The following is a 253296-nucleotide window of genomic DNA, read 5'->3' on the forward strand; positions in this document are numbered from 1 at the left end:
GTTGTGATGTTAAACTAAAGGTTGTGTGGTGATCTGGTGGTTGATGCTGGGAGCCACAGTGGAAGTATGAGACCCGGGGATATTAGGAAGTGATGGGTAGAGAACGAAAAGCATGGCAGGGGCACACAGCTGGGTGCCCATGGGCAAATTAATTCATCAACAACTTTGGGTCTCCATTACCCCACATGTCAGCTGGGAATGATAATATGTAAAAGCTTAAATAAGAAAATGTACATGCAACTGTTGGCATAATCAAATAAACCCACCTTTGATCAGGCTAAATGGAACTCTATAATCTCTCTTGACGGATTTTGTCATAATCATGGATATTGACAGAGGAAGCGCTCCATAAATAATGGTATATAAGTACACTTAAATGGTCATGCGGGGTTGTTTTTCCTCAACTAGCCATAGGGGCAAAAGTATTGCACTGTTTCTTACATGTGGCAGTTGGTTACCCAGAGTAATCTCACAGAGATGACATGACTTTTTTTTTTTAAATTTTCATACTAATTTACATGATAGCTTTTCTATGAAACTGCACTAGTGCTTCTGATACAGCTATTATTTGTATGCCTCCACAATAACTTAAAATTCCTATCAGATTCTCTCCTGATCTCTAAAGTCACATAAGAAAATACTGACTCCATGGGATTACACAAACTGGTGGCATTATCTGCTTCACATTCTTTCTTATTCTTCCTTTAAGATAATTTCTGATTTGGTCTGTTTGACCAAGGTCTTCCCTAGAAGACCAAGGAATTGTGCTTATATGGCATTTTTCTTTGCTCTTCTATAGGCAGCATATTTTCATTGGTTCATTGAAGGCCTACTATGTGCCAGATATTCTTCGAGGATTCGTATGTACAGTAGTGAACTTCTTAAGGTAATTCTAGATCCTGTAACAAATAAAACTCCAGATTCCATTGCTTTAAAACTATGAATTTGTATTTCTGGCTCCTGTAAATTCCAATGTGTGGAAAGAGGAAGGGGACAATCTGTTCCACCTAATGATTCAGGAACCTGGGTGGTGGAGTCTGCAGTCTTTTATACATGGCTCCCATAAAAGTACTAAATTAGTAGATGAGGCTTAAGAGCATGAACAATGCTCCAGGGACTTAATGGGTCAGGGCAAGCAAGGGTATACCTCACTTCCATCCACATTTCATTGGCCAGTTCTCAATCATGTGACCACACCCAATGCAGGAATGCTGAGGAAATGTCTATGACTAGAAATCCCTTTGTTGCAACAATTCTATGCTATTAAATCATAAAATTTAGTCAGAAAGCTGACCATTCTGCCACGCTTCCTCATAAAGCTAAACTACCACAAACAATTAGCACATTAATATTTGAGTGAGATCTAAGTTCTGAAAAAACAAGGTTGTCCAAGAGGACATGTAAGCCCACGTTTTCTGTCACAAAAGGGCTCACTGGGAAATTTTATCAAGATGCATTAAACCCTCTGAACATAACTCATAAATGTGTTCACACCAAAATTAGAAAAGGACAGATATGTGCAAAACAGAGGTTAATACAATAAATAACAGAGCTATTATTTTTGTTCATTTGGTTGATTTTTTAGAGTAACTTTATTTTACCACTTTTATTAGATCAGTCAGTTGTTTCCTCAAACTTTTCCTTCTTGAATTTTCTACTATAATCTTAAAGGATGAATAAATAAATAAATAAAATAATAAGCAAATAATCTGTGTTGGAAATTCACTTGATGAACATCTGTCATGGTGTTTAATTATATGTAAACAGCAACCATAAAAAATGCATTTTGCAGTCTTGAACTTTTCATCATTAAATTGTGTAGGTCATTAAGTTTTTCAGGGAGAAAACCCAGAAGTTTCCAACTATCACAGGAACTCTGGGTTCTAATTAAGGAATCAGATTCAACAAAGTTTGTATCAGTGTAAGATCACATACCTCGGGGGCGTTAAAAAGCTGAAGTCTGTTCCCTGAACATCAATTACAATTTGTAGTGTCACAGTATCACTTAAAATGTCCTAAATTGTACCTGAAAGTATCCCCAGAGTCAAGGAGAGTGAGAAGTTTTAATCCCTCCATTGTTGGTCACTTGGTCTGAAAGGCATTTACTTCTAGGTTTGGGTATAACTATATCATGTCATAGTTCTGTTTTTACCTAAAATTACAAGAGTGGTAATTATTTCTTGGATGATCCCTCTTATATCATAGTATACAGGTTATGTTAGTTGTCAGCCTCAATGATGGGAGACAAAAAGATACCGTATTTAGAAAAGAACACTGAATTTAATGAGGCGATGTGTCCCAGCAGGACCAATAGTGTTCCTTGAAGGTCTTTTAGAAATTTGTGAGGGCATGTTTGGTTGTCTCAATTATTGGAAGGCATTACTGGAACTTAGTGATATGCAGAAAAGTCCCATGTAATGAAGAATTGTCCAGCAGTGGGCACAGGTTAGCATCCCACCAGAGCTTCATGAAGATAAGCTATCTTCATTATCTGACCCCAGGACATAACTCTATTTTATATATTAACATAAATTATATTTTGCACCATTTTTAGGCTCACTGAATTTTCTAGAAATGTGTGTACCATACAAATCCATGGAAGATTATCCTTTCTCTTGTTCACAATTTGACAAAGAGATACTAACCATTTTTAAAAATTGTGTTCATAATTACAGTCCTGGTTCCAATATTTGAACTGCCAGTTTTAGACAGCGTTTGAGCTCTCCCATTTGTGTGGATTCTAATTTTAAGTGAACACGTGAATACTTTTTAATGTTTCATTGTATAATCATGCCTGAACTTCCATAGCTGTTCTGTTATAAAATATTTCCTTTTTTTTTTTTTTTATAAATTTCTAGGTAGAGGTTTGTCTAAATCTCTGAATATCAGGAGTCTCACAAAATCTTTGCAACATTGAGTTTGAGAAGATTGGGAACCACTGTTTAGGGTGGTATATGTTCTCAGGATTGCAATGAGATCAGAATTATAATGATGGCTACCATTTATTGATGCTTACCATACACCAGACAGTGTATAATCACTTGGCAAATATCTTCTCATTTGATTCTCATGATTAACTTCTCAGATGGAAACTATTTTTTCTGTATTTTACAAGTGAGACAAGTGAGCATAGAGCAGTTAAGTGATTTGGCCAATACAGTAAATAAATAATAGAGCATCATTTGAACCCAAGTCTGTCTGACCTCAAAACCAGGGTGCTTGATTGATCAATCTAGAAAATTCTAGATTATTCTAGATACTTACTCTAAATAATTCTAGAAAATTACTCGGGACCCAACAATCTAGAAAAGATTGCTGCATTGTCTGGAGGAACAACCTAAAGCAGGTAATAGCTGTATATCTGACCCATCACTGTTTCTGATACAGCAAACTTCTCTCTGAATTTCAGGAAATAAGAGAGGCTACCTAAAACAATGCTTCTCAATCTTTAATGTGCATGCTCAACTAAGGATCTTATGAAAATGTAAATTCCCATTCAATAAATTGCTGCTGGTCTATAGGTCACTTTTTATGAAACAAAGATCTAAAAATAAGTTTCAAATATGAATGCATCCTAGCTATAGGAAATTGTTAATTTCCACATAATTTAAATAGTAGAGAAATGTAAGCAGTAAAAATATGCAACATTTTCAATATTTCCATAAATGAAAATCTGCATTACTATCATGACATAAGAAAATATTAGGCCAACAAAATAGGTTCGTGAATATAACATAGAACTGGTATGCACAACTAGGAATCTCACCAAAATGCCAAAATATAATGAGCCCCAGGAGTGAGTAGATATTTTACAAGGAAAAATATAAGTAATCAAATATTAAACTTAGATAATATACAACAGCACATATATTGAAATTATATATCAACTGATTAAATATAAAGATACTAAACAATGTTTATTGGGAAAAAATCATATTAAAACAAAGAATTAGCTCTATTTTTGCTCCCAGTATACTAGTTAAAACATTTACATTTTAATCTAAAGCTAGGTAGACTATGGAAAATTACGTACATTGACATATTTCTGGTTGTAATAAAAATAAAGGTGATTATTTTATAGGATAATCTGGCAACTTTTATGAAAAAATCATGAAAATTTTCATACTCTATGACCAAACTGTCTCTTATGCTAGGCTTTTCAGAGTATCAAAGGATTTACCCTGAAAAAACAATACAACAAAGAAAAGGGTTTAGAGCTTTTCTTGTCTAGAACCCAATGCAGTTTAGCAAATGTTTATGGGAAGCCTACTGTGGCATATGTATGAGCTTGTTGTAGGTGCCTTGGGAACACTAGGGAGTGAAAAAGGTGAAGATCTATATATGGCTACCAGGATAATCAGATAATAAATGTGAATGCAATAAGGATATTTTATAATATATGAGAACGTTATTGGTGCTATAGAAAAAGAAAATGCAGAGGAGGTCAAAGAAGATCAGCATTTACATTGAGAGAATAAGCAGGACTCATGTTGGGCTTTTCCTGCATGCAGTGTGGAGCCATTGTTGGGTCCTGAGTAACAGAGGAACAATGGTTATAATATTGAGAAAATAAAGACAGTCTCTCATGTTCAACAGCGGGAAAAGAGTTTAAGACTTTGAAGTTAATAAACCCCATGGAAGAATACAAAGTCTTTGTTTATAATAAGATACAAAATAAAAGATAAACATATTTCTGTATTAAAATCATGAAAACTAGAAAAGATAAAACAAAATATTATAATTTTTTTCATCATATTAAAGTGAGAGATGATTAGTGAGAAAAAAAAAAAAAGAAGTACACTTCCGCATGCATACAATGTGTGTATTTACCTTACCAAGTGGCAAAATGAAAAAAAAAAGGGGGGGAAAGAAAATCTTTAGATCAACCAACTAAGTCTTCCATCTAGTAGAGCACTGTCTCAAGGTACCATGACATACACTCCTATATTCTTCTTTACATAAACTACAGGTAGATACATTCAGGTCAATACACAGCAAAATTAAATCCTTCTTAAGGTCGTAAGAGTTCTTTCTCCTTGGACTTCTTTTTTGCCACCCTTATATTTTATAAAGGTAGGTAATTTAAGGTCCTTCCAACTCTAAAAATCTGTGGCTCTTTGGTATTTTTGTAATTAATTTAGTCTTAGACTCCTGATCTCTATTGCTTTAGCACCAAGGGTAAGGCTCTGGCGTTATCAGGATAGACAGGAAGAAGAGCTACATAGAATTAACAGACTTCAACTAGATCTGCTATTCTCCTATTTTAAAAATAAAAATGCAACAGAAAGCTCCAAGGTCAAAATCTCCTGTAATCGGCCCTTCTCTATGAACAACTTCTTCATACACTCATGCAAACCCTTTGACCCCTAAGAAGCCAGCAGCATCAGTAATTATGTCTCAAAAACAACTCTTTATATGGTATCCACTCTATAATGGATTCAGAGACATGAATAAAACATCTTAATTCTCAAGTATTTCTTTTTAAATTAATTTTTGAAAGAAAAATATCTTATAAAGAAAGGAGATTATTTTTGAGGCTCTTGCATAGAAGGATATAGTTTTCATGGCCTATCTTGTTAAAAATGTTCTAGTACCCATCTGATGCACACTTATTTATGGATTTTAGACTAAAAGCTCTTTTTTTGCCAGTTTTCTTCACAAGCACTTATCTCGACATCCTCATTAGGTGATTTTTCTCTTTTCTTTTTTGTTGAGGCCTAGCCATGCCCTTGGTACTCTCTTTTGTTCCATGCTGCAAAAGGAATGGTTTTAAAGGCTCCCTCTCCACCAGTCCCACCTTTTTTTTTTCTTTGTAATTAGCCTTATTTGAGGACCAGGGAAGCAAAAGACTGGAAAGAAATACAAAAACTGTTGAACAAAAGATACGATGTTCTTTACCCCAACCATATGCTGTATAGCTCGTGTACAACCTGGGTCAGATGATTCGCATATATGCCTTTAAAATGAAAAGAGAAAGAAAAAAGAAAGAAAAAGAGAAAGCACTGACTTACACAGCAGCTGCATTGGTATAAACAGGCTGGGAGTAAATGTCACAGTGAAAAGAGAATAATACATTTTACCTTCATTGCAAAAGTAATTCACTTTAAAACCAAAGAACATGATGAAGCTCCTTAGCGGATAACAATGCTTGCAGAAATCCATTTGAAATATCTTAATATTAATTTTGCTTTAATTGGGAAGAGAGCAATACTGCTTTTTTCAAACTCTGAGCAGGCTTTGTCACTTGAGCCACACACAGGTGGAATTGTCCAACTAGGTCCTTTGGTTTTAACGCAGTGGTGATTAATGAAATAATTTTTTTCTGCCTGCTCTTTTCCTTAAATCATTAGTTAAAAACCTGTGTCTGAGTAGAGGGCCAAAGGATGTATGCCAGCCTTGTCTCTAGAAGTAAAACTCTAGCTTTCAGAAGATTAAAGTTCATGAATACCCACTGGCTATTAGGCCTGGAATAGTGTTACTCCTCAAAAAGAAAAACAAGAGGCATTCATACCAATAAAATTCCATGAGAATGACCATCAAGGACACTTTTAATGGGGTAAGTGCTGCAAAAAATGAAGACCGAGGGTTGTCAAGAACCAATCTGTCTTCTTCCCCAGTCTACCCCATAAAGTAAAAATTTGAAGGTTACCAGATCGTAGACTTTGTTTGTTGTTTGTTTGTTTGTATTCCATTTTGGCTAGGCAAATATTAATGACCCAACAGGAAACATAGAGCATACTCTAACTGGCTAATTTAAGGAGAGTTCAGTAAGTGGACTATTTTTATGGAAGTGTGAAAGGGTTTTAGAAAAATCAACATGGTGCGGTGTTGGTAGCCATTACCCCCCCTCAGCTTGAAGCAGCAAAAAGAAGAAATCATTATCAAAATCTAGAGAGCTATATGAAATGAACTACGGCTTTTTGAAGAGGCCTGTAGCCAGCCCACAATGACCTGGCAATGCAGAAGTTAGAGGAACAAACACCCAACCCTTCTCACTTCCTGCCCTCTGATTTTCTGCAGATGCCTCCCATTAGCTAAGCCCCACTGAAGCCAAAGGGCAAGGGAAGCTGGTGATGCCTTCCTACAGATCAGCCTCCCCAGAAAAAGAACAGGTGAATGGGAAATCAGGAGGGGCAAATAGAAGCTATCCATTTTTTTTTTAAAGTCCCAGGTAAGTACCTCTTTCTCTCTCTACTTTTCTCTATAGACAGGTGTGTATTCCCCTTACGTTTTCTTTGCCTTAATGTAAAATAAGTTTAATGAAACGCTTTTAGGGAACAATTCTAAACAGCAAAGCTAGTCTTCTTAATCATGTTAATAGGTCTCAAAGAGCTCAACATTAATGCCCCCCTCTTCACCCACTATTGGGTAGAAAGTAATTAATGATATGGTCATTTCATTCAACAAATATTTATTGAATACTTACCAAATACATCCCAGGTACCATCTAAGAGCATGGAGTGACCAAAAGTAAATCAAATAAGGATCCCATCACTAGCATTTATCTTTGGATTCCTTGCATCCCTTTCTGATTTCTTCTGTTGTGTGTACTCAGCCACAAGATGGTGCACATGACCCAGGCCTGCCAATCAACAAGTTCCTTTCTTCTGGTAGCATGATGGGTTCAGGATGGAATAATTATCTAAGGTAAGTCTTATTTGGGACTTTTCTGCCATATTTATCATGAAAGAAGTACCTTTCAAAATGAATTGTTCAGTAAATGGTGTTTGAAAAAAAATGTCTGTAAGAAGGATGAGGCCAAATTGAGATGAGCAGTACTGAGAATAAGAGAAAGAGACTGAGCCTCTGGATCCAGCCATGCCTGAAGCCTGTCAGATTTCTCCGTGTTCTGAGAATCTATCTTATTAAAAAGAAATTATCTTGTTTTACTAAAACTGTGACTTTATCCTTTACGAGGAAATGAATCTTAACTAATTCCTTCTCCTCAAGAAGGTTATATGTAATAGGGAAGATAGGTAGGTAAGTAAAACACAAAATATAAATTTACAAACGGCATTTTAAAAAGATGAAGGGGAGGCTTGGTTTATATATAGAAGTAATTATTTGAATAATCAATGAGATGAAGATGCCATTTGAACTGCCCTAAGTCACAGAAAAAATGCAAACATGCCTGTCTCTGAGGGTGGGGAACAGAGGCAGAAGATGTGGTATAGTATTTTTTGTGTTAGCATTTCACAAAGAAAGACTGGTGGGAAAAAATGGAAACATGTTACAATTTATTCCTAGTGAGTACACAAACTTTTTTTTTTAATTATGTGACTCAAAGATCATAGAGTAAATTACTTAACAGCACTTCACTTTTTATAGCAGACTATGAATCATTTGGTTGTTTTTCTTTTTTTTTCCCCTCATGTTTGTAGTTTTCAAACTGCATTTTTGTACTAAGGAGAAAATAGATATTTTTAAACAATAAAGAGAAAATGCCAAAATCAATTATAAAGGGAGAGGAGAGTCACAGTTAATATCAAGTTTTTAAAATGTTAATACTCAAGTCCATTTAATTTTGAATTATTTTAAGACTAAAGATGCATTTTTTGGTCAACAACTCTTAAAAGTATGCCCACAAATTCAAGGGTAGAATTAGTGGAGGCCACTGCAAATCCAGGCTTCAAACCACTCACCATTTTTACAGGTTGCCCAAGATCAATATCTGCGTAGAGACACTTGTTTAACACTTTACTGTCACCCTAGGAAACTTGATTTTAGCACATCACTTTATCAATGAGAGTCAAAAAAACTCAAGTAATATAGTTACATGAACCTAATAAAACCATCCGTACTGAAAAATTCAAGCAGACTGTGCAACGGATGGAGCTGCCTAAAACCTGGTAAGAGTTTGAGCATTTCCTTTACATGAAAGAAGAATGGATTTTATTTGTTTAATGCTGAACACTGTTAACTGTGAATGGGAAAAGCAACAATCTTCTGTTACTCCTGAAAAATATAGAAGAGGCCTCTACTGTCTCTCTGATGCCATTATTTTAAAGTTATTCTGGACAGTTATTCTGAATTTGGATAACAAGTTCTGGGCATCCTTCCTGCCCAACCAGCTTTAATCTTCTCAACAGATTTTTTTTTTCCTTCCAGTTCTATGCGGTACTTACTACCTTTTGCATTGCTGGAAGTATAGGAAAGAAGGCAGACAAGGAATTGGGATCATCATCATATAAAATTTAAGACAATCTTATGTGGCATCACAAAGATTCTTTCTCAGGTTAATTTTTCTATTTACTATTGACTTCAGATATTAATTGCTGTTTTACAACATCTTATGGTTCTAAATGAAATATAATGTCCTTTTTACAAAATTCTAAGTGTGCACTAGCAAGTTAGTAAGTTAGTAAACTGACTCTAACAAATAGAATTCCTCCTTTCAAATTTTGGAGTGGGCTGAATAGTTTGTTAACTTCGCTATGCTGTTAAGAAAAACTCAGGATGATTTTAAGAATCTTGTTACTGTAAATAGAAAAAAAGGGGGGGGGACAAAATAGTGTCCAGAAACAAACCCAGGTTACATTCAAGAAATGTCATTTTTAATTTTTTACATTTTTCTTCACACTTTTAAAATTTTAATGCCAGTCTAAGTAACATACAGTGTTTTGTACAATATAGTGATTCAACAATTCTATACATTTCTTAGTATTCATTGTGATAAGTGTCCTCTTAGTCTCCTTACCTATTTCTCCCAAACTCCCCACCGCTCATCACTGATGGCTAACAGCAGTTTGTTCTCTATAGGTAAGAGCTATTTTTTGGTTTGTCTCTTTTTTCCTTTGTTCATTTGTTTTGTAACTTAAATTCCACATATGAGTGAAATCATGTGGATATAGTAGTTGTCTTTGACTGACTTAGTTCACTTAGCATTACACCCTCGAGATCCATCCATGTTGTTGCACATGGCAAGATTTCAATCTTTTTGATGATTAAATAATATTCTGTTATAGATATATGTTATATGGAATGTATGATATATGCTAATGTATATATACCTCTTCTTCTTTATCTGTTCACCCATCCTTGGAGACTTGGGTTGCTTTCATATGTGGGCTATTGTAAATAATGCTGTAAAAACTTAGGAATGCATATATCTTTTCAAATTAGTGTTTTCATATTCTTTTTTTTTAATTTTTTTATTTTTTTAAGATTTTATTTATTTATTTGACAGAGAGAAATCACAATCTCATATTCTTTTTTTTAAACACCCAGTAGTAGAACTATCGGATCATATGGCAATTTTATTTTTAATTCTTTGAGGAACTTCCATACTAGTTTTTTTTTTTTAGATTTTATTTACTTATTTGACACAGAGAGAGAGATCCCAAGTAGGCAGAGAGGCAGGCAGAGAGAGAGGGAGAAGCAGGCTCCCTGCTAAACAGAGAGCCTGATGTGGGGCTCAATCCCAGGACCCTGGGATCATGACCTGAGCCGAAGGCAGAGGCTTTAACCCACTGAGCCACCCAGGTGGCCCTTCCATACTGTTTTTTAAAGTGGCCACACTGGGGCACCTGGGTGGCTCAGTGGGTTAAGCTGCTGCCTTCAGCTCAGGCCCTGAGCTCAGGGTCCTGGGATCGAGTCCCGCATCGGGCTCTCTGCTCAGCAGGGAGCCTGCTTCCCTCTCTCTCTCTCTGCCTGCCTCTCTGTCTACTTGTGATCTCTGTCAAATAAACAAATAAAATCTTAAAAAAAAAATAAAGTGGCTGCACCAATTTGCATTCCCACCAACAGTGCACAAGGGTCTCGTTTTCTCCACATCCTCACCAACATTGTTGTTTCTTATGTTTTTGAGTTTAGCCATTCTGACAGGGGTGAGGCTATACCTCGTTATGCTTTTGATTTGCATTTGCCTGATGATGAGTGATGATGAGCATCTTCTCATACACCTGTTGGCCATCTGGATGTCTTCTTTAAAGAAATATCTGTTCGTGTCTACTGCCCATTTCTAACTGGATTTTGGGTTTTTGGTGTTGAATTGTGTAACTTCATATATTTTGGATACTAATTCTTTATCAGATATGTGATTCGCAAATATCTTCTCCCATTCAGCAGTTTATCTTTTAGTTTTGTGGATTGTTTCCTTTGCTGTGCAGTAGCTTTTCATTTTAATGTAGACCCAATAGTTCATTTTACTTTTGTTTCTTTTGCCTCGGGAGACATATCTAGAAAAATATTGCTCTGGCCAATGTCAGAGAAATTGCTGCCTATGCTTTCTTCCAGGATTTTTATGGTTTCAGGACTCACATTTAGGTCTTTCACCCATTTTGAGTTTACTTGTGTGTATGGTGAAAGAAAGGAGTCCTATTTCATTCTTTTGTATGTTGCTGTCCACTTTTCCTAACACCATTTGTTGAAGAGACTCTTTTTCCCATTGCATGTTCACGCTTCCTTTATCAAAAATAAATTGGGGACATCTGGGTGGCTCAGTTGGTTAACTGTCTGCCTTCGTCTGAGGTCATGATCCCAGGGTCCTGGAGTCAAGTCCTGCATCGGGCTCCTTGCTCAGCGGGGAACATTTTTCTCTCTCTCCCTCTGCCTGCCACTCTGCCTGCTTGTGCTCTCTCTCTCTCTGACAAATAAATGAACAAATAAAATCTTAAAAAAAAAAAAGAGTTAAACTGACCATATAATCATGAGTTCATTTCTGGGCTCCATATTCTGTTATGTTGATCCATATATCAATTTTGTGTTTAATATTTTATTTATTTTTTTATTTCGAGAGAAAGAGACAGAGAGACAGAGAACAGAGTGTGAGTCGGTGAGGGCAGAAGGAGAGAGAGAATGAGAATCTTAAGTAGGTTCTGTCCTCAGCGCAGACCTTGACACAGGGCTCAACGTTACGACTCTGAGATCATGACCTGAGCCAAAATCAAGAGTCAGAAACTTAACCAGTTAGGTCACCCAGCCACCCCTCCATGCGTCTTTGTGACAGTACCATACTGTTTTGATTACTACACCTTCATAGCATAACTTGGAATCTGGATTGTTTGTTTGTTGTTGTTGTTGTTGTTGTTGTTTGAAATCTGGATTGTGATACCTCTAGTTTTGTTTTTCTTTTTCAAGACTGCTTTGGCTATTTATGATCTTCTGTGGTTCCATGCCAATTTTAGTATTGTTTTATCTAGTTCTATAAAAAATGCTGTTGGTATTATGATAGGAATTGCATTAAATCTATAAATTGCTTTGGGTAGCAATGACATTTTTACAGTATTTGTTCTCACAATCCATGAACATGAAATATCTTTCAGTTTGAGTCATTTTAAATTTCTTTTCAATGTAGCTTTCGAAGTACAAGTCATTCACATAATTGACTAAGTATCCCTAGGTATCTTATTATTTATTCATTTATTCATCCCTAGGTATTTATTATTTGTTATTTTTTATTATTTTAGTATTTATTATTATAAATATTACTGTTTTCTTAATGTCTTTCTGATATTTCATTATTAGTGTATAGAAATGCAATGGATTTCTGTATTTTGATTTCATATCCTGCAAACTTACCGAATTCATTCCTAGTAGTTTGTTGGTGGAATATTTAGGGTTTTCTATATATTGTAACATGTCATCTACAAATAGTGAAAGTTTTACTTCTTCCTTACTTATTTGGATGTCTTTTATTTATTTTTCTTTTCTGATTGCTACAGCTAGAACTATGTACTATGTTGAATAAAATGGTGAGAGTGGACATCCTTGTTTTGTTCCTGGTTTAAGGGGACAAGTTCAGTTTTTCCCCAGTGAGTATGATGCTCGCCGTGGATTTTTCATATATGGCTTTTGTTATGCTGAAGTACAGTCCCTCTAAACCTACTGTTGAGAGTTTTTATCCTGATGGATCTTGTACTTTATTAAATGCTTGTTCTGCATCTATTGAAATGATCATATAGTTTTTATCTTTCTCTTGTTGAAGTAATTTACCCTGTTGATTGATTTGTGACTATTGAACCACTATTGTATCCCAGGAATAAATCTCACTTGATCCTGGTGAGTCATTTTTTAAAATATATTGTTGCATTTGGCTTGTTAATATTTTGTTGAGCATTTTTGCATCTATAATCATCAGATATAATGGCCTGTAGTTCTCTCTTTTAAGTAGTACTTTTATCTGGTCCTTTTTGAGTCATTTTTTTTTTTAATCAGTCTGGCTAAAAGTTAATCAATTTTGTTGATCTTTTCAACAACATGGATGGATGGATCTCAGCAGTATAATGCTGAGGAAATAAGTCAATCAGAGTAAAATGATTTCGCTGATATGTGGGATTTAACATACAAAACAAATGAGCAAAGAAAAAAGACACACAAAAACAAAACAAAACAAAACAAAAAAACAGGCTCTTGGAGAACAAACTGATGTTTACCAAAAGAATGGTGGGGTTGGGGATAGTTGAAAAAGATGAAGGGGATTGAATATACTTGTCACAATGAACACTGAGTTATGTATAGAATTGTTGAATCGCTATATTGTACAGCTGAAACTAATACAATACTGTATTTTAATTATAATAGAAATTTAAAAAAAAAAAAAAGAAAGAAAGAAACCGGTTCCTGGTTTCACTGATCTGTTCTATTGGGGTTTTTTAGTTTAAATTTCATTTATTTCTGCTCTGATCTGTATTGTTTCCTTCCTTCTCCTGGTTTTAGGTTTTATTTGTTCTTTTTTAACTCCTTTACATGTAAGATTAGGGTTTGTTTTTTTGTGTGGGTTTTTTGTGATTTTTCTTGCTTCTTTAGCAGGCCTGTATTGCTATAAACTTCCCTTCTAGTACAACTTTTGTTGCATTCCAAAGATTTTGGAAGTTATTTTTCATTTCCATTTGTTTCCATGGATTTATTTCCTCTTTGATTTATTATTGACCCATTCATTATGTCATAGCATGTTATTTAACCTCTACATAATTTGTGTTCTTCCCAGATATTTTCTTGTGCTTTCTATAGCATTGTTATTGGAAAAGATGCATGGTATAACTTCAAATTTTTTAATTTGTTGAGACTTATTTTATGGTCTAATATATAATATATTTTAGAATGTTCCATGTGCACTTAAGAAGAATGCATATTCTGCTGTTTTAGGATAGAATGTTCTGAATATATCTGTTGACTTCATCTAGTCCAATGCATCATTCAAAGCAATTATTTCCTTGTTCATGTTCTGTTTAGGTGATCTGTCCATTGATGTAAGTGGAGTGTTTAAGTCCCCTACTATTATCATATTTTTATCAATTACTTTCTTTATGCTTGTTATTAACTGCTTTATATAGTTGTTATGTCTTGTTCAATTGTCCCCTTTATGATTATATATTGTCCTTCTATTTATCACTTGTTATGGTCTTTGTTTAAAGTCTACTTTGTCCCATAGAAGTATTGCTACCCTGGCTTTCTTTTCACTTCCATTTGCATGATAAATGCTTTCTCATCCCTTCATTTTCAATCTGCATCTGTTTTTAAGTCTAAAATGAGTCTCTTGTAGGCAGAATATAGTTTGGTCTTTTGTTTTTGTTTGTTTGTTTTAATCCATGCCATCACCCTATGTTTTGATTGAGCAATTTAGTCCATTCATATTGAAAGTAATTTTTGACAATTCTGTACTTATTGCCATTTTGTTATTTGTTTTATGGTTGTTTTTGTAGTTCTTCTCTGTTCCTTTCTTCTCTTATAATCTTCTTTCAGAGTTTTCTGCCTTTCTATAGTAATATACTTGATCCCTTTCTCTTTATTTTTTGCATATATGTTACCAGTTTTTGATTTGTGGTTACCACTAAGTTTATATATAACATCTTATGTATATAGCAGTCTATATTAAGTTGACTGTCTCTTAAATTTGAACCTATTCTAAAAGCACTACATTTTTACTCCTCTCCCTTCCCCCCACCCCCAAGTTTTAAGTGCATGGTGTCATCTTTACATCCTTTTATTTTGTGAATATCCTGACTGATTTTTATATGTATGCTTAATTTTATTGCTTTTGTGTCATCTACTTTTCTTACTTCTGCTTATGGTCCTTACTTTCTACTCAGAGTGCCCTTTAACATTCCTTAAAGGGCTGGTTTAGGGGACATGAATTCCTTTCACATTTGTTTGGGAAACTCTTTATCTCTCCATTTTGAAAAATAATCTTTCAGCATTCAGTACACTTGGTTGCAGGGTTTTGTTTTGTTTTTTCTTTTTTCTTTTTTTTTTTTTCAGTGCTTTGAATATATCATGGCACTTTCTTGGGGCCTGCAAAGTTTCTGCTGAACAAATCAGTTGATAACCTGATGTGGTTTCCCTTTTATATAACTGTTTTCTTTTCTCTTGCTGCTTTAAAAATTCTTTCTTTATTACTACTTTTTGCCCTTTTAGTTACTCTGTGTCAGTGTGGACCTCCTTGGATTGATTTTGCTGGGGACTTTCAGTGCATCCTGAATCTGGATTTCTATTTCCTTCTTAAGATTTGAGAAGCTTTCAGATATTGTTTCCTCAAATGAATTTTCTACCCCTCCCTCTCTCTCTTCTCCTTCTAGGATCCCTATAAGGAAAATGTTATTACGCTTGATGGTGTCACTGAGTTCCCTTATTCTATTTTTTTAAATTATTTTTTTCTCTCTCTCCTTTTCAGCTTGTTTGTTTTCCATTACTCTGTCATCCAGGTCACTGATCAGTTCCTCTGCTTTCTCTAATCTATTATTATTCCTTCTAGTTTCTAATTTCTAATTTCAATGATTGAGTTCATCATAGCTGATTGATTCTTTTTTATGTTTTTCTATCTCTTTATTGAGGGTCTTACTATGGTCTTCCATTCTTTTCTCATGCCCAGTGAGTATCTTTATGACCATTTCTTTAAATTTTCTATTAGGCACATTACTTATTTCTATCTCATTAGCTCTCTTTTTGTGATATTGTCCTATTCTTTCATTTGAGACATATTCCTCTATCTCCATTTTGTCTGTCTGTTTCTATGTTAGAAAAATCAGCTATATCTATTCTTGAACAAGTAGCCTCATGAAGAAGAGGTTCTATAGTGCCCTGAAGTTCAGTGTTCCCTGTTTGCCAAAATCTGGTACTTCAGGAATGTCTCCTATGTGTGTTGAGCACCCTAGTGTTGTGGCTGATCACATTTGCCTTCAGTCCAGTCATCTATAATAGCTCTCTCTGCCTGTTATGGGCAGGGTTTTTCCCCTCTGTTGTTAGTGGGCCAGTGTGGGACCACCTTGAGCTTGAATTGAATCAGACCAGGTACCTACCAGAGATTCAGAAGAACCAAATTACAGGGTGCTTTCCCTGTGTTGTGCCTTGAAAAGCTTTCATTGGTGGGCAGGGCCCATACATCAGATATTTGACCCAAGCCCACTGCTGGGATTGCTGTCATACTGGTATGTGGTTAACTTCCATTCTCACTAAGGCAGGAATCACTCTGAGGTGGTGATGTTTCCTATTGGGGTTGCTTGAACACTGGCATGTTTGTGGCACTACTTTGGATGTATTCCTGGCAAGGGCTTGTTGGAGGGGGATGGTCTGCAGGAAAACATGGAGGTAAGACACATCGTGTCAGTAAGGGCCTTGCACCTGACTAGGAAAATTCCTGTCCAGTCAAGGACAGAAGGGTTAAGTCTACAGAAAAGCCCTGAGGCAGTGCACAGTATTAGCAAGGTAGGTGGAGTGTTGGTGCTCTACTGGTTCTGGCAAGTGTCTGCGTATCTACACTTGGGAACATGGGAAGGAAATGGTGCCCATCAACTCTTTGTTTTGGAGTAGTCTTCCAAAGATCTCTGCCCTTCTGGAACCTGCTCTGAGATTAGTAAACAAATCTCCCTCCTGTGTACCCCATCTTTCAAACGACTGTTTTTAAGCTCTATGTCAGTGGGGCTATTTGTTATGTTGTCTCTTTAAGGGCAGGGACTCAGTTTCCTTTTGCCGTCTGGCTCTCCCAGAGCTAGGCCAGCTGATTTTTAAAGTTCCAGGTATTAAGCCCAACTGATTGTAAGAACTCGTGAAATTCAGCCCTTCTGGTTTTCAAAACCAAAAGCTATGGAAATTCATCTTCCCAGTGCATATTCCCTGTGCCTGGGATAGTTGGCATGGGTCTGCTCCTCTTCCCCCTCTGAACTCCCTACTTCCTTCCCTCCCATGGATAGTCTTGTGGTCAGTTTGGCTCCCGACCACATCTCCACTCTTCCTTCTCTCTTTGATGTGGCCTCTTCTCTACATTTGGCTGCAGAGAGTCTGTTCTTCCAGTCTTTCGGTTGTTTTCTGGGTTATTTACACCGATACAGGTGTTACCTATATGTATTGTGGGAAGAGGTGAGCCTACTGTCCTCCTGTACTGGCATCTTCTCATCAACTTAATGGCATTTTTAATCAGCAGGGAAAGGGAAAACTATTCAACAACTAGTTTTAAGAAAATTGGCTATCTACTTGTAAAAAATATTATATTATTACTTCATACCACCCACAAAAACAAATTCCAGATAAATAAATCTATCAGTTTAAATCTATTTTAGCTCTCTATGTTATAGAAGACAATATACTAAATACTTATAATAATCTCACTATAAGGAAGATAATTATAAAGCTTGCCAAGAAATACAGAAAACATGAAGGAAAACTTGTGAGACCTGACAACATACAATTTCATTGCCTTTATAAACTGTAAGATACCATAAACAAAATATGTAGTTTGAATCAACAGATTAGAAGAAAATATTTTGAACGCTTAGCCCATATGAAGGGCTAATATCTTTAATTCCTAAATGGTTCTTACAAATCAAAATTGAGCAAAGCAAGCAATCCAATTAAAAATTGTGCCTGAAGAGATAAAAGTAGATGTTAAACTCCTATTTAGACAGTAATAAGAAAATGCTTAGTAAAATAACAGTGAAATATACTTGCAAATGTTTAGAAGCTTGATAAGAAAATATTAACAATAATGTAAAGAAATAGACAATATGATTCATGTTGGTGAAAATATAAATTGATACAGCTTTTATGAGAGGACAATGCAACAGTATCAATATTTTAAATCCTTGTACTCTATGATCTGGCAATCTTATCAAGGGAAGTCTATCCTATAGAAATACTAGCATGGGTGTAATACACATCTATAAAAGAATGATTGTTTCTTTTCTTAAAATAGCAAAAGTCAGTCCTAATCTATAGAGTTATTTAAAGACCTAGAAAAACAAATTATAGCATATCTACTCATTTAAGTCATCTAATACTGTATAACAAACCACTCCAGAACATATGTTTAACAGAACATAATTTATTATTTTTCATGATTCTGTGGGCTGGGAATACAGTTGTGATATTGACTGGTGGCCAAAAATGTGCTATGACAGCTGGTGACCAGTCTAGGTTAGAAGTTCTAAAAGGCTTCACTCACATTTGGTGCCTCAGTGTGCCTCACATGGCCTCTCTGTCTTAACATGGCTCTCCACACAGGATGGTGGTCCCATAGTAGTTGGACTTCTTACATGGCAGATGGTTTTCAAGAGACAGCATTCCAAGAGGACAAACCTCCTTGTGGAAGTACCTATCAAGCTTTTGTTTTCCATTTGGTCAAATCAAGTCACATGGCCAAGCTCAGTATCAGTGTGGGAGGGAATTACACAAAGCCATGGATACCAGAAAGTGTGGTTCTTTAGGGACTACCAATGCACCAGTCTGCAGAGCATGAAATAGAAATAACACAGCCATTTAGTTAATTATATTAATTTTGATTACTGGGAATTTGCATTGGAATGGAAAAGGTTTCGGGTTTTTAAAAAAAATTGTTGTTGTTGGCATTGGACTATAATTTTTACTTTCTCTTTTGTATCCTTTAAATGTGTTAAACTACTTTGTGTTACTTCTGTAGACTTCTAAAAAGAAAAAGTATCCAGAAATCTCCTTTAGTTCACTGTGCAGACATATAAGCATTGGCAATACCTACTGCTAAAGCAGTGTGACAAGAAAGAAAAATAATATGGGAACATAAATTATGGCAGGACAACTTATTATAGTAACATTTTGAAAAGATTTAAAGCATAAAGATTTCTTTCATAATTTCTTCCTTATGACTTTTCCTAGGCAAAATGCAACTGAGATTTTGGTAGTAAAATTTAATATGTTCTGCCAAAAAAAAATTCTACCATATGGATTTTTAATTTCTTTGTTTCTATTGAACGAGTAGTTACCAGAATAGGATAGTAAAACAATGTGATAATAATACAGCACATGGTGCATGTCAAGCCCTATATTAAGTATATCACCTACACAATAAGCTTATAAACTATTTACTACTGTAATATGCATTTTGTAATCAAGGAAACTGACACTTACCCTAGGTCATATAAGAAGTGGAGGCTGAGATTTGATCTCAGGAAGTCCTGTTCCAGAGCTCCTAATATACTGCTTCTCCCTGGGAGTGATGGTAGATGGTCTCTGTATACATAAACATCCTCAGAGAATTACAAGCTCTATCCTTAATACAAATATGTAAGAGTGATAACTAAAAGTCTTCACTATTTAAAGCCCGTTTCCCGTGATCATTTGGGGGTACAGCTAGCTGAGGTTAAGTGTATATTTATGTCCATGATCTTGATTTCAGCATTGCACTAATTCAGAGGTAGTTGGGGCATGTAGCTTGCTTCTAGCACCACACATCAGTCTCTCTGTGCCATAAGAATTCTCTGTGGCAGGCAGAATCTGATCTCCCAATATTCTAATGCTGAAATTAGAGAGCTCAAACAACAGCTGATTGCACACCATGAGATCCACTAAAATCTGACAGCAGGTGTATTCACCAATTTTGACCATAATGATGGCAATAAGGAGACTTTCTGTTAAAGGGACAAGAGAGCAGATATCTGGCACCAGGCACTGGAAAAAAGCAAGACAATTTTAAACAACTACCACATGTGGTGACTCATTAGATGTTGAGAGCTAATAAGAGACTGAAGATTTTTAGCTTAGCACTGATGCTGTGGACAGCAGGATATCCCAACATCTAGAAATTGAGAATGAATCAGGGGGTGGTGATAAATCCTGTGCTGATGCCTGGTGTGTGGAACTGTTATATTTTTAGGATAAAGTCAAGGATATAAAAGTCGAAGAGAGTGCCAGAGTGGAACAAATATATTGAGAGATCTACAAGTTTGTGGGTTCATTCATTCATGAAGCAGTACAACAATGTGGTGGGTAATGTCTTAGGTTTCAGAATACAGAAATCAACAAGAGAGACATGACACCTTTCCTGATGGAGCTGGTAATCTAATGGAAAGAAAACAATGAACCAGATAAAAATTATAAAGTGTGATGAGTATTGGAATACTAGAGACAGAGGATACCACTGGGGACTTGTTCTAGAGAAGTGAAGAAATTCCAGTGGAAGTGCAGGTCCAGGAGAAGGAATAATGCAGAAGGAGGGAAGTCCCATAAGTAGGACTTGAGCAGAGAAGGTCAGCTAGCAGGAGCTGGGGGTGACTAGTGAGCATGGAGAGGTGGGCAGGGGCCAGATGTTTATGCTCTATACAAAAGTATCTCTATTCTTGCAAACAAGAAAATTATTCCATTAACCACCATTTTTAATAGTAGCCAGCCAACCAACACTTACATTTTCAGAAATTACTATGTGCCACACTGTGAACAAGATAAAGTCCCTGCTCTCAAAGAGCTCATCTAATAGTAGAGGGATTCAGACACTAAACAGATAAAAAAATAAATACAAATCAATATCCACCAAATGCCAGGAAAAGATAAAATTGGGTGCTATGGGAGAGAATGAGTGAGGAGCAGGGGATAGTTTAACTCTGTTGGGCGAGAACGACCACTCTTAGGGAGGAAATATTTGAACTGAGGTTTGAACAATTAGAGGGGAAGAGGCATGTGAAGGTCTGGGGAAAGTATTTCAGTCAGAAGGGCAGCAAACAAGGAGGGGCAGAAACAAGCAAATGTGTGTTCAAGGCCCAGAAACTAGGCCAGCGTGGCCAAAGAGAGGAAATGAAGGGAGGTTTAAGGTATACTGTGTCAGAGAAATGAACAGAGGACAGAGCAAGTAGAACCTTGAAGGAAAAATGACCAGATACCCAGTTTGGCCCAAGATAACCCCAGTTACCACCTTTAACCAAATTTAATTTTTTTTTAAAAGATTTTATTTATTTATTTGACAGAAAGAGATCACAAGGAGGCAGAGAGGCAGGCAGAGAGAGGGGGAGGCAGGCTCCCCGCTGAGTAGAGAGCCTGATGTGGGGCTCGATCCCAGGACCCTGGGATCATAACCTGAGCCGAAGGCAGAGGCTTTAACCTGCTGAGCCACCCAGGTGCACCCCCGAATTTAATTACTAATAGTTAATTATTAATTAATAATTCTCCCTTTTCCCCTCTAAACCTTGTAGGATACCGCAAATCGCTTAGATCTGGTTCAGATGAAATCCCACCGGGAAATTTTAAGCAAGGGAATGACATGATCTTATTCATGCTTTAGCAAAGTTGCTTGGCTACAATTTAAACAAGTTCTGGAAGGGGGAAGAATAAGGCAGAGAGCCCAGTCAGGAGGTCTCACATTTCCCCTCATTCTGCATAAGGCCCTGACAGCCAAACAAACAAACAAACAAACAAAACCTGGTTTCTCACAGTACTCCAGAATCTTGGAATTTGGAAAAAATCTTGAATTTGTCTATAATTCATGTACTATATAACAATGCAATCTTATAACAGTTGATGCTTACAATTAACTGGCTTTAATGAAACTCAGCTTTTAAAGAGACTACCTGGGGTGCCTGGGTGGCTCAGTGGGTTAAGTGTCTGCCTTCAACTCAAGTCATCATCCCAGGGTCCTGGGACTGAGTCCCTGCTCAGTGGGGAGTCTGCTTCTCCTTCTCCTTCTGCTGCTCCCCCTGCTTGTATGCTCTCATTCTCTCTCTCTCTCTTTTTCAAATAAATAAATAAAAACTAAAAATAAATCAATCAATAAAGAGAAGACTACCACTGAATAAAGAAGCAGGGAATTTAAGATAAAAACAGTCTTTGAAGCAAGACAGTGTCTGATATGAGTCCTCAGTCTTTATGAGCTTTGTGACCTTAGGGAAATTATTTAGCCTCTCAGCCTTTCACTTGCCATCAGCAAAACAGAAGTAATAATGACCACCTGGCTGCCTTTAAAGAATTAAACTATAAAGCACTAACTGATGCATAGTATTTCAATATTATAAAAATAAATTAAACAATAAAGTTTCTTTAATGTCATTTCAAAATTCCAATCTTACCTGACAGTGATTTTCAAATTTTTATCAGCATCATTTTTTCCAGTACAGTTTAAACCTCTGTTGAGAACAACACATTCTCCCCCCGCCCTGAGTGATGCACACATTGATATGTACATGACATTTTGCAAACATTTATTGGATGGGGGCTCCAAAACAATTGTGGCAAAACTGTTGAAGGGCACCTTTCAAACAAACTGGGTTGGCAATTATAGAACTATAATTCCATCTAAACCCCACTTTCAGTATCCCAACTTTGTTGGGAAAGTGACTTAAATCTTTCTCCCTCTGCTTCTTAAACTCCTACACTACCTTTAGTCTAACTAACTTCACTAAGTAAATGGATAGGTTGTAAATGACTATCAGACACACAAGAGGCAAGTTCTATACAGTACCATAATAAGGAAAGAAAAAAATTATGAAAAGTCTCCAGCAATCACAGCTGCAATGTTTTTCCAATAGTAATTTTTGTCCTTATAAATCTGGACAGGTCTGACTGTTCCTAAATATACATTCGCACGTCTCCTCCACTCCTGCAACTAGGATAAGGTGACCCAAATCTTTGCGATTTACCACTGGTGCTAAGAGACCAGAACCACAAACACTCATTCACATCTAAAGGGATAACCTTTCTCAGAAATCTTGACCATTTATTATACTAGCTCTAAAAGGAAGTCTTTATAAAAACATCACAAAAATTATGTTGGTTTTCTAGAACTGACATAGCAAAGTACCACAAGCTGAATGGCTTAAAGAACAGATATATATTGTCTCATAGTTCTAGAGACTAGAAGTCCAAGATCAAGATATGGGCAGGGTTGGTTCCTTCTGAAGTCTATGAGAGAGAATTTGTTCCATGCCTCTCACCTAGCTCCTGGCAGTTTGCTGGCATTTCTTGGCTTACAGATGCATCTCCCTGATATTTTTTATGTTTGTTTGGCATTTTCATGGTGTGTATATTTGTCCCTTCACATCACATTCTTTTTATAAAGATACCAGTCATATTAGAGTAGAAGCCCACACCCTACTCCAGTATGACCTCACCTTTACCTTTACAAATCACATCATCAATGACCTCATTTCCAAATAAGGTTACATTGTGAGGTACTGGTAATTAAGCCTTCAACGTATAAATTTTGGAGACACAAAACAACACAGAAATGATTCCTTTTTATTTTACATTTATAATCCATCCAAAAAAGATTTCATTTGACCTTTTTTAGTTTAAAAAAAGATGAAAGGGGAACTTCCTCAATTTGCTAAAAAAAAAAAACTACAAAAAATCTATTGTTAACATCATACTTAATCATACTTAATGGTGGAAAAACACGATGTTTTCCCACTAAGATTGCCTGCAAAACAAGGACGTGCCCTCCCACCACTCCTTTTCAACACTGTACTAGAAATTCTAGCCCATGCAGTAAGACAGTAAAAGAAAATGAAAGGCATGCAGATTGGGAAGAAAGAAATAAAAGTGTCTTGTTTGGAGATGACACAATTGTCTATGTAGAAAATCCAAAGGAATTGACAAACTCTTGGAATTAATAAGTGAATACAGCAAGATTACAGGATACAAAGTTAACATATAAAAGTGAAACACTTTCCTATATTCCAATAATGAACAAGTGGAATTTGAAATTAAAAACACAATACCATTTACATTTGAACCCCCAAAATGAAATAGTCAGGTATAATTTTAACAAAATATGTAGAACATCCAAATGAAGAAATCTATAAAACTCTGATGAATGAATTAAAGAAAACAAACAAATGGAGAAATATTTCATGTTCATGGATAGGATGACTCAATATTGTCAAGATATCCATTCTTAACTTGACCTACAGATTCAGTGCAATACCAGTCAAAATCCCAGCCGTTTATTCATAGCCAACATGATATTAAAGGAGAACAAAGTTGGAGGACAAATCCTACCCAACTTTGAGACCTACTGTAAATCTATAGTAATCAAGACAGTGTGGTATTAATAAAAGAATAAATAAATAGAATAATGAAACATAATACAGAGCACAGAAAAGACCCATGTAAATATAGTTAACTGATCTTTGACAAAGGAACAAAGACAATACCATGGAGAAAAGATAAATCCTTTCAACAAATGGTTTTGGAACAACTAGACATCCATATGTAAACAGAAAGCAAGAGAGAAAGAGAGAGAAAAAGAAAGAGAAAGGAAAAGAAGAAAAAAAGAAAAAGAATATAAACACCTTATACCCATCACAAAAACTAATTCAAAATAAATAATGTAAAATGCAAAACTATAAAACTCCTGAAAGATAACACAAGACAAAACCTAGATGACCTTGAGTATGGCAAAGACTTTGTAGATATAACACCAAAGGCAGGATAAAAGAAATCATTGATAAGCTGGACTTCATTAAAATTAAAAACTTCTACTCTTTCAAAGATGTTGGCAAGAGAATGAGAAGACAAGCTACAGACTGGAAGAAAATATTTGCAAAATTAAAGGACTATTATCCAAAATACAAAGAACTGTTAAAATGCAATAATAAGAAAACAAAACAAACATTTTTAAAAATGGGACAAAGACCTTCACATATACCCCATCAAAGAAAATATATAGATGTCAAATAAGCATATGAAAAGATATTCCATATTATTTGTTATGAGGAAAATGCAAATTAAAACAATGAGATACCAGCACATACATATTAGAATGGGCAAAATCCAGAACACTTAGAACACCAAATGCTGGTGAGCATATGAAGCAACCAGAACTCTCATTTATTGCTGGTAGATATACAAAATAGTATAGCCAGTTTGGAAGACAGTTTGGCAATTTCTAACAAGATCAAGCCTACTCTTACCACACAGTCAAGCAATCATGCTCTTTGGTATTTACCCAAAAGAACTGAAAACTTACATACACACAAAACCTGCACATAGGTATTTATAACAGCTTAATTAATAACCACAAAAGGTAGAAGCATCCAAAATGTCTTTCAGTAAGTGAACTACGGTACATCTAGATAATGGAGGGGCTCCTGGGTGACTTAGTGGTTAAGTGCCTGCCTTCAGCTCAGGGTCCTAGGATGGAGCCCCGCATCAGGCTCCCAGCTCGGTGGGAGGCCTGCTTCTCCCTCTCCCACTCTCCCTGTTTGTGTTCCCTCTCTCACTGTATCTCTCTCTGTCAAATATAAATAAATAAAATCTTAAAAAAATAGATAGTGGAATATTATTTAGGTATTTAAAAAATGACCTTATCAATCTATGAAAAGACATGGAAAAACCATAAATGCATATTACTAAGTGAAAAAATATGAAAAAGATATATATGCTGTATGATTCCAACTATATGACATTCTGGAAAAGACAAAGTAAAAAAAAAAATCCAAGATTACCGGAGTCTGACGTGGGGACAGGAAATGAATAGAGGATTTGGGGGGTAAGTGAAAATACTCTGATATTGTAATAATGGACACATGTCTTATACATTTTCCAAATCCATAGAATGTATAATACCAAGAGTAAACTGTAATGTAAACTACGAAATGTGGGTGTTTATGATGTGTCAATGTAGGTCATCACTTAAAATAAATTTACCACTTTGGGGGGATGCTGATCATTGGCATATCTATGCATATCTGGGGTCTGGTGCATATGGAAAATCTCTGTATCTTCCCCTAAATGTTTCTGCACACACATTAAACTGTTCTTTAAAAAAGGTGTTAGTAAAAAAAATAACTTTTAAAAGTATCTTAGAGCTACATAATTCTTTCCTGTTTAAAAAGATATTTCGGGGCGCCTGGGTGGCTCAGTGGGTTAAGCTGCTGCCTTCGGCTCGGGTCATGATCTCAGGGTCCTGGGATCGAGTCCCGCATCGGGCTCTCTGCTCAGCGGGGAGCCTGCTTCCCTCTCTCTCTCTCTCTGCCTGCCTTTCCGTCTACTTGTGATCTCTCTCTGTCAAATAAATAAATAAAATCTTTTTAAAAAAATTTTTAAAAAAAGATATTTCCTTTGAAAATATTATGCTTTGTTTAAAAAAAATATACATTATAAAAAAGAAGTTAAAGTAGAAAACAGTCTGAGGCAGACTTCCCCACAGACCTACCCCTGCCACCACTTCTTTCCAAGTTGACATTTGAGTCTCAAGGGTAATCAAGAACATGGAATTTATTCTGAAAATCTCTTCTGCTCGGTTGGAACAACTGTTTGTGTTTAAAAGGCACATGGTATGATGAAGATTACATTTATTTTAAAGTAGTCTGGGGATGGCATTGTTGTTCTAAAAATCTGAAGATGAAATTATAAATTTAAATAGTTCATGGTAGTAGCAAAGCCTGCTGTTTGCTCTGGCGGATTCTGTCATATCCTATAGGATTTGTCTTATCAAATATGGCTGTCATATCCAGCCATATCCTGTAGGATTTTTCTTACCAAAAGCACCATGACTCTGTGCCAGAAGAGAACTGTGTAGCAGGCTGGGAGTCCGGGGGGTTAATATCACTGGGAGGAATCCTCAGTCAATGGCAGATGGCAGTTTGCAGACGAATGGTATAACTTGGTTGGGATAACTTGGTTGGGATAACTCTAAGAAGCGTCTATACTGCCTCCCGGGATTCCCTAGCTAGAGTATTTTCAGTTGCCTGTTCTTGTAACTTGATTTATAAAACAGTTTTTATTAGCTCACTTTCTTCCTTCTCTCACTTTCCTACTTCCCTTATGTTTCCTGGTTTCATCTCCTAAACAACCTACTTATACACTGTTTTAGGACCTGCTTCTGGGATAACCCAAACTAAGACCATTATCTTCCCAATAGTTATTGCCTTCTTCCTTGTTAACATGACTTCAGTTTTCCTGAAATTCCTACCCTCCTCCCCAACATTATGGGTTTCAAGGAAGGCTGACTCACATCACCCCAAGAAAGGGGTCCTGACTAGTTTAGATCAATCATGAACAGGAACATGGTGTTCCTGTTCTTCTAGCACGGGCAGTTGGTTCAGTTGTGACCACTGAGACATGCTACAAAGTCAGCTGGGGGGTTTTGAAGACAGAGGAAAAGCCACTTTATTTTCAGATCCTAAATTTTGTCATGTCTAGGTGAGATGTTAGAACTGGTGAGGTCCTCTTACAACAATGAGAGGAAATAGTAGGAAGACAGAAACAGCACAGAGAGGATAGAGCCATGAGATTTCCCAAGAAGTGGAGTCAGAGCCCCAATTATATTATATGTGGAGCTATTCTTCCCTTGGAGTTCTTGTTATGTGAAATAATTCCTTTTGTTTAAAGCAGTTAAGTCAGGGTTTTTGTTACACCAGGCAGAAAGCATCTTATTAATAAATTTCCTTGACTATAGGAAAAATAGAGCATAGTCCTTAGAATGTCAAAAGACAGCATATGGCCACTGAAGCAGAAATCAGGAGCCAAAAGGAGTCAAAAACACTTAAGCATTAAGAATCCAAGGGGCAGGGTGCCTGGGTGGCTCAGTGGGTTAAGCCTCTGCCTTCAGCCCAGGTCATGATCTTAGGGTCCTGGGATCGAGTTCCGCACCGGGCTCTCTGCTCAGCAGGGAGCCTGCTTCCCTTCCTCTCTCTCTCTGCCTGCCCTTCTGCCTGCTTGTGATTTCTGTCTGTCAAATAAATAAATAAATAAATGACTCCAAGGGGCAGGGGAAAGGGGTACGGAACAACGTTCACCAAGCAATAATGGCAAACGGAGCAAGAATATACAAACCAGACAAGTATGGCACCTCATCCAAGCTGTCTCCTTCCTTTCACCCTCCCTCTTCTCCTCCCTCCCTTCTTCCTCCTCCTTTCTGCCTTCCTGCCTTCCTTCCTTCCTATCTTCCATGATCATCATTGAATGCATATTCTATTCCAGGCACTTTTAGGAGCTGAGAATTTTGTGGTAAACAAGACTGATATGGCCATAGCCCTTGGGAAGCTTGTGTCCAAGGAAATCACTGGCAAGTTAGAGCCTAGGAGTATACATTGGAGAAAGAGGAAGGAGGGTGAGCACATGTGCAGGCACAGATAGAAAGTACTCTGCTCCTCTGCTACTGTATGTGGCTATTTTCACTCCAGGCCTCAAAGGAGCCAAGAATGACTTTGGACTCAAGACAGTATCAGTGACTAAACTATCCTCAAAGAAAGAAAATTCTTTATAGACCTCCATGAAAGTCCTGTGAACTGGGCAATATTTGGTAATGACCCACTGAAAGAGAAAAATCACTTTTATCATAAATATGGCATGAATGAAGACCGGTACTTGGCAAATGATTTTTTTCCTCGCACAAGGAATGACCTAAGTGGAGAATATTAGGTAAGATCAACCAAAAAGCTACCTGGAAATCTATGTTGACAAGTTAATGCCCCAGTAACAAAAAAAACAAAAACAAAAAAAAAAAATGCTGTGGTATTTTCATGGACACAGAAAGAATGATAGTCACTCAGATAATGCATTTGCTGTAGCCAAATTTCAGGAAATCATGGAAAAGGAAAGTCTTCATTCCTTTTTATCTTTTGGGAGAAATTATTCTGCCACCAAAAGAAAAATAGGACCAAAAATTAGAGTTCTACTTGTATATCTTCTTGGAATTTATGACATAAAGACTGTGACTCTTGAATATGGCAAAATACCCTTTCCTGAGTGTCAAGCTATAAATCGACCCCAACGTCTTTTAAATGTAAAATGCAACATTACTTAAACAATTTAAGTGTAGATTATGCTTTATTATTCATGGGTCCCTGAGATTTACTTAAAATGTTTTACTGAATGTTTACCATTTGTACATTAAGTCTGATAACACCTTTTTTTGTGCACCAGCTTACAGATGGCCATGTTATCTATTGTTGTTCTGCTTTATATGTGCACTGTTTTATTTTCAAACATACCAATAATATCCACATAGACACATTTATGCTCTCTTTTCAAGGTAATATGGCTGGCAGTTATGTTTAAAAATATATGATTATTGCTAAAAATATGTGGCTTTGTGCATTTTATGGAAGCATAAAGACTACTTGGTTCATTTATTTATTCATTCAGCTAGTATTTGTGGAATCCCTATTACACATTAGATGCTAGGACTGGGCTAGAAGTTAGATTTGTCACGTAAGTCTGTTTGTGGAAACTGTATTTCCTCTGTTGCCTTATAATAGAGCCCGTTGTTATTAGAATTATTAGTATCAAAGTCTAAGTAATAAATCACTCTCAGATGGCAAAAAGAAAGAAGTCAAAAAACAGAAGAGCTTTGGTAAGATGTGAGAACCAAGAATTTTGGACACAAGCAGTCAGAACAAGGCCAGATTCAGATACTAAAATTCAAAGCATTGAAGATTTAAAGAATGATCAGGAGAGAGTATAAAGACAATGGGAAAATCTGAGACGCCAATAGACACAGAAGCTTTCAACTAACAAGGAAAGCATTCTTTAGTCCATGCTCAAAGTAAGCAAATTCTCACTGACAGAGAACTGTATTGAAAACTTTGAGCCCCGTTCTTTGATCCCAATTGGCATCTGAGAGGTGCATCTAGTAGAACCTAAGAGCACTATTTTCTACTGCCTGAGACTTCATCACTTCCTGACAGAAAGCCAATCCCTCCACAATCTCCACTTTATATTTTTTTCCTACCAATTTTCAGTCAGTGTCTAATTATGGAGGCATAATTCCAACACTACATCATAAATGGCAGAATCTGGATTTATCCTGCCATTTCAACCTATAGTACATCCTCTTCAGTTTATGAGATAGCAACCATTTATGCTACCTGAACATTGCTGTCTTCTAAGCTACAAAGAACAGAACACATCATCAATGTCAACAAGTTAGAAAAAAGGAAACTTGATGACAGCAAGTTACAAACTAAGATAAGCTCCCATGAATGTGGAAATCTTAATGGGAGAGGTCAGACAGTTGGCAGGTTAATGCTTAAAGAGCACTGGAATCTAAAGGACAAATTCTGATAAGTGGTATAGATTCAGAAATTTAGCTTTAACATTTTTCTAGTCAGACCCTAATCAGACTAATCAGACCCTAGAAATTAAGTAAATTAACTACATCTGAAGAGATGGAAATATGTACAGTTGGTCAGTTAGTTGCTGGTGATCAAAATACTCATGTCACCTTTCCCAACCACAAGGGACTTATAAAACTAGAGATTCTGGGGAGATCATGGACTTAGAATAACAAAAGTCAAAGAGTCTTGTGACCTTTTGTCCATGAAGTGGTGATCAGACTCTATTCCCTATCATCTAAGAACTCATGCCAGACAGATGGACTGTGGGGCTTGGAATAAGGCATCATTTCCAGGATCTAAGTTCTAAGACTCAGGAATGAGTACTGGAACATAGCAGAGTTGACCCAGAGCCTATTGTATGAAGCAAGTAGAGAAAAAGGGATGGAGTTATTCAAGATCCAGAGAGTCCAAAGGAAAATCATGGCTGAAGCAACAGGGCAGTTAATGTTCAAGGAGATAGGAGGTGGTGTCCAGAAAGAGTCTCAGGATGTGGAGTTCCAGCTAGAGACCTTTTTCTGGGGGCACTTATGGGCCTCACCAATAAATGGAGAAGGATGAGTCAGGTATGCCAAGTGTTTCTGATTCATGAAAATTCACTGGGGTGCTGCTGACTGGAAACTTGGTTACTCTTACATACTACTGGATGAAAACTGGTAGATTTACCTTTTGCTTTTCTGAACTCTGAAAATTACCAACTTTCTCCATGCAAACTACAATTCGTTAAACTATTAGTCTATTAATCTTTAATTAAACTTTAATGACAAGACTGAACTACCAAAAGCAAGGTTTGACAAGTCATTTGATCACTCTTACTATGTAATTCCAAAGACAGGAGAAAATGAATGGTATAATTCTTTAGTAGTATATTTCCTTAGGAATTTTGAAGAGAGTGGATTAAACCCAAAACAACAAATGATCATCTGTTAGATATTCTCTGTTTGCCTTTAAACATCTATTCTTTAACATGATCTGCCCTGCTCTGTGTTAGAAAGCTACTTTTTTTTTGGATACATAAACCAGGTTGATGGCTTTTTTTTTTTAATTTTTTTTTTAAATTCAGTTAGTTAGCATACAGTGTTATATTAGTTTCAGGTGTACAATATAGTGAATCCACACTTCCATACAACACTTGGGGCTCATCACAAGTGCACTCTTTAATCCCCATCACCTATTTTACCCATCCCTTTCCCCCTCCCCTCTGGTAATCATCAGTTTGTTTTCTTCATTAAAAGTCTGTTCCTTGGTTTGTCTCCCTCCATCTCTCACTTATTTTTTTTCTTCTCCTGCTTTGTTTCTTAAATTCCATGTATGAGTGAAATCATATGGTATTTGTGTTTCTCTGACTTATTTTAACATTATACTCTCCAGTTCCATTGATGTCATTGCAAATGACAAGATTTCCTTCCTTTTTTATGACTGAATAACATTCCACTACGTATATAGATCACTTCTTCTTTATCTATTCATCAATCCATGGACACCTGGGCTGTTTCCGTATCTTGGCTATTGTAAGTAATGCTGCTATAAACAGAGGGATGCATGTATCCCTTTGTATTAGTATTCTGGAATTCTTTGCATAAATACCCAGTAGTATAATTGCTAGATTATAAGGTAGTTCTATTTTTTACTTTTTGAGGAACCTCCATAATATTTCCACAGTGGCTCACCAATCTGCATTTCCAACAACAATGCATGAGTGTTCCTTTTTCTCCACATCCTCACCAATACCTATTGGTTTTTGTGCTTTTCTGTACTTTTTTGTGCTATTCTGACAGGGGTGAGATGATATCCATTGTAGTTTTGATTTGCATTTCCCTTATGATCAGTTATGATGAGCATTTTTCATATGTCTGTTGGCCATCTCAATGTATTCTTTGGAGAAATGTCTTCTGCCCATTTTTTAATTAGATTATTTGATTTTGGATGTTGAGTTGTATCAGTTGTTTAAATATTAGGGATACTAGCCCTTTATCAGATATGTCGTTTACACATGTCTTCTCCCATTCAGTAGGTTGCCTTTAAGTTTTCTTGGTTGTTTCCATCCCTGTGCAGAAGCTTTTTACTTTAATGTAGTCCCAGTAGTTTGTTTTTGCCTTTGTTTCCCTTGCCTCAGGATACATATCTAGAAAGAAGTTGTTAAGCTTGATGTCAAAAGAAATTGCCGCTTGTGCTCTCTTCTTGGATTTCTATGATGTCAGGTCTCACATTTATGGGCCTTTAATCCATTTTGAAATTATTTTGAGGCATGATGTAAGAAGGTGATCGAATTTCATTCTTTTGCATGTTGCTGTCCAGTTTTCCCAACACCATTTGTTGAAGAGACTATCTTTTTTGCTATTGGTATCCTTTTCTGCTTTGTGGAAGACTAATTTGACCACATAGCTGTGAGTTTATTTCTGGACTCTCTATTCTCTTCCATTGATCTATGTGTCTATTTTTGTGCCAGTACCATACTGTTGCGAAGTAACTTGAAGTTTGGAATTGTGTTTTCTCCAGCCTTGCTTTCTTTTTCAAGATTGCTTTGGCTATTCCAGGTCTATTGTGATTCCATACACATTTTAGAATTCTTTGTTCTAGTTCTGTGAAAATCATTTGATATTTTGAAAGGGATTGCATTAAATGTGTAGACTGCTTTGGGAATCATATACATTTTAACAATATTTGTTCTTCCAAATCATGAGTATGGAGTGTCTTTCCATTTCTTTGTTTCTGCTTCAATTTATTTCATCAGTGTTTCATTGTTTTCAGAATATTGTTCTTTCACCACTTTGGTTAGGTATATTCCTAGGGATCCTATTATTTAGTGTGCAATTGTAAATGTGATTGTTTCCTAATTTCTCTTTCATTTCTAGCAGTGTTTTGGTGGAATCTTCTGACTTTTCTGTATATAGTATCATGTCATCTGCAAATAGTGAAAGTTTTACTTTTTCCTTGACAATTTGCATGCCTTTTATTACCTTTTCTTATTTAATTACTATAGCAAGGACTTCCAGTACTATGTTGAATTAAAGTGGTAACAGTAGGAGCATCTGGATGGTTCAGTCAGTTAAGTATCCAACTTTTGATTTCAGCTCAGGTCATGATCCCAGAGTTGTGAGATCAAGCCCCACACCAGGCTCCACACTGGGCGAGGAGCCTGCTTAGGATTCTCTCTTTCCCTTTCCCTCTGCCCCTCCTCCCCAATTCATGCTTTCACACATGCACATTCTCACATTGTCTCTCTGTCTCTCAAAAAAAAAATGTGATGAAAATAGACATTCTTGTCTTGTTACTGAACGTAGGGGGGAAGCTGTCAGGTTTGGTTGTTTTTTGTTTTTTTTTTTTCCCTCTTGAGGATGATGTTAAATGTGGGCTTTTCATAGATGGCCTTTATTATGTTGAGGTATGTTCCCTCTAAACCTATTTTGTTGAGTGTTTTTTATCATGAATGGATATTGGACTTTGTCAAATGCTTTCTATTGAAATCATCATGCAGTTCTTATCTTTTCTCTTATTGATGTATCACATTGATTTGTGAATATTGAACTACCCTTGCAATGCAGAAATAAATCCCACTTGTTCATGGTGAATGATTTTTAATGTATTGTTGAATGTGGTTTGCTAGTATTTTATTGAAAATGTTTACACCTATGTTCATCAAGGATATCAGCCTTTATTTATTGATTATTTATTTATTTACTTATGCATTGGTTTCTTTATCTGGTTCTGGTATCAGGATAATGCTGGCTCATAGAATGAAGTTGGAAGTTTTCATTCCTTTTCTATTTTTTTAGAATAGTTTAAGTAGAATAGGTATTAACTCTTCTTCAAATGTTTGGTAGAATTCATCTGTGAGACCATCTGGTTCTGGGCTTTTGTTTGTTGGGAGTTTTTGATTACTGACTCAAATCTTTGTTTGTTATTTGTCTGTTCAAATTTTCTATTTACTTCTATTTCAGGTTGGGTAGTTTATTTGTTTCTAGAAATTTCTCCTAGAAATTTATTCTAGGTTACCCAATTTGTTGGCATAAAGTTTTTAATAATATTCTTTTATGATTGTATTTTGTGTTATTTGTTGTTATTTCTTCTCTTTCCTTTGTAATTTATTTATTTGAGTCCTTTCTCTCCTTTTTTCATGTTAAATCTGGCTAGAGGTTTATCAGTTTTATTGATTTTTTTTTAAGAGTCAGATCTTAGTTTCACTGATCTGTTCTATTCTTTTTTAACTTTGTATATCACTTATTTCTATTCTAATCATTATTATTTCATTCCCTCTTCTGGTTTTAGGTTTTGTTTGTTGTTCTTTTTCTAGCTCCTATAGGTGTATGGTTTGGTTGTTTGAGATTTTTCTGATTCTTGAGGTAGACCTGTATTGCTATAAATTTTCCTCTTAGAACCAGTTTTGCTGTATCCCAAAGGTTTTGGATCATTGTGTTTTCATTTTCATTTGTCTCCATGCCTTTTTTCATTTCTTCTATTGTTTCCTGGTTGGCCCATTCATTGTTTAGTAGCATGTTATTTAACCACTATATATTCGTGTTCTTTCCAGATTTTTTTTCTTGTGGTTGATTCTAGTTTATAGTGTTGTGCTCAGAAGAGATGCGTGGTTTAATTTTGAGTTTACTGAGTTTGTGGAAGCTGATTTGTATGCTAATATGTGATCTAATCTGGAGGATGTCCCACATGCACTTGAAAAGAATATGCATTCTGATGTTTTAGGATGGAATATTCTGAATATATCTGCTAAATCCATCTGGTCTGGTGTGTCATTCAGAACTGTTGTTTCCTTGTTGCTGTTCTGTTTAAATGATCTGACAATTGATGTAAGTGGAGGGTAAACATCCCCTCCTATTATAGTGTTATTACTGATTACTTCCTTTGTGTTGGGTATTAACTGTTTTATGTATTTGGGTGATCCTAAATTGGGTGTATAAATACTTACAATTGTTATATTTTCTTATTGGATTGTCCCCTTTATGATTATATAGTGTCTTTCTTTGTCTCTTGTATGTGTTTTAAAGTCTATTTAGTCTGAAGTATTACTATTCCAAGTTTCTTTTGGTATCCATTTGCATGACAGGTGTTTCTCCATCTTCTCACTTTGAATCTGCAGGTGTCTTTAGGTCTAAGATGGGTCCCTTGTGGGCAGCATACAGATGGGTCTTCTTTCTTTTTTTTTTTTTTATCACCTCCTTGCTTTTTATTGGGTGTTCACATAAGAAGCTATCTGTTGTTGTTTTTTTTGTTTTTTTTTAACATTTTTTTTCCAATTTATTTATTTTCAGAAAAACAGTATTCATTATTTTTTCACCACACCCAGTGCTCCATGCAAGCCGTGCCTTCTATAATACCCACCACCTGGTACCCCAACCTCCCACCCTCCCCACCACTTCAAATCCCTCAGATTGTTTTTTATCCATTCTGTCACCCTATGCCTTTTGACTAGTACATTCAAAGTAATTACTGATAGAAATGAGTGTACTGTCATTTTTATTACTTGTTTTGTGGTTATTTCTGAATATTTTCTCTGATCCTTTCTTGTCTTTCTTTCATGTTTTGCTGATTTTGTTTAGTGATATATTTGGATTTCTCTCTCTTTTTTCTTTGCATATTCATGAGTGGTTTTTGATACATGGTTACCATTAGGTTTGTACATAACCTTTTCTGCATGTAGCAGTCTATATTGAGTTGATGGTCATTTAGTTTGAACCCATTATTTTCTCCTGTTCTCCCCATGTCTTAGGCATGTGTTATTATGCTTATATTCTGTTTTTGAGAACTGCTTGACTGATATTTTACAGAAATGTTCATTGATACTGCTTTTGTGTTTCCTACTTCCAAACTGTTACTTTTGGTCTTCCTTCCCCCTCAAAGAGTCCCTTATAAAATTTCTTGCAAAGCTGGTTGAGTGGTCATGAAGTCCTTTAGGGTTTGTTTGTCTGGGAAACTGTTGACCTCTCCTATTCTGAATTATAGCATTCTGGATAGAGTATTCTTGCCCGCAGTCTTTACCCATTCAGCACTTTGAATATATCATGCCATTCCCTTCTGGTTTGCAAAGTACATGTTGAAAAATCTCCTGCTAGCCTTATGGGTTTTCCCATATAAGTTAATGACTTCTTTTGTCTTGCTGCTTATAAGAGGTTTTCTGTATCACCATATTTTGCAAATTTAATTAGAGTATGTCTTTGTGTCTGTCTGCTTTTATTGATCCTGCTGGCCAGTCTCTGTGCCTCCTGGATCTGGATATATGTTTCCTTCACCAGATTCAGAAAGTTTTCAGCCATTATTTCTTCAAACAATTTTTCTGTCCCCCCTTTCTCTCTTCTTCTTCTTCTGGGACTCCTATGATACAAATGTCATTACATGTGATGGAGTCACTGAGTTCTCCAAGTCTATTCTTGTTTTGCATGATTCTTTTCTTTCTCTTTTGTTCAGCTTGATTACTTTTCATTATGCTGTCTTCCAGGTCACTAGTTTGTTCCAGTTCTTCTTCCCTCCTGCTGCTCATTCCGTCAAATGTGTTTCTCATTTCATTTATTTAGCCCTTCATCTCTGCTATGTTATTCCTTGTCTCTGTGTTAAGGGTGTCACTCATGTCTTCCACTCTTTTTTCAAGTCCAGTGAATGAGTGTCCTTATGACCATTGCTTTAAAGTCTCTATTAGGCAAGTGACTTGTATTTGTTTCACTTAGATCTCTGGCTGTAGTCACTTAGATCTCTGGCTGTAGTCTTCTCCTGCTCTTTATTGGAGATAAATTTCTCCATCTCCTCTCATTTCTGTCTGCCTCTCTGTGTCTGTTTCTGTGTGTCAAGAAAGTCAGCTGTGTCTTCTGCTCTTGCAAGTAAGGAGTTTATGCAAAAGAGATCCTGGAGTGCCCTCCAGTGCACTGTCTTCTGTTCACCAGAGCCTGGTACTTTAGGAGAATTGCCTTGTTGTTGTGTCTGAGTCACTTTTCCTTTCAGTGCAGTCATCTGCACTTACTTTCTGCCTGTTATGAATTGTGTTTGCTCTTTGTGGTGTTAGTGGGATCCCTCAGAGCAGCTCTGAAGGGTGGGGGCATGCCCACTGGTGAAGGTGGGAACAGGGCAGAGACGTTACCAAATTGGTGTTGGGCCTGTATTCTTATGTGAAGTGCTGTGGCAGCTGGGATCTGCACAAAAGGGTGGCCATGGTCACACAGCTTGGTGTGGTGCAGTGGATGTACATAGCATGTGGTGAAAAAGTACACTGAGTGGGTGCCCTTGAGGCTTTAAAAATTTGCCTTGTGCCCTGGGTAGGGGCTAGCAGGCTTGGAGTAGATGAGTTGTCAGGATAACTTGTAGGCATGGGCCACTGCCATATTATTAGCAAGTATCTGTGCAGCCCATTTCCTGCAGGTGTCTCTGTGTTTATGCTAGGGAGTTGGGGTGGCAAATGGCACCTGCCTATTCCCTTGTTTTCAAAGGAGTTCCCTAATAATCTCTGAAATCTGTATGAGCAGATTTGTCTCCTGTTTGCCCCTGATGTTATACAAACTGCCATTTTTATGTTGCTTCTCCACAGGCTGCACTCTTTAAGGACAAACTAGCTATCACTTGCCTTCCAGGCTTACCAGTGTTGACTCAGTTTAACTCCAAAGTCCTAGTTCCATGTGCCACGGGTTTGACAAACTCATGAAATTTCAACCCTTCTGGGTTTTAAAACCAAACACTAAGGGGATTAGTCTTCCCATGTGGGCTTCCTGGTACAAGGACCCATTTCTCTACCCTCTCCATGCGTGCAGCTCCCTCCCTCCAGTGGGCAACCTCCCTCCACCTTTCTGACCTTCCTAATCCTTCAGATGCAGATCTTCTCTATATTTGGTTGTGGAATTGTTCTGCCTGTCTTTGGATCCCTCTCCAGTTTACTGACTTGGATGTAAATGACATCTAGTTGTAAACATGGAATTAGGTGAGCTCAAGTTCTTCTATCTCCACCATCTTCCCCAGATATCAGCTGATGACTTCTCCTCTGGCTTCCCCTCAGTTCAGCCAATGAGAACCAGTAATAGGAAGGCAACAAGTGAAAGAAGGATGAGATTATGTCAGTAGGTCTCACACATTTTGGTCTCAGGACTCATTTATACTCTGAAAAGATAAAAATTGTATCTATTGACACTGGAAATTAAGACAAAAATTGTATCTATTGATTTTATCATATAAAAATTAAAACAGAAAAAAATTGTATCTAGATATAGATATATAATATAGATATAGATATATAATAGAAATTGATACTGATATATATCAATACATTGATACAGAGAAAAATTCTGTCTGTTGATGTTAGAAGCTAAAACAAATTATATCTATTCAAGTTACCACATTAGATATTAAAACAATACATTTTTAGATTAATTTATAAATTTATTTCAAAAATAATAGTTCCATTGTAAATTCATATAAATAACATGTTTTTATGAAAATAACTATATGTCCCCAAAACAAATAATAGTAAATGATAAAACTGACATTGTTTTATATTTTTGCAGATCTCCTTAATATCTGGCTTAATTTGAAACAGCTGGATTTCTGCTTCTGCATTCTATCTATTGCAGTATCATGTCATGTAATCCTTGAAAAATTCCATGGTATACACATGAGGAATTTAGAGTAAACAAGGCAAATACCTCAGTATTATTATGAAAATACTTTTTAAAATAATTATTAAAAACTAAAATAGTTATAAAATTTGTTGGGGACACAAAGGAGTCTCGATGCCACACTTTGAAAACTGCTGGCCAAACCATGACCCCAACATTCTCCTTTCTAGGCTGCAAGTTGACAGTGGCAGTGTTCCCTTGTCAGAGCTACACCTGCCATTGGGCAGCCAGCCTCCTACACTTACAGGATGCGCTTTCCAGCCCCTTCCCCTCCCCTTGAGTAAGAAAGTCTACTGCTATTGCTAGGCCTAGGGCTCTTCAATACCTCTCGTTGGTTTCTCTTAATTTTGCCCAGACCACTCTTTGTAAATAGGCTCCTCATTAAACTCTCACTAATGTCCTGTGGTGGACAGACTCTGAGCTGGTCCTCCATGACCTCCACTCCTGATATCCATGCCTTTGTGTAATCTCCTCCACTTGAGAGTGATCTTGACCTGAAATTTGTTTCTAACTAATAGAATGTAGCCAAAGTGATGGGATGTCATGCCCATGATTACATTATGTTTTATAGACTCTGATTAACAGATACATTCTAGATACTCTTTTTGTTGGCTTGATGGGGTAAGTAGCCTTGTGGGAGAAGCATCCACATGATAAGGAGCTACAGCCAGCAAGAAGCTGGACCTCAGCCCTATAGCTATAAGGAAATGAATTCTGCAAACTATCTGAGTGTGCTTGAAAGTAATTCCCTCCTCCCAGTTGATTCCCCAAATAAAATCACAACCCAGGGGCATTTGGGTGGCTGAGTCGGTGAAGTGTCCAACTCTTTATTTCAGCTCAGGTCATGAACTCAGGGTTCTGAGATCGAGCCCCAGATCGGGCTCCGTGCTAGACAGAGAGCCTATTCAGATTCTCTTTATCCCCTGCTTCTCCTCTCTCTCTCCATCTATAATTAAAAAAAAAAATCACAATCCCATCAGCACCTTGATTGTAGCTCCATGGGATTCTAAGCAGAGGCTCTGATGATGGTATGCCCAGATTTCCTGAACCAAAGAAACTGTAATATTGTAAGTGTATATTGTTCTAAGCTACTAAAATTTTGGTAACTTCTTACACAGTAATAGATAATAACTAATACAGTGCTATTTCCCCCAAAAAACCCGATTCATAAACTACCAATTCATAAACTGTAAAAAATCTTTTACCACTTCCTTCCAGTCTTTAATAACCTTTCCTGTATTCATTTTCATATCACATGATGGCTACCAAAGCAATAATAATTTATAGCATGAAGTATGTAGTAATACTGGAGTCCACCATTTTAGTTAAGACCTTGTTCCACTTGACTTTTCTCTGGATTAGAAAGATATAGTAGGGGTGCCTGAGTGGCTCAGTGGGTTAGGGCCTCTGCTTTCGGCTCAGGTCATGATCCCAGGTCCTGGGATCGAGCCCCACATTGGGCTCTCTGCTCAGCCGGAGGCCTGCTTCCTCCTCTCTCTCTGCCTGCCTCTCTGCCTATTTGTGATCTCTGTCTGTCAAATAGACAAATAAAATCTTTAAAAAAAAAAAAAAAGATACAGTATATACTAGTCATACGCACAAGACTCTTTTACTTTTAATTCTGTAGCAATTAATAACAATATATGCAGAATATTTTCATGTAACTCATACAATATGTGTATAGTATAAAATTGCAGTACCATGAGCATCTGCATACCTACCACCCAGTTTAAAACACTTGAGTATTACCAGAACCTTTGATACTAAGTCCATGAGTTTGCATCTAAAAGCCTGTTTTCAGGTGGTTGGGTTATGGACATTGGGGAGGGTATGTGATATGGTGAGTGCTGTGAAATGTGTAAACCTGATGATTCATAGACCTGTACCCCTGGGGCAAATAGTACATTATATGTTAATAAGAATAATTTAAATAAATAAATAAATAAATTTTTTTTAAGGTTTTATTTATTTATTTGACAGAGAGAGATCACAAGTAGGCAGAGAGGCAGGCAGAGAGAGAGAGGAGGAAGCAGGCTCCCCGCCGAGCAGAGAGCCCGATGTGGGACTCGATCCCAGGACCCTGAGATCATGACCTGAGCCGAAGGCAGCGGCTTAACCCACTGAGCCACCCAGGTTTAAAAGCCTATTTTCTTGCCTCCTCAATTAGGTAACCAGTATCTGGTATTTTGTGTTTGTCACTCTCCTGACTGTGTTATTAGTTACCAACTATATGTGTATGTTTAACATTGTATTGTTTAGGTTTGCATGTCTCTGAGCTTCATATATATGTATATACATACATACATACATACATATGTGTATTTATATTTAATAGAATTCCTCAACAATTTGCTGTTGTTTCTCAATATCATTTTTAGATCCATTCACATTGCTGTATATAGCTGTAAATCACTCACAGTTTATTATATCTGAAGTTAGTTGTCTACTCTCCTGTCTTATATATTTAGATTATCTTCAGGGTTCATTATGAACAAATTTGCTTAACACAGGGTTGAGAGTTGAGAGTTGAGAACTTCTAGAATATATAGCTAGGAGTGGAATTGCTGTATTGTAGAATATGTTGATCTTTGCCTTTTATCAGATAATGCCTAGTTCTTTCCCAAAGTGTTTTGCCTAACTATGCTCTTTGAAGCAGTGTATAAGACTTCTTGTTATTCCATGTTTTTTTTTATTTCTAATATTTTATTTATTTTTTTTCCAATTTATTTATTTTCAGAAAAACAGTATTCATTATTTTTCCACCACACCCAGTGCTCCATGCAAGCCGTGCCCTCTATAATACCCACCACCTGGTACCCCAACCTCCCACCCCCCCCCCGCCACTTCAAACCCCTCAGACTGTTTTTCAGAGTCCATAGTCTCTCATGGTTCACCTCCCCTTCCAATTTATCCAAATTCCCTACTCCTCTCGAATGCCCCTTGTCCTCCATGCTATTTGTTATGCTCCACAAATAAGTGAAACCATATGATAATTGACTCTCTCTGTTTGACTTATTTCACTCAGCATAATCTCTTCCAGTCCCGTCCATGTTGCTACAAAAGTTGGGTATTCATCCTTTCTGATGGAGGCATAATACTCCATAGTGTATATGGACCACATCTTCCTTATCCATTCAGCCGTTGAAGGGCATCTTGATTCTTTCCATAGTTTGGCGACTGTGGCCATTGCTGCTATAAACATTGGGGTACAGATGGCCCTTCTTTTCACGACATCTGTATCTTTGGGGTAAATACCCAGGAGTGCAATTGCAGGGTCATAGGGAAGCTCTATTTTTAATTTCTTGAGGAATCTCCACACTGTTCTCCAAAGAGGCTGCACCAACCTGCATTCCCACCAACAGTGTAAGAGGGTTCCCCTTTCTCCACATCCTCTCCAACACATGTTATTTCCTGTTTTTTTAATTTTGGCCATTCTAACTGGTGTAAGGTGATATCTCAATGTGGTTTTCATTTGAATCTCCCTGAGGGCTAATGATGATGAGCATTTTTTCATGTGTCTGATAGCCATTTGTATGTCTTGATTGGAGAAGTGTCTGTTCATATCTTCTGCCCATTTTTTGATGTGTTTGTCTGTTTCGTGTGGGTTGAGTTTTAGGAGTTCATTATAGATCCTGGATATCAACCTTTTGTCTGTACTGTCATTTGCAAATATCTTCTCCCATTCCATGGGTTGCCTCTTTGTTTTTTTGACTGTTTCCATGTTTTGCTAATAAGACTAACTTAGCATATTTATTAGTCTTTATTTTCCCTACCATGATGGAGAATGGGGCAGAAAAGTAAAATTACATCAGTCATAGAAACAAAGAAAGCTGTATTTTCTTTGTTCATTAATTCACTTATTCAGTAAATATTTATTGAAAATTTACTTCATATTAGACACTATTCTAGGCACTGTAGATACATCAGTGGATAAAACAAACTTCCTGACCTCATGAAACTGACATTATACAAGAAGGAGACAGACAGTTATTAGAAAAATAAGTAAAATATACAACGTGCTGGAAACTGATCAATACAGTAAAGGATAAAAAAATGCACAACGAAGGAAGGTAGGGTGTGTTGGAATGAAAAAGGGTGTACAATTGTAAATTGGTTGTCAGCAAAGGCCTCCCTGAGATGGAGAAATCTGTATAGAGCTGCAAGGAGGTAAAAGAGGAGCCATGAATAATCGGGGGAAAAAAGCAAGTGCAGCAGCCTGGAGATGGGAGCACATTTGTTATGCTCACAGAAAAGCAAAGGAGCAAGGCTGTTGTGGCTAAGTAAAGGCAAGACTAATGGGTAAAAGTGAGATGAGTCAAGTAAGACATTGAGGTCATTGAAAGGACACTGACTTTTATTCTATGTGATACAGGAAGTCTTTGGACAGTTTTGAGCAGAGGTGTGACATGACATGTATTTTAAGTGCATCATTGGTTTCTTGGTTGTAGAGTGACTATAGGAGATTCAGGAACAGGAGAACATTTTGGAAATGAAGACAATAACTCCAGCAGTTTGATAAAATAATGTCTCAACAGACGTTACTAGTTTGAACCTGGATAATAGTGTTAAGGTGAGGAGATTTCAAGATTGAGGAGCAGTTTGCTGATGGACTGGTTGTCAGGGATAAGGGGTGTTGTCAGGGATTATTCCAACACTGTTGGCTTATCTAACTATAAGGGTAGAGGTGCCATTAATTAAATTAAGAAACTATGTAGAGAGGGCAGGTTTGGGTAATATTGGTCAGAACTGACTTCTAGAGATGTTAAGTTTGAGATGTCCATTAGACACCCATGTGGATATGTTAAATGTGCAGTTGTTTATATGAGAATAAAGCAGGGTTTCTCCACCTCAGCACTATTGACATTTGGAACTAAATAATTCTTTGCTGTGGGGAGCTGTCCTATATACTGTTAGATGTTTAGTAGCATCCCTGGTCTCTATACACTAGATATAGAGGGTAGTAGTATCCACTCCCCTTGTTGTGAGAATTAAAACCTTTTTAGTCATTGTTAAATATCCCTCAGAGTGGGAGTGGGAGGCAAAATTGCCCTATGGTAAGAACCACTAGAATGGAATAGAATTATGAAAAGAAGTCTGGGCTGAAGCTATAAATTTGGGAATCGTGAGCATACAGATGATATTTGAAGTCATTAGACCAGTTGATATCACCTAAGTGTAGATGGAAAAGAGAAGAGGTCCATGGACTGGGTTTGGGATGGGGGGCTTCGATATTTGGAAGTCAAAGGATGAGAAGGAACTAGCAGATGTTCAGCAAAAGAAACCTATAAGCAGGGACGCCTGGGTGGCGCAGTTGGTTGGACGACTGCCTTCGGCTCAGGGCGTGATCCTGGAGTCCCAGGATCGAGTCCCACATCGGGCTCCCAGCTCCATGGGGAATCTGCTTTGCTCTCTGACCTTCTCCTCGCTCATGCTCTCTCTCACTGTCTCTCTCTCTCAAATAAATAAATAAAATCTTTAAAAAAAAAAAAAAAAGAAACCTATAAGCAACATCAGTTAGATGGGAAGAAAACTAAGAGAATGTGATGTTCAGTTGGGGGGGTATCATAAAAGGAGGGAGTATACAACTCTGTCAAATACTGTTGATAAATCAAATAAAATAAGGATTGAGAATTGATCATTGAGTTTATTGTCATGGAAGTTATTAATGACTTTGTCATTATCTATTTGTGTAGAGACTAGGGAAAATATATACTTCTAATTGATTCCAGAGATAATGGAAGAAAAATAATTATAAACATTGAGTAAAAAATAATATTCTCAATGAGCTTGCTATAAAGAGAAAGAGAGAGAGATCAGGAATCAGCTAGCAAGAGAAGCAGACACAGTGAGGGAAAAGGCAGAGCATATTAATATAATAATGCAGAAGTAAATCCAGTTCATAGGGAAATTTTCATGATGCAGAAAGGAGAGGGGAAAAGGTTTGAGTGGTATCATAGGGTAATCAAGAGAGAATTGATCACAACATTTGAATCATTATATGTACACTTCAATATATTCCACAGATGTCAAGAATGTTAAGTCTGAGATTTGCAGGGCAGATACCCATATCCTCTCAACCCTTTCTGTCCTGTGCTTGCCTACAGTTTCGACCTAGAGCACACCATTTATTTCTCTGACTGGAAGTAGTAAAGTAGATGTGGTCCACAGATGTTGACCCTTCTTCCCCCAACCAATCTTCAACTAATGACAGATAGAAGTTGGAGCGTAATACCCGAGTCTTCACCCTTGGTAAGAGGGCAGCTTTACGGAGGCTGCTATGGCATCTCTGCCGGGTATCCAGGGGAATTGGACCTCAGTTGTCCTCAGCTTTAATCTGCTCATTAGCTCACCCACTACTGCTTTCTTTTCCCTGTTTCACTTGTCCACCCTCTTACAGTGCTACTGCCTCCTGGGATCACATCCCAAATAAGCTATCACACTCAAATCCTTGTATCAGTGTCTGCTCTAGGGAAACCCAATCCAAGACAGCCCTACCTACTTGTTAGTAGTACAATACTTCTTACAGGTTGCATAGAAAATTTGTCATTCCAGACTAACTTCAAACAATGTCTATATGCCTTAGCAGACTCAACCCAGAATATAACTGACTTAACTAAAATGGCCTTATATCTTTTCCTGAGTGTCATTCTTTGTCACATCAGCATGGCAGCACTAAGTGTTTTGCTTGAATAAGTGGCTCCTTTGAGGAGCCAGGTCCAGCATTCTGCTCGCCATGATTTTCAATTCTATCAAGGGAAACCCAAGACATTTCAGAATTCCCAGAGATTCTCAAACTGTGCTTCATTTATTCTATTATGCACTCAATCTGTCTTGTCCATTTGAACTGGATTCACCAGGGAATGCAATTAGATAGCCACTTTATTTGCTTTTTCTCTTCTTACACTCTCTAACCTGCCATTTCATTTTTAGTCTGAATTGTTGTGTTGCTTTCTCATCCCCCACTCACCCCATCTCCCTCATTTTCATTTAAAATCCCACAGAGTTAGGCAACTATATTATTCCTTCCCTTAGTACCAGAAGATTTCATTTTGTACAGTTAGGTAATAGTAGCTAATATCTATGTAGTGTTTATATGTTCCAGACATTATTGTAAGTGCTTTACATGAGTTTTTCACATCAGCATGCGTAGCAGGTACCATTATTGTCTCCATTTTACAAGATTGAATTGCTACAAATTTTTATTGGCACATTTTGAATTGCATAGCACCTTAGATCTAGAAATAATGTGAAAACTCCTTTAGGTGATCTTTTCTTAATAGGTATTTCCTTGGTAAATAAAGATGCTTCCAAGTACTCCTAGGGTAATTATAGATCCAAAATTTGAAATAGTCTACAGGTTCTATGCACTGAATTTTGTCTTTCCAAAATTCAAATGTTGAAGACCTAATCCCCAATGTTATGGTACTGGGAGTTATTTAGGATTAGGTGAGATCATGAGGGTGGAACTGTCATGATGGGGTTAGATCTCCTATGAGAAGAGACCAGATAGCCATGTGAGAACACAACAGGAAGATGGCTGTCTGCAAGCCAGGAAGATATTCTCACTAGGAACCAGATTGGCCAGCACCTTGATCTTGGATTCCCCAGCCTCCAGAACGGTGAGAAATAAATGTTTGTGATTTAAGGTACCTAGTCAGTGGTATTTTCTATAGGACAGCCTGGGCTGACTATGACAACAGGTTTTTGCGGGAACCTCCCCCTCTCCCCGGCCTCTCTCTCTAGACCAATGTAACATTCTTGTCCTCCCCTTAATGTGACAGTCCAGTTACAGTAGTTTCATTCTGCTTCTCCAATGACATATGTCCCTCTAGTTTAGCACTTCAGTAAATGCTGTTTCCATTATTTTGTACACTGTGGTAGACAAAATGATGGCCCTCAAAGATGTCCATGTCCTAATCCACAAAACCTGTATTGATTTTATATGAAAAGGGCACTTTGCAAATGTGATTAAGTTAAAGATCTTGAGACAATAAGATTATCTTGGATTATCCAGGTAGGTCAATGTAATCACATGGGAGGGAAGAAGTTTGGAATCAGAGAGAAGGACATATGAATGAGGCAGGATGTTTAGAATCAGAAGAAAGGAGATGTGACCACAGAAACAGAACTCAGAATGCTGACATTACTGGAAAAGGGCTATGAGCCAAGGCATGTGGCAGTCTTCTAGAATCTAGAAAAAGTGATCTGTTCCTTAAACAGATTCTGCTCTAGAACCTCCAGAAAGAATGAATCCCTGCTGACCTATTCTGAACTCCATAATTGTAAGATAATAAATTATGTATATTTAAGCCATGGTTTGCAGTAAAGTGTTACAGCAGTAAGAAGAATCTTCCCTCTTCATTTTAACTCCTATTGATCCTTCAGATTTTGATTCAAATATCACTTCCTCAGGGAAGAGTGTATCACTTCCCTTCCACTTTGACCACAAACTCACTTAAAAAAAAAATGCCTCTATTACATTTTCACAGCATCCCATAGTTTTCCTTTGAGACACTTAACACTCTCAGATAATTTGATTTATAACCGTGTAACACCCAGCACTAGAAATTCTATGAGTAGAGTCTATGCTTTTTTCACCATTATATTCCCAGCATCTCACACTGTAATATCACAGTATTCAATAAATAATTGTTTAATGAAAAAAGAAATGAAAGAAATAATTAATATAGGATACAAAAATGATTTATAGCTCTAAAAAGGACATGCAAATATTGTCGTTATAACTTTAACTGGTTAGACCTCCAAATGAAAATGCTATCTATAAAAGGCAGCCTAATAGCATATGGCACATTGTTCCCATATTAAAAGGCATCAGAAGTTTATAGTCAGAAACAACGTCACTGGTTAATGAGAAGTTGGAAACTCTTTCCTACTTTCTGTCTTATCTTCATTCTTCTCTTTCTAAGACATAGCTTTTCCTTGTTTCTATCAGTTCAAATATATGAAATTGCCCTTATAAACCTATTAGTCAAGATAATCCTTGCTGTCGTGTAGTAACAACCCCCCAGATCTCAGTGATTTCAGACACAGATAAAATAACTTCTTGTTTTTGCCCAGTCTGAAGAGGGTCAGCAGAGCCACCTTCCATTTGTTGACTCAAGAATTCAGGTTCCCTTCCTCTTGTGATGTCACCATTTCAGCCTGTGGCTTCCAAGGCTATCGTGTCAGGACAAGGCATGAAGAACGCACAGTCCTTACCTACCTTTGTCCAGAAGTCATTGATATCACTTCCACTCATAAGTCATTGACCTAAACTTATCACCTGGGTCCAAACTGACTACAAGGTCTGAGAAATGTAAGGAGCAGAGCACGGAGAGCATTTGGTGAGCATTGCTGTATTGTCCACAGAGACTATATATACATGTTGTTTTTAGCAATATAAATTGAAATGTTGCTTCGCAGGTAATATTTTAATACATTTAAAAGTTCCAGCTCTTCAAGGAAGCAGTGAGGTGACTCATTTTGTAAAGAATCTTTTGTGACTAATCACTTCAAATATGTCTCTTTTTACATTGGCTTTTCTTAAAGTGGTATAATCATTGATGTGCTAGATCTGGCTTGTACTGGCTCAGGAAGCTGAGTTGGCAGATCTCTTCCAACTCCCAAGTTCATGTTAATATAGCTTGAATATGGCCATAGTGGGGATTAGCTATACTATAGAAGTCAGCAAATGCTACAAATCTGGACTTCCTTCATTTTTTTCAAAGAACCAATTGTCAAACATTTACAAGTATCCCACTGTATACACTGGTAGTCAAATGACTGTTTGGCCTTCGAAATCAGATTGTTGCATAATATTACAATCATTGAGTTCTGGGGCACCTGGGTGGCTCAGTGGGTTAAGCCTCTGCCTTCAGCTCAGGTCATGATCTCAGGGTCCTGGGATCGAGTCCCGCAATGGGCTCTCTGCTCGGCAGGAAGCCTGCTTCCCTCTCTCTCTCTCTCTGCATGCCTGTCTTTCTACTTGATTTTGCTCTGTCAAACAAACAAAAAAAAAATTACAATAATTGAGTTCTGAAATTTTAAAACCAAACTATGTTTTTGTGCCTAGGTGTCTGTGCATACATGCACACATCTGTTCATGGTTTGCAATGCAATGTAATAAAGGGTTCTAGGAAAGGGTTAAGAAACCAAAGGTCTATTCCGGATTCTGCCACAATCATTCATGAGACCTTAGCCAAAATGCTCAATCTCTCTCAGACACAAGGTTTTGTTTTGTTTTGTTTTAATGTAAAGATCTTGAGATCTTTATATTAAGAGCTGACCTCCTATCTTGTTTTGATATTCGGGATTCAAGTCCCAAGCTGAGTTAAGTCATAATTATCACACACTGCATTAAGATTGAAGCCAACTAAAAGCACCTAATTGTTTCAGGGTCAGAATTTATTCCTAAATCATTCTGTTGGTTTGTGTTATCTCTGTAAGAAGTACGTGCATACAACACAAAAATATGTGTGAAAGAATGGTTCTCTGCTACTGTAAGTTAAGTGAAAGATTTGCCCTGCAAGGGATTCATATTGTAAGCTCTGTCATCTTGAGGATTAATCTACTACAATTGCAGCATTTTCTTTCCTTTTAGATAATGCTCTTAAATCAGTCTTCATTCCAGTTATCTATTGCTGCTTAAAAAAATCACTGCTAAACTCAGTGGCTTAAAACGTAAACTACTTTACTATATTTCACAATTTTCTGGGTCAGGAATTCAGACACATGGGATCCAGTGGGGTTGCCAGATAGTATCCAGCCAACAGCTAAGCTCATCTGGAGAATCCAAGGCATCTTTATTTTCTAGACTGGTGCCTTGACAGGAAGAGATAGAGGACTAGGCTCACTTTGGCCCCTCTCTTTCACTCCAGGAAGGTAGTCAGACTGCCACATGGTGACTCAGGGTTCCCAGAAATCAAAGCTAAAATGCCAGTCCTCTGAAAGTCTAGATCCAAAACTGCCATGGTGTCACTGGTGACATAGTCTACTTGTGAAAGCAGTCATAGGTCTGTCCAGATTCAGTAGAAACAGGTTCAAATAATTTGTGGTCACTTTAATCTGTAAAATCAAGACATATCTTAAATGCTATCAGAGCTTCTTGAAGACCCTCTATAATCCTGTTCTCCCCTAAATACACAACTGCCCCCAATTATGGTAGAGAGATCAACTACCACTACATTGTACCTTGCTCCTCTATATAAACCTTGGAACACTTAGCACAATCTTGATATATAATAGTTTGTACAAAAATATGTTAATTATATCAGTACATTTAAAAATGTTGTCTGTCTACAAAACTGTATAGGTTATGGCTAGTGTATTAGTCAAGGTTCTCCAGAGAAACAGGACTACTAGGATGAATTTTTATATATATAAGATACATACATATATATATATATATATATATGCGCTATATATGCATACATAACATGTATTAGATAATATACATAAGTACATATAAATGTATATTTGTATACATACACATATAAGATATATACACACATACATATATATGTGTGTATGTATATACATATAGCCTATTGGTTCTGTTTCTCTGGAGAACCTTGACTAATATACTAGCCATTAGATAAATATCATGTCTATCTTATCTTGTAGATCTCATATTTATGAATATAAATAAACATTATATATATATATGAAGACATTTATTATAAGATATTGGCTCATCCAATTATAAAGGCTAAGAAGTTTCACCATCTGCCATCTGTAAGCTGGACACCTGGGAAAGCCAGTGGTATAGTTTGAAGGCTCGTAAATTGTAATCAGTTATATAGCACTCTTCACTGATCAGATTGATAAAAAAATTTTAAAACTGGACAGTGTTGGAGTGCTTGGTTGGCTCAGACAGTTAAGCATCCAACTCTTGATCTCAGCTCAGGTCATGCCCTCAGGGTGGTGAGTTCCACATTGGGCTCCATGCTGGGCATGGAGCCTCCTTTTAAAAAAGTAAAAACTGGACAGTACTATTAGCAATATTGTGAAGAAATGGGAATTTCTGGTAGAACTGAATTTGGTATAGTTTGCAGGCCAATTCAGTGGTATTTATTGAAACAAAAAATTTACATACCTACTGTGATCCAGTAATTTCACTTCTCATTAACCTCCCTTATTCTATACAAAGTGAAACACTTTGATGTTGTCAGAATTATTGACAAAGTCACACATTTTATCATATTTTTTATTATCAGTTAAATAAAATGCTCAGGTTACTAACCATGACCTGCAAATTTTGGCAGGAAGGTATTGTCTTTGATATGTTCATAAATTGACATGTTCTGCACAATTACATAAGCAACCACATTTAAAGTTACAAAGATTATGTATCATTATGCATAAGCATAAGCATGAAAACACCCAGAAACAACCTAAATGAACTTAAATAGTGGAGGGGCTAAACAAGATATACTATAGTACGTGTACATAGTAATATATATATATATAGTATATGTACTATAATCTTAGTTAAAAGAATAGGATAAACAAAGTGAGGGTTGCTGGGGAGAGGGGGGTAGGGAGAGGGTGGTTGGATTATGGACATTGGGGAGGGTATGTGCTATGGTGAGTGCTCTGAATTGTGTAAACCTGGTCATTCACTGACCTGTACCCCTGGGGCTAATAATACATTATATGTTAATTTAAAAAAAAAAGAATAGGATAGATTTATGTGTACTAACATGGAATGGTCTCCAGGACAAATTGTTGAGTGCAGAAGAACATAGTGGAACATTATATACAATGAAAACCTCTTTAGAGATCTTGGGTATCAGGCTTTTGTTTGTACTGTCATTTGCAAATATCTTCTCCCATTCTGTGGGTTGCCTCTTTGTTGTGTTGACTGTTTCCTTTGCTGTGCAGAAGCTTTTGATATTGATGAAGTCCCAAAAGTTCATCTTCGCTTTTGTTTCCTTTGCCTTTGGAGACATATCTTGAAAGAAGTTGCTGTGGCTGATATCAAAGAGGTTACTGCCTATGTTCTCCTCTATGATTCTTTTTTTTTTTTTTCTCCTCTATGATTCTGATGGATTCCTGTCTCACGTTGAGGTCTTTTATCCATTTCGAGTTTATCTTTGTGTACCGTGTAAGAAAATGGTCGAGTTTCATCCTTCTACATATAGCTGTCCAATTTTCCCAGCACCATTTATTGAAGAGACTGTCTTTTTTCCACTGTATATTTTTTCCTGCTTTGTCGAAGATTATTTGACCATAGAGTTGAGGGTCCATATATAGGCTCTCTAATCTGTTCCACTGGTCTATGTGTCTGTTTTTTATGCCATACCATGCTGTCTTGGTGATCACAGCTTTGTAGTAAAGCTTGAAATCAGGCAACATGATGCTTGCAGTTTTGTTTTTCTCTTTCAACACTTCCTTAGCAATTCAGGGTCTCTTCTGATTCCATACAAATTTTAGGATTATTTGCTCCAACTCTTTGAAAAATACCTGTGGAATTTTGATCAGAATGGCATTAAAAGTATAGATTGCTGTAGGCAGTATAGACATTTTAACAATGTTTATTCTTCCGATCCAAGAGCATGGAATGGTCTTCCATCTTTTTGTGTCTTCTTCGATTTCTTTCATGAGTGTTCTGTAGTTCCTCAAGTACAGATCTTTTACCTCTTTGGTTAGGTTTATTCCCAGGTATCTTATGGTTCTTGGTGCTATAGTAAATGGAATCAATTCTCTAATTTCCCTTTCTGTGTTTACATTGTTAGTGTATAAGAAAACAACTGATTTACAGAAATCATTGTACATTGACTTTGTATCCTGCCACATTACTGAATTGCTGTATGAGTTCTAGTAGTTTGGGGGTGGAGTCTTTTGAGTTTTCCATATAAAGTATCATGTCATCTGCAAAGAGAGAGATTTTGACTTCTTCATTGCCAATTTGGATACCTTTTATTTCTCTTTGTTTTCTGATTTCTGTTGCTAGGACTTCTAATACTATGTTGAACAAGAGTGGTGAGAGTGAGCATCCTTGTCGTGTTCCTGATCTCAACAGGAAGGCTGTGAGCTTTTTCCCATTGAGGATGATATTTGCTGTGGGTTTTTCATAGATAGATTTTATGAAGTTCAGGAATGTTTCCTTTATCCCTATACTTGGAAGCATTTTAATCAGGAACGGATGCTGGATTTTGTCAAATGTTTTTTTCTGCATCGAGAGGACCATGTGGTTCTTCTCTCATCTCTTATTGATTTTTTCTATTGATTGATTTGCGAATGTCGAGCCATCATTGCAACCCAGGGATGAATGCCACCTGGTCATGGTGGATAATCTTTTTAATGTGCTGTTGGATCCTATTTGCTAGGATCTTGTTAAGAATCTTAGCATCCATATTCATCAGTGATATTGGTCTAAAATTCTCCTTTTTGATAGGGTAATGCTGGCTTCATAAAAAGAGTCTGGAAGTTTTCCTTCTGCTTCAATTTTTTGAAACAGCTTCAGGGCAATAGGTGTTATTTCTTCTTTGAAAGTTTGGTAGAATTCCCCAGGGAATCCGTCAGGTCCTGGGCTCTTGTTTTTTGGGAGGTCTTTGATCACTGCTTCAATCTTGTTACTAGATATCGGTCTATTCAGGTTGTCAATTTCTTCTTGGTTCAATTTTGGCAGTTTATAGTTTTCCAGGAATGCATCCATTTCAACAGACAAAAGGCTGATATCCAGGATCTATAAAGAACTTCTCAAACTCAATACACACAAAACAGATAATCATGTCAAAAAATGGGCAGAAGACATGCAGAATTACTTATATTTGACCAATTTATTTGTTTATTCCCCGGACCACAAATATTTGCATAATTATAGTTTTCCAGGTCCTGTTTAATATGCTAGTTCATTGAATTTTGAAAGTGCTATAGGTTGTAGTTCCGTGTAGGAATGGGCATATCAGACAGTGTATGATACAAAACTAATTGAGTCTCTGGTTTGAAAGACATCGTTCTGACCTGTTAGTTCTCTGTGGTTCATTTTGGGTTTTTCTTCTCTAAGGAAATTTTTTGTGATCACTTCATAGTTTTAGGGATTCCTTTTTGTAGGAAATAAAGCTAACATCCAGTTTCCAGTTAAAAAAAAAATGGGCAGAAGACATGAACAGACAGTTCTCCAATGAAGACATACAAATGGTTATCAGACACATGAAAAAATGTTCATCATCTCTAGTCATCAGGGAGATTCCAATTAAAACCACATTGAGATACCACCTTATACCAGTTAGACATAGCTAAAATTAACAAGACAGGAAACAACGTGTGTTGGTGAGGATGTGGAGAAAGGGGAACCCTCTTACACTGTTGGTGGGAATGCAAGTTGGGGCAGCCACTTTGGAGAACAGTGTGGAGATTCCTTAAGATAGTAAAAATAGAGCTTCCCTATGACCCTGCAATTGCACTACTGGGTATTTACCCCAAGGATACAGATGTAGTGAAAAGAAGGGCCATCTGTACCCCAATGTTCATAGCAGCAATGGCCACAGTCGCCAAACTGTGGGAAGAACCAAGATGCCCTTCAACGGATGAATGGATAAGGACGATGTGGTCCATATACACTATGGAGTGTTATGCCTCCATCAGAAAGGATGAATACCCAACTTTTGTATCAACATGGACAGGACTGGAAGAGATTATGCTGAGTGAAATAAGTCAAGCAGAGAGAGTCAATTATCATATGTTTTCACTTTCTTGTGGAGCATAAGAAATAACACAGAGGTCATGGGGAGATGGAGAGGAGAAGGGAGTTGAAGGAAATTGGAGGGGGAGGTGAACCATGAGAGACTATGGACCCTGAAAAACAATCTGAGGGTTTTGAAGGGGTGAGGGTGGGAGGTTGGAGGAGCCTGGTGGTGGGTATTATGGAGGGCACATATTGTATGGAACACTGGGTGTGTTGCATAAACAATGAATTCTGTTACACTGAAAAGAAATTAAATAAAAAAAGAAAAAAAGAAAAAGAAAACCTCTTTAAGTTAAACAAATAGACAGAAAAACAATACTATAAATTGTTAATGATTTTGTAAATAACGATATATAAATGCAAAGAATAAGGTCTGGAAGGACATTTATAAAGCTATCAACAGAGGTGATAAGAGAAGTATTGAGAGTAGGGGCAGAAATCAAAGCAAGGATTAAAGGGATTTTAGCCTCATCTGCAATGTTTAATCTCTATGAATACAATATATTATTCATAATGTAAAAAAGTAAAAATAATTGGCAAAATTAGCTAAAAAATTTTTATTTCAAAAATTTGAAATGGGTAGATTACTATTAGTAACAAGATGAGGTATTTTTTTAAGTAGACAAAATAAATTTTAGATCATTATATGTAGCATAACTTCATTTAGATAAAAAGAGAGAGAATGACTATTCTCTAGATACATATTGCATTTAAGTGGCAAATGCACGAAACGGAAAGATCCCTACCAACTGTTAATGAAGGTGACTTTGTGTGGGAAGGGAGTTAAAGTGAGAGGTTGAGCAGGCAGGGGGAGATTTACTTATCTTAGTATGCTTCAGTACTGTTTTAATTTTTATAATAAGCATGTACTATTTTTTTAATTAAAATAGTAAATTCAGGGATGGCCTACATGGCTAGTTTTAAAACATCCAGAATTTCACACCTATACTGTAGATTATTTCCAGGTCTCACTTTTGTGAAAAAGATGGAAGCATTTATGTCTAAGGGATTGACTTGGAGTTCATGTGTTCAGTCAACAGACAATAGCCTCTATGGTTTACATGTGCACGGACTGGCTTTCTTCATTATGAATATAGGAAATAAGCATATGCAATTATTCTTCTGTAAGAGTTGGGGACAATGCCCTAAGAAGGACACATTACATTTCATTGGTTTGTAACTTTCCCAGCAAAAGGTGTAAAAGCTGAATAATCTGATCCAAACCAAATTATAAGGCGTGTACCAAAAGACACTGTATTGACTGTTCAATCACTTTTTTATTAACATAGGCACGAAGGGATAAATATATAAACTGATAACCATTACTGTTCTACTCCCTTATGCCCAAAAGAAAAACAAAAGAAAAAGATTTTACAAAAAACGTCTGTTTTGATGGTATCAAATGTGGTAGGAAGAACCTCTTCCTTTTAGTCGTTTCCTGTTTGTCAGCTTTCTATCTAGGTGTCAGGTTTAAATTTGGAACATGCAATATGCAGTGAATTTATCTCAAGCAAGGGACAAAAAAAAAAAAAAAGAGAAAGAGAGAGAGAGAGAGAAGAAACAAAACTTCAGATTACCCATCTGAAAACAAAATATATTTAACATATAAAGTATATTACCTTTTCTGGTTATAAAAGCCACTGTTCTATAAATGGAGTTAATTTGCATAATGCCAATCAGCGTTATAAATAAATATGGCTCTAATTGTTTATGAATTGTTATACCATGATTTGAAACTTGATTTGGAAAATGCCAGCATTAACAGATTATAAAATAAAATCGATGATGAAAAGTGTTTGATTCCAAAATCAGAAGTCAAAAGTGAAATATCAAGAGCAAAATTAATGTAAGAATCTCCAAAGAGGATGATGAGAAATGAAAGAATATTCTAACAGAAAACAAGGAATACAAAGCACTGATTAAATCATATGATTGTTATGAGAATTCACTGATACAAAAATGAAGTTCCTTCTTAGCTAATATATGGAGGAAAGGAAGGGAGGAAATCACTATTAGACCCACTAATGATTGACCCAAGGAGGAGTAAAAGAGAATTCTCTCAACGCATGTGTGAATCACTAATGTGTGATTCACTATTACGCATATGTGAAATCACTATTAGACCCACTAATGACTGACCCAAGGAAGAGTAAAAGAGAATTCTCTCAGTGCATGTGTGTATCTACCTAAACAATATGGAGGACCAACCACACCTGGAATTTCCAATACAATGACTGATTTTAACTATGATATCAGTGACACCATAAAAATGCACAAAGCTTAAGTGCATAGCACAATTAATTTTTACATATGTATGTGTCCATGTACCATTTCCCACACCAAGATAAAAAATATTCCATCACCTCAGAAGATTTTCGTAAGCCTGTTTCCAGTCAGTTCTTCTTCCCCTGGAGGTAGATAGCCACTCCTGTAACCTTTACCATTGTAGCTTAATTTGCATGTCCTTGAACTACTTAGTATAAATGGAAACATACAATATGTAGTCTTTAGTGTCTGATCTCTTTTTATTGCTGAATGATATTTGCGTTGTTCCCATTTTGAGATCACAATGAATGAAGCTACTGTGATCATTCTTTAAAAGTATTATGGCTCAATTCTTTAAAAGTGTTATGGTTCACTGCTGGTGGTCAAGTACAGTTCCCATTGATCATAGAATCTGTGAATTAAAGAAAAAGGATTCTCAACCTATAATGGTGAAACAGAGATTAGATGGCCAAAATAAACAAATCCATCCAAAAAAGGGAAGGAACAGAAAGTACCTAGTGTTTATAGGCCCCGTAGCAATCCACTCAGGCTCATGGCACCACTTTAATCCCTTGACTGGGGCCCAATTCTGCTCCCTTGTAAAGGGATTATGATTGGTTCTTGACTTTGATGTTTGGGCTCTTGACCCCTCCCTTCAAATCATCATTTCTCATCCATTAAAAAAAAAAAAAAAAAAAGACTTTGTTTACACCAATATAGCTCTCTTAGCCTCCTTCTCACTCAGAGAAATTAATTTTGTACTATCTGTGTCTCTTTCATTCCAAGCTGTTTTGATTCCTTTAACAACTTTGTGGGTTTCTTATATCAATTCATAATAAACTCCAGTAAACAAAGTCACACTCCCATTTCTTTCTGAGACAAGCCCTTTTATACCTGGGCCATGTGTAAGGCTGATATAGAAAAATACCCTCAAAATTCTTGAAAGCTTTATCATTTAACTGATAAAAGCCTACACTAAACCTTCCTGAAATCCTCCTAAAGGGTCTTACAGCTACATATGTGAGATATTTACCCTGAGGCTATGCTCTACTGATGACTCTGTATTTGATCTTGCTATTTATTACTTTGAAAATCTTTTGCTGGGAGACACTGTGTATAGAAAACAGTTTTATTTTCAAGCCCAGCAAATCCTGGATATATTAGAATTCTTCTAAATTTGACTCTAGAAAGCATAATAGTTTCTTCTTCATTTCCTCTCTTTCTTAAGTTATCATAATCAATAGAAGAAGCCAATTGGCACTTTCTGCACTCCTCCTGGAGATCTCCACAGCCAAGCCCATGAGTACCTTAAGTTTTACCCTTTTGAATTTCCAAATCTCCAGAGGCAGTACTTATGGCAAACTGTGCCACTGCATAGCAAGCATCCTTTCTTCCTCATCTTCAGACAACCTTTTCCGCAGTGTCATAGGAGCCCTCAGCAGTGGCCTCATGAGGTTCTTTGAGATTACATTTACAATAATTTTGAGGCCATACCAGCATCCACCGAGTCCCAAAGCCCATATCACATCTTAAGGTTTTTGTCGTATAGCACCTCCTTTCCATTTGCTGCACAAGAAATTGCACCAAAATGTAATGGCTTCAAACAATAGCAGTTTAATTAAACTTCATTATTTTGTGGGTCAGGAGTTTGGATAAGGCTCAGTAGAGTGACTTTTCTGCTCTATGTGACATTGACTGAGACCACTCAGAGGTTTTCAGCTGTGGCAACAGGGTTGTTTGGAGAATCCAAGAGAGCTTCCTCGCATATCTGAAGCACTTTGTTGTGGATAGTTGAAAGTCAGGGCTGAACTGGAGTGCCTGCACATGGTTCAACCCTCTAGAAGGCTCTGGTATGTGTCAGAATTATTCAGAAGTATGTCGTCCAAGACAGGGATAAAGAGAAGATTTATGTCATCCACAGGGCCTTCTCTGGCTTAGACTACTACAAAGAATAGAAGAGGTCATTTGCTTCATGCCCCAGAGAATCATTCTGTTTAAGAACAAGCTCTAAATTTAAGAGGAATTTCACATTATTGTATGTTTTGCCCCCAGTTAGAGCACCTATAGACAATGAGGCCATCCAAAGTATGGTTCCAAGGAGCACATTTTAAAATGTGTGTGGCGCTCTTATTTTTGAAGCTGGTCAAAACTTTGAAAATCTTAAACCTTAAGATCTGAAGTTTCCTGGGAAATACATCTTAATTTCCCAGGTCCCAAGATCCCCTCTCTTTCCATGTGTTTGTGTTTTTTCTCTCCCAGGTCCACAGATGGGCAAGCAATAGGGTCGAAATAACACCCAATGAGGACATGGCAGACTCTTTCCTCAGAAGGCATGCCCAATCCAATAAAGATAAAGTTTACTTTTCTGGAATGTCTTTTATAAGAAAAAGTCTCTGTCCTGATCACTTTTCACCATCTTCCTTTCAACTACTTTTCTTTCAAAGGTTGGCCTAATATTGCAAACTCACCAGTGAAGCTGCTAGGCCCAAGCTTTCTCAGGAAGTTTCTGGTTAATTCAGGCCTTCCAGGAAAGTAAAAATAAGCCTGAGAACTGAAGTGTCCTCAATCTAAATGGGGCCTTGGTGATAAATGATGGTCATTCTAATTCATTAAATGGAGAATGTATTAGCATGGACTTTGGAATTTACATTATAGAAGAATAACTAAGTACGAACTGACAAGATTGCTTAGAAATATAAGAATATTGTGCTACTTTGTCTAACAAACCAATGATATTTGGTTTTTATCTCATTTTCTTGCTATCAAAAACCCTTGACATTTGCTTTTCTGGTGTCATACCCAAGAAAGACCAAGAAAGAAGAAGCAATTTGGGATTATGAATTTACAGTAGGAGGCACTTAGAGAACAAGGTTGTTGTTCAGGGGTCTGCAAGCTTGACTTAACGTCCATACAGAACCACACCTAGGAGAATGCCTTCACCCACTCTCTGAAAAAAGAAGAAAGCAGAAAGCTTATGACATGGTAGAAACATTTTCTGAACAAGAGAAATAATTTTTTGTTTATTTTCAGTCCTTGGTTTACATCATAAAGAAGACTTGTAGGATATTAAAGATCAATTGCACCAGGTTAATGTAAAATCAAAGCTAATACTGATCTAGGAGTGAGGAATTATTACCTTTCATGATGGATCAAAATTTGAACATATCTTTACTTCAAAACAGTATGCAGTTACAGATAAACTTCTATCCCTTAGTCTCTCTTTTCAGTCACAATACCCTATACATCAAAGCTAACAACTCACTAAGATAGAAAAATCAGTCTCCAAAGAGATGGTGAGCCAGATTCAAAATTAGCAAACTTCATTAGGGTCAGAGAACAGCAAAACTAAAAGCCAGCTGGACAGTTTATTGCTATTATAATTATAATAATAGTACTATTATTATTTTGAGTTACTAGTGTGTTCAGAAGGCTCGATGTATTTAATTAACCTTTCAGAAGACAAGTCTAAAATGTCTGGCTTTGTCGTAATGAAGTTACAGCTGTTGTTAAAATCTGATAGAGCTCTGTTCCCTTTCTAATTTCATGAGAAACTGATTCATTTATAAAATGCCTCCGCTTCACTCATTCATTTATAACCAAAGAGATGCACTAATCCACTCAGGAAACAATTCTTATGATACATAGGAGATCAATTGTTTTATGAAATAAAATTAAAAGTGTAAATGTGGGGTTAACATTTTAAAGGTAAGCCAATTGAAAGTACTCCTTGAACTCATTTGACCAAGTTTTTTTTTTTTTTTTTTTTCATTTTTTGAAATCACACCTGTGCTAAGACATGCACTCTCTTCCTCTATCTGGTAAGCACAAGGTGTGGGAACTTGTGCAATAGATAATTAATCTCTATTGCTATCTATAGTTTCATAGTTAACACTGTTTTAGCAGAAGTGTGAAAACACATTCACACCTTTGAAAATGGATGATTAACTAATCAAATGACAATATGAATGTTAGAAATACAGAAATGACTGCAAGGCAGAGCTATTTATGATTATAACATTCTATTTAATTTTTAAGGGTGGATTGTTCAGTGTAATCTGTGCTCCTCAAACATCCAAGTAGATTCTCAACTTTTTAATTGCATGAGTCCTCAAAAAAGAATGAATAAAATTTCATATTCTCCCCTAATTAAGCAATTTTTAATATGAGAGTTTAAGAAGGAGAAGAGAGTTATGTTTCAAGACCATAGGCAAGGAGGAGCGAAGAAAGGAGAATCACATTTGAGTGAAGAGTCAAGTTATTTTTTTACTCTGGACATTGTCATTTCCATTTAAAATGCAGACTAAGCTGAATAAATAATTGAATAGTTAGTTCTCTTTTTATAGTCTGATGTATAGAAATCCAAACTAAGAGGTAGGCCCATGTGCATTATTTTGTTAATTTTTTAGGTTTACTTGTTTGTTCTCTTTAAGAAATGATAATCAGGAAAAGGCAGAGACTCCTTGTTGAAGGAATACAGATCTAAGTACTAGGGCTTTAAAATTAGTATTCTGTGCACACTGTATTAAAAGCCTTTAGATAAAAATATTTACCCATATTTATATTCTTAAAGCCAAAGTGTATATTTGCAACACATATCACTTACTGCCTCATAGTATGATATTTTAAAGACATGGTAACTCCTCTGTAATACCTTGAGATCTGGCTACATGTCTGATTCATTATCCCAGCCCAATTTAGCCCAGTGTTTTATATTGAGTGGACATCCCTGTCTACTGAAGCAAGCCTAAATAGTAAATGAGGAGACAAGTGTTGTTAAAAAGTTGCATTTTCATGGAAAAACTTGATTATTTAAAGAGTAAAATAGTGATGTTTTTCAGTTCATAAATTAGCCACACATTTCTCTGTTACATACAAAAAAAAATTCTATTAATTAGCAATAGTTTATTTAACAGCACCAAATAAATCCACTGTCAGCCGTTCAACCTTGTAGTTCCTATTGCCCCACCTTGAATGTGGGTGCGGGTGTAGGTGTATGCATACATCTATTCCCCCTCTTCAAGCTGGCTTCTGTCTCCATTTCTTTACTGAAACTCTTTTGAAAAAGGTCTTCCCCATCTTTCTTTAACTTGACTTTGCAGCAACATTTGACACCACTAAATAATCCTTCCTTTTGAAACATTGCCTTCTCTTGTTTTTCATGCCAACACATGCTACTAATTTTCCTCCTGCATCTCTTCTTGGGAGATCTCATTTACTCCCGTAGACTCAGTTATTATGTATATATTCTTATGCTTACCAAGTTTAAGCCTCTAGCCCAAATATCTCTTCTCACCTTCATTCCATGCACTTATATGAAAGTAAGTACACACACAATACTACACACATGCATGCAAACACACACACACACACTCAGGGCATAACACACCTGTCTCTCACACTTATTCCTTCACTATGTTTCCCTCTCTCAGTAACATCAGTTACCCAAATAGAAAGCTGGGTGTCATCCTTTACTCTTCTTGTTCCTCAACATCTAATCTCTCAACATATCCTATTCATTCTACCTCCCAGTGTATCTCAGATTCATTGTCTCCTATCCATCATAGTCGCAGCAACCATTACCCTGAGTCATTTATTGCAGCATCCTACTAGCTAGTCTTTTTGTCTCCAGTCTTGTCCCCTTCTGTTTCCTTTTCATACTGTACTCAAACAGATTTTCTGCAGTGGTCATTACACTTTTTTGCTTACAAACCACCCTTAGAATTTTTGAAAAATATATATACTTTCTTACTATTTTTTAAGTTCACATAAAATTATTTTACTGTAAAATTAGATAATTACAAAGGGTGGAATATCCAGTATGATGCAACACTTATACAGAAAATAAAACAGCTGTGTCCTCTTTTGAATAGATCCAAATGAATTTAATAAGATTTGATGTCTATCATTGTTCTCTTATAAATACATGAAGAAGTTCCTCTCTAACAACTGGAAATGTCAGGGGTTTGATACTATTCCCTTGAACTTGTACTTCCACTCCATTTTTTTCCCTATAGTTTTTATCCTAAAGAGTAATTTTTAGTCCTGGTTGATTATCCTGTCACATTGCAGAAAAACATATATATAAGTCAAAATGTTTAAAAATTTCCTGTGACCATAAGGTTGTAAATATTATTAGGTTCTTATAGGTTGAGTTACTGTTATCTTATAATATAACTAATGAAAACATCATAAACATATTACATATTTAGAAAAAAATTTTCACACATGAAAGTAAAATTTTATAAGAAAATGACTTTTTAATGAGATAAGTCTTTTTTTTAAGATTTTATTTTTTTATTTGACAGAGATCACAAGTAGGCAGAGACACAGGCAAAGAGGAGGAAGCAGGCTCCATGCTGAGCAGAAAGTTCGGTGCAAGGCTCGATCCCAGGATCCTGGGATCATGACCTGAGCTGAAGGCAGAGGCTTTAGCCCACTGAGTCACCCAGGTGCCCCAATAAATAAGTCTTTTTTTTTTTATCAGTTTATGTGTCTGTGGATAAACATTATATATCTCTGGAATGATAAACCATTCATAATAACTTCTATGCCCATATTTGGCCTTATAGATATCATATTTGAGAAGCTTTGATTCCCTAAATAACTAGTGGGCCAGGAAAGAACTTTATTACACCAATGAGGACTCATCTCGTTTAACTCTTCTCAAGCAATATGCCAAAAAACATATGATATGATATGATATATAATATAATATGCAATGTTATATTATATATATACACTATAAGTAAAAATATATACAATAATATATATTTTATATATCATGTGTTTTTTTAACATTGATATATCAGTTGAAAACATGATTAGATCCTCCTTCATCTTATACAAAGCACAAACTTGGACACCTCTTAGTGAAAGGACATTTTACCAGTTACTAGTGTTATTTTCTTGGCCAATGCCTGAGATTGTACCAGAAACTGTATTAAACTTTATTAGGAGTTCTCCTGAGGACTCACCTACTCCAAGCCCATTAGACTCAGCCATGAGCTTAGGGCACATTTTGTTAAAACCACACACACTCAGGACCCACCAAGCTGCCAGGTACACAGCAGATTCCATGTACCCTACCAAGCCACAAAACCACACTCAGCCACCCACTTCCAACCACTGTCACACACTGTGACCACTCTCATACCCCAGGCTGCCCCACAGAACTTCAGGGGATCCATAAAAGGACTATTAACCCAGCTTAAATTTGCTAACACCACTGGCCTGCTCCCCAGGTCTGGCAGGCACATCCCCACAAGGCTGATCTGGCTGGGTCCCACTAATAGCACAGAGAGTAATCATAGCCCACAACAGGCAGAGAGTCAGTGCAGATGACTGAACTAAAAGGAAAAGACACAATAATAGGACATAAACAATACATGTCAGATACTCTTCCAAAGTGCCAGTCACTGATAGACAGAAGACACTGCAGTGGAGGGCACCCTTCTGCATAAAGCTACACCTCTTTCCTTTTTTTTTTTTTTTTAAGATTTGTTCATTTATTTGAGACAGGGAGAGAGCACAACATAAGGAGGGGGAGGGGCAGAGGAAAAGAGAGAAGTAGACTCCCCACCAAGCAGGGAGCCTGAAGTGGGGCTCTATCCCAGAACTCTGAGATGGAGACCTGTGTGAAGGCAGACACTTAATTGAGCTGCCCAGGTGTCATATAAAATCACTACTTTCAAAAGCAGAAGACATACCTTATTAACTTGTTAATACTTTATTAACACAGAGAAACAGAACACAGAGGCAGACAAAAATGAGGAGACAGAGAAATTTATCCCAAATGAAAGGGCAGGACAAGGCTACAACCAAGTGAAACAGTTACAAGTAACTTGCCTGGTAGAGACTTTAAAGCAATGGTCATCACTCACTGGACTTGAGAAAAGAGTGGAAGACATGAGTGACACCCTTAGCACAGAGACAAGGAATAACATAGCAGAGATGAAGGGCTTAATAAATGAAATGAGAAACACGTTTGACGGAATGAGCAGCAGGAGGGAAGAAGAACTGGAACAAATTAGTGACCTGGAAGACAGCATAATGAAAAGTAATCAAGCTGAACAAAAGAGAAAGAAAAGAATCATGCAAAACAAGAATAGACTTGGAGAACTCAGTGACTCCATCACATGTAATGACATTTGTATCATAGGAGTCCCAGAAGAAGAAGAAGAGAGAAAAGGGGGACAGAAAAATTATTTGAAGAAATAATGGCTGAAAACTTTCTGAATCTGGTGAAGGAACCAGATATCCAGATCCAGGAGGCACAGAGACTTGCCAGCAGAATCAACAAAAGCAGACAGACACTAAGACATATTCTAATTAAATTTGCAAAATACAGTGATACAGAAAACCTCTTATAAGCAGCAAGACAAAAAGAAGTCATTAACTTAGATGGGAAAACCCATAAAGCTAGCAAGAGATTTTTCAACATGTACTTTGCAAACCAGAAAGGAATGGCATGAAATATTCAAAGCGCTGAATGGGAAAAAACTGCGGGCAAGAATAATCTATCCAGCAATGCTATCATTCAGAATAGGAGAGGTCAACAGTTTCCCAGACAAACAAACCCTAAAGGACTTCATGACCACTCAACCAGCTTTGCAAGAAATTTTATAAGGGACTCTTTGAGGGGGAAGGAAGACCAAAAGTAACAGTTTGGAAGTAGGAAACACAAAAGCAGTATCAATGAACATTTCTGTAAAATATCAGTCAAGCAGTTCTCAAAAGCATAATAACACATACCTAAGACATGGGGAGAACAGGAGAAAATAATGGGTTCAAACTAAATGACCATCAACTCAATATAGACTGCTGCATGCAGAAAGGGTTATGTACAAACCTAATGGTAACCATGTATCAAAAACCACTCATGAATATGCAAAGAAAAAAGAGAGAGAAATCCAAATATATCACTAAACAAAATCAGCAAAACATGAAAGAAAGACAAGAAAGGATCAGAGAAAATATTCAGAAATAACCACAAAACAAGTAATAAAAATGACAGTACGCTCATATCTATCAGTAATTACTTTGAATGTAGATGGACTAGTCAAAAGACATAGGGTGACAGAATGGATAAAGAAATAAGACCCATCTGTATGCTGCCCACAAGGGACCCATCTTAGACCTAAAGACACCTGCAGATTCAAAGTGAGAAGATGGAGAAACACCTGTCATGCAAATGGATACCAAAAGAAACTTGGAATAGCAATACTTCAGACTAAGTAGACTTTAAAACACACACTGTAGCAAGAGACAAAGAAAGGCACTATATAATCATAAAGGGGACAATCCAATAAGAAAATATAACAATTGTAAATATTTATGCACCCAACTTAGGATCACCCAAATACATAAAACAGTTAATACACAACACAAAGGAAGTAATCAGTAATAATACTATAATAGGAGGGGATGTTTACCCTCCACTTTACATCAATGGACAGATAATTTAAACAGAACAGCAACAAGGCAGCTCTGAATGACACACCAGACCAGATGGATTTAGCAGATATATTCAGAATATTCCATCCTAAAACAGCAGAATATATTGTCTTTTCAAGTGCATGTGGGACATCCTCCAAACTAGATCACATATTAGCCCACAAACCAGCTTCCACAAACTCAATAAACTCAAAATCAAACCATGCATCTTTCCTGAGCACAATACTATGAAACTAGAAGTCAACCACAAGAAAAAAATCTGGAAAGACCACAAATACATGGAGGTTAAATAACATGCTACTAAACAATGAATGCATCAACCAGGAAATAAAAGAACTAAAAAAGTACATGGAAACAAATTAAAAAAAAAAATCTGAAACCTCTGGATGAAGCAAAAGCAGTTCTAAGAGGGAAATTTATGGCAATACAGGCTTACCTCCAGGAACAAGAAAAATCTCAAACAAATGAACCATACACCTAAAGGAGCTAGAAAAGGAACAACAAATGAAACCTTAAACCAGAAGAAGGAAGGCAAAGAGAAAGATTAGAGCAGGAATAAATGATATACAAACTAGGAACAAGAAAAACAACTACTAACACAATAGCACAGATCAGTGAAACCAGGAGTTGGTTCTTTGAAAAAAAAAAATCAATAAAATTGTTAGACCCTTAGCCAGACTTATCAAAGAGAGAGAGAGACAGTCAGAAAGACAAAGGATTCAAATAAATAAAATCACAAGTGAGAGAGGAGAAATAACAACCAGTACTACAGAAATACAATCATAAGAGAATTTTATGAAAAACTATATGCTAATAAATAGTATAACCTAGAATAAATGGAGAAAATTTCAGAAACATATAAACCACCAGAACTGAAACAGGAGTAAATAGAAAATTTGAGCAGACTGATACCTAGCAAAGAAATTGACTCAGTCATCAAAAAGTTCCCACAAAACAAAACTCAAGGACCAGATGGTTTCACAGTGGAGTTCTACCAAACATTCAAAGAAGAGTTGATATCTATTCTTCTTAAACTATTCCAAAAACATGCTAATGGAAGGAAAACTTCCAAATTCATTCTATGAGGCCAGCATTACCCTGATACTAAACCAGACTACTGGACCACTAAAAAAGAGAACTACAGACCAAATATGATAAAGATAGACATAAAAATTCTCAATAAGGGGCACCTCGGTGGCTCAGTGGCTTCAGCCTCTGCCTTCAGCTCAGGTCATGATCTCAGGGGTCCTGGGATTGAGCCCCACATCAGGCTCTCTGCTCAGTGGGGAGCCTACTTCTCCCTCTGTCTCTGCTTGCCTCTTTGCCTACTTGTGATCTCTCCCTGTCAAATAAATAAATAAATTTAAAAAAAAATTCTCAATAAAATACTAGCAAACCACACTCAATACATTAAGAAAAATCACCCCCCATGATCAAGAGGGATTTATGTGCTTCAACATTCACAAATCAATGTGATACATCACATCAATAAGAGAAAAGATAAAAACCGTATGATCAATTCAACAGGCACAGAAAAAGCATTTACAAAGTTCAACATCTATTCATGGTAAAAACCCTCAACAAAACAGTTTTAGAGAGAACATACCTCAACATAATAAGGCCAAATGTGAAAAAAACCCACAGCTAACATCATCCTCAATGGGGAAAAACTGAGAGCTTTCCCACTAAGGTCAGGAATAAGACAAGGATGTCCATTCTCACCACTTTTATTCAACATAGTACTGGAATTCCTAGCCATAGCAATCATAAAACAAAAAGAAAAAAAAAGGCACCCAAGTCAGTAAGGAAGAAGTCAATCAGTATTTGTGGATGAAATGATACTATATATAGAAAACCCTAAAAACCATAAAATTGCTAGATTTGATAAAACAAATTCAGTTAAGTCACAGGATACTAAATTAATCTACAGAAATCTGTTCCTCTTCAATGCACCAATAATGAAGCAGCAGAAAGAGAAATTAAGGAAACAATCTTATTCACAATTGCACACCAAACAGAAAGATAAGATACCTAGGAATAATCCTAACCAAAGATGTGAAAGACCTGTGTTCTGAAAAGTATAAAACCCTGATGTAAGAAACTGAAATGACACAAAGAAATGGAAAGGCATTCTGTGCTCATGGAATGAAAGAACAAATTTGTTATAACATCTGTACTACCTATAGCAATCTACACATTTAATACAACCCTTATTAAAATACCAACAAATTTTCACACAACTAAAATGAACCATCCTAAAATTTGTATAGAACCACAGAAGACCTCGAGTAGCCAAAGCAACCTAGAAAAAGAAAAACAAAGCTGAAGACATCGAAATTCACCTCAAGTTATATTACAAAGCTGTAGTAATAAAAAAAGTATGGTACTGGCACAAAAATAAACACATAGATCAATGGAACAGAAAAGAAAACTCAGAAATAAACCCACAACTATACGGTCAATTAATCTTCAACAAAGTAGGAAAGAATATGCAATGGTAAAAAGACTCTCTTAAATGGTCTTGGGAAAACTGCATATTGCAGTCAGCATATTGCTAAATAAAGCAACTGGACCACTTTCTCACACCACACACAAAAATAAACTCAAAATGGATGAAAGACTTAAATATGAGCCCTGAAACCATAAAAATTCTAGGAGAGAACCCAGATGGTAATGTCTTTCACATCAGCTGTAGCAGCTTTTTTCTAAATACGTTTTCTGAGGCAAGGGAAACAAAAGCAAAATAAACCATTGAGACTACATCAAAATAAAAACCTTTTGTACAGCAAAGGAAACAATCCACAAAATGAAAAGACAACTTACAGAATGGAAGAAGATATTTACAAATGACATATCCAATCAAGGGTTAATATCCAAAATATATAAAGAACTGATATAACTCAACACCCCAAAATTAAATAATCCAGTTGAAAAACGGACATGAACAGACGTTTCTCCAAAGAAGACATCCAGATGGCCAAGAAACACATGAAAAGATATTCATTGTCACTCATCATCAGGGAAATGCAAATCAAAACTACAATGAGCTATCACCTAACACCTGTCAGAATAGCTAAAATCAACAACACAAGAACAACAACTATTGGTGAGAACATGGAAAAAGGAATACTCATGCACTGTTGGTGGGAATGCAGACTGGTGCAGCCACTGTGGAAAATAGTATGGAGGTTCCTCAAAAAGTTAAAAATAAAACTACCTCATGATCTAGCAATTGCACTACTTGGTATTTACCCCCCAAAATTAAAAGACACTAATTCAAAAGCAGACATGCACTATGTTTATTGCAGCATTATTTATAACGACCTAATTATAGAAGCAGTCCAAGTGTCCGTTGGAGTGGAGATTAAGGAGTGCACTTGTGATGAGCACAGAGTGATGTATGGTCTTGTTGACTTGAAATCAACATAATACTCTATGTTAACTATATTGGAATTAAAATAAAAACACTAAAAAACTTTATCAGATGACAATTAATTTTACTCTTTTACTTAGAGGCACCTTATTTGTGAATTTAAAATTACTCAAATCTAGGTTTTATATTCACTTAAATTCATAAATTTCACATATGTATTAAATTCCACATGTTGGGATATTTTCTGCCTTCTGTTCAAAAAAAGACCTTTACATTCGTGCCAAAGCTCAATTTTCTAGGTCATTTCTCGATGCTTTAAAAATCATGACAGGTAGGGACACCTGGGCGGCTCAGTGAGTAAAGGGTCTACCTTAGGCTCAGGTCATGATCTCAGGGGTCTGGGATTGAGCCCCATATTGGGCTCCCCGCTTCACAGGGCTTCTGCTTCTCCCTCTGCCTGCTGCACCCCCTGCTCAGGAGCTCTCATTCTCTCTTTCCCTGTCAAGTAAATAAATAAAAATCTTTTAAAAAATCACGACAGGTAGACATAAAGATAGGCTCTTGAGAATTATTATATATAGATAGTGTGGTAATATTTCATGGTGGAAAAAAAACAGAATTAGAGCAGCAAATCCACATTTGAGATACTGGACTTAATCACAATAAGGTAATACTGATTTTAAGTTCAGAGTGTCAGATTAATGTTCTTTGTAAAAATTAAGAGTAAACAGAAGAAAATATATTGCCATATATTAATGATTTTGGTTCATTGCATTATACAGAGCAGAATCTACAACACATTTCCTTGCAGTTATTCCCATAATAAATACTGGGAGGAATAAGTAGATGACTAAAGATATTGATGAGACACACAGAACTAAAGACATGGTCCAAGCAAAAATTTCAGACGTGTTCACAATATTCAATAATCCCTTATAAAGGATAATTAAATTATTTCTCCACAACCTGAATAAAAATATAAAACATGAAGTTAACTTTGTCATATGTTCCTTTTACTGAAAGCTATAAATTCTGTTGAAAATAAATAATTTTCCACAATTTTCTCTCTGAAATCAGGCCAAATATACAGCTGAAACTGTATATTTATACAATATATAATATATAATACTATAGATGTATATATAATATATGTAATATATAAAACTGTATAAGAGGTAAATGAAAATTCTTTCACTGGTGCTTTCTCCTTACTGAGGAGGATGAAAATGTTCAGAAGGCACCCCTTGTTGCAGGTTCTTATTTTCTAACATGCTTTTTATAATTCTAAAAATTGTTTAGATTTTCTAAAAATCCAAGGAATTTGCCTGGGTGAAATAAAGTGCCATCTTCATCTATGTTTTTGACCAAAATTCTCTTTCTTTGCTCTTTCCAACTTCTTTTCAGGAAGAATGCATTCTTTGGTAATAATTCAGGAATGAAATGGACAAAATTATTAAGTTAAAGTTTCCACTACTCCTGTATCTCCACTGTGCAGTATACCTGACTTCAAAATATTCTAAGACTGTTTCTGATACCTGTTTTATGCTTAATGAAACTATTTTTAAACAAGAGGAAATCTCAAATCTATAAGCAGATTTACTGTGTCTTGAGGAATGAAGACTTCACCAAAATCAGTATTTAGATTTGTCCATTTTTTGGAGCTCCTGAATAACCCATCAAAGCAAGATTCAGAATGAGGGAAAGATAGGTCTCTTCTTTGTAAAGAGGAAGAAGGACAGACGTGAGATATACCAGGGAAAAGAACCCTGCACGATGGCTTCACTGCAAGTGTATGCTTTCTCGAGAGGGTTCCCTTTAAGAAAGAGGACAAAAGGGAGTGGAGGACCTGAACATTGATTATCTAAAATTGGTTATGCCCGTGACCTCTGGAGTCCCACTGAATGAACCTACCATACTGGAAGTCTTTTGTTTTAAAATGTAATTTCAGACCACTTCATTCTTTATCCCGTAAGTGGCCTCTCCTTCTTCTCAGGACCACTGCCAACCCTGTTAATGTCATCTGTAGGTGAAGGGGCCTGTGTCTACAACTTCACAGCTTAGACTTGCTCTGAAGCATCAGCCAGACTAAACTTCTTTAGGTTTTTAAAACCCATCAGGATTTCTGTTGGGTTTAGCACATGCTTTCCTGAACCTAGAACATTTTTCTCTTCCCTTTCCTATTTTTTAGCCTGACTTACTCCTATTGATCTCAAATTTTAAATGTTATGACCTCTCACCTTCAGCTCCACTCCATCATTGGCTGGAGTCAGCATCTCTGCTACATACCTATGGCCCAATCTCGGTAAAGCCCCCACCCACTTCTCAACTTTATTATAAGAATTAAAAAACTTGCTTCTAGATACAAAGATCCTGAGGGCCATTAAGTACTGTTTTACTTACCACTGTTTGACCAACACCTATATTGAAGGCCTTGCCTATAATTCAATAGTGGGCATAGTTTTTCAACATGAGAGAATTTACAAATTCAAATAAATTTTGACCTTCAAAGTGGTTACTTCAGCCAACTATCAGCTTAAGCTATTACTCAAAAACAAGTAAAACTGTCTCCACGTGAAACATTAACATAAACCAGTTATAGTGTTCCTAGATATGCCAAGAAATCTGGGTTCTAGGCTGGACTTTGGCATGAATTCATTTTCCATTGGGCAAGTTGTTTAAGATCTACTTATCTCTCTACTTCAAAGTCCTGTAGCTTCTTGCCACTGTTTTACTTTAGTGAATTCAGTAGCCAAACTTAGGTGTGGGCTATGAACAGAGACTGAGATGCCTCACTTGTATGATAAGATACTTCATGGACAATAGAGTTCTCCATCTGTAAATTAATCAGGTATCTTATTTCTTTTTCCATCTTTTTTTAAAATATTTTTTCTATTTTTTTTATAAACATATAATGTATTGTTAGCCCCAGGAATACAGGTCTGTGAATCGCCAGGTTTACACACTTCACAGCACTCACCGTAGCACATACCCTCCCCAATGTCCATCATTTGAATTTGAGTCCTTGACTGTCTTATCAAACTGATGAAAAAAGTTGATAAATCTGTATCAGTTCTTTACCACCTAAATGGTTTGGCAAGAAGTTTGGTATTGAAGAGAAGATAGACGCAAATGAAATTGAAGCTTTTAGATTACTGTGGGTTTCATAAAAATTAGGTTTCATTATTCCCATTTAAAACAAGTCACTATTTATATCCTATCTTGAGAAACTTGATGAATTTGCCATGGAATACTGTATCTTGGAATTCTCTAATGATTTGAGAGAATCATGTCATGTAAGTGTGTTTCTGTGGGTTTTTAAAAAAATGTTCAATAAGTGATTATAGTCATCTTTTAAAACATGTTAGACAAGTAAGAATTAAAAGCATAAAACCTGTTAAAAAGAAAGAGAATAACAGATGACAGGGACCTGGGATGAGTTAATTTATGAAGTTTAGCAATTAAATAGTGCAAGTTTCCTGGCAGCTAAGATATAATGGGAAATTCGCTGGCTAACTCAGTTCTGAGTCTAATAAAAGAACATGCACTGACTTGTTCTTTCCTAGACAGACTCTTTTTCTATTCACATCAAGTCATAGACAAAATCTAACACAAATATTACCCAACTCCTAATGTTTTTGGTATCTTCTCAGTTACTGGTGAACAGAAGTTTGGGTCATAGGACTCGTTATATCCTTATATTCTCTTATACAAAGAAATCAATGCAGCTTTATTTGCTTCTTAGTCAAGAATTTAAAATCATAACATCCAATTATTAATAGTTATCAGTGGGCAAATCATCCATTAATAGGATGAACTAAAGAACATTTTTATTTTTATTTCATTTATTTATTTATTTATTGAGAGAGCGAGCTAGAGCTCAAGGGGAAGGAGAAGGGCAGAGAGAGGGGAAGAGAGAGAATCTTAAGCAGGTTCCTTGCTCAGTGTGAGCCCAATGTGGGGTTTGATCTCATAACCCCGAGATAATGACCTGAGCTGCTTAATTGCCTGAGCCACCCAGGCAACCCATAAAGAACATTTTTTTTAAAGTGCCTTGCAGTAAATATGACCTTTCTGACCTTTCTCATCTATTAAATCTAATGATAGGTATAGGAGTACCTATTATATTTTCTATTTAAAACATTTAATAATAAAAAATAAATTTCTAATTTCTAATGCGATGAAAAATGCAAACATTGAAGGATCTTTTTTAATGATATTTATATGAATAAAGAGAACACTTGGGAAATTTGCCAGTTCTCAGTGTTTAGATTATAGGGCCATGACAAAAAGTGCTTATTAGAAGCACCTACTGACATCCTAGTGCCATTTTATATTTGTGGAATCAAGTGTGTGTCTAAAGAAGGAGTTTATGGGGTGCCTGCATGGCTCAGGTGTTAAGCGTCTGCCTTCGGCTCAGGTCATGATCCCAGGGTCCTGGGATCAAGCTCTGCATGGGACTCTGCTCAGCGAGAAGCCTGCTTCTCCCTCTCCCACTCCCCCTGCTTGTGTTCCCACTATCACTGTGTCTCTCTGTGTTAAATAAATAAAATCTTAAAAAAAAAAAGGAGTTTATAACCATGAGGATGTGTTCTGGACAGAAAATGAAGTATCTCAGGAAGGTTTTAGGGCTCTATTTTACCCTTCCTTGAAAGAGTCACTGCTTATCAGAAACCTCCTGTAAATGGAATGAATGGGGCCCCAGAGGGATCGTGATAAGTGGGAAAGAATGGGATTATAGAGTCAGGTTAGGCCAGATGTAGACCTGGAAGGCCAGGAGTTTGGAAAACCTGTGGAAACTTGGGGGTCATTGTAGGGTTTTCAGTGAGCAATGCTGTGATGAGTTAGCAAAGGTTGTTAAAAGGCATAAACTAGCTGAGGTGCACAGAATGAACTGGAGAAAAGAGAGTCTACAGGTCTGAAGTAGTTGGAGTTGGCAGGGCAGGTTGTGGCTACAAAAACAGTCAAAGTGGGAAAGGATATTGGTGTACACAAAGAAGTTGACTGAGGAAAGAACAATCTATGGTATTAGAGAACGTTACACAATGTGATTTTAGGTTTAGGGAGTGAAATGTTGAACCGATTCAAACATGACTGACATGATAAGCATGAACTGAGTTCTGAGAATAGTAAAAGAAATAAGGATGACAGAAAGTGAGTCTTTTCTAATATGCTGAGTTCGGCATATCGATACAACATCAACAATTACTCGGTAGGGAGCTGGAGAGGAGATGCAAACCTGAAACTTTAGAAATTAGAACTCCAGTGATATCTGGGAACCCTCCACATAAATTACAAAAGTTGCATCCCCCCAAATGGATGGATTCTCTATGAGAAAGTCCACAGAGAAGGCCATAGAGCTCAAGATTGAACATAATGGAAAGTCAAAAATTTAAATATGGAAGTGGTTTAATCAGATAGCAGAAAAGGGCAGAATTCATGAGAGAAGAATGTGAATATAGTTTCAATCTGGTACAGAGAAAAGACTTTCAAAAAGAATAGCTTAGGGTAGAGGACATGGGCAACAGTGTTAGATAGCACAGAGAGGCTGAAAATGAGGGCTGAGAAGAAATCTCAATGCATTCATCTTCCAAATCCGTTCACAGAGACAGCAATTTTAGTAATTTCCTAATTTTCTCATCTCTTGACAATAAACCTCCTCTTGGCAAATGTGATTCTGTTTTGCACAGTGGAAAATGCACATTTCCCAAGGCACTGAGCTTCTCTACCTCCCCTCCAATAGCCTTTCTAGAACACCAGATGTGTCCAATTGGGTACTTCATGTGTTCCAACATTCTTCTCGAGAGCACTGCAAGGAACGATTCACTCTACTTGACCAGAAAATATAAATATTCATGACCATTTTTATTTCCTGTAAGAAAGCACATGGATGCCTGAGCTATTTCTGGGACTCACAGACTGTGGTACTATTAGGGGACTTCTAACATTTATTGACCACCAACTGTGTGCATGCATTGGCTAGCATTTCCATAATTATTCCCTTATTTAATACTAACAATAATACTGCAAGTTGGACATTATTCAGAATTGTTGTCCCCCATTTATTGAGTAGTATCCCAAGATTGTTTTATTCCTCTTGTAGTAGAAGGCAGGATCTCTATGCCTTTTAAAACTGAGAAAACCAAGCCTACACTTGGTTGAAGGGATCAAAGAATCAAAACTAGAAAAGCATTTCAGCTAGAGAATATATGTATCAGGCCATATAGCACCTATTCTTCTGGTTTGTTATGAGTAATTATTTGAAATGGCAAATTACAGGGAATTTCATCTAGTAGAGATAAAAATCAAACTCCTTATATAAATGAGAAATAACAATTTCTGAGAGTAAGGAATTTTTTACAAAGTCCGTTTATTTGGCCCAAGTACAGTTAAAATTATTAATTTGAAATTTGACATGGTGGCTTAACTATCACCTCTTGCATCTGGTTTAATCAGAAGTTGACAGTTTCTTCTTTTTTATTTATAGCCTTTTAGCTTATCTGAGAAATGAATTATCATTTATACTTAAGCCTGACCTACAAAGTAAAAATAATCTACAAGTTTGAGGTGTATTTCACCCTGAAAGTAAACAGGGTATGAAATTTTTCATGGCTGATAATTTTTATAATTGGAATACTATATGCTTCCAGTATAATTAATAAAGAGCTGGATTATTCATATCTTCTGAAAATCCAGCTTATGTTGCCCTCTTACTGATAAACTGAAGAGGCTGTCATTAGCAATATTTCACAGCTGAGTTGTGACTGAAATTTTTTCTTTCTATTTTTTTCCAGCTCAGAGTTTTCCCCCTTTATGACTTCAGTGCGTAATAATACATAGTTTGAAGTAGAAATGTAGTAAGTGATGCCATACACTTTGTCACCTACAAGCTCTGAGTGGAACAACAAATAGAAGAATGAACTGAAGGTTGGTTGAATAATGAATCAAGTGTTAACAGGTGGGAACTGGGGAAAAGGGAGAGTAAGGAGAAAGGTTCAACCAGCAGCCTTTCTTCAGGTCATAGTGACTGCAGATGTGTGGACCATTAGCCTAATGGCTGTAGACGGTTTCAAAGTTCCGGAACCAGTGGGCCAAATCAGATCAAGCAAAGTGTGCTACTCTGGCAGGTAGTAGAGGCAAGGGAGGCTAGTGAGAAGAGAGCTAGAGAACCCAGTCTGAACCTCAAGAAGTAAAGGTGTAAGCCAAAGAGAATGCTGGAGTTTGCCAGACAAAAACATGGCCAGGAAAGTCTGGAATGGAGGTCAGCTACATAGACAAATTGAAGGTGAGATCTGATGAATAAGGGAAGCCATGCACAGTAGCTGAAAGTAGATGAAATGCTCCTCTATAGTGTCTCAGATCCTAACAGGATGAAAGGAAACTTACAGGATGTCAGAGCTACCTTACATCCCATGAACGGTTTAAGCCTTTTATGGATAATCAAACTGAATTAACTTTAAATACAAATTCAACATATACCAAGAAGCCATTCTTGGCAGACACTATGTGAATCATCAGAAATACAAAAATGAGACATGTCTCCTGTACAGTCAAACCCACCATGAAAGAGAAGGGCTTGAAAAATAATAAAAATAAAGCGGTAATATAAAATAGATATATATAAACACAGTATGTGGAATCATCATTAAAATAGTCCAAAAAAGTAAGTTAGGCTGTGTATAGAAGGAGCATGTAAGCTGGGTAGGAAATAGACTTTGCCAGCCATGAAGGCACGAAGTATGACAATGCCGAAGTATTCCGGACCTGGTGAAAACATGTGGCTAGCATGTAAGATCAATGGGAGTTAGAAGGAGGAGGGTAAGAAGGGTAAGAGGAAAAGGGGTGAGCAAGCTGGGGCCAGATAGAGGCAAGAGTCGGTAGGTCGGTCTTCTCTGTAGGACAGAGCTTCTCAAAAGGTCTTCAGTCCCAGGATCAGTTTCATTTGCATCACTTAGGAACAGTTAGAAATGCAAATTCTCAGGGCTTACAGCGTTAAAAACTCTGGGAATGGGGGCATGAGTCGTGGAGAGACACCACTCTGTTTTAATGAGCCTTCTAGGTGATTCTGATAGGCAATGAAGTTTTAGAACTACTGTCACAGGGAGAAATGAATATATAGAGAAATGAATATATAGAGTTAAGCAAGGGAGTGACAAGGTCTTATTTTCTTCTCAGGATGAAAACTAGTCCAAGTATGGAGAATGGAGTAGATTAATGGCTGAAGACCATAGGTATTGCAGAATACGAGAAAGAGAAGCTGAAAGCTGAATGTCTTTAATGAGAAAATGTGGTCAGAATTTGATTTGTTTTTGGGAAAACAGTGTTAGAAGAATTGGTTAGTTCTCTGGAGAAAAGGATAGATCCTCATTTTCCACCATAAGAAAATAAAATAAAGAGGAAGAAAAGAAAATAGTTGTAAAATAGCAATTTATTTATTTATTTACTTACTTACTTTATTTATTTGAGAGAGAGTGAGCGAGAGAGAGAGAGAGAGAGCCCGCACAAGCAGGAAGAGTTGCAAAGAGGGAGGGAGAAGCAGGCTTCCCACTAACCAACAAACCTGACATGATGCAGTGCTCGGTCCCAGGACTCTGGGATCATGACCTGAGCTGAAGGCAGTCACTTCACTGACTGAGTCACCCAGACATCCTGGCAATCTGTTTAATTTTTAAAAACCCAGGAAAAAGGAAATATAGAAAATAGGATGGGTTATCTTTAAGAATTAAATAATGGAATAGACAACCAAAAAAAAAAAAATACTCCATATGTACATAAGTCTGTCAAATTATTATTCATAAAAGTAAAAAAGAAAACAACTCTAATAAATAAATGCCACAAATGATAGAAATAGGCTTTGTATAAAAAAGCAATAGATAAATCAATAAGAAATAATAATGGTTTAATTTAAAATGGGAAAGACTATGGATAGACAATTAATAAAAGGACAATGCCTATTAAACAAGCAAAATATTTATCACTACTAATAAAAATGAGTAAGTTGGAACAAAATGCCTGTTCGTACCAATTTAAGCAAATATATTGAAAGCGACTATTTATTGTGGCCAATTCATCCACAGTAATCAGCACCATAATTCCACTTCTAGGAATAATCTTTCAGAAATAAACAGAGCTAGAGATGAAAACTTTTTTTTTTAAATATTCACTTCAGTGTTAATTTTAAAAGAAAAATTAGAAACAGCCTTAATCTTCAACAACAGATAAACAGTAAAATAAAGTGTGGTATCTAGACACAAGTCACAACAGGATAAGAACAAATAGTGAACTGGAGCAATCCTGGAGATAGTAGGGTTTTTTTCATGTGTGTGCCTGGATTTTTTTGTATTCTCAATGACCCGTTGCGTTGTTAGGGAGAATTTGATTAACTCTCAACTGGGAGAGGGGATAAACATCTACGAGCACCAGAGAAGTTAAGAATGTAAACTCTGGATCAGATTTCCATATGTTCCCATCCAGTTCTCTTGCTTGTATGCTTGTATTCTATGGGCGACTGGGGGAACTGTTCCAGGGCTTTGAATTAATCTGGACAATGTCTTTGAGTCACAAGGAATAGGAAACAACTTGAATCAGTTTAAAGGAAAAGAAACAATGAGCAAGTGCTCATTTAATCTAGATTACGTGCAAGTAGATTATCTTTGAATATCATCCCAGAGAGCTGGAAGGGGAGACAGGGAAAAGTGAAGCAGGAAAGGAGGGAAAGATAATACACTCATGTTTTAGTGAGTGTCCCATTTTACAGGTGACTAGTACTGGATACCATGGGACTGGTGGAGGGGTCTTATAAAATGTGCTTCAGAACTGTCTTCCCAGGGAATAAAAGGTAGGACACTTTTATCTATTGGATTCCATTCACTGTTGACTAAGATAACCCTGCAGGCAGTAGCTTCCCCTGCACTTCTGTATGTGTGTAACTGTGTAACTGCTCAGGGGATCCCATGGATGTTCCAGGCAGTGGTCTCAGAGAGGTACAAAGTACTAACAGTTTGCACCTATACGAAGGTGTCGGAAGCCTACAAAGAACTAGTGGCCACATGCAAGAATTGGGACATAGAAGATTTGGAGTCATGTACAAGACAGGTCCTCTATATGAGTCTTTGGTGGCTCAAAGAGCCAAGCCCCAGAAAGGCAGGAATAGATTATAACTCTCAGAGCAGCTACAACCAGAGATTCAAACTCTATATGGATTTTCTCAGTCTTGAATCTCCGTACCTTTTTGGTTAGGCATCATCTTTACTCTTCCTTAAAGATAACTTTCTCTACATGCCACAGCACTTGTGTCTTACTGGCTTCTACATTTTCCAATTCTAGCCTCAGGAGACAAATACTGATGATATACTTAGACCCAGGGCTAATATTTTCTAGACAAAAACATCACTGGTCTACTTTAGGTCATGTAACTGTTCTTGGACAAATGAGTATGGCTAAAGAGAGATGTCCTATAAGGACATGACAACACTGGTAGAAACCATGTAACAAAATAGGGGAGGAGCAGAGTCCAAAAGAGCAAGACATCAAGCAGACAGTGCCATAAGTAAGTATATCATGTTCTAAGTGAGGAGATGCCTTGACCAGGAAACATAAGAATGTAAAACCCGAAAGCTATCTTTAGCCGAATATCAGGAATGGCAACCTGAATTAAGGTAGGGGTTAGTGACAGGAAGAGGATGAAAGTGATGCTAAAGAAAAATAATCTGTGGACCATGTGACCCATATTAGTTTTACATGGTGCCACTATATTCTCCATTAATAGGAACTTATGCAACCAACATTTATTTACCCTGCCAGATGCTAAGTCGTCTAAGAGGTGCTATGGTGGCACCTAAGACAGTCTCTTTCCTCAAACAGCAGAGTCAAGTGGCTTAGCAACAACAATACCTCTTTCCTTTAGGAAACTCTTCATCCATACCTTGGGATCCCTGGCTCCATGATGTAGAATTTTTTTATTTTTAAAGATTCTATTTATTGGGGCGCCTGGGTGGCTCAGTGGGTTAAAGCCGCTGCCTTCGGCTCAGGTCATGATCCCAGGTCCTGGGATCGAGCCCCGCATCGGGCTCTCTGCTCCGCAGGGAGCCTGCTTCCTCCCCTCTCTCTCTCTGCCTACTTGTGAGTTCTCTCTCTCTGTCAAATAAATAAAATCTTTAAAAAAAAAAAAAGATTCTATTTATTTACCTGAGAGAGAGAGAGAGCAAGAGAGCAAAAGCAATGGTGAGGCAGAAGGAGAGGGAGAAGCAGACTCCCTGCTGAGGTAGAAGCCAGACGTGGGACTCCATCCCAGGACCCCAGGATCATGACCTGAGCTGAAGGCAGAGACTTAACCATCTGAGCCACCCAGGCACCCCCGTGACACAGAATTTAGTTAATGGAATAGATCTCTGTAAGCACTCTTCTTTACTGAGGGTCAGGTCCTGAGTGTTTAGAAGCTCTTCGTTTGGACTTATTGCTTAATGTCCTATTGATAAATATACCAGAATCAATGACATAGGGTTGTTTTGTCTGAGCGTAGCACTAGTGAGAAAGCATCAGAACTTGATAGCAGTTCTCAATTCTTGATTTTTATCTCCTTGCCTGCCTACGTGGCTCCAACTGATAGTGGCCAATCCAGCTATTTCAATCATATTTGTTGTTCATGATGGTTACCCTCTGCCTATTCTATACAGTAAAATGCTGTTAACTATAACCATTATCTTTCTCTTGTTGAATAATAACTTTTAAAGAGTTATTTCAAATATATCTTCTGGAAATCAGATTAATTTCCCTCTCTGGGCTCCCACATCATCTTTTATCATGTTGGACTATGATTGTTTGTTCGTGTGTTTGTCTTATGCCCCCTGTACTGTGAGTTCCTTAAGGGAAAGTCTGTCATCTTTATTTATTCCAAGACTCAGCACAGTGCATGGCACATAGTACGCTCTCTGACTTGGGGAAGGGGTGGGTAGTGAATTCAGGAAGTTTGTCGTCTGACGGATTAATAGTGCAGAAACATCTGGAATGAGTTGTTAGAGTTTTCACTAACTTTATTTCATCTAAATAAGCAAAAGATCCTTGAGATGTTTTCAGGACAGCTGGCCATCTAATCAGAATGTCCCTGCTCTTTCAGACTCACTGTACAATGAAAAGCCCTTCTGTTTTTGTCAAGTTTGCCAGCTCCTATGAGAAGTTCTACAAAGGATCATAATATCTGCATAAGACCAAGATGAGAGAAATCCAATATAAGTCATTTCATAGTCTTATTATCTTTAGTACCCTTTTAAAAAAAGTATTTTTTAGGAATAAAAGTCTGTGACCCCAGAAAAAAATTGTGGTCTGTCTTAAAGGAGGCCACCCAGAAAACAATTCACAGTAAAAACAAAACATAAAATATAAAAAGCCTTCCACAGAGGTGAGAGGTGATTTTTTTTTCACACCTTTTTTCTCACCTGATAAGTGATAGGGCACACTGTTAAATCTCCTTTGTTCATTTGAAGGATGTTCACATAATACTGATTTAAACATATTGTTACCCAGATTTCAGTCTTGAAAGCAGAGTAGCTCTGAAGTATTACATTAAAAAAAAAAAAAAAACCCACCCTGAATATAGTGCAATACTTCAAAAAGACAGTTTTCTAAAGTAAAAAATAATCATTGCAATAACAATAGCTTGAATTTAGCAATGGCCTACCATGTGCTAGAAACCACTATCACTGTTTGTCACAGGTCTTCTTTAATGCTCCAATCAATTATGTAGGTGTGGTGTGATTGAGGACACTGAGACTCAGGGGAAGAAACAAATAAATTAGAAGTAGAGAGCAGATATGTGGATATTTACAACATGAATGAGTCTCATGGCTTTTGAGCTGAGCAAAAGAAGCCAGATATGATAGACTATACTATACAGTTATGTTTACATAAGTTTGAGACCGGGCAAAACTAATAAATTCTCATAGAAGTCAGAAGAGTCATTGTTTTTATGGAGGCTGGTGCATGAGGAGGAGGTATCAAGGAAAGTTCTGGATGACTAGAAATGCTCTAGGCCTCATCAGAGGTGTAGTTCAAAAGTATATACATACAGGGCACATGGGTGGCTCAGTGGGTTGGGCCGCTGTCTTCGGCTCAGGTCATGATCTTGGGGTCCTGGGATCGAGTCCCGCATGGGGCTCTCTGCTCAGCAGGGAGCCTGCTTCCCTCTATCTCCCTCTCTACCTGCCTCTCTGTCTGCTTGTGATCTCTCTCTGTCAGATGGATAAATAAAATCTTTAAAAGAAAAAAAAAGTGTATACATACATAAGTACTCATTCAGCTGCACAAAGATTTGTGCCCTTTTCTGTGTATAAGCTATATCTCAATAAAACAGTTAAAAAGTAAAAGAAGGCCAGAAGAATTAGAATTGAGCTCTGTTTATTTCCACAGCCTCTGTCTTTCCACTACACACTCTTTTGGAAATCAGTTTCAAGTGTCTATGTTCAACACAGAACCTTACCTGTTTTTCCGGGATAATGCACAGAAAAGTCCCCACAGATACTTTCTAAACTATTGCGAGTAGTCTCATACAGTGGATAACGTAGAGGACAAGCAGGTTGTTGATGAAAGGATGATGTAATAAGCTGGAATTTGTCTATCAGGGGCTTTGTGAACCTTGTCCGAGGGAAGGGTTTGGATTTTATTTATATGAAGAACCACTGAGGGACTCTATGTAAGAAATTTTATGATCTTATTTGTTGTTGTGGGTGAAATGAGTTAGAAAGAATGGGTGGGAGGAGAAACAGCCTAGGAACAGAGAGCAAGTTAGAGGACTATTGCAAATATCTCTGCAAAAGCAGGTAGATCTTGGATTGAGTCGCAACAGTGCAATTGGCAGATGGACTAAAAAGATTCGTTAAAGAGCCAGGTGGATGTTGTGATCATTTGGGTGTGGGCAGTGGGGGACAGACAGGAGCTGACTGAAGTGGCTAGGAGGACTGAGCCACTGCGAGGCTGAACCTACTCAACTACTAGAAAGACAAGAACAAAGTATATTGCTCTGGGCGGAGACCAAATGTAGGCAAGTTATCAGGGCTCTAGCCAAGTGATTTGGGATTCCAGGAAGGGTTCTTGTCCTTGTAAGGAACTAGACTGTTATAATGGGCTGAACTGCATCCCCCCAAATTCTTTTGCCAAAGTCCCATGCCCAGTACCTGAGAATGTGAGTGTATTTGGAGATAGCGTCTTTAAAGAGATAATTAAGTTAAAATGAGGTCATCAGGCAGGCCCTAATCCAATATGACCAGTTTCCTTATTTTAAAAAGAAAAGGAATTTTGACACAGATACCCACATCCTGAAGACTATGTATGTGAACAGACAGGGAGAAAATGGCTATCTGTAAGCCAGGAAGAGAGGTCTCAGAATAAACCAAACTTACAGATATCTTGATCTTGGACCTTTAGCCCCCAGTTGTGAAAAAGATAGGTTTCTGTTGTTTAAGCCACCCATTTTGTGGTTCTTTGTAATGGCAGGCCTAAAAAACTAATTTAAGTGTCAACCTGGACCTAAGTGCATTCAAATGGGAGAAGGGGGAGGTCTTGGGGGGACCAGAGGGCTGAATCATACAGCTCAGAAAGCAGACCCAATGGATAGGGCCCAATGGATGGGGATCTTCTAGCCAAGAACTAGTTCCAAATTTCATGTACTGGTAGGGATGGAACTTCTAGTATTCTTCCTAATGTAATTCTCACTGGCTCAAAGACAGGGGCAGAGCAGAGCTATTGGTGAAAAGTCTTCAATTCTGACGTTGGGCAGAGTTGGAAGCAAGCAGGGGCTGACTTTCTCAAACATTAGAAATAGTTAACTGATAATCAACATAGAGCAAAAAAGTATGCTAGATCTAGTCAGAATTGATGCAATAAACAAGTAATGTATTTATGCATACTTGCAAATTCCTTAGACATTCAACTAAGAGATATGTATATGTGTGTGTGCATTGATGTCTAGTCTACATACTAATCAGTTCATTTCTCTTTGCTTTTGCATGTTCTGCCACACATCAGTAGCTGTCCTTCCTCCTTTGGGTCACTGCAATTTCCTCCTAGCTGGTTCCCCTGTCTCAGTGTTGTTCCCCAGTAATGACGATCAATGGCAGATCATTTGAAGCATGAATAGGTACGTCGCCATGATTTTCTCATTTGTCTGTGTACATTTGCCAAGGAACAGAATCACCTAGAGATCCTTCTTGACTCCTTGATCTAGTCTCCTAAGTCAGTGACGAAGAATGGATTCTTCCTTTCCAGGAACATTCACTACGGTCCTTTCTTTTATATTACCACATACACCCATTCAGGCTCTTTTCAGATCCTGCCTGAACTGCAATAGTCCCTTACCCTTCCGCTTAGCCCCTGCCTCCCTCCTTGCCACCTATATTTAGCCTACAAAAAATCTTTAGAAGACATCACTTTGACCACAAGGCCATTTTTCTACTTGTTAACCTTCAACAGCCCCTGACTGCTTATAGCAACAGATTCAAACACTCCTCAAACACTCCTTCAAACACTCCTCAGCCTAATATTTAAGGCTTTGGGAATCTGACCTCTTCTAACATTTTCAGTCTCATTTATAACTATCCTAGCTTCCCAAATACTCAGATGAATGGTTTCAGGCATTGCCCTCCACCATGCCTGCCACACATCCCTGCTTCCTACCTAGCTTTTGCACATATGTTTTTATTGCTTACCTTCTGTCCTTTCCATACCTCATTTGTCCTTCAAGAACATCTCAAATCCTTGGTACTTTTTTTTTAAAGATTTTATTTATGTATTTGACAGAGATAGAGCATGTGCAGGAGGAGGAGGCAGAGGTAAAGGGAGAAGCAGACTTCCCGCTGAGCAGGGAGCCCAACATGGGGCTTGATCCATCCCATTGTGACCTGAGTCCAAGGTAGATGCTTAACTGACTGAGCCACCCAGGTGCCCCCTCCCAGACCCTTTTGCTTATTTTTCTCCTAGTGTGACATGCATTCTTCTCTGCTGACACATGCTACCCATCTTTCATGGCCAGCCATAATTTCTACCTCATCTTTGAAGTCCTTTTTAACCATCCACCCTGACATTCAGTCCTTTGTGAAGGGCTACTGTGGGGCCATTAGGTACCAGATATAGTTTGAGCCCTAAAGGCCATGCTAGGATAATACATGTTTCTTCATTTCTGGGACATTGTGCTCTCTTCCTCTTTATGTTCCCACTACAGTTACTGCTCAAAGAAGTGTCCATTCATAATGTGATATCTTAGGAAATTTCTTCTGTTTTAAATTACCAATTACATTTCTATGGTTTAACTTTTAATAATCGACTTATCTTTCCCAGGTACATTATAAAGACTTTGCCCCCAAATGATCTGATTTAATATAAGACAGGAGAAGGGTACCCTGTTAGGTACCAGATACTGAGGTACTAGTGCTTCTCATAGTGTGATATGGCCAGCAATCCATTTTATGGGACACGGAAAACCCATGATTTTACAGGTATTATTGCATAGGATAAGGCTAAAGTGGTTAATACCCTTGTGCGTTTTCCTTTAAGTGAGCTGATTTAGATTTAATAAAAATAAATAGTAGTGGTTTAAGTGATAGAAATGGTTTTTCAATGACTGAAACAGTTAAATGATATCACATTTACTCCTCACAATGATTTTACAAATTAGAAACAAAAGTCTAGAGAAACGTCGGAATTTGTGATGCTAATAGGTTGTAATGTAGGATTCAGGTAGAGGTACTTCGGTCGCTGACTGAAGCTCTCTGTGATGCCTTTTACATCTAGGAAGATTTAGTTTAATTACCTCAATTTGAGGCCTGGCTTATGTTTTTATACTCCACTTCATCTCCTCAAAAAGATTTATTTTCTAAACGAAATCCTCCACCTCCAGAAAAAGAAAAGGGGCACCAGAATGAATCTGGTACGTTTCAAAACACATGTATAAAACACACAAGAAAACAGACCTGCTTTCCTGCCGGGCTGAGTGAAACATTAATTCTTCACCTTGGCATCTCAACCTACAGCTGTAATAAGGGCCGTTATGCCCAAATAGGCCCTTAAACGGAAGACTTGCTGAGCAGAGACCCACTTTCCCAGCCCTGCTCAACTGCGGCGGCTTTTTCTGCCAACTGACCAGGCTGAAGCAGCAGCAGGGGAGGAGGGACTGCAGGTAGGTGGGGAGGGGATCATTTTGAAAGCTCTAAATCCCTCCCAGGGAAGAAGCAGCTGCTCCTTGTTTTTCTAACATCTGTCCCATCTGTCCCGGCTGCACCTCACTCTTCAGAGGCTCAAACTAGCTACACGTGGGTATGACAAGGAAGCATTTCAGAAGGCTGGTTGGTGAGTGGAAATGAGCACCACTGCCACCAGATAGTTTCTTTTTAACAAGAGGGCAGTTGGGGCTCTTCAGGAGCGTAGCTATCGCCTTCCTTCATTTTTCTCAAAAACAGCTTTAATTGACAGAGTCGGGATTTTTAACATCACCCAAATCAGGCTGTACGCCCTAAGGATATTTTCTAGCGACCATTTTTTTTTTTTTAAATTTCCCCTCCAGGGGAACCGCAGACTGCTGATGCGTGGGACAAATAATGATACTGCACAAACTATACCACTTCTATAATAGAACAAGCTGTTTATATATCGCACGTGTGGAGTTCATCCCATTTAACAGCGTGTTGCTGGTATTTGACTCCCCTGCCAACACGATACTCCTCGAGAATAGGAACCTTATTTTTATTCAGTTATCTGTCCCTCGTATTCCGAACCTGTGGCTGGAACCCGACAGGCATAAAATAGACACTTATGAATGAATGAGCGTTAACGAAGGAAAAAAATAAAGGAACAGGATGATTCATTCCGTTCTCTGAAGGCGGACGTGGAGGGAGGTGCTTGGCGGTGAACCTAGTCGCCACGGGAGGCGCACTCCCAAAGGCCCACAGCTTCTACTCTCGTCTTGCTTAGCCCAGTCTGCAACCGGGTGCTCACGCTCCTTCCCAAGCCAGGCGGCTCGCGTCGGAGGCAGTCCCGCCTCCAAGGCACCGAAGCCACGCCCCCTTGCCGGTCATTCCCTCGCAGATGTCGGTTCCACATCAATTACAGGCTTCGGGGCGGGGCCAGGAGGGCGCAGGCGCAATGGGAGGCGGAAGTAGTGACTAGGGAAATAAGAAGGAAGGAAAGAGGCCTGCCGGGCTCTGTAGAGGGCACGGCGCTCCTCCTCCACCGCCGCCTTCTCTTCCTCCCGCGGGAAGCTCCCGGCGGCCGCACGTGCCGCCCAGCCCAGGCTCCTCCCCTCCCCTACCCCCACCCGGGAGCGGCCAGGCGCTGCTTTCTCTCCGCTCGCAGAGATGGCGCTCGACCCCGCAGGTACGGGGGCGGGACGCGGGGGTTGCTGAGGAGTTACAGCCGGGGTCCCTAACCGCGGCTCTGCGGTTGGGGGCTGGCCTGGAAAAGGGGCCGAGCGCTGAGGTTGCACCGCTTCCGCAGACGTCAGCTCACGCCCGGCCGGCCTGCCGCTTTAGGGTTTCTGGCGTCCGCAAACTTCTTCCCAGCAGTCTTCGGTCTTTTTCCCGCTTCTTGGGGTTAGGGTTAGGTGAAAGGCGTTGGGTTTGCTGTGTAAACTCTCGTCCATTCGTGGCTTACACACATTTCCTTCTTAACGCGACTGGTCTCTTCGTCATCTTTTCCGCCCTTCTGGGGCACTGATTCCTTCAAATAATCTGTAATCTAACCTAAAAGCGAAAATCCAAAAGAGCCATCACTGTGGCAAGATTCAGTTTCTTGAGAAAGGATCTCCAGGGTTTTGATAAACATTATTTTAACTTTAGTGTTAACACCCCACTTCCATTTGCAGCAGTGATTTCAGGTTCCTCGCATTCCGAACGTCCTTAAAGCAGCTCACCTGCGCCTGTGTCCTTGCTTTAAGCTATTTATGTTGCGGGAAGCTCATCTGAGGCATCCGTAAAGGGTATTCATGTAAATATAGGGAACTTCATTTTGAAGGGAATAGTAATTGGTCTAGTCCACTCCCTTCATTTTATGAATATGAATTTTATGAATATGAAAACTTGAGGCATTGGAAGGAGTAGTAATAGCTTCAAACTTCTGGAGATTCGGAAATGGAAGTCATTTTGGTGACTCTCAAGGAGAGCGGAAAGTGTATGTAGCCAACAAATACTACTACTTATTGAACGCTTTATTATCAAGCTAAGTATTCAGTTGTCCAACAATAGTGTGTGGTAGGTAGATAGTATTATCTCCCTTTTATGGATTAAGAAACAAGTGGAGAGAGGATCAGGGACTATTCTGAAGCATAAAAGAATTTCTGGAACACCTAATGATCATACCAATAGTGGGCCAGGTAGTTGAAGTAGACTTTATGAGGCAGTTAATTGATTTGGGCTTTTAAGGGACACTTCCAGTGGTTGGAGTTGGAGAAGAGGCGGCAGAATGAGGATATGTACAGGCAGTAAAGTGTAATGTTTGGTTGCAGGGTGGAAATAAGGGGTGCCTAAGGAAAATTAGGTTAAAAAGTAGATTAAGGCCTGTTACAATAGCTGCAACCCCAGCATAGAGCCCATTGTGGGGCTTGAACTCACAACTCTGAGACTGATACCTGAACTGAGATTAAGAATCCTAAACTCAAGCGATTTAGCCACCCAGGTGTGCCTTAGTTCTAGTATTTCTTAGCTGAAAGTGGTATTCAAAGCAGTCTCCTACAAATGAGGAAACGGAGGCAGAGAGGTCAAATGCTTTCAAACATCTATATTCTTGAATTTAGATCCAGGAGGAAATTAAGGAAAAAGAAATCCTACATGCCATCTCCACTTTTTTTTTTTTTTTTTTTTTTAAGATTTTATTTATTTATTTGACAGCACAAGCCAGGAGGAGCAGCAGAGGGAGAGGGAGAGGCAGGTTCTGGGAGCCAGACATGGGGCTCCATTCAGGACCCTGGGATCATGCCCTGAGCCAAAGGCAGCCGCTCAACCAACTGAGCCACCTAGGCGCCCCATCCACTTTTTTTACTGTCCAATTACTCTTAACCCACTCAAATCTTGTGGTATGCCCAAGGCTATGCAGCTAATTGCTCGTAGTCTGGAATAGAATTCTGTAATACATGGTTACAGACCATGCCTCTGTTGGAGTATTTATTGATTAAACATATGTGCCTGTTACATGTCACAGGCATACAATGGTAAAAGAAAGACCGCCCACCTCTATGCCCCCATATACATTCTGCCAGATTATGATAAATATGAAGAAAATAAGCAGTGTCATGTGGTAGGTGGTAAAGAGCAGACTACCTTAGAGGTATGTGAACAGATCTATGAGGAAGTATTTGAATTGGAATCTGAAGGACAAGATGAAGTAGTTACGTGAAGAGGTAGGGAAAAAGTATGCCAGGCAGTCAGAAGTAGCAAATGCTTAAATATTTGCCATGAACGAGGGCCAGAGTGGTGGAGCTCCAAAAGGGAAGATGTTGGGAAAGTAGGCAGGAGCTAGATGCTGCAGGGCCTTAAGGCTCTGATAGGAAAGCACTGGGGGGCTTCTAAAGAGGGCAATGGCATAAATTGTCTTTAGTACCTTGACTGTAGTGGTATCCTGCATTATGGAGGGGTCCTGAATGCAAGCAGGGAAACAGGTTAAGAGGTGGTGGCAGTAGTCCAGGCCAGATATGTTAGTATCTTAGTCTGGAATGGTATTAGAAAAGCTGGAAAAGAATATAAAGCTTATTAGGTTGATATTTTGGAGGAACAATTGAGAAGACCTGCTGCTGCATTGAATAAAGATGGTGAGGGAAAGGGAGGCATTAAGGATAATTAATGGGTTTTTTACTGACTGGCTGGCTGGTGGTGGCCAAATCTAACAGTGTAATCATTGGAAACTTGATTAAAAGCAGGGATGGAAGTAAAATTGAATGGGAAGAAAGAACGTGGAGTCAGCAAGTTGGAAGTTTTAAATTTTTCTTCTCGGTTAAATTCCAGAATAAAAATATATTAAAGCTGTGCCCGCTTTGGCAGCACATATACTAAAATTGGAATGATACAGAGAATATTAGCCTGGCCCCTGTGCAAGGATGACACCCAAAAATATATTAAAGCCAGTTTTGTATTTTTTAAAAAGTTTCCTTTTTTTTTGGTTCTTGAGTTGAAGCATAGGTTCACATTTTGATATTTCTCTTGCTTTTTATACAGTGGCTTGTGCCCATGCTGGTAGTTGTATCAGATGAGGTTTACATAGCAAGGTCTGTTTTCACAATGGTTTATGTTATATTTTTAAAAATATTTTTTATTAAGTTTTTTATTTTAACTCCACTGTTGTTGACCGTGTTATTAGTTCCAGGTGTACACTATAGTGACTCCACAATTGTATGCGTTACTCAGTGCTCATCAGGGTAAATGTACTCTTTAATTCTTATCACCTATTTCATCCATTCTTCCACCTACCTCCCCTGTGGAAACAATCTGTTCTCTATAGTTAAGAGTCTGTTTCTTCATGTCTCTGTTTCTCTTTTTTTTTTTTTTTTTTTGGTGTTTGTTTTTCTTAAATTACATATGAGTGAAATCATATGGTATTTGGCTTTCTCTGACTTATTTTGCTTACCATTACTCTCTAGCTCCATCCACGTCATCCTAAATAGCAAGATTTCATTCTTTTTTATGGCTGAATGATATTCCATTGTGTATGTATATATCACATCTTTATCCATTCATCTATTGGTGGACACTTAGGTTGCTTCCATAATTTGGCTATTGTAAATAATGCTGGTATAAATATAGGGGCGCATGTATCCCTTTGAATTAGTTTTTTTGAATTTTGGGGGTAAATACCTAGCAGTGTGATTGGTGGATTGGAGGGTAGTTCTATTTTTAAGTTTTGGAGGAATCTCTGTACTGTTTTCCACAGGGGCTGTACCAGTTTGCATTCCCACCAGCAGTGCAGGAGGGTTCCTTTTTCTCCACATCCTCTCCAACACTTGTTTCATGTGTTTTTGATGTTAGCCATTTTGACAGGTATGAGGTAATATCTCATTGTAGTTTTGATTTGCATTTCTCTGATCAGTGATGTTGAGCATCTTTTCTCATGTCTGTTGACCATTTGGATGTCTTCTTTGAAAAAATGTCTGTTCATGTCTTCTGCCCATTTTTTAATTGGATTACTTGTTTTTTTGGTGTTGAATTGTATGAGTTCATTATATACTTTGGATAGTAACCTTTTATCAGATATATTATTTGCAAATTTCTTCTCCTATTCAGTAGGTTACCTTTATTGGTTTATGTTAGATTTTTAAAGATCTTTATACAAGTTTGATCTTCATTTGGCACACCTTTAACTAACTTTGTAGCCTCCATTTTTTCTCAAGAAGCTCTGAACCCAGCATTGAAATGCAGATTACATACTTACTCTTCTGTGTAGTTGTAGTGACACTATTCTCCTTTTCATTAATGTAGGGGTAATAAGGGCACTCTTTGTACATTTATCAGCTGTAATTATGTTCATTATTTTCTATTACTATTTGAATGCAGAGAGAAAAAGCTGGAGGGAGTTCACAACACCCAAGAAAAGTGGTTGCAGAAAGAGATTAATATTTGTAAAAAAATACTCGTATGTGGTTTACTTCCGGATATTCAGATTTAATTTACTAAGCCTCTGACATTTTAAAATAGTCCAGACAGTTCTAATATGCAAACAGAGTAGAAAAGGAACACTGTTCTGAACTCTTCCACTTTTACTGACTTATTCTTTAGCTTTGTTTTCTTATCAGTCTAATCCCCCCTATTTCCAGAGAAAATTATCCCAACATTTTTAGCCATGAATGGGATCTTTGATGGCATAGTAATGGTTCAGAAATATACAGTATAGCTCATTCTTGCATAATAGACTTAAGCATAGTCTGTTCCATATTTGCCAGTTTAGTACCCCTTCTACAAGTATATTTTGAAAATCTAGTCAGACTTAAGTGATTGAAAATTTAAATGATTGTATATTTTGATTGCATAACACATGATCCCCTATAGGAACAATTTTAAAAGTGGTGCTTGTTAAAATAGAATTTTCAAAAAGATAAAATTACTACTCATGCAAATACAAAATGAATGTGTGTTGAAGATTTTTTTCAATTCATTAGTGTGGGAATTAGTAAAACAGTCCAAAAAGTGTTTGACAAGCTAGATGCATAGACTGTTTCATAGATTGCTTGCTTAGATAAAAGAAAAATGGTGGGTTTAAAACAGGACCATACACTGTAATCTTTGGGGTTATCTTTTCCACTGGTCAGAAATTATTTCTGTCTTTATTCTACAAAGTTCTAGACATTAACCTCCTCCTGTACCAAGTTGTAAAAGGGCCTGGTAATGGAAAGTTGAGCCCAGGGCTGTACTGAAAGAACACTTAATTATTCCTTTGCTATTTCCAGATTCCAGAGAATTTTCCAACATGATTATATTCCCAGATGACAACCTACAGAAACCTGGGCCTGATAATTTTGATTACTTTCTCTAATAACCAGAAGAGATTCCTTTCTCTTCCCCACCCCCTTGTACCATTTCCTCTTTTAGCAGGGTAGTTAGTTCCCCTTCCCTCATCCATTAGTGTGGATTTGTTCTCTACTTTTGCATAGTGGGGCAATAGCAGCAGAGAGAAGTGTCCTTCACCAGGTGTGTGTGTCGCTGTTATGGTGTTTTCCAGAAATCTAATTAGGGGAGGAATATGGGATAGCGAGAGCTCAGAGGATGGAAAGTAGAGTCCGGAATTTCATGACATCCCATGCATAGATGTTGAAGATGTATCTTGGGGGGGTGTCATGGCAGTTCTTGGAATATTTGAATTATAGGGGTTCTGTTAATTGTTCTTGTGGGTATATAGGTAGATTAGCTTTAGGGGTGCCAGCACTTATCAAATTCACTGGAAATTAAGTTAGACATCTAAACAGATTAGAAGAATCTTTTCAGAGCACTGTGTGACTAATATATAAAAGGTTATGTAGCTGATCAGAAAAATTTTTATTTTATTATTGCTTCAGTAGCTTTGTAGTGTTCTCTTAGACATAGATTACATTGGTAGTTCAGGGTTAAAAATCTGTTGAACTTGTAATTCTTATATATTTCTAAACTCGAAGTATATTGGTTATAGGAGTTGTGAATCACAAATCATGAAATGTTTTGTCAACCAGCTTAGGGAATTTGAAGTTTATCCCAAGAATGATGGGAAAATGCTGCAGATTTTTAGGCAAATAGAACTTTCCTTCGCTTTCTGTTTATCTGGCTTTTCATCAGATCCAGGTTATTTGTTCTCAGCAAAATACTGCCTCAGTGGTGATGTCTTTCTCATGGTGTCATATCTGGAAGCACATTGATGTCTGTCTCTCATAGGTGATATTAATTTTAATCACCCAGTCAAGGGCTTTGTTCCATTTGTTTTTTCCTTTCACCATTTATCAGTAATCTGTGGGGAGACCATTTAAGACTAGGCAAATACCAATTCCTCATCAAAAAATTCCCTTTGATGTGGTATCCATTGATGATTTTTTTTTTTTAAAGATTTTATTTATTTATTTGACAGAGAGAAATCACAAGTAGATGGAGAGGCAGACAGAGAGAGAGAGAGGGAAGCAGGCTCCCTGCTGAGCAGAGAGCCCGATGCGGGACTCAATCCCAGGACCCTGAGATCATGACCTGAGCCGAAGGCAGCAGCTTAACCCACTGAGCCACCCAGGCGCCCCTCCATTGATGATTTTTGCCTGATTCAGGCTTCCCTACAATGGTTGCAGAGTGACGATTTTCTATCTCCAGCATTCTCTCCACATTTATTGGATGGTATTGGTGTTTTGATACAAGCCAGAGATCATTTTGTTTCTTGTTTATTTATTTATAGACTTATCATAGATACACACTCATGAATTCCTTTTTTTCCACTTATAACCTGTATGTAATTATTTTGGTGCTCACATTTTCCCAGATTTAGCCAGTGAGAGCATTCCTTCAAACTAGCTTCCGGGTCCTTGTGATATGCTCCCATCCTTTTTTGGAGCATTTCCTTTTTTTCTCACAAGGTATTTCTGGCCCATCCATAGATTTAGTCCTATCTCTTACAAACCCTGGTTCCTTTCTTTGGGAATGACATTAGAGACCAAGGTCTGGGGACCATTGGATGTTTTACATGCAAGTGATTGATGAATGGTATGCTCTTAGGAAAAAACCTGTGAGGGACTGAGGGGAACCGGAAAGGGAAGGGGAAGAAGCTGAGCAAGGATGTGGTTTCAGGGAAGGCCTGTCTTTACCTGATCAGCTCTGGTGTACCACAGCATGCAGGGCTTGTCCCACTTTGGAGGCAAGGGCTCTGGGCTTTTGTGACCTCTGTCAGTCCTTGCCCACTGCAGGAGATGGAAGGGGGGCAGCAGGCAGGAGAGCTGGAATATGCTGCCATGCCCCCGGCAGTCCTGAAAAGGTTGCAGGTATGAGTGCTCCTGCATTCTAATATAGGAAGGATTCCTATTAGCTTTCTCCTAAAAATCTTGTATCTGAAGCTCTTAGGAACCTTTGTTCAGTTAATGAAAGTTGGGATAGTGGTAGGTCGGGTAAGAAGGGCTATGTGCACAAACATATAAATAAGCACAGGTGTCTGTACTGGCTCCAGGTGTGGATATCATGGGGTTGTGGTAATGACATTAGCTTCAGATAGACCTAACATCTGCCAAACTGTGCTTTGTTTTTTTCCCTCTAGGCCATTTGACATACTGTTTTTTCTTTTTAGAATTTTCCCTCTTCCCCATCCCCAAGTCTGTCTAATTCTTGTTCATTTTTCACACTTCACTTTAGAATTATTTGCATAGGAAGCTTTCCCTGATTGTTACCACCCCCCAGTCTTTCAAAAAACAATTTTAAAATTACTTGAGATTTTTAAAAACTACCAAAATGTCAAATAACCTGGGTATGGAGTTTTTCATTCTAGACCTAGAATTTTTTCCTTGAGAAATAAAGTGGAACTTCTAGACTTGAATGTCTCTGTGTCCAATGATTTGAGAAATGAAGAAAAGCATCATGTGAAGAATGAGAATGTGTGTAACTGTGTAGTAAACAGTAAATATTTTTACATGATTTCTCCTCTTTAAGTTTATCAGAGACTAGATGATTAGAGAAGATAAACCAGTTAATTACATCTAGACAGTAAGAGATTGCCCACCAGGGGTGGGGGGGAGCACCGTCGATTTATGGAAATAGCACCCAATTGAATTGGGAAATTTGTAATGATATCTTTTTGTTTTAGACTTTGCCATTAACCTTAGGCCCAATTCTAAATGCCATAATCTTAGGTTTGAGGATGAGGGGCCAGGAGAATAAGGTTTATCAGATAACTGTGAATGCTGCTTTTTTTTTTAAATTTAAGATTTCACTTATTTATTTGACAGAGAGCACAAGCCCATAGAGCAGCAGGGAGAAGCAGGCCCCCTGCAGAGCAGGAAGCCCAACTTAGGGCCCAGTCCCAGGAGCCTGGGATCTTGACCTGAGGCGAAGGCAGCCGCTCAACAGGTGCCCCTGAAAGCTGCTTTAAGCCTTAAACATCTATGATTTTTAAATACTTGCAGTTGGTCTCAAAAGCTTCTTGACTCAGCACAGATGGTTCACCACAGGAAAAAAAACGTCAGGTTTTATGTTCCATTGACTAGAGGACTCTCCTTATTTTTGTATAAGGGTGTTAATAGCATACGTGTAGAAGCCCCTAAGTTTATAAAGATGTCAAAAAATACCACCTTTTACCTGATGTAAGTGGATTAAACAAAACTGCCCAAATAAGTACACTGATGCCCAAATTCGCTTTCTCCTTCCATCAGCCCTGATTATAAATATATAACATTTTTGAGTTGAGAGATTGAGGGGAAAATTTTTTTTAAAAACATAGTATTTAATATCCTGCATTGTGTTTGCTGAGGAACTGTTACTGGGAGTTTTTTGTTTCTTGTTTTTGTTTTATTTTTTACAGATCAAAGGAGTGTTAAGTATAATGAATTAAAGTACTGAGTTTCAAATGTTTATGTGGCAGAATAAGGAACTAGCCTGCTATTCTTAGCATTGTGTAGACACCCTAGCATGGTGACTGATGCATAGTAGGTGCCTAATATCTGTTAATAGAATGAATATCCATAATTATCAAATGTTGAAACACTTTTAGTCATGGGTCACTTATTAAACAGTTTGAATGTATATTTGCCATGTACCAATAGTTAAAAGGAATTAAGAGATGACTGAGACATGGTCTCAGACCTCATTAAACTTATATTTCATACTGTGTTTCTTAATTTAGCCACATATTAGAATTATTTGAGGAGCTTTTAAAAATACAAGTGCTTGGGGCGCCTGGGTGGCTCAGTGGGTTAAGCCTCTGCCTTTGACTCAGGTCATGATCTCAGGGTCCTGAGATCGAGCCTGCATCAGGCTGTCTGCTCAGCAGGGATCCTGCTTCCCCCTCTCTCTTTGCCTGCCTCTCTGCCTACTTGTGATCTTTCTCTCTGTCAAATAAATAAAATCTTTAAATAAAATAAAAATACAAATGCTTGGGTTTATCCCAGCATTTCTAATTTAACTGGTTTGGGTGGTGCCCAGGCATCAGAATTTTACAAAGCCTTCTCAAGTGCTTATTAGAAGATGCAGCCAGAATTGAGAACTTCTGGTACCAAAATCTGTCTTAGTGTCTTTGGCCTACCATAACAGCGTACCATAGACTGAGTGGCTTAAACAACAGATACTTATTTTCCCACAGTTCTGGAGGCTGGAGAGTCCAAGCTCGAGGTGCTGGCCAATTTGGTTGCTAGAATCTTTTTATAAGACCACCTGTCAGATTAGGGCCCTACCCATATGATCTCCGTTAACACTTAATTGCCTCTCCAGATAAAAGTCATATTAAGGTTTAGAGCTTCAGGATGAAGTGGAGTGGGGGAGGGGGACAAAGATTCAGTCCATGGCAACCACTGCTCTGTCAGGAAAAGAAGATTGCACAGGTGGTGTACGATATGAGGTATGAATCCAGATGCAGTTTAGAGCCATAGCGTTGTTGTGCCCCAAATCCTGGGCTTAAAGGAGGAGAAGGCACTTTCAGGTGCTGAGGTCAGGGAGGACTTTGGGATGGAACAAGTGTTTGATTTTAAGGTGGTAGACTTTGTTAAGAAAATAAGAGGTAGAAAATGGAAAATAAGGACAGAAGATTGAGCTGGAGTTTGACTCTACAGTTACTTGCTGGGTAATGTTGTAAGATTGCTTTGGGTTTTCTGAGCCCCTGCTACTTTGTGATACCTTTTGTGTGATGTTTGTAAAACAATTCCTTCTACCACTTCCTCCCTTCCTTCTTTAAATATTTATTGTGCTTCTTCTGTGTACCATATAAATGTAAGCTGATTTTCTTTTCTTTCTTTCTTTCTTTATTTTTTTTTAAGGTAAGGAGTATAACATAACCACCAGGATGGCAGAATGCAGATTTAAGTTGTTAAAATTTTTAAGTTGAAATCATGATACTGGTGGGACTTGGAAATTGCCAATAGACACTTGAAAATGTGGGCAGAGTAAATTTTGGAGCTGGAAATAATCACTGAGAACACGGCAGCAGCATCTTTAAAGGTAGAACCTTGTGAGGTTGCTGCAGAAGGACTAGGAGCAGATCTTGGAATCGTTTATGCTTTTCCTAGTATTACGTTTTTTCAGAATATTTTTGATACTCCTTTAGGATTTGCCTTCAGCCTGTACAGTCCATTCATCCCAATATCCTCATTTTTGGTAAGTTTCTTGTGTAGAAAGTGAACTTGAATTTCAGCCAACGTTAGCTAGGGGCAGTCTGGTGAAGGTGGTAGGTGATCATCCTGGGAAATGCTCCTCCCCAAGAAAAGTTGTATTAAGGAACTGGTTTTCAAGTTAACAAACACAGACTCTGAAAGCCATGCCAAGAAAGCCATGAGTGGTGTGAGCAAAGTTTGATTCTTTGAAATAAGTGAATAACCTCTCAATGTAAAAATAATTCCCCCACTCCATTACAAAGTGGCACATGTTTTCTGAAGAAAGGTTATGAAATACTGTAAGATGAAGGAGAACTGATAGAGTAGAGTTGCCAAAGGCACTGAGGAATATTCAGATTTGAATATAGTCTACCATGTTCCAGATGTACCATCAGAAAAATCAGGTGTGTATTGCTGAGAAGGCATAGGCATACTGTCCCTTATTTCTTTCTCAAATACCTGTTTATGCCTCTCATAACACTGCTGATTTTCTCTTACATATCAATGGGAAATTGTGCTTGTAGGAAAAGATAGTCTCAAAGTTTTACCAAGTAAAGTAAATGTGAAACCTTTTCATTTAAGAAATTATGGCCACGATGGAGATTGCAGCACATTTCTAAAATTGGCATGTCTTCTTGTATAAGTTTATTTCCTGCTTTGGTATACCTTTAGATTTGTTGTCCCTTTTTGGCCTCATCTTGGTTAAAGTAATGTGGGTGGAAGAGGAAGTTTTCACACCTCGCAATCTGCAGAATCTGAGGTCCAAGAAATAGGTGCTTTTGGGAAATGGGCACATCTAGTGTGAACTGGGTGGTTATTAACAGTGAAAGCTGATAGGACAAAATAGTTCATATGAAGACTCCTGTTGTGGGCTATAGGGTATCTGTAGAAGCTAAGCAGAAGTAGGGACATCTACCTCATTGACTTGCTTTCCCTCTCTTTTTGAAGTTTGAGCTTATAAAAAATTAGATTATTACCAGTTGACCTAATATGTGATGTTTACTTTGAAGGTATTTTTTCAACCAACGACAAATGGCTTGTGGTAGGTTTTTTTTTTTCCCCTTCTTTCAAATAATTTTCAACATGCTAGAAATCAGAGATCAGAATTCCATTTAATGCTCTGATAAATAAATATGAAGGGTGAGGTGGTGTTTTTTTTGTTTGTTTGTTTTTAATTTTACCTGTGCTTCTGATGCTTCTGAAACAATCTAGACTATCAGAGGGTTATTTCACACTTTGTATAACTTCCGAAGTTTATATAACCTTATTTGCTGAAATCCCTTTAAAGAGGCCACCACCCGCATGTGTGTGGTGTGTCTTGGAAGAAGATTCGAGAGCTGGGTTACATGATCTTGGCATTGCTGCTTTATCAGAGACTTGATTTTATTTAACCCTATGGGTCTCCACGTCTGCATCCGAAAAATGGAATCAAAGTATCTTCACCTGGGTGAACTGTTACAGACTGTGGTCTCATTGCCTCATCTTGAAGGCCTTATAGCCAGAGGCAGGCTGGAATTTGGGGGCAAGGGAGAGTGGGGAATATCTCCTACTACTGATTTTCTTTTCTGGTTTTGTTCGTTCAAGTAGGGCTTGAAGGAAAGAAAGAGTGTGAAAGGAGCACTGATCTTCACTGTCGTAATTTTCCCAGCTTAAGTATCTCTATCACCCACCCACCCCTTCCTCATTTTATCATAGCAAGAAAGTATGAGCAAGCTGGCAAGAACCTGAGAATCTGATCAAGATCATCCCTATTTTTGTGCTGTTGAAAACTGGAAGCTGCCTAGCTTCCTGGTGTGAAGCACTTATTGGAAATGTGGCAATTGAGAACACTGGTCTTTCTATGTTTTTCCTGATACCATCTGCCTGGAGCTCTTCATTTCTAGGCTCTTGGTAGCTAGTAGAGAGACCTAAAGATAGAAACTGTGGCTAATGAGGATACCGTTGCAAACTTACTGCAAGCATTTTTCTTGTTTTTCTTCCAGAGTGAAGAGTAGCATGGAAATGTCTTCAGGAGTGAATAAATTTAACCAGGAAGTTAAAAAAAAAAAAAAAAAAGTGGCATTTTCTTTTTTTTTTTTTTTTTTTTTTTAAAGGTTTTATTTATTTATTTGACAGAGAGAGATCACAAGCAGGCAGAGAGGCAGGCAGAGAGAGAGGAGGAAGCAGGCTCCCTGCTGAGCAGAAGCCCCATGCGGGCCTCGATCCCAGGACCCTGAGATCATGACCTGAGCCGAAGGCAGCGGCTTAACCCACTGAGCCACCCAGGCGCCCAAAAGTGGCATTTTCTAAACAAGAATCAAATTCGTTAAATTAGAACATTCTCACTATTGTAAAGGCATACCTTGCCCTTCCAATGTCACTTCTTTCCAATGAAAGATTCTGTAATACTTTGATTTGCTTTACTGTTACCTTTGTGGATTCATAGCAACTGCTGTTGCCAGTAAACTTACAATCTAATCTATTCCCACCATACTGCAAGAACTTGTGAGCCCCCAAGCAAAATCTGAGCTAACAAATTCAGCCAGTGAAAAAGGTGAAAATTGACTTTCAGGTGATGATAGAATGTTGAGAAGTTAGAGCTTTGGAAATTTTCTTTGGTGTTATCCTGATTCTTTATATCAGTATAAATTCATATGACTATATGGTAGCAAACTCTCAAAATTTGATTTTTTTTTTTTTTGCAGGTTCTTATACAAATGTATAACATATATGCATCACATTGACTTCGAGAGAATCATTTGAGTTTTATGAATAAAAAGGATAATTTTATAATTGTGTTGAAGATAGCTTTGTAATACATATAAAATTATAATTAATAATATTCAGTGGTTGATATGCTATCAAATGAGAGCATCTTTAGCAGAATTTATTTATATATTTTTATTTCTGAATTAACACCAAGAGTTTGGAAAATCTAAATATTCGTGTGATTCTGTAATTGATTTTGTTTTGCCCTAGGAGGTTTTAGAAGAATGTTCAGAAGGAATTTTTGCAAGCTATTTAAAACCTATGTTTAAATAGGAATTAATAACCTAGAATTCATAAATAGGTAAATTTCTGTTATAATTTCTTAAGGAAAAATAGCTTAATATTCCACAACTATGCCCATTTTAGGAACTGATTTAAAAAATTAGTGCTTTTGTTATCTGAGACCACTGCAAAGTTTCTAGAACAAAAGATACTCATCAGGACACAATATTAATAAGTTATATAGTTTAAAATTATATAAGTGAAAGGAAGAGGTAACATTTTGAAATTGATTTTATAAACTAGGTCAGTGTATTACAGTGTTTCCTCTACTCCTCATTAATTATCGTGTTAATAACTGATGCCTCCTAAAATGTGTGCTGCAGACCAGGAGGAAAGAAGTATGTGGAGATAGTCTCCTGTTCCATTATTTCCCTTCAAATACACATCAGCTTTCCACTCCACAGGAAGTTTCACAGGCATCGGAAATTCACATGTCCACAGCTGAAGTCCTCTCCCACCTGGTGTTTCTCGTGCGTTCCCTGTGTCAGTGAGTGGTCACAGCACTTTCCTGGGAGCCAGAAAAACTAGCAGCCTTCTTTGAATCCTCTTTTCCTTAGTCCCTGCAGGCCCTGTGATCCTGTAGGGCCTCCCTCAAAGCTGCCTTTTTTTCTCCATCCATATTTCCAGTGCTTTCTATAAGCTCACTGTCCTTTTTCCCATGTGACAGCAGCTCTGGCAAAGCTAAGGAGAAAGAGGGGCATAAATAAATAGTTTAGGCCAGGTTTCAGTAAACCAGGGTCCAGGCAAAATTTAGTAAGGTCTGTGAGCTATGCATGGTTAGTTACATTTTCAAAGGGTGGTTTAAAAAAGCATATACATGACAGAGATAGTTTGTAGCCTACAAAACTTTATTCACAAGTCTGGTCCTTAACTAGAAATAGTTTGTTGAACCCTGTCATAGGTAGTGAAAATTGGGATACAACTATAGGTGTGGTAAAGAGGAAAAAAAAAAAAAATCATGTGAATATCTTCATATCATTCTTTGGAAAATTTGATGAAATGGATAGTTTCCTTGTGAAATATAAATTTGCTAAAAACGAACTGACTAAAAAATAAAAAGCCCTTAGAAAATAGAATTGGTAGGTAAAATTCTGTGTCTGTCTCACACACAGAGACTGCAAAACCTAGGCCCTAACAGCTGGTGTACCGGTCAAGAATACCAGCAGAGACCATCGGTCGTGTGACTGTGGTAGCTAGTTGGGCAAGTCTGAAATGTAGGGCCGGCCAAGCTATGAGGAAGAATGGCTATCAGCATTAGAACCCTTGGTTCTGAGCTGGAGCTGCAGTTTGCAGAAGGCATTCTTTAGGAAAATCATAGTTCTGTTCTTCAGGCCCTTGAAGGCAGCTATGATCCCCACTATACCACCAGTGCTGTTCTTCAGGCTTTTGAGCCCCACCCAGATTAGCTAGGAAAATCTAGTTTACTTAAAGTCAAATGATTATAGACTTGAATCACATCTGCCAAGTACCTTCCCAGCATAACCCGGATTAGTGTTTGTTTAAATAACTGGAGAGGATAGCCTAGGCAAGTTGATTCCTAAAACTGATGGCCACAGGTAGTTTCTACCAAACTTTAAAGGAACTGTTAATCTTTATTTTATACAGAGTGTTCAGAGAATACAAGGGGAGAGTTAGGTCCCCAGTTTATCATTTAAATAATGTAACTGTTACACAAAAGCAACACAGAGGAAAATCATAGCCCAATCTCAACAGGAAGATCACTATAAAAATTCTAAATGGAATTTGAGCATCCAAGACTGAGGTGCTATTAGTTTATACTTACATTTTTCTAAAGGACCTAGCCAGTAAGCATTTAAGAAGAAAGAGCAGAGCTGTCCCTGTGATTGTCCACATAGAAATTAGAAGACTATGGCCAATTTACTAGAATTAATGAGAAGTAAGATTGTGTTGGCTATATGGACAATAAGATTTAAGTGAAACTAGCAACAAATAATTACATGTTACTTAACCCTTATTAGTAGAAATAAATCTAGTAAAAGAATAATATCTTTAAGGAGAAAATTACAGAACTTTTTATCTACTTAATTATTTAAAGTTACATGTTAAAATCATCCACTATGTGTGCAGTTATTTATCCTGTTTTAAAGCTAATATATTATAAATTGAGGTAAAATATGCAGTGAAATCTGTAGGTTGTTAAGTTGTGATACATGTCTACAACTGACCGAATCAAGACCTCTCCCAGAGAATATCCTCCTCAATTCTCATAGATAACCAGTGTTCTATTCTTTATCACCACAGTTTTTTATGTTCTTGAATCATGTAGTATTTACTCTTGGGCCTGGCTTATTCTCAACAGTTTTTTGTTTCTTTTTTATTTTTATTTATTTATTTATTTATTTAAAGATTTTATTTATTTACTTGACAGACAGAGATCACAAGTAGGCAGAGAGGCAGGCAGAGAGAGAGAGAGAGGAGGAAGCAGGCTCCCTGCAGAGCAGAGAGCCCGATGCGGGACTCGATCCCAGGACCCCGAGATCATGACCTGAGCCGAAGGCAGCGGCTTATTCTTTTTTTTTTAAATTATTCTCAACAGTTTTTAAGCTCCACCCATGCTGAGTGTATCAGCAGTTATTGTATTGCTGAGTAATATTCAGTTGGGTATTTAGGTTGTTTCCAATTTTTGGCTAGTGTGAATGCTTCCATAAACAGACTTGTACAAGTCATTTTCTGGAAATGTGTTGTTATTGATGTTAGGTGAATGAATACCTAGGAATGGAAAGTAGGTTGGGTGTATATTTAACTATAACTTAACAATTAGTTTTCCAAAGAAGTTTATCTCTTCTCACTCTTACCAGCGATATATGAAAGTTTCACTTGCTCCATGTTCTGACATTTGGTGTTGTCAGTATTTTTAATTTTTAGTCATTCTTGCGGGTGTGAAATAGTATAATGGGGTTCATTTGCATTTTCTTGATGACTGATGATTTTGAACACCTGTTCATTTACATATTTACAATTTGTATATATTTTTGAAGAATCCATTCACACCTTTTGTCCCTTTTTTTTTTTTAAGATTTTATTTATTTATTTGATAGAGATCACAAGTAGATGGAGAGGCAGGCAGAGAGAGAGAGAGAGAGAGAGAGAGAGAGATGGAAGCAGGCTCCCTGCTGAGCAGAGAGTCTGATGCGGGACTCGATCCCAGGACCCTGAGATCATGACCTGAGCCGAAGGCAGGGGCTTAACCCACTGAGCCACCCAGGCGCCCCTTTTTTTGGTTTAATAGTTTTAGTTTTCATATTTAGGTTTATAATCTGTGACAAATTAGTTTTTGTGGGTACTGTGAAGTAGATCAGAAGGTTTAGGCTGATTTCCACCCCTCCCACCTCCATTTTTATCCAGGTCTACCACCATTTGTTGAAAATGCTTTTATTGGGTGCCTCAGTGGCTCAGTCGGTTACCTCTGCTTTCAGCTCAGGTCATGATCCCAGGTTCCTGGGATCAAGTCCCGCATCAGGCTCCCTGCTCAGTGAGGAGTCTGCTTCTTCATCTCTCTATCCTTCCTCTTTGCTCACACTCTCAAATAAATAACTAAAATATTAGAAAAAAACACTTTTGTTTCTTCATTCAGTAACCTCGGCGAATATGTCGAAATAAAGTGACTGTATATAAGTGGAAACATTTCTGGACTCTGTTTTGTTACATCAATCTATTTGTTTATGCTAATTATACCTGTACTACACCACCTTGATTGCTGTAGCTTTGTAGTGAGACTTGGAATCACCTGAAATCAGGTGATCCAGATTTGGATCAAGTCATCCAGATTTTTTCTTGTTTTACTGTTTTGGTTATTCTAAGTCCTTTACTCTTAGATGCTTTTAAGCTTTTTAAAATTATAACTTTATTTCGAAATAGTGTAACACATAAAGCTCTAAAACCTGGCAGTTTTCATTTTCCTTTTCTCCAGTTTTTCCTAATGATACTGTCTTTCATAATCTTCATATAGGTCTTCAGTGAGTATGATATTGCCCTCAAAGGGGCAAAAATTGTTAATGGAGGGAGAAAATCTTGCTCTTTCAATATATGAAGTACTGTTATACATGAAGCATATAAATAAAGAGACAATGTGTCTGTGGTATTAACATTTCATGGGGGGCATTAGGAAAAAAAAACCTAAAAAGGCTCTACTAGAGTAAAAATGGAAAAGAATTGGGACACACTGCTCTAAATTATACATAAGGAAACCAGGAATTGGCATTGGTATGCTAATTCAGGTACATACCTTAGTTGAATTTTATCAAATTTTACGTGTGTGTGTGTGTGTGTGTGTGTGTGTGTGTGTTTATGATATTTTATGGCTGGTGAATAGTTAGGTAGCCGTGATCACAGCATTCAGAACTATTCAGTCAGCACAAAGGAAACCTCTGTGTCCTACTGCTTCCTTAGCTCTGAACTGCTGGGAACCAGTGATCTGTTTTCCATTACTCCAGTTTTGTCACTTTAAGAATGTTATATAAATGGAATCCTACAATATGTAGCCCTTTGAGATGGTCTTTTTTTCATTCAATTTAATGCGCTTGAGATCCATTCCAGTTCCTGCCATTGTTGGATGTCAGTAATCCATTCTGTTTTATTGCTGAATAATATGCTGTTGTCTCGCTGAACTGTTACTTATCTGTTGAAGCACTTATGGGTTAATTCCATGTTTTGGCTGTTATGGGTAAAGCCACAGTGAACATCTGCCCACAGGTTTTTGTGGGAACATATTTTCATTTCTTGGGATAAATCCTGATGAGTGTTTTGCTGGGTCACATGGCATTAAGTTAAACATAAAAGTTAAACTTAGGTTTAACTTAATAAGAAACTGCCATTTAACATAAGTTAAATGCCGTTTAACATAAGTTTAGTTAAGCTTTAGTTAACATAAGTTAAGTTTAACATTAGTTAAACTTATGTTTAACTTAATAAGAAACTGCCTGATTATCTTCCAGAGTGCCTGTACCATTTAATGTTCCTACTAGGAATGTCTGAGAGATCCAGTTACTCTGTATCCTTGTTAGCACTTAGTATTACTACTTTTTTTCTTTTAGCCATCTTAATAGGTCTTTAGTGATAACTTTTGTAATTTTATTTTGGATTTCCCTAATGACTAATGATACTAAGCATCTCTTCATGTGTTTATTGCTATCCTTATATCTTTTTGTATAGTGTCTGTTCAAGTCTTTTGCCCATTTCTAAATGGATTGTTTTCTTACTGCTGGAGTTTAAAGAAGTCTGTATGTATTTTGAATGCAAATCCTTTTTCAGATATGAAATTTGTGAATAACCTTTCCCACTATGTAGCTTGTCTTTATCTTCCTAAGAGCAGTTTCTGTGAAAGCTTTTAGTTTGGATGAAGTTTAAATTTATTGATTTTTTTTTTTTTTTTTTCTTTTATGGATCACGAGTTTGGTGTTATATATAAGAACTCTTTGTTTAACTCTGGGTCATGAAGATTTTCTTCTGTGATTTCTTATACAAGTTTTTTTCCTTGACCTTTTTATTTTGAAATAATTTAGAGACTCACAGGAAGTTGTGAAAAATATTGTATAGAGTCCTACATGCCCTTTGTGCTGCTTTCCCTCATTGGTGGCCTCTTGTATAACTGTAGCATAATATCAAAAGCAGGAAACTGAAGTTGGTATAATACTATTGCCTAGACTATAGGCCTCTTCAGTTTTCACCAGTTTTTATATACAGGCATATGTATGTGTATAGTCCTATGGAATTTTACTCCATGTTCCTGTTCTTACAAGGAAAACATTCAGTGTTTTACCATTAAGTGCGGTATAGGATTTTTTAGCTCTAGGATTTTTGCAAACAGTCTGTATGTTGAAGAAGTTCCTTTCTGTTCCTAGTTTACTGAAAGTTTTGTTGTTTTTAATGAATGGTATTATCAGATGTTTTTTCTGCTTTAATTGATGTGATCATGTGGTTTTCTTTTTTTAGACTATTAATATGATAGGTCACCTTGATTAATTTTTTTTTTAAAGATTTTATTATTTGACAGAGATCACAAATAGGCAGAGAGGCAGGCAGAGAGAGAGGAGGAAGCAGGCTCCCTGCTGAGCAGAGAGCCCGATGCGGGGCGGGCTCAATTCCAGGACCCTGGCATCATGACCTGAGCCAAAGGCAGAGGCTTTAGCTCACTGAGCCACTCAGGGGCCCCCACCTTGATTAATTTTCAAATAATGAGCCAACCTTGTATCTTGGAATAAACCCAACTCGATGTGGTGTATTTTTCTTTTTCTATATTGCTGGATTCGATTTGCTAATATTTTATTGAGAATTTTTGAGTCTATAATCATGAGGAATATTGGGGTTTTTTTGTTTGTTTGTTTTGTTTTTTAATATTGTCTTTGCTTTTGGTATCAGAGTAAGGCTGGTCTCATAAAATAGTGCTAGGAAGAGACTATAGAATTGGTGCTATTTGTTCAGTAAGTATTTCATAGACTTTGTCGATGAAACCATCTGGGCCGGTTTTATTGATTTTTCTAAAACAGCAACAACAAAAACAGTATGATTATCTCATTTGTTTCCCTGTTGTCAATTTTTCTGATTTCTGCTCTTGTTTTTATTTTTTTATTTGCTTGTTTTAGGTTCTTTTTGTCCTATTTCTAATTTTGTCAGATGGAAGCATAGATTAGTAGTTTGAGACTTTCTTCTTAAATGTATACATTTATTGCAACAAATTTCCCTACAAGCACTGCTCTAGCTTTGTCTTAGAGATTTTAGTAAATTTTTGTTTTTATTTTCATTCAGGTCATTGCGTTCTTCTCTCCTCATATTTCTTTGATCTATGAATTATTTAGAAGAGTGCTGTTTAGTTTCCAAGTTTTAGGAGACTTTCCTGTGACATTTTGTTTTTGGTATCTAGTTGATTTCATTATGGTCAGAGAAAATACTTTCAATTTGTTGATACTCCATTTGATTTATCTAGTGTTCTGAATTTTTCTAATGGTTCTTATAAAGATTACACTGTATGTACATAGTTATTACAGTCTTCCAGGGTGAACATTTTATCATTTAAGTGAAATACAATCTTGCTATCACCAGAGTTGCTTTATCATCTCCCCATTATGGTATAGTCATCCTTACTATTACCTCTGTATACATTGTTAATGCTAGGATTTTTTTGCTTCTGTCAAAAATAACATTTAAAACTCAAGAATAGTTTATTTACCTTTCTGTTGCCTTTTCTTCATTCTTGTTGTTCTGAGTTTCCTCTTGTTATCCTATCCTTCCTGTTTGAGTAACTTCCTTTATCCATTCCTTGAAAATAGGTCTGCTGGCTAGAAGTTACCTTAGCTTCCCTTCATCTGAGTAGTCTTTATTTCATCCTCAATCCTAAAGACTGTTTGATGGATATAGAGTTATTAACAGTTCTTTTCTGTAATACTTGAAAATACTAGGCAGTTCCTTTTGGTGTCTGTGGTTTTGATGAGAAATCCTTTGTCTTTTGTTCTCCTGTATTTCTCTCTGATGCTGTGAAGATTTCTCATTGCCTTTCATTTTCAGAAGTTTGATTATGATGTGTCTAGCTGTGTGTTTCTTTGGGGTTTTAACTGTTTTTTTTTTAAATTAATAGGTTTATGTCTTTTGCCTCACTTGGGAAGGTTTCAGCCATTATGTCTTCAAATATATTTTTGTTTCTGCATTTTTCCTTTTTTTCCTGAGACTCTGGTAGAATAAGTGATGGATTTCTTTTTTTCTTTTTTTGGCCCTGCAGGTCCCTGAGCCCTTTGTTCATTTTTTAAAAAGCTTTTTTTTTTTTTTTTTTTTTTTAGTAATGTCCTCTCCATTTGATTTTGTATATTAATCTTCCATCTGGAAATCTTGCTGAACTCACCGATTAGTTCTAATAGCTTTTTTATACTTTCTGTTGGATTTTCTAGATCGATGACCATATTACCTTTGAATAACAAGTTTTATTTCTTTCTTTTCAATCCAGAAGCCTTTTATTTTTCTTACTGTATTACACTGTCTAGAACATCAAGGAAAATGTTAAATAGAAGTGGCAAAAGCAGACTTGTTTACTTTGTTCCCTATTGTTGGGGAAAACATTTGGTGTTTCACTGATAAATAATAGTGGGTTTTTTTTTATAGCTGCTAATTATGTTGAGGAAGTTTCCTTCTGTTTCTACTTTACTGGAAGATTTTATTAGGAATAGATTTTGGATTTTTATCAGGTGTATTTTCTGTGTCTATTGTGATAACCATGTGTTTTTCCTTTTTTTAGCTTTTTAATCTGATGATTACATTTACCAGTTTTTGAATGTTAAGTAAATCTTGCAGTCCTGGGATAGATCTCATTTAGTCATGAAGTATTATCCTTTTTTAATATTACTAGATTTAATTTGCTAATCTTTCATTCAGATTTTTGCATCTCTGTTGATGATGAGGTATTGGATTGTAGTTTTCTTGTAATGTCTTTGCCTGGTTTTGGTATCAGAATGCTGGCTGTCTTTAATTTTCTATAAGCATTTGTATGGAATTGGTATTTCTTTTATAAATGCTTGGTCAAATTTATGTGAGGCTCCCTATGTCTGGAATTTTTTTTATGGGAGAAAGCTTTTAACTACAGATTCAATTTCTTTCTTTCTTTTTTTTTTAAAGATTTATTTATTTGTTTGTTTGTTTGTTTGTTTGACAGAGAGAGATCACAAGTAGGCAGAGAGGCAGGCAGAGAGAGAGGAAGGGAATCAGGCCCCCTGCTGAGCAGAGAGCCCGATGTGGGACTCTATCCCAGGACCCTGAGATCATGACCTGAGCCGAAGGCAGAGGCTTAACCCACTGAGCCACCCAGGCGCCCTACAGATTCAATTTCTTTAATAGATACAGGGCTATAGTGGACATTCCTTCTTAGATTGCTCCCTCTCAAGACCTACCTGCTACACTCTGAAAAATCAGCCCACACGGAGAAGTCATGTATAGGTGCTCTAGTTTACAGTTCTCACCAAGCCCATTCATCAGCCATTTCATCCCAGAGGTTAAATGGGTAAGTGAAGAAAGAAGTCATCTTGGAAGTAGATCCTCCAGCCTCAGCTTTTGTAGCTGTTGAAGTCAATGCCAGTCCTTTGCCTCTTCTAGAAGAGGCCTCAGATAACTATGAGGCTGAGAAGGGTCAATTCTCCTTAACTTTCTGAAGTACTGGCCTCTTGGAACTCTATGCATAACAAACTTTTTTTAATGCCACTAAGTGTGTTGATGGCTTGTTGCACAACAGAAAGGGGTGGCTTCGTGTCAGTAGGATTGGGATAGAGGTTTCAGTCCCTACAGATCTGAAAATATCTCTACACTCTTAATTGGCTTTGGAATCCTTGGATGTAAAGAAATTCATTCTCAGAGCTTTGAAGTTATTTCTCCATTGTCTTCATGTATCAAAGTCTTGCCAGTGAAACGATATAAATCTGATTCTCATTCCTCTATGGGGGTAACGTTTTCTCCCTTTTGAAGCTTTTGGGATTTTTGACCTTCAGATATTTCTTTACAGTGCGTGTAGGTAATCCGTAATCCATTTCTGTCTAAGGACTCATGTCTTTATATTTACTTTAGTGTATTTCTTATACTTACTGTAAATTCTTTTTTTTTTTTTTTTTACTCTTTTAAGTCGCCAAGGTTTAAATATTTCTTGATTAATTACAGTTGGTTTCCTCCTTTCACCATGTTGTCCCACCAAATTTAGGTGATTCTTGGCTATTTTGTTGTTGATTTTGTTTGCTTTTTAAGCTGCCGTTTTACACGCTCTGCAAATACTCTCAGTTCATGGCTGCCTATATCCAAAGGTTGTTGGGAATTGCGTAGTACCAGGAAAAGTTTAGGGGTCCTGGTCTTCCTATGTGTCACTAGATACTGGGAAATGTCCTGATCCTTCGGGGATAAATACATGTTATTTACTTCTTTTACCCATGGTCTAAAGGCAGCAAGAAAAGGTAACCCACTTGCTCCTGCTGAGGCATCTCAACTAACAGTGCTTTGCTTTCCTTCAGGGAAGTCCCTTCCCATTTTTGTCCCTTCAGTGCATGGAGCAGTACCCACTTTTGGAATCAGTTTTTTCCTGGGGAAAAACTCCTGAGTATATGATTACCTCCTTTAATCTGATCTCATCTGCCTTTTGTTTTTGTTTTATAATTTTTTTATTTTTTTATAAACATATATTTTTATCCCCAGGGGTACAGGTCTGTGAATCGCCAGATTTACACACTTCACAGCACTCGCCAAAGCACATACCCTCCCCAATGTCCACAATGGAATACTATGCAGCCATCAAAAGAAATGAAATCTTGCCCTTTGCGACAACATGGATGGAACTAGAGTGTATCATGCTTAGTGAAATAAGTCAAGCAGAGAAAGACAACTATCATATGATCTCCCTGATATGAGGAAGTGGTGATGCCTTTTGTTTTTAAAGAGATTCCTGATTATTTTGGTTTCTCTGAAGACATCTATCGCTTTGTTTTTCAGGACTCTACCAATTTAAGGAGCCAATAAAGCCCTGGAGTAGGTGCTCTGTCTACTCTTCTAGTCTAATTGTGGTCATTTTGTTTAAAATGCACAGAAGTTTCACGTACTGTGTTTTTACATGCACATGTAGTTCTTTTTCTTCTTCCAGTTCTTTCTTTCTTAGGCAACTCTTAATACTGGATTGGGAAACTACTTGTGTGTCTCATAATCTTGGATCTGTTCATCTATCCTTGAATCTCAGTATTGATAAAAATCCCCTTTCTTTGGGTTATGTTAAGAAGGGAAATTATAATGTTTTAGTTTATGACCTTTTGACAACGCTGCATAGAATGTTATCAAATAAAAGTGTTGCAGTGTAGCTTGTAGAAATTTTTAGAAATGTATTGCGTGTGTCCCACATTTTTTGTTTTATATAAAAAAATACTTAGAATGATTTTTACTAACTAAAATAATCACAATCTTAATGAAGTTGTGAGAGTCAGCTTTTAATATATTTGCATAGGCTTTCATTTTGAGTAAAGCAGATATTTTTTCTCTAAATTGGTGATTTACTTGAGACTTCACTATATTAAACTGGTGATTTTTTTTCCCTAAACTGGTGATTCCCTAAACTGGTGATTTACTTGAGACTTCACTATATTAAAGAATGATCTTTTTTTTTTTTTTCCCCAGGGCAGCATCTCAGACATGTTGAAAAGGATGTTTTGATCCCTAAAATAATGAGAGAAAAAGCCCGAGAGAGATGTTCTGAACAAGTTCAAGGTAAGATTCAAATATTCATATAAAGATCAAATACATTTTTTATAATATGATCTGAATTTAATCCTTAGCCTCAGAGTCAAGTAGTCAATGAATTAATATGTATGAATTGCTTCTCACCCTTTCACGGAGATACCAGTATTTCAGCTTTCAGAACTTCCAGACGGTGTTCAATTCATTTACAATTTAAAAATATTCTCCCAAATTACTAGTAAAAAAAATTTTTTTTCCCAGGAGTACAGTTAACATATATAGAGAAACTTGGTTATTAGTATTTTAGAGAAACAAGTTATTCCGGTGATTTTGATAGGGAAAGAAGAAACCTCAAATGTAACATGTACCTGTTTTTTCTTCATCAACATTCTTCTATATTCTAAGATGATTTTCTTCATTGCCATTGTCTATTACTGAATTGTTACTGTAAGTACTACTGAGATTCCATTGAGTCTTTTTATTTTTTACTTTTCTATATTTTAGGATGATATTTATGTGAATGAATGCACCCACATATGTATGTTTTGTTTAGAAAATGTTTCTTAATGCAGGATACTCCTGTATTCTGTACATCTAGAAGATATGCTGTTGATTAATATATAAAATTTAGTGAAAACATGTAAACAAAGCAGTGGAAGGTGAAAACTGAGGCCATAGATGGGGGGGGTCATTAGAAAAGCAGATGACAGTATTACTGTAGAAACAAATCTATCCCTGAAATGGCCATCTAAAAGAGGTAATAGTAAAATTTTTGCTGATGTACACCATTTTTCTGGCTCCACTTCTTCACTTTTCCCTGTAGTATTCTTCCTTGAGGGACTTCAGTGATTCTTTGTGAGGATGATGGCCTGTGATTCCCATCAGCAAGTTTCTCTATAGGGAGCCAGGCTGTGTCATCTGTAGTTTTGGGACTGTGTCAGTAATGTTTGGATGCCGGGAACATTTCTGTCCCTCTGATGCTGTTCTTTGAGAATGACCTCTGAAATCCTTGGATTGAAGCGATAAAAGAAGAGTAATTCTCACAGTGGACATAGTGTGGTGGTCATTTCTGTTTGTTAGATGACTTATTGTGCCCTATTTCAGTTTCAGATTCATTCATAAGATTTAAGTTAAATCTATCCATAAATAATGTTATCAGTAATTACTTAGTCTATGATACTAGTTTTGCTTTCACTGTGAATTAGTTGTTTAATCAGAGCACCTTCCTTGCACTCATACCCCCAGGTATCAGGAGTAACTAACCCATTGCCACCTGCAGGCTGGGTTCACTGCAAAGCTAGAATTGGCAGGTGTCATGCGGATAGCCTGGAGATAATTCTCCACTTCCCTCAGAACTTTAAAATAAGTAAATAAATGTGTGTGTGTGTGTGTGTGTATGTGTGTGTGTATAATATACGTATATATATGTGTATGTGTATAATATACATATATATATTTATATATATATAATCTCCTGACCCAGGTGAGGGAGGATAAAAATTAACAATGTGTAATGGAATTACAGGGCTAAATTTTTACTACCAGGAAGATTTACTTGCTACTGATATATTGGTTCAAAGTTATAAATATGAGTTGTATTTATTCTGTTTTTAACACATTATTCTGATATCCAGAATGAAAAAAAGCTAGCTAACTCAATTATAGATTGAGTTTTTACTCACATGATTCAGATGAAAATGCAGAAGAATTGGGTTTGGGTTTCAGAACTGCCTTTGCTAACTCATAAAACAATGAAACTGTTTTTGGTTTTTTTAAAAAACAAAAGAAATAGAGTATAACAAAATACAAGTTTGTGTTGCACAACTATCATATAACGAGTGGTACAGAAAAAATGTTTATTTTTTGCTTTATCAAAAGTTAAGTTGTTTTTAGGATGTTGACTTAGTTAAATTTTTTTAAAATATACTTAAAATCTTCTGAAGACTGAAAGCATCTTAAAATTTGAGATCTGCTTGGGTTTTTTCAATGCATTTGTCCCTGTTAGAACATGGTATAACAATAGATTTTTTGAATATTTGAATCTTTTATAGATAATCATATATTGACTTTTTTTTTTTAGGCCATATGGTCTAATACTGTTATAGAATCTAAAATTATTTTATAAAACAATACTCTTTAGTATTCTTGCTTAACCATGTGGTTTAGTCAAGAACATACATTGGTGTTCAGCAGCAGCAGATCTATATTTGAACTGAACAATAAGATGTAATTTAGAATCAGGATACTCACCTTGTAGTTTATTTACTAATTATAGCCTTTGCTTTATTAAATAATTATAGAATTTTTATATAAAAGCATTGTGTGTGCTCACTGTATAGTTTTTCGATAAAGATACAGGAATTTTAATAAGTGTTCTGACTTTCTGCTAAATGCCTTAAACCTGATTATGTACGAAAGCTTTTCTGTTTGATTTTTTGCATGTCATTTCATCCCAGCTGATCATAAGAACTGGGTCAGACTGCCAGCAACTTAGGTTTGTGAAGGGAATGGAACAGCTTTTGCAGGGACAAAGAGAAATGAAATCACTTTCAATGAAAGAAGGATGCCTCATTATAGTCACCAACAGCAGTTATTGACAGCTACACTTCCTATTAACAAGGAGCATTTAACTAAGAGTTTGGCTGTTGGATCTTTGGACTTGATCTAATTTGCTAGCATTAATTAGTTTCTTTTGAGCACAGACACTTGGTGCTCACAGCTATAGATTTGGAGGGCTAATTAGGATAGAAAATTGAACAGAATGGGGTAAGGCATTAACCTTCAACCATTACCAGCTGGGACACTGATAAAGACCACAGAGTCCAAATGCTCCCTATTGATGTGAAGAGTACCCTAATGAATATCAATTTCAGCCAGGTTGCTATATTCTTACTAGTTCTCTCTCCATTATAATTTTTAACCAGTTTCCGCAATACCTTCATTATCTGTATATACACTATTGGTTTTTACTCTACACTGATTTAGTCTGAGTTGCACATTTCATCTTATGTTTAAACACAATTAAAATTTGTCTTAAGTAGCTGATAACATTTAGAATGTTTCATTGTTACATGCCTTAATGCTTCTAAAGCTTAATTTTTATTTATAATTCATGATTCTTATTCTACAGTGAATGTTTATAAAGTCTCAATAACTTGTCATTTCAAGTAATGAAAACTATAACCAGAAACAAGAAAATCTCAGCTTCTGGGTAACAAATAAGCAGTACTTGTATTAAACTGGTGTCAACTTAATAATCTTTGTCTTTATAAAATATGCTTTTTTGCATTTTGGTTTTTTTTTATATAGAAAAATAGTACCCATTACCTTTTTCTTTTGGAATTTAACCTTGATTTGATGAGTAAAGGTGGCTTGACTTAGAGATTAGATACAGAACTGAGAATGCTGATCTTGTTATTATGTACACTCAGATAAGATTAACTGTTGGTAGAGTATACATCAACAGAAAAGCAAGTGATCAGTTGGTTGAGATAGAAAACTAAACTTTATAGTATTCTTTTGCCAGTGATACTGGCAATGAATAGAGCCACTAAAATTACCAGTGTATTTTTAGATATTAACACAATGAACACTGACAATGTTGGGAACGAAACTGAAGGAAAATTCTAGAATGTCATGGCTCTCTCCAGGTCTCCCATTTTCTAAAAGCCAAAACAGAAATTCTTTTTCATCAAGTGTGATGGTGGAATCATTGCTTTTCTTGGATCTGGGAGTTACCAGCTTGTGGTGTTTTAGGAAGACGGTTTGATGACCTCTGGAGGTTACTTTTCATTCTGTGATTTTTTCCATGTGTTTGACTCTGCTAATTTAATTTATATTTTCTGTGTTAGTAATATTGTGTCACCTATACTGTATGTTGTCTGTGTATATGTGTGTGTGTGTGTGTATAGTTTGTCATATATACATTGTATAGAATATGCACATATGTAAACTATGCATTCTCGTGTTACAGTTTTTCTTCTGGAAATAGTCCATGAGAGGAAGAATCACTGAATTGATGCTTTGTAAAAATTCATTATATTTTGTTGCTTTTTCTGAATTGCATAGTTGACATTTGATATAAAGCTTCCACATTGAATAACGAAATTAACTTTAAAAATAACTTTTTTTTTCTTCTTGCTATGACACATCAAGACCAAAGAAGTACTCTGTCATCGGGGATGGCCTGGAGCTCTCTTTAACCTAGATATATCTACTGCTCACTAACTCCTTTTTTTTTTTTTTTTTTTAATCTTATTTTAAGGTTTCTTTTGTATAATGTCTTCTTCTGAGTCTGTTTTGATCTTTTGCCCAATAGGTGGTAACAGTTAGTTCTAAAGGAATTCTGTAAACCATAAGGAAGCACAGATTCTTCATTTCTTTGAGACCTTGCAGAGCTGTAGCAAACAGAGTATCTGTCGTCTTCTGTCAGTCACATGCAATGAAATATGTTACATTTTATAAATTCCAAGGATAATATGAACCGACAGGAAAAAATCAAATTAAGAATGCTTTGGATATCCTTTAGGATGTTTACAGGTGGAAAACTATCAAAACTTTATTAAAACAAACTGGAGGACCGAAGACTGTGCATGGTCAAAGAAATCCATCTTTTATCCGACTGTGTTACTTGAACCTGCCAAAAACTTTCCCTTTGTTGTTTGAGTGGTGCTGTTACCACTACATATATTTTTGCCATTGAACAGTTCATCAGTGTTAACTAACACTCAGGAGGGTCAAATATGTAAAATCACCAGGTGTGATGGATATTGTTAAAAGAGTATGTTACATACATTAAGAAATATAGAGAGATTGAAAGTGCAGTTCTTCTTTTGGCCCTGCACTGGACTCATCGTGTATTTACACTCATGGCTAAGGTTTCTTACAGCCAAAGGGAAAAGGCACATGAAATGGAGGAGACCAGGCACACGCATCCAAGAGCCCTCTCCCAGTCACTCAGGATGTGCTTAATTCCTCCAGTGTTGAATTGTGACTGCATGTGTGAAGTGTTGTGTACTGGGGAAACTCATTAGAGACTTAGTCCTCAGAGTTTTTATTAGGAGTTGGTCATACAGGCATCCTTTGGTTAGCATTACCAAAATTTCAGACTCCCAGAAGGAAAGCAGGTGTTCAGCATAAACCATATGGTTTGCACAAACAGTTTAGACACAGTGAGCCACTCTTAGCAATTAGGGAACGGTGGGAACACTCCCAAAATCCAAGTTGTCAGACACCAGCTAGGCCAACCTTCCAAACAGGCTTTTCTAAAGATAACAGCATCAGGCCTGCCGTGTTCACCCCTTTCTGTACATGGACATAATACAAATTAATTGCCAGTAAGTACTTGTGTATGCCTCTCAGGCCTGATGTCATGACTTTATGAGTAATAGACCTATATCTGACAAATGCAGCTGAATTATTTTTAAAATGACTGAGCAAGGTATATGGTGGTCATTACTTATTGATCATAGTGCTTCTCCGTTATGTTTGTTAATTCATACCTGTATTGTAGGATTTAATGGCTTATCATGATTGCCTTGTTTCTGCGTAACAGGGCAGTTTTGTAATTATGACCTACATAAGTACTCTTGAATGAATTGGCTAGTTTTCTTCCCACAGAGAGAGGTGTAGTCTCTTTGAGTTTTTGAAGTAAGTTAAATCTGTAAATGCTAACTCTTTAAATGACTACATTAGCAGGGAGTTTTGTCAGGGCAGATGAATTTAATATCTCAAACGTAATTTATGCAACTTATTTTTGAAGGTCTAAGTGTGAAAAGTCTACTTGAAACTTTTGTGACTTGAAACTTAGGAATATTGTTAAGATGAATAAATAATATATGAACTAACTTCTTTATTCTTCTTTGTTTACTTCATTAACAAGTTTTTATTATATCCCAGCTTTCCTAGGCCTGACCTTTCAATGATTTTGCTGTAATAGTCTTAAATTCTTTTATCTTCTGAGAAATTAATCCAAAATTAAATATGGGCTTGAAACAGTACCATCCCTTGTTTACAAAACCTAAGTACAACATCACATTTCACTTAACTGATGATCCGTAAGTTGTAATTGACATTCTTTCAAGATAAAGCAGATGACTGGTTAACTTCGTGCAAATACTCACAAATATATATAAAGTTATTTTTTAAAAAGATTTTATTTATTTATTTGACAGATCACAAGTCGTCAGGCAGGCAGAGGGTGAGGGGGAAGCGGCTCCCTACTGAGCAGAGGACCCTCCCCCGACCATGCAGGGCTTGGTCCCAGGACCCTGAGATCATGACCTGAGCCAAAGCAGAGACTTAACCCACTGAGCCACCCAGGCACCCCACAAGTAATTATATTTTGACTGAAATACATTCTTAGAGGAATCTTGTCTATTGGAAAGGGGGGTAATTTATAAAGGGGGAAATCTGGTTTGTACAAAACTCTGGAATGCATTTAGATTTAGAACCACTTAAAAAATAATCAGTTCCTTTTTACAGAGGGCTAGAATTTGGTTGGAACTATAATGTATAAAACAGATAAAGACAGCATTTTATTGTAGTATGTTTAATTTTATCACATTTACAGAGCCAACATGTAGAAACAATCTTGCATTATTTTCATGAAGCAAATTATAAATCAGATATTATAGATTACAGATGTAGCCTAGTATGTATCTCCTCTTCCAGTTCATTTTTCTGGCTTTCTTTTTGAGGAATACAAAATAAAGACTAAATCCTAAATCATATAATGTAGTAATCTAAGTAGTAATGATTTCTTATGATTTACTCAGATTTTTGGAATATTGTTCAATTAAACAGCTATGAGAGAAATTTTGATCCGAGGCCCAGAAATAAGTTTATCTGGCATCATATTTTAACATATTGGTTGTCTAGCATTCAGTTGTTAGCATTCAGTTGTACTATTTGCATATATTTTAGTGTTATCTAATTACTATATCACCAAAGATATATTTTTATTTTATTTTAGATTTAAAGATTTTATTTACCTGACAGAGCGAGAGCACAAGCATGGGGAGCAGAAGAGGGAGAAGCAGGCCTGCTGAGCAGGGAGCCCAATGGCAGGGCTCAATCCCTGGACCCTGGGATCACGACCTAAGCTGAAGGCAGATGCTTAACTGACTGAGCCTCCCAGGTGCCGCTGAAGATCTATTTTTATAAGCAGAAAAGAACTTTCAGGTTCCCTTATGCACTTGAATGGAACCTTAGGGTTATATGCAACATAGTCAGAAATGTTTACTGTTTCCTAGCCATTGTTACATGGACAGGGAATGAAACAGAAATTCTTATCATTACAGACCTTACATTTCACTGAAGGAGGGAGGTAAATATTGTAGGTTATTATAAGTAAATATAAGTGATCTGGAGACAAAGTTGAGTGAGGGCCATGCTAGAATGGTGCTGCGGTTTAAGGACGTGATGGGGATTACAAGGGTGATAGCAGCGGAGAGGATGAGGATGAACGCATCCAAGACCTACATTGAAGGTAGAGGCAACAGGAAAGAGAGAGCTTCCTATTAGTTGTCCTGAACAAGTAAAAGGATGGGACTGTAGTTACCAGACATGAGGCAGAATTTGTGTGAAGAAATACTAGTTTAGTTTAGTTTTTGGTGATTGATGGAGTAAGAGTTTAGTTTTGGACATGTTAACTCTGAGGTGCCTAGTAGACATCTAAATTTGAAGCCACTATATTAATAATACTGCATTAAGCAGTAGTAAAAAGTAATCAGTTTTAAAGGGAAACATAGGAGTAGACTATTTATGCAAATGCAGTGGTTTTGGTATCAAAAACTGACATTTTTATTTCTTGGTTTTTCTTTAAGGTTCCACATAGGCCATTTCCTTCCAGAGCAAATCATAACTACACTGATTGTTAATTTAACAAACTATACCTCAGTACTCGAAGGGAGAAACTAATGGTGCCAAGTACAGAGAGGAATGTGAGGATATGGTCTCATACCATAATAGATTATTAAGTATTGTGTGATGCGTTAATATTATCACAGTTGGGGGGCACCTGGGTGGCTCAGTGGGTTAAGCCTTTGCCTTCAGCTCAGGTCATGATCCCAAGGTCCTAGGATCGAGCCCCACGTCGGGCTCTCTGCTCAGTGGGGAGCCTGCTTCTTCCTCGCTCTCTGCCTACTTGTGATCTCTGTCTGTTAAATAAATAAAATCTTAAAAAAAAAACCACAGTTGGTGTCAGAATCCAGGTATCTTAGTTCCCAGTTTAGTGCTCTTCCAATAACATGCCATATAACTATGTCAAAGATAGCAAATAAACTTTATGCTGACTTTCAGCAGTTGGAAGTGGTTGCCTACCATACTATAAGGGGATCAATCAAAAACCATGTCATTAGATCACTTAGCTATGTCTGTCTTGGGTGGTAGATTTGGTAAGTGATGATATGCTTTGCATATGTGCTAGTTTATTTTTAGTTACTACTTTCCTGTTGCTGGATTGTGCGTGCTATGTATTATTTATCACAGACTTCACCAAAATGGAAACGTTATTTTCTTCCTGTAGCTTAAGTGATTGAGTTTTTATTTCATTTTTGGGGAACATTTCTGATATTTCCTATGGCACTCTTTAGAGCTATAGCTCTATACCTATGCAAACTATAAACCATTTACTTGTTAAAAATGCAGCCATACTCATGCAGCATAAGAATTTGATTTATGCTTTGAAATTGAGTGTTTTCTTTATTTTTATAATTAACAGTTAACAATATCTACTTTGATTTTTTTACTAGAATTGAAACATTTTTATTTTCATTACCTTATATCTTCTTATGAAATCACTCAGTAAAATATGTGGTAACTAATAGTTGAGTCTATGAAGGATCATTAAAAAATGTTAATATGCTCACATCACTAAGTGAAAGGGCATTATATAAAATCCTGTACATGGTGTAGTTCTAGCACAATTATAAATATATGTTGAAAAAAGTAAATACATCCAAAATTTAGTAAGTATCTGAAACATGAGAAGAAGGTGGATCATAGGCTTTGTAATCTGCATAGCTTTTTCAGTCTTCAAAATGAAAACATTACTTTAAGCTTTCTTGTCTCCTACATGCACAAATCATAAATGTACAGTTTGTGGATTATGATAAAGTAAACATATGGGTAATTATTGTTGAAGTCAAGAAATAGAAATTGCCAGAAGTTGTTGTTCTTCCAGTCTCCTCCCAATCACCATCCTTTTCCTGCTCTGCAAAATAACGACCATTTTGACTGAGAACTGCATAGATTAGTTTGCCTGTATTTTAATTTAAATGGAACCATACAGCATGTGATCTTTTGTGCCTGGCTTCTTTCACTCATCATTATATTTGTTAGATTTATCCATGTTTTTGTATGAAGTTACAGTTCTTTCATTTTCATTGCTATATAGCACCATCATATGAATGTGCTGTAATTTATAGCATAGAAATGGGATTTCTGGGTCATACACTGTATATAACTTCAATTTCAGTAGATAATTTAAACAGACTTCCAAATGACTGGAAGTATACCCGATTTTTAAGAAACAGCCATAAAAGGGTATTGGAGGAAGAAAGGACAATTGATATAGGTGATTTTTATTTTTATAGAATGGATTTTTTAAAATTTTCCCATAATGAACGTGTATTTGTAAATATAAAAAAAAATCAAACTTTTTGTATGTCTTATAGTACAAACATAATAGATCCTAAATAAGGAAAATATATTTGTAACATATGTGACAAAGGTTTGCTATCCTTAATATATAAAGACCTACCAGTTAGGAATTGGTGAATATCAAATTTAAAAATTGAGCAGAGGACACAAAGTTCCTTTTTGACAAATTACATACATATTAAATATGGAAAATACTTGCCCTCGCTTTCAGTGGGTGAATTGCAAACCATACCTACAGTATTATGTGTAACTAGCAAACTTTATATGTCTTAAAAATTTATGATGGAGAAGTTCCACTTCTGGCATGGCCTGATAGCTCTGATCGCTTATGATTCTGCATGTCTCTCTGCAGAAAATAACTATAAAGTATGACCAAAATGTAAAAATAACAACATAAAGTCGTTTGAGTGTAGACAAAAGCAGTTGGAAGTCAGAGGGTAGTCACAGTGAGGGAAGGGAATAGTACTGGCTGAGTCTCCATTTTGTAAGATGGCTGTAACTCTGACCAAAGCAAACAAACAAACAAAAACACTTTAGTTTTTTAGTCTTTAGTCTTACTGGTCTGCAGGACCAAAAACAGGGTTTAGTGTAACTACTTAGAAAACTTTGTATTTATGTGTGATGGTGTAAGAGGAGGGTAAGAACATTAATCGCAACAAGTTGGGAGCTAGAGAAAGTGAGCCTCATACTGTGTCTAAACTCTGTCTCTGGCTCAGTCCCAAACTACATATGGAGCAAATTCCAAGCCACTCAGTTAAGCTACTCATTCACCAAACTTTGAGCTGCTACCCGCTATACGATGTAGGAGAGATAGGGTCCCACATTTTGAGGTCAGTAAATAAAATTGACTAAGTGAAAAAGAAAAAAAAAATTCTTTAGAAAAAAAACACAGAATCCAGACACTTTACATGATATTGATCGCATGATAGAATGCCAAATTTTTCTAGGTGCAAATTTTTCTAGGAAAACCTGATCCATTTTCAAAAGAAATCAACAGAGGCTAATTTCACGATAACTAAGAGGTTGGAATTAGAGAAGAATATGAAATCAGCTGTTGTAATTGCTTAAACATGTAAAGGAAAATATGCTTGCAATGAATAAAAAGACTGTAAATCTTAACAAGGAATTCAAAATAATAGACCCAAATTGAAATTCTAGAACTAAAAATTACTGTGTCTGATGTAGAAACTTCAGAATAGAAATGGCAGGAGTCATGAATCTAAAGTTAGATCGATTGAAATAGCCACTCTAAACAATAGAGGAAAAAAGTAATTTAAAAAGATGAATATCATTGATTTTTAGAACAATATATTAAGGACAACCTTTATGTAATTGGAATTGCATACTTAGCATAATAGCTATAGTTAAAAACACTGAAAATATTTACTAATAACCACATACCTGCCCACAATGACCCAGCAGCTCTACCTAGGAGAAATGAATCATTTCAACATAAGTTTCATTTCTGTATGCTAATATGTACCGTAGATTTTTTTATAAGAGCCAAAAATGGAAAATAACCCAGGTATTTCTCAAAAGGAGAAGGGATAGCTTGATTGTGGTATACTCATACAATGGAATACTCTTTAGCAATAAAATTGAATAACTACTGTATAACACACTGCAGCACAGGTGAATCCCCAAACTATTCTGAGTGAAATAGAAAAATGAAAGAACATACTTAAAAAATACATATTCTAGAATAGACTAAACTAATCCAAATGAGGGTTACACCATTAGGCTGGGAGAGGGACAGGAAGGAACTTTAAAGGAACTTACTAGAGTCCTTTTCAATATTCTCTAATTTGTTGGTTTGTGATGCAGAGGTGTGTATACTTTGTTTCATTGAGTGCTGTACTTAAGATTTATTTCCTTGTGTGTAACTTCCTTAATAAGAAAAAAAATAAACAAGTATAGATTTCTAGTCAGGTCCATGCTAAAGTATTTGTAGGTAAGAAAACATATATAGTATATAACATTGACAAGGTTTTAGAGAAGCAGGTTTTTACACTGCTGGCTAGAAATGCAGATCAGCACAAAGTCATGAAAGGCATTTGTGAGTATTTTCTTTTTTTATTTTAATTCCAGTTAGTTAACATACAGTGTTAAAATAGTTTGAGATCTACAGTGCAGGGATTTGATATTTCCATGTTATCACCCTGTGCTCATCACAAGTGCACTTCTGAATCCGCATCACCTATTTAACCTATCCCCACATTCACCTCCCCTCTGGTAACCATCAGTCTGTTCTCTTTAGTTAAGAGTCTACTTCTTGGTTTGTCTGTTTCCCCTTTGCCCATTTGTTTTGTTTTTTAAATTCCACATATGAGTGAGATCATATGGTGTGTCTTTTTCTTATTGATTTATTTCCCTTAGCATAATATTCTTTAGCGCCACCAGTGTTGTTGCAAATGATGAGATTTCATTCTTTTTGTATGACTAAATAATATTCCAGTGCATGTATATGCCATGTCTTCCTTATCCATTTGTCAATCTATGGACACTGGAGCTGCTTCCATAGCTTGGCTGTTGTAAATAATGCTGCAGTAAACATAGGGTGCAATAAAAAATATATATATTTTTTTATTCTTTGGGTAAATACCCAGTAGTGCAATTTCTGGATCATGAGATAGATCCATTTTTAACTGTTTGAGGAACCTCCATACTGTTTTCCACAGTGGCTGCACCAATTTCCCCCACCAACAGTGCACAAGTGTTCCTTTTTCCTCACATCGTCAGCAACACCCGTTGTTTCTTGTGTTTTTTATTTTAGCTGTTCTGATAGGTGTGAGATGTCTCATTGTAGTTTTGATTTACATTTCCCTAATGGTAAGTGATGATCAGTATCTTTTTATTTATCTTTTGGCCATCTGGATCTTTGGAGAAATGTCTGTACATGTCTTTGGTCCATTTCTAAATTGGATTATTTTTTGAGTGTTGAGTTTTATAAGTTCTCTCTATATATTTTGGATACTAATCCTTTATTGGATATGTGATTTGCAAATATCTTCTCCTATTCTGTAGGTTGCCTTTTATTTTGATGTAGTCCCAATAATTCATTTTTGCTTTTGTTTCCCTTGCTTCAGGAGACATATCTAGAAAACAGTTGCTGTGGCCAGTGTCAAAGAGGGTATTGCCTGTGTTCTCTTCTGGGATTTTTTTATGGTTTCCTGTCTCACATTTAGGTCTTAAATCCATTTTGAGTTTATTTTTGTGTATGGTGTAAGAAAATGGTCCAGTTTTGTTCTTTTGCCTGTTGCTCTCCAGTTTTCCCACTATTTGTTGAAGAGCAGGTCTTTCCCATTATATATTCTTTTCTGTTTTGTCAAAGATTAATTTACTATAGAGTTGTAGGTTTATTTCTGGGTTCTTCTGTTCCTTTGGTTTGTGTGTCTATTTTTGTGTCAGTGCCATACTTCTACTTTGTAACATAAAGTCCAGTATTGTGTTGCCTCCGGCTTTACTTTTTTTTTTCAAGATTGCTTTGTCCATTTGGGGTCTTTGTGTTTCCATACAAATTTTAGAATTCTTTGTTCTAGTTCTGTGAAAAATGCTGTTAGTATTTTGATAGGGATTACATTAAATGTCTAGATTGCTTTCGGCAGTGTTTGTACTTACCAGTGTTTGTGCTTCCAGTCCATGAGCGTGGAATATCTTTCCATTTTGTGTCATCTTCAATTTCTACCATTAAGTGTTTTATAGTTTTTAGAGTACAGATCTTTCACCTCTTTGGTTAGGATTATTCCCTGGTCTCGTATTTTGGGTGCAGTTGTAAATGGGATTGATTTCCTAATTGCTCTTTCTGCTGCTTCATTATTGGTGGATAGAAATGCAACAGATTTCTGTACATTGGTTTTGTATCCTGTGACTTCAATCAGTTCTAGCAGTTTTTTGCTGTAGTCTTCCAAGTTTTTCTCTGTAGTATCATGTCATGTGCAAGTAGTAAAAGTTTTACCTCTTCCTTACCTCTTTGGATGCCTTTTTTTTCTTTTTGTTGTCTGATTGTTGTGGATTGGACTTCCAGTACTGTGTTGAATAGCCCTGGTGAGAATGGACATCTTTATCTTGTTCTTGACCTTAGAGGATAAAGCTCCACTGAGGATGGTTTCATAGATGGCCATTATTATGTTGAAGTATGTTCAATCTAAACCTACTTTTTTAAGGATTTTTATCTTGAATGGATGTTGTACTTTGTCTGAAGCTTTTTCTGCAATTTTCTATTATTGAAGTGATCATATAGTTCTTATCCTTTCTCTTATTTATGTTATGTACCCTGTTGATTGATTTGTAAATATAGAACCACCTTGCAACCCACTTGATCCTGGTGAGTGATTTTTTTTTTTTTAATCTGTTACTGGATTCAGTTTGCTAGTATTTTTTTGAGGTGTTTTGCATGTGCATTCATCAGGGATTTTGGCTTTTAGTTCTCTCTTTTAGTGGTGTCTTTGGTATTGGTATCCAGATAATGCTGGCCTCAAAGAATGGAGTTTGAAGTATTCCTCTCTTTTCAATATTTTGGAATGTTTTAAGAAGAACAGATGCTAACTCTTCTTGAAATGTTTGGTAGCTGTCACCTGTGAAGCCATCTGGTATTTTGGGAGGTGATTTTTTTTCCTGTTGGCTTTTTTTTTTTTTTTTTTTTTAAGGTTTTATTTCTTAGAGCAAGCACAAGCTGGGAGAGCGGGAGAGGGAGAGAGAGAAGCAGACTCCCATTGAGCAGGGAACCTGATGCAGGGCCTGATCCCGGGACCCTGGGTTCATGACCTGAACCAAAGGCAGACGCTTAACTGACTGAGCCACCTAGGTGCCCCTTTTGGAAGTTTTTGAATTACTGGTTCAGTTTCTTTTTTCATTGTTAATGTCTGTTCAAATTTTTCACTTCTTCCTACTTCAGTTTGATAGTTTCTATGTTTTCAAGAATTTATTCATTTCTTCTAGGTAGTCCAGTTTGTTGGTATCTAGTTTTTCACACTATTCTTTTACGATTGTTTGTATTTCTGTGGTGTTGATTGTTATTTATCCTGTATCATTTGTGATTTTATTTACTTGAATCCTTTTCTCTGCTTTTCTTGATAAGTTTGGCTGAAGGTTTATCAAGTTTATTGATTTCCCCCCCCCCCCAACGAACCAGCTCCTGGTTTCATTGATCAGTTCTGTTGTTTTCTTTTCTTTCTTTCTTTTTTTTTTTTTTTTTTTTTTGTTTCCCTGTATCATTTATTTCTGCTCTAATCTTTATTACTTCCTTCCTTCTCCTGGTTTTAGGCTTTGTTTTTCTAGCTGCTTTATGTGTAAGGTTAGTTTGTTTGAGATTTTTCTTCATGAGGTAGGCCTGAGTTGCTATACATTTCCCTCTTAGAACAGCTTTTGCAGCATCCCAAAGGTTTTGGATGTTATGTTTTCATTTTCATTTGAGTCCATGTACTTTTTAATTTCTTATTTCCTGGTTGACCCATTCATTATTTAGTAGCGTATTATTTAACTTCCATTTGTTTGTGGTCTTTCCAGATTTTTTTCTTGTGGTTGACTTCTAGTTTCATAGTGTTGTGCTCAGAAAAGATGGATGGTATGACTTCGATCTTTTTTAATTTGTTGAGGCTTGTTTTGTGCTAATATGTGATCTGTTCTGAGGAATGTTCTGTGTGCACTTGAAAAGAATACATATTCTGCTGTTTTAAGATGGAGTGTTCTGAATATATCTGTTAGATTCATTTGTTCATGTGTCATTCAAAGCCATTGTTTCCTTGTTGCTGTTCTGTTTGGACGATCTGTCCATTGATGTAAGTGAGATGTTAAAGTCCCCTACTACTATTGTATTATTATTGACTAGTTCATTTTTTGTTTGTTATTAAATGTTTTATGCATTTGGGTGGTCCTAAGTTTGATGCACAATTTACAGTTGTTGTATATTTTTGTTGGATTATTCCCTTTATTATTGTAAAGTGCCCTGCTTTGTATCTTGTTACAGTCCTTGTTTTAAAGTCTATTTTGTCTGTTAAAAGTATTGCTACTCTGGCTTTGTTTGGCATCCGTTTGCTGCTTGATAGCTGTTTGTTTATCCCCTCACTTTCAACTGTAGGTGTTTTTGAGTCTGAATGAGTCTCTTGTAGGCAGCATATATATGGGTCTTATTTTCTATCCAGTCTGACACCCTGGGCCTTTTTTTTTTTTTTTTTTTTAAGATTTTATTTATTTATTTGACAGAGATCACAAGTAGATGGAGAGGCAGGCAGAGAGAGAGAGAGGGAAGCAGGCTCCCTGATGAGCAGAGTGCCCAATGCGGGACTCGATCCCAGGACCCTGAGATCATGACCTGAGCCTAAGGCAGTGGTTTAACCCACTGAGCCACCCAGGCGCCCCCCACCCCGTGCCTTTTGATCACAACATTTAATCCATTTACATTCAAATTACTGACAGATACATGTTTATTGTCATTTTATTATCTGTTTTTTGGTTGTTTTTGAAAATTTTCTCTGATCCTTTATTGTCTTTCTCTTTTTCCTATTTAGCTGATTTTCTTTAGTGATATATTTAGATTTCTCTTTCTTCTTTGCATTTTTATTTAGTGGTTTTTGATATATGGTTACTGTTAGGTTTGTATATAAAACATCTTCTGCATATAGCAGTCTATACTAACTTGATGGTTGTTTAAATTTGAATCCAATCTTTTCCCCTCTCCTCCCCACATTTTAGGTATATGTTATTATATTTTATGTCCCTTTTTTGTGTGTGAGTTGCTTGACTTTTTTTTTTACAGAAATACTCATTTTTACTGTTTTTGTGTTTCCTGCCTCTGTATTGTCATTTTTTTTTATCTCTTCCTTCCACTTAAAGAGTACCCTTTCATATTTGTTGTAGGACTGGTTTAATGGTCATGAACTTCTTTAGTTTCTGTTTATCTGGGAAACTCTTTTCCTCTCTATTCTGGGTGATAGCCTTGTTGCATAGATTATTCTTGGCTGCAGAAATTTCTCCTTGAGCACTTTGGAAGCCAGAGGGAGTGACATGATATATTCAAAGTTTCTGTTAAAAAATCTCCTGTCAGCCCTTTGGGTTTTCCTTATTAAGTTACTGGGGGTTTTTTTGTTTTGTTTTGTTTTGTCTTGATGCTTTAAAAATTTTTTCTCTATCACTCTATTTTGCAAATTTAGTTACAGTATGTCTTGGTGTGTGTTGATTTTGATGGGAGTTCTCTCTGCCTCCTGGATCTGGATATCTGTCTCCCCACCCCCCCACCCCCCACCACCCCAATTAGGGAAGTTTTCACCTGTTACTTCTTCATGTAAATGTCCTGTTCTCTTTTTTCTCTCTTCTTCTGGGACTAATATAATATGAATGCTATTATGTTGGATCCAATTAGGGAAGTTTTCACCTGTTACTTCTTCATGTAAATGTCCTGTTCTCTTTTTTCTCTCTTCTTCTGGGACTAATATAATATGAATGCTATTATGTTGGATGGAGTCACTGATTTCCCAAAATAAGCCTATTCACGTTTTGTGTAATTCTTTTTTCTCTCTTGTTCAGCTTGATTACTTTCCATTACTCTGTCTTCTAAGTGATCGGTTCATTTCTCTGCTTCTTCCATCCTGCTGTTCAGTCCACCAAGCATCTTTCTCATTTTGTTTAATGAGCCCTTTATCTCTATCTCTCTTTAAAGGGTCTCACTCATGTCTTCCATTCTTAAGACTTGTGAGTGTCCTTATGATCACCGCTTTAAAGTCTTTATCAGGCATGTTACTTACATCTGTTTTGTTTGGATCTGTGGCCGTGGGCTTGTCCTGTTCTTTCATTTCCAATTCCTTTCTCTCTCTCCTCATTTTGTCTGCCTCTCTGGGTCTGTTTCTGTGTGTGAAGAAAGTCACCTGTGTCTTCTGTTTTGTATGCATTGACTTTATGCAGAGGAGGTCCTGGAGTCTCTATAGCACATGTCCCCTGTTCCCCAGAACCTGGCACTTCAGGAGAGCATCCTGTGTGTGTTGCTTAGATCCTGTTGTTTTGTCTGAGTCACTTTTCCTTTCAGTGCAGTTGTTGGCACTGATTCTCTGCCTGTTGTGGGCTATGCTTACTTTTTGTGGTGTTAGTGGGACCCAGTCAGGCCAGCTCTGAGGGGTGTGCCTGCTGGGGTTCTTGTCAGCTGGGTGGTGGTGGTAGAAAAATTTGTACAGGTCCACTAGTCCCATGTCAGATTTCCCAAAGTGCTGTGGCAGTCAGGGCTGTGTGGCTGGGTTCGGAAGACAGTGATGGCTGGCCTGTGGCTGGACCCTGCATGTCTCATTGGTGGGGTGTGTGTGTGTGTATGGGTGCTGTGGGAGCAGTAGCTGTGCATCTGGTGATGGGTGTGATGTACATATGCTAACAAAATTTGCTCTGAGCCCAGAGCTGAGGCTAGCCGGCTTTGACTGGGTGAGTCCTCAGGAGAATTTGTGAGGGTGGCACACTGCTAGCAATTTAGCTAGCAAGTGTCTGTAGCCCGGCCTCCCGCAGTTCCCTCTATATTTGTGCTGGCAGGTGGGGGAAGGAAATGGTGCCTGCCAGCTCCCTTCTTTTTGGAGAAGTCCCCAACACTCTCTGAAATCAGTATTAATAGATCTGTCCCCTGTGTGGCCCTGTTGTTTGTAAACTGCCCTTTTTTATTTTGCCTTTCCCCTCATGCTGCTGTCTTTTTAAGGGCAGCGGCCTATCCATCCTCATTCTCCAGGTTTGCCCAGTGCTGAGTCAGCTGACTTCTAAAGCTCCAGGTTCCGAGTCCCACTTGTTTTACAAACTCCTTGAATTCAGCCCTTTTGGATTTTAAAGCCAGAGATCATGGGAGTTAGTATTTTTCATGCGAGCTCCCAGGTGTGAGGAGCTTTCTCCTTCCTGCAGATAATCACCTCCATCTTTCTTACCTTCTTAACCTTTCAGATGCAGCTTCTTCTCTATATTGAGTTGTGGAGTTTGTTCTGCTAGTCTTCTAAATGCTTTCCAGTTTATTGACTTGAATGTGGATGATATCTAGATGTAAATGTGTGATGGGGTGAGCTCACATTCCTCCTGCTCCCCATCTTCCCAAGCTCCCCCAATTTGAGGTTTTTTTTTACCCCAAACCCAAATTCATACGTGTGGCTACTGCTTAACCTAGCACTTACAGTGGGAGGAGTGTCTCTTAAGGAAATGATCAGAGGTATCCAATAAAATATAGCTTAGTGTATCTGGCCCTGCATTATATATAATATGGAATATTGCCCAAAACTTAGATGTCAGCAGAGTTTGATTACATAAATTATGTTATAGGAAATTATATATACACATTTGTAATCATAATAAGTCCACTGTTGACATGAGAGACTAGTCACAATATGTCATTTTCATTCAGGGATTGGCAGTCTACAGTCTCATGGTGAAATCTTGCCCACTGGCTGTCTTTGTGTTTCATTGGAACACAGCTATGCCCATCACTTCTGTATTGCCCAAGGCTGCCTTCCCACTGCAATAGTAGAGTTGACTATTTGCAACAGATACTGTACAACCCTCAAAGCTGAAAATATTTACCATGTGACTTTTTACTGAAAAATTTCCTCACCCTTGGTTTAATTAAATTTAAAATTATAGGAAAGGCTTACCAAAATGAACTAATTCCATACTTCTTTTTTTTTTTTTTTTAAGATTTTACTTATTTATTTGACAGAGATCACAAGCAGGCAGAGAGAGAGAAGAGGAAGCAGGCTCCCTGCTGAGCAGAGAGCCCGATGCGGGGCTCCATCCCAGGACCCCAAGATCATGACCTGAGCCAAAGGCAGAGGCTTAACCCACTGAGCTACCCAGGCACCTCTAATTCCATAAGTTTTTTATGAGCACTTACCAGGGACCAAGTATTGCACACACACAACACTGCACATGACTGTGACAGTAACAGATTCAGTCCTTATTCTTACTGAGTTTAACCAGGGGAGATAGTTATTCAGTAAGTATTCAAATTAAAATTATGGCTAAAGAGTGCTATAAAGAAATGCTTCTAAAGAAATGTTAGAAATATCTGTGATTTAAAAAACTTTATTCTTGGGGCACCTGGCTGGCTCAGTTGGTGGATTGTGTGACTTTTGATCTCAAGGTTGTAAGTTTGAGCCCCATATTGGGTATAGAGATTACTTAAAAATCTTTAAAAAAAATTTTAAGTTTTCTAGATTTTTCTTAATATTTGTCAGTTACTTTTTATTGGAGATAAATCAAGAACATTAAGTAGATAGGCAGACATTTGCTCAAACCTTTTTAAAAACCCTTTTAAAGAATAATACTGCTCCTAATTTACAGAGTTCATTGTAATAGAAGTCTTACTACATGTTTATTGACTGCCTAGCACATGTTCAGCACCATAAGAAGTTTTATAGAGGCAGAATAGGAGACTTGGTTTAAGAAACTTGTCTGGTTGATGGGAGACAAACCAGACATGCCTAAACTAGACTTACATCGTATAAAGCAATTTATAATAGAATAGCTACATGTTGTTGAGAAAAAAGAAAAGCCAGTAAATTCTGATTTAATCAGGTGAGACTGAAAGAACATGGGCCATATGAAGTGGACCTTGAAGGGTGGCTAATGACTGGGTAAGTACAGGGATTCTAGAAAAGCATTTTATACCATAGACTCAGGATTGAAGGCCCAGAGGTAAGAATGGGCACAGTGTGTCTCTACAGCAGTAAAGAGATTGACCTTAAGAGATATTGTATTTGGGGGATATTGACAAGACAAGACTTGGAGTCAGGCCTGATTTTGGAGTGCCTTAGAAAACCTACAACAAAAGTTTAGATTTGTTTCCTAGTTAGAAATCAGAAGTATCTCACTGATGAATATGGATGCTAAGATTCTCAACAAGATCCTAGAAGATAGGATCCAATAGCACATTAAAAAGATTATCCACCATGACCAGGTGGGATTCATCCCTGGGTTACAAGAATGGTTCAACATTCACAAATCAATCAATGTGATAGAACAAATCAATAAGAGAGAACAACCACATGGTCCTCTCAATTGATGCAGAAAAAGCATTTGACAAAATCCATCATCCGTTCCTGATTAAAATCCTTCAAAGTATAGGGATAGAAGGAACATTCCTGAACTTCATAAAATCTATATATGAAGAACCCACAGCAAATATCATCCTCAATGGGAAAAAGCTCACAGCCTTCCCGTTGAGATCAGGAACATGACAAGGATGCCCACTCTCACCACTCTTGTTCAACATAGTATTAGAAGTCCTAGCAACAGCAATCAGACAACAAAGAGAAATAAAAGGTACCCAAATTGGCAATGAAGAAGTCAAACTCTCTCTTCTCAAATGACATGATACTTTATATGGAAAACCCAAAAGACTCCACCCCCAAACGACTAGACTCATACAGCAATTCAGTAATGTGGCAGGATACAAAGTCAGTGTACAGAAATCAGTTGCTTTCTTATACACTAACAATGAAAATACAGAAAGGGAAATTAGAGAACAGATTCCACTTGCACCAAGAACCATAAGATACCTGGGAATAAACCTAACCAAAGAGGTAAAGGATCTGTACTCGAGGAGCTACAGAACACTCATGAAAGAAATCAAAGAAGACACAAAAAGATGGAAAACCATTCCATGCTCTTGGATCGGAAGAATAAACATTGTTAAAATGTTTATACTGCCTACAGCAATCTATACTTTTAATGCCATTCTGATAAAAATTCCACAGATATTTTTCAAAGAGTCAGAGCAAATAATCCTAAAATTTGTATGAAATCAGAAGAGACCCCGAATTGCTAAGGAAATGTTGAAAAACAAAAATAAAACTGGGGGCATCACGTTACCTGATTTCAAGCTTTACTACAAAGCTGTGATCACCAAGACAGCATGGTCCTGGCATAAAAACAGACACATAGACCAGTGTAACAGAGTTGAGAGCCCAGATATGGACCCTCAACTCTATGGTCAAATAATCTTTGACAAAGCAGGAAAAAATATACAGTGGAAAAAAGACAATCTCTTCAATAAATGGTGTTGGGAAAATTGGACAGCTATATGTAGAAGAATGAAACTCAACCATTCTCTTACATGGTACACAAAGATAAACTCAAAATGGATAAAAGACCTCAATGTGAGACAGAAATCCATTAGAATCCTAGAAGAGAACATAGGCAGTAACCTCTTCAATATCAGCCACAGCAACTTCTTTTCAAGATGCGTCTCCAAAGGCAAAGGAAACAAAAGCGAAAATGAACTTTTGGGACTTCATCAAGATCAAAAGCTTCTGCACAGCAAAGGAAACAGTCAACAAAACAAAGAGGAAACCCACGGAATGGGAGAAGATATTTGCAAATGACAGTACAGACAAAAGGTTGATATCCAGGATCTATAAAGAACTTCTCAAACCCAACAGACACAAAACAGATAATCGTGTCAAAAAATGGGCAGAACATGAACAGACAGTTCTCCAATGAAGACATAAAAGTGGCTATCAGACACATGAAAAAATGTCCATCATCAGTAGCCATCGGGGAGATTCAAATTAAAACCACATTGAGGTACCACCTTACACCAGTTAGAAATGGCTAAAATTAGCAAGACAGGAAAGAACGTGTGTTGGAGAGGATGTGGAGAAAGGGGAACCCTCTTACACTGTTGGTGGGAATGCAAGTTGGTACAGCCACTTTGGAGAACAGTGTAGAGATTCCTTAAGAAATTAAAAATAGAGCTTCCCTATGACCCTGCAATTGCACTATTGGGTATTTACCTCAAAGATACAGATGTCGTGGAAAGAAGGGCTGTCTGTACCCCAATGTTCATAGCAGCAATGGCCACAGTCGCCAAACTACGGGAAGAATCAGGATGCCCTTCAACGGACGAATGGGTAAGGAAGATGTGGTCCGTGTACACTATGGAGTATTATGCCTCCATCAGAAAGGATGAATACCCAACTTTTATGTCAACATGGACAGGACTGGAAGAGATTATGCTGAGTGAAATAAGTCAAGCAGAGAGAGTCAGTTATCATATGGTTTCACTTATTTGTGGAGCATAAGAAATAACACAGAGGACATGGGGAGATAGAGAGGAGAAGGGAGTTGAAGGAAATTGGAGGGGGAGATGAACCATGAAAGACTATGGACTCTGAAAAACAATCTGAAGGTTTTGAAGGGGCGGGGAGTGGGAGGTTGGAGGAGCTGGTGGTGAGTATTATGGAGGGCACGTATTGCATGGAGCACTGGATGTGGTGCATAAACAATGAATTCTGTTACGCTGAAAAGAAATGTAAAAAGAAAACAATAAAAAGAAATCAGAAGCATCTGAAGTCTGTCCTTTCTTCCTCCCTTTCTTTTTTCCCTCTCTTCCTCCCTTCCCAGAAAGAGAACTGATATAAATAGAATTGAAATATTAGTTCTGCAACAGAACACTGGATATATTAACAAATTTCCTTTCCAAAGTCTGGTTTTCTGCCTTCTAAAACTAAAAGGTATTGTTCATTAAAATGACAGGCAATGATGTGTGTTTGCCAGAGCTAAAGGGGCACCCCTGTCTCAGACTGCTGTATCATAACCCCTGGCAGTGATGGAAAGTGTCCGGCTAAAGTGTGAGGATGAGCGTTAACTGCATGTAGTACTTCCCCAGAGTTAACTGTGACACAACCTTTTTGTTTTTACAGGTGTCTTTAGGTAGGTAGTGTTACCTCTTTTAGACAAACTGATTTGTCAGGTTTTTTATAACATTTTACCTGAGTCCTCAAAGCTAAAGAAAAAAGTTTCTTTGATCTCAGAATGGCTAAATAGCGAAATGGCAGTTTATTCTCTTAATTTAATGGCAGTTGATTTCTGCTTACATAATTTGAAAGTTCACATTGTCAGGCTGCTTCTTCCCACCCTCCCCTAACCCCCACAAGTAGTCTTACTCTGCATTCTGATACAGTACCCAGGTCCTTACCTTTAAAGTGCATGGGTAAACAATGTGTATTTACATTGATTTTTTTTTAATCCCTTTAATTCTGCATCATAACCCTAAAACCTGTTTTAATGATGACCAAACTCACAAATACAGCATAAATTTAACTCTGAATCCATGTTATTAGAGGTTTTTTCTTATTTCAAATATCTCTCAGCACAGTTTGAGAAAATCTTATTGGATTTAACTTATTAGGATAAATTATATTTATGTAAGATTTCTAGGTCATCACCCACAAATTCAGCTTCCTCTTGATTTTCTAAACTTTACCGTGTGTTTATTAAAATAGTTCTGTAGTTCAGCCCCATATTTACACCTCCTTAGTCAGTGACACTGCCAAAGAGCCAAGTCTTACATAGAATTTAAGTGATGGGTAGAATCTTTAAATATCACTTTTTCAAGTGTCTTTTATGTAAGAGATTAGGTAACTGATGGACCTCAGTTCAAACCATGGGTTAATATCAAATACATGATTAAAACCCAGCTCTTTCTGGATTAACATATTGTCTCATTCTTTTGATTGTCTTTCTGAGCCTATTGAATCCTTGAGTTCAGGTAATTTTACTTCCGTTCTGACTGTTCCACATAGTAGCTCTTTATTGTGGTGGAAGATGCCTTTATTGGATCAGTAAGAACAATTCTGTTCTAACTTGGTACAGGTTAATGCAGTTATAGCTGCTGCTTACTTTACTCACCACTCACCTACACAGATTGTGAAATAGACCATCCTAGAAGAGTCAAGACTATGTTTGGAAATTTGAAACTGACTTTTAAGGAAGCTGAATCCTACTAGATGGTGTCAGTAAGAGGTAAAAACTGAAAATATGTTGGATCCTATTCTTTGCCTGGTATATCTCCCCTAGATATGCCAAGCTCATAAAACTTAAGAAAAATTTAAAAATTCCGACCTTATTAAAGGTTTGGCCAACCATAGTTTTCAGGTATCTGTGTGAAAAAGATGTTGTTTTTTCCTTACTTTGTCCTCACGAGACAAGTACTTATGGTTGATGTACATGTAGTTGAGTTTATTAAGGAATTTTAATTTCATTAGTACCCCCATGCTTTTCAGAGTGGACCTGTTTACTAAATTCCTCAATGATAAAGGCTTTGGGTGGTTTCTTCTGTGTTATCTTTTCTTCCACATCTTCCTTCCGTTGTCAAATATTCTTATGATGAGATTCAAATTGTCATATTCTTTGGGTAGAACCTCTGCTCTGCCTTTATGATTTTATCCTCTCACACATAAACTAGATCAGTGGTCCTCAGCCTTTCCTATACATCAGAGTTAGCTGGGAATCTTTTAAAAAATACCAATGCATGGGCTCCTCTCCACAAAGAAAGATATGGTTGGATGTTTTTATTTTCTTTTCAAAGCTTGCATCGTGATTTGAATGTGCAGCCACAGTCGAGAACAAGTGATTAGCCAAAGACCCAGCGCTAATTCCTTAAAGCAGCACATGGCAGCAGGCCATTATGGATTTTACCTGCCTATGGCGCATTTTGTGTATCTTCAGGTTACGTACTTCCTGATCTAGAGCACTCGTCCATATGAACCAGAAGCTTTTAGTTGTTGTTCTTGATTGTGTGTGTGTTTTCTATTTTTGACACTTTATTTCCTTTCCTTCCATCTTCAAGGTTGAGCCCCACATTTTCTAGGCCAACCTTCATATTTTCTAGTGGGCCAAAGAATCTTAGGAAGTAATGAACCCAAGTATGCTCTTAAGGTCTGAACCCTTGCCTCCTTTTTATCCTATACTACTCCTTGTCCCTCTTTCCTATTCTGAAAATGACTGACCTCATGGCACACAAACTTCACGCTTCTCAGCAGCCTCTCTCTTCTCTGTGTTCCATTAGTCTGTGCTTAATTTGTCATACACAGATTCTAATTTATGTGAGCAGTTTGATTTGTGATCGTTGTTTTTTTTTTTTTAAGATTTTATTTATTTATTTGACAGAGAGAAATCACAAGTAGGCAGAGAGGCAGGCAGAGAGAGAGAGAGGGAAGCAGGCTCCCTGCTGAGCAGAGAGCCCGATGTGGGACTCGATCCCAGGACTCTGAGATCATGACCTGAGCCGAAGGCAGCGGCTTAACCCACTGAGCCACCCAGGCGCCCCTTGTGATCGTTTTAGATCCATGAGTCTGTAGGATGTAATGTGAGTAATTACAAGTAATTGTACGTGTGACTAGTTTACAACAAAGTTAGTGAAGAAAATTATGACATAAGGTCTTAACCAGCATGTGTATGTATGTATTCTTTGCCTTCCGGAGGATGGTTGCTTTGGCACTGAGCCACTGCTGACAGACCCAGGTGGGGAGGAGGGCCTTGTGTGGTTAACACTCACAGTCAAAAACTGGATTGGGGGCACCTGGGTGTCTCAGTCAGTTAAGCATCTGCCTTCGGCTCAGGTCATGATCTCGGGGTCCTGGGATTGAGCCCTGTGTCAGACATCCAGCTCAGCAGGGAGTCTGCTTCTCCTTCTCCCTCAACATCTCCCCCTGCTTGTGTTCCTTCTCTCACTCATTCTCTCTCAAATAAATAAAATCTTGAAAAAAACAAAAACAAAAAAAATCTGGATTGATTTAAAGTTTTGTTCTTGTTAACATGTTACATATTGTAAAGTAAACATACAAATATAAGAGTTTATTGTTTAAAAATCTTTTGGGATTTAAACACAACTAATCAAGTTACTGTTGTAACCCCATATACCATCCAGGTAAATGCTCAACTCATTCTGTTATGTTCCTCTGCTAGTATATACATGTTAGGTTTGTTGTAGATGCCTCATTTCTCAAGTTTCACTAAGAAAAGGCTAAACCAAATATACCATTGTTGCATTGTATAGGTTAGTGGCCTTGCTAGCTAGTATTCTTTCACTTTGATATAGTGATGCCTTTTTTTTTTTTTTTTTTGTATGTCCGTATTTCGAGTGGGCCTATTTGAATATTAACACTTGTACCTCATGGTATAGAATTAACTGAGATGGACAGTTAGGAAATCTTGTCACATTTTTTTACCTTGAAGAGATACTGATTTTCCTATAGTGAGTTATATTGGGTAGTTTAGATAGGGTTAATTGTTATAGAGATTGGGTTCTTCACTTTTTTCTGTATAAATTTTAACGTGCCCTTTAATAAATGTAAAGTTATGCAAAGCATTTATATTAAATAGACTCATTAAGTAGATCTTTCCTATCTGCTACATGGTTCCTGCTGAGGGTGCTAATACTTAGATATTCGTTATGATCTGTGTTATTCGGGATTATGTCTATAAGAATATACCATATTCTTCATCTTTGAATTATCAGTGTTAAAGAATACATTCCATAATGGTATTTTTCGTTAGTTGGTGGAATATCTTAGTTTTCTTCTTTCCATTTCCCTTTGTTTTAAAGGAAAAGTTCCAAGGTATAAGGAAATAGGTCATGGGGTCTATAAACTGGTTAGGAACTGAAGTATATTCGGAAGTAAAAATTGAAGCTCAGTTGCCCTCTAGGGGTTCAGTTTTAACACAGCACATGAAGAAATCATTTAATGAGATCTTTTGGGGGAAGGGTAGATCTGCTGAAGAGAAGAGTTCTATTTTTCATTTTCTTTTGGAGTGTGACTAGTCAATGGCACGCCAGTTTTGACTATTTATTACAAATGAGAACGTCCTAATTTTGTAACCTACAGATAAGTAAACATTCTTGATTTTAAAGTCAGAGCACCTGTGCCAGAATAGTCCAACCATCAACATATTTTCAAGAATTATTTGCTGATGATTCCACTAATTCTTTTCTACTCTCCTATCTCCTCAGTATTGATTTCGTAGCATTTCAGTTCGGCTCCCTCTCTTATCTGCCCAAACCCAAAAAAGACGTGAATAAAGCAGTTTGGTCTTGAATCCTTATGCTTTCAGGATGTGATCATGAAATTTTTTCCTTTTGGTTTCAGCACCTTTGGCGTCTTTGGCTAGATGGTGAGAGTACTTCTAGTTAGAAACACCCTGGCTGTTGGCTCTCTAGTCAAATGGTACGCAGCTTGGAATCGATTGAGGTCCAATGGATTTTTTTTGGAATCTGTCTCTGTTGCAAAGTGCTCTACTTTGTAATTGCAGAGTTAGACTCTTATTGTTTGGTAAGAGGGACCAATTTTGTTTTTAAATGTTAACTAAACTTGGACGTGAATAAGTGGTAAACATGGAGTTTATTTTATGTACAATTATTGTATATTTAATATTTTGAATATTTAACCACATTTCTATATCAAACATTAAAGTTCATATGGTCATTGTTCTATTTTTCGAAGATTTGTGTGTATTATATATGTATGTTTTAATAATGCTTTTTTATTCTCTTTGAAGGATGGTATAAAACTATTTTAATATATAGTACTTTTTCATTCCTGTAGTTATTTTGAGTTTTTGGTTTTTTTCCTCATGGTTATGGATAAACCTCAATTATTGTCAGAACACATTTTTGTATCATTAATTCATTATTATATTTCAGGTTTTATCTGTTTAATATCTGAAAACTCTATTAGATGTTGATCTACATTAAAATACTAAGCTGGCTATGATCTAGGCTTAGTAGTTGTTAATAGCTAGTAGTAGCTAGTAGTCACTAGTCCTATTAGTTACTTAATTTTTCTTAGCACTAGGCACATTTCAAATGCTGAACAGCCACATGTGGCTTGTGGCTACCACATTGGATAATGCAGTCTATTGTTCATTTCCGTTATTGTAGAAAGTTCTTTGGACAGCACTGGTACAGACACAATGAATCATCTTCAGTGAATGTTTAAAAATAATCTTAATATACTGGTAGTTTCCTGTGTAAAATGAATTGAAACATGAGAACATGGTATGTCTTTTGTTTTCTTTTATCAAAAGAATATTTTGGAAATAACTTTAATTGAAATTGATGTCATATGAACTAGTATTACCTTTCTGTTTATCTTAAAGATCAGCATATATTTCCAGTTATGAACTACATGACATCAAATGTTTTAATAAAAATGATATCTTTTAGACTTATGTAAATATGTCTACTTTATCTCCATCTTGTGGTAGAAATATCTGAACATGCTGTTCTTAGGAGACTATAGTTAACCCATATTCCTCTTTACATGACTTATGCTCCTTCCCATTACTGTAAATATAACATTAAATGTTAAGGTTTATTAATAAAGTTTTAGGTCTTACAGAAGAAGTAAGCTAAAGATAATTTCAGATTTTAAAATTACAGTGAAGGGAAAAAAAAACAATTACAGCTACCATTCTGAATGTGTTGGAATATTGAAACAAGGAATATAAATATTTTAATCATGGTTGAGAGGAAGAACAAATAAAGCTTTAGTTGCTTACTTTCAAAAGTAGTTTTGTCGTGGTAAAGAGTATTTTGATTAAAACGTTTCTGTGATAATTCAATGAAGTTTCATAAATTGTTTCTTACTGAAACAATTAAAATTTTCATTTTTCTAGTTTCTGGTTTTTTAATGTGGTCATTGTCCTTTAGTGGATAATTATAATTGTAAAATTATTTTTAGAGGTAAATGAGCATTAAAACACTTTGTAAACTGTAGCATGCTATATAAATGCATAAAATTCTCTTTTTAAAATACCTAATATGAATTATTTGACAGGGAAGACCCTATTAAAGGTTTAAGAACATATTTCAAATCAGAATTATTTATATCACCCTTTCATTTTATTTTTAATTAAAAACTTCAAGATTTTTTCTTTTAAGTTTTTTTCCAACTAAATATATTTAACCTAATATTTAAAACTTTTTCTATTCTTTCAGGTTTTTAAATTTGTTAAGACTAACAGATTTACACAGCATTAATTTAGAGTTTTGATATAAAAAAGTCTGAATGCTCTAGAAATTCTGAAAAAAATGTTTTGACTTTCAAGAGTTTAGGAAGAATTTTATGTTTTGACTTTCAAGAGTTTAGGAAGAATTTTATGCAGCAGATAGATGTTTTAGCTAGGTTAGATTTAGATAGCTTTTTAAAATTTGCGTCTCTTTATCTTATTAATTGTTGGGGATGAAATAGCCTATAAATTGGTAACATTTCAGTATCCATCTGTTTAGAAGATATCCCACATAGGATTTAAAACATGAAAGCTGAATATAGTACAAGATATCTATGAGACAGTGAGCAGATTGGCCTAATTGTGTAAAACTGGTTGCCTTTGGAGTCATATTTTGGTGCTCTTGAAAGCCAAGCAACGAAATCTAGACTTTGATATAATAGAAAACAGGGATTTTTATGTTGCCTGGATTTTAGTAGAGGGGAAATTCTGCGATCTTGGAAACTTTGAATCAAATGGAGCCTTCGAGGATTACTAGTCCCAGTTCAGGAATCTTTCAAATACTATGTGAAAATTTCTATTTTCAATACCTCCTTGCCAGTTGAGGCTTTCATTACTTACTTCCCCCATATGTTATTGTTAATTTTTTAGAAAAATATCTTTTACTACAAATTATAAATACACTATTTATATAATATAAGAAATAAAAAAAGGATGACCCCCTCCAAAAACTTACCTTAATCTCCCCATTCATAAATAGAGGTATCTCTATGAACATACACGGAATGGGTTATATAAAAATCACTATTTTTTAAAGTTGAATTTAGCAAAACTAAACGAGTTGCTGAAATTCAGGTGAAAAATGTATTACTGCTGAATATGCCTCAGATAAAGGTCATTAACAAGCTGAATTATTGTGTGTTTTAAAGTTCATATCTAGTTTGGGGCAGTATCAGTTGATTCTCTGCTTTGAAGGTGAAATTATACTTCTCCACATCCCACCTTTTAGGTCCATTTTTTTCTAAGTTATTTTTATATTGTTGACATTTATAATACTTCTTTTCTGTAACCATAAATCCAGTGCTCATCACTTCTCCACCTTTTATTACTTGTTTTGATTCATTGTTTGATTGGCTAGATTTCATTGTCAAATAATTTAAGAATCTTGGCATTTTAGAATCCTAGATATTTATCATGTTTGGAAAGGACTGCTTGTTGTCTCATGCATGACATAAAATTGTCAGTTCATATTTCTTTCCCTCAGAAATTTGTATACATTCTGTTAGTATTTTTTGACTTTGAATGTTGCTCTGGGAATTCTGAGCCTGATTTTCATCCCTGCCCGACCTCACAACTATCCTGCCATAGGAGTTTTGATTTTTCTTAGATAAAAGAAAAACTCTTTTTTAAATTCTTGGGTTAGGTCTATAGACTATATCTTAGGTGGCTATTGTTCTCTGTTGGTTCTTTTTGGAATATACAGTGTCTTTTTGATTTGCAGATTCAATTCTTTATGTCAGAAAACTTAAATTATGTAAAATATTTTTTCTTTTTTGAATTCTCTTCCTCGGAGAGACCCGTGATCCTTAGAACACTGAAACAGGGTTACCACTTGATGCCATTTGCTATGTAACAAGTTACCTCAAAACTTAGTGACTAAAAACAGCACCTATTTATTACTTCACAGCTTCTGTGGGCCAGGACTCTAACATGACTTAGCTGGTTCTCTGCTTCAGTCTCTCACAAGGCTGCAGTCACAGAGTGGGCTTAGGGTCTGCAGTCTCATCTGAAGCCTCGACTGGGGAAGCTTATCCAGTGGTTGCTGGCAGCATTCAGTTCCTCCGTGGGATATTGTGCTGACAGTCTCAGTTCCTTGCTCACTGTTGTCCCGAGGCCAGTGGCCCCTCTGTTCTTTGCCACAAGTCTCTCCCTCATGGCAGTTTTTATCATTAGAGCATGCAAACTAGGAAGGCCTAGAGAACATCTGGTAACAACACAAAAGTCAGCCTCTTTCGTCACCTAACCATGGCAGTGACATCCTGTTCCTCACATTGCCTGTTCTTTAATTAGAAGGAAACCGCTAGGTCTAGCCTGTTCTCAAGGGAAGTGGTTTATTCTAGGGCATGGATGCCAGGAGGCTGGGATAATTTGAGGCCATCTGAGAAACTACCTATCACATTTTGGTTTTCTTTGTGTTTGCATTAAGTTTCAACATTTTTCCTCCATATTTACTATGATTATCTAAAGTCATTCTTACAAAGTCTCTCACTTAAATTTTTAGCCGTGTATAGTCTAGTTTTTATGTATTTCTAGTATATTGGCACATTATACATCTGTTTAGATATTTAGATTTTTATCTCCTCTTAAATCTCACTCTATTTTCTCAACCATTCTTTGAAACCTAGCTTTCTTGAATTTATATTTTTATTGAGTTCTTATATAGTGTGACATTTGAGATGAATCTTTTTTCCTTAGGGTATGTTTGCAGAGTTGCCCTGCTGTTTCTCTGAAATTGTGGGTGAATTCTCTTTAACACTCCACCTTTCTCTGATATCTTTGTCTTCCCTTGTGGGCTATAGTGTGAGAGCTGAGGTGTTCTTCTCTGTACTTTCCTGAAGCCTGAAGGGAGGGGAGAAAAGGAAGGTACTGGTCAATGCAGTGTTTTTGCTAAATAGCCTTCAGGAATGTTTCCTTTTTTCCTGTGGGGTTACCTTTGGGTTATCCTTGCTATTAAGCGTGGAGCCCTGAAAAATGGCATACTGTGGGCTTTTTTTTTTTTTTTTTAAACCTCTGCTGAGATCCTCTAAATGTGGTTAGAGGCTTTTATTCTAAGGGGTCTCATTTCGTTTTTTACTCTTCTCTAGGATTCCTATTTATGCCCTTGGTCTGTTGCTCTCAAAAATAAGGAGTGCTATTAGTGGAGATTCTTAGCACTTTTTAAAATTCATTTTCATCCTCCAGTGTGTTCTAAGGGGTAGAAATGGGACTAGTGGCCATGCTATGCTGATCCTCACCACGCTGAGTTTGCCAGTCTTTTTTTTCTTTCCTATTACTTTTTTTGAAGTTTAGGTATGAGATTACATATACCTCTTTCCTTGCATTGTGGAGGTTGGGCAATTTTTCCTCTTTTGAAACTCCTTTTGTTTATTTTATTGTGGAAGAGTTTATGAGCTTGCAATATCCTTTGATTTTTTTTCCCCCTAGAATTGTCCTCAATATCTGTTGTCTGAATTGTTTTATTAGCATATAGACTACCTTTCCCTATCTAGAAAATTTATTTTCCTTCATCTTCCCGAACTTTACTCTAAAAGTTGCTAGGTAAAACTTTCTTAAGTATACAGTTAAGTTCACGTCATTCTCCACTGCCTCTAGGATCCGGTCTAAAGTCTTATATTCAAGGCCCTCCAAGATTTTATTTAGGCCTACTTTACTAATCATAGTCTTATTTCCTTTCTTGAAGGGTAGCTTGGAAATTTCAGGGTAGTTTGGAAATTTCTGTGTTTTCCCACATATACTCTGGGTAGATTTCCAAGATGTAGTTAGTACATAACATGGTGTATACAGTTGACCCTTGAATAATGTGGGGGTTAGGTATGCCAGCATCCTCACCCCTACCACTATGGTTGACAACCATGTATAACTTTTCACTCCCCCAAAACTTAGCTACTGTTAGCCTACCCTTGACCAGAAGCCTTACCAATAACAAAACAGTAAACACATATTTTGTGTATGTACTATATCCTATATTCTTAAAGTTAAGTTAGAGGAAAGAAAATGTTATTAAAATCATAAGGGAAGATACATTTATAGTACTATACTTATTGAAAAAAAATCCATATATAAGTGGGCACATACAGTTCAAACCCATGTTCAAGGGTCAACTATATACACACTGTGGTTTTTCTTTCTTTCAGTCTCCTGATCATCTTTCTTTAGGAACATGCTTATTTGTCAAAATCCATCTAAGTAAATATGTGGTCCCCAGAGAAGAGCACAGATACCTGTGAGCTTGTGCCACTGTGACTAGGATATTGGTATTAACGTCGGTTTAGGTGTTCTATCATGTTTCATTTTGTTGGATCACATTGAGTTTGTTTGTCATCCTCTTCTAAAACATGAAAGGATTTCTTTAAACCTAAATGCAGGACTTTGCATTTATTCCTGAGAAATTTCACCTTAACTTTTTCTTTTCTTTTTTCTTTTTTTGCCCTGGTTGACCATATTAATTGAGATTATTTTGAGTCTTAAGTCAGTCCTCCTTTAAATCCATATGATGCTAATCGCACCTTTAGTGTAAGTCTTCTCTAGAAACAGGAACTTTCGGGGAGGGAAAGTTGGAACTTCAGTAGTTCCAATACAGTTGCGTCTTTGTAATCTGGTCAGGCTTTGTTTTCTCCGTCACGCCTCTGGTGACATGAGAGAAAACCAGTGATTTTTCTGTTTATGGGGATGGCTGGATGGAGGAGATGTTAGAGAAAGGGGATGCTTTTCCTTTCATTAAGCTATAAGCAGAGGGCCTGTTTCAGGGAAGATGCCATTGAGAATGAGAAGCATCACAGGAAACATTAGCAGCATTTAGTGACTGGAAAGATGACCCTGAAGAGAAGTGTGATGATGCCAAAAGTTTGACTTCAAATGATTTTCAAGAAGCAGGGAACCTGGACATGTTAAATTTGAGGTCAATGAGTTGAGACATAACTAAGACGACATCCAGCTCTTAACAGAAATTTGCTTTGTGTCTTAGGTTTCTATATAAGGTATTACAGCGGAGTTTTAAAGCAAAACATGTATCTTTCTTTAACTGAAAAACCCTTTAGTTCTATAAAACCTGTGTTAATTTTTTTTTTTTTTTAGATTTTATTTATTTATTTGACAGAGGGAGAGAGCAAAGCAAAAGCAGAGGGAGTGGAGTAGTAGGCAGGGGAGAAGCAGGCTCCCTGCTGAGCAAGGAGTATGATGTGGGGTTTGATGCATGATGTGACCTGAGCCAGAACTGAGCCACCCAGAGTCTCCTCTGTGTTAATTTTCTTGCTAAGACCTTATGTATTTGGATACATGATTAATTTTGAACTGTGAATTTCAGATAAGGGAAGAAGATAATTTTAATTTTTTTGAAGAATTCATTTTAATTGGGTGAAATAAATGTGAAGTTAATGATTTTTTTAAAAATTAATGTCCAGTGAGGTAGAACTGCTTTCACTGGTTCTCATCAACCATAACTTGTATACCCATTAAGCATCCTTAATCAGTGGCAGTTCTGGGGCAGTAACATAAATTAATTCCATCAAAAAAGTTACAGAACTGGCATTGCAGTTATGAGACCCTGACTCATTTGTTGTGTGTAACAAAACAGAAACAGCTTTTCCCTGTTCATATGCAAAAATTCCTGTAATTGCCTTATTATCTTACAGAATAGCTTATTATGTAGTTAAATAGCAAAAGTTGGGGATAAAATTTCCTTTTTGTCGTATGAAATAAATTTCTCTCTTCTATAATATGGGAGAAATAAATTTTACTAACCATTTCAGCTGGATTTGAGAAATTTTTTCATAGGATTTTATAAAATAAGTAAGAAAAAGTATTTGTATAGCTACATCGATATTGATAAGTATCAGAAGTTAAGTACTGCTTGTATTTAATAAATAAAAAGAAACCTCTTTAATTGCAAGTTAAAGCATGAATGGGAACTGAATAGGTAAGTGAAAGTCAACATAAAACAATACCAGAAATCCTTAATTTGCTCATGCTCTTTCATTTTTATGAATTAAGAAGATAGTTTTAACATAGGATATAACATTATTTTTCCCACTTTCTCTTTAAGGAAATATATTTGTGTTTTCTGACTGAAAAAAAAAAAAATAGAGGGCATAGGTCCTTAGTGCATACATTATATAGTAGTTACTTCCAGATTTGTCATTCCAAAACATCAGTCAATACTCATGCTCCCTACTACTGAAGGAGCTTATTATATTAGAAATTAGGCTTGGGTTCATTAATGAAACTCCTCTCTTCATTCTTTGTTACCCAGGCAGAAGTCACAGAGATGCTTAGTTTATGGTATTTATTGATTTTTTTATTTTTTATTTTTTTTTGGAAAAACGAAAGAATTTGTAGACTCTAGAAAGAATAGAAAATGCTATTTCACACTTGGCTACCCTAGAAATATCTTTAGTGAATTTTTTTTTCAATACATGCATTTTGATCTGAGCTCATTTTGCTTTAAGATTTTAAATCACTCTTTATGTGTCTCTTTTGTCTCTAGTCTTTATTTTCATTTTAGTGACATTTTAAAATTAAGGCCCTTGTCCAAGTCCCACAAGAGCAACTTCGTTGACATTAATAACATTGCCTTCTCTTTGGTGGATGGTAGTGTGCTTAGGAATCCAGTCTTGAAATTTAGTTTTAGCTACAGTTATTCTTTCTTTAGGTCTGTTTTCCTTATAAATATTTTTTTGTTATGTATAGGATTAGAAACTAAAATATTTATATTACACTGTCATTGGATGTATAAATGATGATATTCATTCCTCCACTTCTTTTAAGGTCTTCCCCTTGAATTCTCAGAGGGGCCTACCTTGACAGCCCTACATCACATACAACCCACTGTCTCCATACCCCCATGATGCACCTTACTACTCTCTCCTTTTTCCCTATAACTCTTACCATATATATATATATTTTTTTTTTAAGATTTTATTTATTTATTTGACAAACAGAGATCAGAAGTAGGCAGAGAGGCAAGCAGAGAGAGGGTGGGGGGAAGCAGGCTCCCCACAGAGCAGGGAGCCCGATGTGGGATTTGATCCCAGGACCCTGGGCCCATGACCTGAGCTGAAGACAGAGGCTTTAACCCACTGAGCCACCCAGGTGCCCCCCATACATATTTTTTAAAGATTTATTTATTTGAAAGAGAGAGTAAGCATGCATATAAATGGTGTTGGGGTGGGTATAGGGAAAGGGAGAGAGGAACTTGAGCAAACTCCACGCTGAGCTCAGAGCCTGCTGCAAGGCTCAATCTTACAACTTAGAGATCACGACCTGAGCTGAAACCAAGAGACAGATGCTCAACTAACTATGCCATCTAGGCACCCCAACTCTTACATATTTGAACATACTGTACAATATTATTTCTCTTATCTGTCTTCTTGCTGGATAAGTTTCACAAGGGCAGAGACCCTGAGTTTGTTTTACTCATTTGTCCCGAGTGTCTAGAATAGGACTTGGTATGTAGAAATATATTTATATAGATACATAGGTTTATTTTTTAATTTTTAATTTTTGAAGATTTTATTGATTTATTTGAGAAAGACAGAGAGCATGAGCAGGGGGAGGGGCAGAGGGAGAGAGAGAATCTCAAGAAGACTCCCCTCTGAGCAGGGAGCCTGATGCAGGGCTCTATCCCAGGACCCTGGGATCATGACCTGAGCTGAAGGCAGATGCTTGACTAACAGAGCCACCCAGGTGCCCCTAGATATATAGGTTTATATAGAGGAAATGCATAAAGTATGTTGATATTTCCTATTTTCTTTCATTTTTAAAAGATTTATTTATTAATTTGAGAGAGATTGTGGGAGGGGAGAGGGAGACAGAATCTCAAGGAGATTCCCTGCTGGGTGGGAGCCTGATTCAGCACTCCATCTTATGATACTGAGATCATGACCTGAGCCGAAATCAAGTGTTGGATGCTTAGCCCACCAAACCAGCCAGGTGCCACTATTTTCTTTCATTTTTAAAAACAAATACTCTGTAATCTACTAAATTTTCATCATGCACTAAAACTGCAGACTACAGTTTGCCTTACACAATGGACAAGCCTCAAATAATCTTTTTTTTTTTTAAGATTTTATTTATTTGACAGAGAGAGATCACAAGTAGGCAGAGAGGCAGACAGAGAGAGAGAGAGGGAAGCAGGTTCCCTGCCGAGCAAAGAGCCTGATATGGGGCTCAATCCCAGGATCCTGAGATCATGACCTGAGCCGAAGGCAGAGGCTTAACCCACTGAGCCACCAAGGTGCCCCAAGCCTCAAATAATCTTAAGTAAATAGGACCTGGTTTTCTTTTTGTCTTCTGTGACCGTTGGCAAGTGTCTTGCTCAAATTTCAGATAGATCTTTGGGGGTACTTGAAACATTATTTTTTAATTCTCTGTATCTATTAGCTGCCTTTATGAGATACTGATTGTGTGGATCAATTATTTGGATTAAACAGTTTTGGATAAAAGCTATAGATACATAATTTTAGTAAAAAGGAAAATAATTTTAGTAAAAAGGAACTTAATTCGTAATACATGCAATATTTTTAAAGTGTGTTTAAGTTTGAGTTTCTCTTGGAAGGAGGAAGAATTCTATCCAATATACGGAGTGGTAGTTAGGAGACAGAGCTGGAACTGCCGTGGAGTTAAAGGCAACCGTAAGATTTATTTTGAGATCTGAATAAAACCCAGGACCAAGTGGATTGGGAACAGATTGTTAGAAATCTGAATTCCTTTCTCCCCCAGCTGTTCTAAGACTTAACAAGCCAGGAATTATGCATACATTGAGTTAACGAGAATGTGACAGATACCTCCCATGAAGAATGTAATGCTGAGACTCCTTAAGTGGTTAGTTGATTATTTTGTAACCATGTAATATTTTATACTAAAATCAGAAGACCTAGAAAATAACTTCTGTTTGACTTAAAAAAAAAATGATGATTCTCTAGTTTTAAAGTTTGTACATTTTGAGAAAGCTTAATGTCAGCAAAGCAGCTGCTGTTTGAATTTACTTTGTAAAACACTGAATTATTCATTTCCATAAACAAAACTTCCTTAGTAATTATTTAGCATTAATTTATTTCTCTTTATTTCAATCAGCCCTGTTGACATTCTGTTTTAAAATTAAAAATATTCTTTGTGGAATCTAACATAAGACTTTGTGATAGCTATATTCTCTACTTCTTACAACAGAACATTTCTGAATCCTTTTTTACTTTTTTACTTTATATTTTATTTTTATTATCTTAATGAAAGTTACTAATAAAATACAGAACAGAAGTAAAATTCTTATTTAGCGGTGTTTGTTAAGTAGGTGAAGACCAACCCCTATGTTTTTGATTTTGTTTGATTTTGCCACAATGCTTTATGCGTGAGTATAATTAACTGCTATTACATTGGATTCTGAGAATGTAGAATTATTGGGTATACTTTAAAGAATTCTTCATTTTATCCTTTCTACTCACAGATTGCTTAATAGACTAGTAGGGAGGAAAAGATAAAGATTGCTGTTTTACATTTCTTGGAGTTCTTCCATCCATGTTTGCAAATGGTGGGGTTTGGGGGGAGTAGCCCTTTAACATGCTGCTTTCGAGCAGCCTGAGCTGTGCCCTTTCACGTGTGGTCTGGTATTGTCAGTCATTGCACATGCCCTCTTTGGGTAGCCCGTCTTTTACTGTTATCTGATACTTGTCATTTTTGCATAATTGCAGTTTTATTTTGTATTGTTTAACATTTTCAGGGTGTCATTGCTTTGCTGCTCCATTAGACACTTCCTGAGGGCAGCAGACAGACGATTTGTTAGTTTACCAAGTGCCTGGTAATTTAGTAATACTTTATTTTTTAAAGTAGCATCCACTCAGATGAAACATTCTTCTTACAGACAGTGCTTCTTGGAGCATACAGAGATGTTTAACCCAAAGAAAGTGTAAACTTTCAGTTAAGGGCCCGTGTTGATTCCCTGTTGTTGATTCCTAAAAGGAAGTAAATGCATTATATCCATCATGACGGAGGTGATCTCACAGGATCATGGCAAGATTGGGGAGTCTGTCCTTACTCTGTTTCTACAGCTACATTACTTAGAATAATTATGAGACTTCTGCTTCAGTAGTTGTCAAGTGAGTGATCGTAGTTTTTGAATGGATAACCACGTGTGCATAATTACTCTGGAAGTGAAGTGTTCAAGAAAGCCTTTGAGGTCAGTGGCACAGTCCATCAGCTTTCCAACCAAGGCCCTTGATGTAGACATATTTTGTTTTTCCTCTGTGCAGTGTCTTAGAAAACAAAGTTAGCTGAACTATTTAAAATTGTGATATTTTACGTAAAACAAAAACTCCAGCTTAAAAAACAGTGTAAATCCTCAGATCCGGTAATGATGTGTTTCCATTCCTGCCAGGCAAAGAGGGTATCTGGAATGAAGTAACCGCTGACATGTGTGGTTCCTTTAAACAGGGGGATATGTGCACTGGTTCATTACAGTCTGCTTGCACTGTTACTTTATGTATTTGGAGAAATACACATACACACACACACACACACACACACACACACAAAATACTTCTCCAAAAATAATGCGCTTCAGTCATTAGTTAAGAAAATCAAACTGAAATGTCTGTGTGATTCAATAAAAACAGTCTTTCATGAACGCAAAAACTGTCCCTTTCTGTATATCATACAAGTGGCCCAAATTCCAAGTTGCCTGTGTGCCTGCAAGTTTTCCAGGCAGCCCAGCATCAGATTCTACAAGTCTTTGGAGAGTACCCTATCTTAACATAAAATCCAAACTTTTATGCCCTTAACTATCTACTAGTTTTTTATGCCCTACTAACTCCTGTGGCTGTTTCTCATAGGGTATGGTTTGGGGAATCTTTATTTCCAGACTAGTTTGCATAATTTTTTGTTCCTCATATTCTTTTCTATGGGTTGATATGTCTTAAGACACCAGAAAAGGTACATCTAAGGTAGGTAGCACCAGGAGTTATTTAGTGCACAGTAATAAACCTATTTTGTGAGGTTTGAGAATAATGTATATGAAATATATATTTTATATAAATTATATCCTATTTTTAAAGTACATTATAGAAGTATTTTTATATGATATATACATAATATATAGTAAATGTATGTAATGCACGATGTTTGGCACACAGTAAGTACTCTCCAAATTGTATTATTGTTTTCAGTTCTAATAGTACATTTAGCTGTGATTTTACTTTCTAGAGTGTATTGTTTAAAATTTGAGAATTTTCTCTCCTTTTCATCTAAATTTTGAGTTTGCCAACAAGCAAAGCAATACTTCATATTCAGCTAATCCAACAAATAATTTGGCTTTACTCTTCTTCTGTTCCATCTTAAATTTGAAGTGGCATTAAAGAATAAAGAGTAGGAAAATCTATTTTGAGTTCTCTTCAAGTAGTAAGAGTTACAAGTATGTAAGTATTTTGTTATTTTAGGACCCACTGATTTTTTTTTTTTTTTAATCCTGCTTAGCAAAAATGAGTTGGTACGTCTTTTTTCTAGAAAAGTCCTGCTTGGTCGTTTTTAGGTAGGTGCATGCTTTTTGGAGGTCACAGTGGTAGCAAGAGTATTATCTAAAAAGAACTGTGTCTGCCCATCTTGTATATATTTGTGCCTGAAATAAGACTCTTCTGTCAGAGTAATCAATCTTTAATAAGATCGTGTTCCTAACTACTTGAGCTGATAAATAGTGAGGTTTGTTTTAAAGAAGTCAAGTTTACTTTATGTCAATTTTCTATTTGCCCTGTATAAGATATATTTAATTACTTTATTCCATCTCTGTGTTCAAATTAATCAGATTCTGCTACATATCGGTGCTCAAATTAGAATAATTCTTTAATCAACTGTGTTATCCATGCCGTGGTAGACCAGAATAGAAAAAGCTACTCTTGGCATATTGAAGATGCGTGCATTTTATTTTCTATTGTAATTTAAAAGTAAAATCAGAAATATTGATTTCTACTTGACTGGAGAGATGATTTAGTTTGAATATCAGTCTGATCTTAATCAGGTGAGAATTAATTGAGTTGGAGGTATTAGATATTCAGTGATGTTAACTGAACCGTGATCAATCTAGAGAGAAGCTTTCTTTTGTACTATGTTAGAATTATCAAATAGCTCATGCACTACAATGTGAAATAATCTTTTCGTGTTCATCATTCTACCTTCTTGTCTCATTAAATGCACCACTAAATTCGTTCTGTACACAAACTAATCTTTAAAGTAGCAAGCTAATAAATCACAATTTAATAGAAAATTAAAAGCATAATAATTTTGTCACAAAATGCTGTTGTTGTGAGAATTTTATAATGTTGTGTTTTTCTAGTGCCTAATTTTAAAGCCAAGTGATTAACTTCTGCTTTTCAAGTATACCTGGGACTTAAAAAAAAAAATCTTAGTTTTACTTTTTTTTTTAATGTTCAACATTGCAAGAATAAAGTGAGCAATACCGAATTATTTTAATGTTTATTTCTAGAAATAAAAATAGAGTCTGTAGCATTACATTGGTCTGAAATGTGGCATGGGCTTTTCATTTATTTTAAGAGTGTGATAGCAATATCATAAGTGTTGTGAAAATATAAATGGTGAGATAACACCTCCATAGGACTTGCTCTTAAGTAGTAAAATTGTAAAGTCTTTAAATAAACTGCAGCCAGAACTGAAAGGATCGATTTGCCTTGTTAACTAGGGACACTACACTTAGTAAATGTCTAATTAAATTTAGCATAGCATGTCTTTTATTCTTCTTCTTTTTTTCTTCTTTTTAAAACTGAGAGTTTGGACCTATTTATGAATAAGGTAGCACATGTTATTGTCAGATTTCTTCCGTTTTGGCAGTTGGTGTGACCGTGTTAAATTATAAGAAAGCCAGTAGTGTGACTTTTGATAGTGTCATTTTACCTTGGAATAGTGCTTTTCGCTTGGCATTGGTATAATGGGAATAGTAGGATCTATGTAGCTGTGTATTTTGTGAAAAGGAATGTCCAAATTTGTATTTGAGAACAATTAGCATTTAATGAAAAGAAGCCATATGTGCAGAAATAGCCCTAGAGTGTGATGAACGGGGTGTTCTTAGTGAGATATAGAGGGGTTCCCCACCCAGTTGTTGGTGCACAGCATTCAGGGAAAAGCACTTGCTTAAGAAGGAAACTGCAGAGGATTTTTTCACTCTGCTCATTAAAGTCTGAACCGGACTCCACTCTCCCCTCCACGCAGAGCTATGGCTTGCTCGCTTGCTTTTTTTAAAATTACATTTTGGAAGGTTGACACATGTGTCTACTACCCAGACACGGTACAAACATGTCTCTTTATTTCTTGGCCCTCCAGAGTCCCAGTTTTTCTCCTCTGAGGCAACCACAATTACCAGTTTTCTTCCTTGTTCTTCTCTGGCTCTTTGGAGTTTGTATAGACATCTGTCTGTATAAATGCACAGATATGCACACATACACAAACCTGCTGTTTTATTTTTTAAATTTTATTTTTTCAGTATTCCAGCATTCATTGTTTATGCACCACACCCAGTGCTCCATGCAGTACGTGTCCCTCCTTAATACCCACCATCAGGCTCACACATCCCCCCACCCTCTCCCCTCCAAAACCCTCAGTTTGTTTCTGAGAGTCCAAAATCTCATGCTTCGTCTCCCCCTCCGATTTCCCCAATTCACTTTTCCTTTCCTTCTCCTAATGTCCTCCATGTTATTCCTGATGCTTCACAGGTGAAACCATATGATAATTGACTCTATCTGCTTGACTTATTTCACTCAGCATAGTCTTCTCTAGTCCCGTCCATGTTGATACAAAAGTTGGGTATTCATCCTTTCTGATGGAGGTGTAATATTCCATTTTGTATTCTAAGCAGAAATGATAACATACTCCACTGTACTGCTGTGCTCCTCGATTTTCAGTTGGGGTCCTAGGGATCATTTCCTGTTAATGTACTTTTTTTCTTTTCTTTTCTTTTTTGTGGCTGCATAGTATTTCATGGTATAGTATTTTACTCCTTTGGTTGTTGATGTGACAGAGTAAAAGAAGACTGATTCAGTGTTTTTCAATGGTGTCAAAGGCTATTTTTTACTTAGATAAAACCTTTTTGTTTCAGCTCAGGGAAAGTAGAATGAGGAATGGCTAGTGAGGTGTCATTCTCTTAATGATTCCCTCCAAAAGATTTTTTGATATCTATGTATTTATTTATATATTCATTTTTGTTAAGAAATACCTAGCCATAATCATTTTCATATTTTAATCGCCTGCTGTTTGAATTTGCAAAACTTACTGTCATTGTTTTGTAAGGGAGATGCCAACCTCTTTTAGATCCTCTTGGGAGTGAAACAAGGTGTTAAATACATAAATAAATTTGACAAACGAGAAGATTATGAGGGGGGTGCCCAGGTTTTGTTAGTACTCTAGAAAGCATATCCAATTAGGAAAGAGAGAGCCACATTCACACTGCCTCTGAACCAGGAAAAGGGAGCAAGAAGGATGTTATTTCCTGTAATATTTGAGGAGGAGGCAGCATTAGATGTACTGTGCTTTTTTTTTTCTATGCCATAAATCCTCCCGCAGCACACAGCACACATGCGACACACACACACACAGAGGAACTGGCTACCATGGGGGAGATAAGGAGTTTTTGTCACAGTGTTTAAACAGAGAGATGGTTAACAAGGACCTTCCGAACTGAGTAAGAGTTTAGATTAAGTGACCTGTGAAGTCCTTCCCACTCTCACCATTTCAGTTCCAGAAGTCTGGAACACGGCAGCTCGTCCTTCCCCTGGACCCTCTGGGATTTGTGATAAATGGTCAGTGGTGGCTCATACTCCTGCCCAGAAAGGACTGTAAAACCTCTTGAAAGAGAGAAAAAGTACAGTGGGTTAGTTTATTGCTTGCATTACTTACATTATTAAAAGCATGGATTCTACTTTTGTGTGATGGTGCTTCTCGTGAGGGGCGGGGGAGGGCGGAGCACCCACCAGGAGATGGCAAGGAAGCCTGGAAGGCTCCATGTTCAGAGCTGTGCTGTTCTGTTAGCTGCTTTGATCAGTGCCTGTTAATGGACAGCTCTTTCAACTTGGGAGGCAGTGGGAACAGAGAGGGAACATGTAAGAAAAATGTACAGCATGAACCAGACTCATTCACTTATATTTCTCCTGCTTTATTACCTTCTGCATCCTCCACCTCTGCTATTGTTAATGACAATGGATACTGTGATTTGGGGAGATTTCAAGCATCTCTTAGCGGCAGTCTTTTTAAAAAAAGATGGGCTGGGTGGGTGTTTTGCTCACCAGCACTAGGCTATGCTAATATGTACCTTTCAAGTACTGGTAGCACTTAAAATCTGACACACAGAATTCAGTGTTTCATTATATACCGTTTGGAGAAGCCACTTTCCAGTGCATAAAATACTTACTTTAAGTATTTAAATATATTTTATAGGAATTCTAGAAAACAGGGTGGGACCAAAGAGTGAGGGACCTGATGTTACTTATTTCAGATGATTGCTGCTAAGTAGCATAAAATTGAGCAACAAGACTACAGCTTATTTTTTTCCTGTGGTGATGATAGGGGTGTGCTGGGCCACCCCCGCTCACTCCCCATTTCTCAGTTGCGACCTCCTGTGAGCTAGCTGGCCTGGGTTTAGTTTCCTCTGTGACCATGGAAATTGCAGCTAGATGTGGAGACTTTTGTGTGTGTTCTTATTGTGGAAGGAGCAAGTGGAATTCAGTAGTAGTTACAAGTATTTTTCCAGAATGAGGAAAGGCCGGTTGCTAGGCTAGTCTGTGCCAGGCTCTGTGGTCTTAGAAATGTGACATAACCTCTCTCTTCTTCTTCCGCCTCTTCTGCCATGTCGCACAGCTTAGCTGGCTGCTTGGTATCTTTTTCATTCCTTTTTGGTTTTTTCGCCTGAACCGCCAAGCCCCCACGCCGCTTCCTCTTGGTCGCCGCCATCTTAGTTGTTTGAATGAAGACCGAAACTTCTAAGATTTTCTGAGGTGTGTGTCGTAGAGTTTTAGTGGCATTTCTTTAATGATTTTGATGATCAGTTTCTACATATCTTCCTGTCCCAAATTACTTCCCTTTCATGATGATTTATATGTGTACCTCATTTGAATGAGAATTCCTTTTTTTTCAACTCATGTTCATTGAAAAGTCAACTTGTTCAATAAAGATAATCCTTTAAACTGGAAAAAAGAAAAAAAAAAGAAGAAAGAAATGTGACATAACCTAAATGTGACATCTGGTAAATGAAGATAATAAAAGTGCTTATCTAACAGTGCTTTTACAAAATTCAAGTGAATAAACGTTCTCAGTATAGTATCTGGTACATAATAAACACCCACCGTATTTTAGTTGCCGTTATTATTTTGTTCTTATTGCTATTATTAACACCTTTAAATACCTTTAAAGGAATTATGAAGTTCCATGGGAAAATAGGAAAACGGCCAACAAAACAGCCACCTAAAATCAGACTCTTGAATTTGGCTCAGGTCATGATCTCAGAGGGTGGTGGGATCGAGCCCTATGTCGGGCTCTGCACTTTGTGTGGAGTCTGCTTGAGATTCTCTCTCCCACCCCTGGCTGACACAATCTTTCTAAAATTTATTTCTAAAAATAAATAAAATCTTTTTGTAAAGGAACCATTTTACTTATTTTTTTTAATTTTATGCATATTTTATTTTTAATTATAATTTTTAAAATTTCAATTCCAATATAGATAACATACAGTATTATGTTGATTTCAAGTATACAATACAGTATTTCAGCAATTCTGTATATTACTCAGTGCTTGTCAAGGTAAGTGTACTCCTAATGCCTTTCCCTATTTCAACCATCCCCTTACCCACCTCCCCTCTGATAGTCCTCTGTTTGTTCTCTATAGTTAAGAGTCTGCTTTATGGTTTGTCTCATTTTATCTTTGTTCATTTGTTTTATTTCTTAAATTCTGCATATGAGTGAAATCGTATGGAATTTTTCTTTTTCTAACTTACTTTGTTTAGCATAATAATGTGTTGTTGCAAATGGCCAGATTTCATTCTTTTTCAAGGCTGAATAATATTCCTGTGTGTGTGTGTGTGTGTGTGTGTGTGTGTGTGCGTGTGCACGTACCTACGTACACCCAATATCTTCTTTTTCCATGCATCTCTCCATGGACACTTGGGCTGTTCCATAATTTGGCTGTTGTAAATAATGCTGTCATAAACATAGGGATGCATGTATGCCTTTGAATTAGTGTTTGTGTAGTTTTTGGGTAAACACCCAGTAGTGCAGTTAATGGATCATACAGTTTTTCTATTTTTTAATTTTCTGACGAAATTCGATACTGTTTTCCACGGTGATTGCAGCAGTTGGCATTCCCACGAGCAGTGCGCTAGGGTTCCTTTTTGTCCACATCCTCACCAACACTTGTTTCTTTTGTTTTTCATTTTAGCATCTGACAGGTGTCAGATGATATGTCATTATATGTCATTATAGGTTTGATTTGCATTATCCCAATGATGAGTGATGTTGAGCATCCTTTCATGTATCTGTTGGCCATCTGTATGTCTTCTTTGGAGAAATGTCTGTTCATGTCCTTTGTCCATTTTTAATTGAATTTTTGGGTTCTGTTGGTGCTAAGTTGTAGAAATTCTTTATATATTTTGGATACTAAACCCTTATTGGATATATCATTTGTATATATCCTCTCCCATTCAGTAAGTAGTTTTTTAGTTATGTTGATTATTTCCTTTCCTATGCAGAAAACTTTTATTTTGATAGTCTCAATAGTTTATTTTCGGCTTTATTTCCCTTGCCTCAGGGAGACATATCTAGAAAAACGTAGCTAAAACCACTGTCAGAGAAATTAATGCCTCTGCTGTCTTCTAGGATTTTTATGGTTTCGGGTCTCACATATAGGTCTTTAATCTATTTTGAGTTTATGTGTATGGTGTGAGAAGGTAGTTTGATTTCATTCTTTTGCGTGTTGCTGTCCAGTTTTCCCAACACCATTTGTTAAAGAGACTCTCTTTTTCCCATTGTATACTCTTTTCTGCTTTGTCAAACATTAATTGACCGTGTAAGTGTAGGCTTATTTCTGGGCTTTCTGTTTTATTCCTTTGGTCTATATGTTTGTTTTTTGTGCCAGTACTATACTGTTTTGATTACTACAGCTTTGTTGTATAAATTGAAACTTTGGCATTGTGATACCTCTGTTTTTTTCTTTTTCAAAATTTCTTTGGCTGTTCGAGGTCTTTTGTGGTTCCATACAAATTTTAGAATTTGATGGCTCTAATTCTGTGAAAAATACTGTTGGTATTTTGATAGGGATTGCATTAAATCTGTAGCTGACATTAAGTGGTATGGACGTTTTAACAATATTTATTCATCCAGTTCATCCAGTCTGTAGTATGGAAGGTCTTTCCATTTGTTTCTGTCTTCAGTTTCTTTCATCTCAGTGTTTCATAGTTTTCAGAGTACAAGTCTTTCACTGCCTTGCGTAAGGAAGGAAATTTTCTTATTTTTGGTGCAATTGTGAATGAGATTGTTTTCCTGATATTTCTTTCTACGGCTTCATTATTAGTGTATAGAAATGCAACAGATTTCTGTATATTGATTTTGTGTCCTGTGACCTGTGTGAATTCAGATACCAGTTCCAGTAGGTTTTTGGTGGAGTATTTAGGACTTTTTACATACAGTATCCTGTCATCTGCAAAGAGTAAAAGTTTTCCTTCTTCCTTACCAATTCTTCCATTCCTTTTTCTTGTCTGATTGCTGCGGGTAGGACTTCAATACTATGTTGAGTAAAAGTGGTGAGGAAAAAAGCTCTCAATTTTTCACTATTGAATAAGATAGTAGTGGTAGGTTTTTCGTAGATGGCCTTTATAATATTAAGGTATGTTCTCTCTAACTCTACTTTGGTGAGGGTTTTTATTACGAATGGGTATTGTACTTCATCAAGTGCTTTTTGCATCTATTGAGGCGATCATATAGTTTTAATCCTTTCTCCTGTTGATATGATGTATCACATTCATTGACTTGAGAATATAGAACCACCCTTGCATCCTGTGAATAAATCCCACTTGATCGTGGTGAATGATTTTTTAAATGTATTGTTGGATTTGGTTTGCTAATATTTTGTTAAGCATTTTTCTACCTATGTTCATCAACAGTATTGCCCTGTAGCTCCCTTCTTTTTGTAATGTCTTTATCTGGTTTTGGTATCAGTGTAATTCTGGCCTCATAGAATTAATTTGGGAAGTTTCCTTCCTCTTGTATGTTTTTGAATAGTTTGAGAGGAATAGGTATTAACTCTTTAAATGTTTGGTAGAATTCGCCTGTCAAGCTAGACAGTCGTGGATTTTTGTTTATTGGGATTTTGATTACTGTTTCAATTTCACTGCTGGTAGTCAGTCTGTTGACATTTTCTATTTCTCCCTGGTTCAGGTTTGGTAGTTTACATGTTTCTAGGAATTTCGCTATTTCTTCTAGGTTGTCCAGTTTGTTGGCATATAATTTTTCATAATATTCTCAAAAGTATTTGTATTCCTGTTTGTTATTTTTCTTCTTTCCATTTCTGATTTTGTTTGAGTCTTCTCTCTCTGTCTCTTTCTTTTTAATGAATCTGGGTAAAAGTTTATCAATTTTGTCAATCTTTTCAAAGAACCAGTGACTGGGTTCATTGATCTGTTCTATTGTTTTTTAAGTTTCTATTTCATTTGTTTGTGCTTTAATCTTTATCATATCTTTTCTTCTACTGGTTTGGTTCCTTGAGTTGTAGGGTTAAGTTGTTTATTTGAGATTTTTTGTGCTTCTTGAGGTAGGCCTGTATTGATATAAACTTACCGCTTAGGACTGCTTTTGCTGCATCCTAAAGATTTTGAACAATTGTGTTGTCATTTTCATTTGTCTCCATGAATTTTTTTCATTTCTTCTTTGATTTCTTGGTTGACCTGTTCATTGTTTAGTAACATGTTATTTAAGCTGCATGTATTTGTGCTCTTTCCAGACTTTTTCTTGGGAGTTTGTTTCTGGCTTTATAACATTGTGGTCAGAAAAGATGCATGGTATGATTTCAGTCTTTTTGAATTTGTTGAGACTTGTTTTGTGGCCTAATATTTGATCTCTCCTGGAGCATGTTCCATGTGTACTTGAAAACAATATGTATTCTGATGTTTTAGGGTGGAATGTTCTGAGTGTATCTGTTAGATCCATTTGGTCCAATGTATCATCCAAAGTCACTGTTTCCTTGATGATTTTCTGTTTGGTTGATCTGCCCATTGGTACAAGCTGGGTGTGAAAATCCTTTGCTAATAAATTTACTGTTCATTACTTGCCTTATGTTTGTTATTAGCCTTTTTTAATATATTTCTGTGCGGTGATGTTGGGTGTATGAATACTTAGAGTTGTCATATCTTGTTGAATTGTCCCCTTTATGATTATATAGTGTCCTTTTTTTGTCCCGTGTCTCTTGTCTCCTCTTCAGTGTCTGTTTTGTCTGATAGAAGTATTGCTACCCTGGCTTCTTTTCCCATCTATTTGCATGATAAATGTTTCTCTGTCCCTTCGTGCTCAGCTGCAGGTTTCTTTAAGTCTGAAATGAGTCTTTTGCAGGCAGCATATTGATGAGTCTTGGGGTCTTTTGTTGTTTTTTGTTTTTTGGTTGTTTTTTGTTTTTTTGTTTTTTTAATCCATTCCATCACCCTCTGTTTTTGTATGGAGCCTTTAGCCCATTACATTCAAAATAATTACGGATAGATAGATTACTTACTGCCATTTTTGTTTTATGGTTGCTTTTGTAGTTCTCTGTTCCTTTCTTCCCTTGCTCTTTTCTCTCATGATTATTTGGCTTTCTTTAGTGATATACTTGGACTCCTTTATCTTTATTTTTTTGCATATCTACTACTGGTTTTTAGATTTTTCATTTGTTTATAACCTCTTCTGCATGTAGTAGTCTATATTAAGCTGATGGTTGCTTAAGTTTGAATCCATTCTTTATGCCTCTCCCCTCCATGTTTAGGTGTATATTTTCACACTTTACACCCTTTTATTTTGTCCCTTGAGTGATTTTGACATATAAACATACTTTTACTGCTTTTGTGCTGTCTACTTTTCTTATTCCTGTTTATTTCCTTTCCACGTAGAATCCCTTTTAACATTTCTCATGGTTTAATGGTGATGAATTCCTTTAACTTTTGTCTGGGAAACTCTTTCTCTCTCCTTCTATTCTGAATGATATCCTTGCTGGATAGATAATTTTGGCTGCAGATTTTTTTTTTCTTTCCAGCACTTTGAATATATCATGCCACTTTTTTCTGGCCTGTAAAGTTCCTGCTGAAAAATCAGCTGATAGCCTTATGAGGTTGCCCATGTGTATAACTATTTTGTTTTCTCTTGGTGCTTTAAAAATTCTTTTTATCACTACTTCTTGCCATTTTAATTATTCTGTGTCTTGGTGTGGTCTTCCTTGGGTTGATTTTGTTTGGAGCATTCTGTGCCTCCTCGATCTTCATTTCCCCAGATTTGAGATGTTTTCAGCTATTATTTCTTCAAGTATATATTTGCCTCCTTCTCTTTCTCTTACCCTTCTGGTATCTCTATAAGGTGGATATTATTATGTTTGAGTTCCCTAAGTCTATTTTTATTCTGGGTTTTTTGGTTTTTTGTTTTTTTTGTCTCTCGCCTACTCAGCTTGATTACATTCCATTGCTCTGTCTTCTAGGTCACTGGTTTGTTCTTTCGCGTCCTCTACTCCACTATTTATTCCATTTGGTGTATTTTTAATTTAATTTATTGAGTTCTTCATCTATAAGTTTTCTTTTTTATGTTTTCTATCTCTTTGTTAAGGGTCTCACTGTCCAGTGAGTTTATCTTTATGATTTATTACTTTATTTTTTTAAGCTTTTATTTATTTGACAAGTAAAGAGAGAAAGAGTGCAGCAGGGGGAGTGACAGGCAGAGGGAGAGGGAGAAGTAGGTGTCCTGCTGAGCAGAGAGCCCGTGTGAGACTTGATCCCAGGACCCTGGGATCATGACCTGAGCCAAAGGCAAACATTTAACCAGCTGAGCCACCCATGTGCCCTATGATTTGTTGCTTTATTATTTTTTTTCAATCTTTTAAAAAGATTTTTATTTATTTATTTATTTGACAGAGATACCGTGAGAGAGGGAACACAAGTGGGGGGGAGTGGGAGAGGGAGAAGCAGACTTCTTGAGCAGGGAACCTGTTGCAGGGCTTGATCCCAGGACTCTGGGATCATGATCTGAGCTGAAGGCGGACACTTAACTACTGAGCCACCCAGGCACCCCTGATTTATTGCTTCAAGTTCTCTATCAGGCCTACTACTTTTCTCCATTTTGCTTAGGTATCTTGCTATGGTTTTGTATGAAATAACAGAACAAGACATTTTCCTCTGCCCTTAGTTTTTCTAACTCCGTATCTTTTTTTTTTTTTTTTAAGATTTTATTTATTTGATAGAGACAGCAAGAGAGTGAACACAAGCAGGGGGAGTGGGAGAGTGAGAAGCAGCTTCCCTTTGAGTAGGGAGTCTGTTGTGGGGCTTGATGCCAGGACCCTGGGATCATGACCTGAGCCAAAGGCAGATGCTTAATGACTGAGCCACCCAGACGCCCCTCCATATACATTTTTGTGTGTCTGGAAAGTTAGGTACGTTTCCAGCTCTTGAAAGTAGTGACCTAATGAAGAAGAGGTCCTGGAGTACCCTGCAATCAGTGTCCTGTGTTGACCAGAACTTGACACTTCAGGGCTGTCTTCTGTGTGTGTTGCATTCATCCTGGTATCGTGGTTTGGCTTTTCTTTCTACCATCCAGCTCTTTCCAATGGCTCTCTGCCTGTTATGGGCAGTGTTTGCTTCCTGTGGTGTTGGTGGACCAGTCAGGGGCCACTTTAGGCTTGAGTTGCTTCAGTCTAGAGGTGGAGTAGCACCAAACTGCAGGACACTTTTCCCTGTGTTGTCCCCTGAGAAGCCTTTGTTGGTGGGTACAACCTGCAGTCAGACTTCTGTCTGCCCCCATGCCACTGCCGGAGTTGCATTTGGGACTAGTGTGTGTGGTAATCTTCCCTTCTCTCCAGGACAGGAGTCACTTTAGAGTGGTGCTGTCCCTGTCACGGCTGCTTGTACACTACCAGGCTTGTGGTTATGCTTTGGATGGGCTCTGGCCAAGAGTGTATTGGAGCAGGCAGCGCTGTAGAAGCTCACTGTCATGGGTGGTGCAGTGTTAGCAGCATTTGCATGTGCGGGGATGGCAAACTCTTAGCAAGTTAGGTAGCAAGTGTTGATGCCAGGCTGGTTCCCACAGGTAGCCGTGTGTGTATGCTAGGGCACAGGGGAGCAAAATGGTGCTTGCCAGCTCCTTTGTCCCTGGAGGAGTCCCCCAGTGATCCTTGTCCCTCCAGGACAAGCCCTGAGATGACTAAATTATCTCTCCTTTCTTTATGCCCCAGACATTTTTCACACACTGCCTCCATGCTGTATCTTCCAAGGCTATTGGTTGTGCTGTCTCTTTAAGGATAGGGACTCAGTTTCCTCTTACCCTTCCAGCTCTCCCAGAACTTGAGCCAACTAATGCTTAGTGTTGCCAGTGTAAAGCTCTGCTGATTGTAAGAACTCATGAAGTTTGACCCCTTTTGTGTTGAAAGTCAAATGTTATGGGAATTTGTCTTTCCCATGTGGGCTCTCCAGTGTGAGAGTCAGTTTCTCTTTCTTCTCTGACACTTGACATCCCTCCCCACAATGTTTCACCTGTCTTACCCTCTTTGAGGTGGCCTCTGCTTTTCAAAGTTGGGTTTGTTACCAGTCTTGGGATCATTTTCTGGGTTATTTATACCGATGTGAATGTTACCTAGTTGTATTGTGGGACAAGGTGAGCTTAGAGTCTTCCTACTTTGCAGTCTTCCCCAGAAAATCTCTAAGAACTGTTTTAGAACCTACCCAATATTAATGTGCCATTGCCCTTTGGTTTTACATAAGTAGAAGTCATCTGTATCCCAAGTGTTACCTACTAAATGCTTTGTCAGAATCGCATCTTAATTCCCATTTAAAATTTGTTCTAACAAATGTGGATAATAAATCTGAGTATCCCTCTCAAGCTTTTTAATTTCTTTTTATATCAAATTTTTGCAAATATCTTCAACCCAGTAGGTTGCCTTTTCATTCTGTTGATGGTTTCCTTTGCTGTGCAAAAGGTTTTTATTTTGATATAGTCCCAGTAACTTATTTTTGCTTTTGTTTCCCTTTCCTCAGGAGACTTATCTAAAAAAAAAGTGTTCTGAGGGCTGACATCAAAGAGATTACTGCTTAATGTTTTCTTCCAGGAGTTTTATGTAGTTTTATGGTTCAGGTCTCACATTTAGGTCTTTAATCAATTTTGAGTTATTTTTTGTTGTGTTGTATAAGACAGCGTCCAGTTCCATTCTTTTGCATGTAGCTGTCTAGTTTTCCCAGCACCATTTGTTGAAGAGACTGTCTTCCCCATTGCATATTCTTTTTTTTTTTTTTAAAGATTTTATTTACTTATTTGACAGACAGAGATTACAAGTAGGCAGAGAGGCAGGCAGAGAGAGGAGGAAGCCGGTTCCCTGCTGAGCAGGGAGCCCGACGTGGGGCTCGATCCCAGGACCCTGGGATCATGACCTGAGCTGAAGGCAGAGGCTTTAACCCACTGAGCCACCCAGGCGCCCCCCCCATTGCATATTCTTAACGCTTTTGTTAAAGTTTAACTGCCCATATAAGTGTGGGTTTATTTCTTGGTTTTCTGTTCTGTTTAATTGATCTTTTTGTCTGTTTTGTGCCAGTACCATACTGTTTTGATTATTACAGCTTTCCTATATCTTTTGATTATTATAGCTTTCCTATATCTTGAAATCTGGGATTGTGATCTAGCTTTGTTCTTCTTTCTCAAAAAGATTGCTTTGGCTGTTCAGGTTCTTTTGTGGTTCCAAATGTATTTTAGGAGTATTTGCTTTAGTTCTGTAAAAACTGCTGTTGGTATTTTGATAGGAATTGTGTTGAATCTATAGGTCTCTTTGTGTAGGGTGGGCATTTTAACAATATTTGTTTTTCCAGTCCATGAACTTGGAATATTTTTCCATTTGTCTGTGTTGTCTTCACTTTCTTTCAGCAGTGTTTTATAACTTTCAGGGTATAGGTCTTTTACCTCCTTGGTTAAGTTTATTCCTACATAAGTTACTCCTTTTGGTGCAATTTTAAGTGGAATTGTTTTAATTTCTCTTTCTGTTACGTCATTATCAGTGGATAGAAACACAGCCAATTTCTGTGTATTTGTTTTGTATCTTGCAAGTTTACTGAATTCATTTATAACTTCTAATAGTTCTTAGGTAGAGTATTTAGGGTCTTCTGCATATGATACCATGCCATCTGCAAATGACGACAGTTTTATTTCTTCCTTACCAGTATGGATGCCTCTTACTTCTTTTTCTTGTCTAATAGCGATAGCTAGGACTTCCAGTACTGTGTTAAATAAAGCAGTGAGAGTGGACATCCTAGTCTTGTCCCTGATTTTTAGGAAAAGCTCTCAGTTTTTTACCATTGAGTATGATATTAACTTTGGGTTTTTCATATATGACCTTTGGGTTTTTCATATATGACCTTTATTATGTTGAAGAATGTTCCCTTGGAACCTACTTTGCTATTGCATTTTGTCAGATGCTTTTTCTGCGACTGTTGAGATGATCAAATGGTTTTTAATCCCCTTGTCTTGTTAATGTAATATATTACATTGATTGATTTGTGACTAATGAACCACTCTTGTATCCCTGGAGTAAACCCCACTATTGTCATTTTTTAATGTATTGTTGAAATCAGTTTTCTTAGATTTTGTCGAGGATTTAGGCATCCGTGTTCATCGGAGACATTGGCCTATAGTCTTCCTTTTTTGTAGTGTCTTTACTGGCATTGGCCAGTAGGCATCCATGTTCATCAGAGACATTGGCATATAGTCTTCCTTTTTTGTAGTGTCTTTACTGGCCTTTTACTACCAGGGTGATACTGGTCTTGTACAATGACTTTAGAGGTTTTCTTTTCCTCTTCTGTTTTATGGAATAGTTTGAAAAGAACAGGTACCATGTTCTTGACATTTTAAAGAAAGAAGTTTTGAGTGTTCCCTCTAAATATGTTTTTTAAATTTGAAATAACTTTTTAAGCTCTCTGTTCTTACTGTTTATTGATATTCATTTGTATTTCCTTAAGATATACTTAAGTGCATGAAATTTTCTTTTCATAATCTTCAATGGTAATGAATTTAAATTATATATAGGCATATAAGCTTTAAAATAACATTGAAAGACAAAGAATTTCTATGAATATCGTAGAATACCTTTTAGAAATTGGTTGGCTGTATTAGCGACATCATTATTATATGAATGTTTGTTAATGTGGTATGAAAGCAAGATCCTCGTTAAAATCTTGTAGCTAAACAAGTGACAAAAACCTTACAAACAGCTTGAGGCTTTAGACCAGTCGTGGTTATTCCAAGAGATTTGGACAAGTGTGAAAATATACAGACTGTGCCTTTATTGTGGTCAGAATACAGGGTTGCTATCTTGCATCAGTTCCCTACTGAGAATATTTTTATTCATAATAGGGAAAACGTATCTGAAAGTAAGATAATGTGTAACCATTCTGTTGTGAATCTGTCAAATGTAAAAGTATTGGGTTTATTAAATTTGGAAAGTGGACTTGATAATAGCCATCGTGTTGGTGTTTTTCAGGAAAGGAGGGTTTTGATCACCTAGCGTATTTTCATTAGGCAAATTTGTGATGCTAATGATCTTTCTTCTAGGCACTATCTGAGCATGGACTGGTCTGCTTTAGGTCTAGTAAGATGTGATGCAGAGCAGTCAGCCCATGGCTCATCACCACTGTGGAATACGGCAGTTCCCTTACAGAAGCCCTTAGCCAGATTCAGTCACTTCCAGGTTAACTTTATATACATACTCCCTTTGAGGATTTCCTAGGTCTTTTTAAGATTTTGTTTATTTATTTATTTGAGAGAGAGAGAGCATGAACACAAGTGGGGGGAGGGGCAGAGGAACAGGAGAAGTAGACTCCCTCACTGAGCAGGAAGCCCAATATGGGGCTCCATCCCGGGACCTCAAGACCATGACCTTAGCTGAAGGCAGACACTTAACCGACTGAGCCATCCAGGCATCCCACAAACCAGGTCCCTTGGTCTTAATTCTTACTTAGCATCATAACCGTTGCTTGTCGAAAAGCAGATTTTAATATCATTTAAGTAGAGAAATTCACATGTAGGAATCCTAGTGACATTCCAGAGTGAAAGTTAATGGACTTCTATAGCCATGTAGCCACCCCTCAGGATCTCCCCTGATCATGAGCTGATTATAAGTCTGTTCTGCCTTTTTGAGTTGGAGGGAGTCCTTAGAGGGCACAGAGGAAATTTCCTTGGTCTGATTTGGCTCAGGAGCTCAACTCATGTGCACAAAATGGAACAGAATATTTGTAGTTGAAGTAGAAAAGGATAGCTGAGTGATCAGGGGTCGGAGAGCAGTGGTGGGACTGCCAGGCCTGGAGAACAAGCAGCTGAAGGAAGAGAATCCTACGTGTCTTTGACGTGAAGTGTTGCTGCATGTCCCCCGCTTTCATCTGATCACACACATTAAACTGTTTGAATTAAAGTCATTGCCTGCATCTCTCAGCCTTGTTCCTGTTCTGCTGCTTCTCCGTCAGAGTATGCTGTGACATTTCAGGGAGACACAGATGTCTGTGCTGTGGGGCTCTTGTCCCAGCACAGCCCCTCTCCTGAGGTTTTTTTTAATGCATTTAATAGATTCCAGTCATTTCCAGTTTGCTTAGGTCTAAAACTTTTGGTTAACATATTCTGTGTCATCAGGGAGACCCCTGAATTACCTGCTTGCTTTAAGATAATTATAAATTATATCCTCTATTAACTAGAAGGGTAATAGTTCAAGAAAAGAGGGAAATCTTGATAATTTTGCATTAAAGGAATTATAAAAGATACTCAGAAGACACTGTGTTTTACCTATAGCTTCTATGCGAGGGTGATACTGAATTGAAGTCTGACATGGAAATAGTTCGTTACTTAGAGCAGACTGGAGATGGCAGAGCTGAAACTAGAGCAGCCAGTGGACAAGAGGAAGGACCAGAATAGTCGGGAGCTGCAGCAAAGCACACTGTCCTGTGGGAAGAATAACGGAGGACCAAGTCTAACTTTCCAAAGCAGACTGGATTAGGGCGCCAGGCTTCTCTGAGTTGGGAGTGTTGAGAAGGCAGGATACCAAGGGATTAGTACAATTTAAAAGACAAACTACTAGAATGGAAATTTGACAGAAAGCTGTTTCCAGGGACATCTAAGAGTTGACCCGGGAATGGAGTGGGAACCCTATTATCAGATAGGAAGGCCCTTTGGCTTAAAGTGGGTGCCTTGATGCCATCAGGTGACCTGCAGAGACTAGAAGCCAGAGGCCCATATCTGCAAACAACTCCCCTTTTACCCTTGCACTCATTTCTTGTAAAAGATACCCCTCTTCTTTGTTAGGAATCGTCCTTATTCTCCACATCCCTTCTGTGTCTATGAGGCCTCCTCAGAGGTCCTCTTCCCCACCCCCACCCCCCGCCCTTTCAGAGTCATCCCTTATTTCTGCAAAGTTAATGGTGCTTATCCTGTTCTGCCTTTTATTTGTGTGCATGTCTTCTCTGGAGTGTGTACTATGTGCCAAGCATAATCTAAGTAATAGATGTTAAGTGGTGAGTACTTTAGAGCTGTTAAAAATTAGTAGGAGTGCCTCCTAAGCCCGTTGAGTGTCCATCTGATTCTTGGTTTCAGTTCAGGTCATGATCTCAGTTCAGGGTCATGGGATTGAGCCCTATGTTGGGCTCTGTACTCAGTACGGAATCTACTTGGGACCCCCCCCCCACGCTCTTTCTCTCTTTCTCTTTCTCTAAGGAATCTTTAAAAATTTTGATGTAACTGCAAGTCGTTTTTTTTTTCTTTCCAAACTTTTTCAGATTTTACCAAATGTTGCAAGGACTCTGGAATCCTTATGGTAGTAAAATGCCGGAAAGAAAATTCTGCATTGAAAGAATGCCTAACTGCTCAGTAAGTAGTCACCACATTGTTGGTGCTTCTCTATGTTTTTAATACATGTAGCAGGTAAGACTGTTATATAACTCATTACATGTAATAGATTTTGTACTTCACCCCATCAGATCTTTGATATTGTTAGCTCAATCTGAGACTTCAGTTTGTTAAATATTAAGCAGTTTATTTATTTATGAAAGGTCTTATCAAGTTACATGGGTCAACATTATATCTGATTAAAAATATGAGGTCAAGCAAACAAAAATGCAGGATTTTTCATATGACAGCAAATTCCTTTTCATGAAGAGGTTGAACTGTAGAATATATTATAGATGGGCTTATATTTGTCTCTTCTAATGAAAAGGTACTGAATTAGATGATTTGCCAGCCTTGTGATTTGGGGATTAATATAATTTTTAACTCCTGGGAAAGTTGTAATAAATCAAATGAAGGATACAAAGGTAAATTTAGATTTTTGAAGTTAATCAATTTTAAAATAATTATTAAATATCATGTTCACTGACATGTAGTTGAATATTAAAGTAAAAATTCGCAAAATTCTTGGAATGCAAGTGCTTTCTTTTTTTCAAAGACTTTATTTTTATTTTTTGAGAGAGCAGTACCAGGGTACAGGCAGAGAGAGAGGGAAAGAATGTCAAGCTGACTCCATGCTGAGCTCAGAGCCTGATGTGGGCTTGATCTCACAACCCTGAGATCATGACCTGAGCCAAAACCAAGAGTCGGACACTCACCTGACTGAGCCATCAGTCACCCCAGGTGCTTTCTGTTGTATCTCCCCACACATTTTATTGTCTACATTATTGATGATATTGCAGAATACTTTAGTATTGTTAACTGACAGTTGTGAGGTCTTTTTGGTTAACCCTTATTTCCTTCTATACTTCTCTAGCCCTTGAAACATAGGTCTGCATGGTTTGATGCTTCCTTAGGGAATTATATAAAAAGTGATTATCTGAGTCAAATATTTTTGTTTTTGAGAACATACACATTTGTACATACACATTTAAATTTACAAACTTATTTTAGAATTCTGTAGTTAGAAGACTTGAGAAGTTAATCTCTACATTTATGGATGAGGAAACACCCTTACTTATGGCCTAGGACCTGCACTAAGCATTTCATCAGAGAGTAAGAGTTCCTTCTGTGACTTGTTTTTCTTCCATTTCTATTTCCTCATGCTCCCAAGAGATGTGTAATGAATAAACGAACCTGTTAAACTTCTTTATGACTGAATTTAAATTATGTTGTATATTAAGGGATTTTACACCTCAGTTTTAGTCATCATAATAACTTGTTCTTAGTTTGCCATATTATTCATCCCTCTCAGATGGGCATTATTACAGTAGAGGGGCAGGAGTGCCAGCTGGGGAGAGGGCAGCCAGGGCTTACCTTCTGGACCAGCCAGAGCTTAGCTAGCCATGCAGCTTCAGGCAAGTTTCTCACAGAAGATGGGAAAATTATTCCTCATGGAGTGATCATGGGGGACTATACATAAACTCATTACAACAGTGCCTGGCACATAGGAGGTAGTGAGTCAAGGGTAGCTCTTTTTAAAAGTTGTACTTGTTTTTGTTATCTAAATGTTAATCATTTAAATATCCTCCCATCTTTTACCCCCTGGAAATAAGGAGAAAGAACTTCTAGTCTGTTCTGGGGGAAGGGGCTGGGAAGGGTTGGAGGAGGCTGCTTCTGTTTAGGAGAGAAACAGTAAATGAAACTGAAAGTAGATGGAGTTAAGGATTTTACTGCTTGACCGGAAGTCTCAACAGTCTATATCTTCATTTTGGAATAAGAAAGTGCTCTGCTTTACTGTGAAATGAAGTTAACCACTGCCCTCTCATCTTTTCATAGTGACATATTGAAATATGAATGCTTGTTCTCATTTATCTCTGTCTCATTTTCACTCATTCCTTAGTAAACAGCAGTCTCGCTTCTGCCCCCTTCCACTGGAACTGCTGTTCCTCAAGTTCCTAATAGGTTCCTGGTAGCCAAATGCAGTGAATTGCTTTTCATTCCTTCCTGTTACTTGACCTCCAGAAATTCCTTAAAATTCCCTTCTATCTGGCGTCCCTTACACTCTTTCCTATTCCTCCAACATCTCATTTCTTCTCAGCCTTAACTTCCTTAACTGATTCCTTAAAATGGGTTCCTGGTTCTCTCCTCATGCTTAGGTCTGTGACAGCTCAGTTTACACCCATGGATTCAGTTACTTCCTATAGGTCATAACATTTTTCTGCTCTCTTCAGGTCCCAAACTGAACTCCCCTCCTTTTCCTCCTCCTGCATCATGTGTCTAGAATTTAGACTCCTCTCTCAACGCTAAATGGTTATTTCCTATTGATTTTATTACCTACATCTCCCCTAGATCGATTTTGTCCTTTTCATCCCAACTTCTCCATTAGCTTAGGCCCTCATCATTCTTTTCTGGATCATTGTGGTAGTTTACTTACTACTGGGCATCCTGCACTGAACCCTGCTGCCCGCTTTTGGGCTGTAGCATGTGGCCTGACTCACCTACGACATAGAATTGATCTTTGAGTTTCTGTTAATAGTGTCCCATTGCCTTCAGGATAGATTTCGATTTCTGGATATGGCATACAGTGGCCTTCATGATGTGGCTCCTGCCCTGTCTAGGTTTATTCCAGGCCCTTTGTCTTATGTGCATAATCTGCCGTAATGGTAGTTATTTGCAGTTCTTCATTGTTTTTCCTCATCTTTGTGCCTTTCCAGTGTGCCTTCAGTCTGGACTTCTCTTGTCCATTAAAGTGCAACTCCTGCACTTCTTTTTTTTTTTTTTAATGTTTTTTTTTCCAATTTATTTATTTTCAGAAAAACAGTATTCATTATTTTTTCACCACACCCAGTGCTCCATGCAAGCCGTGCCCTCTATAATACCCACCACCTGGTATCCCAACCTCCCACCCCCCCGCCACTTCAAACCCCTCAGATTGTTTTTCAGAGTCCATAGGTCTCTCATGGTTCACCTCCCCTTCCAATTTACCCAAAAGCACATACCCTCCCCAATGTCCATAACCCTACCCCCCTTCTCCCAACCCCCCTCCCCCCAGCAACCCACAGTTTTTTTCGTGAGATTAAGAGTCACTTATGGTTTGTCTCCCTCCCTATCCCGTCTTGTTTCATGGATTCTTCTCCTACCCACTTAAGCCCCCATGTTGCATCACCACTTCCTCATATCAGGGAGATCATATGATAGTTGTCTTTCTCCGCTTGACTTATTTCGCTAAGCATGATACGCTCTAGTTCCATCCATGTTGTCGCAAATGGCAAGATTTCGTTTCTTTTGATGGCTGCATAGTATTCCATTGTGTATATATACCACATCTTCTTGATCCATTCATCCGTTGATGGACATCTAGGGTCTTTCCATAGTTTGGCTATTGTGGACATTGCTGCTATAAACATTCGGGTGCATGTGCCCCTTTGGATCACTACGTTTGTATCTTTAGGGTAAATACCCAGTAGTGCAATTGCTGGGTCATAGGGCAGTTCTATTTTCAACATTTTGAGGAACCTCCATGCTGTTTTCCAGAGTGGTTGCACCAGCTTGCATTCCCACCAACAGTGTAGGAGGGTTCCCCTTTCTCCGCATCCTCGCCAGCATCTGTCATTTCCTGACTTGTTGATTTTAGCCATTCTGACTGGTGTGAGGTGATATCTCATTGTGGTTTTGATTTGTATTTCCCTGATACCGAGTGATACGGAGCACTTTTTCATGTGTCTGTTGGCCATCTGGATGTCTTCTTTGCAGAAACGTCTGTTCATGTCCTCTGCCCATTTCTTGATTGGGTTATTTGTTCTTTGGGTGTTGAGTTTGTTAAGTTCTTTATAGATTTTGGACACTAGTCCTTTATCTGATATGTCGTTTGCAAATATCTTCTCCCATTCTGTCAGTTGTCTTTTGATTTTGTTAACTGTTTCCTTTGCTGTGCAAAAGCTTTTGATCTTGATGAAATCCCAGTAGTTCATTTTTGCCTAACATTGGATGTTAGGTGATGTTCCTAGGAAGATGTTGCTGCGGCTGAGGTTGAAGAAGTTGCTGCCTGTGTTCTCCTCAAGGATTTTTGATGGATTCCTTTCTCACATTGAGGTCCTTAATCCATTTTGAGTCTATTTTTGTGTGTGGTGTAAGGAAATGGTCCAATTTCATTTTTCTGCACGTGGCTGTCCAATTTTCCCAACACCATTTATTAAATGTCTATGCTACCTAAAGCAATCTACACATTTAATGCAATTCCTATCAAAGTACCATCCATCTTTTTCAAAGAAGTGGAACAAATAATTTAAAAATTTATATGGAACCAGAAAAGACCTCAAATAGCCAAAGGGATATTGAAAAAGAAAGCCAAAGTTGGTGGCATCACAATTCCGGACTTCAAGTTCTATTACAAAGCTGTCATCATCAAGACAGCATGGTACTGGCACAAAAACAGACACATAGATCAATGGAACAGAATAGAGAGCCCAGAAATAGACCCTCAACTCTGTGGTCAGCTAATCTTTGACAAAGCAGGAAAGAATGTCCAATGGAAAAAAGACAACCCCTGCACTTCTTGCTACCTCTCCTTTCCCCACTTCTCTCCCAGGTTCCCATGGTGCACTGGGCCATACCTCTGGCACAGCATTTTGCATCTTTCCTTGTGGTGCAGCCTTTCCTTCCTGTTCCAGAACACCATGCACTCCCTGAGGATAGGCGCTGTTCTTCTCATCACTCTATCCTGCCATTCAAAAACAAGCTACTAGGTCATCCCCCTTGCCCTCTTAAGCAGGTTGATAGCCTAATGTTTACAGTAAGTTTATGACCATTTCTTAAAATCTACTTTTAAAGATTGTACCTGGTGAAATGTCTGAATATTATTAAACCAAGCTTGTATTAAAAACACTCGTGAAGTTTCACTTTTTTAAAAGGAGATTTTCATTTCCTTCTTGTAGTTATAATGATCCAGCCTTTTATGAAGAATGCAAAATGGAATACCTGAAGGAAAGGGAAGAATTCAGAAAAACTGGAATTCCTACCAAGAAAAGGCTACAGAAGCTTCCCACAAGCATGTAGGCAAGTGTTCAGATACTTAGAAGCTCTGATACTCACGGAAATCATTATCACCTAAAATAATGGACTCAAGGAAGTGTTTGCTTTATTCTAAATTATGGAAATACTAATTTTATCTGAAATAAAGTTTTTTTTTTTTTTAAATTTTAAAGTCAGGTTTGTCAAATATGGTAGGAGTAGTAAATAGCGAAATGGGATATGGTCTGCCTGGTCATCATGGACTTTTTGGTAAATTTCCCACAACTACAGTTCTGTAACAGAGATACTGAGATTTAGGGTTCTGTATAGACCTTATATTCCTTTTGTCCAGTGTATAGACTAATGGGTAATCATAGGGATCAGAAGTAACCAAAGTAGGGATGGACAGCCATCAGAGGTATTAATAAGGCAGTATAGTAGAATATTGATGAACCAGAATCCTTCTTGGTTCTGTTACTTATTAGGTATGTAACCATGGAAATAATTTTTAGTTATTGTGAGGATTATTTCAAGTAAGTAGAGTGTTTAGGACAGTGCCTCAGATGTGGTAAATGCTCTTGAAAGGTTGTTGGAAGTAGTAAAGGATTATTTGGAAACATAAAGAAATAGATGAATTAATTTTACTTATGTTTGATGGAAAGTTTCCTAAAATTAATTATTATGCTCCTTGACCTGTTCATTTGGTTACTGAAAATATTTTATGATTTCAGGAGCTAATGTAAAAAATTGTCCAAGTACAATAATTTGGTTCCAGTTTTTTATATCAAAACTTGCTTTTCTTTTCTTCCATGAGCTGTTAACTCTCCACTATAGCCACGGCAACCAGTTTCTATGTATTTCTCATTAAAATCACAAATAGAAATTACTACATACTAGGACAAGATTAAATTTTGACCCCTATCCCATAAAATAGATCTGAGATTATTCTTTATTTAAAGGACTTAGTTTAAAGCAGATAGGATGCTAAGGAAGCAGTGTGATGCTCAAGTTCCATACTTTACTCAAGTGAACCACTCAAAGAACTATTTTACTCTTACTTGAAAACCAAAGAAACCACATTTTCCCAGCCCACAGATCAAAAGGAAGATTACTAGAGCAGACAAAAGCAAAGCAAATGTAGAAACCTAGAGACCACATACCATAGGCATCATCAAGCCTATATTCTTCTGTTGGCTTTTCAGTACCTATTACATTTCTTAGCGCACAGGACCTTACTTTTAATGGTGCAAATGAAGAAAAGGTAGTAAATTTAAAAAGCTAGTGAAATATATAATCTGTGGCTAATTTATAATTTGGATGACAATCAGAGGAGCTAAATTTTATGTGGAAAGTTTATTTTCTGTAGATGTCACTTTCTCCACAGGTACTGGAATAGTAGTATGTAAGCATGTTCATTCCTCTGCCAGAAACTAAACCATTTATCACAGCTTTCAGGATATCCTGCCTAGCCACCACACTGTCTACTCTAAAACAGCTGCCTCAGTTGTTGTCTTGCTTGCTTATTCATACCTCTGGCTGAAGCTATTTCTGTGAAGAAATAGTGCACAGATTTTCTTCCCCTGAAGATCCACCTTGTTCATGTAGCCTCTCTGGATCAGATCATTATGGTTTTTCCATGATTATGTCTCAGGTCTTTAAATCTGAATTTTCCCCTACTTACTTGGTTTCTAATGTTTCCTATAGGTGTGTCCCTGCTCTGCTTAGGAATAGGTTCCATTTGGGCAGAATCTCCATTTCCTTTTAAAGAAGATGCAGATTTTATTTTCACTAATAGGAGACCAAGAGGAAGGAGTGAGTGGCTTTTTGTTGTTACCTGTGTTCTCTTCATTCTGTTATATAAATGTAAACTGGGTTATAAAAAGCTAAAGATTAAAGATATTTCCAAGGGAAGCCCTTTGGAGCAAATTTCAAGCAGTATGAAAGAAATCAACATAGAATTTTCCATCTCGGGGGCACCTGACTGGCTCGGTTAAGCATCTGCCTCTTGGATTTCAGCTCAGGTCATGATCTCAGGGTCCTGGGATCCAGCCCCCGGTTGGGCTTGGTGCTCAGGGGGAGTTTGCTTGAGATTTTCTCTCTCCTTCCTACCCCCCTCAGGTAAATCTTTAAATTTTTTTTTTTCCATCTCAAATAGATTATCAAATGATGGGCCATTCCCGTTTCTCTTTGAATCTTATGTACAACGGAGATGATCATAAAGCATACATTTTTAAATTTGTGGCTGGTTAAAAGTTTTTGGTTAATCTTTATCAGAGTCCTACACATCATTTATTTAGCACTTTACACTGTAAAGAACATACAACCACTGATTTTTAGCATACCTGTTGGATAGCCACCCTCTTGTTCATATGGAAGAACATTTTTTCCGCTTAGAAGAACTGGTTTAACAAGACAAATGCCTGTTACATGAATCAAATGAACAAATAGTACCTGACCTTGGAATATAAAGGCAAGGACAGTATTTCAATTCGCTTCAATTTCAAACAAAAATAATTTATTTTAATTAAACAATTTCTTGGCATTTTTCAAAACATTAATCAAGCCATTATCTCATACTACTCCTTTACAAAGAAAAGTTTCCAACCTTGGTTTAAAAAAAGACAAACCAGTAAGCTACATTAGAGATTAGATAGAATATATAGTCTATGCAGCCACATGAGAAATAGTTTCTGCTGCTTTGTTATTACACAGGTAGTTGCTTCCTTTAGCTAAAGCCTGGAGTCTTGTATTTGTTTTATGCATATTGGGTTTTGTTCTATTACTTGGCAGGAGATTGTACTCCCTGGAGTCAGCTGTGTTCACTGGTCAGAATAAATTCCAGCATCTGACACCAATTCCATTAATCACAGACAAGCCTGAATAAGTGAGTAAGATAATAGAAAGACAGAAATATCTGGTGAACGGTGAACATTGTTTATGTATGTATGCTATTCAGTTAATATAGAAGAGATCTGAGATACTCTTTTGAGTTCAAGATATTTGAAACTGTCTATCAAAAAGGATAAAGGCCTCCTACATGAAACACTTTATCTCAGGGAAAAGATGTATAAGCCAACTAATACATTACATTACTAATATGTTAATACCACCATCCTGTAAGAATTTAGATAGATTTGTGTGAAGCCATCCTTGTTATATGCTTGTTTATAAATGATAGGCCACTTAGAATCAAAAAGTCTGGGGACATTTCATGATTGTACTAGATCAACACAGCACAGAATTTGGTTTATAGAATTATAATTCCTAATTTGGTTAATGAAAAATCACTATCTCAATGAGTACAATGTTACATTTCAAATAAACAATTTATAAGTTGCTCTACAGAACTATCAGGTACAGACCCTGATGAAAATGACTTTATCCAGTTACATACTTAGATTTTCATTATGGACCACTGATGGCACAGATTTAGACTAAAACCTTTGTGGTGCTCTTTCTGCTTCTCATTGAATACTATAGAATTATAATAGTTGACACACATTTTCACTTTTCAGTTAGGATTTGAGGAATGTATAGGACAAGGTTGGCTTTGATGATCAGGTTATTTCAAGTCTTAACACTGTGATTAAAAAAAGTCTTAAACTTTGAAAACATAATAGCATACGGAGATGGAATAACCTATAAGAGATGCTATTATTTAACTATAACACTTTTTGTCTTTATTCAGTAGGTCAGCAGAAACATAACTTACTCATTTTGCCATTTGCTCTTTTTTGCAACTTAAAGCAACTTCTAATTTGTCTCATATTAATGGCCTCTTATTTTTACGAATGGATATTTAGGCATTTCACATGCTTTATAAAACCATGTCCAAGAAATTTTAATTCCATTCTTTATGTGAGGCTGTTATTTACAATTACTATCAAAGGTAAAATTGTCTCTTTAAAACACCTTAAGTTTATTTATTAGTAAGTAGCATATATCTGATTCTTAGCCGGAACGTGAAGCTGGACGATGCTCTTTCACATTGGAAAATCAACTACATAATGTGGAACAGTATGTGCAAACGTATATACCGAAGAACTTTGCAAAGTTTAATCAAAATCTGCTTTCAGTTTGTTAAATAATTTCTTGAGAGTGCCACTGAGGGAGATACAATAACCTCATGACCAAATCATGAATCTCTTCAGAATTAATTCTTAAAAAGACAGTTTTGATTATGTTGATCCAAGTAATGCAGTGGTGGCAGGTTGGGTAAAGGCAAAGTTTTATTTTTAGTTTCCCCAAATGCTGTCTCACTTGATTTAGGAGGGCTTGGGAATACCCAAGAATTATCTTCCAGAGAATTTCTGCCATAAGAGCTGTGTTCCTGAAAGTTAGGACCATCATGAAGAATGGATCGCTCATTATCTGTCCATGATTGGAGAATTGCTTTCTCTGATAAAACCTTTATATCTCCTGGTAAAGGGGAAGATGTGGTATGGCAAACACTTTTGCCATTCGGTGAGAGGGGGGAATGTCTTTTGTATGTTGCAGTAAAATTTGCCAAGTGCAGTTTTGTGCTGTCTTTCCCAAGGTCTTCCATGCATCCTACTGGGGCACAGGCTAAAAAGAAAGCACAGGCTAAATGTCAGTTGTCAAGGCATTTGTGATCATAAAACACATAACACTTCATTAATTTGGTTAAATGTAGAACTGGAAATAAAATTAACATTTCTAAGTTTGCGTGACCACTGGGGCACTGTGACTTGAAGACTGATGAAAAGTGATCTGAGTTCTAATTCTGGATCACTATTTACTGGCATTGTGACTTTTAGATAGGTTAAGTCATTTACATCCAGGTGTCACTTCTCTTATTTCTAAAATGGACATAGTTATCTTGTCCTGCCTATATCACAGAATAATTAATGAAGATGAAGAATTCCATAGTTTAAGAAGTTAGAAGCCAATAAAGTTAAAATACAGAAAGGATCCCCTTCTTGGCTCATAATGTGGCTAGAAAATGTTTGCAGACTATGTGTCAGTGGAAACTAAGCTGTTCTAAAGTAATGTTTGTTAAATAGAATATCCTTTGCTTAATCTTTTTTTTCCATAGGTGCTTCAAAAGTAAATGTTTTCAGAAATAATTACATTGTGAATTGATCCAAAGGTTTTTATGGATAAAAGTTTTAATACATAATAATCTGTTTCTTAAATAAACATATATTTCTGCTGTGGTTACAGTAATAGGTCAAGGAAAAAAATGTTACGTATGCACATAATGGCTTAGAAAACAAACTGCTTTAAAGCTGTTATTTAGTAATAGCCAACATAATGGTAGTCTGAGTTTATGAGCTTCTCTGCCCCTTCCAATTTAACCAACTGTGGCAAAATGCTAGGAATTAGAACAAAGACTTGAATCTATAATTTTATAAAAAACTGAACCACATTATAAGCTCATTGCCTTTTCTTCTTGGGAAGAGGGATAGAAGAAGTAGAAGTTAAAGGTGCTCAACTTCTGGACAAGAGTGATCTGTAGATTAGAAAAAAGGTGATTTAGTCTGTCTCTACTCCCGGAAGCACTGAGTGCTGCAGTTATGAGTGGTGATCTTAAGCCTGCCACTGTTGTTGTATGCTAGAAAATTTATGGTTCAATATACCAAAAAACATCCTTCATCAGAAGGGACATACAAATGAGTTATTATTAAATATGGAAAGAACATTCCTCCTATATTATTCTTTGGAAATTATTACATAAAAAAAGAGCCTCACTAAAAATTCCCTACAAGATTATTCTGTGTTCCTTTTAAAAGGAGGAACTTCCCCATCAACATACCTTGGCCTCATATGTAACCCTGGCCACTGGAAAACTCAAGGGTAAAATGAACCATAAATTAAGTTGGAGCCTGCTAGAGTACTGTATTAGTTTTCCTGATTCATAAATAACTCTCACGAAACTGAAAGGAGTTTTGACTTTTGTTTTCCTTTTTCCCTACTAGTAAACACTCCTGAGGAGATTTATAAAACAAAATTCTCTTGTGCCCTCTTTAGCAGCAATACGAGGTGCATATAATTTTAAATTAGGTGGTAGTGAATATAAAGTCACATCTCATTCCTTTAAAATAAACTTAGGGCATTCAAATTTACAACTTTTCAAAAATATACCTATTATGTAATAAAAAGTGCAAATGCACTGATTGAGGTATAAAAATAGCTTTGGCAAAACAGTACTATATTAGCCCAAAACTCAGAAAGTTTAGTCAGCCAAGCAGTTACATATGAAAAGCATATCAATGAAAATTTTCATTTCATTGAAAGACATAAGGGGATAACACCTGGTCTCCATTCTAAACAATCTATCCTTTATGGAAAGAAAAATTGTTTACCAAATGAACCCAATAAATGCATCAAAGTAATTTTCTTCAAAGCAATTTAAAGAGCTAGGTCTTTGATATATTCTGTAACACTGGAATAAAAAATAGCTTTTGGTGTCTTCGTGTCTTTTTTTTCTTCTTTTTCTTTTTTTTCTTTTAAATATAAGAAGGAGTTGTGGTAAAAGGTCAACTAGAGCAAACTTAACACCTCAGGCTTATACACATAAGCAACACTTGGCTGAGAAAAAAAGCCACAAGGGGAAAAGAATACAGTACGAAGAAAAAACACATCAGCAACACCTTTATGTGTGAAGTTGACCAGTATGAGAATGAAGCCAAAGCAGAGAATAGGTAGGCTGTGAACATACTGTATATATAGTTTGGCTTATCAAAATCATCTGATGAGATTTTGATAAGAAACGATAGCCAGCTGCTCTTCTAATAGAGTTTCCAGCAAATATTAACTTGCCTTTTTTGATTGTAGTTGGGGTTTTCAGTTTTCTTAGTAGTTCAGCTTGTACTTGAGTCACCAAATGTAAATTAGACATTTCTCTCTTCAGTTCCCAGTATGCATTTTGCATATTATCACTGAAATAGATTTTTTTTTAAAAAGTTACTGGTTATATAACTTTCTTTATGGAAATAAAGGACTGACTTTAATATAGAAATGAACATTATCTGCATTTCTGCTCCAATTAGTTTTGAGATAAACAAAACTTCCTCATTAAGTAACAAATATGGGCATTAGAATAAGTAAAAAGATCTTATTCACAATTCTGGCCATTAACTGAACTATATTAAACAAAAGGATATTACAAAAAGTAGTATTACAATCAGATTTCTTAATTATAGCCTATAATGTGCTGTGCTGTGACACTACTTCAAGGGGTACGGTCTTCATTTACAAATCGGATCAAAAATACAGTGAGGTTTATTCATGTATAGAGTTTTAATTTGTATTTAACTCTTACTTGGTTTTGACATTGTGAATTGAAATATATCAACTGCTGAATGTATACCCAAATCCACATTAAAATTTAGGTTTCATGCATTTCATTCTTTTATGTTTGACTGGGTTGTCTCATATGGTTGGTCTAAACCAATGTGACATGACAGCACAAGACAAGAAGAGCCAGATGATTTCCTGGTAAGGGAAAGAAGCTAGAGAGAGGATTATATGAAACAAATTTAAAACTTCATAAATACCTCTCATTTTCATAATTAAAAGTATTTTGCCTCAATTATCTGAGAAGTTTTAAGTTATTTTACACCTAATTTGTAAAGTCTCATTCTTCCATTAGACATGGATATTCATGATTTTTTTTTGGTTTTTAATTGCCAACTAAATTAAACTGAGATCTTCAATATATATTCCTACTTTGCTATACAAGGATATGTAAAATGTTAAGTATAAAAACAATTGATCTCATAGCATTCAAATGACCATTACTGCCTCTTAAAGATACTGGTGTAAATTTAATAAGTAGAACAAGTTAGAAAATACATCAATTTTTATCTAGCTATAAACAAAAACCTTTAAATAAACCAAGGTGTAATACTCTTGATACCTAAATCTAAGATCCTGTTTGAATTACAGTGCAACAGAGCTACTCAAAAATCATTGTTCTGGGGCGCCTCGGTGGCTCAGTGTGTTAAAGCCTCTGCCTTAGACTCAGGTCATGATCCCAGAGTCCTGGGATTGAGCCCCACATCGGGCTCTCTGCTCAGTGGCGAGCCTGCTTCCCACCCCGCCAGCCTGCCTCTGACTACTTGTGATCTCTGTCAAATAAATAAAATCTTTAAAAAAAAAAACAAAAAACATTGTTTTGAATGTAAGGTTATATACGTTTTTTGTCAAGGTATTTCTCACTAAGACTACAATTCTTTCACTAGAAGCAGAATAAACTTAATACTGCTTTTGGGAAAAATCTACACGTTTTAGTCTATTGTAAATGTCATTTGTCAAACAGGAGTCTATTAAAAATCACAGGGCTTTTTGCAGGTTTTTGATAAGTGTTAAATAATTACTTAACAAAAATTAGTTAACCACCCCCACTTCACCAGTAAACATCTGAGATGTACGTTACAATGAATGTTTCACATAGGAACTCGTCTTAAGTGTGAAGAGTGGTTTGTTCCTTGTTGCAACTGTGGGTATTCAGTACGCTTTCCAAAGAGTTACTCACATTGCATACACCTATACAGCACTTAAACTTGCTAATTCATGCAGACTGTGACGATATGAATAATAGTTTAAAAATACTGTTTAGTTATTGGCATGAGATGACAAATCAGTACCTAACTTTGAGAAAACAAAAGCAAATATCCAAGACCATGTTTGGGTCCTAGAATATCAAACACATTTAATCATTCAAAATAGCTAAGCATGTAAAGTAAAAGAAACTGAAGTGTTAAAGCAGTGTCTAATATACATTTTCCAATTCAATTTAATGAAGACTGCTTATAAATTAGGTTAAACCAAAAACTAGGTCACCACGTTCAACATACATCTAAGTCTTTTTCTTTTGCCCTTAATGTCACCTGAATTAAAAACTACAGCTAAAAGCAAAACCAAACCAAACCAACAAATTACTAAGTATAAGCTCTCCCCCTTGTGGATAATATAGTAATAACAGTCTCTTTACACTAGAAAGTGCTACAGTCTTCAGAGTACTTTCACAAAATTAATTTATTTGAACAAAGTATTTAAATCATTACCTTAAGTGAGACTGGAAAAGGCAAATTACCCACAAATCTTTAGCGGGGTTCCAACTAACCTTCACTTATCTAGGTATTTTTGAGATTGTATAGGCTGGCTCTGTCCCTCTCCCCAACCAACCAGGAGTGTGAATTTAGCTAAGTTTTGCTTTAAATGACACAGGTGCAAATGTGTGTGTGTAAGAAATTATAAAACTACTTGAGCACTGATATGCAACACTAAAAAGCACCCCAAATGAGAACCCCACAAAAATGCCTAACGTAATAAATGCTCAACCATGTTCTTGCACCAACTTGACAAGCTGGGTATAACCAGTTTCCCTGTGAGGAAACAGGTTCAAGAGATTACTCCATATTCTAACATGTTGCTGATCAAAGCCATCTTTTAATTATCCAGTCTAAGGACTGCCTGCTGCCCTGCTGGGGGTAACATTTTTCATATCATTATTACCATCATCTTCATCACACATTTACCAAGCACCTCCAATATGCTGGCTGCCAACACAACCTTTTTAACCACAAATTTCAATCCTCTAAATTTTAAATGTAAAGTACCTCCTTCTTGAGATGTGAATAAGCAGGTTTCATGTCCTGCTTATGAAGTCAAATTGTGTAAAAGCCCAGTTTTCTTAATTGAAACTATTCAACTCTTCAATACTGAAATTAGTATTCCTTGTCTAAGAAAAATCCAATTTACTTCACCTATTTGTGTTTTTCTTTAGCTTCTGCAAATTTATTACAATTACATTCCCCAGAAATCCTAAAATCAAAGTATGAGATAACTTACCCAAGAGCTAAAGATTTAGAAGTGTGTATTTTGACAACTGTGATTCCCCAAAATCAAGCATCTTTTAGAAATTTTTTAATGTGAGGCACAGCAACGAATCATTTTACACTGCAACCCAAAGAGTAAGTTATGAGAAACCATACTTAACCCCCCTCACTATGTGTAGTACACACTGATATGTTCTATTTTATTCAGTATTTGTTTAAAATACTTCTCTCAACACACCAAGTTTCATGACCACTCAGAGCACAGCACCATTTGAAAAACACTAACCTAATCCTTATTTCCTAAAGATATATATTTTTTAAAAATTTTACTATATAAGTTTACTCCATACCTACATAATGTTTAAGCACTGAGCACAACAACCTATAAAGCTAAAACCAAACAGAACATGAGCAGGACACAGGCCAAATTCCTGGTTGGGCTGCTGCTAAATGATATTCTACACAGTAAGTATCAGATAAAAGGCCTCCAGTAACTAAAGGTTCACTCTATATGAGGGAACAATACAGTACTTCATTCACCTGGCATCATATGGAGGACATATGGAAAAAAAAAAAAAAAGTTTCCCCAAAAAGGGTGTTTTACAAATAAATAAAAAATAATCCTTAAAAATACATAAACTCGTACTTAAAGGTTTTGTGGAAACATTCCTATTAACCTTTTTGCTAATGTAGTAAACTTTGAACTGTTCCACTTAAAAGTGATGAAGTAACTTAAAAATATTAACACAGGACTATAAACTGGGCATAGGTATAAACGGTAAGGTGAAGGAAAAACAAGATAAAATGCAGCTAGGAATGAGACTAACATTAAAATGCACGATAACAAAGTTTACCAAGGGGTAAGCTACAAATCTGGTTATTAGTTTTCTAGTTACTAACCAGAAAAGGGAAACCTAATCAGTTTTGCAATCCACATTGTTTACATAAAATAAATGCAAACCAACTTGTACAAAACCGTAAGTACACTTTGAGCACTAGCAAACCATCAGGACATGCTTTAATTATGCAATTCTTTTAGCAGACACGTAGCTCTTAGAGTGAAGAACTTAGGGCAAATCTTTCTAAAAATTGTTTTTCTCAGCTGATACTCTGAGATACTACCAAGCTTTAGAGAATTCATAACTGTACTTTTGAAGCCACAATTATATAGCCTGGCAGCCTCAAAAACTAGACTCATCTCCTTGTGTATTTATCCCCTTAAATCCTGGTGTGGAGATTCCTTACTGTCTTGTTAATTATATGTCTTAAAAAACATTTGCAGGGAGGTTGCGGGGGGAGGGGGGGCAGCTTTTTGAGTTATTCTCAGGTGATGTGATCCAAATTATATAAAATTTCCCATGAATGGAAGAAATCTCATTCTGTATAACAAACCTCTAATATAAAATATATACAGCTCTTTCATTTGACATACTGTGATTCTAACATACTTCTTTGTTCCCTGCTTCTTACCAAAAATGGTTTGAAGAGGCTTATAAGCTGATAAATACAACAAAATGAGGGGGGAGGCTCAGTTGACAGAAGAAATTAAGAAAACTTGAAGAAATGTGGGGCACCTGGGTGGCTCAATTGGTAAGCATCCAACTCTTGGTTTCAGCTCAGGTCATGATCTCATGGTGGTGAGATGGAACCCCTGTGCTGGAATCAAGGCTCTGTGGAGAGTCTACTTCCCCTCTCCCTCTGCCTCTTCCTGCTCACACAAAACTCCTTTCTTTCTAAAATAAATTAATGTATCGTAAAGACAACTTTAAGAAATAATTTACATGGATACTGACCTAGACCCACTGTTTAAAAAGGAATAACTTCCTTGCTGTAAAGTTAGATGAAACTTGAAGGCATCAACGGAAGAACTGTTCAAATGGCAAAGTTTAGTAGTTGCAAGAAAGAGGTTATGACCCACAAGGCCTAAATATGATGGTCCTTTATAAAAAAAAGTTTGCCTACCCCCTGGATCTAAAAGATTGGCTGCAGTCCTCAAATTGTTTGCCCTAGTTAATCATCTCTCTCAATTGGGTTTTCAATAGAAATAGGTAGGAGCCATTTCACATTATTTACTTTAGATCTGTAAACCTTGGAAGCCAAATGATCCAACAATGAAGTCAACTCACTATTTTTCATTGGATTAAAGTATCCATATATAGAAGGGATGTAAAATAAGAAAATGTGAAACACAGTACATGTTAAATAAAAATGATATATATTTAAGGGAAAAAAAGGTTAAAATAAAACGGGAATTCTTACAGCTACTTTTGTTTTTATCCCAAGAGAACAGTTCTCTTGTGATTCATGTTATACCAAAGACTAAGGTGGTCCAAGTTTGCCTTAAGGACAGGGTAGTATTACTGTATATGGAAATGTATAATTCTTCATGCAAAATCAGGATTTATTACAGAATACTTTCTATACAGCTAGCTCCTTAAAGCCCTATCTAAAATATCGCATGTTCAAAAATTTTGTTTAAGGCTTCACAGTATGTACCTTTCTACTACTTTGGTTCAAACCAACTGCTAAAGAGCAGTTAAATGTTTTTTATAAATCCACTGTGATCAGAGATTACCTGCAGTACCCAAATGGTATCCATTCATTTTAAGGTTAAATCCTAACAGAAATCTATGTAAGCTATAAAAAGTGGCCTACAGAGGAGAGTATGTTATTTCTGAATGTTGAAAAATATTCATACCTTGAAATGCTCAGTCTTTGGAGATCACTGCTCTTCAGATTGTCTTCCTGAGATGGATCCTGTCATTTGTTTAAAAAAAAAAAAAAAGTTAAAAAGTTCTAATTGTTAAGAAGTATAGATCTGTTTCCCAACTAGTACCTTGTGATGTGGAAATTTCACATATACAGGGGCCATCATTATAAAATACTGGGATGGGGCACCTGGGTGGCTCAGTGGGTTAAGCCTCTGGCCTTCAGCTCAGGTCATGATTTCAGGGTCCTGGGATCAAGCCCCACATGGGGCTCTCTGCTCAGCAGGGAGCCTGCTTCCCCCTCTGTCTCTGCCTGCCTCTCTGCCTACTTGTGATCCCTGTCAAATAAATAAATAAAATGTTTAAAAAATAATAATAAATAAAAATAAAATATTGGGAAACACTGTTCAAGTTAAACAGGTTCCTACAAGCTAAGACTTCTCAGAACTTTGGTATACATAAGAGCACACTGTGAATCACTAACTGGGCTATTATTAGGTACCTCGGACTTTTTTATTTTTATTTTTATTTTTTTTAAGATTTTTACTTATTTGTCAGAGAGAGAGCATAAGCAGGGGGAGCAGCAGGCAGAGGAGAAACAGACTCCCTGCTGAGCAAGGAGCCCAACTTGGATCATGACCTGAGCCAAAGGCAGATGCTTAGCCAACTGAGCCACTCAGGTGTCCTGGTACCTTAGACTTTACACCAACTCCATTTTATAGATCCAGTGCTTTCTGAACTTTCTTTGGCTCCAGTGTCTTTTTATTTCCCCAAAGGATCAACTTTTCTGAATATAAATGACTGGAATACTGGGGGAAAGTTTAAAAGGGCCATAGAGACTATGGACTCTGAAAAACAATCTGAGGGGTTTGAAGCGGCAAGGGGTGGGAGGTTGGGGGAACCAGGTGGTGGGTATTAGGGCATGGATTGCATGGAGCACTGGGTGTGGTGCAAAAACAATGAATACTGTTATGCTGAAAATAAATAAAATTTAAAAATAAAGAAAATAAAAAATTTAAAATTTTTTAAAAAAAGGGCCATAGTGGAACAGACACTGGAAACTTGATCTCATTAATACAAAACAGTAATCTACTGAGTAAAAAAAAAAAACATAAACCAAAAACTTCTCATTATTATGTCCATGTAATGCTATTTTCACACTTTAAAAGATGTTATAAAATGTTTCACAGAAAATACCACCTCAAAAGTATTTGTAAATATGGCTATAGTAGATATAAGATTAGTAAGATGAACATAAATTTTTCTCCTTGACTTCCTTTCTGATCCCGTATGAAGAGGACTCTGATCAGCAATACCTTTGAGCAAAATTTAAAAGTATATACCTCAGGGCGCCTGGGTGGCTCAGTGGGTTAAAGCCTCTGCCTTCAGCTCAGGTCATGATCCCAGGGCCCTGGGATCGAGTCCCGCATCGGGCTCTCTGCTCAGCAGGGAGCCTGTTTCCTCGTCTCTCTCTGCCTGCCTCTCTGCCTACTTATGATCTCTGTCTGTCAAATAAATAAATAAAATCTTAAAAAAAAAAAAAAAAAGTATATACCTCACAACATCCAGATTTTCCATCACCTGGAACTTCTGGTAAGTTTATATTAAGCATTCCATTCTCCCTTTTCCTGGTTCATTTTTTTATCTTAGTTATGAGCATTTTTAAATTTTAAATCCCCCCTCTCCCTGCCGAAGAAATTCCTATGAAAGTGAGAAGTCTTAAATTTTTTTAAAAACAATTCCTCTTGTATTAAATTGTTTCTTAGTCTTTCCAGATGCCATTTCAGCAGTAAGTGAAAAATTTCTAAAGTTTCTTCTACCTTCAAATGTCTGTTTTTATGGATTGATGATAGGTAAATTATACTCAAAGCAAATTTATCACCTAGCACCATCTAGTGGAAAAGAGTAACTAATAAGAACTGAACTATAACACCCACACCCACTTAACAGGACTGCGTTTCTGGATTACCATAAGTTTTTTTTGAAATACACTGATTTACTGAATACACTATATACTAAGTGTACATAGTTTTTTGAACTACACTGATATACTGAATACACTATATACTAAGCATTGTGCTGAAAGTGTTACATGTTCTCTAACCTTTATGGAAAAAAACAGATTTTTAAGTCTACAGAAAACAGGTTAAGAAGATATTCCTAATGTTACATAGTCAATAAGCAACGCCGTAATTATAAGCCAACATATTTTACAATTCCATGGTACTTTTTCCTACTCTGTAATGAAATATCCATTATGTAAAAAGCTATCATCATCCTTTCAAGGAAAATCTGTTTACTGACAATTATAATTCAGAGCTTCAAGGTATAGATCTTTTGTTGGAATCACATCTTAAAAAGAAGAAAAATAGCATCTAGGGGTGCTGGGTGGCTCATTCAGTTAAGCCTTTGCCTTCAGCTCAGGTCATGATCAGGGGGTCCTAGGACTGAGCCCCATCCTGGGCTCCCTGTTCAGCGGGTAGTCTGCTTCTCCCTCTGCTCTCCCCATCTCATACTCTCTCTCAAATAAATAAAATTCTTAGAGGTCTTTTTTTGAAAAAGAAAAAGAAGAAGAAAAATATGGCAGAGTAGGAGGATCCTATGCCCACCTCGTTCCACAGATACAACCAGATAACATCCACATCAGTGTAAATAACCCAGAGAACTGGCAAAACAAACTATTCACAGCAAAAAGTAAAGAGGAGGCCATATTGAAGAGGCAGGAATTGCAGGCAGAAGCTAAACACATCTACCCACAGGACTATCTGCAGGAGGGAGGGACACCATTGGCACCAGGAAGGGAGAAAAGCAGACCCTCACACCAAGAACCCCAGGTACGGGGACCACACACAGGGAAAATGAATCCCCATAATATTTGGCTTTGAAAACACAGAGGGGCCTAGTTACCCCACTTCCCCACGATCAGTGAGGCTTAACACTTGGGACTTCACAAATTGGTGGGCTCAGCTCTGGGAGAAAAGGGAGGATGAGAGGAAACAGAATCTTGGCCCTTAAAAAGACAGCATAATCAGCCGCAAAAAAACAGCACTTGGAAAAATGCCTCCAGTATATGGGAGAGAGCACATACTAGAGGAGCAGGGATCCTTAGGAGACTTCCCCAAGAGCAAAAGGGCTGTTGGGCACCATTTCCCTCCCTGGGCCACCACCCTATTTACATGGACACGTGCGAAAACCAGTGCAGCACACTTTCCACATAGGTTGCTAATAGCATGCCTTACATGCTTCTGCAGATCTGCCCTCTCTAACCTAACCAGCCTCCACAGTTTGGGGCAGCAGCAGGTACCCTCCCACAGCAGACCAGCATAGACCTTTGCTGGCACTGCATGCACCCAGCCCCAACTCTTCTTGTAGACTCACCCCCACCAGCAATAAAGCAGTTTTCAAAAGCAGCTCCAGCTCCCCTCTCACAGTAGACCTCATCAAACCTTGCTAACACCATATGCCCTGCCCCTACATTCTCCTGTGCACCTGCCCCTTCCAATATGCCTTTGGTCAGAGCCCATCCAAAGAGGTCTGTAGGCAGTGTATAGGCAGCCCTGACAGGACCAGCACCACTCCAAAGTGACTTTTACCCTGGAGAGAGGGGCCAGCAACCACACACATACCAGTCCAGCTGTGGCCACTGCAGTGGGTAGCAGAATAGAAACGTAGTCTGACTATAGGGCCAGCTCACCAACAAAAGCTTCTGAAGGCACAACACAAGGAAAGTACCCTGACGTTCAGTACTATTGTGTCTGGGAAAAGCCTGGTCTGCCTTGAGCCAAACCCTAGGCAAACCCAAACTAGCTCACTAACAACACAGGAACCAGAACCCACTAACAACAAAGAAAGCCACTGCAGACAAATGGACTGAAGGCAAAAGCAGCTCAACCTGAATGGCAGGGTAACACAACACACACAGAAGACACCCCTGAAACATGAGGTTCTAGTGAACAGGGGACATTGTACTGCAGAGTACAGGACCTCTTCTATTTCACTATTTCAAGAGCTGGAGACATAATGGACTTTCCTATTACAGAGAGACAAAATTAAGAGAGGATTATGTCCCAAAAGGAAGAAGGATAAGAACACAGCAAAGAGAGCTAAACAAAACAGAGTTAAGTAATATGCCTAATGTAGAATTTAAAATAATGGTCATAAAGATACTCACTGAAGTTGAGAAGAGGGGAGGACCTCAGTGAAACCCTCAAAAAAGTGATAGAAATGATAAAAAATAGTAACTCACAGTAACTGAAATTAGAAATGCACTAGATAAAAAAGTGTACTAGAGAAATAAAAAAGTAGACTAGAGAAAGCAGAGAAAACAATGAGTGATCTGGAAGACAGAGGAATAGAAAACAAATCAAACTGAACAGAAGAATAAAAGTTTTAGGAAACTCAGTGATACCATCAAATGTCCACAGCAAATCATAAAATGGCAAAAAGTAGTGATAAAGATAAATTTTAAAAGCAGTAAGAGAAAATATTTATAAGAAATACACAGGACTGTAAGAGAACATTATGAAATATAATATGCCAACAAACTAGGAAACCTAGAAGAAATGGAGAAATTCCTACGAACATATAATCTCCCAAAATTGAATGAGGAAGAAATAGAAAATTTGAACAGACTAATCACCAGCAATGAAATTGAATAAATAATCAAAAAATTCCTATGGAACAGAAGTCCAGGACCAGATGGCTTCACAGGGAAACTATACCAAACATTTAAAGAAGAATTAATACCTATTCCTCTCAAACTATTCCAAAACTTAGAAAGGAAAGCTTCCAAATTTATTCTACAAGGCCAGCATTAGCCTGATACCAAAACCACATAAAGATACCACATAAAAAGGGAACTATAGGCTAATATTGCTGAAGAACATGACTGCAAAAATTCTCAGTAAAATACTAGCAAACCAAATCCAACAATACATTAAAAAAAAAAACTCATTCACCAAGATCAAGTAGAATTTATTGCTGGGATACAAAAGTGGTTCCATATTCCCAAATCAATCAAATGAACAAGAGAAAAGATGCAAAAGATTCAGAAAAAGTATTTGACAATATCCATTCATGATAAAAACCCTCAATAAAGTAGGTAAAGAAGGTACATGCCACAACATTATACACGAAAAACTCACAGCTACCATCATACTCAAGAGGAAAAAATGGAGAGCATTTCCCCTAAGGTCCCGAACAAGACAAGGATGTCCACTCTCACCACTTTTATTCAACACAATACTGGAAATGGCAGCCACAGCAATCAGACAAGAAAAAAAAAAAAAAAGGCATTCAAATTAGTAAGGAAGAAGCAAAACTATCATACATGCAGATGACAGGATACTCTATGTAGAAAACCTGAAAAGACTCCACCCAAAATTACTAAAACTGAGAAATGAATTCAGCAAGGTTGCAGGACTCAAACTCAATTATACAGAAATCTGTTGCATTTCCATACACTAATAATGAAGTAGCAGGAAGAAGTTAGGGAAACAATCCCATTTAGAACTACATCAAAAATAATAAAATACCTGGAATAAACTTAACCAAGTAAGTGAAATACCTGTACTCTGAAAACTATAAAACACTGATGGAAAAAACTGAAGATGACATAGACAAATGGAAAGATAGTCCACGCTCATGGATTGGTAGAACAAACTTAAAACGTTCATGCTAGGGAGGAGTCAAGATGGCGGAGAAGTAGCAGGTGGAGACTACTTCAGCTAGCAGGAGATCAGCTAGAGAGCTTATCTAAAGATTGCAAACACCTGCAAATCCATTGGCAGATTGAAGAGAAGAAGAACAGCAATTCTAGAAACAGAAAAACAACCACTTTCTGAAAGGTAGGACTGGCGAAATGAATCCAAAGCAACAGGAAGATAGACCCCAGGGGGAGGGGGCGGCTCCCGGCAAGTGGCAGAGCAACGGAGCACAAAATCAGGACTTTTAAAAGTCTGTTCCGCTGAGGGACATCGCTCCAGAGGCTAAACCGGGGCGAAGCCCACGCGAGGTCGGCGTGGCCTCAGGTCTCGCAGGGTCACAGAAGGATCGGGGGTGTCTGAGTGCTGCAGAGCTTGCGGATATTGGAACGGGAAAGCCAGCTACAGAGACAGAGCTGACAGTAAGCTCACAGCTCGGTGTTGCCTTGAACAGGTCGCAGGCTCGGTGAGCTCGGAGCACGGCCGGAGGCTGGGCAGACGGGAGTTACTGGGAGCTGTTTGCTGAGGGCGCACTGGGAAGCGGGGCCCCGGGCTTTCGGCTCCTCTGGGCCGGAGACCAGGAGGCCGCCATTTGTGTTCCCGTCCTCCGGAACTCTACGGAAAGCGCTCAGGGAACAAAAGCTCCTGAAAGCAAAGCCGAGCAGATCACTCAGCCCAGCCCCTGGTAAGGGCGGTGCAATTCCGCCTGGGGCAAAGACACTTGAGAATCACTACAACAGGCCCCTCCCCCAGAAGATCAACAAGAAATCCAGGCAAGACCAAGTTCACCTACCAAGGAGTGCAGTTTCAATACCAAGGAGAGCAGCAGAATTCCAGAGGAGGAGAAAACGAACCACGGAACTCATGGCTCCCTCCCTGTGATTTTTTTAGTCTTGTAGTTAATTTTTTTTTCATTTTTTTTCTCTTCTTCTGCTAAATTTTTTTTTAACTTTTACCCTTTTCTTTTTTAACGTTTTTTAACTAGTTTATCTAATATATATATATACATTTTTTATACTTTTCTTTATTTGTTTTTTTAAATTCTTTTTTTTTTCTTTATTTTTGAACCTCTTTTTATCCCCAAATCAGAAGAGATCCCAATCTCTTCAATCTCTTTTTTTAATTCTTTTTTTAATTCTTGATTGAATTTTTAATTCAATCTCTTTTTTTTTAATTCTTTTTTTTTCTTTCTTTCTTTTTGAACCTCTTTTTATCCCCAAATCAGAAGAGATCCCAATCAGAAGAGATTGGGAGATCCCAATCAGAGGAGATCCCAATCAGAGGAGATCCCTCACCCAATCGTGAGGGGGGAGAAATCCCCCCTCACGATTTGGGATCTCTTCTGATTTGGTTAAAGCATATTTTTCTGGGATTGTTGCCACCCTTTTAGTATTTTACTTGCTCCTTCATATACTCTTAGCTGGACAAAATGACAAGGTGGAAAAATTCACAACAAAAAAAAGAACAAGAGGCGGTACCGAAGGTTAGGGACCTAATCAATACAGACATTGGTAATATGTCAGATCTAGAGTTCAAAATGACAGTTCTCAAGGTTATAGCTGGGCTTGAAAAAGGCATGGAAGATATTAGAGAAACCCTCTCCAGAGATATAAAAGCCCTTTCTGGAGAAATAAAAGAACTAAAATCTAACCAAGTTTAAATCAAAAAAGCTATTAATGAAGTTCAATCAAAAATGGAGGCTCTCACTGCTAGGATAAATGAGGCAGAAGAAAGAATTAGTGATATAGAAGACCAAATGACAGAGAATAAAGCAGCTGAGCAAAAGAGGGACAAACAGCTACTGGACCATGAGGGGAGAATTCGAGAGATAAGTGACACCATAAGATGAAACAACATTAGAATAATTGGGATTCCAGAAGAAGAAGAAAGAGAGAGGGGAGCAGAAGGTATACTGGAGAGAATTATTGGGAAGAATTTCCCCAATATGGCAAAGGGAACGAGCATCAAAATTCAGGAGGTTCAGAGAACACCCCTCAAAATCAATAAGAATAGGCCCACACCCCGTCACCTAATAGTAAAATTTACAAGCCTTAGTGACAAAGAGAAAATCCTGAAAGCAGCCCGGGAAAGGAAGTCTGTAACATACAATGATAAAAGTATTAGATTGGCAGCTGACTTATCCACAGAGACCTGGCAGGCCAGAAGGGGCTGGCATGATATTTTCAGAGCACTAAATGAGAAAAACATGCAGCCAAGAATACTATATCCAGCTAGGCTATCATTGAAAATAGAAGGAGAGATTAAAAGCTTCCAGGACAAACAAAAACTGAAAGAATTTGCAAACACCAAACCAGCTCTACAGGAAATACTGAAAGGGGTCCTCTAAGCAAAGAGAGAGCCTACAAGTGGTAGATCAGAAAGGAACAGAGACAATATACAGTAACAGTCACCTTACAGGCAATACAATGGCACTAAAATCATATCTCTTAATAGTTACCCTGAATGTTAATGGGCTAAATGCCCCAATCAAAAGACACAGGTTATCAGAATGGATAAAAAAACAAAACCCATCTATATGTTGCCTCCAAGAAACTCATTTTAAGCCCGAAGACACTTCCAGATTTAAAGTGAGGGGGTGGAAAAGAATTTACCATGCTAATGGACATCAGAAAAAAGCAGGAGTGGCAATCCTTATATCAGATCAATTAGATTTTAAGCCAAAGACTATAATAAGAGATGAGGAAGGACACTATATCATACTCAAAGGGTCTGTCCAACAAGAAGATCTAACAATTTTAAATATCTATGCCCCCAATGTGGGAGCAGTCAACTATATAAACCAGTTAATAACAAAATCAAAGAAACAAATCAACAATAATACAATAATAGTAGGGGACTTTAACACTCCCCTCACTGAAATGGACAGATCATCCAAGCAAAAGATCAACAGGGAAATAAAGGCCTTAAATGATACACTGGATGAGATGGACATCACAGATATATTCAGAACATTTCATCCCAAAGCAACAGAATACACATTCTTCTCTAGTTCACATGGAACATTCTCCAGAATAGATCACAAATAGATCACAAATAGATCCTAAATCAGGACTCAACCGATATCAAAAGATTGGGATCATTCCCTGCATATTTTCAGACCACAATGCTCTGAAGCTAGAACTCAACCACAAGAGGAAGTTTGGAAAGAACCCAAAAACATGGAGACTAAACAGCATCCTTCTAAAGATGAATGGGTCAACCGGGAAATTAAAGAAGAATTGAAAAAAATCATGGAAACAAATGATAATGAAAATACAACGGTTCAAAATCTGTGGGACACAACAAAGGCAGTCCGGAGAGGAAAATATATAGTGGTACAAGCTTTTCTCAAGAAACAAGAAAGGTCTCAGGTACACAACCTAACCCTACACCTAAAGGAGCTGGAGAAAGAACAAGAAAGAAATCCTAAGCCCAGCAGGAAAAGAGAAATCATAAAGATCAGAGCAGAAATCAATGAAATAGAAACCAAAAAAACAATAGAACAAATCAATGAAACTCAGAGCTGGTTCTTTGAAAGAATTAATAAAATTGATAAACCCCTGGCCAGACTTATCAAAAAGAAAAGAGAAAGGACCCAAATAAATAAAATCATGAATGAAAGAGGAGAGATCACAACTAACACCAAAGAAATACAAACTATTATAAGAACATACTATGAGCAACTCTACGCCAACAAATTTGACAATCTGGAAGAAATGGATGCATTCCTAGAAACATATAAACTACCAAAATTGAACCAGGAAGAAATAGAAAGCCTGAACAGACCCATAACCAGTAAGGAGATTGAAACAGTCATTAAAAATCTCCAAACAAACAAAAGCCCAGGGCCAGATGGCTTCCCGGGGGAATTCTACCAAACATTTAAAGAAGAACTAATTCCTATTCTCCTGAAACTGTTCCAAAAAATAGAAATGGAAGGAAAACTTCCAAACTCATATTATGAGGCCAGCATCACCTTGATCCCAAAACCAGACAGGGATCCCATCAAAAAAGAGAGCTATAGACCAATATCCTTGATGAACACAGATGTGAAAATTCTCACCAAAATACTAGCCAATAGGATTCAACAGTACATTAAAAGAATTATTCACCACGACCAAGTGGGATTTATCCCAGGGCTGCAAGGTTGGTTCAACATCCACAAATCAGTCAATGTGATACAACACATCAATAAAAGAAAGAACAAGACCCATATGATACTCTCAATAGATGCTGAAAAAGCATTTGACAAAGTACAGCATCCTTTCCTGATCAAAACTCTTCAAAGTGTAGGGATAGAGGGCACATACCTCAATATCATCAAAGCCATCTATGAAAAACCCACCACAAATATCATTCTCAATGGAGAAAAACTGAAAGCTTTTCCACTAAGGTCAGGAACACGGCAGGGATGTCCATTATCACCCCTGCTATTCAACATAGTACTAGAAGTCCTAGCCTCAGCAATCAGACAACAAAAGGAAATTAAAGGCATCCAAATCGGCAAAGAAGAAGTCAAATTATCACTCTTCGCAGATGATATGATACTCTATATGGAAAACCCAAAAGACTCCACTCCAAAACTGCTAGAACTTATACAGGAATTCAGTAAAGTGTCAGGATATAAGATCAATGCACAGAAATCAGTTGCATTTCTCTACACCAACAACAAGACAGAAGAAAGAGAAATTAAGGAGTCAATCCCATTTACAATTGCACCCCAAACCATAAGATACCTAGGAATAAACCTAACCAAAGAGGCTAAGAATCTATACTCAGAAAACTATAAAGTACTCATGAAAGAAATTGAGGAAGACACAAGAAATGGAAAAATGTTCCATGCTCCTGGATTGGAAGAATAAATATTGTAAAAATGTCTATGCTACCTAAAGCAATCTACACATTTAATGCAATTCCTATCAAAGTACCATCCATCTTTTTCAAAGAAATGGAACAAATAATTTTAAAATTTATATGGAACCAGAAAAGACCCCGAATAGCCAAAGGGATATTGAAAAAGAAAGCCAAAGTTGGTGGCATCACAATTCCGGACTTCAAGCTCTATTACAAAGCTGTCATCATCAAGACAGCATGGTACTGGCACAAAAACAGACACATAGATCAATAGAACAGAATAGAGAGCCCAGAAATAGACCCTCAACTCTATGGTCAACTAATCTTTGACAAAGCAGGAAAGAATGTCCAATGGAAAAAAGACAGCCTCTTTAATAAATGGTGTTGGGAAAATTGGACAGCCACGTGCAGAAAGATGAGATTGGACCATTTCCTTACACCACACACAAAAATAGACTCAAAATGGATTAAGGACCTCTATGTGAGAAAGGAATCCATCAAAATCCTTGAGGAGAACACGGGCAGCAACCTCTTCGACCTCCGCCGCAGCAACATCTTCCTAGGAACATCGCCAAAGGCAAGGGAACCAAAGGCAAAAATGAACTACTGGGATTTCATCAAGATCAAAAGCTTTTGCACAGCAAAGGAAACAGTTAACAAAATCAAAAGACAACTGACAGAATGGGAGAAGATATTTGCAAACGACATATCAGATAAAGGACTAGTGTCCAAAATCTATAAAGAACTTAACAAACTCAACACCCAAAGAACAAATAACCCAATCAAGAAATGGGCAGAGGACATGAACAGACGTTTCTGCAAAGAAGACATCCAGATGGCCAACAGACACATGAAAAAGTGCTCCGTATCACTCGGTATCAGGGAAATACAAATCAAAACCACAATGAGATATCACCTCACACCAGTCAGAATGGCTAAAATCAACAAGTCAGGAAATGACAGATGCTGGCGAGGATGCGGAGAAAGGGGAACCCTCCTACACTGTTAGTGGGAATGCAAGCTGGTGCAACCACTCTGGAAAACAGCATGGAGGTTCCTCAAAATGTTGAAAATAGAACTGCCCTATGACCCAGCAATTGCACTACTGGGTATTTACCCTAAAGATACAAACGTAGTGATCCAAAGGGGCACATGCACCCGAATGTTTATAGCAGCAATGTCCACAATAGCCAAACTATGGAAAGACCCTAGATGTCCATCAACGGATGAATGGATCAAGAAGATGTGGTATATATACACAATGGAATACTATGCAGCCATCAAAAGAAACGAAATCTTGCCATTTGCGACAACATGGATGGAACTAGAGCGTATCATGCTTAGCGAAATAAGTCAAGCGGAGAAAGACAACTATCATATGATCTCCCTGATATGAGGAAGTGGTGATGCAACATGGGGGCTTAAGTGGGTAGGAGAAGAATCCATGAAACAAGACGGGATAGGGAGGGAGACAAACCATAAGTGACTCTTAATCTCACGAAACAAACTGTGGGTTGCTGGGGGGGGGGGGGGGAGTTGGGAGAAGGGGGGTAGGGTTATGGACATTGGGGAGGGTATGTGCTTTTGGGTAAATTGGAAGGGGAGGTGAACCATGAGAGACTATGGACTCTGAAAAACAATCTGAGGGGTTTGAACTGGCGGGGGGGTGGGAGGTTGGGGTATCAGGTGGTGGGTATTATAGAGGGCACGGCTTGCATGGAGCACTGGGTGTGGTGAAAAAATAATGAATACTGTTTTTCTGAAAATAAATAAATTGGGAAAAAAAATGGTTAGAGTGATGATGGCAATTGGGCAGAATAATGTTAATGAAAAAACAGCTGGTTATTTTTATCTCATTGTGAATAAAAATCAGTTACTTTTCTCTGAGGTTAAAAAAAAAAAAATGTTCATGCTACTCAAAGCCATCTACAGATTTAATGCAATCCTATCAAAATACCGAGAGTACTTTTCACAGAACTAAACAAATTATACTAAAATTTGTGTGGAACCACAAAAGACTCTGAATACCCAAAGCAATCTTGAGAAAGAACAACAAAGCTGGAGATACCACAACCCAGATTTCAAGACATACCACAAAGCTGCAGTAATCAAAACAGCATGGTACTGACACAAAACAGGCACAGAATAGAGCACAGTGAAATAAACCCGTGCCTATGCGGTCAATTAATCTATGACAAAGGAGGCAAGAATATGCAATGGGGAAAAGACAATCTCTTCAACAAATGGTATTGGGAAAACTGGACAGGTATATGCAAAAGAATGAAACTGCACCACTTTCTTACACCATACACAAAAAGTAAACTCAAAATGGATTAAAGACCTAAATGTAAGACTTGAAACCGTAAGACTAGAAGACAACACAGGCAGTAATCTCTTTGTCATTGGCCTTAGCAACATTTTTCTAGATATGTCTCCTCAGGAAAGTGAAACAAAAGCAAACTGCTGGGACTACTTCAACATAAAAATCTACTGCATAGCAAAGGAAACAACAAAACTCAAAGACACCTACTGAATGGGAGAAGATAGTGGCAAATGACGTATCTGGTAAAGGGTTAGAATTCTAAACATATAAAGAACTTAACACAAGTCAACACCTAAAAAATAATCTAATTAAAAATGGGCAGAGGAGATATGAGGAATTTGAGAGGCAAAGCAGGGTGTTGTGGGGAGTAGGGAAGGAAATAATGAAACAAGATGGGATCGGGAGCAAGACAAACACTAAGAGACTCTCAGTCTTACAGAATAAACTGTGGGTTGTTGGGGGTTGAGGGGGTAGGGAGAGGGTAGTGGGTTATGGACATTGGGCAGGGTATGTGCTATGGTAAGTGCTGTGAATATGTAAGCCTGATGATTCACAGACTTGTAGCCCTGGGGCAAATAGTACATTATATGTTAATAAAAATGATTTTTTAAGAAATGGGCAAAAGACCCGAATAGACATCTGTCCAAAGAAGACATACACATGGCCAACAGACACATTAAAAGATGCTCAGCATCACTAATCATCAGGGAAATGCAAATCAAAAATACAGTGAGGTATCATCTGACATCGGTCAGAATGGCTAACATCAAAAAATGAAACAAGATGGGATTGGGAGGGAGACAAACCACAGGTGACTCTTAATCTCACAAAACAAACTGAAGGTTGCTGGGGGGAGGGGGGTTGGGAAAAGGGGGGTGGGGTTATGGAAATTGGGAAGGGTATGTGCTTTGGTGAGTGCTGTGAAGTGTGTAAACCTGGCGATTCACAGACCTGTACCCCTGGGGATAAAAATATATGTTTATAAAAAATTAAAAATTAAAAAAAAAAGTACAAGAGACTAGTGTTGACAAGGATGAGGAAGAAAAGGAACCCTCATGCATGTTGGTGAGAATGCAAACTGGTATAATCCACTTTGAAAATAGTTTGGAAGTTCCTCAAAAAGTTAAAAATAGAATAACCATGAGTCTGTATACATACACACACACACACATACAGACACGGGACTAATACTCAGCAATAAAAAAGAATGGAATCTTGCCTTTTGCAACAAGGTGGATGAATCTAGAGAGTATAATGCAAATAAGCAAAGTAAGCCAGTCAGAGAAAGACCAATATCATGCTTTCACTCATATGCAGAATTTAAAAAAACAAATGAACAAAGAAAAAGAGACAAACCTAAAAACAGACTCTTAACTATTAATAATGAATAGATGGCTATCAAAGGGGAGGTGGGGGGAATGGGTAAAATATGTGAAGGACATTAAGAGTACACTTATGATGAGCAGTTAGAATTGTTAACTATATTGTATATGTGAAACTAATATAACACTGGATGTTAATTAGATTGGAATTTTTTTTAATTAAAATTAAGAAACACATATATAAACAAGCAAGCAAGCATAAAAGCCAGCCAGCCAGCTAGCTAGCTTCTCAGGGGCTAAGGCATTTAAGCTTGTGGGATAGGATGCTGGAAGCATTTGAAGAAATTGTCTGTAATCACAGGTTCAAAGGGTGGCAGAAATTAACCTCATATGTTAAGCAGGAAAAAAAGTATTTTGCCCTAATAGAAACTGACAGTAATCGCTGTAGTGTTTCCCCTTTATCAATTCTCATTGGCCATTTCAGAAGAATTCATTTGGCCGAGGCCAGGGTAGAATGCTACATTATTCTTAATGCGTGGCTCATCCGTAAGTGGTAGTCACCTTCAATAAAGACAACATCATAAATAAAGAACTGTCAGTTCCATTTAGGGACAACTGGGATTCAGGGGCAGTGTCCTGGTGGGCAGTCAGACAATATAGGGGAAGTAGTGTCTTCATCAGTTATTGGCATCCCAAGAGGAACCTGGGATAGAATGGGGTTAGAATGCTGTGATGGGCAAAAAATGGTTAAGCTGAGAAACAATACTCTCACTGGTTAACTTATTTAAAATACTACAGTGTATATAATGACTGACTCTAGACTACTGAACTTTGCTTGTAACAACTATTTTTAAAACTCTGCATTTGGTACATTGCTCTTATACTCCTCTTTTTTTCTACTATTTCTTTTCTCTTCAGCACTATCTGTCATGACATCTAAAAACTTGTGTTCAACTTTGTTAGAACCCAGTGTAAAGTATTAGTAAACAGACTTGGTGAGGACCTGAGAGGCAAATTACGGATGACTTCTGGCTAACTATACTTTAGCAGCTCAGCAGGGTTTTTTGTTTTTACTTTTCCACCCAATTCTTAAAATCTCAGCTATTTGCTGAAAATTGAAGTTGCCCCAAAAGTACTGAGACTTTTGTGAATTAGTAGACTCTATAGAGTTTTTTCTTTTCAAGAGTTCTAAAAACTAAGTTGTCTCTTGTGGGGTCTATATTAACCAAATTATTAAATTAAAATGATAAACTAAAAACGAGTTCTCTTTAAACTTTACAGAAAAAAAGGACTTAAGGAAACTGAAGGAAAAGGCTTTAAAAGAAACGCTTCAATAAATTAATAAACTAGTAAAGCTTTTTTAAAAATGAGCTCTTTAAAACAATAAAATTTTATAATTCTGGGATTATGCTACAAGTATATAGTATATCAAATTTTAGACAAAATGATTAAAAGGGAAGATAAAGGTAAATTTTTCAGAGAATTTAACTCTCCAGATAGTTATAATGTATTTAACTCTATGATTTAATCCCTAGTTATAAATCCTATAGACAGCATACACAGAATACTGAATTTCTTAATTTAATAATTCTGTAGTACCATTTGTTTGGCTTTTTGTAGCTGTATTTTGAGGTCATTACATTCTTTCCTCATCAGTTCCAGCTCTTGTTCCAAACCATGGATCTTCAGGTCACAGCTCAACTTTTCCACCTCCCAGTTTGATGAAGGTGGATTTAAATTCCTTATCACTAAAAAGAGGATAGACAATAAAATTGTTATTTCTGCCTTCTACATTTGTTGTGATAAAGGTTATACTAGTAAAACGTAGATAATATAAAACATGCACAACTAACAGTTTTTAAAAACAGTAATATTACTTTCAAAGACCTATGCTAATGAGAATAAGAAACCTACCAATCTTGTTTCAGAATGTATTAATCCCCACTTTCCCTGATTTTCTGTTTAGGTTCAAGTTCAAGTTTGTCAGTCTGAAACCTTAAAATATACAACACTAATTAAATACATGCTAAAACTGTTGGTAAGTCAACAATATTTAAGTCAAGATTAAGACAGTGATAAAAATTAAATGAAGTGAGGAAACTGAAGCTCATGACTCTAATTACTCCATCTAGTCCCCTCAGAGTATAAAGTATGACCATCAGGCCTAGAAAATGACATCAAAACAATTTATTCATAAACATTTACTATAGAAACTCAGTACAACTGGATACTGACTTACCTTTGACATAGTTCTTTAGTCTCTCTATCTAAAGATAGAGAAGCTAAAAAGCCCCAACCAGCTACTGTAAGAGAGCTCATCTCAAATGCCTATCAAAAGGCCTCTGTCAGAGGTCTCATCAGAATGTTCATGGGAACAGGCCAATAGCCATATGCTCCAGAACTACTTATTTACTCTAGCATCTCATGTACACATTTTAACAACTTCAGAAATTTAAATTTAAAAAAAAAAAAAGTAATTGTAACTATTCCATGACAGTGTGCTTAATAGGGGCAAAAGTTTAGTAGAGAGGAAAATCCAGGACATACCAGCAGGCAAGATCTCAGACAAGGATGGAGTTCTACTCCTTTCTTCATCTACTTCATCACAAACTAGCCCTAAACAAAAACCATCAAATTTTCTCTAGGAAAAGTGCAACCTATATCTAAGGAAAAGTTAAAGGAGTTGATATTTTGGTGAAAGCAGATCAGAGAAATTAATATAAGCGTAAAATTATAAAATAAGTTAAGGCCTTAGCATACAGATATAGAAAACTGATAATGGATATAACGCATAAATGGAAAATTATACTGATTCCATTATAATATTTGTAACAAATAAGTGGCATACCCTGCTGAGTCTCCACCTCTGTCCTTAGCTGGAGCAGTTCTACTTCTTTAGATTGTAGCTGTTCATTCAACATTTTCAAAGATTCAGAGTTGTCTTTATTCTAGTTAAGTAGGGAAAATGCCAAATTATATTCAATAAAATCTATAGGTTGATATACATTAATTTTCAGGTAGATGAAAAAAACAGATTTAGGCCTTTATAAAAGCAAGGTGGGATGATGAACCCAGTTTTTCACTAATTTCCTTTTTTCTTTTTCAATCTTAGGAAATACTAGTCATTAGCTTTTTTTCTTAAAAACACATTGACAAATTCTACCATGTCATGATTTTCCAAAATAAGTTAGTGGTGTTAGATATATTTAATTCTTAAACATCATCACATACTATGTATTTATTTTGTACAGAAATAAGCTATAAATATCACCATTAAAAATTCCTATTTTTGGGGTGCCTGGGTGGCTCAGTGGGTTAAAAAGCCTCTACCTTCAACTCAGGTCATGATCCCGGGATCCTGGGATCAAGCCCCGCATCGGGCTCTCTGCTCAGCAGGGAGCCTGCTTCACCCTCTCTCTCTCTGCCTGCCTCTCTGCCTAGTTGTGATCTTTGTCTGTCAAATAAATAAAATCTTAAAAAAAAAAAATTCCTATTTTTGCCTTCAGGATGTATATTTTCAATTTTTTATTTAATAAATGTTAAATATCTTTCTTATTTCTAATTTTAAACTCCGTGAAGAAAACTCATTTGCAATATATAGAAACTGTTTTCAAACCAACTTACCATTTTATCCAATTTGCTTTTCAAATTATCTCTATCAATGCAAACCTCTCGATATGCATGATAGGCCTTATTTACTTGTTCACGTCCCACAGAATTTGTTTCGTCATCTAATCGAGCTCCTATAAGCTAATGGTATAAAATTAGAAGGGAAAGCTCAAAGGACGTACTCTATGAAACAAACATAAAAAAAGCCGCCAGTCTTCTGATGGCTCCACACCTTACTTTTCTTTGTAATGCAGGGATAAAGCCTGGCCTATAACTAAAAATAAACATTTTATTTTCAACAAGTAAGCCTTACTGATTAAGAAAGCAAAAAAAGTACAGGTAAACATTTTTAAAGTCTTCTATTTTATGCTTTTACTTAATCAGTATTTTTTGTTTTATAACATATATTAACTCATCATTCTAAAACAGTACATTATTCTTTTATAATACTTAAGATGTTTTTCAAGGCAGTAGTATTTCATTTCCACCATCAGAAAAAATGACAAGTTAAGGTATGCTTGACCTTTTTAAAGAATAAATGTGGTAGTTAATTAAATACTACATTATTCCAGAATAGAAATTATAGGATTGTTGGTCACAAAGTACACAAATATTTCCAATGTTAGCTATACCAAATCACATTTTTCTACTTAATTTTAAAATAAGCATAACTACAAGCTCCAAGATGTTACCTTTTCTCACTCTACCCAACTGTATCACAAATTTGATTACCATTAAAGACAATGTATATGAATATAAAGAAATTATAATGATTTTTACAACTGACCTCCTTTCTCTTAATTCTCCTAGATGAATCAAACTCTACCAAATCCCTTCCAAAAGTTTTTATAACAAGATAATTCATTTCCTTGGCAGCTAAGAATCCATTTCCTTCCCCACTGGGGAAGCTGCTGTTTATAAAATACAAATACAATGATCTAATCAAAAGAAACATAAAACTAAGTCAAAACTTTAAACCTCAAAAAATATAAGGATGAGTGATAAAGATTTTCCAGTACAAAAAGCCAAGTAGGTATGATGATTTATAATGGAATCAGCTATCAACCTTATATATTCTGTAAGATTTAAGAGTATCAGATTTCTGCATGAGAAAGGTAAACAGATGACCTTTATCAGTTAAAAGCATTATTCTGTGTGTTCAAGAACAAAAGAGACAAGTTGACGTAGAGATGATATCAGTGCTGGTGAAGATGTTTTTAAACATTGTAACAATGTTACATTTCATTTCCTTTGCTGGCATATCATTTATTGCACAGATTTTAAAATCCTAAATAAAATACATACAATTTATGAAGGTAAGGCAATCTGAAAAAAAGATTCCAAGAAAAATATATTCCAAAAATATATTCCAAATCCAACTCTACACATATTCCCCATGTACATGATATGTGAAGCATAGTATGAAAAGTACTGGGTTTTGAAACCAGCTATGAGTTAACCTTGGAAACAGTACAACCAGTGAAGAGAGGATAGGAAAATATTTAAACACTTCAAGTATTTTGAATTATTCTTTAAGTCATAAAATATAATAGATAGTAATTACCTTTTCTTCCAAAAATCTTATTCTTTTCTTTAAGAATGAGTTCTCTTTCTCTGAATCCTTAAGTCGTTTTTTGATGTCTTCATATGCAGTGACAAGGGCAAAATGTGAAGCAACAGACTCATCTCCTGAATATATTGAGATTGGAGTCACTGTCTCTCTCCTGTGTGCTTTTTCATGATTCAGAATGCAGATATCATCTTCTACCAGTGCATCCATGACAGCTTTTTCACAGAATGTAAAAGAAAAATGTCTCTTTCAATAAATGAGCAAGAAAAGAGAGATGGTATTCAGAATAATGAAAATACTGTCAATGTTAAAAACTCCTATTTCTTTTAGAGGCAGCATAACATAGTGGTGAAGAGCATGGACCTTAGAACCAGAATCTAGGAACTGCATCCAAGCACTGCTTAGTGTGAGAATTTGTGCTTAATCTCTCTGCCTTGGTTTCCTTATTTATAAAGTATAAGAAATAGTAGCAACTACTTCACAGAGTTAAGGATATTAAATGAGCTGATATCCATATAGCATTTGAAACCAATCTAAGCTATTATTAATAAGTTTTAGAAAAAGTTGCAAAACACCATTTATACAGGATAAAAATTTTAAAATATTTTTTATCCACCTATTTCTTATCAGTATTTCCACTTTAAGATATAAGCACCAAGTTTTATAACTTCCCAAACTATACATTTTTTAAAACTCTTCTGAATACAATTCATTACAAGAGTATTACGGAAGTTTTAATGCATCCGCCACTGAATTCTTTGCATACCAGTAACTGATTGATTGTTGTCCATTTGCAATAGAAGACACAAAGGAATTATTTCAGTATTCACCATGTCCCAGCACCATGCAGTACATTTTTTTATTATCTAATTCAAATTCATCCAAACAATTTTATGAGGTAGGTATTATCTATATTTTATAGGATCAAAAAGGTAAAAGTAAATTGCCCAGGTTAAAGCTAGTAGATATTAATTAGCTCCAGGAGGGTACAGGTTATGTCTGTTTTGCTCATCATTGTGTCCCCAACTTATCATTGTGTGTAAGATGCCCAATAAACACTGGTTATTAAATGAAGAGTCAATAGTATAGGATTCAAATCAAACTCTAACTCAAAAACCTAAGACAAGAAGCCAGTTACTTCCGTAGTTAGTGAACTTACTTGCTCTGTACATCTACTTTTGTTGTTAGGTTCAGCATTACTTCCTCAGCTGAAAGTTATGTTCCTGAAAAACACTGTGGAAGGAGAAATTGTAGCTGAAATCTTTTAAGACCTTATGGGAAAAACAGAGTAAGTGGGACTGCAGGTCATAAGAGATCCTAAAAAATCCTTTTAGTTACCTTTTAGTTTGAAATAAAACATCAAATAGAGCAATCTAAATAAGACTATCAATGGAATTTCATGTACCTTGTATTAGTAACTCATGACTACTGAAAAACATTTTTATTTACTATTCCTTGCTTGGAATGACATTTGGTTGCTTAGCATGTCACTGTTCCAAGAATTTTATAGGTAAGGAAATTAGGGTAGAAAGGAATTTAAGTAATTTTCCCAAGTAAAATAATAAATAAGAAGATATAAACATAGGTGATTAAGGCACAAGAACTATGTTTTACTGTGCCTGCTTTTCTCCAAAACTTCTGACCTCCCTCCCTGTATCAATCAATGCCTGTAAAGTTCATTTTGCTTTATTTCAGACAACATCAATACTAAGGAAGAGTGTAGGTTTTTTCTAGTTCTGGTTTTCTATCACTGTATTTTTGCTTTACTGATTTTTTATAATGGAAGGCTTCCAATTGTTCTCAATTAATGTCAGTTTGGTATATCTAGCAACTGGTTTATATCTAAGATTACAGGAAAGGTAGGCATATGATTTCTCATATCTTAATATCCAACCAAATGGGCAGGATTTATTCAACTGGGATTTTTTTTTTTTTTTCTGAAGACTCTTGAAAAACAAGAAATAAGCATAAACTGCTCTACAAAGTCAAAAGAGATGTCCCACTGATTGTGTACTTCAAGGATCAGAGCATGGATGCTTTTACTTTATACAAAGTTCTAACCAGCTCAGCTATTCATTTTTATTAGGAAATAATCACTTACCCAGGAAGAAAAAAAAAAAAAAACCACCAGTGTGGAAGACAGCTGTGCAGTAAAATAATTATCATGCCATAAAGATAATATATATATATATATTTTTTAAAGATTTTATTTATTTATTTGACAGACAGAGATCACAAGTAGGCAGAGAGAGAAGAGGAAACAGGCTCCCCGCTGAGCAGAGAGCCCGATGCGGGGCTTGATCCCAGGACCCTGGGATCATGACCCGAGCTGAAGGCAGAGGCTTTACCCACTGAGCCACCCAGGCGCCCCAAGATAATATATTTGAAATAAGAGAAAGTGCTACAGGAATTGAGGGTTCAGATGAAGGAGCAGTTTTTTCTTTTTTTAATTTATTTTCAGCATAACAGTATTCATTGTTTTTGTACCACACCCAGTGCTCCATGCAATCCGTGCCCTCTATAATACCCATCACCTGGTACCCCAACCTCCTACCTCCCACCCCTTCAAAACCCTCAGATTGTTTTTCAGAGTCCATAAACTCTCATGGTTCACCTCCCCTTCCAATTTCCCCCAACTCCCTTCTCCTCTCTATCTCCCCATGTCCTCCACGCTATTTGATATAAGGAGCAGTTTTGAAAGAAGGTATCATAAAATAATGAAAGGACTCTTAGTTCCACACTCTTAGGTGAGAAGGATGGTTATTTTCATTGTATGTATAACTTCTGACAAGGGAAACAAGTTCAAAGGCCTGAAAGAGTATGAGAAGAAAGTATGAAAAGGGAAATGGCAAGATGTGAAATTAAAAAAATACCTAACAGGAACAAACTGAAGTGGTCTTTTATGTAGACAGACTACAGAATTTGGTTCTTTTTTTTTAAGATTTTTATTTATTTATTCATTTATTTGATAGACATAAAGAGATCACAAGTAGGCACAAGGCAGGCAGAGAGAGAGGGGGAAGCAGGCTCCCCGCCAAGCAGAGAGCCCGATGTGGTGCTCGATCCCAAGACCCTGAGATCATGACCCAAGCTGAAGGCAGAGGCTTAAACCACTGAGCTACCCAGGTGCCCCAGAATTTGGTTCTTATTCTGTGGAATTCAAAACAGACCCTAACATAATTCAAGAATGTGAAGAATACTTATACAACATTTGTAAACTATATCCAACCAAATGAACAACTTAGTATTGTGCTAAATATTTTGTAAATATTCTCTCTTTTCATTCTCATGACTACCCTGAGGTAGGAAATCTTACTGGGAAAGACAGAAAAACTGGGGCCTGGGAAGGTTACAGAGCTTAGCCAAGACCAGATGATTAGTATATAGCACAAGCACCTGGATTTCAGAGCCTGAACTATTAATATTTTTCCCTCCCCAATGAATCTTTCACATAGTTATATTCATCAAGAACTACAAAACTAGGGGGCGCCTGGGTGGCTCTGTTAAGCATCTGACGCTTGATTTTAGCTCAGGTCCTAATCTCAGATTCCTGAGATTCCAACCCCAACCCCTCCAGCTCAACATGGACTCCTCTACTTCTCTCCCTCTCTCTCTGCCCCTCCCCTACTCATGTGTGCACACATGCATGCATGCTCTCTCTAAAAATCTTAGGGGGAAAAAAAAAGGACCACAAAACTGGGAACCCTTTGGAAGGTTTTTAAGTACCTTAGATGGAAGGAGGTATACTGATGTAACAATGTCACATACACAATATGATAACTGGTCTTTTTAGAACAAATGAGTAGTGAAACTAGCTTATTTTATATATTTAAATCTATTGCCTAAAGTAAAATGATTTATTTTTAAATCACTAAAAAGTAGCATATGGTGTCATCTCTCCAAATATGAGAAAATTTATTTGGATATAAGAGCTTCTTCCAAGTTTTATACTACAATTCTATTTATTTAGTTATTATACTATAAACATGACTTGGAAAGCAGCATAAAAACTGTCCTAAAAATTGTACAAGAAATAGCCAAATTGTATGAGAAATACCCATACATTAAAACACACTCAAGAGGTACCTGCTGGCTCACTTGGTAGAGCATATGACTCTTGATCTTGGGGTTGTAGGTCCAAGCACCATGTTGGGTGTAGATTACTTAAAAATAAAATCTTAAAAAAAAAAAAAAAAACGAAGATAAAATCTACTAGCATCACAGATACGCATGCAGTTTTAATGTTTTAAAATCAGTATTTTAAATTTGCTGTAAAATGAAAAAGGAAACTTTGATTATCTTTGCAAAAATAAATATGAAATCACAAAAGTATCCGAAATATTAATGCTTACGTTACTCTGTACCAGCTGGACTTAAAGAGATTAAAGGCCGCAGGGCCAAAGAAAATGCTATCTTAGAAAGGTTCTGAAAAATACAAGACAGCTATCCCATTATATAAATTATTATACTGAAAGGAAAATTGCTAGAAAATTAACAAAGTAGGCTAGGCCTTTATTGCTTATGTATCTCCTTCACAGTAAAGTATGATTCAGTTTTATATACTTGTGTTGTGAGGAAATGTCTCTTCATGAGTATCCAAAGTTACTGGCCCAAGAAATTTGATTTTCTGGACAAATCATGAAAGCTTAACTGGCTAATACTATCCTTAATAAACTAGACAAGACCAGTTTTAACATCTAAAATTTGGGAAAACTTATCCTACACTGATCTAAAGTTATTTACTGTAACTTAAACTATCTTAAAATAACAAGCATGTGCTTAACTTTAAACTTTAAAAAGTGTCATAAGCAGGGACACATGGGTGACTCAGCCAGTTAAGCGTCTGCCTTCTGCTCAAGTCACAATCCATTTCACAATCTGGAAATGAGTCCTGCATCAGGCTCCCTGGTCAGCAGGGAGTATGCTACTCCCTCTCCCTCTGCCCCTTCCCCCTGCTCATGCTCATTTGCTCTCTTTATCAAATAAATAAAATAGAAATAAAAAAGAAATTTTAAAGTGTCATAAGCAGATTATCAAAATTAGAATCATCAAAAGACTAGACAGTATTTTAAAGGTACACCTAGCAAGAATTGAGAGCATTAACTTTTAAAACTCAACAAGTATAAAACATATTACCCAAAGATTAAGCAGACCTCTCTTGATCATAAAAATCAGTAATAAATACATTCTATAGTAATATACCCCACACACAAAATATCTTTTTCAAGAACATTCTAAGAAACTGGAGATGACCTAGAGGAGTATTTGACAAAGTGAGATATGGACCACTGCCCCAGAATCAGTTGGGAGTACTCTTCAAAATACTGATCACTGGTTCTGGCCCAAGATGGTGACACAGAAGATTCTGACCTCAAGTCCTCTAGGAACAAACCAAATCTGCATCTATTTATACAACAACCACTCCTGAAGAACTGAGGCCTGACTGAATGACAACAACCACACACACAGAATGGCAAGAGAAACAGAGACATGGTACAAAGGGAAGCTCCAACCTGGCCACCGCATACCACAGTGGGGTAAGATATTATGGGAGACTGTGAGCAGATTCCTCTGCCCTCTGGCACAGAGAGAGACAAAGAGGGAGAGACAGAGAGAGAGAAGCAAGCTATGCCTTTATAACGGCTATAGAAAATAAAAGAACCAGCCAAAGCTGCTGAAGTCCCTCTGGGTCAGGAGACTGATGAGTGCTACAGTTGACATTCCCCTTCCACCTTGATAATGTAAACAGAAGCAGAGTCCAGGTGCCCTAGCTGGCTGACCACCTCAATGAGTTTCAGGCCCCTAATCCACACTGGGATACCCCTGGTGAGTGCTCATTACAGCTCAAGCCTCCTTTCAAAGGTGGCATAGGCACAAAATTCAATATCCTTTCATGATAAAAACCCTCAATAAAGTAGGTAAAGAAGGTACATGCCACAACATTATATACACCACATAGGAAAAACTCACAGCTACCATCATACTCAAGAGGAAAAAATGGAGAGCATTTCCCCTAAGGTCCCGAACAAGACAAGGATGTCCACTCTCACCACTTTTATTCAACACAATACTGGAAATGGCAGCCACAGCAATCAGACAAGAAAAAAAAAAAAAAAAAAGGCATTCAAATTAGTAAGGAAGAAGCAAAACTATCATACATGCAGATGACAGGATACTCTATGTAGAAAACCTGAAAAGACTCCACCCAAAATTACTAAAACTGAGAAATGAATTCAGCAAGGTTGCAGGACTCAAACTCAATTATACAGAAATCTGTTGCATTTCCATACACTAATAATGAAGTAGCAGGAAGAAGTTAGGGAAACAATCCCATTTAGAACTACATCAAAAATAATAAAATACCTAGGAATAAACTTAACCAAGTAAGTGAAATACCTGTACTCTGAAAACTATAAAACACTGATGGAAAAAACTGAAGATGACATAGACAAATGGAGAGATAGTCCACGCTCATGGATTGGTAGAACAAAGTTAAAATGTTCATGCTACTCAAAGCCATCTACAGATTTAATGCAATCCTATCAAAATACCGAGAGTACTTTTCACAGAACTAAACAAATTATACTAAAATTTGTGTGGAACCACAAAAGACTCTGAATACCCAAAGCAATCTTGAGAAAGAACAACAAAGCTGGAGATACCACAACCCAGATTTCAAGACATACCACAAAGCTGCAGTAATCAAAACAGCATGGTACTGACACAAAACAGGCACAGAATAGAGCACAGTGAAATAAACCCGTGCCTATGCGGTCAATTAATCTATGACAAAGGAGGCAAGAATATGCAATGGGGAAAAGACAATCTCTTCAACAAATGGTATTGGGAAAACTGGACAGGTATATGCAAAAGAATGAAACTGCACCACTTTCTTACACCATACACAAAAAGTAAACTCAAAATGGATTTCAAGACCTAAATGTAAGACTTGAAACCGTAAGACTAGAAGACAACACAGGCAGTAATCTCTTTGTCATTGGCCTTAGCAACATTTTTCTAGATATGTCTCCTCAGGAAAGGGAAACAAAAGCAGAAATAAACTTTTGGGGCTACACCAAAATAAAAAGCTTGCATGGCAAAGGAAGCCATCAACAAAATAGAAGGAAGGCAACCTACTGAACAGAAGTAGAGATTTGCAAATGACATATTCAATAAGGAATTAATATTGAAAATATATAAAGAATTTATATAATTCAACACCAACAAAATCCAAACAATATGCTTAAAAAATGGGCAGAGGACCTGAATAGACATCTGTCCAAAGAAGACATAATGATGGCCAACAGACACATTAAAAGATGCTCAACATTACTAATCATCAGGCAAATGCAAATCAAAACCACAATGATATATCATCACCTTACAACTGTCAGAAGAGTTACTATCAAGACAAAAAATAGCAAATGTTGGCAAGGATGTAAAGAAAAAGGGACCCTAGTGCACTGCTGGTGGGAATGCAAACTGGTGTGGCCACTTTGAAAATGGTATGCAGGTTCCTCAAAAAATTAAAAATAGAAAAACTGTACAATTCAGTAATTCCAAAAAAAGAAACACTGATTTGAAACGATATATGCACCATGTTTACTACAGTATTATATACAACAGCCAAGATACAGAGGCAACCTAAGAGTCCACTGATATATAAACGGATAATGAAAATATAGTAAGCACACCATAGAGTATTACTTAGTCATAGAAAAGAATGAGATCTTGCCATTTGCAACAACACAGACCTAAAGGGCATCATGCTAAGTGAAGTAAGTCAGACAAAGATAAATTCTATATTTCACCTAAATGGAGAATCCAAAAAACAAAAGACCAAACAAAAGCAGAAATGGACCTAAACCAAGACTGATAGCTGCCATAATGGAAGGGATGAGGGATGGGCAAAATGAAGGGGAGTAAGAGGTACAGGCTTCCAGTTACAGAATAAGTCACAGGATGAAAGGTACAGCATAAGGAATATAGTCAATGATACTGTAATAGCATTGTATGGTGAAAGGTGGTAGCTACATGTGTACTAAGCATAGCATAATGTATACAGTTGTTAAATTCTTATGTTGTACACTTGAAACTAATGTAACACTTGTGTTAACTATATTTCAATAAATAAAATTCTAATAGAAAACAACAAAAAAATACTGAGTGCTAGACAGCACTGCAGAACTTCACAAGTCAATATATCTGGGGTGAAAAGGTCAAACTGAACTTTCAATAATCAATCCATGTAATTTTAAGTCCCTCTCTAATTTGAGAGCCACTATTCTACAGAGTTAAGTGGCTACTATGTGATTTACGGAATTCCAATTATAACTAGTATTCTTAAACATTTATGGTCCTGGTTAGTTCTGTATTATCAATTGGTAAACATCACCTAACTTGTGCATGGAGACTGTGTTTTTAATAGTATAGAAAATAAATTCATAATCATTGTCTCTCTCATCACAATAGTATAGGAGAATCAGATATAGTTACCTATAGGAAATATATCTATATAATCATGCAATTATTTTATATATTTGGAATTAAACTGTTTCTTCTTAGAGGTTTACATAAGAGATGTATAAATTAAAAGAAAATTAAAAACAGTTAAGTGAGGGGTGCCTGGATGGTTCAGTCAGTTGAGCACCCAACTCTTGATTGTGGCTCAGGTCGTGATCTCAGGGTTGAGCTCAAGCCCTGGTGAGTCACCACACTGGGTGTGGAGCCTGCTTAAGAGTCTCTCTCCCCCTGCCCCTCCCCCTCCTCACAATCACCCCTACACTTACATGTGTACTCTCTCTCTTTAAAAACAAAAACAAAAAAACCAGAGTGGGGTTAAAGTGAAATTGTTGACGTTTATTACGGAGAACAATGAAATTCCCAAGAATGATTAAAAGGTGTTCTGGTCAGCCAATTCCAGGAGGAGGAGATGTTTCCACACTATCAAGCAATGTTCCAGACACCAGATGGGTAGCCTACAATTCAACTCCATCCTGGCAGTATCTACCAACATATTCCACAGTTTAAGGGCTTGCTCCCACAAGACTGCCCTCTACTTTGTATGCTAATTGTAAGCCTAGGTTGTTACCTGTGCTTCTGAACATACATATACATAGGGTGAGGTCCTGAACGAAGCCTCTTCTGTCCTTCTGGAATTTGGGGCCAGCATAATGGCATGTGAAATGTTCTGGAAGCTCTCCGAACCCTCCCTCTTTTGGTTTTTACAAAGGCTTCCTTACATAAAATGATTAAATCATTGACAACTGATTAAAATTTCAGTGCCACCCTCTCGCCCACACCGCCACCAACCTTGGTGGGCCTGAAAGGTTCAACCCTCTAATGATAGGATTGGTTTTCTTGGCAATCAGCTCCCACCCTTAGTTGCTGTCCAAAAGTCACCATATTAACATAAACCCAGTCTTGGTAGAAAGGAACTTGTTAGAAATAAACAAGACATGCATTTCACCTTCATTGCTCAGTAAAAGATGTTAAGAGACCAAATATTATGACAAAAGATGATCCTATACCTCTTAATCCTCAGGAAATTTCCAAGAGTTTGGGAGCTGTGGGCCAAGAACTGTGGACTAAAGCCAAATATATATGAGAAATACATTTTGGTCATCTAAATGATCAAATACATATTTCTTATAAATCACAATATTGCAATGATAATGGAGAAAGAAGGGCACAATTTGCCAGATAAGGTGGACAGAAAGGAGCAAGAGCTGTTTGTGAGGCTACAGAAGAGACAAAGGAAAAAATTTTTAACACTTTAAGAATTATTTTAGAAAATCTTAAATTTCAATCTTTACTACAATCAACATTAAGAGTACCCTGAGTTAAGACATGCTATATATACTGGCTTGTGACATATTAGAAAACACAGAAATATCTTCTTTTCTAGGGAAAAAATATGATTATTCTGTCATATTTCATCATCATATTTACCACATTCATAACTTACCATATACAGGCACTAGTGCTTCCAAATGCACTTTCCAACTTCTTAGGTAGGTACTATATTCCTAATTTATAAACAAAGTCTTAGAAAAAAATTAAATATCTTATTTACAGTTATATGAGTAATTGGTGGCAAAGCTGGGATGTAAACCCAGATAAGCTTCCTTCTGAATTTGTGCTCTTAATACAACATTTTAAGAGGCAAAAGAACATGGATTCAGATTTGTTCTAATAAGAATCCAGAAAGGAAAAGCTCGGTGGTAGAAACAACCCTGACCAGAGATTCAAAAACCCAGACTCTAGTCTACAATCTGCCACCTTGATTACTGATTGGTTTACCTCTCAGGATCTAAATTTTCCCGCCAATAAAAATGACAAGGTTGAACTTCATTACTAAGATACTACCTTCCTAAATTGTGAAAGGAAAATTTAATGCAAATATAGAATGGCAACCTAAACAGATAGAAGGAATTCCATTTTTGCCAAAAACTGAATAAATGGTATAGTACAAATCTTAGACCTCAAATCCATACCAAACGTGGCTAAAAAGTTATCACCACCACCCCAGACGAAGAAACTTAAGCTCAAAGAGGTGAGGTTAATTTGCTTAAAATCACACTGGCAGTATATGACAGAGCTAGGGTTGGAATTAAGGACTAACTAGTGGGCTCTTTTCCTCTGTTCTACATTTCCTTCTGAACTGAATCTCCTATTGCCATCATCCTCCTACCTCTGAAAAGCTAGAATATCCCTAACCCACTTCATAGGTTTATTCACAATACAGTGGAGCAAGGATTAAATCTTATGGAGGCAAAGAGACCAACACTTAAAATCCTCGTTCTTTTTTGTTTTTTCTAAGATTTTATTTATTTTGGGGGGGGGGCAGAGGGAGAAAATCCCAAGTTGACTCCCCACTGAGCCCAACTCTGGGCTCCATCTCACAACCCTAAGATCATGACCTGAGCCTAAGAAGAGTCAGATGCTCAACTGACTGAGTCACCCTGGCACACCCCCCACCCCATATTTTTTGAAGATTTCTTTCTTTTTAGACAGAGAAAGAGCAGTGGAGCACACACGCAAACAGAGAAGAGGCAGAGAGGGATGGAGAAACAGAGAATCTCAAGCAGACTCCCACTGACATGGAGCCCTACCCCAGGCTCAATCTCACAACCTTGAGATCATGACCTGAGCCTAAATTAAAAGTCTAAGACTTAACCAAATGAACCACTTAGGTGCCCCTTCACTCCCTATTTTTAATTAAACAATTGGGGCAGGAATGGCTTAACTAGTTTATAAAGAAGGGATGATCAAGTGCCTTTTTTCATGATACTGTCACTCCATCTATATACCTCAGAACTCCAATGCCCTATAATTCAGTGAATGCCCAAAATGTGCTCAGCAACAGATATACAGTAGGAAAAACTCCACTCTAATTTCTATATGTCACTAAACTGCATTAATCCAAAAATGTGTTATGGCTAGGGAATCATAAGATTTTTTTCAGGGTTAGCGTAGGTATGAAGTACAGTCTACTTCTTTTCAGTCTTTTCATAAAGTAATAAATCTCAATGGAATTGAGCACTTACATTCCCTCTTTTGTGTATTAGTATATTAGTAATTTAGTATTAGCAGTGGTTACTCTCTGGTAGCCATTAAGACAACTGTACCTTAATCCAGAATATAAAAATAAGGAAAAAAAATCACATTAGTTCTGTTCATGGATTATGAAAAACGTCATCACGTTTCATTCAATAAACAAAAATGCTCAGTGTTGGTAATTAATATTTACCGAGTGTTTATGGTCTGTCAAGCGGCTTTTAGGGGAGCTATCTCATTTGTTCCTCATAACAATTGGTTAAATCTAAGACCTCTGATGTGGGCAAGAATTTCCTGTTATCACAGGTGGACTAAAAGAAAGGCAAAGATTGAAAAGTGAAGCCAGGAATGTAAACCAGCCAGCTGACTACAGCTAGGGGAACTTAGAAACTATGTACTGGTGCCTTGGAGAGTTAGGCATTACTCTCATTTCAAGAGACTGGGAAAATGGCGAAGAGATTTAGTCCCCTACCCAGTGTCAAGTGAATAAGTGGAAAATTCAACACTCAGATCTGCCTTAATGTTCTGACTTAATCCAGTGCATTTCCCATTACACTATATTCTCTAATACTAATACCCTATATTTGTATACCTCTTCCCATTTTATAAACAATATGGCATTAAATTTTTCCAAAGACCCTGTGAGTGATTATCATTCCTAATTTACAGATGAAGTAGGGAGTGATCACAACAGGTTGGGAAATCAGATATGGCATGTTTAAAGAACCAGAATTTAAATTATGCCGTTGAAATCTTAAGCAATCCAATTCAAAATTCTATAGTAGGAAAAAAAAAATGTCTCCTATGTTTAAGAGGCACAGGTCATTTCAGTCTAGTACGTCACTATCTTCGATCACCTTAGCAGATCTCCAACAACACATGCTGGAGCAGTTCATATTCCAACTTGTATTACAGTTTCAGCGAATATTTTATCTCACTTACGACTATGTGAGTTCCTTGTTTGTACGGAGTCAAACTACCGTGCGTGTATGTAGGAGTCACTCTACAAATGATCAAAAATCATACCAAACGTACAGGTTAGACACCGCAAGAACGACGAATATCTACTGTTAGCCTCGATAATGGACAGGGCGGGGGGGGGTGATGACCACTGCCTCAGGCAGTGCCGTCCTAGCCACACGTCCCTCTTCCGTTTTCGATATAAATGCAATCTCAATGAATGAAATACAAGCAATGGCGCCCTAGTAATTCAGAGTAGGAAAGAAAATAAGCAATAGAGACAAAGTGAAAAACCAAGTAGGGCCTGGAAGAGCTAGCGTGAAAAGGTGACAGGACTAAGGGATGCCCAGGCGCGGGCGGCTACCTAGTCAGAGAGCGCACGGGCTTGTGAAGAAAATGACGTGTCTCTTCGAACTAGCAATGGCAGCGGAGGATGGTCCTGGCACCGCCCGCGCCCCTAGCCCGGCTGAAGCGAGTCACTCACCCCGAAGACAGGTTACGTAGGGCCGCCCCCTGGGCCGCCGAGTTTCGATTCCCCAGTGTTTGGAAACGGACGGAAAACAAACCGGGTCGCCAGGGGTCACCATGGGCTTCCGGTTTCCTCGAAGGCACCGCCGCTTCCCCAGAGAAGGCAGCCGCTCCGGGAACGCCGCGGAATTCCCATTTCTTTAGCCTCGGCTGCGCCGCAAGCGGCGCAGCCCGGCCTGTCGTCTAGGGCTCCGGAGGTTCTGGAAGGAGAGCCAGCCGAAGCAGGAATTGCCGAACTGCTGCCGGAGAAGGCCCGTTACCCAGCAACACGCGCGCGAGACCTAGGCCCGCCGGCGTCCGCCTCGTCAGCGTCCGCCCCGGCTGATGGCCCTGTCGCGTTCCGAGGGAGGAAAGCGCTGTCGAGGGGGGCTGGAAGGGAGGACGAATAATGAACCGCCGGAAGTGCGGCTTCCGCCGTCCTCAGGCTGGGCTCCGAGGCCACAAGAGCAAACCGGAACTCGGTCCGCAGGGAGCTGAGAGGGCGTTCTCGAAGCCGGGGCTTTGAAGGGTGGGGGGAAGGGGAAGGTGGGCGCGGCGTACTACGTGTCCCGTGAGTCTCCGCGGCTGGGCGGGACCGCGTCGACGCGAGAAGGCGGAGGCGGAGCTGGAGTTGGGTAAGCGCTCGACTAGTCTCTGAGGCGGTTGGATTGCTGGCTTGTTTTTTGGCCTTCTTCCAGCGCATTCCTTTCTCTCGGCGTCCGCTTGGGGGTCCCCGAGCGTCTGTGGTGTATGTTGGATCCGCTCAGTGTTTATATCGCTGTGGCCGGGAGCTGGGAAACTAACGACGCCTTAGGGGCTGACGGAAGGAAGCTGTTAAGGCTTCCCACCTCCGTTTCCCGGGCGCTGCTGTAAACTTCAGGCCAGCATTTGAAACACGAGCTCGGCGAATTACTCAGGGCAGCATAGTTATTCGGCACAGTGCTCTTTAAAAAACAAACAAACAAACAACAAAAAAAAACCCTACATAAGTGAGTTTAGGGCAAAGCTTTGGGATTTGCGGATGGTACCCGGCGGCCCTAGATTTTCTACCGTCTTTAGTAATTTCTAGATGATAGGCCTGAGCTGTGAAGTCACGAGTAGTTGAACTCGTCACTGTCTCTGGAGGTCGCAGCCACGTGAAACCCCTCAAGCTCCAGGGCTGTTTCTGATTTAAAAAAATAAATGAGAAAACGGTAATTGTTGTCAACTTATCCTCATTTACTGCCAGTGCGCAAAAAAGACCCCCCTCGCCACCCTCTTACATAGTATTTTGTCAACTAAGACTGGAATATTGTTTAAATAAGTGTTCTCTTGGAAGGTGTTTTACATCGCGTTTTAATTCATCAGCCCACCGGGTAGCTCTGATCAAACAATGGATTCGACGCAAGGATTAACTTTAAAATACGCTTTTGTTGTTAATCTTCCTTTTTTTGGTTTAAGTGAAAGTTCACGGTGGTTATGAACAAAGACCACACGCAACTTAAAAGTCACATCATATTTTTTAAAAATCTAAATAATTAAATAGTTTGCTTTAATTTATCCGGCTGCGGCATGAAAGAGAGCACTGTTTTTAGTATATTAGACGTGAATCATTTATTTTTTGATTGCCTTGGTAATGCGCTTTGATAATTTAAAAAGCAGACCACTACAGTAAGGATGTTTTGGCTGGTAAAGTTTTGAGGAATGTTTACCAAATCGGCGGAGGTACCCGAAATCATCAGAAATAAAAATGATACTCTGGTTTCTAATTTGTAGATACGAAAATGCTTTCTATTTTTCAACTTTGACAAGTTAGAATACTTTGAGACTTGTCAAAAACGAAGGGAAATTGACTTTTCTTTTTTCCCCCTTAGAAAATGACAGCCCATTATTTTAGTTTTCTGATGAAAAACTAAACACCTCCTTACTATCATTATGAAGTTTATTAACAAAATTATTTTGTTAAAATTATTTTCTCCCACCTCATCACACACACACACAGACCCCCAAGGGGGGGGGGGAGCACATAGACAAAAAGATGTGAACTACTTAAAAGTCTTGACTTGATAAACTGTGTATATCCAAATCTGTGTATATCCTGAAGCAACAGGCTTCAAACAGGGCAACACATATACCTAACCCTTAACCTTAGAAGATACATGGAGGATTTCCATACATATCCCTACATAAAGGATAGTTTGAAGGTACTAATTCTCAGGTTGTCCCCTTGCATGTTTTCTTCCCTAAAAATTGATCTCCGTCAGAGTGTGCTGAATCAGATAGCACCTGAGAGGAAGGAATCTCCCTTCCTCTTTGGTAATTGTCCCTCTACTACTCTAATATAAAGCAGTACTTTTAATCTGACCTAAATCTGTTTAGAAAGTGAGTGATTCTAATGACTGGGTAATTGATTCCTTTGTAAGAATGGCAATTGCCAAAGGCCTTCAGAAATATTGCAGAACTTAATTGAGTTGTCAGCTGACTACTAAAAAATAATTTTTAATACATACCTCTATGTGATTTTTGGTACATGGTTTAGTAGTTCAAAAAGATTGTTACAACCAGAAATCCTTCTACTCCCAAATTCTTGGAACGGAAGAATACAAAGTAAAAGAAAAACTTTACATCTTTTTTTCTAGCAATGAGTAGTATTCATCCTGGATATATGATATAAATGGGTGTTAGAGAAGGCCCTACCGGTTTCTTTATGAGATGCATTTCTAATAAAAGCTGACTTGATATTTTCAAATGATCATATTTTATAATATGTTTGTTACTTGATCAATAGTAGTCTAGTAATTTAATGATAATACAATACTAAAGAAAATTTTTAGAACTTATGTTCTCAGGAATTTAAAAATCTTTTTGTTTGTTAGAAGGAAATTTGATAGGATGGTCAGCTTAAAATATTTTCAAACACTAAAATGTTAGGAGAAACGTATGTAGGAGAATAATAAATATGAGATAAAAATATGAATATATATATAATACGAATTCATATATGAAATAAAAATATGAATTCAAGGAGAAAAGGAATGATAGTCAAGTTCCCAACTGTGAAGGGAAAGCTTGTTCATGTGCTTTTCAACGGGATGAATAATCATAGATATAAATTAGTATGGCATTTACATTTGATTTATAAAAGAGAGAGATGCTACTGTCTATAGGAACTAGCCTTGTTCTGGATGTACAGTCTATGCTTCATAATAACTTTGACTTGAAATACTTTGTATTCAGTCAGAACTAGCTTCTGACAGAGCTTTCATTTTTTTTTTTTTTATTAAAACTTGAGTGTCATAATTGTATGCACAGTAACTAAGTGTAGTGATTTTTTTTTTGGAAACATGAAGGTGAAGAAAAATTTGATAGCCCTGAAAAGCCCTAAAGTAGGAAGAAGAAATATGAAGACCGCTAACAGAACAGCAACAGAGAACCCAGAATAGGTTTGGTATGTTGTACAGAGAAAGAAAAAAAGATCCAGTGGAGAGAATTGTATATTCTTATTAAATGAAGTAAGAACAACCCTCCTCTGAGGCTTGAAAGTTGTACTCTTGCTGTTTGGGATAATAATCATTAATTTATTAAATAACAAATTAATTAGCAAATTAGCAAATTTATTAATTTAGCATTAATTTATTAATTAGCAAATTGCTAAATTAAATAGCAAATTAGTAAATAAATTAATTTATTAATTTAGCACCTACCATGTACTAGACATTGTTTTAGGCCCTGAGATGAAACAGGCAAATGACTTGTTGATGTATAAGGAAATAAAATCTATCACGGGAAATCAGTCACATAGACGAAGACCTATGTGAAATTTAACAACATGACAAGCAATTCCCTCCCATTGATTTTCTTTTATAGCAATTCGTATATGTGCCTATGAAAACTTCTTTTCTTATTTAAAATGGAAAGAAGAAATAATTCGGAGATTTCTGCATGTTCACCTTAAAAACCAAGAAGACAAAGTCAGTTTGTTAGAGGAAAGATACTTTATAAAGCTAACAAAAGGATGACATTAAGCTTCTATAAGAACTGTAGAAAGAAATTAAGCTAGATTTTTTAAAATAGAATATTTAGCAAGGGAAAATTTCCAAGCCCATTGCACAACTCAGTACATAAAAGTGAAATTGTTGAATTTATAACAGTTGCAAAGTTAAAGACAAAAGTTCTTAGTGTAGATTTTTTTTTCTTTTTTAAAATTAAGGCTTTAATTTTTTAGAGCCGTTTAAGATTCATGGCAAAATTGAAGGAAAGGTATAGAGATTTCCCATAAAACCCCCACCGCCACACATACACAGTCACTTTTATTGTCAGTATCCCCCCACCAGCTGTTTAATTGTTACAATTGATAAACTTGCATTGACACCTCATAATCAGGGGCAGTCCATAGTTGGCATAGGGTTCACTCTTGGCATTGTGCATTCTAAGGGTTTGGACAAATGTATCCATCATTATGGTTTTGTATAAGGTATTTTCATTACCCTAAAACCTACTATTGATTTTTAAATTGTCTATGTATGGATAGTCATACTATCAACTGGATAGTCAGTTGATTCTTAAAAGTACAAAAAAAGATTTTTTAAATTTTTTTATAAACATATATTATTAGGCCCAGGGGTACAGGTCTGTGAATCGCCAGGTTTACACACTTCATAGCACTCACCATAGCACATACCCCCCCCAATGTCCATAACCCTACCACCCTCTCCCTACCCCAGTCCCCCTCAGTTTGTTTTGTGACATTAAGAGGCTCTTATGGTTTGAAAAGATGGGTCTTCAATCACTGACATTATATCATTATTTTGATATTCTTCTAGTGTTCCCTAGTAGAAATCAAAGCTGTTTTGTTCCCTTTGTGCTCAGAATGAAAAAATTTTCTATCATCCTAAACTAGTATCAAAATTCTTAATTGTTCTTCTAAATCTTCATAATGAATTGCATTGCTATGTATATGTTATTGGTAGGAGTGTTTAAAAAAAGTTCTTTATCCTATCCTACCAGTACTTTTTCTAGAATAATTCACATTTTCAATTTGAAGAAGTGTTTCTTTTGTTTCTGTGACAGGACAGTTTGATATATTTATTATCTCAAATGAACTAATAGGTTTCAAATAACTGTGTTAGATAATATAGAAGTTTATAGATCAGAGACAAGACAGAACTAGAACTACTTGGAAATACTTAACTATACATTGAAAAAATCATTGATATTTTGAGCTTAGTGACTGAAGTGATTGCTCAAAACTAAGAGTTTTAGAAGCCAGACTATCTTATTATCTTTCAGTTTTGATTTTTAGTTCTGTTTAGATGACAAGGGAATGAAATAACTACATCTACCCCAAATCTTGTATTTTAACTTGGCAATCTATTAGCAGCAGAAATACAGTTTAAATTATCAATAACATTTATATTCATGAAAAATAGTTATTTTTTGACATTGAGTATGTAATTCACTCAGAGTATATCATTCACTAAGTGGAAATATTTAATGTTTTGGTCAATATTTGTTGTAAAAGTTATGAAACATGGGCCAAAGAATCTCAAGAGAATGAAAAAAAAATTTTTTTTGTCTGTGCAGCTAGGCAGAGGATAATTACAGTTTTCCAGATAAAGCAAACTCACTTAAAAGAATACGCATGTGAAAAAAATATATGCATGTGAAGATCTTTGGGGGGAAATAATGGCTTGGGTTGAGGAAAAGTGGAAGAGGCCTGAGGAAAAATTTTATTCATCTTGATATTAAATGAATCAGCATACTATTCCATATTCCTTATTCTCTAAAAATAAAGCAACAAAAATCTTTAAAAGATTATAAATATCTTTCATCTTTACAGAAACTGTGAGACAAGTTTATTCACTTTTTTCAGAAGAGAAATATAGAGCAATAAGGAAATTGTCAACTATAAAATGTAGCATTAGGCATATTTATATGATGTGTCTATGAAATGTTCCTTTAGTTAAGAGTTAGAGTGTGCCTTTACCCTACATGACCTAGATTATGTCAGTCTCACTTCTCCTTTTTGCTGAAAAAATAATAGAAATTTTAAATATTGATAATACATAATGTTAATAATTGTGGTCACTTCTAATGATATCTTAATAAAAAGTTTCAGAAAAATAGATTTGAATGACATTCATTTTATTGCTTTGAATACTGGAGGATATATTGAAAACCAAATATCTCAGTATTACGTTAAATGTACACAGACTGCTCAAAGTCTGTCATGTTGGATTAAGAAAAAAAATGTGCTGACAATAAAAGGTCTGTGGAAAATAGCAAAGGATACAAAAATATCGATCTTAAATAAACTAAGCTGAAGTAGAAAATAGCCTGATATAAAATATTACCATGAGACATAGCAGATTTTCAGAAAAAAAGTATTAATTCCACCAGAAGATTAGAAAAAATTCATCTAATAAAACAGCTTCACAGTATATGAACTAAGAGATAAACACACACTACTAGAAGATTTGAAGTTCCCTCCTTCACTAACTGATAGAATGAAAAAAAAAACATAATAGATGATTGGAATTAGAATCATTAACATCACACCCCCTAGGATGGCTATCCTCAGAAATAAAAAGCAAATGGAAGATATTTATGTTAACATTAATATGGAATCTCAAGGGAATCCCTGAATCCAAAACAGTCTTGAGAAAGTGGAACAAACTTGAGGTTTCACATTTGCTAAATTTAAAACGTGTTACAGAACAACACAATTAAGACAGTATGTCATTGACATAAAGACATACATATAAATCAGTGGAATAGAGAGCCCCCTCAAAACCTTCATACAGGTGGTCAAATGATTTTCAGCAAAGATGCCAAGACCATTCAACAGAAAAGGGCAGTTTTTTCAACCAATGATGTTGGTTTTGGGAAAACTGAGTATCCATATGCAAAACAATGAAGTTGGACCCTTACCTACCATATACAAAAATTAAGTAAAAATTGATCAAAGCCTTAAATTTTAAGAGCTAACACTATAACATTCTTAGAAGAAAAATAGGGGAAAGCATCATGGTATTGGATTTGGCAGTGAGTTTTTGGACATGGTAACAAAAGCACGGGCAACAAAAGAAAAAAAAGGTAAGTGAAGGCCTCTAAATCCATCACTAATAAAATACAAAGAGTCATCTAGTGACTGCAATCTTGGAAAAATACTGTGATCTTTACTTTAAATTTCATTAGACATATCTAAAATAACATGACTGAGGAGTAAAGAACAGCTTCAAAACTAAATCATGCCTATGCTTAAATATATAACATAAATGACGTGTGAAAATGTTCACATGTGTTCACATGTGTTGGTAAGAAAGCAAATTGTTCTGGATTACAGCCCGATTTATTTATGTTTTTTCCTTCCATTACAATTACAGTTAAAAAATAAAAAAGAAAATATACACATAACAGAAAAGGAAAGAGGGAGTCATCAGTGGATAAAAGATTACAACAAATATTCTGAAAGAAACTAGGTATGAACATTTCAAAAGAAGTAGAGCCCAGGAAGTTTCAGCACAGAATATATTAGAGAGGCTTCACAGTGGAGCTGGGAATCAATCTTCCTAGAAGAAAGATGATGGCAAGGCTATGAAGGCCCTAAATGTAAGATGGAGGATGAATAGATGGAGGAAGATTTTTGGAAGTCTTTTATGAAACTAATGTGCCTCCTTGTCTTCTTCATTTCATCATGCAGAAAGACAGGCAATCCAGAGTTTCTTCTAAGGCCAGAAGAACAAAGGACCCACCCACTCTAAAGAAACTGAAAATTGGACAAACTGGGAAAAAGCTTTAGATTGTTTCTCTCCAGGGTAAGAATCCCAACTTATTCCTATTCTCAGTGTGTCATGTTTACTTTGCAAATTTAGATGTGATATGTTGAAGAAGCATGTTCTCAGTTTTACATTATGCAATTTAAAATTACTTCTGTTTTCACATTCTCATTTTAAAACTCTTGATTGATTTTCTCAATACTTGTTTAGTGATTCTTGAAACAATAATTATGTAGTTACTCACTAGCACCCAGTGTAAGAAAGTCATCACGCTTTATTAGAATTATGACACTTATTTCTAAAATGAGGAACACAAATGACAATGTATAAATCATTTCAAATGACAAGTTGAAATTTTCTAATTAGACTAGCTTAAGAGTCTATTCTTGTGCCTTGCAATTTGAGGGAAGTGGTGAACTTAATTGAAGACCGTTCTTTTAGGTTAGTGGAACAAAATTTTACGTTTAAGCAAATCAACTATATGACTTCTGTGCAAATAGCTTAGAGAAAAGTCAGTTGAGAATAGGCACATGTAGCGAGAAATAAAAAAGCCCATCTGAAATCAATGCTCTCTTTGCTCAACCTACAGATATAATTCGAATCCATTTATAGCACTATTATACTTGGTAGATTATCTGAAGAACTGAATCGTGATTATCCTTGTTAGGTCTGTTATTTTATGCTGACAAGTCTCACTATACTGAATAAACTGAGATACTTACAACCAATATAGCATATTAAAGCATATACATCAATTACTAAAATTTGAAGTTCACATTTAGCACAATTTATCAGATCTCTAATTATTTGTTAACTGTTCCCTTAAAAAATTTAAAGCTGAAGAATATAGTTGCTGCAAAAGATACCAGTTTCTAATTCTGCCAGAAGCTCTTTCTTTGCCTTCAACTTTAATTTCTGATTTGGGATGAAATTCATTAGTTATCTTCATTAGTAAAACAAAAAGGAAAGAGAATATCTGTTAAGCATCTTGGAGCGTTTATTAAGCCACAGTCAATCCAGAAGTATCTGCATAAACTAGTCCATGAATGATAAAGCTAAATTACAATTTTGCATAGATAATAGGCCCTTAATAAATTTCTGTTGAATCATTAAGTACAATCTAAGGTTGACAAATAGGCACAAATTAGGTAAATGAATGAACAGCAAATGTTAAACTTACTTCACAGAGAAGATTAAGGATAAAATGCATTTTAACGTTTAGAAGCAGGGGCACCTGGGTGGTTTAGTCAGTTAAGTGTCTGACTCTTGATTTAGGCTCAGGGTCCTGAGATCCAGCCCTACATGAGGCTCTGTGCTGGTGGGTGGAGCCTACTTAAGATTCTTTCCCTCTGTGACCACCATTCATTGGGTGCTTTTGCGCATTTTCTCTCTCAAAAAGATAAACGAATAAAACTGCTTTAAAGTTTAGAAGTAAACTAAATTAGTTGTTAATAAACATCTGAGAAAAATCCTTAAGGAAAGATGAAATAATTGGAGTACACTCATTCCACTTTGGTTTCTACGTGTTTTATTCTGTCCAACTACAAACAGAACTTACTTAAAAGCAGTGTAGAAAGGGAATCAGACATATATTATATATCTTTAGTGTGTCAGATACTGAAATGGGTTGTTTTATATGCTGTTTCATTTTATCACTGAAACCATCCTATGAATTAGGTATTACTGTGATCAACATGTTCAGATGATAAAATGATATTCAGATCATTTAACTGACTTGCCTTAATTTAAAAATCTCAGAAAATGGAGCTATAATTTAAATCCAGAGCTACAGATGATGATATTTAGTTGATACACACAGTCATTCTGGTTGTTAAATATTTTGAATATCAACACTGCCTGGGCCAGTCTTAATTCTGAAGTTCATATTATTTCCATTATTTTATAATACTCTAAATATTCAGTGCTTTTCTTTGATAGGAACTTTTTTTTTCCAATTTATTTATTTTCAGAAAAACAGTATTCATTATTTTTTCACCACACCCAGTGCTCCATGCAAGCTGTGCCCTCTATAATACCCACCACCTGGTACCCCAACCTCCCACCCCCCTGCCACTTCAAACCCCTCAGATTGTTTTTCAGAGTCCATAGTCTCTCATGGTTCATCTCCCCTTCCAATTTGCCCAAAAGCACATACCCTCCCCAATGTCCATAACCCTACCCCCCTTCTCCCAACCCCCCTCCCCCCAGCAACCCACAGTTTGTTGATAGGAACTTTTTTAGATGCTGGGATACAGTGGTTAACAGTATAATAATATAAACCTTGCCCGAAGTGGACTTTCATTAGCTTGTAGAGGACTTCATCAAACAAATCGTAATACAGTGTGTTAGGAGGTATGTAAAGGAGTTCAGAGTCCTAGAGGCCCATGATAGGAGATTTGACCCCTACACCATTTTTTAGATTGGTTTAGACATCACCTGAACCTGGTCTAACACCTTCTACCTAAAGGCTTAGCGTGCCACATCTGCTTCCATAGCATTCTCCATTTGTCTCCTAATGCTTAATGCTTAACATTTATTGAGGAGAGGGATTTTGTCTTGGAGCAATGCCTAAGCATTATGTCTGGCTTACAGCAAACCCTCAAGAACTATTTTAGAACCCAAAACAGCAAAAAAATAGAGTCAGGGTTTAAAACTGCAGCAAATATGCAAGAGAGCAGTTTTAGATAAGATTTTTGGATATTATGATGAGAAGTGATGGAGATTTCCTTGTAAAGTAGGAGGCAAGTTTATCTTTTGAGAATGAGGAAGATGGTATAGGATTTATTTATAAAGGTTTAGAACAATAACTGTCCAGATGCAAGAGGAAAGAGAAAGAATAAAAAGGATAGCCTTGAAGATGTGCTAATAGCTTCTCTGAAGTTGGAATCTTTGAATATGTTGTGGTACCGATAGGCATGACTACATAATTTCCTACAAGAATCCACATCTCAGATGCAAGAAATCAGAGATCAAGCCTATATTTGTTAGGAATGCTCTTGGCCTCAAGTAGTTGAAAAGATAAATAGTAGTTTGAACACGTAGGGGTTAATTTTTCACATATACAGAAGAACAGAAATATAGAATGATGATAAGATTCCTAAAGTTAAGAACAAAAAACTTAACTCCTCGGAATGTTACTATGGGTTCTTGTCTGCATATCAATTGGGAATGGTTTTTCTTTTGTTTTTTTCTAAAATCTTATTTTGTACAATAAATATTTTTTAATTAAAATTGATCTTTAAAATAAAAGTTCTGAAGGAAAATATCTCCCTGTGTCCAAAACATTTTTTGGTTCATGCTGAATGTTATTAGCACCAGACAACACTTGAACATCGTTAAGGAATCCAGGACTATTTGTTGTGCAAGTAATATATCAAGAGGTTTCTTAAAAAGTGGCTTCTAGTTCTGGGGTGACAGGGAAAGGCAAATCATGGTTGATGAGGCCTGATCGTCTACCAAGACTATTTAAGTAAGTGAAGCTTATGTTTTTATACCAGATTCCTTCTCTTCAACCATTTGTAGAATGTTTGTCGTAACTTACTCTGCTCACAATACTTTCTACTTTGCTCTTTTCTTGCATTTTTAATTCACAGAATTAAAAAAAAAAAAACCCAGAAACCAACTTAGAGTTAGCTAAAATTGTTTTCTCCATTTCCTTCATAATTTCACTTTAGCATGCTCCAATGAGGTTTTCATCTCTACCTCTAACTTACTGTTGTTCATTGATCATCGATGACTGCCATGTTTAAATCCAATGTCAATTTCTCTGTTCCTCTTACTCAGATAAGCAGTATCTAATATAATCAACTGCTCTGTCTCTCTGGAAACATAAAATCACCAACTTTGATCCAGTTACTTAGGCTGAAAGCTTAATAGTGTTGATCACTACCTTGCCCTTATTCCCTACACAAGATACAACTGTGAGTTCTACCTATTTCACCTCCAGAACACACAGAATCAGTCCCCTTTTCTTAGTGCCTGATTTCTACCCAAGACCAAAACATTATCTCTTTTCTAAAATCTATTTTTTACTATAATATAATAAATTTTGAAAATATATACTTTGTTTAATTTTACCATTCATACAAAAAAAAAAGTGTGAAAGTTGTAGATGAACTCACAAATTATCCCAAAGTAAGTGTACATGTATAACCACATGCAAGGTATTAATCAATCTCTTCTTCTCACTCATTATCTGTCACAATTATTAGGACCTTTGAAGAAGAAGCCCCAGAGAAGCTATCTCATGGCCACTTTCAATCATTAGACCCCTTTGATCCAAAACTAACTACTATCTTAACTTTTAATACTGCGAATTTGTTCCACTTTTTTGAAAACTATTTAAATGGAATCAAGGGGTGCCTGGGTGGCTCAGGCATTAAGCATCTGCCTTCCACTCAGGTCATGATCCCAGAGTCCTGAGATCGAGCCCTTCATCGCACTCCCTGTTCAGCAAGAAGCCTGTCTTTCTCTCTCTCCCACTCCCCCTGCTTGTGTTCCCTCCTCACTGTGTGTCTCTCTGTTAAACAAATAAATAAAATTTTTAAAAAATAAATAGATAAATAAAAATAAATAGAATCAAATAATATGTATTTTTTAAATCAGGCTTCTTTTCGTATGTTTCTGAGATTCACTCAAGTTTTGTGTAGCAGAAGTTTGTTCATTTTTTTGCTGTATATTATAAAATGTGAGTACACCATATTTCACTTTCCTGTTCTGCAGCATATAGATTCTTGAGTTTATAGTTTTTGACTACAAATCTTGAACATATCTTGAACTTACCTATTGAGATAGGTAGATACAGATATTAGATATAGATATTTATATCATATATATATACCCAGAAGTACTTATGTTCAAATTTAGTAGATAGTGAAGAGTAAATTGCCAGTGGACATACCAATTGGCAACCCAGCCAGCTGTGTATGAAAGTTCAAGTTCATTTGTATCCTTGCTAAAACTTGGCATTGTCAATCCTTCTAACATTGATTTTGCTGGTAAGTTTGCAGTGGTATCTCATTGTACTTTTAATTTGCATTTCCTTTATGACTCTTAAGTTGAGAACCTTTCATATTTATTGGTCATATGGATTAACTCTTTTGTGAAGTACCTCTTTAGGTCTCTTGGCTGTTTTTCTATTAGGTTTTCTGCCTTTTTTCTAATTGATACTAGATCTATACCAGAAATCCTGCCTGTATTTAACTACCTGTCATACCAGTCTCATTTTTGTCCTTCACATAGGCTCAGATTTTCTTCTTTTCAAGGATCTTTATGGGTTGTGTCTTCAGTTTTCAGGTTTCAGGTCAAATGTCATCTTTCATATAAACCTTTCATATAAACCTTCATATAAACATCTCCTCATCTCCCCCCAAAGTGTGTATCATTCTCTTATATCATCCTGGTTTTTTTTTTCCCTTAAGCATCCATCAACATGTGAAATTTTATCTTGTTTATTTATTGGTTTGCTTATATATACTGTCCACTTATGTCTGTTTTTATTCAGTGCTATTTCCCTAGCACCTGGAACTTTTGTGTGACATGTGAGAGGTTTGAAGTAAGTATCTGTGAAAAAAATAGAATGAGGACACTTGGATGGCTCAGTCATTTGAACATCCAAATCTTGGTTTTGGCTCAGGTCATGATCTCTGGTTTATGAGTTTGAGCCCTCTATGCTCCATGCTCAGTGGGGTGTTTGCTTGGGATTCTCTCTCCCTCTCTCTCAGCACACCCCCAACTCGCACTCTTACTCTCTCTTCCAAATAAATAAATAAGCCTTAAAAAAAAAAAGAAAGAATGACTGAGTGAATCAAGAAACAAATTAATGCCAAATTTGAGATACTGTTCATACTGATATATTTACAGAGGGGTACATATCATTTTTCCCCAAAGAGTATATATTTTTGTAGGTGAAAGGAATTTTCTTGAACTAGGATCATTGCCTGATATTTCTTATGTGCATTATAATTATATTCCTAGTAAGATTACTTAACCCCTAGTGATCTTCATTTTCCAAGGTGACACTAAGAGTAACCATTATTGATATATTGCCTGGTACACCTTTGCAATGCTAAAATTTACAAGTCCATAAAACATTTTTATGATTTAACTTTTGTAACAATAAGTTGTTATAATTGGCAAAATTATAAATAAGTACTTTGGGTACACAAGGGTTTAAGGCTATTTAATTAGCAGAGACACTGCAGGTTGAAATTTATTGAAAATTTGTAGTTTGACGGTTTATTAGGAAACTTGTTTTCATATTAAAATATTTTGTTAGAATTTTCAATAATTGATTTTAATTCAGGGCACCTGGGTGGCTCGGTGAGTTAAAGCCTCTGCCTTCAGCTCAGGTCATGATCCCAGGGTCCTGGGATTGAGCCCCACATCAGGCTCTCTGCTCTGCAGGGAGCCTGCTTCCTCCCCTCTCTCTCTCTGCTTGCTTCTCTGCCTACTTGTGATTTCTCTCTCTGTGTCAAATAAATAAAATCTTTAAGAAAAAAAAATGCCCTTTAAAAAAAAATAATTGATTTTAATTGAAGATCTGATATATGGACTGTAATTATGAGCTATGTGCATAAAAATATTAAATCTGATAAATTACTATTCAGAATTTTCTGCAGCTACTTACCACTTTGATGTATATAGATCAATATCAATTTTTTAAATAAAGATTTTATTTATTATTTATTTGACAAAGTGAGAGACAGAGAGAGGGAACACAAGCAAGGTGCATGAGAGAGGCAGATGCAGGCTTCCCACTGAGCAGGGAGCCCAATGTGGAACTCAATCCCAGGACTGGGACCATGACCTGAACCAAAGGCAGGCATTTAACCAACTGAGCCACTCAGGCATCGGGTTAGAATGTTTATTTCAAGGATAGATTATGTTGCTAAAATATTTTTAAGAAATTACTCTTTTATATTGTTAATTTTGTCCTTTTATACTTATATTAGCCTTGTGTATTTATTTTCTATATTCATTTATAAAACTCAATGAAAATTTAATTCTATTATGTTTATTTAAAACACATATATACTTGCAGTCTGTTCTCATTATTCATGGTCATTATGTTCTCCTACATTATTGTGAAAACTGTATTAGCAAATTCTGAATCCTTGCTCCTAGAAGAAATGCAGAATTAGATTCCTACAAACCTTTGGTCACAACATTTTCATTAATCAATCAATACAAAAGCTTATTTTTTTTAAGTATGTTTCTGTTTAAAGATACTTTATTTGATCTATACTATTGATTCAGTAACACTGAGCTCATGACCAACAGCACTTGCCTGAACAAAGCTTACCTAGCAGATTTTCTCCTTAAGGCACATCTCTGCCTTCTTGAGCTTAAGACTGCTAGCCCGCTGGGGGCGGGGAGGGGAGGATAGGGGACATCATTTTTAACAATAAAATCAGTTACTGAAAAAATGTGGCACTAAATAGATCACAAAATGGATACCTCTTTACAGTATGAGAGCTGAAACAAGAAGGCAGAACATTGCCTTGTGAAAGTGCAGCAAATATTGATATTGGGGGTAACAAATACTTTATAGAAAGTAGGCAAAATTGCAAAAACAGAGTCTGTAAATAATGAAGATTGATGTATAGTTATATAAAACAATACAATTTTAAATTATCCAACATAAAAACTTTAGAAAATAGAGCAGAAAACAGTTTATAATCTTACCAGCATAAGATTCTTTTTTTTATATATTTTTCAATTTTTGCCTCTGTTGTATATATTTTCAAATATTGCAGTTTGTTTTCCACCCAGTTTGCTACTGGAAAGCCCTTCACCTCCTCCATTAATGGGTTTTAGGTAGAGCTGTCTTTACCCATGCTTTAAGGATGGGTATGTGACCTATGCCTAAAAATTATGGTATTCACCCACTATAGTTACTGATACTGGGATAGAGCCATTGTGGTGCTATAAGATTTTTGCTAGATTCCTGCAGAGACACTTGCTCTTTTGTACTGGACTTGAATTTGCTGCCACCATCTTTTCCATAGAATCTAAGATTGAACCTAATGCCAAAGGAGGTAGAATAGAGAGATTAAGAAAAACCAAATCCTAATGAAATAATTTAATTGGTTCTAATTTATTTTTATAAAATTATATATATATATTTAAGGTATATAATGCAACATATATATATATATGAAGTGATTACTGCAATCAAGCTAATTAACATATCCATCATCTCACATAGTCACCTTTTGTGCATGTGTAGTAAGAACACTTAAGATTTACTCTTTTAGCAAATCTCAAATATATAAATTATTAACCATAGTCAACATGCTATGAATTAGGTCTATAGAAATTAACTCATCCTGTATAACAGAAACTTTGGTCCCTTTCACAAACATCCTCATTTCCTCCCCACCCCTTATAACTACCATTTCCTCTGCTTCTGTGATTTTGACTTTTTTTCAAATTCAGTGACAGTCATACAGTATATTTTTTTCTGTATATTTATTTCATTGAGCATGATGCTCTCCAGGTTCACCCAGGTTCATCCATGTTGTCAGAAATGACAAGATTTCCTTCTTTAATGCTGAATGATAGTCCAGTGTATGAGGTATAGGTTTGAATAAAGTAAACAGTGTCACAGTGAACATGGGAGTACAGATATTTCTTTGAGGTAATTTTATTTTCTTTGGATATATACCTGAAAGTGAGATTGTTAGATTATGGAACAAATAGGTTTTAGGTTGTGCCTACATGCATATGTGTTTATGTGTGCATGCATCCTTGTGATTGCTCCTGGATGAAAACAACAACTGAATTAATTCCACATGACATTTAAGATCATATGACAACATTCAGTTGTTCAGGTACAGGTGAGGAGGAAAAAAGATGACTGAGTTCATCAAAAGAAGATCAAAGGCAAAGAGGTTTCTAAAGATTTTTGAAGGGAATAATTTTAATGATGGGCCATAGAATCCAAGCTGGAAAAGGATATGTTACTTGAAAAATGATTGGTTTTAATGGACTTTTTGGGAGGACAAGAGGATCAGAGAAGCTTGCAATTGATATTTTTGCGGGGTGATAATACTGGAAGAAAGTACTTATGGAAGAGAATGGTTAAAGTGAAGTGAGTAGAAATAGAGAAGCAGAGTTGAGTATCAGAAAATGACAGAGCTATGGATTGGACATTAGATGAGGACAAGGTGTTTACATTTCCATCATACGAGTAATTCCATATATAAACCAAATACAGGTAAGTAATTTATAGGTACTTAGCTTAAGTTTAGTGTTCAATTTTGCTTTGGTAAAATAAAAAGAGCTTCAGAGTCAAGATCTCTATCTAAACCTGAGTTTGCTATAAACATGCATCTTAGACCAAGGAGAAAAAATTTTGATGTTTATCAGGTGCTTATATCTCCTGCCCCCATCCTACACATACATAACCAATGTCTCTTTCTTCTGCCAGCAAAGAAAATGGAATGTTCAGCCAGCCCTTTCCCTTTTGAGGATAGTTTCAAATAGATGTTTCACCTCTCCATATTTAAGCAAAACTGAAAACCTATCCATGTTTCAAGGTCTTGACTAGTCCTGGGGTTACAACTATGTCTGTCCCCCCACCCTGAGATTTGTGAGCTATTGGAAGAATATGTGTATGGTCACAGCAGTTCCCTTTCTGGGCCACCTTGTCAGACTGCAAGGTAATTTTGCTGAAAGTTACAACTTCAGTGATGAGCTTCTTCTTAGAGTCCATTGTTGTGAGTGGAGGACCTGGCCTAAGCCCAGGGATTTGGCTAGTTGAGGATCATATTTTAGGAGACTGAATCATCTCTGTGTCCCACGTTCTTCCCAACACTCATCACTGCCTTTTAAGATTTGTTCCTTATTAGTAATAAAGTATAAATCTGTTTAGTAATTCTTATCTATATAAATATCTCCTAAACTAATTTGATCTTGTCATTTGTAATTATTCTTCCACACCTTGCTGGAGGACCCATTTCAAGAATCTCAGTCTGGGGGCTCCTGGGTGGCTCAGTAGGGTTAAGCATCCGACTCTTGATTTCAGCTCTGGTCATGATCTCAGGATTTTGAAATGGAGCTCCACATCGGGATCTGCGCTCAGCTGGGAGTCTTCTTGAAATTCTCTCTCACCCTCTGGTCCTCCCCGACCCTGCCTTCTCTAAAATAAATAAATCTTTGTGGGGGGGGGTAAAAAAGATTCTCTCTTTCCCTTTCCCTCCACCCCTCTCTCCCTGCACTCCCTCTCTTAAAGAAAAAAAAAGGAAAAAAAAAGAATCTCAAAGTCTGATTATACAGGTAGATTATTTTCCCTTTGCTTTGTCATGTGGATGTTAACTTGACCTAAGAATCCCAGCAAGAAGAGAGAGATTGAATACTACCACAGAAGTAGTTCTTTGTAGCTTTGAGTTCACTATCAACTCCAAATTCAAGACTTTATAGATCCTCACTTAATCTCTAGTATTTTCAAACTCTGGCGCCTAACACTATTAGAGCATTTGGTTTATTTCAGTGATAATTCGAAAGCCTTTTCCCCCATTCAGGGCAGTGTCCCTTCTTAATGTTTCCAATTTATAGTAGTAAACACCCTCTACCAGTGGTTCCATAGTCTGTTGTATGACAATAGCATAGTATTCCAACCTTCAATGGTTTCAGTCATAGATGGGGGCACCTGGGTGGCTTGGTGGGTTAAGCCTCTGCCTTCGGCTCAGGTCATGATCTCAGGGTCCTGGGATCGAGCCCCAAAATGGCTCTCTGCTCAGCAGGGAGCCTGCTTCCTCCTCTCTCTCTCTGCCTGCCTCTCTGCCTACTTGTAATCTCTGTCAAATAGATAGATAAAATCTTTGGAAAAAAAGAGAGAGAGAGATGAACGCTGAACCAGTCTAACTATTTCCACCACAGGCCTCTTGTTTTGGATGAGGAAAGACACCATTTCTAATGATTAGGTATCTCTGAAGGCTGGATTAGAATGAACTTTTAGCCTGTTATCTCTCTGAGAGAACATGTCTATTTAGTGAAATCATGAAATGGTGCCTAAATCTGGTTTCTATCTGTAAATATCTAATCTTGAGCCCTGAATTCCCACCTAGAATTCACGTTCTTTTTGCCTTAAAGTAATTCCTAACTTGTGAAAGGTTGGTACCCAACCCCCTGAGAGGTTATGGTGAAGGTTGATTTGTGGTTTGTTTTAGAGTAATGATTTAAAACGAGGTGGAGTTGAATATTTTACCATTACCCCATTCTCCCATTTGGTAGTCCTTCAAATATATCTCAAATCTCAGACTTTCTTCTTCCTGTCCTAATAAGGCCCCCTCAGTATCACACTAAAAAATATATAAATATTATTTTTGAGAGCACTGAATGGGAGCCTGGGTGGAATCAGTTGGTTAAGTGTCTGACTCTTGATCTCAGCTCAGGGCTTGATCTCAGGGTCATGAGTTCAAGCCCTGTGTTGGCATGGAGACCTGCTTAAAAATAAATATAAATAAATATTGAAAATTAAGTTTTTATGAAGTTTCTTAAGACAGTGACGAGAGGAAGTCCTTCATAATATGATGTAAACTAAAATTTTCTTTACCCACTGCACCACCTCAAGTACTTCTCCAGCTCAGTCTCCCTGTTGCATCATCAGTCAGATAATGGCTTCGATACAAAGATGGCTTCTGGTTCTAACAACACACCTCTATTTTTTTGTAATCTCATGTGTTAGAAAAGACAGAAACTAGGTTGTGTGTTTAATATAAAAAGCACTTTGAGGAAGTCCTTGACACCCATCTATGGTAGTCTTGCTGCAGCTGTAAGAAAGCAGTTTCTGAGAAGCTGGAGAAGCAGGGTATCAGAGCCTCTATTTCCACTGAGGAGTGGTAACTAAGGTTTATGTAGATGGGGAACAAAAACCCTAGTTTTTAGTAAGGCTGTATTAGTTTGCTAAGGCTGCCGTAATAAAGTACAACAGAGTGAGTGGCTTAAAAAAACAGAAATTTTTTTTCTCATAGTTCTAGAGGCCAGAAGTTTGAAATCAAGGTGTCAGGAGGGTTGATTCCTTTGGAGATCCTTGAGGTAAGGACCTGTTCCAGGCCTCTCTTCTTGGCTTGTAGATAGTCACCTTCTCTCTATGTTTTCATATTGTCTTCCCTCTGTAGGTGTCTGTCAAAATTCCTCTTTTGATAAGGGCACCAGTTATGTTGGATTAGGACCCACCCTAATGACTTCATTTTAAATTAATGGCCTTTTTAAATACCCTATCTGAAAGTACAGTTACATTCTGAGGCACCGTGACTTAGGACTTAAACATATAAATTTGGAGGGGGGGGCGGATATAGTTCAACCCTTAACAGTGGGTTTCCAGCTTTTGACTTGGATACTTACAGTTAAAGACAATTTCTAGAATGGTTTTGAATTGGTCTTTTTTTCCTCCATTTTCACAAACTCTGAAGCCAGTACTAGCTTACTGAAAGAAAAACATGCATAATATTTGAGATAGCAAGTGTTTCATTAGAAAGCTACATGCCACTATAAAGTCTTTATATCTCCTTCTAATGAATGAAATTAAGGTAATTTCAGGGAAGAGAGGTATGATTAATTGTATGATAGCCCATATGTAATTCTGTCCTTCTATATTGAGAAGCAGTGGTTGAGACATTTTTCAAATATGACTGGCTATACTTGTTTTCCCTCATAACAATAAATTTTGTAATAATACATCTTGGCATTGGAAATATATATATAAAATAATAAAAGTATATTTAAATATATATAAGGTATATATAATATATGTAAATATAATATGTAATATAATATATAAAAATATTTTAAAAGTATATATAAATATAAATAAAAGTAGTCTTGACACTGGAAGTATTTGTTAACAGTTTCGAATTAAGGTTTTACCAAGGTTCAGATCACTCAAATCTTTACTACTGAAATATTAATCAGGACACACTACGCTTTCCTAGTGTAAATACCTTGAAGGAGAAAGTAATTCCTAAACATACAAAGAAGTAACTTGACTGTCTATGTTGTATCTTGTGTCTCTTCCCTCTATGTTAATATTTGGTAAGGTGTTTCATTTATCTAAGACTTCTAAAGCATAACCGAAGTTGTCTTTGGGAAAACTGCCATCTTCTAATTTAGAGATCCTCTATGAATTGTACCAAAACATTACTATATATTGTTATATAGTATTAATATGTTACTCTGTCTGAAAATGAAAATGTACAAGTCTTCAAAATGGCAAAAAAACAAAGGCTAATGCTGCTTGGGTTTCATTTCTTAGAATGCTTACCATGTTGACTTTTGTTTGTATTATGTGACCAGTGATTTGACTAAAAACCTGCACGATTAAGTTTTAGTTGTAGATTCAGTTGATCTTTGTGAAGTATTTACCTTTGTAGAGTGGGCATTTGACTTGTTTTAACCTATTAGAATTTTTTGTTTTATTTTGTATTAAAGAAGAATTCTGGAAGAAAATAAGTATGTATTAATGCTGAGTGGGTTGTTTTTTTGGGTGGCTTCTTTTAGTCAGGATTTCTGTACATTGAGATATTACATGATTCATGAATCCTGAATCTGAAGCTCTTCAATTCTAAAATCTCCATTAAAAGCCTTTCTTATTTAAGCCTAAGCCAAAGTGCTCTCTCATTGCTGCTTTCCTAAAAGTTCAGGGGGGAAACCCCACAGGTTAACACTTTTTATAGTGAGGGAATAACATTTTGCCTACCTTATAAAAATGTGATTCTTTAAAGATTTATTTATTTATTTATTTGAGAGATCGAGATCACAATTAGGCAGAGAGGCAGGCAGAGAGAGAGGGGAAAGCAGGTTCCCTGCTGAGCAGAGAACCTGATGCAGGGCTCCATCCCAGTACCCTGAGATCACAACCTGAGCTGAAGGCAAAGGCTTAACCCACTTAGCCACCCAGGTACCCCTAAAAAATACTATTTTAAAGTAAAAGAGACTTTTTAAAAAAGTGTTATCTTTAAGAAGTTTTAAAAATTGGAGAGTACATATAATAGCAGCAGTGAGCCACTTTTATGGATACCCTGTAATTTTATAATTATTAATCTAAAATTAAAATTCTGTACTTCTTTCCTTCAGAAGAACCTACACATATGCCACCCCATACACAAACTACATAGTGAGTTGGATGAGTTCTCCAGTAGCCTTTGAGATACATTATAAGGTCTTAACCATTATCATGTCTCTCCCGAGTCATATTTGAATTTTATTTTGTGCATTTTGGCTGATATTGGTGATATAGGACCTACTAGAGTATAGATTATCTCTACTTCTGTATTTGTTACTAGATCAACCAATCTTCTTTTTCTCCTTCTAACTCTCTTTGTTCATGGAGTTGTCCTACACTTTGTATTAATATATTCAAAATCACGAGTCTGTTTTATACTTTTTATATTGTTGAGTAGTGATAATCAGGCTTATACTAGCATATTAAATTTAGTCTCCTGGGGCACCTAGGTGGCTCAGTGGGTTAAAGCCTCTCCCTTCAGCTCAGGTCATGATCCCAGGATCCTGGGATTGAGCTCCACATTGGGCTCTCTGCTCAGCAAGGAGCCTGCTTCCTCCTCGCTCTCTCTGCCTGCCTCTCTGCCTACTTGTGATCTCTGTCTATCAAATAAATAAATAATCTTTAAAAGAAAAATTGTTTTAAAAAAATTTAGTCTTTTAAAATATTTAGAGAACAGTATAAACAGAAAAGCAATCTTGAAGCTTCTCTGCTTTTCTAAAGCTCTTCTCCTGAGGACATTCACTCCATACAATATACTTTCTAAATATTAGCCCATATGTCTATATATTGGAAATATTTCATCTCTGTCTCTTTCTTACCTTTCAATTTATTTTATGGTTTAATTTTTTTGAATTTTAATTCCACAGAAGATTTAATCTCAATGTGTTCAAGTTTATCAATCTTTTAATGACTTCCGTGTCATATATACAAACACATTTATACTTCAATATTATATATGCTATTTTGTAATTTTATCATTTTTTACATTAGTTTTTAGTCAGTCTGGGATGTATTTTTATAAATGGTACTAGATTGAGATGGACCTTCATTTTTTTTTGAAAAATTATTAATGAATGTTGAATTTCTCACATACTTTGGGACAGCAAATATGATGATGATTATATAGTTTATCTTGTGTAATCTGTAATGTGACATGTCATCATTAACAGTGCAGGTCTCCAAGCAACACACATATCAGACCTGCTGGAGCAGTATTTACTAGGGAAAGCATAGAGGAGTAGGGTCAGTACCTCAGTGGTGGGTCACCATTGCCTCATTCCACTCTAAAGCAGAGCATAGCAATCTCTTTAGGCCATGTGACAGATTCCACTAGTGGGAACTTGACCACTGGGATATGAACTTTTAATGAGTAATTAGAGAACATCAGCCCCTCCCCTGGCATGATCAGGAACCAGAATACAGTAGTAATATGATGTGGCAGAACTTTGATTTCAGCACTGTCCTGACAGCATGGCATTCAAGATTGATAAAAAGTCCTAATGTAGCTGAAATCTAAGACTTCTGGTTATAAATAGAAGATGGCTGCAAGTTAGGGGCACCTGGGTGGCTCAGTTGGTTGAACATCCAACTCTTGATTTCAGTTCAGGTCGTGATCTCAGGGTGGTGAGTTTGAGCCCCACGTTGGTCTCTGCACTCAGCCAGAAGTCTGCTTGAGATTCTTTCTCCCCCTTCCCTCTGTTCCTCCTCTTGTGTGCACACACTCTCTCTAATAAATAAATAAATCCTTAAAAAAAAAAAACCTGAAAGTTAGCGGGATTGCCATGCCAGTGGGCCACATCAGTATACATGATTGATTGTGTTAACGCCAGCCCCTTCCCTGACGTGAGTACCACTGGAGGTGGCAAATGGGTCCACCATTTGATCTCCAGGCAGATCAGTATTTACTGCCTTAGGATCTGAGCTATAGCTAGTTTCTGTGGAGCTTTGTAAGATGCCACATTTTTGGTAGGCCATCTTGCAAGGGACCATTCTCACAACTAAATAACTTTTACTTCCCATTGCCTATTTGGCCAGGATATTTTTTTCTTAATATTCTAACACATTTGATTTACTTTATAGATCTGATCTGCTTTAGCTAGGATTTCTTTTTAAAGATTTTATTTATTTATTTGACAGAGAGAGATCACAAGTACACAGAGAGGCAGGCGGGGGGCGGGGGAGGGAGGCTCCCCGCTGAACAGAGAGCCTGACCTGGGGCTCCATCCCAGGACCCTGAGATCATGACCTGAGCTGAAGGCAGATGCTTAACCCACTGAGCCACCCAGGCACCCCTTAGCCAGGATTTTTAAAACTGCTTTCCTAAATGAAATTAGCATAGTTTTTCCTTTTCCTATGCTCTCATTATCTGGCTTTTTAAATTTCCTTTTGAATTAAAAATATTCAAGGTATACTCTAGGTGCTTGTACATTTTTTTAAGGTTCTTTAGTTATGTTTCTAATATGATTTATTTCTGAATTTTCTCTTGTTCAAGAACCAGATTTTGTTTTATTGACTGTTATTGAGTTAAGTTTGTGTACCCCCCAAATTCATATGTTGGAACTCTAAGCCCCAACATGGCTGTGTTTGAGGATGGGGCTGCTTAGGAAGTAATAAAGATTAGGTGAGGTCCTAATAGTAAGAGCCTGATCTGTTAAGATTGGTATCCATGTAAGAAGAGACTCCAAAAAGCTCATTCTCCTTCTCTTTGCACATGTACTGAGGAAAGGCTGCAGGAGAAAGTGAACAAGATAGCCATCTTCAAGCCAAAGACTTACAGCCTGTAAAACGATGAGAAATAAATTTGTTTTCTGTTGTTTATGACTATTACATAAAAGGTGCCTGTGTGGCACAGTTGGTTAAATATCTGACTTTTGACTTCAGCATAGGCCATAATCTCAGGGTCTTGAGATGGAGCCCTGTGTCAGGCTCCATGCCTAGCTTCTCTCACCGTCTGCCTCTCCCCACTGCTCTCTCTTTCTTTCTGTTTCTTAAAATTTAAGTCACCTAGTCTATGGTATTTTTTTTTTTATTTGACAGAGATCACAAGTAGGCAGAGAGGCAGGCAGAGAGAGAGAAAGGGAAGTAGGCCCCCTGCTTGATTCCAGGATCATGACCTGAGCTGAAGGCAGAGGCTTAACCATCTGAGCCATCCAGGTGCCCCTATGGTAATTTTTTTAATGAAAGTCTGTATTGACCAACTTTATTAGTTCTTTGGTTTTTTTCTGTATTTTTTTTTCTTGCTTCTTTCCTAGTTTATTAAATTTCTCTTATACATCATTTTTTTAAAGTTTGGGTTTCATTCTCTGAAAAACTCTTAGTTCAGTCTTGCAGTGTATTAACCATCTTGACAGTGTATTGATTGATTTTTTAAAATTTTAGTGGTCAGATTTTAAATTTCCCTGGTATTCTGTTGTTTTTTTTAAATGAATATTCATCCATATCTTTCTAAAGTTATTAAATATTTTAAAATGCTGTCCTTCTCACTTTATTAAGCTTATATTTTATAGGTACTGAGTTCTTACTTTTGTTAGGCTTGTTTTCTATCTTTCATACTTGCTTTTCTCTTTGATTATTATGATTGAGTCCTCAACTATGTATTTGAGGTTATGAATTGTCTGTTGACTTAAGCTTTTCTCCATATATGAAAGGAGCCGTGGTGGGATAAAACTTCTGAATGGAGTGAGAATAGTATTTGACCAAACATCTGGGTACCCTGCCCATCCAAGTTGAGAAATAAAACTAACATTACCCACCCACTGTCCCCCATCTCCCAGCTCACAGGTAGAGGTGGGGATGGCAGCTTGCATTCCTGATGCAGCTTGCTGGTGCCAGAGGGGTTGACCACATAGACCAGAGAATACAGTCTTTCAAAGTGTAAGTTACTCTTGGAAATCCTTGGATATGTTGTAATTTTACCATCTGGAATTCACCAGTCACAAAATACATAAGCCTTCTCTGTCGCTTAATACTTAAGTGTGCATTTCCAAAAACAAGCAATCATTTTTATTATTATATGATCATAACGTAGTTATCAAAGTCAACAACTTAACTTTGATGCATTACTATATGGGTCCATTTTAAAGTCTCTTGTTACATATTGCAAAATTTCACTCTAGAGTTTCAACCAGTTTATACTTTTGTTGGTAGAGTATGGCAATTTTCAATAATTCCTTACCATTTTAAAATTGTACATTTATGTGGTTTTGAACTTTGCTGAATTGATAACCAGCTTCTTCAGATTCATTCCAGTAGAGCCCCTATTTCTTTGATGTTGTTGTTGTCGTTTAATATAGATCTCACCTCCCTCCTCTGTATTTTGGTTTTTCTTTTTCTTCATGGAATCTTCCTAAGAATAAAAAATAAAAAATAAATTCCAACTCTCAGAGTATTCTAAACTTGACTGTTCCTTGTACAAAAGCATTTTTATCTATTACATTCACTTAACTTTTTTAAAAAAGTATCTTTACAACCTCTCTATGATATAATAATTTTGGAGATAAAATTATGAGAGGTTAATTTCCCAAAGTTATAGAACCAGTAATTGGTAGACTCTGTACTTCTCTTAGACTTTGTGACTTCAGAGCTAATATCTTATCAAGCTGGTTATGTGGGAAGGACAGTGACAAACTGGATCAACATTTGCCAAAGGGAATTCATACCTGCTACATTTAATTGTCTGGATGATAGTGATAAAAGCATCTTTCATGAGAGATGATACACTGCATCAGACTGAAGACCCTGGATGGGGATCAAAGGTAATGAAGAGTGCGGTGTTAATGATTGACAATAAATGTAGCTTTTAGTCTAATCGGATTGCCAGGTTAAGGGATATTATGTATGAACTGAAGACAGAATAGACCGTGAAAACCAGCACCTCCAAAGCAAGTAAGGTTTAGCAGGTCTTCAGAGCTGACGAGACTTAATAACACAGATGTGATGAAAGGGTGGCTGATGAAATTTGGGACTCTTGATACATGGTTAGAAAGAACGAAGCACAGAACCTGATAATCCGGTAGAGGGAGCAGAATATTTTTGAGAAAGAACAGCCAGAATGGATAAATCAAGAAACACTAACGCAGGACAACTTTTAGAAATCATCTGGCCTTATTCTCCCACATTACATATAAGAACACTGAGCCCCACTTGAGATTACAGACTTACAAAGTTGCATAACCAAGATTAGAAACTACAGTTTTGATACCAAATCCTGATCTTTTTCTCCTGCCTCTTGAATATTATGAAATTATCATCTATAACATTAAAATTATCTTATTACTTCAAATTCTCTTTGGAAGCTGAAAATTGAAATTATGATACAAAAATGCCTGAAGTCTAAAGACCTTGGAACCGATACTACTACTTTTCTTCAACCCAAAAGAGTGGCATTATCTGGGGTAGCCCATGGTTAAAAATGGAAACACTTCCTGTAACAGCAGTTTTGGAAAACAAAAGAATAATGACAACTTTTTTCATTTGGAAGAACAATCATTATTTTTCTCATTCACATACAAACAATAAAAACAATTTCTGTTATAAGCAGTCATTTATCTTCATTCCTATTCTGTATGTATTTTTCACACTGTCTCATTAAATTCTCATATTGTTCCAAACTCCTTGGATATGTTGTAATTTTGCCATCTGGGCTTCATCAGTCACAAAATACATATACATTGTAATAAAAATGGATGCTTCACAAGGATTAATATTGGCTATAGTCCATCTTAAAGGCCTTTGTTCTGTTAAACAATGAAACTATGTAATATTTCAATTCAAGAACAGTAAATCTTATTTCTTAATTTTTTCAGACTCTACTGAATTAACATTCATGGAATACATAAATCTGTGGAGAATTTATGTAAAATCCACATGGACTTTTTTTATTTTCTTTTTTTTGAGCTTATAAATTTTACTTTAATGCTACAAATACCTATAATAGTAATTATACTGCATAAAATTGTTTAGAACTGTTTAGTGGGGTTCTGCAGACCTTGGTGGCCTCTTTAATAAATTTAGTTTAAGTAGTATGTTTAATGTATTGTTACAAATTAAAAATTGCTCACTAATCTTTTTCCCATCCATTGGCTAGTTCTAGATGTTCCACAGCAATATAGATGACACTGAGAAAAATTAGAGAAATGATAGGAAAAATTCCTACATTTTAATTATTTAGGCATTAAATAATTAATGTTTATTATTATATTATAATATAATATATTATTACATTATATATTATATATATATAATCAGAAAACAATGTTTCCATCATCAACGCTTTCACTGCTGGAGATACAAAAATAATGTGTCTGGCCTCAGCTCACAATTTAATAATGGAAAGTATGGATTAACACTATAACATGAACCCGCATACTAACTATGAGAAGTTAAGGAAAATGTAGCAGGAAGAAATTGCAGCTGTTTGGGGATATCCAGAAAGACTTCTTGAAAAAGATGGCATTTGAAGTAGAGCTTGAAAGTCAGCAATTTACAGGTTAAGGTGGAGTAAGGAGGATAACATGAACAAAGGTATAGAGACAGACACATTTGGTTTTTTTGGAAAATGATAGTTATTTGATAATGTAAGTTGATGCAGTTTGAAAGAGTAATAGAAGAAAGTAATACTAGCTAGCAGACATTTAATGAGCACCTACAGTGTGCTCTGCTTCTTGCTACACACCCTACATACATTATTTTATTCAACTTTAAGAACATGCTATGCAGCAGGTGCTAGTATTATTATTCCCACTTTTTAAATGAAAAGATATTAAATGATTTTCCAAGGTTTTACAACTATTAAGTTGATGTTCTTAGATCTTAATCCTGGTCTGACAGGTAATAAAACCCATACTCTTAACCACTACAATACAAAGTTATACCGTGGAGATTTCAGATATAAAGTGGAGACCTTATATTAGCAATGGAAAACTCTGTGTGTGTGTGTGTGTGTGTGTGTGTGTTTTAGCAAGAGGACCAGTTATTAAGAGTTTCTAAAATTAACCTATCATTAGTGAGTTAAAAGAATAAATGTGAGGTGAGAGAAATAGACCAGCTGGTTCGTAGGCTTCTTAGAGGAGTCTGAGTGAGTTACTGAACTGAGCTGGGTTTATAGGTGGGATCATACACAGAGACCCTTTAAAATTTTAAAGTTATAACAAAATGACAAGTATTTAAAGAGAGAGGATGAGAAAGTAGGCAGTTTCAAAGTTGGCTCTGGGTGAAATTCAAGCCTAAGTAGCAATAATGGTGAAGAGAAACTTTTGAAGGAAATGAAAACTCGATTTGGCCCAGATTCAGGGTGCCTGAGGAGCATCCAGGTGACACTGTCAAAATTAGTTGGAATATAGGTATGAAGGTGAGACTTGAGATGGAGAATTGGTAGCTATTTGCATACGAGAGAGTGTCAAAGCTATTTGAGTGAACACCAAAAGGAAGAGAATAGAAGGAGAAGTTTAAAGACAGACTTTGAGAAAAGCCTACATTTAGGGACTAGGAGGAGAAAGAAGAACTAGTGAAAAATCAAAGTTAGAGAAAAATCCTTTCAACTATGTGATTAGAAAGTCTCTGGTCTCCTTTAAAAGAAGTGTTTGGTAAAAGCCAGATGGTCAGGCATTTAAAAATAAGTAGATGCCTAGGATTTCTGGCAAGAGGTTGATACTCTTGACTTCCTGTTGTGTGACTCTAGAACTTTTCTCTAGAGAAACAGACCCATACTTCAAATTACCTATCTAGTAGAACTATAGGCATCTTAAGATCAAAAAGTATGTATTATTCCTATTCCCCAAAATTCAAACTTGTATTTGTGCATTTGATTATTAAACCTATTCAGTTATTATCTCCACTGTTCATTTGCCCTAACCAGAAATCTTAGATTCATCTGCCACTATCCTCCCTTCCTTATCATTGGGAACCTTCCACTTCCAAAAACAACATACACTTGACGGTTGCTATATACTGAATGTGTATCCCCAAAATGTGATGGTGTTGGGAGGTGGAGACTTTGGGAGGTAAATAAATTGTGGTGGTAGAAATGCTCATTAATGGAATCAATGCCCTTCTAAAAAAGACCCCAAGAGATGCCTTGCACCTTCTACCATGAGAGCTAACTGCAAAAAAGCAGCCATCTGTGAACAAGGAAAGGGCTTTCATCAGACAGTGAATCTGCTGGAGCCTTGATCTTGGACTTCTCAGCTATCAGAACTGTGAGAAACAAGTTTGTGTTATCTCTAAGTCACCTAGTCTATGGTACCTTTGTTATAGCAGCCCAAATACCTACTGCTTAGCCTTACTTCAAGGACTTTCACTCCCTGCATTTGGGGCAAGCTCCTTGATTGCCCCAGATTTGGTTCCAGTGAGTTCTTATGGCACAGGCTGCAGTTGTCACCCCACCAGACGGTACAGGCAACGGATTTTGCTGCATCCAAGTGGTACTGTTCATGCATCATCTCTGCCAGGACACAGAGTGCACAAGCCATGAGATCATGGCTATTTCTGCCTGGTGTGTGACCCAGGCAGAAAATCCCTGCAGAGGTAGAGTCACCCCAGAGAAAGAGCAACCACTATAGCCCTCCTCAGTGGAGCTGTGGGAGGCTGCCCTCATGGCTAGGAGCCACCCGTGGGCAATTCCAGTCTAGGAGAACCACAGATTGTGACTTTAACCTTTAAGAGCTAGGTGTGGGCTGCTTCAAGCAAATTCATAGGGTTAGGGGCTGCCCAAAGCCATGGGGCAAGGCCACCTATAGCCTTTGGGACCTAACCCCTATCTGTATCATCCTTTGTTGCATTCGTCTAGTATTTTATGGAACTTAATTTTATCTGCTTCTCTGTCTGAACTCAAAAGGAGAGATTGTTTCTTATTCATCTTTTGTTCATAGTCCTGATATCCATGCCTGACATCTAGTAGAAACTCACTACATGTTTGAATTAATGTTCAAAGTCAATCATTTATTTAACAAGTATTTATTATCAAGTATGTAATACACTGTACCAGGAGCTCAAAATAGGCTAATAGTTAGTACTTTTAACATCCCCAGATAAGGGACCAAGGATTTTAGAGTGGTTAAGTCATTTGTTTAATAAAAAGTGGTAGAGCTATTGGACAGAAAATTGAGTGTCTGTGACCATTCATAACTATTACCTTGAATGAAAGAATAAATAATAAACAGCCTGAACTTAAGGCTGTTTTATTTTGGATAGCTGTTTTATGTTTTTCTGTATTCAAATTTATTTATTTAATTTTTTAAAGATTTTATTTATTTATTTGATAGAGAGAGACACAACGAGAGAGGGAACACAGCAGAGGGAGTGAGAGAGGGAGAAGAAGGCTTCTCACAGAGCAGGGAGCCTGATGCAGGACTTGATCCCAGGACCCTGGGGTCATGACCTGAACAAAAGGCAGATGCTTAATGACTGAGCCACCTAGGTGCTCCTCCAATTTATTTTTAAAATTTTCTTCTGATTTCTATGGTTCAACGTTAGCTAAGTCATGGAATCAAAAATTAAAAAGAAATAATGTAAAGCAAGTGTTAATGCTTTGCATAGCTTTGCATTTAGCAATATCTTTATAATCTGTAGTGTGAACTACTTAGGCATAATTTTATGGGGACCCATTTAAAGACTCTAGAAGTTTCCAGGGGTGTTTCAGTTAGTCAGTCAGTTAAGCATCTATCTCCGATTCAGGTCATGATCCCAGGGACCATGATCCCAGGGTCTTGCTCAATGGGGAGCCTGCTTCTCCCTCTGCCCCTCCTCTGCAACTGTGTGTATGTGCGCGCACACACGTGTGCACATTCCCTCTCCCCCAAATAAATAAAATCTTTAAAAAAGAAAAAGGCTAGAGGTTTCTAGACCACATTGTCTTTTCCTGCTTCATTTGCATCTTCTGTATCTGCTACTAATTTTTTTTTAAAGATTTTATTTATTTATTTGACAGAGATCACAAGTAGGCAGAGAGACAGGCAGAGAGAGAGAGGAGGAAGCAGCCTCCTGCCAAGCAGAGAGCCCGATGGAAGACTCGATCCCAGGACCCTGAGATCATGACCTGAGCCGAAGACAGAGGCTTAACCCATGGAGCCACCCAGGCGCCCCTGTGCTACTAATTTTGAAAACCAGCAAAGTGTTGGAGAGGAGGTGATAGAGATCATGAGAATCTGGTTTGAAAAGAATAAGTGTTTTGTAATCTGTATTATAAATTCTATTAGCCTGGATAAACTGTGTCAAATCTAAAATACCAGAGGTTTAAGTTAGATGCAATTGAAAATGAGTATCACTGTCATTTAAGTAATAATGACATTTCCTTAGTGTTAATTTATCTTCTCAATATTATCCACTGTGAGACCCAACTTTCTAAGAAAATCTGAAAACTTTATCTACCATTTAAAAGTAATCTTTTAATCCCCTTAACATTTTATAATAGCCTATCAAAATGGATTTTCCTAAGCTTTCTATTGAAATAGTACCATAAACTTAGAGTACTTTCTCCATTATAGCAGACCAATAGTTGCAAGATGGACAAAATCCTAGGCAGATCAGTGATAGATAGCAATCATTTTTCACTTCCTTTCTATCTCTTACACATTATTTACATTATTCTCTTCAATATGTTCTCTTCAATATGCTGTTTCCTTGTAGAAATACAAGTTTTCTGAGGAATAATTTAATCTAGATAACATAATCTGTAAACCTGTTGAACTAGTTAATTATAACTCAAATATATTGCAGTATGGTAAAGCTAACTATATAG

General features: G+C 36.9%; 2 protein-coding genes and 1 non-coding gene across 6 annotated transcripts; 2 read left to right on the forward strand and 1 right to left on the reverse strand.

The window, feature by feature from the left end:
- The first annotated feature begins 87784 nt into the window (after positions 1–87784).
- On the forward strand, positions 87785–178748 carry CMC1 (C-X9-C motif containing 1). 2 transcript variants are annotated; one of them, XR_006385068.1, is made up of 6 exons: positions 87785–87969; positions 112532–112621; positions 170758–170848; positions 175801–175921; positions 177581–177688; positions 178667–178748. XR_006385068.1 is itself a non-coding variant. In XM_044252603.1 (4 exons), the coding sequence occupies exons 1-4, from the start codon at positions 87951–87953 to the stop codon at positions 175919–175921; spliced, it is 321 nt and encodes a 106-aa protein (XP_044108538.1). In that variant the 5' UTR covers positions 87785–87950; the 3' UTR covers positions 175922–176069. The 2 variants fall into 2 exon arrangements, 1 of the variants encoding a protein (XP_044108538.1); XM_044252603.1 differs by lacking the exons at positions 177581–177688; positions 178667–178748 and having other exon boundaries at positions 175801–176069.
- Positions 90608–90719, forward strand: LOC122910992. Its single transcript, XR_006385337.1, has one exon. It is a non-coding gene; the product is annotated as a U6 spliceosomal RNA (small nuclear RNA).
- On the reverse strand, positions 178370–221179 carry AZI2 (5-azacytidine induced 2). 3 transcript variants are annotated; one of them, XM_044252601.1, is made up of 9 exons: positions 220774–220835; positions 208930–209003; positions 207765–207985; positions 206216–206341; positions 205440–205539; positions 204191–204339; positions 188381–188439; positions 182660–182778; positions 178370–180442 (listed from the first exon to the last, which is right to left on the reverse strand). In XM_044252601.1, the coding sequence occupies exons 2-9, from the start codon at positions 208940–208942 to the stop codon at positions 180030–180032; spliced, it is 1200 nt and encodes a 399-aa protein (XP_044108536.1). In that variant the 5' UTR covers positions 208943–209003; positions 220774–220835; the 3' UTR covers positions 178370–180029. The 3 variants fall into 3 exon arrangements, with proteins under 3 accessions (XP_044108536.1, XP_044108535.1, XP_044108537.1); XM_044252600.1 differs by lacking the exon at positions 208930–209003 and having other exon boundaries at positions 220774–221179; XM_044252602.1 differs by lacking the exons at positions 208930–209003; positions 220774–220835 and having other exon boundaries at positions 206216–206334; positions 207765–207785.
- Between the last annotated feature and the right edge of the window lie 32117 nt (positions 221180–253296).

Source organism: Neovison vison, chromosome 6 (assembly GCF_020171115.1).
Source record: "Neovison vison isolate M4711 chromosome 6, ASM_NN_V1, whole genome shotgun sequence".
Lineage (NCBI taxonomy): Eukaryota > Metazoa > Chordata > Mammalia > Carnivora > Mustelidae > Neogale > Neogale vison.

What these genes read in the sequence shown, in the direction of transcription:
- AZI2 (XM_044252600.1), bottom strand. Translation starts at nt 220,876, where the DNA reads ATGGTGACCCCTGGCGACCCGGTTTGTTTTCCGTCCGTTTCCAAACAC. An exon ending in CTACGTAACCTGTCTTCGGG is followed by an intron (nt 207,986 to 220,773) that starts GTGAGTGACTCG and finishes TCTGTGAAAAAG; the next exon opens with CTGTCATGGATGCACTGGTA. An exon ending in TACAAAAAGCCAAACAAATG is followed by an intron (nt 188,440 to 204,190) that starts GTACTACAGAAT and finishes AACAAATGACAG; the next exon opens with GATCCATCTCAGGAAGACAA.
- CMC1 (XM_044252603.1), top strand. An exon ending in ATGTTCTGAACAAGTTCAAG is followed by an intron (nt 112,622 to 170,757) that starts GTAAGATTCAAA and finishes AAACTTTTTCAG; the next exon opens with ATTTTACCAAATGTTGCAAG. An exon ending in AAAGAATGCCTAACTGCTCA is followed by an intron (nt 170,849 to 175,800) that starts GTAAGTAGTCAC and finishes TCCTTCTTGTAG; the next exon opens with TTATAATGATCCAGCCTTTT.